This window comes from Epinephelus fuscoguttatus, linkage group LG9 (assembly GCF_011397635.1).
Source record: "Epinephelus fuscoguttatus linkage group LG9, E.fuscoguttatus.final_Chr_v1".
Lineage (NCBI taxonomy): Eukaryota > Metazoa > Chordata > Actinopteri > Perciformes > Serranidae > Epinephelus > Epinephelus fuscoguttatus.
The window spans coordinates 7,816,235-8,063,703 of record NC_064760.1 but is presented as its reverse complement, the minus strand read 5'-3'; the positions used below and the strand labels follow the sequence as shown (position 1 = coordinate 8,063,703).

Below are 247,469 nucleotides of genomic sequence, written 5' to 3'. Positions count from 1 at the left end.
AGCTTATGATTATTTGGCAGTAGTTTTTAAATATGAGAGGACAGTTGAAAACCGCCATTCCGGCCTGATAAACCGTTACTCCGAAGGGAAATGTCGACTAATTGGAAAAATCTAAAACAACCCGATAACAATGATGGTTGATGTGAAAGTAAAGCACACTGCTGGTTATCTTTAGACTTTTTCCTATTCTGCGCGTCGCATTTCAGAGGTGTCAGTTGAAACGACACGTGAGACCTTCCATTTCCTCTGAGATCAGAGCGGCAGCAACTTGTTGCAATCTAAAAATAGCCCCAGTGAAATAAAAACGTTACAAAGGCTTTACGGTGGAGCCCTAATAACCTTGACTCAGGCATCACTCAGCGGTGCGGCGGCCATGTGAGGGTGGGGTATGACATAACATAAACACAGCACTGAGGAGGAAATTGGAACGGCGAAGTCAGTGACACATCTGAGAGTTCAGGCTGAGTCCACGTTTTACTGTCTGCACAGAGAGGACCTTGGACTGATGTAGGCACATGTTATACTTTAAAGATGTAAAAGCAAAATAGTTCATAGTAAGATCTCAATACCTAACAAATTAACATATTGTTCTAAAACTATGAGGGGAAATAGCAACTGAAGGCATCTGAAGTTTTGCTTTCGATATTAAAATGTGTTTGCATGTTACATACACAAGATTTTTACTGGTATTCTCAAAACTACAAATGTGAAGTGAGGTTGTGCTGCACCAGAATGCACATAGCTTCTGTCAGGTTTTAAAATACAGCCCTCAGTTTGGGAACAGATGTCACACTGATACCAGAATGTGTCACAGAAGTTTATTTAAAAAAAGAAACTGCTGGTTAACCATAAATCTTGTTTTGTTTTCCCCAGACAATGCCAGATACTACTTGTTGTAGAGTTGTTAAAGAAAAAGTAGACCAGTGGTTCCCAACTGGTCCAGTCACAGGGTCCAGATTTCTCCTTTGTCATTAGTTCAAGGTCCACACAGTTTAATATATTCTGTAACATACTTGCATATGGGCATGTCATTGAGCTAGTTTGCTGTCGCCGTCAAAGAGCTGTCCATTACTCACTCTACAGCAGGAAACAGCACTTAAAAATGAAAGCTCTGTGCCGGAAATTCACTGCACTTTAAAATTAAGTGTGTCTTTTGCAAACGTGACATGTTGCCATGTCACTTGGGGCCCACCAGTTGGGAACCACTGTCTTAGAACTACTGGTTGGATTATGGCTGTCATGTTGTTAAATGTGAATTCACGTTCTGTGATTCTTAAAGGGACGGTTCACCCCAAAGTCAAAAGTACACATCTTTCCTCTTACCTGTGCTAATATTTATCAATCTAGGTCAGAGGTCTACTACATATATTGTATAAATTTGAGTTTGGTTGAGATAATTCTTGCTACACTGTTGAACCTTACATTAAGTATAATCTAAACAAAAGACAAAGATCACTGTGTGCACAGTTGCACTCAGGAACGTTACCATTAGCCTCAGAGAATGGAAGGTTTAATGTCACGCCAGAGGAGGACAGAATTTGTCTGTTGTGTAATTTAGGGGAAGCTGAGAATGAGGGTCACATCTTGTTTTACTATTCTGTATATGAAGACATAAGGGATGCACTTTTCAGTAAAATGACCTCTATTTATGTTGATTCATTTTGGTCAAAGCATGAAAAATTTGAGTTTTGTGTCAGAAAGGGAATCTTTCTCCTGGCTGAATTTCTTTGCCAGGCCTGTGATAAAAAACAGAGTATTCTGTTTCAGGACCGTGCTGTAAAATAACATGTACTTTGGATTGTTACTGCAACGTCATTGTAATGGTGTCTTGTAAACCCATGGGGCTTGGGTACGTGTAAGTGTGCATGACACACAAAAATCAAATCAAATCAATAATTCTCTCAATGTAGCAGCTAAATCAACAGCAGCTTTAGCATGGCTAGTATCATTAGCCTCACCCTCTGCATTCTCGTTGGTAGTTTCTGAGGTGGACGATGTGTCAGAGTCTCTTGCTTTAAAAGTTACAGAACGATCCATTGTGGCTCACAAGACTGTCGGTACGCTTGGACTTATAATATAGCTAATTGGCCAGTATGTTTCAATAGCATGTAAATGTTAGCTAATTTAGTTTGCCTTGCTATCATGGGTTGATGCCACACAATGAATTAGCGTTCATTGGCATTCATGATTGCACAAGGACTCATAGTAACAGTTAGCCTGTCGTTAATGAACAGGCCAATTTATCTTTGCTAATAATATGTTGAATTCATGCTAAAGTGCATTTTCAGACATATTGTCTTGAAAAAACAAAACAAACAAAACTTTAATTAAAACGATAAAACAGTAATTTAGTGGGCCCCCCTGCAGTAACTCTGAGGACACCCTAGGGGTCAGGAGACCTGCTGTTGGAGACTCAGGATCTAGATTGCTTTGTTGTGGGTTGCTGAATGTTGGAGCTATCAACCATAGAGATGTTCGGCTTCTCTCCAATATAATGGAACTAGATGGCACTCGGCTTGTGGTGCTCAAATCTCTAAAAATATACACATAAAAACTCAGCAGCAATGTCTCTTTCCAGAAATCAGGATGCGGTTACTCAAGATAATCCACAGATCTGCTGTGAGCAGTTTCATGTAGGAACTATTTCCTTTCTACCAAACTACACCCGCCAGAAAATAGTTCCGACATGAAACTGCTCACAACAAGGTCATGATTTCTGCAAAGAGATATTGCTGTTGAGGTTTTTTTTTTTTTTGGTACTTAGAGCATCACAAGTCTAGGGCCGATATGTCCAACACTTGGGATCTCACACGACAAAAATCTTGATTAATAGATAGCACGGGAACTGCCCATTGGTCCGACCATATTAAACCCATTGTTCTGAAGTCCGTTCCGAAATCATCATGATGCCCTGTGGTTAAGGTCTGGTTAGGTTTAGGGCACAAAAACCACTTGGTTAGGGTCAGGAAAAGATCATGGTGTGGGTTAAAATGAAAAAGAAAGTGACAAACACATAAGCTGTGAGCCTGCTCCGCCTCAAGCCTTTCCCAGCTGACCCAGAGCCAGTCGCGGCGCGCCATCAAGGCAGAAATACGCCCGCCGGGAGTTGTTCAGCACTGCGGACAGTCGGACTAATGGGCTGTCGGACCAATGACATGGACCCGATAGCACTACAGATAAGAGGAAAAATGTCCTTTGATTTTGAAGTGAACTGTCCCTTTAAGATTGCTTTTTCTGGCATTGCTTTTGTTGACTTGTGTCTGCCAATGTAAATGCTGTATTAATGTTTATGGTGCCTTTGTTTGATCATCTGTTTCAGAATTGTCTTTGCTTCGAGCATGGTAGTGCTACACTGCGTACTGCAACACCTGGATCACTAACATGTCGTTCAGTACAGGTAACTAACAGGTAAGCAGTTGCCTCTTTTCTGAAATGTTCCTAGATATTTTGTCTTATCATGACCGACTGACTACAGCCTTGGAGTAAGCATGCTGTATGAACAAGTTGTGAGTTAATGATATAAACGAAATGTTCCAGAGAAGACAGAAGTATAACAGCCTGATTGAAAAGGTCACTAGTTTGAGGAACAGCCAGACTATCAGAGGTGTTTCAGTTATCTAGTTTTTGTTCCAGTGCTCTCTAATAAGGAGAATCCGTAGTGATGGTGTATCTGGCACACTCCCTTTGTGATGAGAAACAGAGCTTTGCCCAAAAAGAATGTGTGTGGTCTCTTCACCCACTTTACATAAATATTGGATCAAATGTATTTTTGGAGAGGTCTTGATTGATACAGTCCCAGGAAATGCATCCTAAGGATGTCCAAAACCATTTGAACCCTTCCTGTGGTCGGACTCCTATTCTGACCGCAAGTCTTACAACTATGCGAGTCTCCGGCCTTAGTCACTCGAAAGGCCTGGCTGGATGTCATGTTTCACTGACCAGTTTCAGGGGGGGGTCACCAACATGACGTCAACCAAGAGCACAGCTGACTTTCTACTGATCCAGCACCAGTTTCAGATGTGGTTACCTTTTAACCAGAGCCCCAGACCAGCGAGTGCCTATTTTGGCAAATGGACGGCCTTGTTGCTGCTGAAATCAAAAAAGAAACAAATCCTGCACGAATAACCGATCCTCCACTCAGCTGCTTCTGAGGAAGTTGAGAATAGCAATTAAAACCACTCATTCATGATGCAGGCTTTTTAAGTCTGCTGGCATTTCTACTTCACATTGTTATTTTTCACCTATGAATAGCTCTGAGTGATTCACTGAAAAGCCGGCTGTGTTGGCTCTCATTTTACGTCTCTTTTCTTGCTTGAACAGCCTGGATGAATGAACACACTGGTTCTGTTCACATGCTTGCCGTCGCTCTTGGCACTCTGCAGGGTCTCAGTGCATTCCAAGTTGCACGTCCCCCTCCTTACCCTCCTCTTCTTTCTCGACTTCTGCTAGGTTGGTTGGTTGGTTAATTTAGTGAGCATTAGTGGGCGTGAGCATGTGTGTGTTGGTGCTCCTAGGGCGCATGCGAACTGAGGCCCAAAGGGGAAAGCCTTCCTCACAGATCTAAGCCAGCTGCCCTGATTTAAACACTTCATTGCAAGAAGAGTGGAAGAGAGGGGGAATCCGCATGCATCCCCCCTACCAGTGTGCACAGAGTACACTGGCAAAGCTGCTGCCAGCTCTACAAACAACAGACGAACCACTACAAGTTACACGTTTGCTGTTAGGTAGAAGCATTTAGGAGTGCTTCTGCTTCCGACACTGAGGACTCACAGGGCACTCGCTGCCCTGAGAGGGGGGGCGTTCAAGCAAACTGACCTCTGGGGTTAAGCAGAATCAGTTTGTGTGAAGCTCTGTGGAGGAGGGGAGGAGGGAACTGTTAGTGGGAGGTGGGAGGCCACAGTGGGGCTCCTACGCCGCTCAAGAAGGAGACGAAGCAGTCGCCGGGAAGCGGGGAAAGAGGAGGATATGGCCACGGGAGAGATCACAACGCTTCCCTCCACACCTGAAGACGGCGGCAGCGGCGGCTTTCCTCCCGGGAACTTCAAGGATCCCAAAAGGCTGTACTGTAAAAACGGGGGCTTCTTCTTGAGGATAAGGTCTGACGGAGGAGTGGATGGAATCCGGGAGAAGAACGACCCCCACAGTAAGTACTCCCAGTCCCCTTCTTCTTCTTCTCCTTTGCTTTGCACAGCACACAAAGCTTCTTTATGTTCTTTTTTAATATGCAACAGGGAAGTAAGAGTGAAGCAGAAAACATCATGGAGGAACGATGTGAATTTTCCAGCTTACTGAGGTTTATTCTCCACTTGTAAACACCAAAATGTGTGTAGGCCTACTTCTGGAAAGTATAATAACTCTAGTTCACGGGAAGTACACCTCAAATTTTCTTAATCAATGGGAACTTTGATGGAATATGCGTGATGTTTTTAGTAAATGTGGATCCCCATGCTGAGTCACAGCCACTCACACTGCTTACTGTGTGATTTACGTCATACAAAACAGCACAACATGGAGTTAAAAGGCAGAATAAGTAAATTCCTGATACACAGGTCGCTGTCAGGGTTTGAGGTCAATGAACTTCTCCCACTAAAATATCAAAAAATACTACAAAATATAATAAAACATACTCTTTACCACCAGTTGATCAGTATGTATTTAGAAAGTGAAAGTAGTTTTTCTCATGTTCGTCTTTAATAAATAATAAAGTTAAGACATTTATGTGTTTGTTTGGTCAGAGCAACTGTGACACCCCTCGGTGCCTCTGTATCACTGATTACTTTTAAGTGTGTGTCCTAAGTTGCATCAGTAAGAGGGAGGGGAGGAGGGGAGGGGGGACACAAGAAAATTGAGGTTTTTCCGAGGAAAAAAAGAGGGAAGTGCGTTGCCCAAGATACAGTGTGACGTTTAAAGCAGGTGCGCCCAAACAAATGCCTGATATGGAACCGGTTCAAGGAGAGAGGAGCTATTTTTAGAATACATTCAGTTCGACGTCTTTGTGACTTTAAGTTGAAGAGCGACCTTGTTGAGATGATGTGAGCAAGTTGCATGTTTAGTTTGTTTGGATTAGTGCAGGGCTGTATATCAATACATCGATATCATATGAGACCATTTATCTTTTGGATGTGATGATATAAAGTGTTGTCTTTTCCTGGTTTTAATTTTCTAAACTTACCAGACTGGTCGAGCTGTTCTTTTATTTACCTTTACCCACTTAAGCTAGCTTCATAATTTACGAGCCCACATGTCCAAGACAGTCTGCAGATTGTACACACAGTAGGAGCACCAATCACGCATGCTCCTGTTACAAAATATAATATCTTGTTCTACACTCCAGTCCACTCCAAAACACTGTGGTCAGGCCAGCCGCAGCTGCCCCAGTGCAGTGACGTTAGTATTAAAGGGAGAGTTTGGATTTCATGAAGTGGGGTTGTTTGAGGCACTTATCCGTAGTCAGTGTGTTACATACAGTAGATGTCAGTCAGCACGCCCCCAGTTTGGAGAAGCAGGCAAGAGTACGACACGGAAGCTAAGCAGTGTACTGCTGTGGAGGGGTCAGCGTGTTTTAGCCAATTATCATTTTAAGTGCACGCTATATTTAGAATATTTTTATTGCTTTACCTTAATGTTAGACTGATTTACAACTGGAAAATGAAGCTATTACATCGCTTTCTTCAAACCCAGACTCCTTTGAGAAAAACCGTCATTTTAACATGGCTGAACTGAGGCACTGCTGGTCTAAAGCTGCCTCAATCAGTTTATTTTTTTCTTTAAAAAAACAAAAAAACATTTAAAAGGGTTTTTCACATCCACCAAAGTCACACATTAACACAAACTAACGAACCAATCGAGGCAGCTATAGACCAGCACCTCCCGTGTTCAGTGAGCTAAAATTACTGTTTTTGTCAATGGAGTCTGGTGGCTCTTACGAGAGTGTAGAGGGGGAACTGAAGTAATGGCTTCCTTGTCGGAATGGGCTGTCTGGCGGAAAGGTAAAGAGGTGAAAACACACTCAGTGTAGCGCACACTTAAACTGATATTGACTCCTTTAGGTGGGACTAGTTTTAGGTGGCTGAAATACGTTTTGCGGCTCCCTTCGTCCACAGCGGTACAATGCTTGGCCTCCTGTCTGCTTCTCCAAACTGACATCTTCTGTATACAATACACTAACCATTCCCCCAGACAACCCCATTTCAAAACATTTGAACTATCCCTTCAAGTTGGATATTTGACAGACATTCACTCCGGACCCAGTTGTGTCTTTTTACTCAGTTTCACCTGGTGTTTGCAGTTGGAGGACAGTAAGCTCACCTCCTTTACTGCGGAAGAAAGTATGTCAGAGATTTAGTGATTTTATCCACATTATGATTATCAACAATTTCATTGTTAAAATATTTAGTAAAAGCACCAATAGTTAACCCTACTGTGTCATTGTAATATTAATATGGAAGCATTAAGTCAGTTCTCTCCATATCATCCAGCTCTAGTTTGCATTAAAACCAGAGTCAGTATCATGGCTTCAGAAAGGACTATATCCACAATGAGTCACGAAACAGGAATCGTTATTAATCATTTAGCTTTTTACCGTAATGTTTTCTTACAGTTAATGTGACCTGAGCTGTGTGATTTCATCAATGGTCCTTTTGTTAAGGCTCTGATTGACCTGCCAACTTTTTGGACAACACAACGTACCTGCCAGTTAGAATTGGAAATGTTAGTGAGAAATGTTACCCAATATATCCAAAGATCCTCAAGTGGGATCTTAACGTGGATGGGTCTCTAATCTATCCTCCCATTCCCAAACTTTCAGAGGAATATATTGCCTGTATACATATATATGTTGCCACGAATCGTTGCTCTTCTGTCAACAACCCCAGGACAATTACAGATAGGATCACACTGCACAGAGACGAGCACAGTTGAAGGAAAGTTTCTCCTGTGTTCACAATAGCTGTGGGACATGATACTCCCAGTAAACACTGAACACACGACAGCACACTCACAGCAATTATAGCTTTTTTCAGGGAGGAACACCTCTTTGATCTGTGACACGAATCATCCAAGCAGCGGGCTTAACTGCAGACAGATGCGCGTCTATCTGAAGTCTTAATTTGGATTAATTCTGTACAGATCCACTAATTTACCTTATGGAGCCTCTGCTTCCTTTTTGGTGGCTCTAGCTTCAGACAAAGAATGCTTTGTTGGCAAGCAGCGTCGCCTCTTCAGACAAAAAGAAAAAGAAATGTGGAGATGATTTTGATACATCTGTGTTGAAGCTGTCACAAAGCCAACAGGTACTGCGTGCTCAGACTGCTGTCAGCCGCACTGTAATGCTACTGTTCAGTGGATGATGGGAGTTGTCTTATTGTTACCAGTGGTGCCAGTGGTGTTTCATCTGTTTACTGCAGAAGTATCTTTGGGTCGTCAAAAATGAAGAGGACACTCAAGAGAAAATGCAGATGAGGTGGTTTATGCAACGGAAATTGATAAATCCCCAGGATTTTTAAGATATTAAAACCAAAATTAACAACCGTAAAGGACGTTTAAAGCCACGTTAATCAATATGTCTCACTAACTCTATTAATAATAATATAATAATTTTACTTGCATAGCATTTATCAAACCAAGGTTACAAAGAGCTTTACAAAGTGCATGAAAATAAGACCAAAAAAAAAGTTAAGAGCTGAGAAAAATAGTGTGTACAGAGGCAAAAAGTAGAACAAAAGGAAATAAAACACAAAAGTTACAAATCCAAACGCACAAATCGGGCATAAAAAAGGAAAATGGGTAATGTGATAACTGGGCTGATATCCCCAGGCAGAGAATTCCAGAGCCTTTGGGGCCTTGATGGTAAAAGTACGGTCACCTTTAGTTACCAGCCTCAATCTAGGGACGACTAGTGAGGGTAGGCTTGAGGATCTCAGGTTATGACTTGGAGCGTAGGTATTCAGAAGCTCAGCCATATAACTGGGGGCTAAACCATGTTGAGCTTTAAAAGTTATTCAGATTACACTTTATGGAGTTTTTAAGGTTCTTTTTATTCCCCAATTTGGGATCAGTGAAGCACAACTACCCATCCATCCATCCACGTCTGTGCAAACCACGGATACGTTACATTTGCACGTTATTGCATAGCGTTTATTTTTGTTTCAGCAACTCTGTATTTAAGGTGTGGTCAGGTTAAGGCACAGAAACCACTTGGTTATAGTTGGAATAAGATCATGTTTTGGCTTAAAATATCTGTATTTGAGGTGACCTCTTGCTCACCTGGTAGAATGTGAGTCTCATGCAGGCAGTCTTTTGCAGCAGCCCGGTTCGATTCTGACCTGCAACCCTTTGCTGCATGTCATCCCCCCTCTCTTGCCCATCTTTTCTGTCTCTCTGTAGGTGTCCTATCAATAAAGCCAACAATAACATCCAAAAAATAATCAAAGAAAAAAAAAAGAAGGCAGAATCACATCTGGAAACGCAGCCTCAGTTAAAACAGTCCTTTTACGTGGCACACAGTGGAAACACAGCATCAGATTGCTGATAAACACCCACGTTTGGTGGCTAAAAAGCCACAGGAAACACAGTGATTACTTCTTAAAAACCAGTTTTGTTGTTTTTTGGTCTCAAACAGTGGTTTGCAGCTTGGCAGGCACCTCACCTGAGTATCATGTCACCCTCCATCCCCTCTACCTCCAAATGACAAAGTCAGGTCATACACTGCGTCACTTTAGAAATGCTAATATGATTTGTAAGGTATTCATGGTTTGTAGAAATGTACAATGCCAACATTTTATTCTGCTGACCAGGCTATTGATTTACTCTTTCCACTCTTATCAGTGTTGTTTGGAGCCACAGCAGGCAGCTGTTTTCAGTGAACATGCTCTGATAAGCCCCCTGCCCGCTACCAAACAAACAACATTAGCAGCTAGCAACGTATAGCAAGTTCAGGTTCAAGCATCTACCAGTTTAAGAGCTAGATATTGTTCTCAAGAGTAAGTGGAGACCAAAACAGAGCTGAAATGAGAGTGAATATTGGACTTAAATTTATTAGGTGAACACAGACACAACAAATGAAGTCTGAGGTGTAAGGGCACTTTATTTGCTATGACATTAGCTTTAACAACTTTTTAAGCTGTGTGGCAGTGTACCTGTCAGCTTGTTTTGTTGCACCGCCATCTTAAGTTGACTAAGCAGCTGTAAGTATTAATATATCATTATCTCTGAATAATTGTTTTGCTTAGTTTGCTCTGTAAGAACAGTTTACTATATCTGTTTTGTGCTACGAAGCTTATCACCACTCTTCCCTCTAGAATTCATCTAGTTTGCACACAACATTTAATGTCCTGTAGATAGCAGGTAGATAGCTCAGACTGTCTGTAAGGCAAAGACTGCCTCAACTGTCACTTGTTTTTACAGCTGGAGTAAATATTTCATATTGAAATGCCTCACGTAGCATCTTTACAGTGATTTCTTTCTCACATTGCTGGCTCAAGAGGAGAGATTACTATTTTGTTGGGATTTAGTGTAGAAATCTGATGCGTAGGATGTTTGTGCCCCTTTATCTTTCTATAAAACAGGTGCACTTAATCTTTCTCTGACTAAACATCCCACAAACAAACTACTGATGACGTCTGTGTTTGCTCATTTTGTTCAAATACACATTTGTCTTTTTCTGCAGTAAAGCTTCAACTCCAGGCGACCTCAGTGGGGGAGGTGGTCATCAAAGGAGTCTGTGCTAATCGCTATCTGGCCATGAACAGAGATGGACGACTGTTTGGAGCGGTGAGTGAAATGGACCAACATCTTTCTGTTAACAAAAGTTGAATTGTGTCTGTTCTGGAAAGATTTTGGAGATTACCGTGAAAGGATTTCCTGAAAGGGTTCAAAGAGGTTTTTTTTTTTTTTTACCAACAGTGCTTTTCACAAATCTGAATTAAACACCTACAGTAAATGTCGTCCGCCTCTGTCACACGCAGCATTTAGACCGCTGTGTTTTGGAAACCAAATATTTACCAGCCACCTGACAAGAAATCCTCCCCCGTGGGGAAATAATTAGTTTGACATTCATTTGTCACAGTCAGCACTGAGAAAAAAAAAGGTTAGCCACAACATTAAATAGGCCCAGGTCAGAGTGATCCTATTGTAGCTGTATGGGAACGGTTTGGTATCTCGGCACCTCATGTTTGTTTTGAACAGAATTTGGGTCCAACCAAGGCGTCTCTCCCAAATCCAATCAGTTCGACCATTTGTCTTTCTTTCCACTCTCTAGTCTCGTCCTCAGCGTTAACGTTTCCTTGGCCAACAAAATCATGACACTCATCATGGCAAGTTTGAGTGTTCAAATCCAAATCACATTTTGTTACGAGACCTGGGGTTTGATTTTATACCCACACAGTCCAGAGTGGCGAAGAAACACATACATTTTGGCTCTGATTTTCCCATTCTCACTTCAGTAAGAAGAGACAGTGGCGCCCCCAGAACTTTTTCACAGGGGCGGCACACCAAAACCAAAAGCCATAACTGAATGTCAGGTGTTCAGTTATGCCGTTGAAAGCTAGGTGAAAACTGTGTCAATTTAGAGAGTTAAAGAATCACATACTGATATACATTGGTTTATTTTAAAGTTAATGTTACTAATTATCTGATGTGCATACTGTAAAACTTCTATTAAAAGCCCAGTCCCAATTTAACGCCCAGTCCCTTCTACTAGCCCAGTGTAGCTACACATTTTGACAAATAAATGCCGGTGTCAATTAGATGCCTTGTCTGGTTTGGTTGCCAAGCAATTCCTTTTTTTTTTTTTTTAATATAAGTTATTCGGATGTATAAAAGCAGGTTTTGGCTACCTCAAATTATGTGTCCATTCCTCAATTACCCTGTAAGTTGTTCATTTTTCCTCAGTCTGTAAGGGTCCACAGATCAAAATTTTTTTCCTAAAAATTCATCCATGTTGTGAGTATTGTTTTAACAGGATAAAGTGGTGTTGTGCTGGTATGCCAGGTGCCGTAATCCTCGAGTGCCGTAACTCACTCTCTCTGAAGTGCTGTCTGACGGAGTTATATCAAATGAATGATTCATAATTTATTGTATTTTCCATCTTTGCTGAGCAACAGTTTTGTGTGAAAGGAATTTAAGGCCTGTCCCAAATATAGGCCTGTTAAGTTCAGTGATTTAAGCAAATAATAGCCTGGGCTTTTTATTGAAGTTTTACGGTAGCCTAATACCAAGACAGTTAACATTATTGAGATATTTTGAGGTGAGAGGTTAAGGACCCTGTTGACAATGGCCATGCCAGTTGTTCTCTGGCCAGAGTTTAAAAATAAAATTTAGAGCATAATTTAGCTCCCCTTCTGACGAACTATGCCAGAAATGGTTGGTACCAATGGATACCTTCGGTTATTAAGTTTCACAAGATACCGCTACAGTTATTAGCTTAAAAAATGAGCGCACCACAGCTTCTTAAACACAGAACTATCAGCCTGCAGTATTTTTTGCTGGAGAGGAGGCAGCAATTGTATCCCCTTGGGGGTGCCACTGAAGAGGGATCCATTAGAAATTATAATAAAATTATGCCCATCATTTGATTAGACTCGATTAATTAATGTGCATCTTTGTAGAAGTCAGGTCCATAAACATAGGATATAGGACAGAGTCTAGATGCTGCTGGTGGGAAAAAAGCAAGTAGGTAAACGATGTGGGCTCTAATATTTGCAGGCTGTTATTGAATTTTTTTTGGATCTCCACGGGCAACCTGACAGTCATCAGGGTGATGGGAAGGTGAAGGATTGAGCAGTAATTACTTTAAGCAAAGACAGAAACACAAAGATATTTAAGGAGCTGCTTCCAACAGTTGATTGGTCCGTAAAACATGGGAAGGTAGTTTATTGTCCAGACGTAAAATCTGTGAATGAGAGGAGTTCTAAGAGTGTGGGAATACAGACTTGACGGAGAGGCTTGCAATTTCTGAATAATGATTTAAGTAGAAAGAGACAGACATTTAGAGTTAGAGGATGTCACTTATTGAACTTTTGTAAAAGCTTTATCATGAATCCAAGGCAGGCCACTCATCTGTGAAGTGAGCAGATGCACTATGGTGTCTGCTGGAAGCTCTTACTGCTATTATGTATTGTTTCTTTCTGTCCTGCAGCAGAACATCTGAAGTCTGTTTTCTTTTTTTATATAAAGGTTTTTAGGAAATGACAGATTGTCTGACTGACCAACAGACAAACTGACTTCATGCTGTCTGCTGTTTTAGTTGCTCAGTGGTCAGATGTTTCACATGAGCGAAATTAAAACAGGAAACTTTTGTATTTTGTCTCAGTACTCGGCGTACTGTCAAATTAAACTGATCTACAGGACTTTCTTAGTGCTCATGAGAAGTAGCCAACACCAATTTGGCACCACTGCTGGTCTGACGCCGCAAAGTAGTTGCTTAAAGCGGCAGTGGAAGTGTGAAGTGTTGGTGACTGATGTGGTTTGGTGGTTGTGAAAGCTTGTCCACAGTCCATGTAATTGGCAGGGAGCATTTCCTCCCTAATGAGAAGCTACAGCAGCTGCCACCCAAGGCGTTGTTCTCTGTTCTGCTCTCATTAAAAAACCCACAAGATATTAACTTTCTTCTTATTACCATTTGAAGTGTGAAAAAAGAAAAGTTAGTATACAGACTGACATGAAGACTAAAGTTTGTTGCCAAATAAATTACAATATTTTCCCTCTAATTTAGCACCTTGACTGGTCTGGTCCTGCACATGTTTTACCTTGAGGCAACAGTCATCTGCTGTAATAGATATTTGCTAATATAATTAATGGACACCAACCACATACACAAAAGTCGATGCAGAAATTTGTTCTGCTGATAAGATCCGAAAAAGATCATACAAATTTTCAATATTTATCCTATCCCAAACATTTGACAAAATAACATTCCTGTATAATACTTTTCATTCAAGGGTAGCTTAGCTGCACAGCCTGGACCCTATCTTTCTATGTTATTTGTCAAAGTGACTAATGGAGACCACATTTTTAGAAACTGGTCCAGTGTCGAGCGAGAGGCCTGCAGCCTGCAGTGGCACAACAGGCTGCAGCGTAACCAGTTGGAGCATATGCACTGTCTATTTCAACCACTTAAAGTGTTTGTTTTGCCACTGAGAGGCTCAGATTATTATTCCAAGTGTGGGACGACATTGTGGAAAGGATCCCTGCAGAGGTAGAAATTTTTACTGCTAGCTCTCTAGCTGCAAGTTAGCCAGGTTAATGATTTCAAATGTAAACATCGAGGAAAAGATGGAGAAGAATGGGCACCAGCTGAACTAGCATCCTGCTACCTTTGTACAGACGTTTATCAGGACCTATAATATCCTTTGATTCACCGAGACATGACTAAATCTAGTCTCTTACACAGACGCCGATGATGTCAGCACGCTGGCTGACTCTGTCGTCTGTGGACATTCCCATAGGAAAGTTGTAATAGAACTAGCGCTGGCTCCCAGCGCTCCAAATCCGTGTACTTCCTCGACCAACAGCTGATTAGCTTTGCCTTACACCTGCCTACACCGGAATTGCTGTTCCCCGAATTGTTGTCCGTAGTACAACAGAAAAGGAAGTGTTCAGTGCATCGCAAGATTAAAATGGATATGACTTCATTTGATTCAGCTATATTGCAGAGCTGCAACATCCACAAGATTGGAGAAATTAAGGATTTACAGCGTGCTGTACCTAGGGCAACGCCGTCACGTGGTCTGGATATCCCCGCCCATGTCTGTTACACAACGAAAGACGAATGTCCCCAGATTCCCGTTCCGAAGTAAAGGAGGCTGGTCATGCAAGACTAGGCTAAATCCTGCACAGCCCCATTCAACATGGTGAATCTTCTTCAATATGCTGATCCGATGGAGCAGAAGAAAAAGGAGAGGAGAGGAATGTGCTTCATGAATGTGAGGTGCTCCCGGTCCAGCAGTGGATAGCTGCTATAACATTCCACCGTGCAGAGGCAATGGCTGTGCAGTGCTGCTGTGTACAGGAAGTGATCCTGTGGATCATCTTGTTGAGGTCGGGATGTGTGGACAGTTAAATCATTCCACAACCAGAAACCATGGATTACCAGAACCATCTGGAATCATGGACAGTTATAAGGCATCAATCAACGATGTAACAAGACACAAAAAAGGACTAAATTACAGTGCACAAGTTTAAGAAGCTGATTGGATCCCATTTTTCTACAGTTGTACCATGTATTATTTCCATGTGACAATTAAATGAAGATTGCTTGATTGATATTGTTGAAGATTATGGTCTTTTTATTAAAACAGAAACAGCCCAGAAATCACTATCAGCAAACCCACCAGACACCATTTAAATTAACAGCAGTTTTAGTGTGCGTAGAGCCAGCATATTGTCACATCTAACAAGTTGAATTTATTAATGATTACAACCAAACCAGAGTTGGTGATTGTTGGAAAAGCCGTAAGACAAATTGAGATGTTATTTTTGTTATGTCGACTTAAATTGAGTGTTTTTCATAATGACAAAATTACTGTTTATTTAAATGGAGTCTGGCGGGTTAGCAACTTTGGGGCTGTTTCTGGTTCAACAAAAAGGATCGTACTCTTAAACAAAAAGTCAGCTTCTGTGAGGAACCTTTCCATAATGTTGCCAGACACTCATAATAACAATCTGAGCCTGTTAGCGTCAAGAACAAGCACTTTCAGTGGACATAAATCGATGGTGTACAATTGCTCACTGTTTCGTCGGTGCCAGCTGCAGCGCTGTCGCGCAATACTGGACCAATTTCAGAAGTCACTAAGACACAAAAATGTGGGGTCTGGGTGGGAAATTACTTGTGTCTTAGATGACTGAATTGAAAAATCGTAGATTAGATACAACAGTTACTTGAACTTCCTTTAGTATATCTTTCATGTGTCCTGGCTATTTTAGACTTGTCATAACTAGGGTAATCAAACATGACACAAAAGGATTACTGTTTATTGGAAGCTGCTGCTTTTGCATAACAAAGTGAACAAAGTAGCCCTGGGTGGTTGTTGCACTTGAAAGAAAATGCCTCTTTGACTAATAGCCCCACAGCTCTGCGCAGTCAGGGACCAGAAACTTAAACAAAAGCTTCTTGTTGGACAGGGTGTAGGTCTGATAACGCCCAGCGAGGCTGTAAAATTTTGGCCAGACGTCCAGTAATTAATGATTTCTTGAGATTTTCTACAAAGGACAATGATGAAAGAGGGATAGTGTTAGCACTAGCTGTGACAGTGTTGTGATGGCTGGTATTGTTTTCACCTCATGGTAAAATGTGATCCTGGTGACATCTATTATGGTGGGAACTAGGGATGACCCCTGAAAATTGGAGATTCGAATCATCAGCTGGAGACCCCTCAGTCGACTGAGATTCCTTCAAGTTGACAGTCATCAGTGTGCGGTTTATTTCTGGGGACGTTTCGGTTCACAGAAAGTGAATATGACAGTCTCTAGCTTTTGTTTGACACCGAGTGTCAGCAAAAAATTTCGCATATTTCCGATCCGTCGTAGCATAGTTGCACTGAACATCCGGATGAACTCCGAAACTCTGTAAGGTAAAAAAAGGAGTTGTCAAATATTTGTATTGAACGCCAAATATTTTTCGACTGACATAATTCTGAGTTGGGTACAGCCCAAGCAGGACGCCATTTTTATATGTCTGTCTGTCCGTGGTCAGAATTTGACTGTAATGCAGTTATGAAACTTAATAGATGTGTAGTAGTAGTAAAGCAGGAACAAAACACCAGCTGGTTGTGATGGGATTGATAAGACTATTGACTGCATTACTGAGCCTCACCAATTTAAAACTACTGAATAAAAAACCTCACTAAATTACAACCGCTCAGACTCATCTACAATGGCACATTGTGCTGAGTCTGAAACTCCTGTGTGACATAACTTGATGGATGTGGTGTGAATTTCTTCCCTCATAAAATCCTGTATTAACTTTTAAAATAATTATTTTCAGGAACCTTTAAAGCAGCAGTGATAAATGGTTATGAAACAGTGTCAATTTAATATTGATGCCTCTATATGACCTAGACAAGCAAATGACACCATTAATGAGAAAGACTGGCTATTTCTATATAGTTACTCTGATTCCCCGCATAATCAGATAAAACCATTTGCGGCATGCTGCCCAGGAAAGCCAATTGTTTTCATTTTCCCAGGGAAAGTTTTACAGTGACTATACAGTTGCCAATTTAAGGAAGCAAGAGGAAATTCATCTTCAGAGAATTTTATTTTTGTCGTTTTATTTTGTGGTTATGTCTGATACTGGGGCAGGATCAGCAAACAAAAAAGAAGCTAAAAGGGACAGTCGTAAAGCACAAAACACAAGTCAACCTCAGTCATTCAGAAGATGAAGAAAATCTTCGTATTTGAAAGGATTCAAAATCAACTGAGATCAAAATGAAGACAGAGTTCGACAAAGGGTGTGGTTTGAGCAAGTAGGCTAGAAGTAGGGGGTAGGAAGTAGGGAAGGGAGCTCTTTCCCCCTCACTGTACACCCCTGGTCCACATTAGTTTTAAGTTGTGGATCAGGGGTGTATAGTGGCTGTAGTGATCCCATGGCAGCATGGTGGCTTGTTTAGTTTGTATTTTATAGTGAGCTTCATCTGTGGTTCTTTTTAAACCCTTTAATTTACAGTATATTCCTATCAAATCCAAGTTTGTCCAATAATTACATTTTAGCCTGTTCACCTCTTTGTTTAATGTTTAATCACAAGTCAAGGAAGCTAAACTAAGACAAACACTGCGTAGAGCTGTAATAATGTCCCTGGTCAGGCATGGTTTCCTTTAAAATATGTCTTTAAAGTGTGAAACACTGAGGAGGAATTATTCAAACCTGACAGTCTCCTTCAACATAAAGGTGACATTTGACTCTTATGATTTGACTTTTATGAGGTAATTTAATGTCATAAAATGTCAGCATTACAAATGTTCTGCCTTTCCTACAACATATATTAAACAAATTTAATCGAATGTCATCCAAACAAAGCAACATGTTTGATCAAATGCCCTGACAGAAATGATGAACATAAGCAGAGAGGATTAGCAGCAGTTTGGAAAGAAACACATTGACATTTAGATTAAACGTACAAACCGAATGACCTAACTTCAGTTTCCAGTTGTTGAAATTAAAGACAGTTCACAGTTTCCTTGCTTTTTCTCAGTTTACAAGCTTATTTAGGTGAATTAACATTATTTATTTGTCCTGTGAGCCAAAGGCTGCTGATTGAATCCTGTTTAAATCCCCCAGAACCCCTGCAGTTCCTCACTAAACAGCATAGTTAAACATCAAATTAAACTTGTTATTCTTCTGTGTCTTTTTCTCCAGAGACGAGCGACAGATGAATGCTACTTCCTAGAGCGACTCGAGAGCAACAACTACAACACCTACCGCTCCAGGAAGTACCCAAACATGTACGTGGCACTGAAGCGGACTGGCCAGTACAAGTCTGGAAGCAAAACTGGACCGGGTCAAAAGGCCATTCTCTTTCTTCCAATGTCTGCCAAATGCTAATCTGGGGATCCGACTGAGAAATACTAATGTCTTAGTGGCAGCAACAAAGAAGAAGATGTGACGGCAATGAAGACAAAGTGTTCCATCAACATTGCCCAAATATAGCTGTGATGCTTTCTGACTGTTATATCCTGAAACATGTCTGCTCTTATTCAGCTTTAACTTTCAAACAGTGGCTGCATTCACAACTGGCTGCTTCCCAGTAAAACCAGGCTCTTTTTACTGGGGACCAGCCAACTGCTACACTAGTGCAACTGGAGCCAGGTGCCTTGCTCAAGTGCACCCCTAAAGTATGGCAGTGTTCATTTTACCTATTCAGATCTTCTCTCTCTGGCTGAGGGATTTAAGCAGCAACATATATACAGAGGAATATTCTGATAAACCGTGTCTCATCAGTACTGAGGGTTTAGAAAATGCACTAAAATCCTACATTATTATAACTTGATAAGAGAGAAGGGAACTAAATAACAGAATTTAGAGTTTTGTGATACTTAATTGTTTGACAAAAGAAGACTAAGCACACTAAACGCATTTAAATCAAAACCCAAATACTACTTACTACGTTTGTTTTAATAATTACTTAACACTACTTGGTATCTTTACACACTTAACGGATACAGCAGATGTTTCCTGAGCTTGTCTTTGTTTTCTGATAAAACTGCATTCCCCATTTGTAAGTGTATAATCTGAGATTTATGCAAAAACTCCAAACATTGCATGGCACTGGAGCATAATTTATACATTTATTAATACGAGATTATTGTTTTAATGATGTCTAGTTTGACGACAGAAAGGCAGTTAACTTGAACAAGAGGATGAGTTTTACTTTTTTGACCAGTGAGTAGGCTAATTCAGCGAGGCAGCCAATATTATTATTGCAGCTACTAGCTACTATTGTTAGCTTCTGCTAGTATGTGGTCACCTGACACTGGTGGTTAGCTTGTTAAAGACATATTTCCAGTTAAAAATACAGTATAGTTTCAAAACAGTTCCTTTAAAAACCTAATCAGCTGCTGACAGCCAATACTGCCCAACAGATATGGGCTTCTAAAATGGCTGCCAAAAAATGTTAATCAACTGTCTAATTGTCTGTTCCCACTTTGGGCGACAAAGCTACAGCAGCAGGATACAGAGTTGGAGGCAGGGCACAGTTCCTTTCTTTGAAAGTTGCTCAGTGGCACATGAAGCCAAAAAGTTTGACGGATCTTCCGCGTTGTTGGACCCATAGAGCAAATGCACTAGAGACGCTAACATGGAGGGGGCGGGGTTTATGACCTGTACTGCAGTCAGCCACCAGGGGGCAGTCGAGATGTTTTGGCTTCACTTCTGTGGCTTCTATTATATAGTCTATGGAAGTGGTTTCCAGCTGGTCCAGCCCCGGGGTCCACAAGTCCCTGTAGTCAGAGGTCCACATAGCTTAATACATTAAGCGTCATACTTGTGTTTGGCCATATCGTCGAGCTAGTAGTAGCTGTCCATTAGTCACTAAATCTACAGCAGGAAATGGCACTTCAAAATAAAAGCTATGTGCCAGAAATTCACTGTACTTAAAAATAAAGAGTGTCTTTTACAAACTTGACACATTTGTGAGTTGGTTGCGGTTCATTCAGAATGTACCCCCGACCCACTTTTGGACTGCTACCTACCAGTTGGGAACCACTGACTTACAGATGTCTCTTTCCCAGTTTAAGTCCGAAGGAAAAAGTCTTTTTGGGCTCAATGGCATCATGTGACGGACCTTTGAAGTTGTAGTTACACTATCTGGCCAATATGTCTTACTGGCTTTACAGTCTGGCGCATTTCAAAGTTGAGCGACAAAGCTACAGCATGGCTGGCTGTTGAAGTTTTGCTCAACTGCTCGTTGGCATAGTTATGTCATCATCTGCTAGTGTGCGTATGTCTGCAAGCACTGACAAAAGCTGAGGTCAGCTCAACTTTGATTTGTGGTGCGTCATACCCTTCACGCAGCTACAAGTGTAGGGCATCAGTTTGTAGCTTCATGTCACTGACTTCCATTGAAATGACTTGTACCCTGTTGCTTTGTCACTGGTGGTCTGAACACAGCAGAAAACTTGGAGGCACCATAGTGGCATATCTGTTTAAAAACCACAAAGTGAATGTTCATGTAGACCTATTGCACCATATTTCTTCAACAGTAACAGCTAGTGTGAAAAAACACACCAAAAACACAATTTCAGTCATAAATACAAATTAAATATGAGTAATACTGGCAACCTTGTGTCATCATAGCTAGCCATGATATGCTAACCCCATCAGGTTGATGATGGCCTGCTAGGACTTTTGTGTCGGTGGAAGCTGCCTGTGGTACAGCTGGTAAAACATGCCAGAGTAGACAGCAGGAAGCTCCTCCATGGTGAGGTCGATCTTGTCGAAGCCCTGCTCCACGCCGTAAAGCAGAAGCCGAGCTACGCGAGAGGTGATGGGCGTAGTGTAGTTAGTCTTGGCCAGCTCGGCGAGGTCCAGCCACTCGCAGCGCAGACACTCCTGAGTGCAGAAGTTGATGTCGTAGCTGAGAGGGCTGAGTCGGCAGATGATGTACATGTCCGACATGCCAAAAGCGCCCGGATGGTTGTGCTGCTGCCGGATGCTGAGCAGAGATCTGAACTCAGAGTGAACGCCGGTTTCCTCAAAGACTTCACGGACGGCAGTGGCACCTGAGAGAGATTCAGTAACATATAAATAAATGTATGTGGAGGCATTTTAAAGATCCTGACGGAATAGGAATATATTTATGTTCCCTTGTCAGAGTCACCTTGATGTTTAGACGTGGGGGAAAAGGGAGAATTCATATATTTTTTGTAAAGACAAATGTTTGACGCTGCTTTTTGGGTTGGGTCATGTATATAATATTAAAGCTGCTTTTAAAATGTTAAAGGTGAATTTGGAGAGACAGATATAATTCTTTGCGTATATATTATGTGCCTTATTTTGTACAGTTAAAATGAATGTATGTGTATCATCATTAAAGGGACAGTTCACCCAAAATCAAAAACACATGTTTTTCCTCTGTAGTGCTACTTATCTATCTTAATTGTGAGTGTGAGTGTTGGAGATATTTGCCGTAGAGATGTCTGCCTTCTCTCGAATACGATGGAACTAGATGGCCCGCGGCTTGTGGTGCTCAAAGCACAGCAGTGTCTCACAGAAACCATGACCTGGTTGATAAAGATAAAACACAGATAATAACTAGATAATGGATCCCAAGAATGTGGCCATTCATTCCAATGGAGTTGCTTTCTGGGGGCATATGCCAAAAAAAAGTTTCTAGCTTCTGGGTTTACTTCTGTGGCATGCAACCCACTGAATATATGCAGTTGTGTTTCCCCTGCTGTCCTCGCCCATGAGTTCCCTTTTCCCTTTTCACTGTCATACCATGACAGACTTTTAAAACGCTTTTCTTGGCTCAAGAAAGGCTTTACAAATATAAAACCTCTGTGGATCAAAAACTCCTAACAGAAAGATTCATAATTGGCCTTGTTTGCAGTTCGAGGTGTCCTGTCAACAGTTTTCTTTTATAATGGTTTTGTTGCTACGATACGACAAGTGGCCACTGGGAAAAATTTGCTGCAAAGCTGAACAGCATTCCTTGGAGCCCGGCACTTTCACGTTGGAACTATTTTCTTTCTATTGAGCTACACCCGCCAACTGCTTGCCAACCATATGATCAAGCAGAGGGAAGCATGCATTTACTACTAGCTAACGTTACAGCTCAGCTGAGGATGATGCCTCTCCTCCATGAGTAGATGTACGCTTCCTTCTGCGGGGTGTTACGGCTCCCACATTAAACTGCTCACAACAAGGTCTGTGGATTATCTTGAGTAACCGAGTCATGATTTCTAGAAAGAGACATTGCTATTGAGTTTTTCAAATGTATTGTTTTGGCACTTTGAGCACCACAAGCTGAGTGCCATATCTCCAACACTCGACAACTCACACCAAAGCAATCTGGACGGATAAATAGCGCTGCAAGTAAGAGGAAAAATATGCACCTTTGATTGTGGGGTAAACTGTCCCTTTAAGCATAATACTAAAATCGAAGGATTTAGCTAGATGTACTGTATTAGTTTCTTGCTCTGTTGAGCGTAACACTCACCAATATTTTCTCCTGGATCAGACAAGCCACCGGGGAACTTCCAAGCATTCTTTGTCTGAAACACAAAGTTAAAAATTAATTGTGATAGATGGCACTGCTGTAAATGTATCTTAGAGTCATATCAACGTGTACGTAAAAATAATGTCAATTTAATCGTTTTGAATCATAAAATCTTCCAGTCGTCCAGTTTGAAGTCACTTGTGTCTCACAAGTTCTTTAAATCAGTGGCGCCGTCTCACAGTGTGGCAGTAGAAAATAAATAGTCTATGTATTTGAAGGATCATCATATATATCTGAACTAATAGTTACACAGGCAGAGAGATGTTTAATGCTCTGATCTGAGCATCCTTTGCTTTTCTGTTTTATATTACACTCTGGAGACTTTTACATTTGATGGGGTGAAGTGTGTCTTCCAAAACTGTTTCACCACTTATCCTTGATATTTAATGACAGTATGCTGCTGGTTAAATTATGATGTCAGTGTTGTATATATATTTTTGTAGTTACTTAAAGAATTTTGTATGCAGTGCCTTTTTTTTTTCCAGAAATGCTATATCATCTTATCATTGTGTTACCAATCCCCTCGTTGTGAGGAACACAAATGCACTACAGCATCTATTTTCATGTATTGTCAACAGAATGCTATATTTTTGGAGCTGTTTCTAAAATGTGCTGGTAAAGAAGGAATAAAGAGAATTTGTGTTACTCTAATCTGTGTGGTTTTTTGCAGAGTAAAATGCAGAACCCTCAAAGGATCTGTCACAGCTAAATGTGAAAGTAATAATACCAACACTTTGATGCCAAACATACGCAAACTGTTCACGCTAAATCAGCTGGGAAATGATTGAACGATGGTTAAATCAAACACCCATGACATCATTCAGCTCCCCGATGGATGAAATTGCCTTCAGTCCACCAGGGGATCTGGCAGTTGTCTTTTGTTCAGATGTGAGAGTGATAATGTCCTGGTTTCTTTTCAGGAAGTTCGTAACCCTTCGTGAGCTCTGAACTGGCTCGGTCTGCCAGAGACTCTGTACTGCCAAGGGCCAGACTGTTATAGAGCCCATTTCCAGTAAACAGCTCGATGGGGAGGAGGAAGAGGAGGAGGAGGAGGAGGTGGAGGAGGAGGAGAGGAAGAGATAAAACACTTCCCACACGTCCAGGCCACTAACTGTTTCCCTCTGCTTCTGGACAAAAGCCATCAAGATGCATTATATGCTCTTAAGATTCCCGACACATGCTACATGTTGTCAGCAAACAGGCCCGCTTAAATCCCGTCAGTTATAATGTGAACTATTTTTGTCACATGATGCAGATTTTACAGTAACCATGTGTGCCCTCTCAGACTACTCCTACTGGAACTTTAAGAGACTGAAGAGAGATAAGCAGTAAGACTGCACAACAGGACGTTTGTTGCACATTATCTGTTATGTGAAATTCAATAACTTCTGTATCGTGTATATATTTTGGAGGGAAACCATTACTTTTGAAGGGGTTGGTTAACCCAAATGACATGTAGTCATATACACTCACCAGCCACTTTATTAGGTACACCTGTTAAACTGCTTCTTTGCGCAAATAGCTAATCAGCCAGTCGTATGGCAGCAGCTCAATGCATTCAGGCATGTAGACATGGTAAAGACGACCTGCTGAAGTTCAAACTGAGCATCAGAATGAGGAAGAAAGCTGATCTAAGTGTCTTTGAATGTGGCATGGTTGTTGGTGCCAGACGGGCTGGTCTGAGTATTTACAGAGGAAGGTCCCAAAAAGAGAAAATATCCAGTGAGCCAAAATGCCTTATTGATGCCAGAGGTCAGAGGAGAATGGCCAGACTGGTTCAAGATGATAGAAAGGCAACAGGAAGTCAAATAACCACTGGTTCCAACCAAGGTCTGCAGAAGACCATCTCTGAAGCAACAACACCTTGTCCAACCTTGAAGCAGATGGGCTACAGCAGCAGAAGACCACACCAGGTGCCACTCCTGTCAGCTCACAACAGGAAACTGAGGCTACAGTTCACACAGGCTCACCAAAACTGGACAATAGAAGATTGGAAAAACGTTGCCTGGTCTGATGAGTCTGGATTTCTGCTGCCACAGTCAGATGGTAGGGTCAGAATTTGGTGTAAACAACATGAAAGCATGGATCCATCCTGCCTTGTATCAACGCTTCAGGCTGCTGCTGCTGGTGGTGGTGTAATGGTGTGGGGGAGATTTTCTTAGTACCAACTGAGCATGGTTTAAACACCACAGCCTACCTGAGTATTGTTGCTGAGTGTGTCCATCTTCTGATGGCTACTTCCAGCAGGATAACGCACCATGTCACAAAGCTCACATCATCTCAAACATGACAATGAGTTCACTGTACTCCAATGGCCTCCACAGTCACCAGATCTCAGTCCAATAGAGCGCCTTTGGGATGTGCTGGAACGGGACATTCTCATCATGGATGTGCAGCCGACAAATCTGCAGCAACTGTGTGATGCTAAGGTGCTCTGAGGTTTCACACTTGTGTAACCCTGTGCTGGCATTCTGAGCAGTTAAAATGTCACCATAGTTCTCGCTTCATCCTATAATAGTGGCGTGCTATGAAGGGCTCATGTGTGAAGAAAGCTACAGTTACAGCATTCCCACTGTGCATACGATCTACTGTACACTGGTGTATCTTGTGTTACATGGGTTCGCACAATGCCAGGACTTTCTGATGTTTGATGCTTTGAATTCCTGGCAGCTGCAGCAGAAGTGGTGGTGATGTGTGGTCACATTAGAAAATAGTATGTTTGTATTAAGGCCAGGGGTTGCTGCTGCCTTCACCAGAACAGTTTAGCCAATTTTAAGGTTATAAAAAAAAGTTTCTGTGGAAAGGTCTTTACTTGTTGCCTCATTTGTGTCGAGTTGAGTTAGATGGTGTATCTTAAAAACATAATTGCTCTCTAAATTGCAGCATCGTGGTGCAATCTTGTTTTGAGACTACAAACAAATCTGTGCAGAAAAGCTTTTAAAAGAGGCCTGTTGTAAGTCAAGCTCATAACAGCTCAAGCACTACAGCGAAGCTCTGTGAGAGCTGACAGAGGAGCACACTCACAAAGTTGTTTGAGTGCATTCAGCTCATGTAAACAGCATGTTTGCTTGAGGTCAGCTAATGTTGTGTGGAGCTATGTTAAGTGTGAGAGGAGCTGAGGGTCCGAGAGGATTTTCACCCACGTTTGGATCAACAGAGGCAATATACAACTCGCTAAATAAACAGAACTAATCACAGACAGTTTTAGCAGCACCACAATATCTGCTGCTTCACTGGCTCAGTTTCTCACTGTGGATGGAAGAATCAGTGTCCAATATTACTGGAGCTTTTTGGCTCAACCAGGCAAGAGCTGGTGAACTAGCTGCCAAAAATAATTTCAACCAGCCAAAATATGTCATAATTTTTCTTTCTGTGTTATTCTGCCTACTTACTAACTGCACCTTGGATTAATAATTATTGCTCTGTGCTTACAGTTCACTTTTTCATATGCTGAATTCCTGATTTAAAACAACTAACTGAATTTTCATCCATCCTTTTTTTTTTTAAATTTCAGTCTCCTACAGGAAAGTAGCAAATCTACAGCCAACACATGCAGAAATTTACAGGAAATAAAACAAAGAAAGTATTTGTATCTCAATTTAATTCAATTAAAATGGCCTACATGGCAAAAATATAACATATTTTATCTTTAATAAATGTTATCATAGGCAACTGATTATAATTAGGGCTTCAAGATATGAGGAAAATATAAGATTATATTGAATGTCATGATAACAATATTACTTGCGAAAAATAAACAAATATTAAAAACATAATACGTAACTTTTCCGCATTAAAATGTCTTGAAATGGGGCAGCCCCTGCTGTGTTGAACTGCATTGGAGAAACATAGATTTTTAACATGAAACTGCTTTACTCTGTGTTTTTAGTAGGGACGCATGTTATTATTGAGGGCTTCCCTTGACTAAGAATTTTCCTAGTCGACCAATAGTCATCATTTAGGGCCATTAGTCGACTAGTCTCCTGCATGTTAACAATATTAACAATATTAATGTAATGATTAAATGATATATTTTGGTGGTTTGAGTTGAAGGTGTGAGAAAGAATAGTATCAGTAACATTGTTAACACTGTGCTACATTACAGAGAAATACAAAACCGTACTAATGAATCTTCATTGATATAGGCCTATATTTTATCTACAAGTGCACGTCACACACTGAGCGAGCCGCCTGTTAATGACGCTGTGGGCTAATGGGCATGTAGCTACTTCCATGTTTCAGGTGATACGTCATGTTTGTAGTCGACCAATGAAGATGAGTTTACATATCACCTTGGGTTCGTCCTTCATCTTCTCAAAATGATCCCACACTTTGGATTTCCTGCCCGACATGTTATTAACTAGCCTGTGGAATAACCGCAGGTACCAGCCCTGGAAATTAACCTGACTCCTGTCTGACTGCTGAGTGTGGCCACTTCCTGTGTCTGTCCTTTGAAATTAAAGTCCCACACGGTCCAGTCATATAGGTTTGGATTTATTTTGACAAGGAACAGCTCCTGATAGAGTTTCACATTTGTTGTTTTTTTTTTTTTTTTTCTGCGACTAAGCTACCAGTGAAATCTTGCCGACTAATGACCTCTCTGGTCGACTAACGTTTGGTCAAGTAATTAGTGGGCAGCTCATAATAATCATGTAATATTGTAGCCTTTTGACATGTGTTTATCACGCAAGTTAATATTGCCTGATATATCGTGCAGCCCTGGTTATAATGTAAAGTATATTCAAACAAAGTGACACACGTACCTTGTTCCTGTCTTGGACCACAAGAACTTTTCCATTGGATTCATCAACAACTGCACCTGGAAAACAAAAAAAACAATCAGAATTTAATTTCAAATATTTTACAAGCACTTATCACCCCAGTGCACAAGCTGGTCCACATTTTGTAGTTACTGTAAGAACAATTTCAAAAGGAGACCTGTTGGCAGTGTAGCTCAGAGTTAATTATTAGGTTGGACACAACATAAAAGCTGCACTGTGTGGAGGAGAAAGCCTGGAACTGAGGCTCTGTCGGGCCTCAGACGACACAACAGCTGCCTTTAATATTTTCTAACACGTCTCTGCTGTTGAAGATCAATCAGGTCCACAGACAAGCCAGTCAAATGAATGACAGTAACATGACTGGGCTTGGGAATCTAAGTTCATTCCACTTCTCAAACTGCTATACAAAAAATAGAACTGTAACAAAGTGCCACTTGACTTTAATTCAAAGCTCTATACAATACCAGAAGTGTATTACAGTTGTAAGTACTCTCACTGTAAGGCCTCAATATGCCTTAAATAAAGTACGACATGTCATACCACAAAGTGTTTATACCTGTTTGAATTGACTCTCTAGCTGCTAAACGCTTCACCTTGGTCACCAGCAGCTAGTTGCTAACTATCTCTGTCGTTTGGTGCAGGGCAGGTGGCGTGCAGGTGGCGTGCAGTTTGACTGCAAACATCTGCCAACTGCATCTGGAGACAGTGCTGATGAGAACGGTGAGAGTGAACTAAAGCAGTAAAGTAGTGGACCGAAAACCAAAACATGGAGCTGAAAGCTGCTGAAATGCTACGTGCAGCTGATAACGAGTAGATTTGGGTGATAATTTGCGGTGGGTTTCGACACTATGGGAGATGGCTTTCATCCACAAGTAGACGTGATGCATCTGTGATATAAAAATATCGACTATAGCTGCTTTAACATCAGCACCCAATCCCATTTCTTACATTTAACCCTACGCCTTGTTTTCGAATGCCCCTTTGCCTTTCAGAGCAGAGCTACAAGGGTTAATGGTTGAGACTTCAAGGTCCTGAAAAGTTATTGGTATTACGTAAAAAAAAGGCGTGACTGCAGCAAATTATCACAGTATTTGCTGTTTATCTGATGGCGATAGAAAAACATGTACACTCACCGTGTGTTCACGACTTAAGATTAAAGCTATCAATAGATTACACAAGTCATGAAAAGGAACACTGTTTTATTACTAAGCCACTAGCAGAGCTCTGTAGGCTAACGTTAGCAACCTGTGCTGCTAGCTAGCCTGCCAGTCTGCACTGATATTAGAGTTTAGCAACTTCGCTGCTTGACTTTAGTTAAATTTTAGGCGTCATGTGCCATTAAAGGGGGTATAATGGGGTTTTCCATGTCAAGATGTGGGACTGTCTTGCACAAATCAGAAAAAACAAAGTTACGTTAGCTAGCTAGCTAGCTAGGTAGCTAGTTGGTTACTGAGCCATCTTGCCAGTGATTTTTTGCACAACTCGGTTTGGATTGTACCTGTGAAAAACTTCCATTTAGAGGGCCATCTAGCCCTAACACTTCATAACACCCCTCCATTCCAACAAGAAGCAGGACACCCTATCCCTAGACGTGAACGTGCACAACAGTGCGGTAGGGCTAAATCGGGGTCAACCTTTACTATTAAAAGAGCCATTATTGACCTATCAGCCTATTAAGTTTAAATTAGCCCATAAAAATTACAAGTAAGTCTAAAGAACATTCATTAAAATGATTTACTACAAGGTGGCTACTCCACAGTGTGTAATATATAATTATTTAGTACTTTATCTTTGCAGCATTGATGGTGAAAGCGAATTAATCAATTAATCTAGCCACCTCAACTGAAGTCGGGTAAAATTTAAAGGCTCCAGGCCGTAGCTGTATGATGCACGTTTAGTTGATGAAATGGAAAACATCTTCTAATTCGATGTATAGGCTACACATTTTTTACAATATTAGAATGCAACAATCAGTTTAGGCTGCCAACAATGACAAATGAAAATCTGAATGTTAAAAAATAACCATTATTTATTTCAATAGATTTTTACGTCAAAGCCGCAGGGAGTCACAGTGTCTAAAGCGGTGGTTCCCAACTAGTCCAGCCGTGGGGTCCAGAATTCTCCTTAGTCATTAGTTCAAGGTCCACAAAGTTTAATATATTCAGTGTTACACTTGCGTTTGGCCATGTCGTCAAGCTAGTTTGCTGTCTGTCAAGTAGCTGTCCATTATTTATTCACTCAACAGCAGGAAAGAGCATTTCAAACTTAAAGCTTGTGCTGGAAATTCACTGTGCTTAAAAATCAAGTGTGTTTTTTTTTACAGATTTCACTTGCGGTCCATTCAGAATGGACCCATTACCCACTTTAGGACCACAACCCACTAGTTGGGAAGCAATGGTCTAAAGAGCGGCATGCAGCTCTGGAGCCGCAGGTTAGGGACTACAAAACTTATTTTTCTTTAAAATAATAGGTTGCGGAATAGTGACAGAAACATCCACTGAGTCAACAAGGATGGAGCACATGAAAAATAGGGTTCTTAAGAACATAAAATAAAATTCTTTACTTTCTCAAGTCTCAACAAAGTCCGAGTGACTCAGCTGTACTTGTGAATGATGTGGACATCCCACTTCCACATTAACATTTTTCTCTCCCGCTTGGGAGCTTTTTTTTTTTCAGCAGGTAGTGACTAAGAGAGGGAGCTATGTGCAGCCGCTGACAGCTCTGGAGGAGGAGGTAAAACGGGCCACTTTCTTTTCCGGTTGTTCCGTCTGACCGACCGGGACGGGCCTCCTTAAATGAATGTCACAGATGTGTAAAGAGGGATGGGTCGTCTTAAAGGCCTGACTTGGACTTCCAAGTGGAAACTGATGTCATCCCCCCGATCCCTGTGCCATATGGCGCTTCACAGGAGGAGGCCTGGCTGCTGCTAGGGGAGGCTATCATTATGTAGCCTTCAGTCTAGGAAACAAAATGCTCACATGGAGCAGGGGAGAAAAAGGGGGGAATAGGAATTATGAGACAAAAAGCCCAGAAGCAATCATCACAGGGGAACTGTGGGCTCTGTAGTAAAAGACTGTTAATCGCTTGAGGTTACAGTTGGCCTCCGAGCCACTATGAAGTTTTAAGTCTTCACTTAATTCGTATTTCATGTAGGCTTCTCCCACCACTTCTTGGTTCATACAGTAATTATAGGTTGACAGTAATATCTGCTGTATACTATGAGGTCACACTGAGGTCAGATGTAGAAATCTGATCTGCTCTGATTTAGTCATGAATTAGTTTAACATGTTAGGGACCCTGATTTTGCTTCCTAGGTTTCCATGCAAGATAATATTATGCATCGAGTCTGGCACACATCGTCTGATTTAAAATTTACACACACTTTACTTTGATGTGGAGGAGACAGCATTGAAAAGAATGCTCTCCAAAATACAATTATTAGAAATGCTCAGTGACTCACTAGGTGATGTATTGAACCGTAAAACACTCGTAATGATTCACAATAACAGTGCTTAAATTTCTATATATAAGCCAAAACACATTTCCTTTGTTACACTTCCTGTTAAGGCTCTGTGCAGGTCAGGTTACTCATCCTTTAGTATGGTGAATGCAGTATAATTATGTAGATATTGTGTGGACAGGTTGAGATGCTGCAGAGCAGACCTGTTCTCAGAATACCATCTATATACCCTAAAACTTTAATTAAAAACTTTGTCCCAATTAAATGCCCAGTCCCTTTTACTAGCCTGGTGTGTCTACACATTTTGACTAATAAAGGCCTGTCTCAATTAGAGGCCTGGTCTGGTTGCCATGCAGTCCTTTTTTTTCATAGATGTTCTTCAGATGTATAAAATTGGGTTGTTGGCTACCTGAATTTATGTGCCTATTCCTCGATTATAGTTTATAGTTTTATAGTTTTAGATCAAAAGGATCAAAAAAGTTTTTCATAAAAACTAATAGAAGTTGTAAACATTGTCTTAAGAGGATAAAGTGGTGCTGTGTCGGTAGGTCACGTGCTGTAATGATTCATAATTGATAAAATATCTAAAGCCTAATTTTTTTTAACAAGTAATATTTAAACTGGCTTAATTTTATTTTACTTCCCATCTTTACTGAGCAACTGTTTTGTGTGAAAGGAATTAAAGGCCTGTCCCAAATATAGGCCTGTTGAGTTCACTGACAGAAGTAAATAATAGCCTGGGCTACTAATTTAAGTTTTATGGTAATAGCATTAATTATAGTGTGGATGTAGCCATTTTGAGGCCACCCACTGGTTTGTTAACCACGTCAGTTACGTTCACGCATACGTTACTACTTTAAACAGGAAGCCACGAGCCATCTACATTTCCAACTGGCATCTACAACGTAACGGTAACGTTAGCTACTATTATGCTTGCTACTAACGTACCATGAGAGTAATAAGATATGTACGACAGGGGACTTCTGCTAGCTAGCTAACTAGCTAACCAGCTAACATTACGAGGCAGCATAGTTATACTAGCTGGCATGTTATCGCAATGTGAAAGATCCGACAATTTCGCAGAACAGGACAGATGACAGACGCCAGATAGTGCAAGCTAGCTAGCTAGCTAACAAGCAACCTGACGACGGTAACGTTAGCTAGCTGGCTAGCTTTCTGTCAACTCCAATCTAGACATCGTGAATAGCAATAAAAACTTTTTTCCCTGTCTCTTGCTTGGTGGTAGCCATGGCGACATCTACCCCTTGCTGGCAAGTCAGCATCTGAAATCCCTCGTTCCGAAGGGCTAGTTTCATACCCACTACCCTTCGTTATGTCCCCTACACGCAAAAAGGAATTGGGACACCCCTACTCCTCGCAGGAACGCGCAAATCAAGGGGTAGGGCTAAGGGGGGGACATTGGGACGGGCCCTTGATTTGTCAATTTAAAGGGATAGTTCTGATTATTTGAGGCAGAGCTGTATGACGCAGTGTATCACCTACAGTAGATGTCAGTTGACGTGCCCCTAGTTTGGAGAAGCAGGCAGGAGTACCAACATGAAAGCTAAGCAATGTACTGCTGTGGACGGGGCCGGCAATAAAACGTACATTAGCCATTTAAAAAAAAAGTCCCACCGAAAACAGTCAATCTCAGTTTAAGTGTCCACTACACTGAGAATATTTTCACTGCTTTACATTGCTGTCAGACAGTCCTTTCAAACAGGGAACTGAAGCCGTTATATCACTTTCTTCAAAGCCAGACTGAAAATAACAGTGGTTTAACATCGCTGACACAGGAGCTGCTGGTCTACCACTGCCTCGATCAGTTATGTATTTTAAGTTATTGTGTGACTTGAGCATTTAAAGTGGTTAAATCGCAGTTTTTCCTCAATGGACTCTGGTGGCTCTGAAAAGAGCATAGATGTGGAACTTTTTTCGGTGAGACTTTTTTTGGGTGTCTAAAATATGTTTTACAGATTTGACTTAATTCTTTTTTATTGCAATTTCTTCGTGTAATTGTTTTTGGTATTTGAGGATCAAATTACTTTGTAGTTTGTGCTTTCTATGATTGTGTTCCTCTAGAGGTTTAATCTTATCCTCCTCTGACCAATATGATTTTCATGTCTTCTCTTCTTCTGCCATTTTTCATCATCTAACTACAAGACAACTTTGTAAAACGATAACAGGCATCACAAGCGTGAGTCCAAGCAAACAAACAATCTCCATGGAAACTTTTAGCGCTGTAAAATCTCTTTCAACGCAGTCAACAAGTTAACATCTGTCCTTAACAAAGGAAACCTTTTAAGGGATGTCATACTAAAGGAGAAAACTTTAGGTGTTTTGTTACAACCTAAATCTAAATTCGGCATGGCATAAATAAATCAGCATTATAACCCCTGCCTTTATACGCTCAGGCAGAATTTTCCTCTGCTTCGTTTTGGACAATATTTATAACCTACTGTTTTGTTTGACTCTTCAGTTGAGCTAACCATGTTACATCCCACATCCCACTGTAAACATCAGCAGCTCGAGTCAACCTGCAGATTGAATCTGGAGTCAGTTCTGCAGTGTTACAGTTGGTAAGTTTTAATTCAGGGTCACTTTCACCTTGAAATACCAACTTTCCACTTTTGGGTATTTAGATTGAACAGTTGGGCTCATATCTCCTTTGTAAATGTGTTTCTAGCAGAGCACTGCTGTCCAGTGCCTCTAAAATGATTGTATCATGCTAGGCTCAGTTACAGGTGTACTGGCCACAACTACAACAAATTGTGAAACACCCATAAATGTTGTTAAATTAGTGATTAAACTGAACTATGTTGTAGAGCAGGTTAAAACTTAGGTCCAACACTTTTTAATCTTTACATGCTGCCACTTGGAAACGTCATAGGGAGGCACAGCATCAGTTTCCATAGTTACGCTGATGACACACAGCTGTACATCGCTGTGTCCCGTGATGAATCAGGGCCCTTTTTAACTGTATTTTAGATATCAAGTCCTGGATTGCAGAAAACTTTCTTCAACTCAGCCAGGGCAAAACCGAGGTCTTAGTTATTGGTCCTGAAGCTTCAGAGAGAGAAAGAACTGGCTCTAAAACCCTGTCAGCAAGTGAATAACCTCAGAGTTATCTTTGATTCGAATCTTAGTTTTTAACCACATATTAGAAGTATAACCAAAACTGGATTTTATCATCGTCAGAATATTGCCAGAGTGCGACCGTTTCTCTCCCAAGCCAACACAGAGACACTGATGCCTGCTTTTGTTAACTGCAGAATTGAATACTGTAATGCTCTACTCTCTGGTCCTAAGAAAAACATTGCTCAGATACAGTTATTACAAAACTCAGCTGCACGTACGCTGGCAAGGACCTGAAAGAGAGCACACATTACAGCAATATTAAAGTCTCCGCACTGGCTTCCTGTGTGCTTCAGAATTCATTTTAAGACCCTTTTATTGGTTTATAAAGCTGTTAATAGTCTTAGTCCTACCTATTCATCATATGAGCCCTCTAGAACTCACAGGTCTTCTGGTCGTGGCCTTTTAATCATCCCTAAGTTCAGGACAAAAACCCACGGTGAGGCATCATTTCATAACTATGGTACACGTCTGTGGAACAGCCTGCCTGAAGACCTGAGGGCTGCAGAGTGTTGATGTCTTTAAAAGCAAACTCAAGACCTACCTCTTTAGCCTGGCTTTTAATTGAACGTTATACCTTTTTTTTAATTTTGTATTTATTGTTATTGTGTATTTATCTATTTGAGTTTTTAACCCCTTCTTCTGGTGTTTCCCCACTCAAGATTTCATTTTTTCAGTTCCTGTTTTTTATTTCTTTCTTTTTATTGAGTGCTGCTATAATTTAAGTCTTTACCATCACAGTCTTTTACTTTATGTGTGCCTTTTTGTGTTGCATTCAAAGTAACAATTTGCAAGCACCCGAGCAAACGAGTATCAGATCATGTAAACAGCTACGTATTTCAAATTCCTAACATTAGTTTCATCACTGTTTGCTCCTGGATATTCTGGCAACAAAAAAGGGGAAATTTTGGACCCCGTTCCACACTGAAGGATGCTCTGGACATGTTCTGACATGCTTCAAGTGCATCCACTCTTGAAAGGTATAAACCACAGTCTGCCCTCTGCTGGACGACCAGTAACTTAGCACAGTTCAGGTCTGCAACTCCTCCCTTTGTTGCTCTTCTCCCCACATTCACAGTCCTGAGGAGTGAATTTCCATTTACGCAAGTGAAATGGGCCAAAGTTGAAAATACATAACAGCCCAACAGACAAACAACCTCTCATACTTTAGAAAAGAAAAATAAGCAGTTGTTATATGCAAGTCAGAGTTTACCCCAGCTTTATTATTTTATTACTGCTACTTGATTTTGATTTTAGAGCAAAAAAAGAGGGTTTATGCCTAAACACAAAACACACACTTCTGTATCTTCTAAAACTCTACTGAAGCTTATGTCATCTGTAGTGTGTGTAACCCTTTCCAAAACCTGAAGCACTCATTTATGTAAAAGCAATAAGTGCAGTCTCTGTCCATTTCTCATCTCTAATGGGGTAACATTACCACCAGATCAGTAATGATTTGGGCTTGTGAGTCTCGGGAGCTCGTGTTCAGCTCGGTCGGTCAGATGTAACGTCACACAAGATGAAGCTCTGCCAGTCACAGCCTCGGGTCTTCACTGTGGAATGAAAATTTGATAAATGTCTGTAGTGTGCGTAAACATTAGATTGTGCATGTTTTCAATGGCCTTTGGTTGCTCGTAGCTTTAATATTCTAGTATTTTATAATCTTTTTACATATGTAATTGTTCTTACCAGAGTTATTCTGTTTTATATTTGTGTGCATGTTATATTGTTACATATTTGTGCGTCATTTGTTTAATTTGTACAGCACTTTGGTCAACTGCGGTTGTTTTTAAATGTACTATATAAATAAACTTGATTTGATTTGATTTGATTACATAAGTTTATAAAACTAAATACTTAAAATGAAAAACTAGTATATGCTGTAAATTTGAATTTCTTTAAGTTAAAGGAATTATATTATTAATTAAAACTTAAATACATTATAGACAAATTCAGCGACTGCTTTGTTCCACCATCTATATATCATATGTTTGGTTCTGATGTAATTTTATTGTGTTAGTTCAGACTTCTTGAAGTGGGGTCGTATGGGGTACAATGTTTATTTCATTGGCAAAAACTATGACGAAAATGTTTTGCCAACTACCTTTATTCCGTGATGAAAACAAGACGATGATGAGCTAAAAATAGACCTTGGTAATTAAAACTAACATAAAATGCATACGTAATTTTCATCAATGAGACAACATGTGACGTGACGAAAAAGATCAGGAAGTGCGTGCTCATAAACCACCCCTTGAAACTGTCAAAAACTGCTGGAGAAATTCAAGTTTGTAAGTGTGCAGAAATTATTTGGAGTTGTAGAAAAAAATTGGCCATGTGAAATTTTTATATAACCTGTCACCTTGATTTTGATTTCTTTCTCCTTTTTTTTTAAAGATTATTTTTTTTGGGCTTTTTGCCTTTAATGTACAGGATAGAGTGAAATGGGGGAGAGAGAGAGAGAGAGAGTGGGGGGTGACATGCAGCAAATGGTTGCAAGCTGGAGTCGAACCTGCGACCGACGGGCGAGGCATCACCTTTGTACATGGGGCACCGGCACTATCCACTGTACTACCGACGCCCCCTGATTTTGATTTCTGATACATGAATTAAAAATACAGATAAAAAAAATGTGGAAAAACCCTGACTAAAAGTAATGACTAAAATGTCATGAATTTTCATCAACTAAAATGTTTTGAGTTCGACTAAAACTAAACTAAAACTATGAAGGATGAAAATGACTAAAATGTGACTAAAACTAATAAGCATTTCCATCTCAAGACTAAGGCCCAATCCCATTTCTACCTCTTAAATCTTCCACTTGGTGAGTGCCCTCGTTTGCGAGATAACCCTTGATGAGGGAAGTGAAAAATATTAGGATAGTGATCTTTCCCTAAGAAATGAGACACTAACTCATGCAAATCAGTGTGGTCGACGTGCAGGCATACGTCACGCAAAGTAGCGACGCAAGATACCGGCAGTCATTCAGGTTTGAAAATGCCGGCTCCAGCGCTTGTGTTGTGTGCTATGTTTATTCTCCTCCGTCTGATGAATCAACGGAGAAGAAATGCTGAAAACAGGAGGCACTTACGACGCCTTCTAGTTCTGATTCATTTTGATCGTCGTCTCTAGTCGATTTGTTTAAATATTTTGACACTGTGTTCACCCAAGTTGCTGATGTCCAACCATCTCTTGTTTGTATAGCCTACATTTCGATCGTACAGTAACAAATTGTTTTCCAAAACTTGCCAAAGTTGCTGACTTCACAAGGGAAATTTCATCTTCCACTTCGTTGAAAGTGTGGGTCGGGGCTCCCTTGGAATCTAGGGCGGGTTTTAAGTGTTGGAAACAACTTCCACTACCTCAATTCTGTTTTGGGACACCACTAGCCTCAACGTGAACGCGCACAACCAAGTGCAAGTGGGTATTTCTAGGGGAAGTGTGGGTATTGGGACAGGCCCAAAATCTGAAATAGCTGTCAAAATGAACACTGATGGGGTACTTTTCCCCACAGTCAGCACAACACATCTATGCTCTCCTTAAAGCCACTGACAAAAACAGCAATTTTAGCTCACTGAACACGGGAGTGGGACTTTAATGACTCCAAACTAACCTTTTTATATGTGAAAGTCAAACATTGACACAAACTGACCAGCTGCTGCTGTGTTCACTATGTTAAATCACTGTTTTTCTCAATGGAGTCTGGCTTTGAAGAGAACAATATAATGGCTTCACTTTCCCGTTGGAAACCACCGCCTGACTTTAAGGTAAAGCAGTGACAATACTCTAAACATAGAGTACACTTAAACTGACACTGATTTTCTTTAGGTGGGACTTTTTAGGTAGCTAAATTACATTTTAAGTACCACTTACAAACCCACTTAAAAAAAATCTTAACTATCCCTTTAATTAATTGTGATAATATGTATTCATAAAATGAGTGATGACATAGCCATAACAAGACAGTAGCTAAGTAGTATACATGAAATTTTGGCTAGTACTAAATACAAGCAACCTCGAATGTTTGAGTTTTCATCTGCGTCTTACAGCCGCCATCAGATCCATGACACCTGAGCAAACTTATTATTGTAAGTTATATTATTTTGTGCCAAACTGCTATTTCCAAAAGTCAAAAATGAGCTTTCAGTCTAAAGGTCTCTACCTGCCACTCCAATTTGGTGAGTTGCAAACCCAGGCAGCCTGCTTTCCCCTTCTCCCAACCAGAGGGCCAACACAGCGTGGTCGTGTTTGGCGTGATGGAAGGTGAAGCCGTGAGCAGAGGCAGCGGCGGCACATCGACTCAGTGAGATGGGCACTCGAAGCCACACTGCAGCTTTGCCCTCTGCTTTCCACTGGGCCAAAGAATCTGTGGAGCACAAAGAGTGAGTCAAAAGTTAGCTGGGAGTTTGAGGGTTCCATATATTTACTGTTCCTAGGACTGCACCTTTGGACAGAGAGCTCAGATGTTGTACCTGTAATCTGCTGGAGTCACTCTCCCAGTTTGGGAGTCACACCCCCAGTGCTCCCATTACTACTTGCACCACTTTTGTCTTTACTCCCCACATCTTTTCTAGCTCCTCTTTCAGCCCTTGGTATTTTCTGAGCTGCTCGTGTTCCTTCTTCCTGATGCTGCTGTCGTTCGGGATTGCTCCAGCTTTTTGTTGTTTGTCCATCAACACAATGTCCGGTTGGTTTAGCCATCACCAGTTTGTCAGTCTGGATCTGGAAGTCCCACAGGATCTTAGCTCGGTCTTTCTCAACCACCTTCGGAGGTGTCTTCCATGGTGACCTTGGGACTTCAGCCCATACTCAGTGCAGATGTTCCTGTACACTATGCCAGCCGCTTGGTTATGGCGTTCCACGTATGCTCTTCCTGCCTGCATCTCAAACCCTGCTGTTATGTGCTGAACTGCCTCTGGAGCATCTTTGCACAGCCTGCACCTGGGGTCCTGTCTGCTGTAGTAGACCCCTGCTTCTATTGATGTTACACTAAGTGCCTGTTCCTGTGCTGCCATGATTAGTGCTTCTATGCTGTCCCCCAGTCCAGCCTCTTACAGCCACTGGCAGGGTTTCTTGAAGTCGGCCAGGCCTTGTCCTTCCATACTGGTTCGTCCTTCTCTTCTGCGTTCTCAGGTTTCTGCTGCCTGAGGTATTCACTTAGCAGCTCATCACTGGGGGCCATCTTCCTGGTGTATTCCTGGATCTTGGTTGTTGCGTTCTGGACAGTGGCTCTGACGCTCACCAGTCCTTGGCCCCCCTCACTATGCTTAGTGTACAGTTTCAGGGCATTAAATATGTCACTATGGGTTTGTTAGTTTGCTGAATGATAGAAAAGGGGACCCTAAGGGAAAGAGCACCTTCAAGCACCTGCATCTATGTATATGTAACAACTGACTTTCACCTTCTTTATTATTGATTTTACACAGTAAGTCCCTCATTCAAACTCTTCACAGCCCACTGTAGTCTGTGGTCAGTGTTTGAGGCAGGTTAATGATCTGTGGGTTAATAGGAAGACATGATGTGTGCATTGTTTCTCCTCTCGGTCTCACACCACACTAACAGTCAGCTTACCCTGCAGTAACCTGCTGAAGGAGCTCTCACTGATGTCCACCGGTAAACCGACCTCAGCCAGGTTCACTGTCACTCCACCGAATCGGTCCACTTTACCCGGTAGACCACCACTGGACCCGTCCACTCTGTGGAGCTGAGACCGAGCTGCTGTGCACGAGACCGCACGGACAGCTGGGCGCGCGGGGCGAGACGCTCTGCAGCAGATCGTTCCTCTCACTAACGGCAAGAGCCTGGAAGCAACGGCACAGGCTGCCATGTTACTACGCTGATATAAACAACCGATCAAAGGTTTGTTCAATCTTCAACCGGCATGTGCTTTCCGTACAGTACGGTTACGTAAACGTCCGCCCTGGGAGTTGCATAAATACCGTAATGCTCCGGGAAAACTGCTCGAGGACTAGCTAGCAACAGAACACCGTAGCTCCTGTGGTGCTAAGACGAACTCCATTCTCCTAACTGACATTTTAGCCACTAAATACTTTAAAGATAAGTTACCAGCATTAACTTTCGCTAAAACAACCCTTATGGTATGATGTTAAATTCGGTTAACATAAAACCGTTTAAATCGACCAAATATCAACTTTGACAATGAATTTATGACGTTGCTGTAGCTTGTTAACGCCCTGTCTTCAAGGTGGCATCTGGCGTAAAGCAGCTAACAATAAATCAAAAGTAAGCGTTTAACACTGTTAAAACACCTCTTGGCGTATAATATGTATGCCGAATTTTAGACTACACCCGAATAATGTTTTATATTCCTTTAAACCTTTTAAGATACGTGTTTTTACTTGCTGGTAACAAAGAAACCCTAAATTATCTGATTTTTCTATGGAATTTTGCACAACTTATTTTCGAGGTCAAATTAGTTCCAGGCTCTCATAGTAAATTTTCTCAGTTAAAACCAAAGTTTTTTCAATTGTTAGTCATATTTTTGTCATCAAATGTTTACAATGCAAACAATACAAAGAGAATATCACCTGCTGTAAAATTTAATTCAGAGCTTTTCGAGGCTTTACGGTAAAAGGAGGCGGGGCTAAAGTTAAACCAGGAAGTTTACAACACCGCTCCGTGTTTACACATGTTTGCACGTTCACGTGGGGGAGATTTTCGCTATTAAAATGTCTTCAAAGAAAAATAAAAGCAAATCCAAAAAAGGGAGTGAAGGGGATAGTTCGGTTTTATTAAAAGAGGGCTCCAGTGACTCCTCCAACCTGCAAGCATCTGGCCACGAAGGAGGAAGCTGCAGAAGTCTGAACAGCAACTCATTCACTGTCATCGATTTCATTGAGAAAGGTGAGACTTATCTGCATGAACCTAAACGTTTAACATGCTTTGACAGTGTTAGTGTGTGAATACGTTCAGCAAATGAAGCAGTCTGCAGTGTGAAGATGGCGGATCCGCCTTGGTCCCTGTTGAACTCAGTGATGCTGCTGGACGCTGAGATGCTCCTCTAACTGTACAACTCATGCCGTCTGTGGGCAACTATAGAGGCTCATGATTTACAGTTATATCTCTGCACTCGCATTGGATTTAAAAACGGACTGAGGTGGAAGTGGCTCTCAGCTGTGAGAATATTTGAGGGTATTCATCTACACTGCTCAAAAAGATCACAGTCTAACACCAAGTCAGGTAAACTTCAGGGATATCAATCTGTCCATTTAGGAAGCACAAGCTGCTTTGGTGCAAATGAAAGTGACAAGAGATGCAATGGAGAGGCAAAAGCAAGGCAACTTTTTCTCTCTCCTTCTCCTTCCTAGTTTGGTCCTCTGCTAGTGTTCTTATCACTACTGGTAGATTGCACAGGTAGTCCAGCTCCTCCAGGATGGCACATCAAAAGAAGGTTTGCTGTGTCGCCCAGCACAATCTCAAGAGCATAGAGGAGATACCAGGAGACCGGCTGTTACACGAGGAGAGCTGGACAGGGCCGTAGAAGGGCATCAACCCAGCAGCAGGGCCAGTATCTGCTCCTTTGTGTGAGGAGGAACAGGAGGAGCACTGCCACAGCCCTACAAAATGACCTCCAGCAGGCTACTGGTGTGCATGTTTCTGACCACGCTGTCAGAAACAGGCTCCATGAGGGTGGCATGAGGGCCCCATGTGCTCTAGTGGGACCTGTGCTCACAGCCCAGCACCGTGCAGCTCCATCATTTGCCAGAGAACAGCAGAATTGGCAGGTCCTCCATTGGTCCATCATTTTGTTATGAACAAATTATACAGTGTACATCAGTAAAGATTTTCAACTTGAATAATTTGTTCATCAAGATCTGATGTGTGATTTAAGTGTTCCTCTTAATTTTTTGAGCAGTGTATATATTTAGTGAGCAATGACTCGTGGACATCTTTTCAAAGTTACAGTGTTTTTAAGATGAAAGTCCCTCTTTGTTTTATTTTATATATGCAAGAAACTCTGTCAGAAGAAACACAAAGAGGACATTTTATACCAAGAAGACTAAGTTTGGAAGATATCAGCTTGATTTGTCTAATTCAGACGGCTGAAGCCTCAAATAAACTTCAGCTGCACTTTAGAATCTTGCACTGAAAGAGGACTGTGTGGATTTTGTCCCCCAATCACCATTACGCTGAAGCACATTAGGAAGGGATCTCTTCATGGCCAGTATAGACAGGAGGAATGATCACAGCATGCAAAACCATACTCCAACATTTTTCAGTCCAAGGGCCCCTTAGCTGAAAGAGAGACGGAGCAGGGGCCCCTACTACAGAGGACTGTTTTAGCATAACACTGCAGTCTTCCCCTGTATTTGCTTTACATGTTAGTGAGGAAGGAAACTCTATTTTCACAAGGATAAGTTCTTGCAGTTTATTTTAAAGTGTGTTTTCAGACATTTTAATTTTTGAAAAGAAAAAAAAAACAGTACACTGCTATAGTATCACCTACACAGGAGTGTATGAAGTAGTTAGACTAAGTACGATCTGGACGAGCTACGTTAAAATCATTTTAACATGTTCACAAAGTGATAAATTAACAGTAGCGTTCTTCAGAATAAATACTTACACCTTTTGATACCTGAGAACAGTTACAGCAAATGCTTCTTTACTTTTATTTCACGTGATATTTTTCCTAATTTTCCTCCCAGCTGACGACAAAACACCCAAAAGCTGCCGATCGACTTTAGTCCAACTGAGCCTCAATTCAATGAAGTCAGCCAGCGTTTGCATCGGGAGACCAGTCCTACTGACGAGTCCCTCAGGACAACAAGAGGTGCTGTCTTCTCGTCTCTTCATCAGTTTCTATGCGAGATAATTTCAAACAGTTGTACTGTAAAACCCCACTGACATGTTGAATACGTAATGTTGCTCTTTGTTCCAGTCCTTAAACCTTTAGTTGATGGATGGTTTGTGTTTTCAGGATCCCACCTTCCTTCCTCTGATAATTTTTCAGCTCTGACACTTTTTTAATAATCATTCGTCTATTTATGTCCTCTGTCTTCCAGGTGTGTTTAGGTTGGCCTGTTGCCTCCTTTCCAGGTGGAAAAGTCGGTCTTCAGAAATGTGCTCAGAACAACCTCAGAGTGAAGTCAGGAGACGAGGTGACACTGCACCCGCTGACAGGTCCTGTGCTTCAGGCTGAGGAGGTGGTTCTCTCCAACAGGTAAAGTACATCTGGCTCTCATTAAATATGCTTATGTCACATATTTCACTGTGACACTTTGCATAGGAATGTCATAAAACTGCACTATTACCAAAATGAAAAACAACTTTTCTGTTTAAATGTTGGTCATAAACATCTGCAGCTGATATTTTAAAATACATATACAAATAGCTGATTGAATCATATGTGATAAAGTCATTGTAATAATGTACAGGAGTATGAGCAGTGATGTTATACCTCTGACAAAGCCTTTAGAGTGTATATCGCACCTTCATGTTATTTCTCAGGTAAGGACTGCCATCTGCTGGTGTCTGTTTGCAACTGCAGTTCAAATGCCAAACTATCAAGTGTGTAGATTTTATTTATCCACATTATAAATTATGAATAAATAGATAAACTTTATTTATAGGGCGTTTTTCAAAACCAAGTTACAAAGACAATGTGGAATTCAATCAAATAAAATGAGGCAACTTCAAGAAATACAAAGAACAATAAAAAATTAAAAAAAAAAAAGATAGAATATCATCACTGAAGCAGCTGTAGATTGTACTTAGATATCTCAACTCAAACAATTAAAATAATACAAAAATAAAAGAATACAATAACCAGTGACAACACAAGATAAGACATATATTGAATAAACAATATAATAAAGTTAATAAAAAGCTTATTTGAACAGATAAGTTTTAAGAAGTGATTTAAAAGATGTCACTGATTCAGCTTGCTTGAATGTATCAATTTGTAATTATCATTTCTACACAAATCTGTTTTTATATTACGTTATGACATTATAATGTGATGTTCGGCGAACTTTGATTATCTTCTTCATATTTTAATGTTTTGTGAAGCTGCTCTTGTAAAAAGATTTTAATATGTTTCATTCTGGTTAATTCTCATACGCATTTAACTTTCATTCAGGTCAAAAGATGACACACTGGAGACGGATGAGTTCAAGAACTTCTTCCTGAGGTCTCTGGGTAAGTCAGTTTTCATCATCCATACACATTTACCCCATTTGGGAAAAGCAGAAAACTGTGTCCTGGTTTTAAATTGCTGTTCTTGTTCAGTTTGAGTCCAGACTGGAATAACTCTTCTGGTTTTTCTGTCTTGTGCCAGTTGGGAACATCATTTTGCCAGGAAATACCATCTCCCTGACCTACTTTGGCCGCTCGTGCAGTCTCCGGGTCGAGACCATAAGAGGGGAGGATGGCGTCACCCTCCACAGACTGGCACCTCCCTCAGGACTTGGCCCTGACCCGGAGGAGTCCTCCGTGATGAACTCCGTGCTGGACTCCACGTCAGCCGACCTGTCCCTGCAGCTCAGTTTGCTCACTGTGGATGACAACAGCGCTGACGGGGCACCAAGCACGCCTGGAGACACGCTGGGGCCTGCAGCCAGCACCCCATGCCGGCCAACCCTCCTCCCTTCTCTCTCCTCACCCTCTGCTCCTTGCACCCCATCCTGCAGCTCCCAGAATCCTCCTGCAGGGTCAGCGGAGGATGCCGTCAGTATGGAGGGCTCACTGAGCTCAGAGCAGGCAGAGAAAATCCCCACAGCTCCCCCTGGTGGTGCTCTTAGTACTGACACCTTCTACTGCCTTTCCTGCTCCACTAAAGTCAGTTTCAGATGCAGAACAGGGCAGCAGGATCCAGATGCAGAAGCTGCAAGGTCAAAGGTCACATACAGCATGATTGGCGGGCTCAACAGCCAGTTGGACGTCATCAGAGAAACCATTGAGCTTCCTCTGAAACACCCCGAGTTGTTCTCCAGCTATGGTGCGTCAGACAGCACAGTGTCGTTCCACGTGCATACATTAGACTCTAAAACTAACTCTAACTGCAAGCTGTTTTCTGTGCAGGTATTCCACCTCCCCGAGGAGTGCTACTGTACGGTCCCCCCGGCACAGGAAAAACTATGATTGGACGAGCTATAGCCAATGAGGTTGGAGCTCACATGACGGTGATCAACGGCCCAGAGATCATGAGCAAGTACGGTCATATTGCTCACAAACATCACTCTCCTGTCCCAGTGTAATATTTAAGGAGGATTTTATTATGTGTGGACAACAGAATTATAACTCTGCACGTGATCTGAAGTCATAATTAAATCGTAGCAGTTTAATTTACTTAATGAGAAGGGATAAAATGCTTATTGGTTTTATGGTACACCACAGGGAATTTTCAGACGGTTAGTAGTGCTGTTTCAAATTTGAATTATCGTTAAGACTGTGTTTGATACCGTGCTTTGAAAAGCTCACAGTAAATACTGTTCAGTGTCAGCTAGAGTTAACAGAAGTCTCCCAGATGCAGGCGCAGCGTGCAGCGTGGGTTTGTTTTGCTGTTCCCTTGTTTACAGAGTGGGCGTGCAGCAGGCAAACCCAGTGATGCTACTGGTCCCTTGTCCTCATCCACAGTGACACACACACACACTGCAGCAAGCATTTTAAACACAGGCTGTCTTTATGTTAACCCTTTGAAACTTAGAGCGACAACACTTTTTTTGTGCTGCTTTCTGACACCTTCACAAGTATTTAAACCTTTGAACCTTTGAGCAAACTGGTGCGATTGCTTTCAGAAACATGGGGGAAAAGGCAGTGAGCAACTTTGTTAGAAAATGTCCCACAAATTGCAAATAGAAGAAAAATGAATGTCAAAAAATATTTTTAAAAGCAAGGGAAAATTATATTATTTTTATTATTATTATTATTATTATTATTATTATTATTATCATAGTTTTTTATGTTTTGTTTTTTTTAATATTCTAAATCTATTTTTTTAGTATTTGTAATATTTTTACATTTTATAATTAGTTTATAGAATTATTATAATATTCAAGCACTCTTTCCAGGTCATTTCCTTGTTAGTTTGTTTTTAACTTTTCTTTCTTTCTTTTTTAAAATTATTTTTTTGTTTTATTTTTGTCTTTTTGCTAATTTCTTGCTAGTTTTTTGGGTCATTTCTTCTTGTGTTGCTCGCTGCCTCCTTCCCATGTATCTTAAAGAAATCAAGCTGATTTCTCAGGTTTCACACATTTCATATGGTGTCATATGCTTACATAAGGTATTGGCAATGTCATTATTTTAATATTTATACAAACAAAAAATGCATAGTGGTGCTTATTTGTAGTTTTCATTAGCACACCTGAAACTGAAAATTTAATGAAATTATTTCAGTGTGTGCATCGGTACCTTTTCAGCACATTTCAGCAGTACTGTTATAATGCTTTTTTCATACTGTTTCATCTTCTTCATTCATGACGTATGTTGTTTTGTGTCTCTGCAGATTCTATGGTGAAACAGAAGCGAGGCTGAGGCAGATATTTACAGAAGCTTCTCAGAGGTAAACTTCAGTAAACTGTAGTTAATGTAGCTGACTGTGCCCTTAAATTACCATCATCGCCACTGTCTTAGTGTTTTCTGTATATGCAAAACACTAAGTGTTTTCTTTTTGTTGGCCCCTGTCTTGTGTTTATTTTGTATTTTGTCATTTGTAATACATGTAATTTAGAAAAGCAATCATAAGAAAAAGATTAATGTGTGTACCATCTAAAATCAAACATCAAAAACATTTAATAAAACAGTACTACTGACATTTTTTCCGCTGCTTAAAATCCAAAATTTTGTAAACATCATGTCTAGTGTTAGTGTGTAACATTTTCTCTTGATTTACAGACAACCTGCGATAATCTTTATCGATGAGCTGGATGCTTTGTGTCCAAAGCGAGAGGGAGCGCAGAATGAGGTGGAGAAGCGAGTCGTTGCTTCTCTCCTGACTCTGATGGATGGAATTGGTTCAGTGAGTATCCTCCTTATCCTTCAACCATAATGTGTCCTAACAGGTGATGAGTCTTAGGTTAAAGGGACAGTTCACCCCAAAATCAAAAATACATATTTTTCCTCTTACCGTTAGTGCTATTTATCAAACAAGATTGTTTTAGTGTGAGTTGCAGAGTGCTGAAGATATCGGCCACAGAAATAAGTGCCTTCTCTTGAGTATAATGGCATTAGATGGCACTCTTTTGAGGCTCTAAGTGCTCAACAGCAATGTCTCTTTCCAGAAATCATGACCCTGTAACTCATGATAATCCACAGACCTTGTTGTGAGCAGTTTCATGTAGGAACTATTCTCTTTTTACTGAAATACACCCGCCAATCATATCACTGTGCAGAATCAATATTCACATTTGGGACACCAGAACTGCTGAAAATGTTTTTGCCATTTTTGCTGTTCAAATATATTGATGTTATCACATACATGAATGTAGCGTACGCATACGTCCATGTTTAGTTATGATGAGCTAAACTGTGATGGCAAGATAGTGAACGGAGGTCCAATTAATGGTTTTACAAACACTGGAAACTGTCATCTGTGGTCATGAGCTCCGAGTAATGACCAAAAGAATGAGGTCGCGGATAGAAGTGGCCGAAATGAGTTTCCTGAGAAGGGTGTCTGGGCTCAGCCTTAGAGATAGGGTGAGGAGCTCGGACATCCGGAGGGAGCTCGGAGTAGAGCCGCTGCTCTTTTGTGTCGAAGGGGATCAGTTGAGGTTGAGCATCTGATCAACCATTAGAGGTGCCTCCCATTAGAGGTGTCCTACTGGTAGGAGTCCCAGGGGCAGATCCAGAACACCCTGGAGGGATTACATATCTCATCTGGCCTGGGAATGCCTTGAGGTCCCCCAGGAGGAGCTGGAAAGTGTTGCTGTGGAGAGGGACATCTGGGGTGCTTTGCTCGGCCTGCTATAGTGGTGGCACCTGAGAGACAAATTTTTCTGAGGTGTTCTGAAAAGTTTGAAAACCACTGTTGATTATTCAGATGATTGTATCTGCTCCGGTCAGTTATACACCGGGTGATGATAGCTGCTTCTCTCTGTGTGTCCTTTTTATTGCTTGGCCAGAGCTTGCAGCATGAAATGGACTGTCTTCTCTTTATTCTATCAACCATCAATATCTCTAAGGGCTGCTTTACACTGATCAGCGCCTGTTCAGCACACACATGACTTCAGAATATGGCTCTCTGCAGCAGAACGTGGCTCTGTCAGGAAATGTCCTCATTGCAAATGCAGATTGTCATGCAGAAACCATCTCTGCATGCTGGACGCCCTTCAGACACTGTGGGTTGTGTCTCTGGGGCGTTGTTTGTCCTCTGAGCGCTCTGTGAGTGCCTGATGAGAAAAAAGATGATTCCCCCCCACACACACGCCCAACGGGAGCCTGGGAAACAGATCACCTAAGGTTGCCATGACCTGCCAATTTGGCATAACTTTATCAGTAAAGTACATCTCCATGAGCCCAGGCAGAAACGAGCCTTCATTTGGATCAGTGATATAACACAGATACACCTACGCCCTGCCGGCTCCCCGTTCCTGCCTGTTTTCCAGTCCAGATGATCCGAGGTCATCAGCGCAGATTGGTTTGTGGAATGTGGAGAAAGCAGTTCTGCTCCTCAGCATTCTTGCCTGCACTGTAATTTATTTGTGTTTCAATTATCCTGGTGGTATTGAAAGGTGGGGGAGAAAAAAAAGTATTCTCATCTTGCAGGCAGACCACCCTGAGAAAGACAGGAGAGACACAAGTTTTGCATCAGACAGGGTCAAATATTCTCTGAGGTTTTGCTTATTAAAACCACAGAAGAGTCACAAATGCGTGGTCATGAAGTCAAACACAGGGCTGTTTTACTTAGCTCCCAGAAAGTTGATATTGATAACTCAGAGCAACAATTTGCATGTAATTCTGGGTGCATATCTTCACCAACATGACAGATTTGGCAGTGATACTTTGAAATGTACCATTCCTTGTCCTCCATCTGTTATTTTTAGGGATGCACTGACTGTGAAATTTTAGGCTGATGCGGATGTTTAGAATTACAATATGGCCGATGGCTGACACTGATGTTTTTTGTTGTTATTTATTCCCCCTTTTGTGCCAGGGAAACAGAGAAATCTTTATTATAAAAAATAAATGAACTGTTTTAAAATCGTTCTTTGAAGGAGCGCAAATTTAATCATGCACATTTATGAAACGACCTTGAATATAACTGTGCTTCACATGAAAAACATCTTTTTTTAAGTGCTTTAAAAGTCTTTTTACTATATATGATATATCATAATTCCCTTTCTAATATCTGTTTTATATTGCTGTCAAAACCTCAAAATCAGTAAATCAGTTCAACCTCTGTCAGCCGATAGTTCCGCTAACAGCTAGCATTAACTAGCTCTCGTCCTGCAGATGTCAACACAGAATTGTCGTTCACAATGTAGCATTCATTCAATCATTGATTAATTAATGCATTTTCCGTAATTGCTTATCCTGTTAGGGGTTACCGGGGGCTGGAGTCCCAGCTGACATTGGGCGAGAGGCAGGGTACACCCTGGACAGGTCACCAGACTATCACAGGGCTGACACATAGAGACAGACAACCATTCACACTCACATTCACACCTACGGACAATTTAGAGTCACCAATTAACCTGCATGTCTTTGGACTGTGGGAGGAAGCTGGAGTACCTGGAGGAAACCCACGCTGACACGGGGAGAACATTTAAACTCTGCACAGAAGGGCTCCCCCACCCCGGGTTCAAACCAATAACCCCCTTTGCTGTGAGGTGACATATTTTAGTCGTCACCGTTTTGATTTTTTTAAAACCATATTTGGACAAAAACATTATTTGGCTAAATGTCTTTTCAAAGTCATTTTGATGCCTCACAAGGTAATCCACTAAATACTGACTTTGGTTCAAGGAAAATATTATGACATGACATTAAACCATGATTACTAGGTCAAGACTGATCTCTGCTGTTTTTCCTGCCCCTTCCAGGAGGGTCACTCAGGTCAGCTGTTGGTCCTGGGAGCCACAAACCGGCCCCATGCCCTCGACCCCGCCCTGCGTCGACCAGGACGCTTTGACAAGGAGCTGGAGGTGCGTACTGCCACAATGTAGTGGAAGCAGGTTGTTAAATAGTTATGTGCTATGTGGATAATTGCTGTGTGTAGGATCATTAAAAATCAATCAATCATTGTAGTACTCCATCCATTTATGGTTTGGGGTTCCTCAAGGTTCCTTCTAGGGCTCTAGCACAATTACTTTGAGTGTAAATGAAAGTTTCTGTTCTGCACTTTTTATTTTTTGATTTTATGACGCCAGGTGGGAGTTCCTGGTGCTGCGGAGCGTGCAGATATTTTGCAGAAGCAGCTGAGTCGCGTACCGTGCAGCGCCAACACCGAGGAGGTGACGCAGCTGGCCGACGCCGCTCATGGATACGTGGGAGCAGACCTCGCAGCTGTTTGCAAAGAAGCAGGCAAGTGAACACTGTCCTACAGTCACGTAGAGAGCGAAATGCTTTGGAATTTAAAAAAAACAAAACATGTTCCCTACTCGTAGCCACCTGATGGCATCCAGAATGGTTTGGCAGCCATGTGCTCCTGACAGTCTGAATGTGGTCTGCAGTGCTTTTTTTTCCTCCCTCTCCTCTGAGCCACATGATGTACAAAATGTCCCAGAAGGCAGCTAAATATTGTTCCCAGAAATGCAGCTATAGATTGCGACAACGTTATAAATCCATATCATAAAACTGCCACTGAAACCAAGAACATCCACGCTTACTGTCAAAGCAGTTGTGCTGTTCCTTGCATTGATTTCCTCTTCCTGAAACCAATATAATTTGGGAAACCAAAACAAAGTCGCACATGCCAGCTGGCCAAAAAATGCTCACCATCTTTTAGCAGTTTGGTTTGCCTCGTGGGCTCAGGCACCCAACCAACGAACAAATAGCATACGAACAACAGTTTGTTATTGAGCTTTAGGTACATTTGACTCCGCCTCTGCTTTGCCCAAAACCACGACTCCTGGTGACTTATTCCTTCCTAAATTAGTTTTTAACAGATTTTTGAGATGTTTTCTTGGAGTGTCTGACACTGCTGGAGCCTCTTTGAACACAGAGGGTCAACCATCCTTTGATATTTGCCAAAGAGGAAGTTGTGAGCTTCTGTGGTATTCAGATCCCAGTGAGAGAAACCACTGAAACCACCACTTGTTGTGAAATTCCTTTGCCCCCTCACCCCCGATGCCACAAACCAATCCACCTCACATCCTGAGGACATGCATACTGGCTTATATACAGTATGTGTGTATCTGAATGTGCTTGATTGTGGGGGTGTGTGGGATTGTACGAGCACATGCACATTTGTTTTTCTGTGTGTGTGACCCCATATGCCTCCTGGGTGGTCTCAGCGCCTGGGGTACGTGGCATATTGCATTTCCAGCTGAGGAGGGAGCTGAGGGCTGCTGTGCGGAAGCACTCCGGCGAAGAGCGTGATTTACTGTCCACAAAGGGCCAGACGTGACTGGCAGTGTTTTCTGAGAAACCTCCTCGCGCCCCAGAGGGAGACAACAACCTCCCCAACCCCATTCGACTCTGCTCGCTTCCCCCACAGACTCCAAACCCAAATCACTAAACAAACACAGGCCCTCACAAGTACGCCGCAGCAGAACTAACAGATTCAGAATGCATTTAATGCTTTAATGCTTTGCTTCTTTCTGTCGGCTCATTCAATCTGGAAATAAAGTGCTAATAAAATACAAACTGAGGTGAAACAGAATATAAATACAGCTATAAAGGCTTCAGAGTTGGGTGTCAGATCTTCTGAAATCCACATGTAATGCTGTCTAAGGTTCCCTTGAAGTTGGTTATATAAATTGAAATATAAAATGATAAATATATATCCAGCAAATTAGTAGGCAGTCTGAGATTGACCTGTTTTGGGGTTGGCGGGTTTGGTGTCGAGTTTGCAGATTTATCCCTGTGTGGGTTTCTCCAGGTTCCTCACACAGTTGAAAAGACATGCAGGTTAGGTAAGTTGGTCACCTTAAATTGTTTATAGGTGTGAATGTGAGCGCGAATGGTTGTCTGTCTTTGTCAGTCTGGCGACCTGTCCAAGATGTACTGCCCACGACCCCCATGAGGATAAGCAGTTACAGATAATGAATGAGTCTTTGCTATTCAGCCAACTATCTTAGCTGTACTTACCATAGCCTTTGGCGTTCATTTGAGGGCTGTCAAGCGATTTAAAAAATTAGTGTAATTAATTACATGCTCTGTGATTCTATTAATTCGATTCGATTAATTCGATTAATCTAAATTAATCATATCTTTCAAATTTTGCTGTTTTGGCAGATGTGTCGTAAAGCTGTTGGATTTTGTACATAATTCTCCACTTGTCCTCTACCACCCAAACTGGTTTGCAGCCCTATGCAATCCATTTTGCAGGGAGTAAATTAGTCGGTCACAGGTAGACTTACTCAGTTGGCGTCTGAACACCTGGTCGAGTGCGGCTTGACGAGGCTGGCTGCTAGCGTTCGCATCAGGGGCTATGCTAGCTCAGACCTCTGGGTTTGCTGCTAAATTCTTTGTGTTTGTGATATTTCAGGCTTGAAATACTCAAATAGTACGAAAATTCCTTACTGCAGAAATTGCAGAGAATGATGCTCAACAGTTTCATCTGTTGTTCTTTTGTTTTTTTAAATGTAAATGTTCTGTTCACGGAGTCAAGCAGCGTTGTCTCGTCTGCCTCCATCATGTGACATAGCCACTGTGGCCTTCAGTGATGCACCGGTTCAAAAGGCACCATGGAATGTAATTAATCAGCGGTAACTGTTTTAACGTGTTATTTTTCTTGTATATAGTGTGTTTTTAGACCTGACCTTTGAGAGTGAGCCAAAACATTAAAGTTGTGGGTAGTAAAACCAAAAGAATGAGATAAGACCCTAATGTGCTTCGTAGAACCGCAGAGTCGGGTGATGATTGTAAAACTACAAGAGACCCCTTTCACGGACACTAAATCATTTGATCCATTGTTGGCGCACTGCTAGGTGTAGAGCAAAAATTAAAAGCTGTAAATTTAGGTTTGACAGTGTGATCCTAACTGCCTGTGTGTGTGTGTGTGGGGGGTATGGGTAAGGATGCACCCTCACTAAGCCCCATACTGCCACACATTGTTTCAATTGACATAAACAGACACATAAAGCCCCACAGCACACACACACACACACACACACACACACACATACGCAGACACACATGTACCTACAAGTTGATATCTGTTTTTTCCTTCTTTGCTTTCATTGAAAGGAACAAAGAGGCACAAAAACACATCAAGTAGGAACTGCAGTTGTTTCCTTCTGCTGCTGCAGGTAACAATGAGCTGCTGGGGGAACGTACGCTCCGACGCATTGCTTCCTGCAAAATAAAAATGGGGGGGGTGGCACTGCGACGGCTGCAACAGGCTCGGGTCACGCACAAGATCCCCACCTTGCACAGCTGCAGAGAAGCATGCACACATACACACTTATGGTTTCGATTTTAGATGCACGCACACACAAGAAGCACGTTGTGGTGGGGGTTTAACATCCTGCCTTCAGTACAATACCAACCTGCTTATAGATCAGAGAGTCTTTAAACTAATTCTTCATCTCTGGAGAAAGGCAGAGGGAAGGATGGCAAGGCCAAGTGGCTCGGGTTTCTGTGTGTGCGTTATTTTTTTTCTTTGTGAGCATGTTTGCGTGTGCGTAAGAATGGATGGAAATCTTGATGTCATGCGGGAAGTTTTTGTTTGTCCACTCGGAGTTGTACCGAGCCCCAGAAACAACTTCTTGACGACAGATGTGTTATATAATCAGCACGTAATTACAGTTGATCACGGATCGGCCAGTTTCGAATGTAATGTAATGCACACTCATACCAGACCTATTAAAGTCTGTTTCATCGGGGTCACCTCAAATCCCCTTTAAGCCTCCACTGAGCACACAAATTATTAAGAAAATCTGCGCTTTACATCATGTGCACTGACCGAGGGAATCCAGGTTGAACACTGTGATCCTTTAATGAAAGGTAGGATTTTTAAACCTGGAGAGAAAAAGCAGGAGTGGGTCTCAGTATTAAGGCATGACCATGTGTGTGTGTACTGTTTTCTGTCAAAATACATTCATGTTTGTTTGCTGTGAAACTGCAAAATCGGATAAGATAAAATCCGAAATAAGGTCAGAGGTCATTGTCCTTTAATCAAATGTCTATTTGTTCCCGTAAAGACTCACAGATGGGTGCCAAATGAAAAATAACAACAACATTTGTCCACACATATCAGAAGTTCTGAAAATGGGCCTTTTTGCTCCTTCTATCTCAAAAAAAATCTCTTCCACACAAGCGTTGTTTAAAGAGAATCTCAAACAAAGAAGAGAAACTCAGTTTGCACCGTCTACATGTCAAAAATAAATACGTAGTTTCTGAAAATCTTCACCCTAGAAGGCGTTTTATAAAAGATCCGTTCTCAGTGACCTAAAACGCAGTTTGAAAGGCCATAGGAAAAAATATGTATAAAAAAATTCCTGTGTATGTGTGGACCAAGTGGCAACCTCTGGCGCTGAAAAATGCAAAAACTGCAGTTCCTTTAATGGCCACTTGAGGGTGGCTCCCGAAGCCAGTCACTCCCCATAAACTCCCATTTTAAATGCCCAACCTGACAGCATTAGTAAGCAGTTTTGGTCTCCTATAGGTAATTTTCCCCTTCGTGACAACTGTACGGGGGATGAATTTTTATATTACTTGCTGGTTTACATTTTATCAGGGCTTAAAGTTATCCATAATAAAGGGCGAGCCTCTTTGAGTGACAGGCTGTCTACCAATAGTATCCTTGGCTCTCAGTCAGATCCACTCCTTGCTCCTCCACGGCGCTAGCCTCTCGCCAAAATATTGCTGCATTCAAATGGAACTCGTGAGCTCATATTTACGACATGGGAAGTTGAGTGCACAAAGAAGTAGAAATTTTCTGAGATCTCAGAGTTCACTAACGAGGTTGTGGATACCATAAGAAGGGGGCGTTCATATTGACTCTTCTCGTGAACACGGTAAATACAAGCCCATTTGAATGCAGCATAAGGTCACTTCTGACTCCAAAAAACCAAGATGGCGATTGCTGAAATGCCAAACTCAAGGCTTCAAGATGGGAGTCCACAAACCAATAGGTGACGTCACAGTAGCTATGCCCATTATTTTTACAGACTGGTGTGGCCATAGCAAGATATTGGTACAGTCCACCACAAGCCTCCGAAAGAATCTCATAGATTCTAAAGTCTCTGAACTCTTCTGCTCATGCATTTGGGTTATTCCTTCAATATGTAGCTTGCCTTTTTGACATGACATTAAAAATATCAAATAATATGAATTACCCAAAATCTCTTAACAAAAAAAGTGTAATGGTGCAAAGATGAAAGCGCTTAGTACAGATGCTGTTTGCATCTATAGATGACTGTTTCTTGATCTTTTTGATTTTCCTTGCAACTCATAGGTTGCATTTCTTTAAGTTGTGAGAAGTTCAACCGAAGATTGTTTCATTAGATTGTGTTTTAGGAGCCCAAAGATGTCACGCTGTATGTGATGTCACAAGTAAGAAGTAAGGTTATTTGTGTTTTCACATTTTAGTGATGGCCACTGTAGTTCTCCTTCATGCTTGGCACACAGGAGAAATTTCAGTTCTGCAACCTCACCGGCAGATGCCACCAAGTCCTTCGTAGTGGCCCTTTAATTTTTCCAGTTTTTAGACTCCCGAAGTGTCAATTCTCTCCAGTATTTGACAAGATTTGTGTAACAGAAATGTTACTTATTTTTTAAAACTATTTGGGTGGTCTGATCATTTTTGATGAAGGTTAATGGTTGCAACAGAATGACAAAGTTAAGTAGCGGTAAAAATATGTCAAAGTGCATAATTAGATTCCATCATTGCTTCACTGCTCTTTGCTGCAGGAGGAGATGTCAGATCCACTGTAGCTGAACTGTAGTAACCTTAAATTACGACCTCTAGTGGACAAATGTTATATTACTGGGGAGGTAAACAGCCAAGCTCAGCTGCATGCACTCAGATAAAGTCATCTGAATTCTACCAGCACTCTGCTGCCTGTTCAGCTGTACTATAGAGAGATTTGGCGTTTGACTATTGCTATTTCTGTATTTTTTTTCTGTCCAACTTTTGAAACAATAACTGTCAAGATTTTACAAGTTAACTACTCATACACACAATTAAACTGCATATTTTTGTCAGTCTCTATTCACCTTCTATCAGACTCACTGACTCAGAACTTCATCTGTCTCAGTTACTGTGTCTGAAGTGGACATGGCTTTCATCATGGTTTCTCGCAGGTTGACAGATTTACGTACACATTAGGATGATCTGCTGGACTCTGTTAGTCACAGCCGAAAAATGTACAGCCTGCACGCTAGTAACTCTATTTATAAACCTTTCTGACAGCGCTCCTGTTGTATCTGATGTAGCTCCTCGTCACGTCATTCTGACTGGGCTTTATGTCAGGCGTGTGTCAGCACGCACACTGTTACTGGACGGGCCGACGCAGATAGAGTCATTGTAGAAGTCATGTTTTATAGTTTGTTAGCTGCAGCGCGTCTGCATCACGTCTGATTCACATGGTGGAAATTCTGTTAGCTCTCAGCCAGGCAGGAGGTGCAAAGATGTTTTGACAAGTTTGATAGAGTAATACAGCATTTCAGTAAGAGAGATTCATGGAAACTTAACTAACTTTAAAAAGAAAAAGGCAAAATGCTTGAGTTGTGTGTCAGAACTGCCAAAAAAACCCCAAAAAACTGTTGGAATTGTACATTTCTGTTTCAGATAAACATTTCTAAAGTGATGTAGTTCTGATTACATGTATATAAGCTGAGGTGGAGAGGACGATGGATTGTGTGTTACCTAGGCGCGACAGCTGCCAAGCTACAGACCAATGTTCGAGACCAACAAACAACAAAACCGGTTGTTTCTAGCAAGACGTTGCCGCATTTCCAGCAGCAACTGTGCCACCAAAACCAGGTGTTTATAACAACACATTAGATGCATTTTTAGCAGCGATTGTGTCACTGGACTGGGTGGGTTAAGCAAGACCTTGCAGCATTTCCAGCGGCAATTGAACCACCGAAACTGGATGTTTTTTTAACGAGACATTGGCTGTCATTTTAAGGGTGATTGTGTCACTGGACCAGGTGTGTTTAGTGAGATTGTAGCATTTCCAGCAGCAATTTTGCCCCTCAAACCATGTGTTTTTAAGCTAAACGTTGGTGGCATTTCCAGTGGTGATTGTGGCTAGTTACGGCCCAGTCAGGACCGGCTCGGGCAGAGAATCTAAGCTCTAATTGTGGCACCAGAAATTGATATTTTAGACCAAAATATGATCTTATCCTAACCATAACCGAGTTTATTTATTTATTTATTCTGGCCATAGGGTTGAACTGGGGGTACTAAAATAGATTTGATATAATCAAAGGGATGTGAAAGATAAATATTTGGATATAGATTTGATTTCTGCCTTCTTCACCTAAAATGAGACAAGCTGTGAAGAAACTGCCTTGTAGGGGTCACATGCCAAAAAAGCTACGATCCACTGTATTTCAGATTCAGATCAGTTTAGAACGTTTTAGAAAGATAAAGTCAAAGCTGCTTGTTGATGAACTGTGTAAATCTATTGTTTATACTGTGTATATAGGAGTGTAGAAGAAGAAACAGGCAGAGTAGCTGATTCAAACCATAAAGAGAAAGCCAACAGAGAGTGCTGTATTTATATTTCTGATTCCTAAAGAGATTTCCTCCGATATAACCACATATGCACTGATTTCTACTGATCTTCCTTCGTCCAAACGTTACATTGACACTGTATCCAGCTCAGCACAGATTATACAAAACAGCTCTTCGTAATGAATCCCTCTAGGTGTTTTGTGTGGTATTGGAAGCTATCATGTGGTTTCGTGGAGCCTCGCAGACTCCGGGCGTCTCTCTGTCGTCCTGTTGGCGTTCAACTGATCCCGGTGCGAGCAGATGACTCATTTCCACAGTCTAAACAGTGCAAATTGTGTGTGTGAGGGCGCACGTTTGTTTCGAGTGTTGTATGCGTGTGCGTGCTTGTTTGGTTTGTGCCACATCCGGACACACTGTTTACAAGCCTCTCTAAACAGGGGAAGCCCACTGGAACAAAAAGGGCCAGTAAAATTGATTATGTGGAATAATAAACACACAACTCTGCACTCTGTCAGCTGAAAGCTTTTTGGTGTGCCGTCTGATTTGACGGCAAAGATCTGGCTCAATATTTAACATCCACTTCTCCAGCTTAGACTAAACGGCCTAAATGATTTACTTGGTAATTGTGCAAAGTGATCTGGCTAACACACTTGAATCCTCTAAAGCTAAATACTTGCTGAGTAGAAACGAGGAAAAAAAATGGTGGTAAAAATGAGCTTAGTTTTGTGTGTTTGACATAAATTGTGCAGTAGAGGACTAAATGGATCCAAACACTGCTGAATGCTTGCTGATGTTTACAGCGGCAGCCTTGCCTTATAAAGCGCTTTCCCCAACTCGTTTGTCCTTTTAAAGACACTTCAGGAATTTCAGGACAGGTCACATAAATATCAGTCGGATCAGCATGTGAAGTTTATTTGAGGCCTCTGTTTATAAAATCCGGAAATGTGCTGCTTGTACTCCTTAACCCCGGCACTTACCTTTACCCAGTGACAGCTGTGTGTGTTCTGTAGTGTGTGTACATGTGTGTGTACACCAGCACACGTTTCCCGCATGTTTGGAGTGTGTCAGCACATGTATTTGTCTTTGTCATCTCTGTGTGTTTGTGTGTGTGCGCACTTTAAGAGCACATATTATTGCGGTGTTTCAGCTCCGGGAACAGATGTTGGGTATTGTAAATACAGGTGCAAAGACTGTTCCGGAAGCCCCGGCGAGTAATGAAAACGTTCCTGCGGTTTTGTAATAGTGTAATGCCCAAAGTATTTCACAATTCATCTGAGGACAGCGTTGCTGGAGAGCTCGCGGCTTGAGCCTGTGGGTGTCGATACACAGTGCAACATAACGTTACACACAGTACTGATTCCTCTCTGTTGAAATGTGAAATGCACTGCTGAAGTGCAGATGGACTTTTGACACACCTTCCTGGACTCTGTGGGTGATGTAGCTGCTGTCTCTGCCAATGGAGCTCTGTGAGGTTTTCCTGTTTGATGTCTTGTACTGGAACTACACGTCCTACCTCATTTTTTTGTCGTCCCTGGAAGTTGAGGCTGAACTTCAGACACTGCACTCACTCACTAGTCCGAGCAGTGTTGACCAATCACGATTGAGCGGCAGGTTACATTCAGAACCCAGTGGCAATAGTGAAAGACAATTAAGCTTTATATTAGCGTTTTCTTTTTTATATCTGCATTCACATACAGATATCTGTTCATAGTGTGTATATCTCTTAGAATAATGTTTTGCATTCAGGGGTTTGATTCTTTAGTAGAGCGGCCATTTTGGTGCGAGGGTCATTGGGGGTGGCCTCTGGGAGGTTAGCCAAAATTACGGTTGCATGGAAGAGGAAGTCTTGGCTTGGGTATTCGCTGGCTACACTGGATCTTACTGGTAGAAAAAGGTTTCTTCACACTTAAATCTATGCTGTATTTTTGGGTGAAACACTGCACAGATGTAAGTGTGCGGAAACCTTTTTCTACCAGTTTGGATGCATGTTTTCAGCACCTTGCCATGACCAAGCTGAGTGGAGCGGTGGTTGTTCTGCATCATCTAAAGTGGATGTTACAAAATATTGGCCGTTGTCCCGAGAAGCTCATCATCATCATCATCAGACCAATGGTTTCTGTGACTGGTATGGTTTATAGCCTGACTGACGCTGCATTTTTAAAGCCAATATCAGTGTTTGAGCATTTAAAAGTTTAGATCATTATGTATCATCATAATATTTGTGTCTTTTTCAACATAATCAACAAATATATTAATTGATGATCCCTTAAATTTGTCATCTTCAAGAATGGTGGCCAAACGAATGGAGACATATCTTTGGTGTTTTTGTACTGCAGTTGTTGCTGCATGTTAGTTATCTGCTGACGTACGTGCCAATATGCATCTATCTGTGATACACTAACAGTAGGTGCGTTTCTCCTCACCTCTTTTTGTGCATATCTTTTTCAATTAGTGCATAAAAAATCAGTGGAAATGGCAGAAATTCCAAAAATGCCAAGCTGTCTCCGTTGTCTCTGGCTGCTTATGTCTGCACACAGGGCTTTTAACAGAACTCCTGCAAGAGCACAGTTGTTCAGTACTCCCCATTTCCATTGCCCAGTGGGCTCTGCATTATTATAAATCCACTGTTTTTCCTTTGAGGTTTGACTGTTGCTCTGGTAATTAGATCCTCTCATTGCACCCTCTTCTGCAGTGGCACTGCATCCATAGAATTAGCACCACCTACTGCTTATCTCAGTAACCAACTCCCAATGTTCGCACAGCAGAAGTGAATCGAAAAGCGTTTAAATTCGCAATTGCATGTGCTAACTTTCTGCAAATTAGCACAAGACGGATGGAAACCCAACTACTGTCTGATATATGCCAGGCAGACTTTTCCTCCAGGGTCAGCTGTGGATCTGTTGTGGCTGGAAGGTTTGGACAGCCTCTTTTCAACCCCAGCATGAACAAAATACTACAGTTCAAATGGAGTTTCATATGAAGAGCAGCTCTCGAGAGGTATGGCGCGATGGAGGAATGTGGCTGATGGAGGCAAACCAACCTTTTTTGCTCCAACTAGTAATGGATACTCTTGCATAGCTGGTGCATGCTGACATCGATCATTAAATGAACATTCTGTCCGCTGTGCCTTCTTTTGTTTCCCCTTTTTTTGGAGAGAGGTATCTGAAATACCTCCTGTATTGATACTTCATCAAGAAATACTTGAACTGGTCTTGGCCTTGGGACATCCTGAGTTTGCAGGGGTGTTGTACTGGATTGCCGTGTACAATAAGTGCTTCCTCTGTTGTGTTGGATAGGGTATATGTAACTGAATGTACCAGAAAAAGGTATTGATAAATGTCATTGGCTCATTAATTACTTATGCGGGTGCTCAGAGCTCTGGCTCACAGCTCCTTGTCTTTCTTTGTCATTGGTAGAAGTTGATATATATATGGATCATTTGATGCTCATTGAAACTTAATTTTATCACTGCTTCTATTCCGTAAGAAAATGAGGATTCATATCTTGTGTTGAAAGTACTTGTGGTGTCATCACAAGTTGAAGTATCTCTGAATGTTTTGCATTCAGGGGTTTGATTCTTCAGTAGATGGGGCCAATTTGGTGCGAGGGTCAGCGGCGGTGACCTCTGAAGAGAAGGCCTTGATTTCGGGAAGGTCTGTTGTGGACCCACATAATTAAGACCATCCCTGTTGAAAAACCACAAATAAGCGTCCTCTCTTCTCCCTGGCCGGCTTCAGCTCTGTTAAATGAGTTCTTCCCTCTCTTCCATACCTAGTTTAGGCCCTGGTGTGATGTTTTGCAAATGTGCATTCTTGTACATTTAGGGGGCCCCTTCTTCTCTCAATTCCCACTAGATCTCTGGCGAATTTGAAGCATTCTGGAAAAGGAGGAGTAGAAGAAGAAAATGAGTCCACATAAGGTTCAGATTAAATTGTGTTGTGTTGCCTCTTTTCTTTCCTCCTCCCTTCCCATCGGATGTTTTCATAACTAAACCAAATGTGTGCTCGGAGTCAGCCAAGAGCAGTCAGGAGAGAGAATCCCTAAAGCAAAATGTTAAAGTCACATCGTTGAATCAAGTTTCCACTGCCCTCTGGGCGTCCAGGCCGGACTCAGAGCTCTGCGGCTTATGAAGCCCATTTCCCCTCTGGTCGGGTTGTTTCTCTGCGAGGCTTTTCATTACTGCTGGAAGAGTGCTAGATTACTCTAGACTCTTTCAGATAATTCTTGATGAAACATTTATGAAACATTTGTCAGCTGCATTTTTCAGTCCCCAGAGCTACAGACCAGACCCTTTAAACCAGCTGTCAGTCTGCGCTTACTGCTATAAATTATTATCTAACTGTACGTGCTGGATTAAGTTAAATCTAGAGATATAACTTTTGCAGAAAAGTTTGCAAGACCTCCAAATTTGTTATGAAAAAAAGCCAAAAAAGGTTTGCCTTTCTCCGGTAAAGCATCATATATTAATGCTGCAGAAGACTTTTTCTTAATGAGTTGCATGTGTTTTTGAGCAAGTTGTATATTTTTACGTTATTCCTTTCTTAACCTCTTCTACTCCACACCTTCCTACAATAGACTATTTTTTGTCTTTTTTTACGGGGGACAGGAGGTTAATAGTGGGAGATAGCAGGTCAACAGTATATGCCACATAGAAGGGGTATACATCATCTGAGAGCTAGGAACCTGAAGATTAATTTGATGCAGCACTGTTTCAAGTTTTTCTAGTTATACATATGTCATAAACATTGTGTTTTGATCAGGTGCCGATTCAAACTTTGAAAGTTTAGAGTTTTAAAGGGCTTAGAAGATTATGATGGAAGCATGTTATGGCCATGCTCAATTATGTCTCATAAGTTGTTGCATCAATTTTGGGGTTGAAGCATTTTTTTACCACTTAATATAAATGGTCAATAATCTCTCCAAAATACCACAGTAAGTAAGAAACCCTCTGTTCTGGAAACTGCTAAAAAAAGGCCTCCTTATTATCAATTTATCTATGAAAGTTATACACCCTCTGAATGCTCAAGGTCTCTAGTTCGTGGTTGTCAGATTTCATGAGGCTGTAATTATCCTAGAGATCATGATAGGTCATTTCATACAGGGAGGTCAAGTTTCAACTTTCACAACAGTGAAATGGTCAATATGGGGGCTAACGTCATCGCACATAGATAAAACTGGACTCATTGAATCTACAAGAGTCTCAGCTTTCCTGTCATACCCATTTTATGTAATTCCAGGACTGTTGAGTGACCCCGGTGTGCAGGAATATTCATTGTTTTTGCCTAAAATGATTTTTTTGTGTAGTCATGTACAGACTGTTGTCTTGCTCTGTAGATATCTGAGGGTTGTCTTTAACAGACCCTGATCATTGCATCACGTTATGTGTACTGTTTCTCTCCCCTGTGAGTCTTCTTCAACTCTGGGTGAAGCATCTTTTATCTTTTACAACATGATCAGCACGCAGACGTCTCTTGGGTTTTCTCCCCTGTCCCATCATCCTCTCATCCCTGAAGGAGGCCGAGGCCCTCCCCTTTCGCAGGGCAGGCAGCTCATGGTTTGGGGTTAGTGCATATGGCGTTGTGGCTGGTGCTCCTCGTCTCCCTCCTCGCCCCAACTTCCTTCCACATCCTGTCTTGTCTTGCCCTGTCCCTTCCACTCGGACCAGATGTTTTTGTGCAGACTGAGCAGCGCCGGTCTGAAGCTTTAATGCAGATGAAGAGCTGGAGCGGCAGCCAGGTGGAATGATGGGATGTTTAGACCTCTGGGGATCAAGAGTGAGAAGGAGGGTGGGCGGACGGGGATAGAGAGTGAAAGAGCGAGAAAAAGACATCATACACTGGGGGGCCGGGACTGGGGAACACATTGACCCCGGCTTGGCGTGCTCACCGAAGACAAACCTGCTTGCATTAATTGTGTTTCTTTTTCTCTTCTTCTTCTTCTCTGTCTGTCTCTCTGTCTTTCTGTCTGTCTGTCTCTCGCCTAGTCGGAAGGGTCCTGGAAAATATAAACAGGATGCAGTCTTGTCTGATCGTAAATCCCCTCTCGTCTGCTCCCTGGCCCCCGGCCCTGGACCACGTCCGTTCCCCTCCAGCCCTCGCCACCCCAACTCCCGCTCAGACCCCCCCTCCCCCTTTTAGCTCAGAAGGGGAAGCCAAAAGTTTCTGTGTGTGCATCTGTGTGATGTGTGCACATGTGCATTGGGAATGGTTGTGTGTCTAATATACTGTTACCCAACTCTGGGGTTGGAAACGTGGTTGTGGGCTGGTTTTGTAACTACTAATCATTGTTCACATTTAGCGTGTAATTCACTCTGAGAAGACCTGTCCTCCCACCTGTAGGGGTTAAATCTGCACAGCTGGATGCAAGCTGATGCACACATTGTAGTTCTGCTTTTCTCACACGTTCTTATTTGCCGATTTAGTAATGATTGCGTGCAATATTGCAACCAGACCGAGCTGTTTTTCTATAATGTGAAGTGGAGGAAATTACAAGCAGAAACGCACTAAAAAGATCCCCCGTGCACTTGACTGATTCTCTCAGCAAAGTTGCAAATGTTTGCACACTGTTAAGACTTCTATCATGACCGGCATATCAAACTCTTGCCAACATTTTGAAAACTCATTTGGGAAAACTCTCCTTGAACAAAACCTAAATTTGAAATAACATCCTATACTGATGACAAGCTGCAGAAACAAGGTCCTTAATCAATCTTCATTTCCTATCGGACAGAGATAACAACTCAAGTGGTTGTTGAAACAGAAATCCAATGACAGGAAGGTCATCGATTTAAATCTTCGGACTGACTGTGAAAAAGACTGGAAGGTGAAAAGAAAGTTCCTGCAGTTATGCTTACATAGCTTCCTTTGAGCAAGGCAATCAACCATAACTGCTTTGTGTCCAACAATAGAAGACAGAGATGTTTTTCCGGGAAAATCCCCAGCGACAGAGGGTGAACTGCAGCTGAATAAATCTGGAGAGTCAGAGGAGCTGCTGTTTAACTTTTACTGATATCCACAGTTTTCCTCATCATGAGACACCTGAATGTGCTGGATACATTTGAAGATACTGTAGGTTTGTTTAAAGGGATTCTTGGGATCTTTTGAAGTGGGGTTGTATGAGGTACTTATCCATAGTCAGTGTATTACCAGTCGGCATGACCTCACTTTGGAGAAGCAGGCTAGGGCAGTGGTTCTCAAATGGTGTGTGCTGTGATGCCAATCTAGGTGTGCCGTGGGATACAAAGTTATGAATGAATTTTCAATTGACTCTATCAGTATGTTGTGTGCACTGTTTCCCAATTAAGAGGTGAACTCTAGCTAAAAAATGTAATTTAATCACTGGGAACCTATCTGTTGCTGTCCATGTAGAGGAGTTTTAAGTGTGTGACACATCCGAAGCCCTGATTGGCAGCCAGTGTGAGGGATCACAACGATTAAAAGGAGAAAGCTGCGAGTAGGACAATGGATCACTTTATTGCACGGAGGAAATTACAGCAAAGCACCAGCGAAGACGATATGAGTTCTTTGGATGTATAAAACAGCGTTGTTGGCTACCCGCTGGAGCTAACGTTAAATAGCTGTTTAGATTGCACATACAAATATACATGTATAAACTTTTGTCAATATACAGATGGTACACATCATTAGCTTGGTTAGATTCTCCACAATTCAGTGGTTCAGTTGATTTTACCAAAACCACAAGCACCAGAGGAGACCGTAATTCAGATTTACTGGCATGACTCCCTTCCTCTGAAGCTGCGCTTTAGTCCGTAAGGGTCCAACGATCAAAAGAATCAAAGTGGTTTTCATAAAAAAGTATTGTTTTAACAGCATAAAGTGGTGTTGTGTTGATACGCTGGGTGCTGTAAACCTCAAGTGCAGTAAAATGAGCATCTACGTTCTCTGTCTGTCGGAGCTAGATCAAATGAATAATTGATATGTTATACAAAGCCTAATTTCAGATACAAAATTGTATTTCCCATCTTAGCTGGGCAACAGCCATGTAAAGGAATTAAAGGCCTGTCCCATACAGACGCTTGTCCCAAATACAGGCCCATTGAGTTCAGTGATGTAAGCAAATAATAGCCTTGAACTTAAGGTCAAAGTTTTACAGTATTGCTAATTTTTTTAGGTGGGCAGCACAGTGGTGCAGTGGTTAGCATTGCTACCTCACAGAAAGAGGGTTCCTGGTTCGAACCCAGGATGGGGCGGGGGCCTGTGCATAGTTTGCATGCTCTCCCAGTGTCAGTGTGGGTTTTCTCTGGATTCTGGGTTAGGTTAATCAAAATAGCAGTTACATTAAATGAATGAATGAACTTTTTTAGGTGGCTAAAACATGTTATGTTGCTGCCCTCATCCACAGCAGTACATTACTTAGCTTCTGTGACAGTACTCCTGCATGCTTCTCCAAACCAGGTGTGTGCTAACTGCCTCTACTGCAGGTAATACACTGACTATGGATAAATACCTCATGTAACCCCACTTGCCCTATAAGGCCATTGTCTAATTGTTTTGACGCGAGTTCTGACAAATTGTGCACTGTTAATAAACTAAACCTGATGTGACAAAAAAGGAGAGACCTTTGAAGCACATCAGAGATGTAGCATAAGCAAAACAAATCATGCGTCCATGCATCACCTCAGAATCCAAAAGTGAACTCATTTAAACAGCTGGATGTTTCCACAAGGCATAATCAGCCACATCGCTTGACACAGCTGCTCATCTTTTGTACATATGATTCAGTCAGGAGAGTTTCACGTCCACTGAGGTATTGAAAGTGCTCCAACTGTCAGTCACTTCACATGCAGACCATGAATAGGACTAGTACTTTGGCACCCTGGATGCCAGAAATAACTCCAAACACTTCACACCGCTTGATTAGCACGATTCAGGAAGAGCGTGCATGTTTAATAACCCTTCCTGTGCATAAATACAATCTCTGTCTTAACTCACTCATCACCTCCGTGTTTTGCAGAGCTGTCTGTGCCCAGATCTTTTTTTTCTCCAGATCAGTCTGCTCTGACCTCTTTTGCAATGCAAAACAAAAGCCCATTCTTGATAGTGACACATCCGTGTTTGTTTGGCTGTCTTCTTTTTGTTCAGATGCTGAAGTCTCTGGAATTGACGGTATTCAAACCTTAAGCGCTTCAATTACACTTCCCTTCCCTTCGGCCTGCTCTCTTTTTTCCCCCAGTAATTCGGGCCCAATTATTTCCTCGGTCAAAAGGGGAATTAGTGTTCATTTTGAGATTTGCATTCGCTAGGCGTGTATCATCACAGCGTGTACGAGCCTGAATGTTTTGAGTAAAAAGTTGGACTGGGTGCGTGTGGGTTTGGATTGAAAACCCTAAAGCCACAACGACACTCGCATTGCTTCTTTAGGAAAACAAACAGCAGTTTCATATCCCTTTTTATGCCTCAAATCACAGGCTTTTATTTTGTAAATGATTCACCCTTTCTGTTGTGATATGTGGACCTGAGGACTCTTTTCCATCTCTTTAAGCCATGGCATTATCTTGTTTTTTCTGAGTCTAGCTCAATTCCGCAACTTTGGATTTATTGATATATATTTTGTCTTTGTAAAGCATGACTTTGTCAAGAAAAGGTCAGTTAGTTTTTTCTTTTGCTGATCCAATAAGAGAGAATTAAAATGTGTACACCCTCTTTCTACAGGTTTGCATGCACTGAGGCGAGCACTGGGAGGTTCCCACCAACCACCGGACCAGCAGCTGACAGGGACAGTGACCGTCACTCTGCAGGACCTCCAGTGGGCCATGTCTGTTGTGAAGCCAAGTGCAATGAGGGAGGTCGCTATCGATGTCCCCAAGGTACAGTAACCTCTCTTGATCACTGCTACCTCTGTCTCCATCTCGCTCATTTGTTCATGAACACACCATCTCTTTCCTTTTTTACACAAGTTGAAGAGCCAACAGCTTTGTTTTAAAAGTCAAGAAACAATACGAAAATATCTTTCCTTCATCCTAATATTGATACTAATGGATCTTGGGGCTGTCTTAACAAATTAAGCTATACACAAGTTGTAGCCGCAGCATGTTCTTCCGCTGGTTTGTTTGACCAATTAGCAGTGCAAACTGCAAACTTTGCCCCAATGTTTCTTGAGATCATTTAAGTACTACCTCCGGAGCAGGGACTGAATTTAGTTCCTGGTACCACGAGGCAAAATACAGGAAAGGTTTCTCATTCATTCATTTCCGTAACCGCTTATCCTGTCAGGGGTCACGGGGGGGCTGGAGCCTATCCCAGCTGACACTGGGCGAGAGGCGAACCCTGGACAGGTCTCCAGACTATCACAGGGCTGACACATAAGCCCTTTTTAGATAAGAATTGTGCAAATTTGCAAGCCCAATCAGTCTTTTTTCAGCATTGGCAGTATAAAAGCAAAATCGGGGAGTGCAGCAAAATGCCGCCTGCCTACTTTTGTTCATACAGAGTACGCCTTTATTAGGGCAATAGGGGGCATGAGCAAGTAACAAAGTTCTTCATCGTCCCCGTCATCTGACAGTTAATGCCCTCTTCGTTTGCGAGGACAAGGAGGGTGCGCAATTCCTTGTCTCCCCAGTTGCTCATCTTTACAGTGTATGTCAGGTTTGTGTTTCCCTCTTGCTACTAGCAAGTGCGGCATCATCAACAGCCCCTCCTGTGGCGGAAGGCCGCCTCGGTCTGTTTAAACTAAAAGGGTTCCGCCAATATGTCTACCCTACGAGGTGGAAAATTGGGCACCTTGGATCAACTCGCCAATCTCGCTCGCAGCTGGCCAGCAAAAGTTCCAACATTCGCGGAAAATCTGGCAGTGTAAAAGGGGCTATAGAGACAGACAACTATTCACACTCACATTCACACTTACGGACAAATTAGAGTCACCAATTAACCTGCGTGTCTTTGGACGATGGGAGGAAGCCGGAGTACCTGGAGAGAACCCATGCTGACACGGGGAGAACATGCAAACTCCACACAGAAGGTCTCCCCCACCCTGAGATTTGAATCCGCCACCACGGGTTCAACCCGGGATCCCTCTTGCTGTGAAGCGACTATGCTAACCACTGAACCACCATGCGAGGTTCCTGAATTCCTGAAATGGTTCCTGGTTTCCTAGAAAAGTTCCTGTTGTGTAAACAGACTATAAACCTAAATACAGGGCTGTCTGCAGTTATTGTAGTCAGGAAATAAAATACAATTGGAAAATTGATGCTTTCCAGGCCTGACAGATCTACGTAGCTGTTAAATCTTGCCAAATGTGTCTGTGTTTTGCGCTAAATTGGCCAAGAAATGCAGCTGGTCAAAAGAAGTAATTAAAGTTTATTAGCACCTTTCTAGAGCAGACATTACAAAGCGAATCACATGAAATACAGACATAATACAATGTCATATCTATATATAGAGTTTAATCCACTAAAGTGTAAACAGGTGGGTCATGAGCTGCTTTTTAAAGGTGGATGTAGATCTTAAGTCAAAGTTTAAGGATTAATTTTTAGGCCTGGACTGCAGTCCGGTGACCTGTGGTCAGAAGACCTCTGACGTCTACTGCTGACGGAAGGCTACAGTCACTAACTGATGTCAGAATTTGATAAAGAGCCAGTCTAAAGAAATCAAGATTTGTGTTGTAGAAGACAATTTACAGGACACGGTCAAAGTTAGAGACAAGAGAGTGAATGATCAGTCCAGATGTATAAGGGATTTGTTCTCCCAAAAAACACGCATATACGCCTTTTCCCACACATAAACTGGTATTGATAGAAGAAGAATGTGCACACCTCACACATCACCAGGTGTACACACAGTTTTAACTGTGACAGGTGCTGTTGAGATGATGAGGAGTTCGCACATGAGTTGTGAGATGGGTAACATTGTTTTCAGGTTGTCGGCAGTTTCACAGATTTTCCTCTCCACAAAGCATTTTGTAAAGTCAGTGTCAACAAGAGCCCTATGACTGAATCACCGGACATCCCTCTTTGTTTAATAATAATGGTAATCGTGGTTTTATTGCAATGACGGTTGGCAGAAACATCTGAATGAGTAACAGGGACGCTACAAATAGTCACAGGTGTGCCTAGGTGTGCATAATGGCGGCTCCTCTGGCGCCTCACCGATGCGACATAGTCTATGAAATTGCACTTTCTTTGCGGTATTTCTCAGACAGGTCTAATGAGTGGTATTATTATCCAAGCTGTTTCTGTATCCATTTATGGTGAAATTTGGGGAGTGGAAATGAGGCTCATGCATGTGCACTCAGCTCCAAAATGATTGAGATTTATAAAACAAATGTGCGTACATGCTGCTTTATAAATTTGGCAAAAAGAGTGCATATGTACATTTTATGTCTTCATACGTATGAACGTATGTATGTAGTTTTAGTCAGAATCCACACCCACTCTTTTTGCATCTGGCCCCAGATGCCAGAGGGTAAACCACACGGATCCAAGGGTAGGGATAGGAATTGATACTGTTTTACTGATATCAATGCCGTCATCGATTCTTCTTATTGGTGCGATTGTTCATCAACTCCCTTGATTCCTGATCTACCCTCTGTGTGGGAAAAAAAGGAGGCCTACACGGGTTTTCAGCGTCAACACAGCTGTTTTATTATCTCTGTGTCTGAACACAGTGTAGCAACAGTCAGTCTGTCATCATCAAAATAGATAAAATGAGGAAACATTTGTACAGCATTCATTCTCATTTAGGTTGTCAGATATGTGACATTCCTGGACTTCAAGCCCATGTTGCGTAGAATGATGTGTCAGTTGAAATCATCGTTTTACAGAAATCACAGCAGCACTGTTGTCATTTTTCTTTGTGAAATGAAACCACACTTTAGAGCATTTCGTCCTCTCCGCCATGACTCAGTTTCCAGCAGTGTAGATGCATGAGTTTGAAGTCATTGTCTTTGCAATGTGCAACTGTCAGCATCGATAAAAAGAACTGATAAGCTCAGCTGAGCTTGCGGTGGGGCTGGAGCCTATTCCAGCTGACATTGGGTGAGAGGCAGGGTACACCCTGGACAGGTCACCAGACTATCACAGGGCTGACACATAGAGACAGACAACCATTCACACTCACATTCACACCTATGGACAATTTAGAGTCACCAATTAACCTGCATGTCTTTGGACTGTGGGAGGAAGCCGGAGCACCTGGAGAAAACCCACGCTGACACAGGGAGAACATGCAAACTCCACACAGAATGGCTCCCATACGCCGGGCTTCGAACTGGGAACACTCTTGTTGTGAGGCAACAGTGCTAACCACTGACACAGCGCTGGAAAAACACAGGTATAGCAAGGCAAAATGACAAGCAGAGTGAATCTGGGATTGGCTTTCACTTCAGCTGGCTATACTGTTTACAAACAGTCACCGACATTTCCTGCATAGTAAACCTTTAATTTTAACTGAGGCTGCGTGCTACATGTCACAGACTACTGAGGGAAAAATCATGCAAGGAAAAAATAATCATTAAGAGGCCTGCCTGGTTTATGACATCATCTGTACTGACACAATCTGTATCGGATCCTTTGTTTGTAATCAACATTAGTTGTGTCTCAGTTGCATTCAACCTTGCGATGGCCCTACAAGGAAGCAGACTGGTTTACATCACGCAGTCTTTGCTTCATTTAAAGCACCAAACAAATTTCTAACCCAAACAGCGTCACCACTTATTGCCACAAGAAGAACTAAAAGCTCATCAACAGCAGCTCCCTTTTCCCTCTAATGCACATTCAGAAAATCCCTTAACTACTCTTTGGACCACTGACCACCGAATCACCGGCACTTAAAAGACGGGGTAAGGCCGAGGAAGAGTGGAAATGACCCCGTGGCTATTTTACTCTCCACTGCAATGAAGATGAATCGCTTTGCTCTCAGCGGATGGAGGGAGAAAGAGGGAGCAGGAGAGGGGAAGGAGGGATGAGAGGACAGTGGTGAGACTCCAGGATGTTTTGGAGTTTGCATGTGCAAGACATAACGGACAGGAAGAGGGCTAACATCATCCTCCACCGGTAATTGAAAGCAGATCGGGTCGCTGACGGTTCCTGCCAGCAACCAAAAAAAGAGAAAGAGGAGAAGAAGAAGAAACGTCCTTCCTATCCCTTCACCCCCACCCGCCTCCCCCTCTTCTCTCTGCAACACTCTGCACTGAGCTCACCCAGAGACGTTCAGTCCTTGCGGCCGGTTCCTGGAAACAAGAGAGAGGAGTGAGTTTGAGTTTGGAATTTTTTTTGTTTTTTTCTCTATCCCCCTAGCGCAGCTCAGCTGAAAGGCCAGCCGCAGAGCCCCGGACTTGATTATATCCACATGAGTGCAAACATTTGTTTCTAATCCATTTTATATAAGAAACTTCCAGTGGTGCCGGATGAATACACGCCTCGAGTTCCTCGGAAACCTTCTTAGATCACGTATCTAGAGATTTGAGTTTTGCAGATTACGCCTCTCGATTTATGTTATATTTACATGTAAATAAATAAAAAGTTCCCTCTTAATCTTTTGTTTTGTGATGGGATATTCATCCTCTTTTTGACATCTTTCTTGTTTACCCAGCATTGCATCTTCCACTGTGCAGTCTGGCTTTAATATTTTCATTTGGCAGTTGTATAACAAGCCCATTTATTCCTCCTTTTAAACTTACTCCTCGTCTCCCTTGAGTTTTTTTTTTTTTTTTGTCTGAGAAGTCCCCCACACCCTCCTTTCAGCCCCATCAAAGGGCCAGAGCCTGAGAGGCCCCTTGTAAAGTTCAGAAAACAACAGTAAAAGATAATAACTGGGTCTTGTACAAAAAAAAGGAAGGGAGTGAAGAAGGGGGGAAAAAACGCAGCACGGCGAGGTGTGAGTCAAAGCATCGCCTTCTAATTCCGCAGACGCTTCATCCGTGACAAAAAGCACCTTGCAATTAATGTTACTTTATATTGTTATTTCTCACAATGACTCCATTAAGTCTGCAGAGCCTTAACTAAAATATGCAACAAACAGGGGGAGGATGAGACTTTACAGTGTTGTGTTGCACATCTGCTGCCTCCAGGGGAAGAGAGGATGATTGGCAGGTCTGAGGATCAGTAAACTCAGAGGATCGAGGGGCCTTTAAAGCCCCAAAACCACTGAATCTGGATCAGATGACAGTCTCAGATTGCAGGTCATTCTTAGCATTCGTTGTAGTTCTGTACCTGATAAGTCGGGTATACGTGCTATAGTTTGAAAGGAATTTGTTTTCTCGGTCCAGAACTTTGAATCCACCCACTCCACTGAGTTGACCGATTTGTCTGCCATTGCGACATGAAACAGCGGTTTCTCCGGTGAAAATCGATTGATCCAGTGAGCGTTGTGGGGGGACTTATGCCGCTGTCAGGCGTTCAAGCTGTATGCCGGAACCAATGAAGAGTAATAACAGCAATGGCGACCGCTACAGACAAGATCACACTACTATCGAGGCTGTTCTAAATCCACATCCTGTCAGTATCGCCCAACATCGTAGTTTGTTTTTACTTTGCTCTTTTCCACTCTTTAAAACCCGGCAAAACAGATATGTTGACATGGCTGTGGACTTAAAATGCCGTTATATGCAGGCGGATACGTTGGTCTGTAGTTATTGGTTAGGGAAAATGGAATTACTGTCCATCAAAGAAATCAGTAAGGCCCTGTTCAGTCCAAAGATTCAAGACGAGATGAAACCATTTTAGACGTGCAGAGAAATTTTGCAGCGGTGTAAACTGGCCGTCTGAGCTCGACTCAAGCTGGCTGATGGTGTCACCTGCAACTCAGCTGGTCAAATCACCGGCGGCTGGTTTTAGAACATAAAGCACGTCACCTGCTTGTAGTGAAGTCCGCTGGTCAAGTCAAAATGGCCACAGATGACATGTTCGCCTGCCACGGCAGGTGCTCCGTCCATGCCAAGCCCTCTGTTTCCGTTCTCACAGTGTGTCCGTTTTGGACGATGGGTCGCTGCTGCTTGCTGTATGTGCTCCCACACACACATTCTTACTGACTGATTAATTGGCGCTGGTTATTTATATTATTGTGGTGTATTTATTATGAATACAGCCCATCTGATGCTGGTTTTGTTTCTACTACAAATGCAGCTGTAGCCAGTATCTCACTATCACTATCCTCATTCATATTTTAAGAAGCTACAAATTATATTCAGCCACAAAATAAGCCTGAAAAGGCCACTGTAGCACTCCTTTTTGTGTTAAGTCTCCTCTGTCTTCATTCCTCATTTGTCTCTTTACCAATCTACCTCCTGCTCACCTGTTTCCTCCATTTCTCTCTATAAGCCTGTTTTACTGTTGCTTTCATCTCACTCCACTTTTTATTTCATTTCATTTCTCTCCGGGCCTTCAAATGAGCCTTCTGGTCCGTTTGCCTGCTTCCGGCCTATCTCCTCATCTCTGCAGCGCTCCTCTCTCTGTCTCTCCCTCTCCCTCTCCTCCATCCGTCCTGTCCTCTCTCGCTCGCTCGGCGCTGTCCATAAATTGTTCGGTATTTACAGTATGTGGCCAGACGCCAGGTTTCCATTAGGTGCTTCGTTCCCCGGAGACGGCGCCGGTGGCCTGGGATGTGTTACCTCTGGATGGAGAGCAGGAGGAGGGTGAGGGGGAGAGTCAGGAGAGGGGGAGAGGAAGGAGTGAAAAGGAGAGGAAGAGAGAGTGGCAAGCAGCAGTATTTAAGGGAGGGAGAGATGGCGTGATAGTGAGGGTCAAGTGAGAGAGGAAAGAAAGATAGGAGTGCAGTCGAGATAAGACGGATAAGAAACAGAAAGCTGGGGGAAAGAGAGGACAGGAAGGTAGAGGAACACTGGGTTTACATGCACTGTTGGTTTTCTGAGCTTATCTGATTAGAACTGCAACGAAGGATAATAATAATAAAATAATAATAATAATAAGACATTTTACTTATAGAGGGTTTTTCATAGTACTCACAGACACTTAACATTAGTTAATTGATTATTGATTAATCTTTTTATTTTTTAGATTCGTATTTATTCTTAGAAATGTTAGAAAATTATTAACAAATGCCCAACAATGTTTCCAGAGCCCAAGACGATGTCAAATAATTTTAATTTATCAACAAATAATTTCAGCACTGACTGTGATTTTGTAATTATCATGTATTAAAAAGAACAGGTGTCAGTAATCAGGGTAAAAAAGAGAGAAACCTGATTTCCTCAGCTATATTTCTGACAATATCTTGGCCCTGTATGCACGTAACCCACTTTCTAATGGGCATTTTACATGTTCACATGTGACAGCAGAGCGGTGGAAAGAAAGGAGCGATCAACCTATTCTCACTCCCAACTTATCAAATACCGATGCTAGGTCAGTGGCCCTCAGGCATCAGATACTGACGCACCAGGGCTTCACCAGGCCGTGTCCTTATTGTACACTTTGAGTAACGGTGGTAGTATAAAGCATGAGAAGGTCCATGTATGGTGGAGGGAGGGGTGATGGATGGGTCAATCAAGCACAGGACTTTGACCCAGGAGACTGCTGTTAAGGGTTATCATGTCCACCTCATCAGAAACTGGGGAGGTATTAAGAGGAACTTTGTGACGCATTAGCTAACGCTCGCTTCGATAGCAATACAAACTGGAGGAAACCGTTCAAGTGTTGTCTTCCTCTGTAAGATTGGCTTCCTGTGACATCATCCATCCACTGAGTGAGAGCATATGGGTCAGCCAGTCTGGTCCCATCGGTCGGTGTCTCGTAGAGTGAGTGACCTGACATGGTGCGTTCATAAATTCAGTCTGACAATGAGAGCCTTGTTGATCAAAGAAATGTAACGTTATATTAATTAACGAATGCTCTGCACTCTGCTGCTCCGTCTCCACATACAGAGTGCCCAGAGTGTGCTCTGAGAGTGCAATGCTCTGGTGACTGAATGGTGCATTCAGACAGTACTCCGAATTTACAAACAGTCCAGTTTGGAATAAGTATTTCTGAATGCACCACTTGCATCATCGTCCTCCACTGTTTGAAAAAAGCCCACCAAACTTGCTAGCTACCCACCAAAAACATCATATTATTCACTAACAGTAAACGGGTCTATATAAGTCAGTGTATCTGATCCCGATCAGTTGAAAATGCTCCAAAAAGAGTTTGGATCGGGAGACCCTTAGTTCCCATAATGCAACTCAGTAGCATCTTTTCTTAAAACTCTCCTGTCTGGTAAATGTGTGTTTTCAAACTCCACATCTCCAGGCTTTCTGGCAAAAAATTGAACTGTCAAGCCCAACCTGAGGTAACCCTGATGAGATCATTGAGGTTGTTGTCTCATAGGCTCCCACCAGGACCACAGACCATATCATACAGCCGTTCTTACATGTTTAGTATTACTCTTTTAAATGTGCTGTGTTACTCTCTATGACAAGTAAACAGACTTTCATGTGTAATATCACTAGAGTGCCCCTATAAAATAAGCCATTCTTCAAAATAAGGTTTGGGATAGGGGAGAAATCTGATTACCGGTGTAACCAGGCTACTACAGTGCATGTAAACACACTGTACGACTTCCTGCATAACGTGATTTCTCCCAGTAACCCGGTTTCTTCTGTGCATGCAAATGTACTTAGACAGAGAGCCGAGTGTGGGAGAGAAGAAAAGGAGTACAGGAGATAAGAAACAGAGTGATAGGGAGAAAGAGAGGGTATGGAGGTAGATCAAAAAGAGATATAGGGAATGATGAGGGAGATCTAGAGGAGGAGGAGATGTATGGAGGAGACAGTTGAAAAAGCGAGAAGGGGAGGGAGTAATGGATTGTAATGAAGAAAGAAACAGGAAGGATGAGAGAGCGGTCTTAGAGGGTTTTGGACGAGGGCTTCTCTTCTTATCTGCTTTATCTCCTCCGGTTGTTCACTGCCGGACTCTCTCCCTCCCTTCCTCCCTCCTTCCATCTGTCAGACAGACAGCTGCTGGCCGACTCCGTCTGTTGTTGTTCACTCCGTCCAGTCTCCCTGACTCAACCCGAGCCCTCAGTTCCTCCATCGCCTTCCAAATATGCTTTTATATTTCACTTCCCCCTCCGACCCTGTCATCCGCCTGGAAGAACTTGCAGTTCTCTGCAATTTGCTCAGGCGGTCAGAAAGTTAAAGAGGTCCTCCGTGTGGGTTACATGAGAACATCAGTGACATCAGCGCGCAATCAGAGTTTGTTTGGTCCGTTGCATTTATTGTTGGCGATGTGTTTGTGTTAGAGCTGCCACAGATTAGAACTGTATGTTATTTCAGATGATCCAGAGTGAGTTAGAGCTTTATATTAGACCACTGTTCTCATTTATTAGTGTTTGGCCTCTTATTGTTGTCCACTTCCAGTTTAATAGACAAGATGCATTTTGTTTGATTACATGTTATTGTGTGATTGATTAATACCACTGAGACGCAGTTTAGCTCAGCATGTTGATTGGATTCCACACAGATTTGCTCTCTTCTTCTTCTGCCCTTCTTTTTCTAACTACTTCTTCTACTACTACTACTACTACTGCTGCTACCACTTCTTCATCTACTAATACTATTATTACTACTTCTACTACTATTACTTTTTCTTCTACTTCTATGGCTTCTACTACCACTACTTCTTTTTATTCTACTACTACTTTTTCTTTGAGTACCACTACAACTACTACTTCTTCTTCCACGACTTCGACTTCTTCTCTTGCATCTGCTTTTACTACTACTACTACTACTGCTTCTTATCCCACTACTGTTTCTACTGCTACTACTACTACTACTACTGTTTCTACGACTACTACTATTGCTATTACTTCTTCATCTACGTCTTCACTTGCTTCTTCCGCGACTATTACCACTAATTCTTCTACTTCTTCTTCTACTATTATTACTTCCTCTTATCCTACTACTACTACTACTTTTACTTCTTCTCTTCCTTCCTCTACTATTACTTCTTATCCTACTACTTTTCTTCGACTGCTACTTCTTCTGTTACTTTTGCTTCTTCTCCATCTACTTCTTCTCTTCTTTTTCTTCCACTATTACTTCTTATCCTTTGACTACTGCTACTGCTAAAATTTCTACTTCTTCCTTCCTCTATTACTTCTTATCCTACTACTACTTTTCTTCGACTACTACTTCTTCTATTACTTTTACTTCTTCTCCATCTACTAATTTCTACTTCTTCTCTTGCTTTGCTTGTTCTTCTACTACTACTTATCCTACTACTGCTACTTCTTCTTCATCTACTTCTTTTCTTGCTTCTTCTTCTACTACTCCTTCTAGTAATACTACTCCTTGTTTTTTTCTTTCTTCATCATTGACAGCCTCTTCCTCTTGTACCCCTTCATCTTTTCCTTCATCCACTCTACTTCTTTTTCTAGAAAACTACCACTCATACTACTTCTAATTTTCTAATACGAAATCTTGTTTTTTCTACTGCTAGATCTTCTTGTTCTGCTACTACTCTATCAGTCTCATCTTTGTCTTATTTATATTTCTTTGTCACCTTCTTCTACGTATCTTTTTATTTTTTTCTTTCTCATCATTATTTTTATCTTTTAAGAAGAAGTATTTATTCATAAATACTTTTGTTCTGTGTTTCTACATACATCATGGTCAAATGCTGCTTTTATTAGTACATAAACAGTTTCTTTTCAGTGGCTTCAATTAAACAAACCTGTGTTAATTGGGCCTTTAAATTTGATTTGGTTAAATCCTGGAATACTGGATGCTGTGTTCATATAACTTTGATGTTACATGAAATGTTGAGTTTTATGAGATACTGATTTTTGATATACTGATAGTTTGTGTATTTGGTGAAAGTATAGATCGAAGGGTCTTTATTGCACATTTCATCTCTTGTATTTTTACATGCATCAGGCTGCTTGTCATGGCTCTGCAATAAGAAACATTTCCAGTCTTCAACTTAAATAATTAATTCTTAAGTTTTCTGATTTTACCTTATCTCTGCCTCCCAGGTCTGCTGGTCAGATGTAGGCGGGATGGAGGAGGTGAAGCTGAAACTGAAGCAGGCCGTGGAGTGGCCTCTGAGGCACCCCGAGGCCTTCACCCGCATGGGGATCCAGCCACCCAAAGGAGTCCTGCTGTATGGGCCACCAGGCTGCTCCAAGACCATGATAGCCAAGGCCCTGGCTAATGAAAGTGGGCTCAACTTCCTAGCTATTAAAGTGAGTTTTTATTATAATAGTCAGAATTATATTTTCTCAGTATGCTTTATTTACACAAGAATTATGGTACTTTTGTTTTTCTGCTGTGCAGTGTATGATAAGTTCAAATGTAAGGAGGTGTGGGCAAAAGGCTGTTGTGTTCCCCCTTTTTTTTTGTCATAAATATGAACAAATGATATACTACAGGTGTTGGTTGGGTGATCTGCCAAAACACAGCGTATGAATCGTTGAAAAAATTAATGGAGCTAATCCAAAAACTCACTTAAAAAAAGCAACCAAGACTTTAGCTCAGTAATGATTCAGGTTTAGTCATAGCAAACATGCCGTGAGCAAGTTCTCAGAGGTGATGATATTAACTTGATGACAGATGATTGTTGATTCAATCTCACCTCACGGTCGAGTCCAGTTTAGCATCTCTGCAAATCGCCATTTCCCCCACACTTTACCTACAACCATCTAACCAAAGGAACGTTGGTGAAATGAAAATGATGTGATATAAAACACACTTCTCACTTGTTCTTAGTAGAAGTTAAAAAAAGATAAAATAAACTGAACATTTTGTATTTCAAAATTGAAGAGTGCTTGAACTGCTGTAACCTCTAACATACAGTTTCCCTTAAGTAGCTTTACGTTTGGAAAAAATTATTACACACTGACTGAAGGAGAGTATCTATGACAACCCCTCCCACTCTGCCTGTCAGTTGTCTTGCTTTGCTGTTTGTGTCTGCAGATACTGGGATTTGTCTGGTAGATAGAGCTCCTCTTCTTACTGGACTTGGGGCTCGGTTGACTTTTGAAGAACAAAAACAGCTTCTCCTGCTCCAGTTACAACAGGAAAAGGAATATGCTTTGGAGTTTGAAAAGTTAAGACAGAATGCCTGTTTGCGTGAAGCTGAACTAGCCAATGTTCAGGCAAGACGGCAATTAGAGTTGGAGCGCTTTAAGTTGGAGCTTATGAGTGAGAGAAAGCTTCAAGCTGAGCCACAGATAAGCAAAGAGTCTTTGGCCCTTTTTAGATAGGAACTGTGCAAATTTGCAGGAAAGCCCGATCAGTCTTCTTTCAGCATTGGGAAGTGTGGCAAAATGCCGCCTGCCTACTTTTGTTCATACAGAATGTGCCTTTTTCGGGGCAGTGGGGGGCGTGAGCAAGTAACAAAATGTGTAGCTCAGCGTGTGACGTACACAGTGACATGGGAGGGAAGCTGCGGCTGGTCAGTCCTTTGGCGATTCTTTCCTAAGTCGGCCCATTCGTCACCGTTCCTGTCACTTGATAGTTAATGGCTTCTTCGTTTGCGAGGACAAGGAGGGCGCACAATTCCTTGTCTCCCCAGTTGCTCATCTTTACAGTGTCTGTCAGGTTTGTGTTTCCCTCTTGATACTAGCTGCTCGCTAATTCCTGCTATCAGCTGTTTCCTGTTTATCCACCGCCAGTGGCTCGCACGTGCGGCGTCATCAACAGTGCCTCCCACAAGTCTTCAACAGCCCCTCCTGTTACGGAAGGCCGCCTGGGTCTGTTTAAACTGAAAGGGTTCCACCAATATGTCTACCCTACGAGGCGGAAAATTGGGCACCTCGGATCAACTCGCCAGTCCGGCTCTGTGTGTCTAAACGGCCCAGCATTTGCGGAAAATCTGGCAGTGTAAAAGGGGCTTCACATTCACACCTACGGACAATTTAGAGTCACCAATTAACCTGCATGGCTTTGGACTGTGGGAGGAAGCCGGAGTACCCGGAGGAAAAGCGCACTGACAGGGGGAGAACATGCAAACTCCACACAGAAGGGCTCCCCCACTCTGGGGTTCGAACAAGTTCTTCTAATGTTTACTTTTGATTGCATGTGTGCGTATTACATCATGCATCAACAGCCCGCCAATAGGCTGCACAGCTGTGGGAGCTAACAACAGCTGTTTTGAGGTATTTCAGATTTTTCATATAAGTATTTATTGGTTACATTTTGTTTTACAGCGTTAGGAAAGCAACGTTCCAGTCAAGCCTGATGATGTCTTACACATAAAAGCATGATCCCAGTCACTTCCACACAGTGAGGCACACAGGTTATTAATAAAACACTGTTATTAGATAATCCCGGTATCAGCCAGTAGCCTTAGCCCAAGTCTTGGTATCAGGATTGAAAAAGTTGGATCGGTGCGTCTGTATTTCACAAACATTTCCCCCGAATTTTAGAGGAGGGAAAGAGGAGGATTTGCACAGATTAAAAATTAACTCACACACACCGTATATCTAATATATCAATGTAGTGGAGATGTTTCCCCGATGACCTGGAGGCGGTCTGTCTGCCCAATTTCCTCTGCAGAAAGCTTCCCTGTCTGACCTTTGACCCTGTGTTTGTCCCCTCTCATTCATCACCCCATCCTCTCTGCCACCCCCTCTGTCACCCGCGCCTCTGCCCATTCAGGCCGGGCTGACAGAGATTGATTGATCAGCTTGTTGAATTTTTGATCAGTAAACATTTCCTGAGCTGTTGCCATGTGAGACTGAGAGTTTCGACACGAATCTCTCAACCGGGGTCGTTGGGCCGTCTGCAAATGCGGGTGTGATTTGAAGGCTTGTTTTTGTTTGTTGTGTTTTATTTCACTTTATGATGTTGTGGTATGAACAAGTCCTCCAATTACGTCTAAACTTTAGTTTTATCCAGACCAAACTGAAAGTGTGATTGTACAATTTAAAAGAATGGAAAAGAGGTCATATTTTGGGGGGAAATGCCGAGGTCAGAGGTCAACAATCACATCAACAAATTTAACTATAATTTTGTTTTCAATTACACCTTGGAAAAACACATTTCACAAATGTACCAAAGCTGAAATTCAAAATGTTTTCACTTTCATTCTGACTTTAGAGACATTATCATTGTTATTGAATGATGCTTTGTGTTTGACACAAAGGTGATTACTAAAAGAGTTGTACTATAATCTTGTGCAGCAGTATCTGCTTCAGGAAAAGGTTAAAAACATCCTGTCCCTCCTGCTGAAAGCTGCTCTCCAGCATCTGCAATAACAGTATCAGGTTTTTCCAGTGCAGCGGTTGCTTTGACATAGATACGTTATCCAGATTTAAATGTGGATACTTTAAGGCTCAGCCTGTTTCCTCTGTGTGAAAAAGCCCTATTATCATCTTGTCAATTTCAGTTTCCTCCCAGTGCAGCCACTCAAACACGCTCACATCCACGCACCAACACACACACCAGCACACACAGCTTGTATCTCTACACTGTCAATGGTTTTAAACTCACCATGTCCAGCCCTTGGCTCTGCCTCAGAGAGAGGAACCTGGGATTAATGAGTCAACCTCCACACTTACTGCAGGAGACAAAAGGGCTGGGAGTTAAGTGTCGTCTCCTCCGTCAGCCCAGAGGTGTTGAAAGGGTGGATTGCAGGGGAGGAAGTTCTTCTGAGGGCTGAGTGGATGTTTATCTGCCTCAGAGTGAAGGAGAGAAGAGGGAGGAATGGTCTGAAGGAGAGGGAGAAGACAGTGAGGGGGTATAGGAGGTTCAGTTAGTAGCAGTAATAACAGTTTAATTGGTGGTGGTAGTAGTGCAAGTAGAGTTCAGTGGTGTGGTAGAAGCATGGTACGCTTTCTTTCTGTTTCCACTGTGAAAAGTTGTGGATGGTACCAGTGGACCCGTTCCCTACCGTCCCCATGTTTGGTCCCCCCTCTGTTGGGGTACCTAGCACACAGATCTGGTACTAAAAGGTGGAGCTGTGAACACTGCAGTCTGATTGGTCAGTAGAGGACGGTCACTCTGCTCAGGGCTGAGTTGTGGCAGGTTTTGAGGCTCATGTAACCACTGTTCATACTGTGGAGAGTTTCATTAGTAAACTGTGACTATAAAATGAAAGGATGCTTTGCTGCCTCTCACAGCAGCTAGAGTCTGAGAATAAATAACTTCATTCACTGGGCCGACTGCTGGTGACTTTTAAGGTGGAACGTTGACTCGTAATGTTACTCAATGCATGAGTTGACGATGAATCCATCAGCACACCTTAAATTTCACTGTGACAACTTTGACCATTCAATTAGTTTTTATATGACACACACTTTTAGTAATGAGTGGATCTTCGAGTATTTATGTATATTAATTCCAGGACAGCATATATTCTATAATCCTCACTCTGAGAAAAAAAAAAGAGTTGCAGAGCATCGTTCCTGTGGGCTACAGCAACACTAAACCCCTGAGCTTGCCTGAGAAGGACTAAATGCACAAAGCTGTTATTTTTAAATATCCCATGGAGAGAGACTCTCACTGCAGCCTGTTTTACTTTGTTCTGAAAATGTCGGCGTGCAGCCTCGTTCTGTGGACGATAAACGAGATGATGAGGAAATACAGTGCGTGACAACAACCCCGCCCACATTTAAGAGAACTGTTTGCAGTGGAAACACTAGGGTCTAGGTACCATGTCTGAAGGGTTACTGTTGGTTCCTAAGGTACTATACTGAAAGAGTTTGGTGGAAACTGGGCTTTTGAAAGGTTTCCTGTCCACACTGAAATGTCTAAACAATTGGAAAATGGCTTAATCTCCTCTTCCCCCTCTTTGTCAGCAAAGAACAGATTTTTGCATCAGAGCCATTGTGGTAAGACAGACAGACAGACTGGTCATTACACTGAGTCCGTCATCACTTATATTGTGTTTCACTACATCTGAATTCATTCTTTAGTCGTTGTCAGTGATGCATTTTTCCATTTATGCTGTCAAATGATTCAACACATAAAATGATTTGATCAAGGCTCATAAGTTCTGCCTCTCAACCAACAGAAAAATAACTCATATTTAATTCAAGAAAGCATCTGGCAACAAAAATGATGTATTCTGACATTGAAAACGAAAGACCAACATAAATTAATTAACTGCCACTGCTAATGTCAGGTATACTTCATATCTGTGAAAGCTCAATTTGTACTGTCCACAATCAAACATGAGTGAAAACCCTGGTATTACTGTCAGGGTCCCCAAGGTCATGAAATTCCTGGAAATTTATGAAATTAGAAAAACTTTTTCCAGTCCTGGAATGTTTTGGAATTAATAGAATGTTTTGGAAAAGCTTAAATATACATTGTTTTGGCTATTGTTTAAATTATGTTCATAAAATACCCAAAAGTTGAATAACATCATGCGTGCAGTGCTGCGCTTCGTGACTGTTGATGAGATCTCTGGTTTTCTGTCCCCCCCAAATAGAGGTGCAACCTTGACGTTTTGAGAAGTACCAGTATGTGCCGGTCTGGTCAATTGGCATATGCAGCTAGTTGGTGGCAGGAATGTCTAACTTGGGTGTAAAGACAGCAAGCCATAGCAGTTTGATTATCCACAAATGCCTGTAAACTGTCTGTTCATAGTCTTAGCCATTTAAAACTACTGAAATTAAGTCATGACGGTGGGGTGAAATATTAAAGAAAAGTAATGGAAAAGTTTTTCAATTCATGTGTAAAAATGTGGGGGGACTGTGTACTATTGTACCTGCAGACATGTCAATGCTGATCCACACTGTGGGTAAATTTCTGTAATTGCCAGCTGAACCACAGAGTGTTACACACAAACATGAAACAGTACACAGTGTACAGCGAACACAGAAGCTGTGGAATTACACCAAACACACACACCCTGCTGCCCTTCATGACATTCTCACGCTGCGTTATCACCATTTCACTGTGTTCCTCTTTTTAATCTCCAAAAGACGCCACAGAACAGCAGCTGCCTCTCTGGTCTGTCAGAATGGTAGCTCTCAGTTTTAGAATATCTACAGACACAATGCCACCAGGTGATACTTCACAAACATGATTGTGATTACTCATGAGCGTCCTGACGATGATGCCAGTTATTTACCACTGCTCCATATCAGATACTTTAAACTACTTTAAACATAGCACCTGAGCTTGATTATTGATTACTATGATGCAGTACCTCATTATTTCTAGTTGTCAGTATGTCAAATTATCAACTCAATCACCAGAATAAATGCTGGCATTATATGTTTCTGCAAGCTTAGCATACGTTGCATGTGTATATTATTACCCAGCAGATATGTTCAAAACTTAAGATTTCTTTATGTTTCAACAATGCTGTGGTTAACATGGTTATGTTTAGGCACAAAAATCACTTGGTTAGGAAAAGGTGTTTTGGTTTAGAACACACCCACACTCACTGCTGGGAACACTGCAAGATGTCGCTAAAACGCACCCAGGTTTGGTGGCTCAAACACCTCTAGAAACAGCCTTATTTGTTGCATAAAAACATCAGGGTTTCGGAGGCTTAAATGCTGCTGGAAATGGTGTGATGTGTCACAATAAGTGGCTTAAACAGCATCAGACAAGCTGTTGGAAATGGCAGTACTTGTCACTAAAAAACACCAGGGTTTGATGGCTCAAACACAGCTGTAAACACAGCTGGAAAAGCAAGTGGAAACGCAGTTGAAAACGCAGCTGGAGATGCAGCTCTATAAAGCGCCTGGGCTCGATAGCTCAAATGCTGCTCCAAACAGTGCTATGTCTCTCTTCATTACATCCAGGCTGAGAGGCTAAAATGCCGCTGGAAATGCTGCTATGTGTTGGTGGCTCAAACTTTGCAGGAAACACTGCAGTGTGTCGCAAATACACCTGGGTTCAGTGGCTCAAACGCTGCTGGAAACGCTGCAATGTGTAACAAAAACCACTCTGGTTTGGTGGCTCAAACCCCACTGGAAATGGGGCGATGTGTCACTAAAAAATCACCAGGGCTCAGTATCTCAAATGCCGTTGAAAATAGTGAAATATGTTGCTAAAGTACACAGGTTTGGTGGCTCAAACACTACTGGAGACGCCACTGGATACAGTGCAGTGTGTCATTAAAAACCGTGATGTGTCATTAAGAAACACCTGGGTTTGGTGGCTCAAATGCCGCTGGAAAGCTAATAAACATCCAGCTTCATTGTTTGTTGGTCCCAAGTGTGTTCTGAAGCTTAGCAGCCATTTTACCTGGGTGTCACGCCATCCGCCATCCCCTCCCCTCCCAAAGTCAGCTTACATACCATGTCAATTAAGAAATCATGATATGTGTATGAAACAAATTATAGACGAAATGTAAAATGCCCTTTAAATTTGACTTTTTTAGGGTCCAGAACTACTGAGCAAGTATGTTGGAGAGTCTGAAAGAGCTGTGAGAGAAGTAAGTATTTTTAATTTCCATTCCAATAAAAGATTTACAATGGTTTGCCAATACTTTTGTTGTGTTGAGTTAAAATTATGCATGCTGACATCCTTTTCTGAACCCTGTAAACGCATCCAGACTATTTTTAGTTGCTGACGACCTGAGGTGTAATTTATGACATGAACAAGTGCTGTATTTCCTGTGTATGTTTGTGCTGAGAATGATTCATTTGTCCTGTTAAAGATTTGTCCTGTTTTTCTCTCTTCCATTGTTGCTAACTCTGCTTGCAGGTGTTTCGGAAGGCGAGGGCCGTCGCTCCCTCCATCGTCTTCTTTGATGAGATTGACGCTCTCGCCAGTGAAAGAGGAAGGTACAGTGCGTTACTTTTAACACCACAGAAAGAGGGCTAGAATTAGAAGAAAAGACGCAGTGACTGCAACATTAATGGCAAAAACACAGTTCCTGCCCACTTGATGAATGTTGACTTCCTCTCTGAAAGTTCACCGCTGACCGCTGCCACTGTCCACTGTTTACTATTTTCAGCACTGTGGTCATTCATTGTCCAGCAATGACAAATGCCCAGTCATCGCTGCGGCCTGCTTTAATTTACCATCCCTCGCCTCTGTCCCAGCTTGCCTCACAAAGATTCACTTATGAATGGATGCAGCAAACATCCCAAAAAGTCTGCACGACTGCACTATCAAAGCCAGCCACTCAGTTCCCATGGTGTCCTCTTAGACTTTTGCGGCTTTTCGCTACCGGCAAACACAGAACACAGTCTTGTCCGGAGGCGCTTTAGTGGGATGGCACTGGGAACATCTGTGGCTTAAAGGAAAGAGGACGGGGGGCGGACAGAGGACACAGACCGGAGGAGCACAAACACTTCATTGTGCCCGTCCGCGGCAGATGGGGAAGGCTAAATATGCAGCATGCTTCCTGGTAAACCAGTCGATGAAACTAAATGTTGTAGGAAGGAGCACAGAAAGGCCAACGGGCTGTCCCTGTAACTTCTACGTGGGCTCTCAGTCAGATGCTTTAAAGTTATACAGCGTCTGAGAAACAACATATCTTTGTTTTTGTTAAACTGATTCTGATCATGAAATGTTGAATTATATCTCAACAGTTTATGTTAAACACAAAAGTATACTATCCTATTCCATCTGATCTTTTCTTATTAGAGTCACCACCTTTCATTAAATGTTCTCAGAGCAGGTTCCTTGATATCCAGTATACAGTATGGTATGCTACCAGCCAGAGGTGTAACTGTTACATTGATGCATTGATTATAAATCATGCCCATACAAAAAAAAGGGAAAAAAATCAAATTAAATTTCTTTAACTTTTAAGTTTCTAAACCCTTTGAATCAAAATAGTCAAATCAACACTACCTCCTTCTCTGTCAGGACTGAGACTAGCATTATAATTGTTGTAATTAGTAGTATTAATATTACAGCCACAACATCCAATGTCACTGTTGCCATGGCTACAGTCATTACTACAACTATTACTACTGCTTGTTGGGATTTATCCCTCTGCGTTGATTTGACGCCATATCTACGCTATGGCCTGACGTGCACCTCCCCAGAAATATAACTACACGTTGCAGCGATAATTGGTGTGCCAGTGATTTGTGCCACCTGTGCCAGCTTTTAATACTTTGTCTCACTTCCAGTGTCTTGTTTTGGTTCTTCAAGATGTTTTATATTTGGGCAAACCCAAACTTTGGTGAATCTAGACTAACCAATTTTAAACGCCAAGGTGACACACCAACACAAACAAACTAACTGATCGGGGCAGCGGTAGACCAGCAGCTTCTGTTTTCAGCTATTTTAGATTGCTGTTTTCTCAGTAGAGCCTGGCTTTCAGGAGAGTGATGTAATGGCTTCAGTTTACCATGGGAAATTACCGTCTGACAGCAAGGTATAGCAGTGAAAATCTTTTAAATTTAACGTTGACTTTAACTGATATTGATTTTTCAGGTGGCTAAAACACATTTTGTTTCATCCACTTCCACAGCAGTATCTATGTTGGACTCCATCCTGTTTCTCCAAACTGGGAACATGCCCACTGACATCTAGGCTCAACCCCAACACACCCCTTATCCCCACCACTTAGCCCTTACGCTTCCATTTTGCACATTTACGTCTAGGGTCATTCTCTAGGAGTGAGTGGGTTTTCTCCGGGTACTCCGGCTTCCTCCCACAATCCAGAGACATGCAGGTGCGTGTGAATGGTTGTCTGTTGTCTGGTTATCCTTTAACAGGATAAGCAGTTATGGAAAATGAATGAATACAGTTTGGTAATTCATCACACCACACTCTCAGCGTGCAGAGTGGAGTGTACTCTGGGCACAGACGAAACAGTGAAAGTGAAAGTTAACCGTTTATTGCGCTGGGTGTTAAAGTTTGCATTCACTTGCATCTGCAGCAGCTGCTGTTCTCAACTATAGATCTGATCTTATCAGCTCTGATCGGATTGACTGATCAGTTATCCACCCTGTAATTCAAACTCCACAAACTGCTGCTGAAAAAAAACTCATGAAGCGTTTCACCTTGGCTGTGTTCAGGAACCTGCAAAAACCTCTGAATTTAGAGAGGGGACTCAGAATGATAAAACCAGCTACAGCCACACAGTTCTGTGGGAAGCTATGGATAAGTACCTCATACAGCCCCACTTCAAAAGATCCAAACTATCCCTTAAAGTCTTCCAAACTTCCAAGCCAGGCTGTTCAGTCGACAGCACTTTAGAGAATGTGTTTCCTGAAGAAACCTGGAACACAGACTTTATACTTTGATGTTGTGTGCTGTCTGGACTCATTTCCAACGTACAGAATACGTCTCTATTGCAACTTGTCTTCATCAGTCAGTATTTTTTGCCGGTGGGACTGACATGTTCTGTCTGTATTTATTATAGTGATTGAACCCTCACCCTTCGCCCCCGCCCATTTTTATTTTGATGTTCAACTTCATAAATGCGCTCTGGTGCTCCTCACAGCTACAGTCAGCTTTCAGCAGTAATGCAGTACAGCGTGAGAGTCTGTCAGCTGGCTGCGATGGACGTGGGGCTGGACACGTGCCTCAAGGCCACTCGCCATTAAAAAAAAAAAAAAAAGCACTTAGCACTGAACTATAAAGGTTATTTATTGGTCTTCACTTCCTGCCATGTTTAATCAATGAAGTGGCTCACGCACGCCGGCAAGAATTCAAAACTGTAGACACAACCAGACAGCCTCGGCTGTACAGTGTACGTGTGTGTTGTTTTCTTTTTTTTTTCCTCTCGAGGCAGGAGATGAGAAGCACCTGTAAATCTGTCAGCCTACCTGCCACGAGTCCAAACTGGTGGAATGATATGAAGAAGACAGGAAGAAGGAGGCGAAAACAGACAGTGAATGTTAGACAGATGCAGAGACTGACAGATGATGAAGACAAAAAAAAAATTCTCAGGATTGACCAAATGAAAATAAACTGACGGAGAACCTAGAAAAGAAAAGATAATTATGAGAAATGAAAGACAATTGTTAGATTTGAAAAGAACAATTCATAAAAGAGAGTCAAATGTTTCAATGGAAGCTTCTCTCCCTCGCTCCCTTTTCTGTCACCCTCATCTTTCTCTATAGTGTGTCTTTCTGACATCCTCTCTTTCTCACCACCTTTATTCTTTTCGTCCCATATTTTTGCCCTCATCTTCTTTCTCTCTGCAGTTCATCTCTCTGCCCTCCTTTCCCTAATCCTCTTCCCTCCTTCCTTTTCTCCCCACTATCTCCCCTCACCCAAACTTTCTCCCCCTCTCTTCCCCTCCCTCCCTCCTGCTCTGCCTCCATATCTCAGTGACAGAGCTCCTTTGTGTTCCTCTGCGGCCTTGTCTCTGCTAATGACGTCTGGCACTTCCGCTGGCCCTGTCAACAGAGACTGTGTGTGTGTCTGAGCTGAGAAGGGTGGCTGTCTGCACTGCGTTATGGAAAATAACCACCTTGTAATGCACTGACTAACTCGCTGATGAGTTTCTTAAAGGATAAAAGCTGTTGATATTCTATATTATATATTTCCTACTGGCAACACATGTTATTCCCCTGTGCCATACAGCTCCATTGCTCCAAAAGCTATTAAAAAAACACATAAATGAGACACACTGCTGCAGTGGGTGACATGTTCTCTCATTACCATGAACTCAAACACTGTTGTTTATGCTGAGTACGCCATCCTGCTGCCCTAAATACTCACTAGAGCATCAAATGTGTATTAATCCACTGCTGAAAATAGTCCCTATAACTGTTTGAGTAACATTTGCTACAAACCACAATGCCCAGCTGTTTTTGGAAATTATTTAGCCTCATTTAGCACTCATTTAGGGGCTCTATACAGAAGTCACAGCATATGAGTTGTCTTCACATGGTTCTCAACATGGAGGTGCCTGAGCTGGTGGCTAGCAGCTGATGGTTGCTAACTCAATAACAAGCACTACAAAAATGCAACGCTGCTAAAAGAGCTAATGACGTTAACCGGGGGGGAACTGCAGGGTGGATGCTACGCTTCTGTGACCACATATCAGCAGTGACCTTCGTATGAGGGCAGTGCAAAGCCGTGGCAGTGAGCTAGCTGTTGGGATACAGACATGAGCTAAAATGTTGACGTGGGCAGACGGGCATGTCAAAAAAAAAAAAAAAAACACAGAAAAGCTCAGATTACAACACACTCAGCTTAGCGTGACTTGATTCTTTGCTCAGACTCATAGCGACTTGTCAGCAGATAGAGTTAGCATTAGCATAGTGAAAGTATTGATAGCAAACATGGTAGATGCTAACCGAAAACTTCGAGCTTCCTTCCACTGTCTACCAAAAATCTGATCATAGTAGGTATTACTGTGTTTCACAACTATTAACGCTGTGTCAGGCAGTTAGCCCACAAGCTAACGAGCTAAACAAACAACATAAATAAAAGATCCTAATGACACTTAGTAGCATTTGCTAGTTGCAGATTTTGTTGCACAGCAGACTCCTCATCTAAATCTGGGTCTGACTGAGGCTCAAACATTTATGGCTGAATCTCTCTGGTGCCTCTAACACCAGCACTAGCCATCGTGATGCGCACTGCTCTTTCAATGGTCAACATAGCGTGAACAACACTGGAGAAAGCTGAAAGCGAGACCTATCACAAGCAGTTACCAGTGGGATGGATGTGTAAAGGCTCACTAATATTCCAATGTTATTCTGAGTTTTACAATTTCCTGAATTTGATTCTGGTCATGTAAACAGCATGATCGTTTGGATATTCCAAATTAGGCCTTATTCCAAATGTAGCATTTCCTGATGGACATGTGGGATACGTCAGTATTATTTTAGTTTTAGGAGTGTTCTTTGAACATGTGTTCAGCACATTCGTAATATACATCACGACATGGCGTCTTAACTGTTTACAGCCAGCTGATGCGTTGTCATGGATATGCTGTACACAAACCAACTCACCAACAGTTTGCAAGGCTGTCGTTGAGATGCATGCCCAAAAGAAAAGCCCACATTTCTGGTCAGAGGAAGAAACGCACCTACTTTTAAACACTATGAACGAAATTGGCATCAACAGATTGCTGGATAAATATTGTGACGTCAACCTTTTGAAGAATGTGGTTGAAGGAGTGGAAGAGGGAAGCTCATTTTGCATGGTAGGTTGTGGTGGAGAACTTTGAGGAATTTGCATAGGAGCACAATGGCATAAGTGACAGCTGTTCCACTTTTCCATACTGTATGTTGACATGATAGACGAAATGTTGGGGCACGTTAATCAGCGTATGCACAGCTGCATGTAAATGGGAATATTAGTGGAATATACATTTTCATTAGCCATGTAAACAGCTTTGTCTTTTTTGGGAAAAGGGCAAAAAGCAGAATATTTTGTGCATGTAAATGTAGTTAATGAGGAGGAAAGTGCAGATCTGCTTCCAACCCCTTTTCTGAAATGTTCTTTTACCTTCTCTTTGGCTAAACCATGTTATAAAACATACTTTAAAACATATAAGGTGGTGGCCTTTAAATATCATATATTGCACACACACAGTATCTGATGCTGGTCTTTAAGTATGGACACCTGGGTGGGATAAACTCCAGCATTTCCAGACGTTGCTAAATTGGCAGAACAGAGGTACAGCATTTACAAGTCCAAACAAGGTGACATATTTGTGAACTTTGTCTAAAGGAAGGCTGCTTTATTTGAGAGGGATGACGTGTTTTCAGTTGCAGTTCAGTGGGACGTCATTGGCAGGAAAGCTCCCCTCTGCTGCCAAAGCCTTTTCTTTCTTGAAGAAGAATTGCGCTAATGAAAGAACCTGCCATCGGAGTGTCAGTGAAACTATTCAGAAGTTCTCTACAAGTATTCAAGAACTGGGTAATTTTCATCATTACGTAATAAAGCAAATATTAGAGACAAATGGGTAAAGTTTGAGGCAGGGGTTGAGTTGGACGTTGCATGCTGCTATATATTTTTTTATCATCCATGCACTCATTCATCAATCACACATTGATTTTAAGTTTTCTCTCTTTCCCTTCATCATTCCATTTGTCTTGTTTCTATGCATTTTTTCTTTCCACCCTTGTTCCGTTCGTTTTTTTACAGCATGCCGTCCATCCTCCCACCGACCCATTCATTTATCTGTAATTCATCACTTTACACCATCAGTAACTTCCTTTTTACCCAGTTTCTGACCAGTTTACATTTGTTTCTTTCCCTTTCCATCATCCATCCTTCCATTGTTGTCTCTCCACTCATCAATCTCATCTCTATTCCCCCTTTTTTGATCTTGTGCACTCATCTATCTTCTGTTCTCATCCACCCCTTCAGCTCCACGGGCTCCGGCGGTGTAGGTGACCGGGTCCTGGCTCAGCTTCTGACAGAGATGGACGGCATCGAGCAGCTCCGAGACGTCACTGTGCTGGCCGCCACCAACCGGCCCGACATGATCGATAAGGTAAACAGACGCCGGCTCTGTCTTCATATCTCCTTCCTCTTCTCTGGTCCCTGATTGATAAGGCTGAGGAGATGTTGTGTGTTTGTCTGTCTTGTCTCCTCCTTTCCCTCCCTGCCTCTGTTGTACATGATTGATAAGGTTAAAGGTCGCCCGCTCTGGTCTGTCCAGCTCGACTCTTTGGATGTTGTCACTGGGTTGTTTTGGTGTGGTGGAATTAGATGCTAGAGCCTTTGTACAGCTTGTGTGGTTTTGGTTTTCAGATGTAGTGTTTGCAATCATTGATTATATAGTTTAGTTTGACTGGCTAAATGGTTCCAAGTCATTTTCTGTCGTCTTCCAGGAGATCAAACAGTGGTTCATCATGACTGAAAAGGAAAAATACATAACTTTAAAACACTTAAGGTTTATTGGCATGTAGATACGGCATCAGATTGTGTGCAAACTCCAGAAGTTAGTTGTGTTTTGATCAAGAACATCAGCATCTGTTGCTGCCAACATTCACACTTCTCTGACAATTTATCCTGACCTTTCGTCATATAACGAATGTATCACATTTCAGGTTCGAGGTTTAATTAGGCTCAAACCAATGATCACCTACAACAGAGTCACGATTTCACTCATGACACAGTCGATTTAAAACACACAACAGGTGGGACTAAATCATTTGTCTATACTTTCTTTGTTCTTCCTCTCCATGACAATCCCCCCCCTCCATTTTCTATTTTTCTACCCTTTTATCTCCTTCTCTTCCTCTTCCCATCCACAAAAGCTTTCTTTGGTCTCTTATCCACCCATCTCCGTCCTAATGAAATTTCCTGAGTGCTGATCAAAGACGGAGTCTGTGGCTTGTCAAAAAGGACACAGGAAAGGAGGATGTCGCGGTGCTTCTTAAGCTCCTGCTCAGGCAGCCGTCTGTCTCTGTCTTTCTTCCAGTTTTTGTCTTTGGGTCTCCTCCTCAGCTTCCTTTTAAATGTACCTTAACATCTCTGGTGCTGAATTCTAATAATAACAGCACCTAAACCGATGGTGTGACTGCTTTTTAACGTAATTTTTAGTTTTACCTAAAGAGCGATTCTTGGAGTTCACTTGGTGATAATTTTTGTTCATCACGACTATCAGTGATATAAATATTTTACTCACACTTTTTATAATAGACATTTGGATAACACAAGTTCTGGTAAGACCAAAGTCGCCGTTTCATGAGACTACTGTCCATTTACCTGAAAAATGTTTGGGATGATGCTGTTACACTTACGTTTATAAGAAAACTCTAAGAAGTCTGTGTGCTCCTTGCCCTTGATCATCAAGAATTTTAAAGACGAAAGAGATTTGAATAATAACATCTGTTCTCACATAGGGCTGCAACTAATGATTATTTTCATGATCTATTAATCTGTCAATTATTTTCATGATCAATCGACTAATCGTCTAGTCTAGAAAATGTCAAAAAAAAATTTGAAAAAAGCTCATCACAAAATCCAAAGACTCTTGATTTACCATTATAAATGACAAAAAAGCAGCAAATTCTCACATTTAAGAAGCTGGAACCATCAAATATTTGACAGTTTTGCTTAAAAAATACTGAAATGATCAATCAGCTATCAAAATAATAACTTACTTAGCCATTTATACACCTGCATGCAGTGTTGTTACATAAGAATTCTTGTGCAAAAAAAACACTCAGTCAAGTCAGAAATAAACAAATAATAAATAGTAAAAGATAAAGTGCACAGAACGAGGTATAAAAAGTATAATAAATACAGGAATAAAATTTGTCTCTAAGAGCTCCGTGACATTGACACAGGGGAGCGTCATCCACAAGTCATAGTAAAGTAAATTTTCTCATTGTGTATTTTGAGCTATTGATGAAGATTTTTCAATTACAATCTATTCATCTCCAGACATTTTCCACTCATCATTTTATCCTTTTCTGCTTCAATGATATACATAATAATCACTACGTATCTCAACTAAGCTAGAGCACAAAGAGTCGTCACATCTGCACTTATTTTATATAGACTGGTAACTGCACATTGCATATGTGTCAGCACTTTGAGATACTCCTTAGAGAAACCCTTCAAATACAAATTTTGGGTAACCCCCCTCCCCAAACACTCCACTCCCGCCCCTCTTCTAGCCCACTTGTGGAGAACTGATCCATCGCTGTGGTGAGGGAATGACAGCAACTTCCTCCACCTCTGCAACTGGTTGCCATCTCATTTCAAACTCCATTAGCGGTGTGGCGGCTGAGAACCAGCCTGAGAGCGTGTGTGCATTTGTGTGTATATCTGAGAAGGAGAGAGATGCTTAAAGAGGAGAAGACAGAGAGAAAGAAACTCTCATAACAGTAGGGAGGGGGTCAAGCCCCTGGGTGGACAGATGGGAAACCCCAGGCGTCCTTCCACAAGCCTCCCTCTCAGGAAGTGGTCTCCCAGGCAGCTGAGAAATCAGATTACCTCCCGCCTGCTTGCACCCCCTACTGTGTGTGTGTGTGTGTGTGTGCGCGCGCGCAAGAGAAACCTGTGACATACATTGGGAACGGAAGCTGCCAAATGGACAGATAGGCGCCCCGCTTTCACCCCTCCACCCACTACGGTTTGAGCACCCTGCCCGCCTGCACCGCCCCCCTTTGCCACCACCGACACTCACTGTCAGTTCACACCGGAGATGGGCGGGCATTTCCATACCAATAGCAGGATATGATGGGACAAATGAAGATTAATGGCACGCTGGGGTGTCAATGAAGTCATTGTCGGCTCTCTGTGTAGCAGAGGAGGCTCCTGGGGGCCTCAGCTGTTTGATGGACAGAGTGGGAGGGATGGAGAAAGGAAAAGAGGGGAGAAAGTGGCGTTTACTTAAGTTTGAAAGGAGCAGGCCTGATGTCCATCTTTCAACCGCTGCTGCAAGACAGAGTGGATTTCCGCTTCTTGTCAAATTTAAACAGGGTTGTTTTGAGTTGGGAAACTGTTGCCTCATCTGATTCAGACTCTGCAGAACGTTGTAAATATAAACTTAAGTGGCCCGAGGTTGTATTAATACCTAAAGCTTAACTCTTATAACTAAAACTTCCTGTCCTTTTGCACAAAGTCTTCCCACTTCCTCCGGCCTTTGTATTACATCAGTGACAAACATGAGCAGGTATGCAGCAACATACAGACACAATGTGACTAATAACAGCTGAATCACATCCTAACAAACGGGTGACAAAAGATAACAAATGGATGGTTTTCACACAAGCACACAAAGTCCCACAACTTCCTCTGGCTTTGTTTCACAACATATAAATGGCACATTATTCACAACTGCAAACTAACCAGAATAATCTGTTCTCGTGCCAAACAGATGAACGCATATCGCCCTCCTTAACATGTACAGCAGTGATGCTAAATCTACGGCACACGGGCCAAATCACAATAAACAATAAAAATGAAGCAACTCTAGGGCTGCCCCTTGAAAGTCGGAGATTTGAATCGTCAGTCAGACACCCCTCAGTCAACTGAGATTGCTTCAAGTTGAGCAGTCGGGGGTTCTTTTTTTTTGTTTTTTTTGCTAGTCAGTGTACTTTTGGGGCCATTTCGGTCCCCACATATTGAACACTCTTGATTTTCATGCTACTCAACAACAGCAGACATGATGCAGCAGCACAGAGGAGTGGAAACTTTCCACTGCAAAACTCTGAGAATAAATTACCTTCTCTCCTTTGCTTGAAAGTGGTGAATTTACAGCTCACAGATACTCAGTACGACACAGTCTCTGGCTTCTGTTTGATATCTAGTGTTGGACAGAAATGTTGCTGCAAAGTTCAGATCCATTGTTCGCACCGTTAGCTTGTTTGCTATATTACATGAATCCCGCTGTCACACTGAATGTCCCACTGAGCTCCATACCAACTTTAAAACTTTAAATGGAAAAATTAAAGAAGAATCTGATTTGACTGACATAATTCTGAGACTGGTGTGGCCCTAATTGATTGATACTGGGATTTTTTTTTGTACTTTGAAGGTGCCAGGGTGTGTGAAATAATATGAAAATGAAGCTTGTTTATATAGAAACAAAAACAAGTGTAAGGGGAGGATCTTCTAATAGCTCTGTGCCAGAATTCACTGTTCTTCAAATATTTGCATATCATTTGCGGTCCATTCAGAATGGACCCACAACCCACCTTTGGGCTGCACCCCACCAGTTGGGAACCACTGTTCTAGACCACCTATTAGGGCTCATTTATGCTCAACGTTAAATACGGATCTGGATACGGACGGAGCCTTCTGTCCGTGCTCCGCGTTCATTTCGTCCGTATTTCTGCACGTTTCCATAAAGCTCACGGATACGTGTCAAACGGAGCAGTACCACCGGAAACCGTGGGGGCAGTGTTGCTGTCACTACCCGATACGTAGCTCTAGTGAGACACGAAGAAGAAATAACAATTCAATTTCTCTCATCGGCAGTACTAGAGAAAAGAATTGTCCGTCCTCCAGTCGCGATGTATTTAACGGCCTCACCGACCACCGCCTCCTACAACGCTGCCTCTGTTTTTGTCTTTTGTCTCGCTGAGCTGCCCCCTGGTGGATATATTGGTTAACATCCATGCCAACGTAAAGGGCGCATGGAAGTATGTGGGCAGTGACAGTAACATCATTTGAAACGGACGTATACATTTTCGTACGTAAAGGGAGCATAAATGAGCCTTTAATGTCTTCAAATCCTAGAAATGCCCCTGTGTACAACTGACCTGCATGGGGCTGCTGCAACTGGATTTGCCTCTTGGCTAAAACTAGTTAGGACAGCAAATGTCCAAAGCTTGAAAACAGGCAATTCATTCATTATACATTTAAATATTACTGATGTTTGCTTATAAACCAGCCCCAAGCTTGCTGTCATTTTGCAAAGGTGGCCCCAAGGCAAAGCATGTTCTGTATTGCATATCTACAGTAATAGATTGCTCCAGGGATGATGTGTTTTTAATTGGCTGGAGCAGAAGTTTGCATCGCCCTGGTTCCCTCATCAAGAAACCAATTGAATATTTCACTGTATCTTGGTTCATGCAGAAGTTAATCCCCTTGGTGAACAAAAAAAGTTTATGATATTTACATATTTTGTTCAGCAAGACAGTCTTCACAAATCAACACCACCTTTATCATTTTTGAAGAGTAAATGCAATTGCCAGATGTAAAAAGCTATCGTTAGGCTATAAACAAAGTAAAGTACTGTTGCATGACCTCGTCGCCACCACAACGAGGCTGTAAAGCCATGTTTCATTGATGACATTATGAAGTCTCATTTAGCCTTTTTAAAGACACCCAAAAACTTCAGAATTCACGAGTGAGGTATTTATTAAAAAATGTGAAAGTCTCTTAAGCTTGTGTTTACCATAGACCTAATTTCAGGCATCAAACCAAAAACCAATTCAACAAACAACCACTGACTTCAGGACACAAGAACCAGGAGTGCTAAAATGCTAACTCATTTCCAGGTTTAAGGACTCATTAATGCAGCACTCTCTTGCGTACAGTAATATAAGTATAGAAGGTGCAGGGGCCAGTGTAGTAAGATTATTCCGTTCCTCTACATGTAGAGTCTACATGATGACATGTCACCAAACAACCCCCCTCGCACCTCCTACTGCCCCCCTTCACCTTAAAAAAACTTCTTACACTTCCTCTTTCCTTTGTATTGCGCCAATCACCCAAGCCCACCTCTGACCCGCCGCGACTGGGCTGTGGTGATTGATTAGCACCACCAGGAATATTTATCCAGCCTGTTCAGTAGGAAGAACCCCCTGTCACTGTGTTTGTCGAGCAGCTGCCCATCTTGTTGACTGCACAAACAAACATTCACACACTCAAGCGAGAGATCCCTTTTACCATTTGTAGTTTGTCTAAAGCCACATTTTGACTTTTGTGTTGTTGTTGTTGTTTGTTGGTGTTGTTGGATTATTCATCAGGATAGATAATGTTGGTTTGTTGTTTCACTGAATAGCCTATTTGTTTACCCTGATGTGCGCCGGGCTTCATCCATGCTATCAGGAGGCAAGACTGCTTACAGTGGGGAAGATTGCAAGCAGATGGGTCTTTGTTTAGGACCAGAAGTTCCCAACTGGGCTCTTATCAGATCAAGGGGCGAAACCAAAACAGAGGCAATAGAGTTAGAGTTGAAAGGACAGTATGTCTTTCCTGATTCTCTATAGGAACAATTAACATAACTGCGTTCCACGGGTGTCAATGGATGATGAGACGACAGGGATTTGACACTTATGATAACATAAATAACAGTCAATATGCATTTCCAATGAGGATATAGGATGGGAACGGAATGGGATAGTTTGGATTTTTTGAAGTGGGGTTGTATCATGTACTTATCCATAGTGTATTACCTACAGTAGATGGCAGTCAGCATATCTCCAGTTTGGAGAAGCAGACATGAGTACCACCATAGATGTCGGAACCAGCCTCCCTACCCACTGCATTACGCTTAAAAAAAAAAAAAAAAGAATCTGAATTTAAACTCAATTTGTCTGACTTACATTTATCTCTTTCATATCATTAATGCATAGATCTATGCTTTTGATGTGATATGCAGCCTGCCTGACTACATACAGTAGCCTTGACATCCAGGATGTTGTGTCCATCCTGCAAACCTTGCAGGTGGAGAAGCTCATTAAGCTCTGTCTGGCCCTGCCCATATCTGTCGCGGCATCCGAGCGCTCTTTCTCAGCCTTGCGCAGGCTGAAAACCTGGCTGCGCAACACCATGACGCAGGAGAGACTAACACATTTGGCCATTATGAACGCTCACAGTGACCTTATGGATGAAAGCGATGTCTCGACCCTGCTTAAAATCTTCATCAGTAGGTCAGCTGGGAGAAGGTCCACTTTTGGAAATGCATGAGTCAGGAGCGCAGACTTTTCTTTTTTTCATTCAAGGTTACAAATAATGCTGTTATGTTCCTTAAATGGCTTGATTTAGTTATCAAAGTTTAATTTTCTTAACAATAAAGATGCCGTGTTCATCCATTCTAGTTCTCTTATAACTGCATGTTATTATAAAATAACTTCAAATCAAATCGTTAATCATTGATAAGTACGCGTGCTTCCCCCGCCTCTCCCAACAAAAATCTCGGCCCCCTCTCAGAAAATAGTTCCGACATCCATGATTACCACCACGAAGCTTCACAATCCACTGCATTGGACGGGGGCAGCAACAAAACATATTGTAGCTACCTAAAAAAAAAGTTTCACCTTAAAAAAAATCAATATTGGTTAATGTGTATTTAGAATATTTTTACCGCTTTACCTTGTCATCAGACAGCCCTTTCTGACAGGTGACTGGACTGAAAGTGAAACTTACGGGGTGTCGGTGGCTTGGTGGTGGAGCGGGCACCCCATGTGCAGGGCTGTTGCCGCAGCGGCCCGGGTTCGAGTCCGGCCTGTGGCCCTTTGCTGCATGTCACTCCCTTTCTCTCTCCCCCTTTCACACTTGTCTGTCCTATCGATTAAAGGCTTAAAAACGCCCAAAAAAATCTTAAAAAAAAAGAAAGTGAAACTTACATATGCTCTCTTCGAAGCCAGACTCCATTGACAAAAAAGGTACATATTCCCTTGCTGAACACAGAAGCTGCTGGTTTATTACCATCTCAATGATTTAGTTGTTTGTATTATTGTATGACTTTGGTGTTGTAAAGCAGTGGTTCCCAACTGGTCCAGCCGCAGGGTCCATGTTTCTCCTTAGTCATTAGTTCAAGGTCCACACACTTTGATATATTCGGCGTCACACATCCGTTTGGCCGCGCCATCAAGCTAGTTTGCTGCCTCTGTCAAGTCGCTCTCCATTAGTCACTCACTCTACAGCAGGAAACGGGACTCCAAAATAAAAGCTCTGTGCTGAAAATTCACTGTACTTAATAATAAAGGGTGTTTTTTTCACAAACTTGACATGATTGCAAGTTCGTTACGGTCCAGTCAGATGGGCCTGCAACCCACTTTTGGACCGCGACCCACCAGTTGGGAACCATAGCTGTAGATGGCTAGTTCAGATTCAACAAGGTCACACAAAACAAACAATGTAACTGATCGAGCAGTGGTAGACCAACAGCTCCTGTGTTCTGCAAGATAAAATTACTGATTTTGTCAATGGAGGCTGGTTTTGAAGAGAGCGATAAAATTGCTTCCGTTCCCCGTTGGAAAGGGCTGTGGCAAGGTAAAGCAGTAAATGTTTTTTTTAATAGAGCATGCAGTTAATCTGATTTGATTCTTTTTTTAGGTGGCTAGCCTTGCCATGTCACAGAGTAAAGTCAAACAGAGCTGCTAGCTTGGCTGTAGACTCTTAGTCCTGTCACTGAATAAAAGCTTTAAACAATGTGTTAGCAAATTTTCACCAAAAACTGTAACTCAAGACCACTTTGTGCAACTTTCGTTTTCAACCACCATTTTTCACTAACTTAGCGGACCCTTTCTCATCCACCAGGTTGTCAGATAAATTGCTTGTACTGAGATACTCAAATATCCACTTGGTGACGCAAGACCAGATTCTTCTCAGCTACTGATGAAGAGCTTTCATTATTTATTGGCCTCCACTGGCTGCATGTGCACTTTACAGTTCATTTTAAGATCCTTTTATTTGTTTTTAAATCTTTAAATGGCCTCGCCCCGCCCTACCTCTCTGAGCTTCTTCACCCCTACGCCCCTGCCCGGTGCCTCAGGTCAGCTGATCAGCTGCTCCTTGAGGTACCGAGGGCCAAGCGAACGCTTAGAGGAGACCGTGCATTCTCCGTTGCTGCTCCAAAAATGCGGAACAATCTACCTCTGCACATCAGACAGGCCTCCTCACTGTCTGTTTTTAAAACCCACCTTAAAACCCACTTTTACTCACTGGCTTTTAACCCAGCATGAGACCTCGTTCTGTTTTTATTTGTTTGTTGCTGTTTTTATTGTTTTTTTGGGGTTTTTTTAACTGCTTTTTATTATCTCACTGTTTTGTTGTTTTATGACCTCCTATGTACAGCACTTTGTTTCAGCTGTGGTTGTTTTAAAGCGCTTTATAAATAATGTTGAGTTGAGTTGAGTTATATTTAATAAATATTGATTCTATCAAACTATAATTACGCTGACACATCGTGTCCCAACCTGCATGAGCGCCCACTTAAAAACATCCTTGTTCCCAGTGTCATCTACCTAGACATTTCACTCAGTGTGTTGTGGGTGGTATTGTGCCAGGATGCTGTTTGAGTCACCAAACAGCTCCCCAGGTGTGTTACCATGGTGGAACAATGACAACAAATGGGTGGTTGCAGCGCCTTCCTTCCTGTGAATGCTGTCTGCCAGATAAAACACTGACAGTGGAGCTCTAATTATACGATGCTGAAATTGCAAAATTGTGCGTAAAACAGTGACAGTTTAGATAATGATTATGTCTGACTGCAAATGATGAGTGACACATAAATCAATCAGATATCTTTGCAGGTCTGTAATGTATCTCAACAATGTGAAACGATCATTTTATAGAACACAAAGCATTTCACAGCTTTTTTTGTTACCTCATCTGAAGACATTGAGGCCTGTTAACCACCATATTTGAATATCTTGTCCTTTCTACCCACTCATGTTCTGTTATAGGCTTTCTCCCCTCTTCACGTTCTCATGCTCCTCCCTCTTAAAATCAGCCCCTTGTACTGTAGTGTGGCTTCTGAACAGGAGATGGTGCCAAACCTGACATGGGTCAGTTCTGTTGACAATTATGATCAATACTGACAATTCCCAAAGATTAAAAGCTTGCCAGGATAAATACGAATACTTAGAGAATAATAGCTCAAACTTGTCCCTGTGTTATTCAGTGAGTAAAGTGAGGAAACTCTGCAGTCAGGGCTTCAACCCTCACTGAGGACAAACTATATACTCAAAGGAATTCAGATAAAAGTGATGATTAAATGTCAGATGTAGCCAACTTTCTTTGTGGCTGGCAACAGCATGGAACATGTCACAGTAAATTGACTTTTACCACATAAAAACAGGCTGAAAGCTGACTTGTGCCTTAAGGAACTGTCATATTATTTGATATTCTTTGATATTTGATTTACTTTTTGTACTTTTTACTGTAGCAGCTCCCTACTTTTATGTTGCATCTCTGTAATTTAGCAGTAAATTGGTTGTTCTATCCATTTTTGTCACTGTAATGTAGCTCTGCAGCTTGATGCACGGCACTGAAACATGAGGCCTTGTGAGATATTTTATGAGCCTTCATGGTCTTGTGGTCTTGTGTCCAGTCCACATGCTTCCAGTAACACACGCTAGCATTGTAATTGTGCAACATGTGACTATTTCATGGTTACTTTTTTATTATCCTAAGTCATGCTTGTTTTCACAGAGTTCGTAGTCCCTTTTTAATCCAAAGACCCACAAAATTCACCATTTACATCTGTTAACTGGACCCCTCCCTCCGTTATTTATAATTTCAGACACATGCCTGCATCTGGCTCTGTGTCGTCCTTCTAATAAGCAGGTCTATGTTGATAAAGTTGCATTAATTTATAAAGTCCTTCTGTGGCCTACTGGGCTTTAGCAGGAGTCATGCAAAGTAAATACCCGACATCAGGCCAGTTTGAGCAGCCTGAACATCTGCCAGTGTTTTCCTAGCCAGTCTGGACGCTGCTAATTGTAATCACAGTCGAATTCCACCAGACTGTAATTAGTGGGCCACTTGGTAAATATTCAGGCATTAGCTAAGTGTAGCTTTGATTTTTCCCTCCTCTCTCTTTCGTGCATTTAGACCTCACATCAGTGTGTGCCAGTGTGTGCCTGTGTGTGTGTGTGTGTGTGTGTGTGTGTGTGTGTGTGTGTGTGTGCGTGCTTGTGGCTTTCCATTCATGTATGCTGCCATACTGGTGTCCCAGATCTTAATCAGTCGTGTTTTGAGAATGATTTATGCTTTCATCACCTGCCCATTGAACCAGATCGGTGGGGTTTCCCTCCTCACTGACTACTGAGAAAGTTACAAATACGTTATGAATCATATGAAAGAAAATGACATTGACTCTGTTACACTGTGTTGTGACCGGAAGTTGTTGTGTGTGATGTGTTAACTGAGGCTACAACTAATGACTCAAGGTAGGACTGGGCAATATTGAAATTCCCCTACTGACGATGATGCTTTAAGAATAATGATGGACTGGACTGGAGACACGTGTTGCAACACCTGTACGTGGCCACAGAGTGTAGGCATTAAGCACTACTTTACACAAAGGCACAAATCAATAAATCCGATCAGTCAACTGATCAGTCACATTTAACCCCCATATACAGTCACGCCACAGTTGACAGTCACATTTATTATTATTAGTGTGTGTTATTGCCTTTGCGAACACCGTGATGATTGAGGGTTGATTGCTCAGTGTGGCGGAGGCTTTAGTCTGGCTCCTCTTAATCGATGGATTGAAGTTAAGACAACCTAATTGCCAGGAAAAACTGTTGACCTCCCATGACAAAGTCAGCTCTTATATTATGTCATTTTAGAAACATTGATATGATAGGACTAAGCATTCAAATGTAATGGATTCATGGCGTTTCCATCGCTCATCTTACAAATCACTTTGTTGATGTTCTCTGGCTCTCGTTTTTCGTTAAGTTTAAAACCAAAGAATCACTAAAAAGGCACATTTGTATTCTTTTTACTCAGGAGAGCCGACGTCCTTCCTACTGGAGTTAGGGCCATATGGGTAATTACATACAGTGTTGATGTATGCTAGCATGTTGTAACTTTATTTAATGCACTACAGCAATGCCGTGAAGTGTATAGAAAGCAAAAAAAATGAGAGACACTGAATATAGGGCAAAATTCATAACAGGGACTGCATAATTGAATATCTTTTTGTTATGTTGTGTTCACACCAGGCACAAATAAAACAATTTGCGGGGCTGAATTACATGTAAAGTCAATGTAAAGACGTGATTAGACGCAAATTCCCATTGGGCGGCACGATGTACGTGATGTGAATGATGCGAGAAGCACAATTTCACGTCATACGGTTAGTCATGAGAATTGAAAAATCTGAACTTCAGCGACTGATTAATGCGGTGTATGACGCCTTTTCACGTCTTTTGGGCATTCGCGTACACACAGTTTTAGCCGGGTATGTTGTGAGTTATTCACGCGTATGAAGCGACTCAACACAAAATATTCTAGCGTTCAAACTTGCGTGATAGTGTACATACAACATTATTCTGGCCATGTGAGGACCATTATCATGGCCAAGTAATATCACGTTGAATGATGATATTGCCCAAGTCTATTTCAAGGTCGATTGTCGATAACCTTTCTCTTGTAATTATTTGATCTGTCAAATGTCAGAAAATGGTGAAATGCCTCACACAACTATCTACAACTTCAGGTGATGTCCTCAAATACCTTTTTTTTAAATTGAGGAACAGTCCATAATCCAAATGTGAGACAAAACTGTTGAGGTAATCTGACTCTGAAAGTAAAGCAACCTAAAAATCTGTCTCTCTAATGCACGGTGCGATTTTGTTTGTGTGTGCTGGCACATATAAATTCCTCTTAATTCCTCCCTCCATTAAGACTTTACATTAAGACTTAAGTGAAGAAAGCCTCTCGGGAACACTCAAAACATTTCAGTCTTTGTTATCTGGCCTCACACGAGAGCATCGGAGGATCCTCACAGTTTCTCCCTGTGAATACCTTTTGTTTTGCCTTTTCTTTTGGCACAAACCTCCACCTGAGCCGTGCCTCCACTCAACAGGAAACAACCCTTAGCTAAAAGAGCGGCTATAAGCCAGCCAGTCAAAACAGGCCATATTTTATTTTGTGTTGGACTGACGTTATCATCTCCCAAGCTTTGCTCTCTTCTCGTGACGAGCCAAGCATGATGGAATCTCTATTGGTGCTGTCTTAAAGGATTAGAGCTTATTCACTGTTTTTTCCTGACTGCACAGTTCTGAATAGGGCCCCGCTGCCACAGTACAGGGTGTCCTGCTGAAGCTGAGCTGAGCTGTTGATATTATCCACGCTGCAGCTATTAGACTCTCTCTGCTTAAATGCTGTGTTCTTTTTAGCTGTTTTCATCCCCGCGTTGAGTTCTCGATATCAAGCACCAGCTGCAGTTTGGGTTTTATTCTCTTTGCTCAAACACTGTTCTCTCACCGACCTGTTTTGAGAGTATTTAAAGTATTTCCTGCCCTGGTTGTGTTTCTAAGATGCGGTAATGAGAAGGCAGAGTGAGAGTTTTGGCTTGTGGCTTAGTGAAGCTACAGTGGCAAAAGAAAACAAAAAGTGTGTGTGTGTGTATCTTTGCAAGCAAGTAATGGGATACCACCTAGGGATGGATGAGCTCTGGGAAGCTGTGTGCGTGTGTGTGTGTGTGTGTGTGTTTGTGAGCATTGGGGGAGCAGGATCCCCAGGCAAGTATCAAACTTCAAGGGCTGTATTAGTATCAGTTTACACATGTGTGCATCCAAGAATACCACCGCAAAAAGCTTCCAATTCGACCAGACGCAGGAAAAAACCTGCAGGACCAGATCGACTCTGGTTATCGAAAAATATTCAACTACAACTGGATTTTCTTTATAGGAATTCATATTCTGATGTAATATATTATGCACATAAACACCTTCTGGAAGACAGAAGTAGAAGAAAATTTCATGATATGGAAAGAAGCCGCTTGTGTTTTTAGCTGATGGAGGTACACGCATGTTTTTTATCCTCTCTGTCCTCCCTATGCTGAAGACGTGCCACTTATAAATCAAAAGACACTCTGCATTTCTGTCAGCTACTCCTCTGTTTTGGTGAGTTAGAGAGAGGAGGACGTGAGGATGGTGGAGGGAGGTGTGTGTGTGTGTGTGTGTGTGTGTGTGTGTGTGTGTGTGTTAGGGTGGCGGGGAGGGAGGGAGTGAGGGAGGGATAGGGAGGAAATGAGGGCTCTTTGTGCTCTGCTACCTGGCAGACATCTCCAGCATGTGTCGTCTTGCCTCTTGGCAAGCCGAGACCACCGGCGCCCTTGGAATGCTCTCAGTTCAGGAAATCTCGTTTATTCTCACAAATGCTACTCCTAACCCCCCTCCTGCAATGCTGCTGCACAGCTAGTATATTTTCCTCTTTTTTTAACATCTCAGATTGTCTGTCTTTATTGCCCTGCCTTAATATGTAATTGTTTTGCGTTTTCTTTCACCTCTTTGTATTTGTCTCTTCGTTAAATGACAAAGATTCTCCTTCACTCTTTATATTCCGTATCCTTTTAACATAAGTAGTTATCTTAAATAAATGTAGTCAGTGTTACAAATCAATAAGCATAAATGTTGAAACATTAAATTACATTTGCCATGATAGCAGATTTTATCACCCCTAATGGGCACAATAAGTGCACAGCAGTCCGTCATACATTTTGGCCACCATCCAGTCAGTTGCTTCCTCGCCTGCACATACTTTTTAAATCAGTGCATTCCAGTTTCAGTGTAGATGCGTCGTTATAAAGCAGCACCAACAATGTTGGCACTTACATGGAGAGCGATGAGTTTAATGGTGCCTGAAGAAGAATGATCGTACTGTCAAGTCATTCCCAATAGAATTAAAGTAACTGAACAACAGCAGTGACACAGTAAGCTGTCATGTCTTTGCAGCTAGGGCCCGGTATTCTAACTCACACCTCTACACATAGAAATTCAATGAGATGCTTGGTTAACCTGAACATTGCCAGCCTACAGTGTGTGAAATTTTAGCAATCTTATAAGTTTAGTGCAGCTACACTGTGTGACATGGATCTAAATAACTTGGGTACGACATCAAGTTTGACGTAAGCAGACTGTACGATGACAGCGCCTACTGAATCACAGGCCAAGACCTACGATACCTTCCCATACTGAGTGCACAAGCATGCTCACGGGTTATAACTTCAACTGGGAAGCACAACATAGAGGGTCACATTATCAAAAAACTTTAGGTTGCTAGGTTGCTCACCTTGCAGCTGCAGCTCTGCCGCTATTTCCTTACATGCTTCGTCCTTCTTTACGTGATCATAGTGAAAGCTGGAGGACACATCATGCAGGCAAGGCTTCTGCTACCACAACTCCACAAAGTTTTCCTCTTTGCTGGAATCCCACACATTTCTTTTAGCATGATTTGCCTCCATGGCGAGCTGCTGTCTGTTTGTTTGTTTGGGTTTAGCGCCAGTTTGTCATTTCATGCTGCATTTCTATTGGTTGGTTAGTAGACGTAAGTGGTAACAGCAGTCACACAGTGAGATGGTCATCCCAAATTTCTGGCACTGTCAGAATTTTATCCCAGGCTGTCTTTGATCGCAAGACCGTGACAACAGCCATCCTTGTACCTCTCTCACTGTGTGATGTAGGATCAACCTTTCAGAGCCACGGTCAAAGATATCGCCATGTTTCTTTCACGTTGGTCCGCTCTCGTCTGAGACAGCCCAAAATCGCACAGTGTATACGGGGCTTAGTGGAGTAATACATACAGCTATGACAAGCGTGCATGCGTATGGACGGTTTAATTGTAGCTCATTTGGAACAGTTCATACCACTGTTCCTACAAATCAAGTTTACACACATAACGTAACTTCATTGTGTCTATGAAGTTTTTTCAACACATTATGTTCTTATTTTAACCCAAAACATGTTTTTTTTCCAAACTTAACCAAGTACTTTTGTTGCTTAAATCTAACTGCAACCATTTGACAACTTAAACACATGTTACAACGGGTTTCACCCAGGAGACACCTGTGTGTCATAGACACGCAAAAGGGTGTCTTTAGTGTTGGTATCACACTGAAGGGCGTGAGATAGTGTCAGTATTTGACACCCTCAGATAAGAACGCATTGAAATATTAGGCAGAGTTTATGAATAGTTTCCTCATGTTGAGAATTACACAGCAGTGAGCCAAACATCTAGCTAAGAAGTATTAGACGATACCATGGATGTAGTAGGTTGAAATTATCATGGCATTAAGCAATACAGGCAAATGAATACAAGAAATTTCTGTTTATAATAATTTCATTTACTTACCTGAGCTAAGCAAATGAAGCCGCATTCGAAACATCCGTTCTGAGGAAGAGTTGCAGTGCAGGCAGAGGTCAAGCTCATCTCATAGGCCAGACAATGAAAATGTAGTAACGCAAGTTTTCATTTCCTGCCGATGTTGTGGATGCAGCACAGGCTGGTAAAGTTTTGCAGGCTGGCTTTAAAATGTTTATTTGCAAACAAAAAAAGAAACCATCAGAAGAGTGATGAGAAAAAATAAGTGAATTCACTGTGACGCTCAAAGGCTATTGAACAATTTAATAGTAGGCTATTATTAGACTACAAATCAATCACACAGAGTTGAATACAATGATGGCAGTTTTAAAAGCTTTTTATGCAGGGAAAATAAATGTACATGTTATATGTATGCATTAGCATATAGGTTATGGACTATACATGGCCTTTATCAGGATCAGTTATGAGATCGTGGGCAGATTTCACATTCAGCAGATGGATTTATTGGTTTAGCTGTTGCCAAAATCACATATCTGCTCTTCTAAAATCCTGTGGTTGGTTCTTTTTCTTTCACAACACAAACAAACCGCACCAGAGTCCGTTTGGAAGAGGACCGAGTCTCACCTTTTCAAGCAATCTCATTTGGTTGTGTGGTCCACACCAGGGTTCGATTGACAGCTATCACATCAGCCCAAACAAACCGTACTAACTACACAAACAGACCTGAGTTTGCTTTAACCCAACCAGACAGGTTAGGTGTGAAAGCACCCTAATGTCAACATAGTAACTTTGACCATTCCATTTGTTTTATTTTCTCTTTAGCATGACATATGTTTAGGTAATGATAGGATCTTAAAACACTTAAAAATGTATATGAATTTTGGGGCTTACCTGGAAGAGTGTGTACCCCATGTACTATGGCTTCGTCCTTACCTGAACGGCCCAGATTCGATCTCTCTCGCCCCATTTCCTGTCACTCAAAGGCAAAAGTATATGAATTTCAACAGGATTATGCAAATAGAAAATATTGTATTTCTACACTTCGAGAAAAAAAGTGGCAGAGCGCAGCTCCATCGCACTTCGGCAGCACTACACCAATGCTAGCAGAGACATTTAACGAAACAAATGTATGTATCAGTGCTAATTCTAGCTCCAGATAGATGTGTCCTGTGTGTTAAATTACAGTGATGGTTAGTTGACACATGGCTAACCATCTAGACATGCTTATCTATCTATCACGCTGTCATAACTGTAACATGAACAGTGTTTCCGCAGTGTGCCTCATGAAAACAAGTGAAATAATTGCCACTGTAATAACTTTCCAGAATTGTAAAATCTAGTCTCTGTTTATTATAAACGCAGTGTGTGCAGTGTTTTGGCATCTGATAAGCCTTCAAACTCACGGATGTATTACTCAAACTGGCCTTCCTGGATTGTATTTCATGTCTCAGTGGTACCTGAAACAACATGCCCCCCTCCTAAACACATGGACAAAATACAGAGCGGAAACACTGAGGTTTATGGAAATTGTCCAGATTTGGAGAGAAATGCTTCAGGAACTCAGCTGCCTTAATGTTGTTATAGAATATGCTGACATCAATATGATGCACATCTTTACCGCAGATATTAAATGTAAACATTGGTTTAACTTACTGATTCAAAGGTAAATATACTCTCTGTCCCACCTGAGGGGACATGAGACAGCCTGTTTGGCCTTTCTCTAGTCTGTGTAAAAGCCAGGGAGTAGGAAGGAGTCATCATTCACCACCATCAGGATACAGTCAGACCCACATACAGAATAGAAGCTGGTAGGGGGCCAACTCGGGGGGTGCAACAAATAATACCCCCTTTGTATGTTCCAAATATCCCCTGCTGAAGCTCCCTGAGCCCGGCTCTCTGCTCAGGGGATCCCAACACCACATTAAGAGCTGCTTACAAGTGGATAAGGTGTAAGTTTTGGGGGGATTTGAAATGGGAGTTGGAGGAGGAGGGGGTACGGTAATGTCACAGAGGGAGCTACACTACAGAGTGTCTCCTTTTTTTTTGTCCTGTGATAAAAAGCAGGTTTGTGCGTCGTTTTTCTTCTGTGAAGTCCAGTGCCATGTTTGGAGAATGGCTAAACAAATGGGCTATTATTTGCTGCAGTAATTTCAGAGGTGCACTGGACAGGCCGGGGGAGTAACGATATCCAAATGTATATCCTCTGCCGGCTTCAGTCGTCTTCATCGAGATTTAAGTTACCCATTGTAGCTGAAATGAAATCAATCCCACCAGGCCCTTCTGTGAGGAGGACCATTTGGCTGTCAGAGAAGGAGTTGTGTTTCCATGTAGCCGAGCTGGATGTATACATCAGTGCTGGTTAAGCATGTGGTTAAGTAGATTCCTTTGGATACTATGAGGCTTTCAGCTGCTTTTTGTGTTGAGGAAGAATAATTAACATAGGATTAGGGCTTCAGTTGATGATTATTGACTTATCTCCTGATTATTTTTCCAGTGTATTCAATTACAGGGTAATAAAAACAGTCATGATGATAATAAACTAAGGAGGCATCTTTAAAGTGTTTTTTGTTTGACCAGCAGTCCGAAATCAAAAGATATTCAATTAGAATAGATATGAACAAGAAAAAGCAGCTGATAATCACATTCAAAATCAGTATTTTTTGTAACAGTTTCTTTTTGAAAACATTAACCAACTATCAGTATCATTGCTGTTCTTGTTAATGTTGTGTTGACCCGTCTTAGCATGCCTCGCGTGTCTTTTAAAAGGAGATTTTACAACTATTATTACCCACTCCACATGTGCTGATGAAGCTTTAGATGGCAACTTTGCATGTTGGTCACCCCAAGTATGAGCTTTGTGACAGTAGGGCTGCAATATTTTTATGCTGTAACAAAGTGCTTTACAGCATAAAATATCAGCACACACTCAATATCAACACGAAATACATACAAATTAAACATTACATCAACTTAAACATTACTTCATAAAAGCCTTCCTGTAAAAGTGTGTCTCGAGGAGCGATGTAAAATGAAGAACAGACTCTGAAAACCTGATTTCCTCAGGCAAATCGTTCCAGAGTTTAGGGGTTCTGATTGCAAAGGCCCTGTCGCCTTTTGTTTTCAGCCTAGACCTTGGAACAGCTAGCAGGGTCTTATCAGCGGATCTCAGACTGCGAGCTGGTTTGTATGAGGATAAAAGGTCTGAAATATAGGCAGGGGCTAGCCCAAGTCTGGCCTTAAAAACAAATAAAAGAATTTTAAAATCAATCCTAAAATGAACAGGCAGCCAGAGCAGGGATGCTAAAACAGGGTTGATGTGGTCAAATTTTTTAGACCCAGTTAAAAGCCGAGCTGCAGCATTTTGTACTAACTGTAGATGGTGAAGTGATTTCTGGCTGAGACAGGTATATACGCTATTACAGTAGTTGAGGCGTGAGGAAATAAAAGCATGGATGAGTTTCTCCAAATCTGTGGCTGAGATAAAAGACCTGATGTTGGCTATGTTTCTCAAATGATAAAAACATGTCTGGACCACTTTTTTTTACATGAAGTTCAAAGTTCAAGTCCTGGTCAAAAATGACGCAGAGGTTTCTGGCTGAGGGTTTTACAAGAGGTGTTAAATCGCCAAGGCTTTCCAAAATTAGTTTTCTTGTTGTGGATGGACCTATAACAATGACATCGGATTTTGACTGATTGAGTTGGAGAAAACTGTGTGACATCCAGTATTTTATTTCTGTGATACAGTTGTGGAGGGCTGCTATATTAGACTGATCACTGGGATTGATTGGGATGTACAACTGTGTGTCGTCTGCATAACAATGAAAATGGACTTTGTATTTACGGATGATGTCACCTAGAGGGAGCACGTGAATGGTAAAGATAATCGGGCCCAGGATCGACCCCTGGGGGACACCATAGGAGACATTAATGGGGGAAGAAACAGAGCCAGCTATAGATACCGAAGAGTATCTGTTAAAAAGGTAATACCTGAACCAGTTCAGGGCCACGTCAGTGATTCCTGCCCACTTCTGTAATCTGGCGCTAAGGTCCAAGAGAACTAGAATGGAACACTCGCCGGCATCTTGAGTCAATAGGAGATCATTGCAAACTTTAAGGAGAGCTGATTCTGTGCAATGAAGTGATTGAAACCCGGACTGGAATTTTTCGAATAAGTTATTGACTGATAGATGATTTATTAATTGTTTGAATACAGTTTTTTCTAGGATCTTTGATTAAAAAAAAGGGAGCTTTGAGACTGGTCTGTAGTTGTTCAGAATGGATGGGTCTAGATTGGGTTTTTTGAGCAGAGGTTCAATTAGAGCAGATTTAAAATAAGCAGGAACCACACCTGAGGTCAGATGTATATATCTCAATGTTTTGTAGTATCCTCCAAACTACTGTAGAGTACCTAAATACTAAACTAAATGAATTACTGTGACAATAAAGTGTGTTAGTAATAAATATAAACAAAGTACTGTTATAAGAAAGTTAAATGAAACACTTGTGATAAAGTCAAGTAAAGTACTGTAGCTTAATGGTCACTATCTGGAGCCATCAGATACAAAAACATACGCCTGCTCACACACTATTCCCCAGTAGAGTGGCCTGGATGGGCGGGGCAGTGTGCATGACATGTCATATTTGCGCCGGTTTAATAAGCTGATGTGACTATTTCTCCTTAATGTTTATAATATAGTGATTTTGTATATCCCCTGTGAAACAAGCTGCGATTCATTGAGTGTAACTGATGTATCGCCCACACCTATGTGGCAACCCTTAGATTGCAAAGATGTTAAGTGACTGCTGGTTCAGGAAATTATGACCACTTAACCGTATGAGGTCAGTGCCAGTTACCGTACCTGACATCATAAAGCCATGTAGGTGCTTCTTTACTTTGATTTAGACTCGTGAATTGGAACCTGGAAATGCAGACTAACAGTTTCTGGCACTGGATTCAATCCTGCTAAATCGTTTTGGCTTGTATCTTTACTACCCCATCGCCTTTGCTTCCGTCCTTCCAAAAATGCGGCATTAAGAAATGAGTGCACCGGCCCGTCTCCTTTTGAAAACTGAAATGATTTAGTTGATGATTTTAAAGCAAATATTTTTAAGTAACAGCAAGACCACTGAGGTCAGGTAGAGACACAACAAAGTGAGACAGAAACATGTCTGCAGTCTTTGAGGCCCTGCCGCCCCGCTGCAAGGACTTGGCAGATGCATCGGAAAGAGGATGACGGGGCAGTGTCACTTCATTTCCTCTTTCACAGGCTCCGCTTGATGAATGACCGTGTGAAAGGCGGCTGTTTCATAGGTTTGGGATTGCACCTCTGTGTGTTCGTGTGTGTGTGTGTGTGTGTGTGTGTGTGTGTGTGTGTGTGTGTTGGTGTTGCAGCAAAAGGGCACCAGCGCTTCTTTTTTTTTTCCCCTGCATGTCATCTCTGAAGTCAGAGTAATTTATGGCTGTCAGGAAGTCCCCAGAAGCGCTCTCATGCCCAAAAAAACCTTGACTTGGGTCGGATGGGGGATGGAGGGGGTTGGGAGAGTGTCACACCCATGAAATGCTCTCATGTATTTCTTGTGTCAAAGGGCCACGGGGAGGTCCCATCCTAAATCCTGTTGCCTGAGAAATGAAAGAATTTCAGAGGCTGCCTGGTCCACTGTCCTCCGGGCCAGACCCCAGAACTAATCTCTTTCATCTCCTCTTCTTGCTGGCGGCGGGAAGGGGGAGATGGGCGGGTTGGGATGAGGGGATGCTACGGTCTCTTCCTCCTCCTCCTCCTCCTCCTCCTCCTCCTCTGGGATCTTTGCTTCTGTCGAGCAGATCGCCTCAGGGAGATGTGACTGAGCCCTCCTCTTCTATTGCCCTTCCCTCTTTGCTGTGTAACTGCGCTGATCCCTCCACGCTCCTTCCCCACCTCCCTCCACTAAGCCTTCCCCTTTGCTCCATCCCTCCTTCCCCTCCTCTCCCTCCCTGGGCCTCTGAGCTGGACTGCCTTCCCTTTGGCTTTCCCCTCTTCCTTCCTTCCTCAGTTCCTCCACTAATAGCTCCCTTGTTCCTGACTAGTCAGGGCTGCCAGTTGAGCGGTCATTCGTGGAAGATTCATTCGCGGCACGGTAATTGTAAACAGACAGAGAGAGCAAGAGAGGGACGTCGAGCATTAAACCTACTGGTCACAGACAGAAAGCAGAATTCAGGAACTCTTAACTCGGTCTCTTTCTTTGACTCCATCTTCACCATCTCCCTCCTCCTCTTCCTCTTTCTCCCATATCACCATCATTGTTATTGCTTAAATCTTTCCTCCTTCTCCACCTCCCTTACCTTCTGCCCCTCATAATTCAGGCACTACTTAGATCCACGGGCGATCTGTGTCTTGTTTCACCGCTAAATGTTGCATGCGATTATGCTACGCCCTCAAACGCTTAATAGAGCCCAGCTACATGCTTGCTATATTGTTTTGCTTTCCAGAGATGGAGTCACATGTTTGTTGCGTTCTGCATCTATTCCAACTCCAGAGGGATACATGCACACAATCACACAGTAAAACAAATACAGATTTCCTCAGCCACTACTGAAACTCATTGACAGTGAATAGAGACCCTTTGAGTTGTTGTTTGTGGACAAATAAGTGAACTGAAGACTGAATGCTGTCAAAACAGTGCGTTTAGCAATTTTGTCAGACTTGTATCATGGCAGCAGATGCACTTCCTAAAGAAATTTCCAGTAAACTTGTAGTAAGTGTAAAGTAATGAGCAATTACTGAGTCAACATGTGACAGTATTTTAAGTTACTCTAGACTAGTGGTTCCCAACTGGTCCAGCCTCGGGGTCCAGATTTCCTCTTAGTCATTAGTTCGAGGTCCCACAGTTTAATACATTCAGCGTCGTACTTGCATTTGGCCATGTCGTTGGGCTAGTTTGCTGAAGTCCACAGTGGCTAGGTAATACTATCTGAGGGGGTTTAACTGAAGTCCACAGTGCTAACATTAGCTGAGATGCTAGCAGTGATGGCCTTGAGGAGTGTGAGGGCAATAGAGTGCCCCAGGAATGAGTCCTGAAACCCGGAGATTAGTAAGCATTTCTGCACTCCTGGTTCCCTCGTCTTAAAGTCAACAGGTTTCTGAATGGGTTTTTGGTATGATGCCTCAAATAAGACATACACATTTTGTTCTACATCATAAAATGTGTCATTAAACACCCCACTCATCAATATTAAAGCAATTTTGATAGCCCCAGTTTGCTGACGTTTGACATTGAATTCATGCGGCCATGGTGTAGTTTTTTTTATAGCTTAACGTAACCTTTTTACCTCTGGTGGTTGCATTTAGATTTCAAAAATCATAAACTGGTGGTCATTTGCTGAACACAGCATGTAACAAGTTTGCCACAGCCCTTACTTTCTGCAGTGAATCCAATGGTAAAATCTCATAGGCTTATTGATAAGGGAACAAGGGTGACACCAACGTCTGTACTCTCTAAGGTGCAGTGGAGCCCTTGCCAGATATACTAGACAATTCCTGCATATTATAATGCTGGGTTCAGACTACACGGCATTTTCGTCTGTTTCGACAGTCACTATATCAGATTAAGCGATTGTGGAGTCAAAAAATCGTGCTGTGACTTGGCCGACACACATGACAGACTTCATGATGGTCCACGACCAGTCATCGCTGGTTGTCTGTCATTATGTGCATGATGTCATCGGATTATTCTCGTCCTATCATTTCAGTCACTGTGGCTGTTCATGTGCCAGCTGAAATGTTATTGTAGTAATGTAAAAAGAGCCACCAGATGGCAAGAGCTCCATTTGAAGTACTGAATGCAAACTTATATTAGTCACTGAATCCTCCAACAACTTCCTTCAAAGGTTTCACAATAAAATTGTTTTTAAATAATGAAGGGCTTTTAATTTTAAACGGATACAGGAACTGTTGAGTTTGAAACGGGAAATGGCAAACAGGAGCAGATTAAAGGTAAAAACAGAAAAATACAGAGGGAACAAGAAATAAAGGCCCGTTTCTAATATAGTCTGTTTTAAATGAAGCTGGTACCCTTTGCAGTTATGCCCATAAAAGCCCCGCCACTATTAGTAAATTTTATTCCTTTATATCCTCCATTATGAAGGAATTACAGTGTTTGCTAGCTTGATGCTAATGGCAGTACTCACCAGGTTGCTAAAGTGCCTCTGCTGTTTCACGTCATCATTCTACCTTTTTTAATCTGTGTGGTAACATCCCTAGAGGAAATATCAAAAAGGCGGGAGTGTCATCGACGTACAGTTGACCACAGTAGCAGATTGCTCTGTGTTTCTATTGGTCAAAGTGACGGCTGAGGCGGGAATCCTGGAAGACAATAAGTTAATCAAACATGCTAGACTTTTTGTCAGAACATTGTGAGGCGTCCCAGATGTGACATTGTTGTGACACACTTCACAAGATAAAACAATGGATTATCGCTTACGACACTCGTTGTCATACATGATCTGAGACAACACCATACGACGCCACGTTGGGCTGTTTTCAGGCTGATATCGTTTAGTCTGAACCTGGCATAAAGTACAACTGTAACAGCAGAATATGTTGACGTTTCCACCATCCTACCTACCAATAATCAGTTATAATAAAGGATACAGAATCAGACTACAGAACTCTTGAACAATAAATGTGAAAATACCCTTGTGCGTTCTGTGAACTTCCTCTTTAAGTAAAAAAAAAATAAAAATAAAAAGGTCCAAACCCACACATTAAATCCTAGTATTTTTTGTAATTTGATGTTGTGCATTGAAGTTTTAACAGTACTTGCAGCTCAGGCCTGGCCTCTCCACCGCTGTGTGGAAAATGTGATTTCTATGCAGGAGTAAATTTCTTCAAGTTGCCCCAGTAACAAGGAAATGCGTTTGTTGGCTGATGGAAACAGTAAACATGAGAGAGGATGACACAGGGAATGTGTGTAAGTGAGAATCCAGTAGTGCCGGGCAACCAGACCTGTCCCTGACCTCAAATGATTGCTCCTTAAAGCCTGTCCTGTGAGCCGTCAGCAGCCAGCCAGTCGCCTGCTGCTCTCTTTTCCCTGCTTTTATCTCCTTTTCCTCCTGTCCTCGTTTTGCGATTCTGTATTTTATTTTCCTTTTCCTTTCCCACACTTATCTCTCCAGCATACTCAAAGTCCAGCAGTAGTTGTTTGGGAAAGTATTTCATTGGTGTTATCAAACCAAGCATGTTTTGCAACCAGCAGTGCATCCCCTCTTGTCTGCTTTTTGCTGCTTTCCAGCTGTTTTATAACAACTTTTTCCTCATTCAAAGCCAAGTCAACACATTTAACAACTGAGAGCTGTCCGTCAGTGGCTTACCTGCGTCCCATGCCATGCTCACACACCTTGAATGGAAAGCAACATGGGGAGTGTTTACTCATCTGCGCTCTGACACAAAACCACTAAAAGACCACATACCCGGCTATAAACATACCACAGTAAGCTTTAGCTTTGTGATCTCCTGTGTGTTTTCACTCACAGTTAGCTTTTGTTGCGTGCAATAAACATGACTCAGTTGTTATGTCATGGGTAAACATTTGCGTTCAGATAATGCACTTTCCACAGGCCATTATGAAGAGGGCTTATTGCATAGGCAAAAACTCAGCTTCAGCATGAATGGGCCATTTTATATTCTCTCAGTGGAGTTAAATACAAAGTTGTCTAAGGACACCATTAAAGTATTGGCTGGAAGTACTGGAGTAATGAGTTGTTTATGGTGCTATTATTTCAAAAGGCAGTATTCCTTGCATTTTTCTCATGGACTATATAAAATAATGAACGTAGCCACTGTAACATCACCCATTGGTTTATGGACTACCATTATAAAGCCTCCAGTTTGGCATTTTGTCCGTCACCATACTTATGGCTCCAAAATGGAGCCACATTTGGGCAAGAGGGTGGAGATAATCCTAACGCTAGCTGCTAGCTTGGTTAGCATGGTGCATTTATAGCTATTGCTAACTTTATTAGTGCTAATGCTAATGCAGATTTTCAGTAGCTGAAAACAGGCTTAAAACCATCAAAACAAAATCTACTTATGGGAAAAACTGAACTTTGGACTCCTGAGAAAGACTTTTTGATGCGACCAAAACAATGCAATTAACTCACATGAACTGAAAACACACTGAAATAGCGACAACTATAGCTACGTCTATAGGCTACTCTGTGAATCTGGGTTTGAGTCATCATTATGTTACCTAACCAGTGGAGATAACCCCGAATGCTAGCTGCTCACTTGATTAGCACGGCACATCCACTGCTGTTGGTAATCATAATAATGCTAATGCTAATTTTCACTGTTGAGAAACAGGTTTGAAGCCATTAAAATACAGTGTATATACTGGAAAAACTGAATATCCGGCTCCTTGGAGGGTCTTTTAGTACAACCAAATGCTGAACAAGATTTTTTTAGGGGACCAAAATCTTACAGTTAACTTTCATGAACTGAAAATGCACTGAAATAGCGACAGCTACGGCTACACCTATAAGCTACTCTTTGAATCAGGGGTTACACCATGGTTACATTACCTAACCAGTAGATATCTCTGACACAGTTGGCAACCATAATAATGCTAATGCTAATTGGGCTAGTTGGGCATTTTAACATGGGGGTCCATGGAGATTGACTCGCTCTTGGAGCCAGTCTCAAGTGGCCATTTGAGGAACTACAGTTTTTGGCACTTTAACGTTGGCTTCATTTTTCAACCCTGGACGTTGCCACTTGATTTTTCTATATAGTCAATATAAAATCATCGATGTATTTGTCTCCTATTTTTTTTTACATCTGTGGATCTGACCTTTGACCTCACGACACTGGTTGCCAGTAAATGTCAGCTTGTCCTACTGTCACACTCTTTGAAAAATGATATGCTAAATACCAAGGATGTTAGTACAGAGTGTAGTGCCTGAACCCATATTATTTCCTCATTCTTTCATTCTCAGAACATCTTGTGTTCACAACACAACACAAGGCTTTTCCTCTGGTTGGATCCCACAATGCATACAGATGTATTTCCTTTAAAGAAACGTGGAAAACTATAAAAAGAATGAGGTTGACTGTTCTCTGCACAGATTTTCCTGTGCTGCCCTTGAAAACGTTAATTTTGTGCCTTGATTACGGTGTACGGTTTCTCTCAAGACAAACAAAGCACACTAAATGCAGCACGGCCAATTGGTCCAATCCCGAATTAAGGCGGAGGGAAACGGAGAGAAACCAATTAGGAGACGGAAGCCACTAATTAAAAGCTGCATGCTCTACAGATTGCATCAATTTTATTTTCTTTAGCAATGGCCAGGGCCATAATTTCAGAGCTTGCTTGTACGCCAGTGCACATTCCAGGACAGCTGCCTTCTGTGTTTGGAAAGTTCTTGTGCACAGAGGCAGCACTGTCTGTGTCTACCGCTCTCCCTTGTTGGTAGTTTGGAATGAGGAAAACAAAAAAGCACAAACTGAGGGAAATTTGGAAAAATCTTCAAGACTCCACATCATTCAGAATAGACGAGAAACCATTCATTAGACGTTTTCAGCAAGAGTCTGTTTGCAGAAATGTTTCCCCTTCCTGGATTAGGTTCCGTGGATTGCTGCCAATACATTTTGTGTGTTGTGAATCGGAGATTGCATTATGCTCGAGTGGTTTGGGTGGTTAACCAATACGCTTGCTTTGGAAAGCTGCAGGGAAACGTTGAGCACCTGAGGAAAGCCACAGGGTTGCTCTGAACACTGGGCTCACAAAAGACCGGGGCCTGTACTCGCGAAAGGCTTCCAGAGTAATGGTGTTCATTTGGCAGAGTGACCCAGAGCACTTGTCTTTGTCCTCTTATTGTAAAATGAGGATACACAAGGCATGTTCTGTTTTTTCGTGGTCAAAGCGGATGGGCAGCACTCCCAGAAATAGGTAACAAAGTGAGCCAAAGAATCACAAAACTATTCAGATATTTCCCTGGCAAAGTTGCTGTGTGATTAAAGCAACTCTGTGGACATTCTTTTCCACATGAAGAACAAAATATAAAGTCAGTGTGACATAAATACTTATCAGGACAGACTTTGAAAAAAAGGGGCCTGTTTTATATAAAGCTCAACTTCCTGATTCTATTTCTTGCTCATTGTTTTACAGGTGATTACCTAACACCTCTTGGCAACTTTTCACCTCAGGCTGTTGTGTAACTAGTGAACATGAGCCCTCATCATGGCCACACACACACACACATGATAAGATCTATTTTGGGAATTAATTTAATTTGTTGTGGATTTATCCCAATGTTTGAAATATGCCATTTATGTAATGCACAGGAAGTCAAAGCAAGGAAATACGTAGCCACTGGTACAGTCAGATACGCAACACACTTTCTGCATGACCCTTTGCCCCCTGGGGCACCAGATGCACGAGCAGTTGCCCCATTCTGTCGCAATACACAAGTGCATCCTGAGTCCTCTTGTCATTGCTTCCTTCCCAACAGTGACCACTGTGACACTCCAAGGAGGATTAGCCCCCCCCACCCCATACCCCAACCCCAACTCTCTTCTCAAATGATGGAGAGAAAAGAAAAAAGAGAGGAAATAACTTAGACCTTGTCTCTTCCCTTCCATTCCACCTAATGGTTTTTCCAGACCTCGAATGCTGAAGGCTGACCTTCCCTCTTGAACTGGATTTTTCCTGTACCCTACACCTTGGATTTCAGGAAATGTACAAAACAGGATAGCAGAGCACAACATATTTCTTGTGTCAGTTTTCCTTTTTTTTTTTTTTTTTTTGGAGGGACAAAAACACTTGAGAATCTAGTGACATCAGCAGCCAAGGCTGCAGTGTTTTTCCTCTTTGTTTTCCTCTGTACAGTAGCCGTGTCTGCACGGTGTCCAGATCTAAGTCTGGCTCTTCATAATGTGATTGTTCAGCAATACCTTAGCCTTGCACAATGACTGCTTCAGGTCTTAACTACATGGTAAGATACAGTCATTAAAACGCAGTTACATCCTAGGCATCGAAAAAAACTTTCAACCAAATCTTATAACCTGCAAATCACAAAATCACAGCTTAATAGCGAGACAATGTTTATTATAGAAAGAGTTAATGAAAATAAATTCCTGGTTGTGATATTGGACCACAAAATCTGCTGGAAACCCCATATAAAATATGTGCGAACAAAGTTGGCAAGGAACGTTGCAGTTATGAGAAAAACGAGACACATTTTGGATCATAAAGCATTGTACACTCTGTACAATGAAGGTACTGTGTGGAGGTATGGGGTAACACCTACAAAAGCTCCCCACAATCATTATACATGCTACAAAAAAGAGCCATAAGGATAGTCGACAATGTCTGATATCTGTAACGTACTTTGTTTTTACAGCCTCATGCACTGAGATCCAGGGATCTGGAGGAATTTAAAGCTGCACAAAAACGTACAAGCAAGAAGTAATTTACTTCCTGGTAATGTACGAGAAATGTTCTTGGACAGAGAGAGGGGCAATAACTGAAGAGTAAAATTTAATCTGAAACACTGTTTTGTTTGTAGCAGTATTAAAATTATGTGCCTATCAGTATGTGGGGTGATTGTGTGGAAGAAGTCAAACAAATTAAAATATCAGACAATTTAAAAGGCTTTTTTAATGTTCAGAATTAAGTGTATTCAATCTCAATTCATGTTCATGGTTTGAATTTGTTTATTTGGTTTGTTTACATCAAATGACGAGTCCCGACCTGTGTGCAACTGTCACAAAAGCAGGGTACAAACAGATCCAGAGCAAGCAAACAGGCATCGCATTACATTTGTGTCCAAATGAGCCAACTGTCCCCAAGTCGGATGTGATTTGCATGTTGAAACAGTCGGGGCTAACGGTCCATGAGCCCCTCTGTAATTAGTGGGCAGAGGCCTTATTTGCCTTTCAGGCCAGTATGGGCTTTGCCACATTGTTCAGGGTAGGGGCGCTGTTGAAAGCTATACACACAGAGGTGACTGTGTCTTTTTCCCTTGGTCATAGTCACAGTAGCCCATTGATGAGTTGCCCAGTTCAAGATCAATTTTGGCAGTTTCCACCCTGCATGCAGCACCCAGCCTTGTATTAATTGCAGCAGCATTGCTGGCAGTAAATTCTCTTTTATGCCTTTGGAGTAGTACCCTTCCAATCGTACCATGTTCTTGAATTAGATTTTGCTCTTGCTACAAACAACTCCCCCTCCCCAATTTTTATTAGCCTGACTTTGAGGTGTAGACAAAGTACAAAGTGACTTAGTCATATAATCTAGTTTTAGCCTTCAGTTCTGTGGCATTACAAACCGTACACCCACAGTGATAAACACTTACAGCTTTAAAAGCTGACACAAAGCTTTCCCATTCCTGCCCTCAGTGTATTTTTAGGATGAATGTGTTTATTGGCAACTGCTGGTCACTGCACCTGTCACTATTTTCGGCAACGCCATAACTGCGTTGAGTCCATACTCCAGACTTGCCCACTCTCCACGTTCCTTACCATGTTTGCTTTTCCCAATATTTTTCCCTCTCCACAATCAAGGGGGAATTATCTGTCTTCCGGAAAAAAAGAGGCAGCCCACTAATTTTAGATTGACTTGATTGAGCCTGGAGGCCAAAGGGATCAAGCCCACATCCGTTGAAAACCATGGATGCTAATTCTAACCATAACATAGCTAACATATGTTTTGCTCTCCCCAAGCGCTGATTTGAGACCTGCTCGAAGCAGAGCTCCAGGGCTGCTGCCTTCCCCACTGCACCCGCTGCAAAGGACCATTCTTTCTTGTGGCATGTTTTGTGGGTATTGGCCCACCATGTGTATATTTATAGAGACCGGGTCATGACACATGTACACGCACTACTTGTTCTTTCTTAAGGACATGAGGCAGTCACTTTCCAGTGCTTGGTGTTTTTTTAAGTGTGAGTGTAGACATTTTATTGGGGCATGATTTAATGTCAGGATGTTGAACCTTCTTTTTTTCAGTTAAATTTGTCAGGAACCTTGCACAAAAATCCTGTTTGCACAGAGCCAATGAGAAGGGATTCGTTGTCACAGAGTTGGCTACTAGCTACCGTGGGCAGGTAGACTCAAACAGTTTTAAAGCAGTGTACAAGAAAAACTATAAATGCTTGACATTGAATGCAAGTGTATCATTATTTGAGCATGGGCAACTGGGATACTGCATCATTTCCAGGCCTTTTTTTCAGTGTTTAATCTCTCTTTATCTTCTATGTTTATTCTTTTGCCATTTCATGGAGCTTTTGTTTTTATTGAATAATTTGTGAGAGATTTTCTGAATGCGTGTTGATAAAGATCATATGTGGTGTGCTCTATCAAAATCAGTCAGATGTCACAACGACTCATTTCTAGATAAACTTGGATTCATGTCAACATCATGATTTTTGGTCATTCATTTCAGAATGAATGAGCTCTTATTGCCAAATTCAGACGATAAATACAATTTTGAAGGTTGTAAAGGCGTGATGCTAGCAGTGAACCACATTCTGGTCCTACTCAGCACCACTCACCCTTCCTTTCTCTGTGTCTCTCTGAAATTATGAATGAAAGTAACAAGTCAGGGTCTGAAACAGTGGATTTTGTCTGCTTTTAAATAAACACAATTTTGGCTTTCAGAATATTAAACGTCTTAAAATCCACAAGGTCACGAGGGACAAACTGCTTGAGCTAGTGCTAAGCAGCATAGCATTGGGCATCAAAATATATAGGTTTACTGTAAAACTTTTGTCAGATCGCTTGCGCTGTGTTGTTGGGTATGCTTGTTGCTGGTTACCAAATAAGTGTCCCCAAGTTTTTTGGTGTATTTTCCATCCTGCGTAAACCCCTGGAGTGTCGCAGTTTAGAAGGCCAATGGGCTCCGTCAGGTGTCTTTGCAGTCATCGTGTGGCAAACTTTGCAGACCTTTTTCTCAAAATCATGCCCAGTTGACAGTCATTACATAATGTGAGGTATTTTGCTTATAATTTGGAGTACAAAAACAGTACTGATATAATTAGAAAGCTAAGAATGTCCTCTTTCCAACAGAAACTGAAAATTATGTTTCTGGGTCTATTTGACTGGAAATGATAGAGCAGGTTGCATATATGTTTAGTTAGTCTAATCACAGATTTGGTAGTTTCAATCAGGTTTCAACTCAAATGAGATAATTGTGTTTCAGTCAGGCCAAAGAAACAAGGCATGTCTCAAATCGCTGCACGTCAAAGTCCGACACCCCGGTCATCCATCAAACACACCAGAGTATTAGAGATTTGTCACCAGCAGCAATACTGGGCTTCTCTAGCAACAGCAGAAAGAGCGTAACGAACGGTCAGACTCCATCTTAGGCGTCTTCAAAGGGAGCCTGTTAATGACAACGTTGCTAGCAGTTTAGCCCTCGGGGTCCGCTGTGGAGATGCTTAACTGTGGCTAACTACCAGACCAATTACTTACAAAGACGACCTTAGGAAGAGACACTCGATGCTGCTGCCACAGGAACAATCCCAGCTCCCCCACGTCCACCCGCCCGTTTGGTCTAATAGCTCCAACCTAGAGCCTGATCCACTGTTGGCTGAAGCCCTCGGGCCACTCTCAGCTTCACATCTAGCTCTGTGTCGCCACTTTTCCTGTCAAGACTTTGTTATTGCCATCTTTGGCTTGGGAAGCTGAGATTTTACAATGTGTTTATTGGTGGGGGGGATTTGACAAATACAGTTTTCAGGGTCTCTTTTTTCTGTTTCATGGGAAAAAACGGGAGGAAATCGTTGTATGTATCCTGTAAAGTTTGAACTGAAAAGCTCAAGGGAAGGCGGTAGTTCACAGATGTGGAATTGTTCCGTTAATGATACTTAAACATCCCATTATGTTTTCCTGAAACACTAAGGCTGTTAAACAAGGATGTTTACAACAAAACTCATATTTGCTGTCAGCATGTCATGCACCAGTCGGGGTTGTATATTTAAGGTCATGCAGACACGAGACTTTTTAGGCGCCTGTTGTTTGTTTGCAAAGCACTATACAACAATGGCTGTTTGTGGATCGGCAAAGGCAGGAAGTGTACAGTATCCTTTCTGGAAAATACACATAGCCCAGTCACTTCATTAGTCTTCCCAAGCGCAGCCGTATGGGAGGGATTTAACACAATCATAGTCAATAAGGGAAGTGAACTAGCTCACAGACTGGTGTACTATCCATCATTCTCTAAGCATGCTGCCAAGTCAACGGAGACCTCGCTGCAGTTGGTCGAGCCGGCAGTCATGTCTCATTCCTTGAGTCTTCTGCAATCCCCCCGGCTTAGTCCCCATCTGGCCAGCGGTTCCGTGCTAAAGCTGGGAGATGCGTAGGGCCTAATTCCTACACACTAAAGCATTACCGTCTGTCCAGGGCCCACGGAGACAAGATGGTCGCCAGGTGTCTTCCTGTCTTCAAAGTGTCGGCATCGTTAATCATGCCCCCACCCCTTCTGCGTCGCCTCACATGTGTTTTATTTTCCTCAGCCCTCACCCCACATACACACACCCTCACTCCTTGTTTCCCTGCCTCTCTGTCTATATTTTTGGACAGTCTGTCACCCAGCTGCATTTCCTGCGGGGTTTATGTACAGTTTGGGCCCGATTGGAACCACATTGGCAAAACAGCGTGCCATCTTAATGAAGTCACTGTGATCCAAATGGGTGGGTGGTACGGTGGGGGATAATTGGAGAAGCTGTGCCTGCCCGTAAAGGGCCAGAGGATACTGCGAACCCTCCCAGCCTGCCCTTTAGCCCCCAGCAGACTGCTGTTTCTCTCTAATGTGGCCACTTTTATTCTTGAATCCCCTCCTCCCCGCTTCATCCACTCCTTCAAAGGCACATTTATCTTTCATCTATCTTTGCTAATGGTATTAACGCAGCTCATGCTTGTGAACACAGCCTCCACAGCTGCAAGGCCTTAAACAGCTTCAGAGAAGAAGTGCTAGCAGAACTTTTTTGTGTGTGTAGGAGCAGGGAGGGGTATTTATGTCTTTCAAACCTATGCCAAATATTTTCAGTTTACAAGCGCGCAATATTGCAAGCTACGGGTTATCTTTTAACAAACAGGAAGTTTTGACCACATGGTGAGATCGTAAAACCCTTTGCTTCAGTCAATCTTATTGTGCCCTAGAACACTTTGTCATGCAGATAAATGTGAATCATCAACGGCTTTGTGTTTGGGGAGCACTGTCTGTTCTGTCCTGCCATAAAAGATACGCACATCCTCTTTATGAACTTTACAGTCATTTGTGGTTCATGTCAAGGTTGCATCTTTTTTTTTCTATTTTGGAAAGGCACATTGGATTCAATTTGGCAGGTTGGCAGCCGAGGCCCAGTTTCATTAACAGTGCGGAGGGTGCACTCTCAATGCCCTCGCTGACGCAAAACCAAGCAAGTAGAAAGAGAGCTCTTTTCCTCTGGAAAAGCACCAGGGGGACTATTTCTGTAGTTTAAAATTGTTAAAGAGGGGATTGGGCCAGAGAGAGGGAGGGGGGGGCGGGTGTTCAGTTGTGAGCTGCAGACTGTTTCACGTGCCAGATCTCTAATGCGTTCCTCCGGGCTGGGAGCTGGCTGAACTCTGGGCCGTGGCGCTCCGGGAGAGGAAGTCCCAAGCCTGGGGAGTTTCAGACATCCTGTTTTGGAGTGCCATTGGCTACAACCGGGGCTGTTGCACGCCACCTGCAGACTGTAGGATCACATCTGCCATTAGACCCGGGACAGCAGCCGAACGTCACACACCTCCCGCGGTTTGGCTCATAATGGCTTCTCTTTGTCTCACTATCTACCTCCCGCTTTCCAAACATGCAACCCCAATATTTAAATAAACAGATAAACTCGAAAATTGGAAAAATCTAACTCCAAATTCAAATTCTCTTCATTTTCCTCTATGTGCACTCTTTCCTCTCCCCTCTACCTTATTCCTCCAATGTTGGACTGGCTTTTTATTTTTCTTCGAAGAACATTATTTCATTTTAATGGAATGTGCATTTAAAAGCAGTCGAGGAATCATTCCTTAATAAGAGCGTGCATGGAAGAAGAGGAGCCGAAATATCTGCCATGACATGTTATATACTTTATACTGTGAGAAATTCAGTGCAATTAATGTAATTCTCTCTTGAGTTTTTCTCTTTGGTTTATCGAAAGCGACACAAAATTTTACCCCGCTGTTCTTTGAACAACACACTGCAGCTCATACATTTTTGTGAAGTCGCTGGTTTTGCAATTGTTTGTAAAAAAGACCCACAATTTTAAGAATGACACACCATTTGTTTTGGTTTTAGTTGGAGTTGATAGAAAGAGTATGCCTCAAAAAAGTCCCAGTTCATGTCCCATTTTACCATCACTTTTCAGATTCTCGTCAGTGACCTCCAACGCTGCGACACAGTGTTCGCTCTCTGACTGGCCCGGCTCTCCCCGTTCTCAGAGTCCCCAGGAGCTGATAGAGCAGGAAGTTTGGTGCAGATAGCGCTCCCTTGGTTGTTGCTATTTAGGACAACAGGAAAGGGTTTGTGTCTGTCTCGACCAACCCCCCCTCCTCTTCCTTGATTGGCCCAGTCTGTTTATTCAGAGTCATTCTCACCAGTCCAGCTGCATTTTAGTCTTCCCTGTCCAAATGCCCACCATGTGACCTTTTTCCGGCGTATGTGCAATCAGCACTGCTTTTTCTGGACTGTGGTCACTGTGACAGATTTTCAGCACTGTGTGATCACAGTCGTTCCTGGCATGAGAATGACAGCAATGCATTTTTGATGTTGACAATGCATGCATTATAACCAGTTTCATGTTAGAACTGTGACTTGCATATTTTTTTAAGAAAGATTTAGTAGGTATTTTGTCATTGTTCAAAGCAAGAGGTGGGACCCGTCGGGATTCTAACTCAGACTATGCTCGCTTTAATGTTAACTGATGCATTAATCAACATCTTTCATACAAGAAATACTGTGATTCACATAAAAATAGACAGAATGAACATGAAACAGGCCAACAAGGCAGTTTAAAATAAAATGATACAATCAAAAACAAAAATAGAGTGCAAAGAGTGCGTTATAGCTTAATATTATCAAAAACAATTAAAAAAAATCATGTAAACCAGAAATCATAAAATCAAGTCAAATACAACATTGTAAAAGAATTGCAGCAGTGTGAAGCATGAATTGCAAGGGTTTCTGTTCTGTATCATGGAAGTCATAGCTAGTTAAAGACTTAAGTGAAAAGAAAAGTTTTTTAAATATTTTTAAGCCCCTTTTTCCACCCCACAAAAACCAGCAAACACCCGCCAACATCTAGCTTTTTCATGTAATAGGAAAGGTTACAATCCACATTCACATCTGGGTCAAATGACTCTGCAGTAGTCACAGGTATTTATTTTAGCCCCTTAACTGGCGAGATGCAGTGTCGCAGTACCACAAAATATTGTCTGTCTCCACCCAAGCAGCGCTCAAACATTTCAAATTAGTCTGCACACAGTTTGACTGAGAGACTGAATTAGTAGGAGATATTAAAAGAGAAGTACCCACTGTGAAGTTTTCACAGGCCTCCATGCTGCTTTCTACTGTTTACTAACCTGTTTCCAGCCTTTTTAGGAGGTTTACCCGTATTGAAAAAACCTGCGTACACATGCTAATTTTGGTGTAAAAGTGAGCTGGCTTCCCTGATATCTACAGGTAGTGTGTTCCATAGATTTGGGGCGTAATTGACAAAAACTGCATCCCTAATTTTCTTCCGGCTGTTGCTAGAAACCTTTAATAAACCAGCAGCAGATGATCACAGTGTTCTTGAAGACAAATAGTTAAAAGGTAGTTAGCAATGTAGCTTGGTCCCAGCCCATGTAGGGCTTTGTATACAAGGAGGAGGACCTTGAAATTAAATCTAAAGTTGTAAGAAGTCAGTGCAGAGCAGCTTAAACTGGACTGATGTGTTCTCTCCTCTTGGTTCTGGTTAATAGCCGAGCTGCAGAGTCTTGAATGAGCTGAAGTCTGTCAGTGTTTTGTTTCAGGAGGCCAGTTCTGCTTGAAATATATGAATGAATTCGTTTTTCAGCATCTTTTTTATGTCTAAAGGGTGGTACTAAAGCTGTGTTTCTAAGGCGGAAAAATTATGTTTTTGTCACCTTGTTAATGTGGAATTTGAATCTAGGATAATACCAAGACTTATAACCTCAGATTTAATCTGGGGATTTAATTCCCCCTGATTATTAAACAGCATTTTTCTTTTTCTTGTAGGGCCGATAAGTAGGATTGCACAATCTGCTTGTTAAGTTAAATCTATATCTCAAATTTCCTCATCTTACACAAAGGTTTTCCCAGTTATATTTTCATATGTTCTTTTATTATTCTGGACAATGAGGAACACTTCAGTGGCTCTGTCACACACTCTCTTGCATATGTATAGTATGCAAACTGGCGCAGTGGTGTCATGGGACTGCAGGATACTCATCTGGCATCCCTTAACTGGCCTGAAAAGTCCTAAATGCTGTGGGGGCTCAACTTCTAACCCCAGGAAAACACCAATAGACCCTGTAGGCCAACTTCAAAGAGCCTGCACATCAAACGAAACCGAGCGCATAGATGGTCAGCTGGGATAAAAACGAGCACGAACACTCCCATTTGTCAGCCCAGTGACTTATAAGCATTTTCTCCCCATGAAAACCGCCGTTTTATCGAGGGAGCGCAGGGGTGGCAGTCAGAACGTGAAGGCTTGCGTGCATTACGCTTAATGGCGAGCGCCGCCGGCACACGTCGCAAGCTGCATGAGCTTCTGATCCTCTCTGCAAGGAAGTGCTCATGTGGAATATGAAATGTTATGTCATGAAGAGGGGCTTGCCCCCTCCCCAATAAAGGAAAAAAGAGATAAAGAAAACATCTGTCTGTCTGTTTTATTCTCTATCTTTTGCCCCCTTGTATCTCTGTGCACCCCTCCTGCCCCCCTCCCCTTTCCCATCACCACCCCCCCTCTAACCCTGACGCTAGCTTGTCTGAGTGGCCTTTTGCCATGCATTCCTCCCTTCCCTGTTTGGCCTCTGTCTCAGGAAGTGGCCCAATTAGTGGATAAACACCATGGAGGAGATGGAGAGGAGGGGCAGGGCAACTCCCGCCCCCTGCGTCTATGCCACTACTCTGCCGGCAAAAAGATGGAGATGGAGATGGAGAGGGGCTGTGATGGGGGGAGAGGAGGTCAGAGGTGGGGGTTGTGAATGGAAGATCAACAATTAAATGAATGATTGAAATTCTTATGCCCAATCAAAGTGATGATGCACACAACACTCGGCTTGATGAAAGTCAATCCCATCTGTTTCAACAAACAAATCAGTCAGGACTCATCAAGGGACGTGCTCAATCTGATACAACTTATTCTTATCTGAACACTATTTTATATTAATCGGGAACGAAGTTCAAGACATTTGTTCAAACTTTTACACACAAAATGACATCTCTAGATCTGAGATAAGCTCAGAATATTTAACCTTTTAAATCTTTTCCTGTATCGTGCTGAAGTAAACTCTTGCAGTGAACGGTTCGATGCATTTACGTTACTGGTTCCCAAAGCTTTACAGGGTTATGAGGCCTTCTTGATTTTAAGGGGTGCAAGCTGACGTACATCTCACACTATAGGGTCACTTTAGCCATTTTGACACTGCCTCTTTAAGGCAGGAATGTCACACCATTATGCCCTTTGCTGTTCTGTATAAATCATGCAATCATGGAATGGAGGGACAGTTGTCTGGCCTTTAAGGCGGCATCAGCGGTAGTAACAGTTCTGAAACGAGGTCTGTGTAAAAGGGACAGCCAGCAAGGCAAGATCATGGATGACACAGGTGTGACATTTTGATCATGTGTTATGTATGCAACCCACCAAGGGAGATTTAAAAAGTAACTGATAGCAGTTAGCAGCTAACTCAAAGAAGAACAGTGACCCTACAACAGTGAGGTACCTGAGCTCCTTACCCTGCGAACAGAGGTCGAGATTAGAAATAGCAAATGATTGTTATTGCCATGTTACTGACATTATTATAGTTCAAAAAGCACTGTAGACGCTGTCTAGAATCACACATTGGAGCGACTCGATGCCATCGTTGTTTGGTTTCTGTGGAAAAATGCAAAGGTGGCATGAAGAAGGGACTTTGTTGTTGCCCCACAGCCTGATCTCTGTGTGTAAAGGGCTTTAGTCTGGGGTCGTCAATTTACTCAGTGACAGAAAAGGGGTCCCATAAGGAAATATGTTAGGAACCACTGATTTGCATCTTTTGTTTTCGGTGTATTAAGACAAATATTTTTCTAATTAGAGCAATGATTGTTTTTGCATTCTGCTGATTTCTTTACTCTGCAATGTTTATGTTTAATTATCAGATAATTATCAGATACTTACACACTAGTAATGCATCTTTTCAACATTAATGTAAGGAATCCAAGAATTTACTGCCAGACCATTTATACTCAATCGTGAAAACAACATAATAACCTTACAGTACTTCAAGTAATTTAAGCTGTAAATGTGAGAGGTTAAAGTATGAGAGATGAGAGCATTTTAAACACATTGCTGTTACTTTTTGGTGACAGCAAGCACTTCCTGTATTGTGTCACCACATGTTGCTGCCAAATTCTGATCTGCTGGAAAAGTGAAAATAACACTTCCTTTTTTGTCAAAGTGGATTACCACGATGGAATTTGCCTTTCCGTTTTGATTATGCCATTATTGGTTGGGTTTGCCTCAAGTGACATGGTGCACGTATTTGCGGTTCAAACCATCCGCAGATTGACTAATGCAGACTGTCGACATCGTAGCCTCAGGACAGGAAATCTTGATCCACAAATAGCGCTCTTAATTAGGCATGTTTATGATCAACTCAAACCACATATTTTATGGTTGTTTTCCTGTCAGGTTTTGTTGTAGTAGTTTCCTTTTTAGCAAGAGGTTAGCTGGTTGGTTGGTTCAAACTTTTTTCAGACGTTTGCTCTTTGGCACCTCTGTGTCACGTGTGATCACTATGGAGATGCAAAACAAATGTGTTTTGCTTCTGTCACGTTTCTGTGGGACCAAATCTCCTGGTAGTTTCTGATGTTTGTGATTGTATGGTTTGAGGGTACGCTGCGGGGTAAGAGACTCAGATGTACAGTAATATAATGTAATCGGGTTGAGATTTCTTCCTCCTCCCCTCAGATTGCAGTGGAATGCTTTTTGGCATTTAGTGAAGTGTGATTTACAGGTGACACTGACTTGGTGTGTGCACATGGCTAACCTCAGGAAGCACTTGGTTTGACATATGACACTCCCATGACCTCGAGGGAAAAACTGTTGAGTCTACTTGGCATATGAAAACTCATGCTGTTTTCAATAAAATCAACTTGTTTTTTTCACTCGGTTTTTGAAAATAAGTATTATAAGACAAGATAGAATTTTAAGGGGACATATTACACTCATTCTCAGATTCATACTTGCATTTAAGTATTCTACTAGAACATGTTCACATGCTTCAGTGGTCAAAAAAACTTTTATTTTCTTCATACTGTCTGTGCTACAACACATGTATTCACCCTCTGTATAAGACGCTCCATTTTAAAGCCTGTCTCTTTAAGCTGCTCTCATGAAAAAGCCCAGTCTGAGTGGTAAGCGTTTCTGGTTCTTCCACATCTCTGTGGCTTTGAATCGTCATTGCTGCCAGAGAGTGATTGCACCATTTTAGTGGCACTTTCTACTCTGTAAAATCACTAATAGAAGCTTCTAAACACAACTTGCTGTGTTCCAGCAGGAATCTGTTCCGAAATTGGGGAGAAATTAACAACATCAGTAACCAAAATTACATGTTTCCCTGACGTTAGCATGTAGCTACATGTAGCAGCATACTTGCAGCCACTTTCTCTGATTAAAAATCACCAATAAAAGCTTCTCAACATGACTGGACACGTTACAGCAGGAATATAAGATGAAATCAGAGAGAAATTAAGATCGGCAGCCAAGATTGCTAGTTTCCCTGACATTGTAGCTTTATGTAGTAGCGTACAAAATTTTTGTGTATAGAAGCACTTTCTCCCCATTAACATCACCATATGAAGCTTTTAAACACAACCAAACTTATTCCAGCAGCCACATGAACATTCTCAGAACCCATCGACTGTATTCAGCGTCTGACTTCCAACAGACGGCGACACAGCCTCTGGGGGCAGACCCCCGATTTTTTTGGCATTCCGGTTTGATTTGGGTGGAGGAGGCTGATTCTACATTCACTGAATGTAGAGTCTGTATATAGAGACTACCACATGAATCAAAATTTGACATTAGCATGTAGCTATATGTAGCACTGGACTTCGAGCCAGGTGATGACTGTGTATAGTGGCACTTTTTCCTGTTGGAAATCACAAATAAATTAAACATTAGAAATGAACATCAGCAACAAAGCTTACATGTATCCCTGACATTAGCATGTAGCTACATGTAGCAGTGTGCTTGCAGTCAGGGAATGACTGTGAACAATGAAACTTTATTCCATTAAAAATCACCAATAAAAGCTTCTAAACACAACATGTTCGAGCAGGAGTATAAGCTGAAATCGAGGAGAAATTAACAACATCACCAACCAAGATTACTGGTTTCCCTGACATCGTAGCTTTATGTAGCAGTGTACTGGCACCCGGCTTAATGATTGTGTATAGCAGCACTTTCTCCCAATAAAAATCACTGATAGAAGCTTTCAAAAACAACCAGACTTGTTGAAAAAAACTAGACTAGACCAGCAGAGTTATGAACCAAAATTTGATATTAGCATGTAGCTATATGTAGCAGTATACTTCGAGCCAGGAAACAAAACCGAACGTGTTCCAGCAGGAATCTGTTCCAAAATTCAGGTAAATTAACAACTTCAGCAACCAAGATTATATGTTTCTCTGACGTTAGTATGTAGCTACATGTAGCAGTGTACTTGCAGCCAGGGAATGATTTTGTATAGCAGCACTTTCTCCCTATAAAAATCACCAAATAAAGCATTTAAAAACAACCAAACTTGGTCCAGCATGAATATGAATCAAAATTTAACATTAGCATGCAGCTATATATGGCAGTGTACTTAAAGCCTGGAGATGACTGTGTATAGCGGCACTTATACCTGTTACAACTCCACAATCAAAGCCTCTAAACACAACTAGACATGTTACAGCAGGAATATGATCCAAAATTAATAAGAAATTAACAACATCAGCAACCAAGATTACACGTTTCCTTGGCTTTAGCATGTAGCTACATGTAGCAGTGTGCTTACAGCTATAGAATGACTGTGTTTAGTGGCACTTTCTCCTGTTAAAAATAACCAATAAAAGCTTCGGAGTACAATTTGGTACACTGATGCGAAATCAGGAAGAGATTAAAAACATTTGTACCAAGTTTGCATGTTTCCCTAATGTTAGCATGTAGCTAAATGTAGCGGTGCAGGCTACGAAACACTTGTAGTAGCGTGTCTGTAGCAGTTGACCATATGAAGAATTTCTCACAGTCTGACGTCATCTTGTAGCCAAAGTAGAAAAATATTAGAAGTATTCAAAAGGTCTGAAGCCTGAGGTTTTTACATATTTACCTCATTTTTTAAAAAACTTTAGCCATATTTAAAGGAAAAGTATAATAGGTCCCCCATAAAGCGATTCCAATGTTTAATTTTTACATTATTTGCAGTCACCTTCAAATAATTCTTCAAATAACTTTATCTATTGAAGATGGGTTTAAGTATTCATATTGCTTTGACAGATAATCCAGCCATCCATCCATTTTCAACAGTTTACTTGACGGTAATGACACTATGTTTAAGAAAACAAGGATTTTTACGACTCAGTTACAGACAATAATAAAAGAACAGAATCACCATTAGTGTGGATGGATCCTCGGCAGGCTGCTCTTACTGGTTGGAATATTTAAGTCAAGGCTGAAGCTCAGTACATTGTGGTATAATGTGGTCATCTCAACTAAAGCCGCCCAGAATCACACAGTATAATTTTTTGCCGTACAACGAACACAGCAAGCATGCCATCCAAATTGAATTAAAGAAGTAGTCTTGTCTGTCCTCTCTCTCTGACTAAACTCAGTAATTTGATTGACTGAGCTGCCCCCCCCCTCCCTTTGCCATTTTACAGTTATTTCAACTGGCAAATATGTACTCTGCATTCCACCTCCGCACATGCCGCTCCATTTCCCTAAAACAGTCACTTAACCAATGGTGCAATTACCGTCCCTATATGCCCAAACACAGTTGGAACAGATGGTTAGATAAACAAATGTTACCCGATAGGCACAAATTATACATGTATGGTCAAATTATAGATGCATGGACTACTTTCAGTTTTCTGGGGGGAAACATTTGAGTGAGCTTATTTCAATCAGGGTTTTAATATTGATGTGTGTCGTTGCCGGCGTGTCTGAAAATGTTTGCATTCTTATTGAGATAGCAGGAAAGAGGCCCTGTCAGGATATGTGTTTTCTTTCTTTTTTTTTTTTTTCTTTTCTCCATCTCCCCTGGTTGGTGGCTCTGCATTTAAGAGTGTTTGTGGAGCAGAGCAGTATACCATATGGCTGTCAATGTGGATGAATTACTGCGAGCAGTCCCTCGGAGAAGCACTGAGATGCGGAAGATCACTGGAAAAGCAGTTTGCATGCTCCTCTTTGCACAGTGCACACCTTTGACTGAGGACTTTTTAGCTGTGGAACGACAAAAAAAGTAATAAGTTATTTTGCTCTGGGACCTGTGTTTGGACGAAAAAAAGTCAACTTCATGTCTGCTACATAGATAAAGGAGAAAATGTCTTAAACAGCACATACAGCTCATTTTAATGAAATATTCTTACTCAGGATATTCTGCTGAAGAAATACAGCTTCTTTCACAAGCACAGGAGCACTAGAAAGTGCAAAGTCAGTGTTAATGAAGATATTAAAATTGAACAGGCACTTTAAAGGTGACAGCGTATCGTGTGAAATATGGTCACTATGCTGACACGACAGAGCGGAAATGCTTTCATGAGCGACGGTGATTTGTTAGATGAAGATATCTGAGGCACTTATGGCACCTTGTGGCCTTCGGGGACAGAAAGAGGAGGGTTAAAAACAGAGAGGTGGTGTGTTTGAGGGTGTCGGTGAAACTAAACAACCCACAGGATATAAGACAGTAAGTATTATATTATCTAAATTGCACGAACGCAAGGCTTGAAACAAGATCTCCCAAATTACACATCACAGTGTTTGGTACATAAATAGTCATTTCCGCACACAGACCAAAACAGAAAAAAAAAAAGCCATGCCTCCCACTGAAAATGGGATTCCTAGCTGTGAAAGTCAAGCTATTTATGGTATGCACCACTTTCCACCCCTGAAATATCCGCTCTGCTCCTTTTTTTTTTCTTCCTCTCTTTCTTGACAGACAGTAAAAGCCACCTCCAGTCGAACTGCGAGCCAAGATTAAGTTTGACAGGCAAATAGCCGCTCTTAAGACTGTGATGGCTCGTCTGTTGTCATAGCAGGAGTTGGAACCTCATACACACACATTGTAGTCCCTTCACTGAGAGATTTACAGGGCCTGAAGTGCAGTGGAGTTGCAGTGCAGTGGGGGCCCGGCCCGCCGTGGTGAGGGCCTCAGACGGAGAGAGGCGGGCTGGTTCCTGGGTTAGGGGCTCTAAAAAGGCTGTAGGTTATAAATACTTGACAGCGCAGTAAAGCTGTCACAGTCTTCCTGAAGCAAGCATGCACTCACATATGAACACACACTCACATACACACACACACAACCCATGCTCAGGCCCGGTCTCCTCCTCTTTGTATCCTTCCCTATTTGCCTACTTTCCAAACAGCAGTTTACTTCCTGCGTAAACAGGAAGTTGGATGGCAGAGAGGACGTCTGGGTGGCTCTCAGTCACAGTGTATAGCAGGCTTTATTGTGCTTGCTCTGCATGCGTGTGTATACTGCACATGTGCATTCTATAAATGACATTAATTTTACAGTGGAATCAGATATTTGTAGTTAAAATGTCTTTAAGTTACTCGTGACTTTTAAAGGTCTCTGCTGGAAACCAAAGAATTGACTTAGAGAGCCTTTAAAGGAAGATTTCTGGTATTTTTCTACAGTGTTTTCTACATTATTTTCATTAAATGTGGCTACTGTGACTATCAGAGGCTAACTTTATACTCACCACCTCCATCATAGAGATTTGGGAAATAAAGGCAGTTTTTGACTTTCCACTTTCAGATACAACGTGAGAGGTACCGTGGATGTGTTTGTTGTTGACGTTCTGGGATGCCGTGTGAAGTTCTGCCTGTGATATGCATTGTCATCTTTCAAAATACACTTACGTTTTCATAGGAAATGTATCATTTACATACAGTCTCTTTCAAAATAAAAGCACTACGTCAGTACAAGTAACATTTTTTTCCTTCAACAACAAACGGATGTGGTTGGGTTTTGCAGGGTTTTGCTTTATAATCTTATGGAACGTGAACTACGCTGCCTCGGGTGAAAGTTGTTGTTTGTTGGACCCATCCACCACCCCTAACACCCACCCACCCAACTTGGACTTTCGCCGCCGTAACTGCCGTTCTTGTCCCGCCGCATTTCTCTGTGACGCCGCCGAGCGTCTGGCCGAGTAACATGCCAGTTTTAAAGGATGACTTTTTTCGTCGCAAGTCACTGCCCAAGCGCCAGATTTCAACGACTTCGGAGTGAGACTGGGTTGAATACACACTTGAATACACACACAAGGACTCACATACACTTACATGCACACACCGCTAGAGCGTTTACCACAACAATAAACAGAGAAGCTCAGGTTACAGCACACACAGAGGAAGTATGACTTTGTTGTCTGCTCAGGATGCCATTACTTCACTGTAGCTTTACCTAGCAAATAGTTGTTTGCTGCAGTATTATTGCTCTGAATGTCACATACAGGGCATTTAAAGATATTTCCTCATTTGTTGTTTTGATGATGGTGGTGAAACACGTCACTCCATAATCTTCCGGAGGTGTTCAGTTGGGTCAAAGTGTGGTGACTGTAAAGGTCTTAACATGTGATTCACATCAGTGCCACACTCATCAGACCATTGAGTGATGCCTCGTACCCTGTACTGACGCACCTGCTGTAGTTACCTGCTGTTTTTGTGGCCAACATTGTCTCCAGACTTTAGTCCGAGAGTGAGACAGAAAATTGACAGCTGAACCACTTGTGTCTTGCGTATGAGACGGTATGTTCACCTCCCATCGCACAATCCATCGTAACACACAGACCACGCCCCTCACCTGACACACTCACACACCTGCATGGCCCCTCTACCCAGCACATGCAGGCTGGCTGCTGCTGATGCTTCACAGTGATAGCTTTAATATCTGTTTGTGTAGAGAAGAGGTGGATTTACAACAACATCCTGACCCTAACAAAGACTCTGAGAGGAAGGACAGGTCCTTTATTTTCAAACCTATAACATACCAGTACCTGCACTGAGGTGTGACAGGACCTTAATCATGTCGGCCGCTGCTCACTGTTTGCTGATGTTCGGACCCTGATTTCTTTCTCTTTGAAAGCTCAGGAACAAGGACCCTTTTCTCCCACGTGTTTTGTCATGTTTTTTCTTCTTCTTTTCTTTTATTACTATGAATTTACAAAAGGTGGCAGGACAGGAGAAAGGGTGCCGACGACAGGCTGCCCTCCTGAGGGTTTTATCTCACCCTAACTGCGGTTTTGTTAGGTTCCCATCAAAGGGAACTGACAGTAAATCTCTGTTTGTTGCTGTTTCTGTAGCTCATCAGTGCTAATTGTACTGAAAATGTGAAAACACTGGGCAGCTATTTTAAATTACAGTTTTTCAGAAAACAATGTTGACATAATCGAATTGCTTGGTGTCTGACCAAATGTCCAAATCCCCCAAATTTTCAGTTTACAATACTATTAATTGATAAATCGATAATCAAAACTTCTGCTTAGTAATTTTATTCTGATTGACTAATCACTTAACAAACAGTTGTTTTAATAAATGTTTTGGTTTTTAGATTTATGCTTGTGTGTCAGCTCTATACAGAGTTGATGTTATGAATAAATAGTCACAGGTTAGGGCCCAGACACACCAAACCAACTTCAGAAAACTAGCAGTGACGAAAGCCCTCTGCTGCGCCACCTCACGTTGCTGTGTTTTGGCCAAAAAATTGCACATGAACACACTGCAAAGACTACAGCTGACGTCCAACCACGTTTTGCACTCGTATGAGAGAAAATAACTCTTCACACCAGCAGACGAGGGTCGTCTGTAATTGTCATTCAAAGAGGGAATCCGGAAGACCATGTTGACACTAGTTAGACAGTTAACACGTTAACGAAACAATCCAGAGCATACTTACCATGCACCAGTAAATGATAACATAAACCATCACAAAACATTTCTGCTAAAGAGCTCAATGGCTGAAGAAAAGCAGTCTCACCTTATCTAAAAGTTTGTTTTGCTCTCATTCCCTCTTGACTTTAGTTATTTGTTTACTTTCCTCACTTCTGTTTCTCTTCCCGTGCACTGAGCTAACTGCCGATCAGAGTGATTTCATTCACCAGCAGGCTCCGCGGTAACCAGCTACATCTCCACATGCTGAATCAGCGTGGAAAAGTAGACTAGCGCCGATGAGGGCCACGACTGTGCACTGACAGCCGAACATTGACAACAGCCAACCGTCGGCTTGGTGTGTCAGGACCTTTAAATGTCAGTATGTCAACTCTGACCCTTCCATTTAGTTTTTTGGCTCTGTTACATTACATACAAGCGATGATGTATATATCAATTTCAAGCGGATTATGCAAACTAAGAAAATTCTGTTTCCTTTCTTGGAGAAAAAAATAACTTGTGGACCATCGTTTTTGTGCGCTCTGACAGCACTACACTCAGTTTATAAGGGTGTGGAAAGAAAGATAAACAGAGACAACGACCAGGCAAAAAACTTCGGACACCTAACTGCCATGACATTTTGCAGTGATATGGAGCGATGTAGCCTACCAATGTGATGGCAAGAGGCATATAGACAATGAGGTCATGCACTTCAGCTCAAAGACAAGTCTAAGCAACTGCTAATTAATGCACAAAGCATTAACTCGACAGAGATGTGAATTACTTAAAGTTATGGTAGATCTCACTCAGGGTCCCAACAGATTAGAAAAGGTCTGACATCCTTAAGATTTTTCCAGTCAATGATGGAAAAAAATGGTAAACATGACTTCTAGGTGGCTGTATCCAGCACTTTTTATAACTTTCCTAAACTATCAAAAATGCAAGCCTTACACAGTGATTGGCCTGGTGAGCAGAGATGAAAAATTGGCAGGAGTTTACACAACTCACCTCTGCTGTGCTCAACTGAGCCCAACACCATGAATGCCTCTGAGGAGACACCGTCCAAAGGTGTGCACCGTTATCCCCATTTGTACAATTCATCGTGCCTCACCCCTCATTATTAAGACAAGCTTTCAGCCCCGTCTTTGACTGTGGCCGTTGGGATCAGCTATGAACACTTGCCTTTACGCGCAGTTGGACAACACTCCATATGAACCACTTAATTTCAAGCATACCCCAGCCTTTAAGATGCAACCACATCTGGTTTCTCTTGCTGAAAGTACAGCCTGGTGTTTATAAAGGAGATGGATTAAAAGACAAATCGGACATCCTTTGCATTCCAGACTCTTATTTCCTCTTTATTATGGGCGAGAAATTACTACTTGGCAACTCTGCAGTCAGGTCACATTCACATGCAACCGCTTTCGTTGTCAGTGGATCTGCTCTGAAAATCATTTGGTTGATTGAAGGCAAAAGTATCTTGTGAATTTCTGAGACATACAGACTAAAAAATGTTTCCGGCCTTGCTAAAATTTATGTCTGCAAAATTCCCTCGTGAGAACATCAGCAGCCAAATGACTGTCGTGTTGAGTTATTGCATCTTCATTGAGTTATTGCCATTTTTGCAGAAAGTCACACTTGAGCTTCACCAGCACTTGAGAGAACCTTGTACCTGAGCCACTGTGACTGAAAGCTATAACAAAATCTATCCCTGAACTGATGTGTCAGCCAAATACCGAAACCATTTCTGTTGAAATGTCTAAAATATGAGGCCAAACCCAACATATAAGCAAGAACTTCTGTTTCACCTCATTTTATTTAACACAAAGTTTGCATGACCCTGCACAGCCTGTGTTAAACCCCAAGACTGTGTCAAGCACAGCCTAAACACAAAGTAATATTTTAAAAAATCTAAAGTGTGAAGTTGATCCTCAGGAGCTTTGTGTTAGGGTTTTCTTTTTATCAGATATACGAGAGTCATAATAAGATATATGGAGGCTGAGCCAGGCTGGTGGCTGTACACAGTCAATTCAAGGTGAAGGTTTCTCTGTTTGCGAAGCCATTAAACTGTCAGCAGCCAGAGCAGAGATAGAAGCAAAAGCCTCGTAATTCAATATATTGTGTTGTTTTTTAAAGTGAATTTATCTCAATGGAAAGTGTTCCTGCCTCTGCTTGTGTGGAGTTGTGACCCCAGAGGACATGAAGTGTGTTGTAGTAAAAAAAGGAGGACATTTCTTCTTGGGTCACATTGTTTTTGAAGTTTTATAGGGACAGTTGGAACAAGATAAATGACAAACTTTTTCTCTTTATTTCATCCTCATTCTTCTCTTATTCTTAGACACACACACTTAAAGACACACACACCTATATACGTGCACTCCGAGAGGGAAAGAGAAAGAAGTGAGGTGTTACTGGTTGAGAGGGACATGTACATGCAGCTCCTGGTCTGAATAGCACTTCCTGGCGTGTGAAAGGCGAGCTGAGGAGGGAGGGGAGGGATGAAGGGAGTGAGTGGTGGAGGTGGAGGTGGTGGTGGGGGCCCGGGGGGGTGCACCTCCTCCTCTTCCTCCTTCCTCCTACTGCTGAAAGCCTTGTTTGCCATTCTTGCGAGCACCTCTCTGAAAAGGGAGTCAACGGGGGGAGGAACGGGGGAGGAGGAGGAGGGAGGGAGGGAGGGGGACAATGAGATGAGGAGGACCACATCCGTGTTTGCCAGGTGTTCCTTTTGTGATCCTCACCTTGCACTCAGGCATGGAGGGCGAAACAGAGGGGAAGGAATATAGCAAGAGAAAGGTGGAGAGAGATAGGGAAGGGGGGAAGACGAAAGAGAGTGTGTGTGGGGAGGCACGGAGATACAACACACACACACACACACACACACACACACACACACGCAGAGAAAAAGAGGCAGGGAGGGTAAAAAAAAAAGCCCCTAGATCCCGCCATTCTTTCACAGAGATAATCTGCAGGAAAAGGTGCTGCGAGCACAAGGTGTGCACTTGCGTGTGTGTGCAATGCATGCACGCACATTTGTCTTTCTGTGGGTGTGTGCTGCCTCATATTTATTCAGCGCAGGTTCACGGCTTTTATGCACGCTATTATGCTCCAGTGATAAAACGCTTTTCCACAGCCCATCAACAATGCCTTATCAAAGCCCTAATCACAACCCAGACTGCAACAGCCTGCTAAACCTGAACGCACGCCGACTACGTGATAGCGCCGATTTCCAGCCCTTCACATCCTGAGGACCCCCCAAGTCAGCTCCAACTTTATGTATTACTGTAAGTGCTATTACCAAACTGGCTTCTCACAAACTTCTTAACTACACTGCAGAGGACATAAATATAGATAATGGATGCAAATTAGACCGGGGGACCCTCATCTGAGAAAGTTTTGCCCCAAAAGATGCTTATCTCAGAAGACTTTTGCTCTTAGAATGGATTTTACTCAAAATTGCAAGCAGATGGCAGCCGGCTAAGAAGTTCTACTTTTTTTTTGTGATTGATGCTCTGCTGCAGCGCTGTTCTCACCAGCCTTAAGAGGAATTGTTTGTGTAATCTTGTAGCAGTAATGCTGGGTAGTTGCAATAATAGGGGGACTGTAATGTCCAAATTGGGGGTTCTCATGGGCCTCCAAAACGGCGCCTAAGGCTCACTTGACTGGGGTAGGTTCTGCCATTTGTTGACCACATTTTGATATCCACCTTGATTGCGCAACCTGATTTTCCCCCACAGTGTGTAGGAGTTAGTGGCATCTAGTGGTGAGGAATGCTCATTGCAACCAGATGAAACTTCTCTTACGCATCAAGCATTAACCCCTGGTTAGGATTCCTTCAGCGTTCATTGTTCAGGAAGTTTTTTGCAGGGGCCAATCTATATGCAGGGGTCTCTTCCTCTACAAAACAAATGGACCAAGTGATTTAAGTCAGTAAAAATGGTGAATAAATCAGTGTCATGTTAAAAATCAGTTTTTCTTCTACGCTGTTTGGCATGTCCCAGACTGACTGCTTGCCTAACCACTGCTGTGTGTGCTCTAGGGCTGCCCCCATCGGAGAATTTGACCAATAGTCGCCATTTAGTGCCGTTAGTCGACTAGTCACCTGCATGTTTAGGATATTAATTTAATAATTAAATGATATATTTTGGGCATTTACAAAAGTGGTTTTCATATGACCTTGGGTTCGTCCTTCACCTTCTCAAAATGATCCCACACTTTGGATTTCCTGCCCGACATGTTATTAACTAGCCTGTGGAATAACTGCAGGTACCAGCCCTGGAAATTAGGGGCCGGGTCTTTGACCACCTGGAAAACGCGAGGTCAGGTGCTGGATGCTACTCTTGTGCCTTTTCTGTGCCAGCTTTCAAGAGCACGGCGGCAGGTTGCATCTGAGGTTGCTAAGCCTATCGTCCGTGGGACAGATGTAAAGCTCTGGGTAGCCCTGTACTAACATGATCAACTTTTCCGTGTTTATCAGACTGAATATTTACAGAAGAAGGGAAAGATATCTGTCGGCTGTGATTGGTTTGTAACCTGACTCCTGTCTGACTGCTGAGCGTGGCCACTTCCTGTGTCTGTCCTTTCAAATATAAATTCTCACACGGTCCAGTCATATAGGTTTTGATATGTTTTGACAAGGTGCATCTACTGATAGAGTTTCACTTTTTTTTTTCTTTGTTTCCTGTGACTAAGCGACCAATGAAATCTTGCCGACTAATGATCTTTCTGGTCGACTGTAAGGGGCCGGTCCTAGTGTGCTCACCTTATTTTAGATCCAGACATTGAGGAGGTTTTAACCAGGAGCTGAATTATCCACAGAGGCCTCCTTCTCTCTGAAAACAAATGGACCGAGTGATTTACACCAGTAAAAACACTGATTAAAGCCGTTTCACAGTAAAAATCAGTGTTGTTTGGTTGGCTCGTCGCAGAGGGGCTGCTTACTACGGGGGCTAACGCAAAAACACAAATGGCTGTACAACATGGTGGCTCCATGGATGAGAACTCGTTCCCTACGTAGGTATAAACAGCTCATTCCAAGGTTACAAACACAATAATTTTCTTGTCAATATAAAATCTGACACACTGGACCTTTAAATCATTACTTTTCCCCAACAAATTTCATGAAAATGTGTGTATAGGCAAGCAGGCAAACTAATAATATACCTTCCTCAGGTAATAATAAAGCGTAATTGCATTTGCCAGCAACCTGTTATCATTCCACCTGAATGAACACTTTCATTTCTCATGCCCACGTAGTGCAGTTGGTCCGTTCATTAAGTTATTTTGAATACACACTTAGGTGAATTAGCAGCTTCAAACCTGACCTTAGGTGGAGGAGCAGAGGCTTGTTGTCGGGAAGCCAGTGACTTTCAGTTTGTGGTTTGTTAGTTTTGAGATTAAGCAGTTGACAGCATGCAAAAAGACCAGTTTATCTATCTTTAGAAACTGAGGGTTGTTGTGTTCTTGCCAAAGGGAATCACCTAGATCCGGAGCTGTTACACAACCAGAGGTGCGGTTAGGATGTGGATTTCATACAGAGCAGACACGGCAGAAGTTGAAGTTTGTCTTTATTCACCAGCTTCTTTTGCACCAGTTCGATGCATGGATGACCTGGAAAAACTTTTGCTCTTGGCATTTGATAGCTCACTTTTTTGTTTGTGTCTCCACTTCCACTGTTTTACATCACAGCTCTTGGGTGTAAGCTGTCAAAAGACACTGCGTGCTGAAGATGTGAGTCATGAAAAATTAACTCCGGTGCCAAAAACAGTCGCTAACATGAACTTTCTCCGTATTATTTCTGTGGTATACTGAAAGATGCAACACTGCCGTTGCTATTATAGGTCTACAGTTTATCTTTTAGGATTATGAGCATAAAGAGCTAAATTCACAGAGCTTATTTATGAATGAGGTGCGAAAGTATCTCAAGACATAGTTTTAACACGGATCACCTGATTCCCTGCGCATGAAGAACTTAACTCAGCATGTAAAGCCTCTCAGTTCAAGTAATAAAAACAAAGCGAAGGAAAAACAAACATAATTGGAGTCACACGACCAAAACACAGTAGCCGCAAGATTATGCCTTGTTCTTAACCACTGTGACTAAGTCTGAATGCGTCCGCAGCACCATTCATGTCTAGTAGTCCTGGAGAGCATGATTCAATTACCGGCAGCTTACTGTAAGACAAATACAGAAATAGACTGGTGGGCGGTGTTGTGTTTCACTCAGCGTACCCAAGGTCAGGAGACTGTAAAATAATATCCCCTTGTAAAAGGAAGGATATATGTCTCTGCAAACAGGGCGTTGCTGAGTTGACTGAATAGATAGGACTGCGTATAATGCAATTATTACTTTGAGATCTTCAAATGCCTCCTGTCGGTGGGTCAGCTCTGTTTGATTGATTGAATTTTATGTCAACATCATGCGCTGCGGGTGCCCAGTCCACATACGACTACAAAGCATCTATACATCATGTTGCAATATTCCTGAACACTCTCTGGCACTACACTGTCATAGTTCCCTGACTGTACAGATAGAACAAGTGTTGTCTTGTTCCACTGCAGTCTATAGGGAATTAAATATTGGCCCTATTACTTAGTACAAAGACTGGGCATTGTTCATAACCTTCTTTTTATTCTAGTCGTGATACTGTAGCTGAGTTTTGATACCAGTACATATGCTTTGTGGTAACTTACTTTGAGGAATATAAGCAAAAACTTCTCAGGTGTCTAAACATAAGCGTCTGTATAAGAATTTTACCCATATAAAATATCAACTCAATCGCCAGAAAAATGTTGACACTTTACTTTTCTGCAAACTGTAGTTTGTTATATTTGTACATATGTAGCGGCTGCGTTGAACATTCATGTTTCCACAGCGCTGTGGTTGATGTGTGGTTAGGTTGACGCACAAAAACCACATAGTTATGATTATGTAAAGACCATGTTTTGGCTTAAATACCCACTTTCAATGGCACTATCCTAGTGATGTCTGTAAAAAAAATAACCGCTTTACATGGCACCATCCTGGCAGAACACACAGTGATGTCACAGTAAACAACAACCACGGTTTGTGGCACAATTCCGGCAGGAAATTCATGGTTGTCTCAGTAAAAAAACAAGAGCTTTTCGTTGCACTATCCCTGCAGAAAACACAGCAATGTCTCTCAAAAATAACCGCTTTACATGGCACCATACTAGCAGAAAACGCAGTGATGTCTCGGTAAAAAACAACCATATTTTGTGGCACTGTTCCGACAAGAGATTCAGCAGTGTCTCAGTGAAAAACAAATGCTTTTCATTTTTCTATCCCTGCTGGAAAAACAGTGATGGGTGGCTCATAAACACCCATATTTGGTGCCTTAAAAGCCTCAGGAAGAACGTTGTTGTTGTTGTTGTTGTTGTTGTTGTTTGTTGGCCTGGAACAGTGGTTTGCAGTATGTCTGCATCTTGGCAGGTGTCTTGCCTAGATGACACCATCCCCTCCTCTGCCGTGTGGCAAAGTCAGCTCATATACTATGTCATTTTAGAAAGGCTGATATGATAGGTGTAAAACCTACAAATGGAACATATTTATGGTTTGCAGGAACCTACAATGCCGCATTTTCTTTGCCCAACATGGGTAAAATAATGTTTTACATATCTAATTTAAGAATACCTAATCAAGAGTACAAACCTGACCTGGCGTTCTGCACCAACCTTCGTTAATCAGTTCTCAATAGTCTATGCTATACAGCTGCACCTTCTATACCCAGCCCTATACAGTACCTAACATGTGTGCACCCAATTTGTAACAATACCAATATATCACATTAAAATTTCACCAGATTAGGGGCCTGGGAGCCACAAGCCATTTTTCTTTTGCAGATAATATGGAATGCTTAATTGAGTTGGGCTATCAGTTGTCTCAGCCAACTGCAGGCACCACAGCATTGATTAACTATAGCTGTCTACCGTGTCAGCTTTCGGTATATGCAGTATATCCATGGCTGTGATGCTGTGATGGCCCCTGACCCTCAGGACAAACCCCACTATCGAATCTCTCTGCCCGAGCAAAGGATGCCTAAGCCTTGTGGCTGCAGCGTGTTATGTGGCCTGTGGCGCTGACCTGTCACTCCATATCCATTTCTAGCATCCAATCTTGTCCACGAATGGTGGACCTCGCCCTCCCCCCTGGCCGTCGCCATGGAGACAGCCAGTCTGACCTGGAATGCTGCTGTTCAGCACTACTGAGGGTTTCACTCCTCTTTCGGAAGAGCTGAAAGTATCAATTAAGGCAGCACCAGCCCCTTTATACACGTCCCCCAACCTGCAAACCCTCCCTCCCTCAGTCACATAACTCATGCAATCGGAACTCAAGAGGACACCAATTTGACCAGATTCCACTTTCTCAAATTGCAGGAAAACACACTTAACTGATGGGCCCTCCCGACTTGAGAGGGGCCATTGTTGCACGCATTGACCCTCCACCCCACGCTCCTCCCCTCACCTTCCTCTGGCCTGTCTCCCCTCTGTGTCACATAATAAGCTAAGAGCACACCTTTTTCCACCAGGCCAGCAGGCCCTCAACAGGCAGTCCTTTGACAAGCCCGGGGCCTCTCTGGGCATCTGAAGGGCCATTCTCCAGGGTCAGGGACCACAGGGGAAAGTGTGTAAATGATACCTGATGGCATGTAAAAAGATCATCTGATACGTCTTGATAGACAGACATAGCTGTTAACACAGGAGGGCAACTGCACTGCGTGGTAGGAGCTAAAATTCACTTAGACAACTGTGTTACCCACACAATGACTGATATACATTTTACTGATGCACAGGGGACCTCTACAAAGTGTGCAGAACACAGCCAGAGCATAGGCTTATAACCCAGGACCTGTTTCCTAACTTTTGGAGGACCTCTGGTGTTCTGGCGCCCCAGGACAGTTGCCTACTTTTCCTAGTGATCCAGCGTTGCTCCAGTCAAAGTGGTTTGAAATGGGAGTCAACTGTCAGACGTCAGATTTAGCTAGTATTAATTCAGTTACATTTATGTTTAATCTTTTTTAATGTTTTTGTTTCTTAAATCACTGCAGGTGACATACAAAAGGGCTGCTCTATACCAGTAGTTCCCAACTGGTGGGTCGCAGTCCAAAAATGGGTCATGGGTCCATTCTGAATGATTGATTCGTGATTTGCAAATGTGCCAAGTTTGTAAAACACACATTATTTTGAAGGGCATTGAATTTCCGGTACAGAGCTTTTATTTTGAAGTGCCGTTTCTTGCTGTAGAGCGAGTGACTAAAGGACAGCTACTTAACAGGGACAGCAAACTAGCATGACAACATGGCCAAATCCAAGTATGACTGAATATATCAAACTGTGTGGACCTTGAACTAATGATGAAAGAGAAATCTGGACCCTATGGCTGGACATGTTGGGAACCACTGCTCTGTACCCAGTGACAAATACAGAACCTTACATAAGGTAAGGTGTTTTTCTCATGATTTGTACCCTTTCCTTGTCTCTGCTCTGTTTGGTAAACCAGACATTCCTTAAAATAAAGAAGTTACAGAGGTATGGAAGAGTAACAAAAGAGAATAGAGGACTATGAGCACACAGCTCCCTTCATAACTAAAACAAGCCCTTGCCTTAGCCAAACCTTACCCATACCATAGTTGGCATGTTGCATGTTGTAGAAATTAATTGGCACTGACTGTAATTCAGGGTTTTGCAGAATCATCTAGTCGTCTGCCGATATGGTTCCTACAGTTTTCTATAGCCTCATTACTGCCAATGAGTCTGGTTCAGTTTGTGTCAGCTCGTTCCACATCAGAGCAGTTATTTTTGCGTTTCCATTGTCAGAAGTCGTGGATGGTACCAACAGAGCCGTTCTATTCTGTCCTGTTTTTTTGTGAACCCTCTGGCGAGGTGCCTAGCACATTGCGCCATACTGAAAGGTGGAGCTAGAAACACCACAGTCCATTTAATGGTCAAGAGAGAATCGTTGCTTTTGCACACCAAGGACTCAGTGCAGCCAGTATGTCGGCGTGCAACCTGGTTCGGTGGCTGATCAACAAGGTGCAGACCTTCCTCTGCATCAGCTATGACGATGCTGTATGGTGACTCTGGATAGAGCAGTGGTGTGGCTATCACCAACTGGTAACAACTCAGCCTACAATTAAGAGTACTGTCTGCTGTGGTAACGCTAAACAGATCAAGGGTCTAGATACATGTCCGTATGGGTAAAGCACCGGTTCCAAGGAATACCAAAAGTGTTTTGTGGAAACACGGCTTATCTGCTTTGAAGGAAAAGACACTTGTCATGTTGCATTTTCCAAACGTGCAGTATTGGAAAACAGGCTTAAACAGGTAAACCATGCTAATGGATGCACTCATTCAACACCTTAAAGATGCCCATTCGTTTTTTAGATTGTTGTACAATCAACTTTTTGAATCTTGGTTCTTAATCTGTGCTACCATACTACCTTAGACACTAAAGTCTGGCGTTACCTATTTTCAACAAACAGTGAAACAGCAATGGTTAATAAGTGTGTAATCCCAACAACGGTACCCCACAATTATTCCGTTGGCCTGTGTGTGTTTACCTGAGGTGATTCACAGAGCTGTGCTGTGAAACTGTGCCAGTGTATCCAGAAACCTTTGAGGTGTGTAGCTGCATGTGCAGTTACAGTTTGCTTTGGTTTTCAATCTCTCCATCATCACTGAGAGACATTCCTCAACATACTGAGTAGGAAGCGCAGTATGTAATTTGCGCTGTCTGAAAGAATTATTCAGCTCAGCTCAGCTGCTCCAAATCTGATGGGAAGTTCCTAAAAAAAAGACCAGTGATTTAGGAAAAGAGGTCAGCGATCACCACATAAATCACCTTACCACGGCAAAGGATTGCCCAGGAGCAGATGTGTCTTTGGCACTTGGCACAGGATTGCTCTACCGGATCAAAAAAAAAAGGCCCAACCCTCAGACCATAAACATGTCCTTCCTCAACCCCAAACGGAGGCTACAGCAGCACAGCGTGCCTCCCTCCCTCCCTCCAGCCCTCCCTCATTCTCTCTGTTTCAACACATCCCTCTCTCGACTTCCTTCCTGCCCCACCCATTGAATTTTAATACCTGCCTGTCATGTTTTCTTCTCTTTTTTTTCTCTACCTCCCCCCTCCTTCACCAGACCCTTGCTGCGTATCTAGTAATTACCAGAGTACTGAGAAAACCCTTTCATTTAAAGGATTGGCAATTATCTCAGTGGAACACAATAAAATGGCTTCCCCTCAAGAGGAAGGGGAAGTTTGAGCTGCGGTACGCCGCTGCATGTCGCACCGCCTTGCTCTTGAAGTGGGAGCAGAGGTGGAGGTCCTGTAGGAGGTGTATTTTTTTTTTTTTTTTTCAGTCTTATTTTTTTCCCTCGTCCTCATCTCCTCCTCCTCCTCAGATATTTGATAATCAAAGAGCAGGCTGGGAAACGACGTGGGTCAAGTGGTGGGATTTTATTGCCGGAGATTTGTTCCTTCTTGTTGTTAAGTCGCCACTCTTAAAATATGAACGCGGCTTAAATTGAGAAAGGGTGAAATAGCAACCTTTAACCAGACTTGATTTAGAGCCGTGGCCTCCTGTTCACCTCCGGGGGAATCTATAAAGTTGTTCAGGCCATTGTAAATAACACTTTTATGGTGCTGTGGGGAGAGTTTGATCCTAACACCTCATCGGGACCAACACTGTCAGGTAGATCAGTTGCTTTTGGCCCTTTTTTTAGAGCAGCGGCAAACGATACTCTGACAAAGCACACAAAAATGTAAATGAGCATAAAGTTGTAAAATCTACTATTTGGGGAAGTGTGGAAAAGGGAAACTGTTGAGTTTGGCTGAGAGAGCTGTTTTTAGTGTTCCAGGCTGTGTAAATGTAGAACGTGTTTTACTTAGATCATAGAAGACGTGCTAAAAATGTGATCACTTGGCCAGATGTGATAATGCGGCCAGTTAGCAGCAGTAGCAGCCTGCATTGATCAGGGCAGCAGTTTATCATATTGCGACGAAGGAAGCCAACTTGTTTTCCATTGGTTTTAGTGGTCAAAGATAGGAATGCACCGATCATACTATTCCTCTCCCGACACTGATTCCAATAACTCAGGGTATTTACTGATACTGAGTACCTATACCTGATGCCAATGCTTTCTTTTTTCCACATTTAAAATCTGTACACTACACTGTTATTCATTGAAATTATTTTTATGTAAGCAAACATGAGGCCAAGTACTGCTACGGCACTAAAACTGAGTTGGCAGCATGCTGTGACAGAATGAATGTAGCTAGAGGCAGAAACAATACATCTTTATAATGTACATGTTATATTCATGTGGATCAGTCACGTTATGGCCGAAACCAGATCAACTTAATAAGGTCAGGACTGGCACCAAGACTGAATCGCTAAATGAAAGAGTCAGTTCAGCCAAATTACAAAAATATAAACAAATACCCCAATATAGTGAGGCTGAGGGGAAGTTGTATGTGTTCTAAACATGTTCAACATCAACACGTCTGTTACAGTGAATAGTATTGAAGTGTATTCCACAGTATAAATCGTGAAGAGTTTCTACCGGACCTGTTACTTTGGTGGAAAGTAGTGGGGATGTCATCAATCAAAGAAAATCCTGGTCGACTGAAATGTAAAAAAAAAAAAGTATCCTATCGATTGCGGCAGAGTGTAAACACTCCAGCCCGTTCTTTTTTGTTTCAAAAATATTGGCGTGCAACCTGGTTCAGTGGCTGAACAACAAGGTGCAGACCTTCCTCTGCATCAGCTATGAACATGATGTACGGTGACTCTGAATAGAGCAGCGATTGTCCAACGAATAAAAAGCAAATCAACGAATCAATTGACCAACTGACTCGAGGGTGTCAGCCCAAGAAATTTGTTTCAGTGTGCTTGACAGCAAGAAATCTGAGGAGTTTTCAGAGAAAGAAAGACGTTGTTTGTGAACACCTTTATTTATTGTTTTCGGTGCTGTGAACAAAATTGAATTTACCTCCACTGTGTTGGACCGACAGCAAAGTTATTACAACAAATATTTCAAAACTTGGGCAAGGAAAAGTAAAGCTACACATAAATACCACCATAGAGGTGAGTGGGAAAGTATTATCACTCCCTGCTTCACCTGTCCAACACAGGCATGTCCGTTAACTTTTTTTCACTGGAAGAACCGGTTGTAGGAAGAGACCACCTCATTGGTCTCTGCCAGAGTTCAGCAGCATTTTGTTTGCATGGCGGCTGGTGTTAAGTTCCTACCCCTGTGTCGTCCCAGCATTGAGCTAGCTTTGTGTTTTCACAAGCGCCTCAGTGCTGCTTCTACCCGCCTCACAGCCCCACCTGTCGTTTTTGCCGCCGGCTCGGAGAGAGAGGCAAAGTTTGGCTGGAACAGCTGGTTGCCTTGGCAACACTTTGTGCCACCGCAGCGGATTGGAACAGGAACTGGCCTATCCATGTCAGTCTGCAGGCAGGATCTGGGCCGTGCCTTGTGTTAACAGATTATCTGATTTCCATTCAGACGGCTCGGGTATCGGCCCCACTCCTCCGCTCTCTGGAAAAGCGACCCCGGCCAGCCTCTTTCTGAAAGCCCCCAGAGCCCTCCTCTCTTCTCCCATTTCCTGTCTTAATTACGCACTCCTTTGTGCCGTTGTTGTTTTTTTTTCTTCCTTCCCTCCTCCTCCCCTGCCTCCCCTTCTGCTTCTCTTGATCCCTCATCCCCTCCCTTCTCACTGTCTGTCTCTCACTCTATTTTTTGTGAAGAGGTGAGGACCAAGATTTTGAAGTTTGAAGTCTGTTGCGGGGACCGTCCTTGGCTCTCCCCCACCACCGCCACCGCCACCACCACCACCACCCACAACCCAGCTCCCCTTCTCCCTTCCATCGTCCCTCCACCTGAAAGGGAATACTGTGTTTTCGATGCATAAAAGGCTTGGCGCTGTCAACAGGATGAATCCACCAGGGCCCATGGAAAACATACTCAGAGCTGCAGCTACAGTTTCTCTGAAAGGGGAGAGAGGAGGAGGAGGAGGAAGAGGAGGGTGGATGGGTGAGTGAGGGAGGCAGCTGGAAGGGATTACTGTGCAGTTTCATAGGCAGCACAATTACAAACATACCAAGTGTTAACTTGGCTGTGCAGCATAACACCAATGATGATGCTTTGGCTCTGGAATTGGGACAAACCTTTTTTATTTTTTTGGTGTTTGTACGCACGTGTGTGTGTGTGTGTGTGTGTGTGTGTTTGAAGGGGTGTTCACAGCTGCGCATAGTTACACACAATCCCTCCACAGGTAAATTAAAGGCTCTCAGTGGAAGAAAACAAGGGAAAAAATAAAAACGTAGAGGTGTTGTAAACACAATGGGCATGTAAACCAAGTGGGCACCTCTGCTGTGACAAAAACAGGTTTGTCGCCGTCCTGCACCGGATCCGGTTACCAAGCCAGGGCATTGAGGTGAGACCAAGAGAGGGTGACCTTGTCTGTGGCGAAATCTGACACAGGTTTTCACATGCTGGGTGGGGGATTTTTTTCTTCCCCTCTTCCTCCCTCCCTCTCTCTTTCTCTGTCTTGTTATCTCCTGCAGTAGGTGGCTAATTGCTCTAATGTTGTAGGTTACATTTAGTGTGCAGCTCTTATTGTTCGTGCGTGGTGCAGTAAGACGTAACAGCAGATCCGGTTGAACTGTATTCAAAGTTTCTAGAGTCAGACACTTTGATTAATTCTACATTTCATAAAGTTGCATAATTGGTTCACTTTACAAGAATATAGCAGAATATATTTCTTTTTACATTAGATGCAGCTGTTTTCAGCCCTTCAACTTAATTTTACATATTATTTAAACCTTTCATTCCACATGGTGAAAGTCAGTGAATTTCAGGGGATTGTGGGAAAAATGTAGAAATAAAAATACACTTTAAATGTCAGTTTACATTAATTAAGCTTTTGACTAAGTGAGCTTTAGCACCCTATTGTGAGGCACATCCATGGAAATTTAATGTCTTGTGTCATAAATGTCTTGCTTTATATTTTATTGTCCGTTGGCTTTGCAGACCGACAGCCGCCCACTGCCTGCCCTCCAGTCTCCACTGGTTAGCTATTGTTAGCCTTGGTAGCTCTGCATTGCACACCACCCAGGGTGAGTTTGAGCTAGCTAGTGATGCCACTCAATCAGCGATTACTGCTGTAATCAGTAACTGCCGAATGAGCTGAAACATGGCGGCCACCTTCCAGTCTCCCCACAGCTCACCCTGGTGAGGAAGCGGCTTCATTTTGCTGACATGCGGAAACACACTTCCCACTGCTCACAGTCTTCAGTGGTTAGCTAACCTTAGCACTAGCTGTGCTAATGGTGCTGACAGTGATAACATAGTAAACAATGCTAAAGCGAATGAGCAGCTCATAATTGAGCTGCTTACTCACCAGGACGGCCTGGGGGGAGACTGGAGGGTGGACACAATATTTTTGTAGCAACTCTCTTGCCGTGATGGCATTAACGTTTCTAGCAGTAATCGCCAAACGAGCAACGCGCTAGCTAGCCTTCACCCAGCCTCGTTGGTGTGTAGAGCATTAAGCTGTAGAACAGCTAAATTTACCAATATCCTCCTGAGACCCTGTGTCCTCATATGAGGACATCACATTTTGGGTTTCCTGCACCTTATACTTCATTCTACTTAACTTAGACCTGTTGTCCTCATTTGTGGACACTTTTTTGTGCCATCTAGTGGCAGCAAGAGCACAATACACTAATCCATGTAAAAACAAGATGGCAGCCACCTCTGCCAAGTCAGTCTGCAGCCAATCCGACAAAAAAGTGGACAAACCAAAATCTGATCACATTTAATGGCTGAAACTTGTTTATTTATGATTAATAATGTCTGTAGTTTGATATGGTTTAGTTTTTTATACTTATCAGGTACTATTGATCCCAAATAGCTAGCAGAAATTGAAAATGCATACAAAACAAAAGTTCAGGTCTCAGGAGGATAGACTAATGTTATGAACTGCTTGAAAATATTATGATTAATGATCAATAACTGTTGACATCCATGGATGGGACAGTTGCAGATTACAATAAAAACACTCCTAACAAGTTGATCGTTGTGAATGTCTACAATCGGTATCATCGTGGATATTGTTTCCAGCAGCACTCTAAGCAACTGCTGGGCAGCCAACAACTGAAGAGACTATAAAAACAGGCTGTGTACACATAAACCTCAAAAATTCAATAGATCTTAATCATGCATTGGCATACTTCATATCAGAACATATAATGCCATTTCGCTTTTTGAGATTATTTGATTGTTTTATCCAAAAAGGATGTTAAAAAATGTGAGGTAAAGTGATTCCAGTATGTTTTAGTGCCAAGCTAAGAGTTGATAATGGGGTTAATATCGTGAATCAGTTATTTTGGCCAGGATCATCATGACATGAAGCTTTCATGTTGTCCTATGCCTCTAGTTTATTTCCAAAGAGACAAAGAGTTCAAAAGACCTTCCTCATCTTCCTCTACAGTGTACTCTCTGCTGACAGCTGAGTGAAAGGTGTCATGGCTGACGTCATGATGGCAGGATTAGGCAGGTGAGAGGGAGCGCATCTGTCCTGTCTTTGCCTCTTTATATCCTACTCCAGTTTGGGGTATTGTCTCAATGAACACATCCCCTAGTTTCTGTCTGGACACACACACACCTACACGTAGAGACACACACTCCCGTCTCTCATCCCGGCCCAGTCTCAGCTCAGGATGAGGGTAAACAAGCTAATGTTTAGATTTCACGGAAGTGGAAACTGATCCGGTCGAGTCGGCTCTGTCACTCAGCAACGTGCCTGTTTATGTTTGTCTCTTTGGTAAGTATCTGTGAGTGGCAGCATATGTGCGCATTCAAGTCTGTGTGTGTTTTTTTGTTAGTGTGTGTGTGTTGCATACATTCCTTAATATAGAGTCTTTGTGTGTGCGCATAGGGGGGAGTTGCAAGGAGGTTGCTGGTGGCACTGAGAGGGCCTTGTGATAGTGATAGCCAGAAATGATGGACAGGTAGAGATGATAATGGTGTTGATGGTGACGCTGGAAATGCAGGTGTTGATTTTGTGATAGGATCTGTACTTGAACTCATCCTCAGATCACACACAGATTAAAATCTATCAGCCATTTTCCTCCACCATTCTACAGCCTTTCAAAATATGTGAGACAAAGTAGGCCTGCAACATGATAAGTTTGTTAATTTTGAGAATTTTATGGTGCAAAATGATAGACAGTCTAAGTTTTTAAGTGGATTTTAAGACGATAAAGAAATGAGTGAAAACCCCTGACTGTCTTCAAAATAAAAAAAAATAAAAATAAATAAATAAATAAAAAGTGGTATAGATCTTGGTAAAAGGACAGCAGTAATCTTATAAATATGGGATTTATAGCAAACACTGGTATACTCCTTTAAAACTGCCATAGGTGCAAGTTGAATCTCAGCTGTCAAATCCTTCAAAGCAATAATCCCTGAAGTCCTCCTCGTTCCTTTCTTTTTTTTTTCCACCACTACATGAAGAGGACGACAAGGGCTGTCAGAGAAACACAAAGCACTCAGGGTTGCGTGTTAGGAGCCGCCTGAATGGCACCAGGCCTAACGAGAGCCCAGCAGGGACCCCGAGGTGGGCCTGGCACCTGCAGTCTGTCTCTGGGGGGAGGTGGGGGCTCTGTGCGTGTGTGTGGGTGTGTGTAGGAAGGGGGTGGGAGGTGTGTGTAAAATGCCAATCTTGATTTCACAGTATGCATGAGCAAATTTAAAGCAATACTTTGCCGTCAGAGTTCAGTATTTCTCCATATTTAGACCTGAAGTGGTTATTATGATGAAGTGCCTCAGAATTGTTGAGCGTTCTCACCTCTCCATCAGATTTTCAGCTCTGTCTCAATATTAAAACTAAGACAGAACTCATACTTTATGTTGAACACAATGAACTGGAATTAGAACTGCAGCTGCAACAATTAATCGATTAGTCGACCAATAAAAAATTGATCACCACTTTTTTTGAAAATCTGATCCGAGCCTCTTAAACGGGAGGATTTCCATCTTTTCTTTGTTTTACATTATTGTTTTGGAATATCTGTTAGTCGGACAAAACAGTGCATTGTTTCACAGTTTTGTGATGTTTTTGTAGACTAAATTATTCATTGATTCATTGAGAAAGTTGGAGGGTTAATCAATTATGAAAAGAATAAATAGTTACAGCGCTAATTTTAACCTGTTTACTCAGATTTTCTAAAGTGCTGATGTCACAGCCCAGTCGCTACAAGTAAATGCTGGTATTGTCTCTGCTAATCATGAGTATGTTACATGTTTGTGTTTCATATGTATCATATCAATATTTTTCAAGTGACGAAGGGATGGTGGATGGCGTGAGACCTAGGCAAGATGGCTGCTGAGACCAACAAACAACAAAAGTGGATCGACAGGAAGGCAATCCAGGCATTCCGAAAAGGAAATATTAAAAAGCCTTTATTGCAGTGGCTAAATCGGAAAAAGAGCCAACGTGTTTCTTCTTCTAGCTTCCCTTTGATTAAGTTTCTGTATTCTGTCACCCCCTGACCAAAGGTTTAAGGTGTTCAGCGCCTTCTAAATGTAATAGGGAATCAGAAGCTTTATGAAATTCACTGAAATGTCTAGCCATGGGATAGTCGCGATTTTTGGTTCTAGTGGCATATTTATGCTCAGCAAGGCGATCCCTCAGACGTCTTTTTGTACGGCCTATGTAGAAAAGGCCTTCACACAAACAACAAAGCTGGTAAGTCATTGTTGTGTTTCCAGCAGCTTTATAGCCACCAAACGTGGGAGTTTTTAGCAACCCGTCACTTTTTTCCACCGAGGATAGTGCCACAAAAAGCATTTGTCCTGCCACGTTTGCACCACGTCTCTGTATGTGCTGTCAGAGTAGTGCCATTAAAAGCAGCTGTTTTTACTGAGACGTCGCTGCGTTTCCTGCTGGGATTGTGCCACAAAAACAGCTATTTAAAGCCAAACCATGCTCTTTTTCTAACTGTTACCAAGTGGTTTTGTGCCTTAACCTAACCCCAGCGCTCTAAAGAAACATAAAGGCTCAACGTATCCACTACATAATTAGTCTATGCAATGTGTCCATGGTTTGCAGAAACGCACAGTGCCGACATTTATTCTGGCCATTGGGTTGATTGTCACCAAAAACACCATCTGATACGTACACAGCTGTAAAGTCATATTGCTTTGACACACACACAAACATACATTTCCTTATTGTTGTTGGACTGTGCCTGATGAAATTGAGACTTGTGTACACACACTTTCATCCCCATCACACACCTTTCCACACACACTCATGTACGTACCAGAAGGATATAAGTACTGTAGCAGGGGTTGACGGTGGCACTGAAAGCTCAGATTGATGGTTGGAACAAATGAAAAAACGAATCAGAGCAACTGTTGAAGAAAAAAAACAACAACGATCACTGGTAGTTTCTTCTCATTTGTCTGGACCAGGGCATTTGGAGGTTGCCCACAGGCTCTGGGGCAGATTATGGAAACCAGACCTGGCGAGTTTACACCGAACGCAAGGCCCCGTAGAATTAAACTGCGAACTGCGGACAGCTCACAGGAAACGCCTCTTTGTAAAGCAAACATACATGTATTTTATGGCAGCCGCTTTACTGCTTTTTTATTTTGGGCTCCAATGAGTTGACATTTCAACATGGCCTCGGTCTAATTTCCTCTGCTTTTCTTCACCTTTTTTGGGGGGGGGTTCTGGTGGGCGACCCTCCCCTCACATACACACACACACTCTGCCCACCTATTCCTATCAAAATAAGGCTGCTTTTTTGGCAGTGGCCATTTTTATTTTCGCGGAGGTGTGAGGGCCAGCCATTCGGGGTTGTTTTGACAGATTCAGGGACTTTATTGCGGCCCCCAGGGCAGCTGTAGGGGTGTGAGTGCCCCACCACCATCACCACCACCACCTCACCCTCCACCCCAGAACCAAAAGGAGAGAAACACAGCTGCTGCTGCTTCTGCTACTTCTTCTCCCCCTCCCTCCCCTCATCTCAGCCTCCTCACCTGGTCTCCATATGATTGTGACCCTCACACACACACACACACACACACCATAAAAGGTAAAAGAGGTGTGACATCTAATTCTGTAATGACCCTATGCGCAGCAGCACCCACCCTTTGACACACACACACTCTCCCTGCAAGGATTAGAGTCTGACACCTGCTGGGCCCACACATACTAAAAATGAAAATGTGTAATTTCATAACACTGTAGGACGAAAACAAACATCAAACTGGACATGTTTTCAAGAAAACATCCGGTTTATCGTTTCTATCGGTAATCCCTGAGAGCTGATATCACAGCGACATCACTGAAAACAGAGCAAGAAACACGAGCAGTCAGAAAGTCAGACAAGATTTAATGGCTCACATTAGCCGAATTTATTTGGTATATATTTATTTGGTTAAAAAAAAAACAAAACACCTCGGTTCGGGACCACAGCCCTGCTGGGAAACACCGCAATGTGCCACTAAAAACACCCAAGTTCAGTGCCTCAGACGACCCTGGGAAACACCTATAAATATCCAGGTTTGGTCAAGACACCCTGGATCTGTGCCCGAAATACCAGTAGAAACACCACGAAGGGTCGGCTAAAAACACCCGTTGTTGTTGGTTGATAGTCTCGATCAGTGGCCTGTAATGCTCTGCTATTTGGCAGCCATCTTGCCTAGGAGTCACACCACCCACCATCCCATCCACCTCGTCCTACGTCACTTTAGAAATGTTGATATCATATGTATGAAATGTGCAAATGTAACATATCCGGAAACTTCGAATGCAAAACATTTTCTTCTGGCGACTGGGCTGGTGATCAGTCACCAGTTCAGGTGCGCTCACTTACAGTTTTACATGCAGTGCTGTGATTTGGATAATCTGGGTGGGGGGGTTTGTCTAAAACCTGTATTTGACCTGTTGGGCTGTTGTGAAATCGCCTTGTTTTCAAAAGTCAACATTTACTTTGAGAAAAATGTAATTATTATTTTAAGAGAATCAAGGTGTAATAAACCAGAATCATCCTCTTATAGAGGCATTGTTATAAGATTTAGTGGCTTGCTGAAAATGTACCCATTCATGTTGCTGTAAAGCCCTTAAGTTAAACTTGTTTTGTAGTTAAAGTTTAAAAAACAATTTAAATCAGTTTGAAAATGATCCTCCACGACAACATGTATTTGTTTTAGGAGGATCGTGGCATTGTGCAATTCTTGTGTGCTGCGTTTTGTAGGAAAATGAGAACTGTTTTGAAGTCTTTTCTTTTCTCCGTGGCTTTACCATGCCAAAGCAGTCATTTTCTAAGAACAAATCTCACCTGTTCAAATGATTTATACCTCATTTTGAAACTACAAATCTTGACTTCCTCCTGGCTGTGCAGAGTACGGGGGACAGTATGGGGTTAACAGCGGCAGAGTTATTTAGTTCTTGGACACGGTGGCCTCGCCTGCCGGATGCAAGTTTGACTCAAGGGCAAAATCCAGAGTGAAAGCCTCTCATGTTTTTGACTGGTTGCCAGCTCTGCTTCTCTCTGTGCTGCTCGCTCCGTCGCTCTCTCCCCCCTGTCATTCTCATCTCTCTCTCCTTCTCTCCGCTCTGCTGTCCCCTCCCCTCGCTCTCTGATTTACTCTCTCTTTCTCCCCACTCTGGTCCTCCTCTGATCCTCTCCCACATCAAAATCAGGACTGACAGAAAGCAAGTTGAGTGTCCCTCTGAACACAGTGTGGCCTCGTCCAAGGTTATGTCATCTTTATAGAAAGATGGTGTGTGCAGAACCCTCCAGTAGATAGTATAGATCTGCTTTAGCTGACAGTCAATGTAATTGGGATTTGAAGGAACTGGAAAAAACAAAATCTAGTCCTGGTTCGATATGTGGTGCAAGACTTGGCCTCAAAAAAGCTCCTGGAATTCATTCCAAAAGCCAAAAGCTCCATGTAACAGAAGCTGAATAGCAGCTTGGCCAAACTAAAAAAAAAACCAAAAAAAACCCCAATACAATCATGTTAGTCTAAATATTGCAGTAGCTTCAGGTCATGGGTGCCTGTTCTTCATGGTGTGCATGGATGGATCACTGAATGGGCCTCCCAGGCACAGTGTGAGGGGGCCCCCCGGCCTTCACCTGCAAAATGTCACTTGAAGAGACATGCACGGACCAAGAAGAGGCTCAAAATGAATGAGATACAAAGGAAGGAAGGGAATTGCAAAGAGACACTAAGTGACTACATAGAGACACAAAAGCCCCGTTTCCACCAAACACTTTCAAGATAGTAAGAGAGACAATAAAAACTAAACTAATGGTCAAAGTTGTCACACTGAAATTTAAGGTGTGCTGATGGATTCATGTCATCAACTCATACAATGAGTAAAATAACAAGTGAGCGTTCCACCTTAAAAGTTGCTGGCAGTCGGCCCAGTGAATTAACTATTGTTTTCTCAGACTACAGCTGCTGCAAGAGGCAGCAAAACATCCTTTTATTCTACAGTTATAGTTTACTAATGTATCTAACATTTGCCACGGTATGAACAGTGGTTACATGAGCCTCAAAACCAGACACAACTTGAAGCAGAGTGACCGTCCTCTACTGACCAATCAGACTGCAGTGTTCACAGCTCCACCTTTTAGTACCAGATCTGTGTGCTAGGTACCCCAACAGAGGGGGGACCAAACATGGGGACGGTAGGGAACAGTTCAATTGGTTCCATCCACAACTTATGTGGAAGTGGAAAAAAAGCGTACTAAATTGAACTGAACCGTGCTGTACTGCTCAGTGGACATGGGGCTAAAATAACCGAAAAGAGACAAAATGACGACAGAAAGATGCAAAACAGCAAAAAAGAGGTAAACCAGTATGAAGGAGAGGTGGTGGGCCTTTTGCATATCTGTGCCCAGGGGCCCACTGTCTCATAATCCGCCCATGATGGTGTAAAGTTTGAACCAAGGAGCAAAACACTGGTCTGTTAAGAAAAAAATGCACATCATTTGAAGGCTCTGATGCATTAATACACACCACACACCCGGGCACGTTGTGTTTGTGGTAGCAGGACAAAAGTAGAACAACTGAAGTCATCATACGTAGGCTTTATGTTATGGAAGATGTAAAAATAGCACATCTCAAGTGCCATAGATGCCACACAGTCTTGCCATGCATGTCTGTTGCACAATTGACGTAAGGTTCAGAAGGATTCTCATCTATGAAAACAAACTCCCTCTCAAACCATGTAACAAACAATCCTTGTTCTGTCTAGTGGCAGTTGATGAGCTGGGTGTACTGTTGGGTTGATGAATAGGTCACCAAAGACAAAGTGAGTTTATTCTCCTGTATATTCTAATGGCTTTTTGGCTGATAGGTGGGTGTACTGTAAACAGCCAGAGGAAGAGGTGGATATACCTCCTATACCTGCATATACCCTTCACCAGACTCTACAGGCCACAATATTTAAGTGTATGAACAAAGTCTGACAACACCCTCGGACTTGTTGTCTTTGAAATCGAGCTACTTCTTAAAGAGAATGGGAAATCGATCAAGACGCAACCTTGTGGTCCATCGGCTGCCACATCCCAAATTGCTGATTTAACAGCAAAGTAGACTGCTGTGAAGTAGACGGAATAACTACCTAAAATATTGTTTTTACCCTGAATATAGCCAACATTTGCTGGTATTTAGTCAGTATCCTGTATTAATCTCCCAAATATGAACTCCAGAAGTCGACCTCTCTGACCCGACTGTGAGTGCTCGGTTCCCATCGCGCTTTCTGCATTTTTTGTTTGGTGTGTGTTCTGCATAAATCCAGGGTGGCCCATCTCCGAGTCAGTATGACTCACCGAGGCCTCTGAGGATTGTGGACTGACAGGTTAGGAAACCACATACAGCAAATGCCTTCAGGCAGGGAACAAAGTCAACTCATGTCTCCCCAGGCAAGCCACTTATTCAGCCAGACAGCGTGCTATCATCCTGCACTCTGGAGAAAAAAAAAAAAAGCACAAACAAAAAGAGTTTTTGAAAAGAAAAGAGAGACTTCACCAGATGTGCAGGGAAGAACTTAGTCATCATGTTCGGTGTGGTGGACCCAGTGTTTCCTTTCATTTTTCATTTGATCTGCAGGGAGTGTGAGCAACAAGGCGGATCTGATCTTGATTCAGCCGCGCCGTGTCTAGGCTGCCATCTAAGAATAAGACACCTGAATTGCGGGGGCGTCCGTTTGTAAACAGTTTGTAGACGTAGCTCAGAGCAGGTCAGATTGAAGCTGGCCAAGAATGTGCTCAGCAACAACGCTCCAAGGAGAAGATTCCCAGCATTCCACGCTGGTTAGGGAGAGGTACCGGCCTTCGCAGATAGGAAGTCGTCTGTCATTAGGGGGTAATCACTTCTTGAGGAGGATTGCAATGCCTGGAATGATTACTGTTGTTATCGGCAGTGAAACTTGCCGCAGAGAGAGCGGATGAGGTTTTTTTTTTTCCTCTTCTCTTTTCTCTCTGTTTTTTCTGTTTGTGTGTTTTGATCAGCTTGACTGATCCAACATAGGCCTTACTTGTTTTTTTAACAACTTTCCCAACAGTCGATTGCCTGATTTTGCTCTGCAGGGTAGTCCACAGTGTGCACTTGCCCAGATTTAGTGCTGTATTAATGCTTTAATGTTGACTTAAAGCTAGTTGGTATTTCTTACCTGGGGGCATTTCTAATTACTAATGGCTCATGTGTAATGATGCCTATCATGTCAGTGGTGCAACAAGGTGGATGCGATCTGTCATGCAGACTCGTGTAAAAAAAATTTATTCAACTGCATTTTGCATTTTGTAGACGGGGGCTTTCTGTCTCCCACGCCACTTATCTGTGTTTGTTTGCAGGGTTTTGGTCCTGTAGTCCTTTCAAGTGGATTGTCTGGGTCCCTTTGGTCTGGCTGTTTTTGTCCTTTCCTCTCTCTTCTCCTTCCCTCCCTCCTTCTTCTCTTGCCCTCTGCCAGTCGAGCCAAGACTTCAGGTGGAATGATGCCGTTACGAAAAGAGCCCGTCAACGCTTGCCCGACATGCCAAGCCAAGTATTTGTCTCTTGGGGTCCCCCCTTACCTCCTCCTTCTCCTCCTCCTCTTCGCTCTCCTCCCCTCCTGCTTCTCCTCCTCTCCTACCCCCACCCCCGGATCCTTGAGAACAGGAAGTGTATCTTGTTAAGTGATGGATGGGCCCCCTGCTCTTGCTGAGAGGAAAGAAAAAAAAACCTTTCTTTCCCTCCAGGGCAGTCAGATGAGTTTAGCAGTCTCAAAGCTGAGGGTCGGCTCTGCTTTTTGGGAGCGCCTTGGAACCCTTGGAGCCTGAGCGCCTGGAAGCCACGGGCACTTCTCCATTATGCGTGTGGAGAGAATTAACGGCTGATAAAGTAACAGGCGGTGTCTTTGCACTAGATAAATGGATCAGACATTAAAAAGACTAAAAAGCATTAACCGGAATTGTGCATTTCCGTGCACGTTCGCGTATGTGCATTTGTTTGTGTTTGTGTGCGTGGGAGTGTCTGTCTGTCTGTGTGAGTTATTTAGCCAGGGGTCAGCAGGTTTGTGTTGGCATGCAGCCGCCAGATTCTTCCAGGGAGAGCAACTCAGGAAGTGTCCCTGGCACGTCCTCTGCATAGTGCAATACGCACTGCCACGACTGGCTCGACCTGCTGTGACAAACAACTACAGACTGCAATCCCCAGTGCACCCGTCTCACCTCCTGCACACGCACGAACCTACAATACCCTCTAACCTGTGGGAAGAACCTCGGCATCAAACTCTCACATGTGTTGTTTTATAGTTGTTTTGCCAGACGCATCTTATCAAGTTCCCCGAGTCTCCAGCCCTTATGACTTTAATTTAATGCTGCAGCCCTCAAACCTGCTATCCATCCATCTCCCAGCAGGTCTCCCAAACAGCCATCCTTTCCCCCGCTTTGAATCATGGTGACGTTATTCCCCTCCATCCGTTTTATGCCCATGGTTCGTCACCCACAGCCAGACCCTCTCCTCAAATGAGTGGAAGAATCCAGAGACCTGAAAAACAAGAACATTTCCTCTCATGATCCATTGCTCCTTTGTCAGACATGGCTCTGTTGTGGTTACCTAAGGGTAGCTACTAATGTTTGTCTCCAGTTTCCATCCTCTCATGTTCCATACGCATACACAGGAACACAAAAAAGCAACAGATAAAAGGCAGGAAAACTGTCCATCGCCCCAGTAAATGGGAATTAGTTATCCAGAGGGGAAATAAAGAAAACCATAAAACAAAACTCTTAAAATTGCATCCGCCGCACTTTGCAAGCAGATGGACTTAAAATGTAACATGGTTAAGACCATTTAATGGTTTGTGTCATAGTACCTTGAGTACAAGGCTGCAGCTTACAAGGTTTGTCTTTGTCACAGCGGTTGATTTTGAACTATGAAAGCAGCAGGTGACAAAACAATCACAGCTCCAGTTCCATTGTGGATGTTCAAGTTTTCATTATGTCCATTCATCTCAAGGACTTCTTGTCCATGTTGGCTTAAAAGTTGAGGTTCAGAGTGTTGACCTTGGATCCATTTTGTGTCATTTCATTTATCTTTTTTCACAGTTGTTTCAGCTGATACTTTCAGCCCAGCTGCCAGAAGAAAATGCTTGCATTGTACATTTCTGCAAACCACAGTTACATTTGTCCATTTCATACCTATCATACCAATGTTTCTAAAGTGATGTAGTTCTGATTACATGCATTTAAGTTGAGTTTCTTATCAGGAGGAGGGCATGGTGGATGGCAGACCGAAGCAAGACAGCTGCCAAACACCAGACATCAGCAGACTACTGTTCGAGTGTTCGAGTGCGCATCGTTTTTAAACATGTTGTGACATTTCTAGCAATGTTTGTGGCAACAACAGTTGAGTATTTTTTTGAGAAAACCTGGACACATTGCCAGCTGTGGTTGTCGCAACCAAAACAGGGTATTTTTTAAGGCAAGGTCAATACATTTCCAGTGGTGGTTGTGGCGACAGCAGTCAGATATTTGTTATGGCCAATGGCACATATCCAGCAGTAGTTTTAGGACAACAACCTGGTATTTTTTAAGGTGACATTGGCAAATTTTCAGCTGTGGTTGTTGCAGCCACAACTGGGTATTTTTTAAGGCAAGGCTGGCACATTTCTAGTGGTGGTTGTGGCGACAACAACCTGGTATTTTATTAAGGTGAGGCTGGCACATTTCTAGCTGTGGTTGTTGCAACCACAACCAGGTATTTTAAGGCAATGTTGGCACATCTCCATTGGTGGTTGTGGCAACAACAATTGGATATTTTTTGTGGTGAGGTCAGCACCTTTTCAGTAATGGTTGTTGCGACAACAAGCAGGTAATTTTTAAAAGGACACTGACACATTTCCAGCAGCGGTTGTTGCAACCGAAACAGGGATTTTTTTAAGGCAAGGTCAGCACATTTCCAGTGGTGGTTATTGCAACAACAACTGGGTATCTTTTATGGTGAGGTCTGCATACTTGCAGCAGTAGTTGTGGCAAAAACAACAGGATGGGATTGGCACCTTTTCAGTAATGATTGTTGCGACAACAAATGGGTATCTTTAAGGCTATGTCAGCACGTTTCCAGCAGTGGTTGTGGTGACAAAACCAGATATTTTAAGCCAAACATGATCTTATCGTGACCGTAACCAAGTATTTTTTGTGTTAACTACAGCATTGTCAAAACATAAAATTGAAAATTAAAACTAAGAAACGGAAAGTTTCAACATATTCACTACAAATAAAACATGCAAATGTAAAATATCTCTGGTTTGGAGAAACTTACAATGGCAACATTTATTTGAGCAATTGAGTTGTTATTTTTAGACTCATCAAAAAGCATGTTGTCCATAAAATGTCAGAAAACGGGGAGAATACCCTTCACAATTTCCCAGAGACAAAGTCTTTAAATGGCTTGTTTTGTCTGATCAACAGTCCAAATCACCAAAAAGTTTCAGTTTACAAAGAATAAAACAGAAAAATAGCAACTGATATTTTTTGCTTGATAAATAACGATTAATTCTAATTGTCGTTTCAAAATTGTCTTTCAGCATTACTTGGCTACTTGGATTAAATGCCCTCCTTTACTAAAACCTGTTCCATTACTTATTATTCTGTTATAATCTATTCCTATACACACGGACATACTATGAATGTTCAGAGACTATGCATATAAAAGAAACGAGGCTGTCAGGCCTGGGAGATACATGGTACATGCAGAGAAGCAGGAACAGCAGTGTGATGTCTATGTAAACAAGAGTTCAAAGGCTGCTGGTCCGGTCCCTCCAACCTTCACTGATCACTCCTGACGTGACCTCCTGCATGGCTTGCGTCTGCGTGTGTCTCCTGCCTCGTCTCCGCTGGCCGGGGTTTAGCCCCGCTGTGGCCTGTCTGGCCCGAAGCCAGGGTCTCCACTGTCTTTACAACCCGGCCTCACTGAGTCTTGGGGGAAGAACAACAATGAAACTGTCAGTTCCAGTTGATGTTTGTTTTTCTGTTGATTCTTCATTCCAGCGCTGAAATTAAATGCTAATTCACGGCGAGTCAAATGCATTTTGCTATTTCCAAACCCCGCTGTTCTTTGGTTAGCTGGATGGTCAAATGGATACACAACCCAAACCAAACAATACCACACCATACCACAGCTTGTCACTGCCTGGCTGAGGAGAGCGAATGGAGACACGGCATATTTGTCTGTCCGTCTGCCTGTCTGTGTTTGAGAGGCGCCTGCCACTTAATGACGTCTGACAAGCGAGACAGCGGCGGCTTTGGGTACTCAAGGACTGTTTTGGGGTCACGTAGATGTGATCTGTAGGAAGTGGAGGGTTTATCAGATAACGTCAACTTTGTCTCCACGCTGACTGCCAGAAGTGGAAAACTTACATTTCACAGTTTGCATTTTAGGCATTTGGTTCATGGTCCTGTGTAGAGAGGCGTACGATTAGTGCAGATGCAGAGGAAGCTTCTGGACCTAGCAAGTAGTGAGAAAGTAAAGGTCAGAGCCACGGTGTCCTGACAGTATCGCTGTGACCCCAAAATAATTATGTACAAAATATTTGCTAGAATAAAATAATGTATATTTCAGTTGAATTTAATGTGTTACTCTCAGCAAGCTGAAAAAGATTCCACTGATGCTCAGTATTAATGTGGAAGCTTCATTTTGTAAGACTTGTATGTGACAGTTTATGAAATATGATGTTAAACATTTTTTTCCCGTCCCACAGGCTCTGATGCGTCCAGGTCGCCTTGACCGAATCGTCTATGTGCCTCTTCCAGATGCTCCAACCAGAAAGGAGATATTTTCTCTCCAGTTCCGCAACATGCCTGTGGCCAAAAATGTGTGTCTTGATGACCTGGTGACTCGGACCAGCAAGTATTCTGGAGCAGAGGTGCGTTACATTTCCTTTAAATGATTTACAATGAGTGCAGCAGGAAGGATCCATTTTGCACTGGGAGCAAAAGATTTCTTGAAACCAAATGACAAGTGTCTACTTCTGCAGCGGTCTGCCCCAAAGTCCAACTTGATTTAAAATCCACTCTTCTCCTTTAACAAAAAGGTAATTGCAGTGTTGTTTTTGTTTGTAAAGTTTGAAGATGTAGTCTAAATGTTGGAGCAAACAAAGCCATGTAGTTTTCTCTCACCAGATTTTAGGATATTAGTTTGACAGCCATGCAGTCCACTTGTTTCTTGTCAGCTCAAACTGAAAATAGTTTTCATATCTTACTAAAAATCAGAGGTGCAAATCACCAGCTTCATCATGGTACGATGTTACGTGGATTCTTTGGACAATGAAACGATATTTGCTACGATACGATTTCATCCAATTTAATTCAGGGGCTGCAATTGACAATATTATATGCACATTTAACACAACTGATTGCAGGAGAAACTGAAAAGAAAATAGAAGAAATAACATAAATAACTGTCACCAGTTAAGTTCACTAAAGTTACCTTTAACTTAACGGACTCCACGATCACACATAAAACATGACTTAACAACAAGCACATTTAACAGAAGTGTAAAATCAGTAACTACAAAGGTTCGTAGACGAAACAGTTGTTTTTTGCTAGACGCCATTTTTAGCTTTTACATTGCATAAATTTGCAGCCTAGCATCTTTATCTTGTCTCACAAGTTAACCAGTTACATGTATTATTGTTACTTTTCCTTACACATTGTTGGTTTAAAGGGACAGTTCACCCCAAAATTAGAAATGTATGTTATCTCTCTTACCTGTAGCGCAGTTTATCAGTCTAGATAGTTTTGGTGTGAGTTGCAGAGTGTTGGAGATATCGACTGTAGAGATGTCTGCCTTCTCTCCAATATAATGGAACTAGATGGCACTCAGCTTGTGGTGCGATCCACAGACCTTGTTGTGAGCTGTTTCATGAAAGAACTGTTTTCTTTGTACCAAACTACACCCACCAATGGTATCACTACACAGAGGGACACATGCATTCCCTTATGCACGAGAGGCCTGTGCTCTTGACAGCATGAGATATAAACGTTAATGGTTCCTTGTCTAAGCTGTAACGTTAGCTAGCTCAGTGGTAATAGCTGAGCTAGCAGTAGATGCACCATAACTCATATTGGCATCGTTTGCATATGGCATGTAATTTGTCTGATGACCCGGGGTTTTTTTTGTTTGTTTGTTTGTTTGTTTTTTTTAAATCCAAATATTTCCACACTGCTGATTAATTCCTAAGAAGCTAGGAAATGTCCTCATCGTCTTTTTTGGCTGCTTGCCATCATCTGCCTGGCGCACTTTGACGGTTACATAGACGTTCCATTGGAATTTCAAAATAAAGGTGTATCGTAAAGATGATACATCCCCACCAAACCCCAAGTAAAATAATCCAAAGCAAATAGTACTCGGCCCAAACAACCCTGCATTCACAGGCCTACGTCTTCACCCTCTGACTACTTCTGACCCCTGAAGCAGAAACTGCATCACAGCGAGATGTTACTGTGCTTTTCCATGATGTCTGTGTCGTGTCTGTACTGTTTCACAGAGCGCCCTCGTGATCTCACAGCAGACTGGGAGTAATCGTACAAACACTCCTTTGTGTGACAGATTTGTCTCTCTGCATTCGTCTGCCGCGTGATTCACATTGTCTCAGGCAGAGAGACTGCTACCGTCCTCCAGGACACAAATAACCAAGAAACTGTGAGGCAAAGGGCACAGCTTAAAAAGAGTGCGTCACCTTTTGGCCAAATAAACTAATTTACCAACTTTAAGTTTGGCAGCTTTTAGCCTGTGTGGATTATTTACTGCCGAATTTAGAGCTTTAGAAAGTTTTCTGTAGCTGCTCTGGTTCTCTCTATCTGTCTTGTTCTTTGTCAGAGAAATCATGTTTGTCCTTCAACGTGACTCACAATTCATACGCCATCTTACAGAGAAAAAAAACAACATTCCCCTAAGATGTACAGCCTGCATGTAAATCCCAGCTGTATATTTAGACTTTAAGGGTCACGGACATGATAGAAATGTCATGCTGGTCTTCTGACAGGCGCAGAAAACAAGCGTTTTGAAATGGTTCAGAGACTAGCGTGCCACGGCAGGCTTTGGAAACACAGATTTCATTGTTGTGCTTGTCATGGTTTATATGTGGCATGTTTGTGAGCTCTGCCGTGTACAGAAGAATCTGTGATGGGTCTTTCATGTGACTGCCTGAGATAGTGCAGGAGGCAAGCGTTTGGATCTTGAAACAATTTTCATAATCAGCTTCTGGTTATAAGTGATGGCGTCCTCTTATATGGGCACATTATCCACTAAAGTTAGAAACATATTGGTTACATTTCTTTATTTGTTTTTGAGTGTTTCCAGAGCAGACCCATGCAAACTCTACCTGAACCACGCATACATACATTAATTTTCAAAATAAGAGTCCAAATTTAATTTTTATTGATTTATAAGTAAGGAATTGAACAGTAATTTTTCCACACTTAGTCACAAATATTAAATCTTGTAGAGAATCACTCCAGATTTGATACCAGGTTTTCAGGTGCTTTAAAGGGTAAGTTTGACATTTCTTAACCTGGACGCTGTTTTTATGTCTAAGTGACTAATGAGAGCAACAATATTTGAAACTGATCCAGCATTGAGCGAGAGTGCTGCAGCTGGTAGTGGCGAAACCTACAATGTCACCACTTGTGGCATGTTTGCACCGTCAGTTTGTGTCCATTAAATGTGCTCTTTTTTTGCCACTGACAGGCTCGGATTATTACTCTAAGTGTCTGACAACCAAGAGTAAGATCGTTTTTGATGATCCAGAAACAGCCCTGAAATCGCCTTTGCCAATTCCACCAGACTCCTAACATAAACTCATCTGAAGAGTTTCCAAGAGGTGAAACAGCCTTTAAAAATTCTGTGGAAACTTTTGTTTTAGAGAAACATTATTAAATAAACATGTTAGTTAGTGAACTTAAATTTTGCTGGTACGCAGGTTTTGTTTCTGCTGGACAGAGCTAGGCCTGCTGTTCAACCCCTCTCCAGTCTTATATTCAACAGTCAAACATCAAAATTATATAAATCTTCTTACCTAACTCCCACAAAGCAGTGAAGCGTATTCATTTAAGCGTGTACGAAGCCAGAGTATTTTTAGATATTACTGGGTAAATTATTAAGGGTTTATTTAAACCAAACCAGAGATGGTGATTTTTGGAACAGTGGAAAGACCAACAAAGATGTTTTTGTGAGTCTTATTTATTTTTAATTTTTTTGTGCATTATACGTTTATAAAATCACTGTTTAATTAAAGAGTCTGATGGGATTGGCAACAGCGATTTCTGGGCTTTCTCTGGTTAAACAAAAAGGATCTCCCTCCTCAAGGTCTCTGTAGGATCATGTTGTCAGACACTTGGGGTGCTCTCAGACGTAGAGTCTTCTTGCTTTGGTCTGAATCAGGGACTCATTTTGTGCCAAAGTTGTATAATTGCCTAGAGTTGCTTCATGTTCTCACGGCAGCATTTACAAGCGGACCAGATCAAATGCTTTGTGTGAGAAAGCTGCTCTTGATTGGTCAGAATTTCCATGTGGGAAAAATCCAGGAAGTAAAGCAAACGTTGAAGAAGAGCACACTTGCAAGATAAATGTGACACTTTCTAATGTCACAATGGAGGGACAACTACGCAGGTTGATTTTAGCGCTGCTCATCGTGGACTATATTGCTGTCATTGTTCATTTTAGTCAAACCATACAGTTTGAAAACGAGGCGCGGCTCCAACTAGAAAACAATGTTTTGATGCATTGGATGTGCTGAATGTGCATATTAAGGCAGTACAGGAGGAGGTGCACATTAATACAGTGCCCTCCAAAAGTATTGGAACAGTGAGGCCAATTCCTTTATTTTTGTTGTAGACTGAAAATATTTGGGTTTGACATCAAAAGATGAATATGGGACAAGAGATCAACATTTCAGCTTTTATTTCCAGGTATTTACATCTGGATCTGATACACAACTTAGAAGATAGCACCTTTTGTTTGAACCCACCCATTTTTCATGAGAGCAAAAGTATTGGAACATGTCACTGACAGGTGTGTTTTGTTGCCCAGGTGTCTCCCAATTACATTGATTATTCAAACAATAAATAGCACTGAATGTCTGAGTTCAGTTTCAGATTGGGTACGATAGATTTTGCCTGTGCAGACTGCATTTAGAGGTGGAACCAACATGAACACCAGAGAGCTGTCTATGGGTGAAAAAGAAGCAACTGTGAATCTGAGAGAAGATGGACAATCAATTGGAGCCATTGCACAAACATTGGCCATAGCCAGTACAACCATTTGGAATGTCCTGAAGAAGAAAGAAACCACTGGTGTACTAAGCAACAGACGTCGAACAGGTAGACCAAGGAAAACATCAGCAGTTGATGACAGAAACATTGTGAGAGCTGTAAAGAAAGACCCTAAAACAACTGTTAGTGACATCAGCAACAACCTCCAGAGGGCAGGAGTGAAGGTATCACAATCTACTGTTCGCAGAAGACTTTATGAACAAAAGTACAGAGGCTACACCAGAAGATGCAAACCACTCATTAGCAAGAAGAATAGGAAGGCCAGGCTGGAATTTGCCAAAAGGTAGAGAGATGAGCCTCAAAAATTCTGGGAAAAAGTTTTATGGACTGATGAGACAAAGATTAACTTTTCCAAAGTGACAGGAAAGGCGAAAGTTTGGAGAAAGAAAGGATCTGCTCATGATCCCAAACATACAAGCTCATCTGTGAAACACGGTGGAGGTAATGTCATGGCTTGGGCTTGCATGGCTTCTTCTGGGACGGGCTCTTTCATCTTCATTGATGATGTAACACATGATGGCAGCAGCAAAATGAACTCAGAAGTCTACAGAAACATTTTGTCTGCTAATTTAAAGAAAGATGCAACCAAAGTGATTGGGAGATCCTTCATCATGCAGCAAGATAACGACCCAAAACACACTGCCAAAACAACAAAGGAGTTCATCAGGGGCAAGAAGTGGAAGGTTTTAGACTGGCCAAGTCAGTCTCCAGACTTAAACCCAATAGAGCATGCATTTTACCTGCTGAAGAGGAGACTGAAGGGAGTAACCCCCCAAAACAAACAACAACTGAAAGAGGCTGCGGTGAAAGCCTGGAAAAGCATCACAAAAGAAGAATGCAAAAGTTTGGTGATGTCAGTGGGTCACAGGCTTGATGCAGTTATTGAAAGCAAAGGATTTGCAACTAAATATTAAGTCTCATTCACTTTAATCTATTTTAAGTTTATATGTTCCAATACTTTTGCTCACCTAAAAATTTTGTGTTCCATTACAAATAATGCTATCTTCTAAGTTGTGTATCAGATCCAGATGTAAATACCTGGAAATAAAAGCTGAAATGTTGATCTCTTGTCTCATATTCATCTTTTGATGTCAAACCCAAATGTTTTCAGTCTACAACAAAAGTAAACGAATTGGACTCACTGTTCCAATACTTTTGGAGGGCACTGTAATCCTCCAGGACTGTAACATGCTCATGTTTAAACCAAACAATGTGTCATGTGACTGCAGTTGGTTCAGATCCAGGTCGGAACACGTTCTCACCACAAACCAACCGCACCAGAGTTCGTTTGTAATCCGGACTGAGACCACCTCTTCAAGATGGTCTTGGTCAGGTTGTTTTGGTGTGCACCTGAGTGTGATTGCTGTGTTCAAACCCGTCCACACTTAGGGGGCAATCGAATTTGAGCTCAATTGAACCGCACCAAATTGTACAGGTGTGAAAGCACCTTTAGAATAACAGTCTGAGCCTGTCAGCGGCAAAAAGAACCACTTTCAGTGGACATATATTGACGGTGTGCACATCCCCCAAGTGGTTACATTGCAGCCCGTTTTACCACTGCTGGCTGTAGCCCTCTCGCTCAATACTGGCCCAGTTTCAAAAATTCTTGTCCTCATTAGTCACTTATTTACAGTAATAATAGGCACATCCAGTGTTCAATCGAAGGAGTGTTGGATTAAAGAAATATTTTCCTTTTGGGTGTGCAGATCTAATTGTTTTCTACTAATTAGACACAAAAACCTGGGAAAATAGGGTCCAAGTTGTAAAATATCTTATATAACTTCACCATGTAACAGTTGCGCTTAACAGACACATGCATGTGTGCACGCCACCCACATCAACCTTTCTTTCAGCGAGCTCAGAAAACTGTTTATCACCTCCAAAATCAAGTCTGATCAGGACAGCGAGGTGTTGAGGTGTTTCCGTATCTTCTCTTGACATTATGATCCTCTCGAGGGCAGTCGGGGGTTATCTATAGGGCCTCCTCATATCCTGAGAGTACATGCTCTCTCCTTGATTCCTGACTCGGCAGCCCCCACCCAAAAAAGCAGCCTAAAGCAGGCGTACACCTGGAGCAGGTATGCAGTAAGAAACCAATCCCCCGCTATCAGGTGTTGTGTTTGACATCGGGGTTTCTGGTGTACTGTCTCATCTGTGGAATGGAGGTTTGCAGTCACTTGCCGTCGAGTTCTTGAAACCCCACAAAAAATTCAAAGAAATGCCTCAGCAAAGCCGATAAGAGTTCATAGGTGGAAAAGAAGCCGTGTCTCACCTGTGTAGGGATTATATTTTACATACCGACGCTATAGATCAGATTAGATGAGATGAAACTTTAAACTCCCGTGATCACTGAGGGGAAGTTTGAGAGAAAACAGGATACAGATAACGGAGCCACACAGTACTGAAGATAATGCTGTGTTTACAAGACAAGAGCAGCGAGGGATAAATGCAGCAAATCACCGAGTAAATAAACAAGTAAATGTCCAAACACACAGACCGTGACTGCTGACTGGTCATATCTTGACCAGCTGGTTTTATACTCTATATGTCACTGTTGTGCTTAAAGATATAATATAATAAGTTATAATAAGTTAAAAGGCTCATCACTTTCATTGTTTGTCTTTAAAAGCAGCAGATTGTTTTTTCACCTGGATGTTACCCCACCCTCACCCCTCCAAAATCCCAAAGTGTTTGTGTTTCCTGCTGCAGGAAGACACATGTCGCCGCAGTTTACAGTAAATGAGATTGCAGTAAGTACAGTAAATGATGAAAATGATAATGTTGACCACTTGGACAGTGTTTCTGGTAACACTGGAGGCTGTTGACTTCTTAAACAGATTTTCACCCCTTTGTTAAATAAAGATACATTTCCTGTCGAAACATAAACTCTGAAAACAATAGGCCTATTTCTGTATATGTAGAAATCTGCTGTTTATATCTTAAAGCTGTAGTGAGGGACTTTTACTTAGAGATTAATTCAAGCACGTTCATTGAGCTTTGTTCTTACAGTGCTGATTAAGCCTATGGCCACCAGGCATAGGTGCAGATTTTAGGGCAGAGGCAGGGGACACATCCCCCTCAATGTTTAGAATATAAACATTTGTCCCATTTGAAATCATGACAGTAACATTTTGGAAGTAGCTCTGCAACACTTCAGTTAGTAGCCCGGGCTATTATTTGCTTAGATCACTATACTCAACAGGCCTATATTTGGGACAGTGCTTTAATCTCTTCTACACAAAACTGTTTCTCAGCAAAGATGGGAAATATAGTCAAAGTGTTGTATGAATATAACTTGTATAAAAGTACACTGACTACTTTGAATAACGCATCATTTATGTTTTGAAACTTGTATCAAGGCACCTGACAATTACACCACCCGGCATACCGACACAACACCACTTTACACACACTTTTGATTCTTTTGATCAGTGGACCCTTATGGTCTAGAGGAATATAAATAAGGATGGACACATGCTATGTGTGGTATTTATTCAGTTTTGGGAAATCACGATGTCTAGAAAGCATCAGCTGACAGGGACAGCTAACAGCAGCAGCAAAGCTAACATCAGGACGTCATCTGTTAAAAGCCTCCGGTTGTCGGATACGACATGAAACTACTCCAGTTAGCTCAATTATGTTGTAACTAAGACATCCGCTGGAAAAAATATTTTTTTCACGGACCATGACCAGAGTTATTACAGACACCGCTAACCGCTAACAGCTAACAGCGTCCCAGTTACGTCACATCCAGAGCCTGGTAACTTTACAGGAACCTTCCTCGTACTCCGCTCTCTCAGTGGAAACACGGCGATTGAGAGGGCCGAGCGAGAGGACGTTCCTGTAGTAGTTCCTGCCCCGCAAATAGTACCAGGAACTTCTTCAGTGGAAACGGGCCTGTAGAGACAGACAACCACTCACACTCACATTCACACCTACGGACAATTTAGAGTCACCAGTTAACCTGCATGTCTTTGGACTGTGGGAGGAAGCCGGAGCACCTGGAGGAAACCCACGCTGACACAGGGAGAACATGCAAACTCCACACAAAAGGGCTCCCACATCCAGGATCGAACTGGGAACCCTCTTGCTGTGAGGCGACAGCGCTAACCACCACAGCACCGTGCCGCCTCTCATGGTGCAAAAAATAACTGCTTGGCAACCAGACCAGGCCTCTAATTGAGACAGGCCTTTATTTGTCAAAATGTGTAGCCACACTGGGCTTGTTAAAGAGACTGGTTTACATTTTACGGTATTTTGACAAAATGAAAGACATGTACACCATAAATGGGTGCAGAAAAACTTGACAAAAATGCAGGAAATTCACTGTTACTCAACTGAGTGAGCGACTAACTAACTCCCCTTCAAAATGGATTGCAGTGGACTGCAGACCAGTTTCAGCGCTAGAGGACACAGGGGGACAGTTGTGTCCAATATCCAGCAGCACTCCCAAGACACATCCGACAAAACTCATTTGAGTTTACAGTTTTTAAGTTCTGTCACAGCAAAAATTGATGTTTGTGATTATTTTAGATTAATTAATGATTTTAAAGCACATTATGATACCAACAATCTCAAACTCTGTTACTTAAATAAAGCAACAGATGAAGCCTACAGGCAGCAGATATAATATAGAGCATATGTGTACATTAGAAAAATAAATTGTATGTTTTTACATTTCCTCAGTTAGTATCATGACATGCTCGTGTACCAAACATCCTCTGGCAGAGTTACAGTCTTATATAACTCAGAGGAATGAGTGGTATTGCCTCGGTGTGGACATTCAGAGTAGCTGGACCTCTCCATCTCTGTGTGACAGAGCACTGAGCCATTATATTTGACTTGGCATGCTAACTGCGAATGCAGCAGGCAGCTGAGCCGCAGCCGATGAGCGACGCTGCCAGGGAGCGAGCTGGATGAGGGGAGGCGGGGGGAGGTCGTAAATCAACAGCGAGATGCTTATTGGAGCTGGGGGCCACTGAGCGTCCCGAGTCCAGTTTCAGTTTTCATATCTCACACACTGTCACTACTGACTGTCGCTCCATCTCTTGTTGCCACTTGCTTGCGTTGCGTTCTCGTCTCTCTCCATCTGTCGACTGGTCGTGTGGAGGCTTTGCAGTTGTGTGACAAATCTTCTGTTAACTGCAGTCAGTGTCATCGTGGAGCTTTAACAGTGATTTGGTTGTAGTCTTCAGTGTGGCAGCCTCACTTCTTGCTTAGTTCAGATTTAACATGAGCTGATGATCATTTCTAAAATCCACTTTAGCCATATACTTTACATTCAGTTTCTCTTTGCTGTCTTCTAATACTGTTTGTTGCAACCATGGCTCATTGCCTTGTGGCCTAAAAATGACTCTGTTGAAAGACAGAGTCAAACAGTATTGAGATTGAAGCCTAATACTTAGCCAAGTCAAGCCGTTATCAGTTTAGATGCGCTGTCCTGAAAGGGTCTTGGACTGGCATGAAACTGAAGCTCAGTTACTTCCCTGCCCAGATTTACACTGTCGGTTTGAAGATCAAATCGGTCATCTGGTTATAAACTCACTACTTCAACCATGAGGCCACCTCTGCCCCAAAATATTCAGTGAACGTGTTCCACTTTTTGATCATAATTTTGTTGTTTTTAACCACAGTTTGACATCTCTCTGTATAAAACTCAATGAGGGGGTTGATTACTCGAGCGTTAGCGGATGGCGCGCCCATTGTTGTAGAGGTGATGCACGAATGGGCCCATTGAGCACCTTTCAGTCCTCCGTCTTGGCAGTCTGACTACCTGAAGCTCTGACTTTAATTACATTCCTGGGATTTCAGACTTGTTTGAGAGGAGAGGGAGGCAGGGTCGAGAGGAGTGGGAGGAGGTGGGTGGGTGGGTGGGTGGGGGGTCACGCAGGAGGACACAGTTGTTGTCAGCTTGGAGCTAGGAGCTTGTTAAAATCACCTGTCTTCCTACCTGCCCGGAGTGACATCTGGTTTCCCAACAAGCACACACACACACACACACACACACACACACACACAGACACACACCTTCAACTCGCAGAAAATTGCTGCCGGCTCTCCTCCCTCACCTCTGCCATCAATTTCCTAAACAGAAGCAACATTTGATACTGTAATCGCAGTGTTGTCTCGAAGAAGAAGAAGGGCTTAACTTGCTCCTGGAGGAAGGTGTGATGCTACTCCACTTCTCTCTTTTTTTCTGTTTATGATCAAGCCCTGACAGGAAAAGACCTGGAGGATTTATTGCACCCTGTCACATGTACTGAGTCAGTTCCAGGCCTTGTTTGTAGCCTTACTGGAAAGCTGAAGCCCTCTTAGGTTTCGACACGGTGCTTTTTAAAATTTCTCTATAAACAGATTTCAGTCTGAACTCGGGATTCTTGTTGTAAAGATGAGAATGTTTTCCATCTCTTTAAAATCTAGAGCAAACATTTGACCACTCAGGTACTAATTTAGTCAACAAAACACATATGTATATTTTTCACACGTCTTACGCAGGTTTCACACTCTGGAAAAGTTTCAAATTTGTGGCAAATCACACATTAACAGGTGAATCATAACCACTATCTGCTCTTTCTCATGGTCTGATTCACAAAAGATATTGCGCTTATGATATTACAGCACAAACACGGCCATAAAGTTTTGCAGCTGAGTGCAAGTTTCCCTTTTTTGTTCCGACATTATCCATGTGGCAAAGTATAAATGCTGCATTTGCGCAGAGAACACAGTAAGCAACACAGTGGCAGTGAAAATAAAAGAGAACCAAACTTTTAGATTTTCAGAAGGCTGCGGGTCCTAACCGACGAGGTGCAGAGGTTTTCCTCAAAACGTGAGGCAAGGTATTTAGACGTGACAGTGCTGTTGGTGCTGCATGTCGTCATGACACCCCTTATAAATACACTTCAGTTACCACCAACTCTCTGAAGATGCTAATAATTAGACTCCAACTGCGCGTGACTGTCAGTAGTAGTAGGGGCGTAAATCTGAAGTATCACTATATGACATTATATAGATTTTTTTTGGACAGTGATACAATATTTGCTGATAATCACAAAGTCTACCACAAGAATAGAAGATGAGAACATTTCAGTAAACATCCTTATTGTCTTTTTCTTGGTTGCTTACCATTGTCTGTCTGGTGCTAGGCTGCTAGCACTGTTTGAACGTTCAGAAAGTAGGTGCGCTTGGACGGAAATGGTGACACAGACATACGGTGGGTTTTACCACTCAATATGAAAGGTTTTTGTTGATATGTACAACAAAAAACGTGGGGAATGGGGACATCATCATCTTATGCCAGAGCAATGTCGACAGAAGAATTGCCATGATAATGGCAATGAGCTTTGATGAGATTGAGCAGTAACGGTTGTTGTTAAATGTAACAGCATAATAACTGTTGAGTCAGCATATTTTTTTGGGAATCACTTGAAAATTTGAGCTTCCCTGTAGTGCAACATAAGCCCCCGTTTCCACCAAGCACATTCGGTATGGTACCTTTGGAACCAAAAGTAACCCTTCAAACATGGTACCTAGACCCTCGTGATTCCACCGCAGATAGTACTCTTTCATGTGGGCGGGGTTGTTGTCACTCACTGCTCCGTCCAGCACTCACTGTATTTCCTCCTTTATTATCTGCACCCGGTTTATCGTCCACAGAACGAGGCTGCACGCCCACATTTTCAGAACAAAATAAAACAGGCTGCAGTGAGAGTCTCTCTCCATGGGATATTTAAAAATAGCAGGTGTGTGCATTTAGTCCTTCTCAGGCAAGCTCAGGGGTTTAGTGTTGCTGTAGCCCACGGGAACGCTCCACATAATCTGGTCGAAATCAATATATATCTTTAAACACTTGAAGATCCACTCATTATTAAAAGTGTATGTCATTGAAGAGATGGTCAGAGTTGTCATATGGATTCACGTCGTCAGCTTATGCACTAGTGTACCAGTGCACTGGAGTAATATTACAAGTTAACGTTCCACCAATGAAGTTATTTTTTCTCAGACTCCAGCTGCTGTGAGAGGCAGCAAAACATCCTTTCATTTTATAGTTACAGTTTACTAATAAAACTCTCCACAGTATGAACAGTGGTTACATGAGCCTCAAAACCAGACACAACTCAGCCCTGAGCAGAGTGACCGTCCGCTACTGACCAATCAGACTGCAGTGTTCACAGCTCCACCTTTTAGTACCAGATCTGTGTGCTAGGTACCCCAACAGAGGGGGGACCAAACATGGAGACAGTAGGGAACGGGTCCACTGGTACCATCCACAACTTTTCACAGTGGAAACAGAAAAAAAAAGCGTACCAAACTGAACTGACCCGTACTGCTCAGTGGAAACGTGGCTACATATGTGTCACATTTGTTATATCAGTATACATCACTAAGGTATCAACCCTTTACGTTCAAATAAATGTTGTTTTGCTGCACACAAAGATGTGAGGTCTTCTTTCTCTGGAAAAATCCTCAGACACAGAGGATTGATGTGTTTTCTTCAACGCAGTTTGTTTGGAATAAACAGGAAAGGAGCTGAGTCACTGAGTGCACAACTTCCAGAAACTCAAACTTCATTAACAGAGTGTGCCACAGACCTCCCTGTGCTGCGTGATTGACAGGTGACCTCCAGGAGGTGAAGTGCAAAAACACCACAGCAATGAGCACTTAGCAGATGTTGACAAGTTGTTGACAAAAGAAATCAGGATTTCCCCGCATGAACCCAGTAAGAACAGAACTGGAAGCTGCTGTTTAGATGCCGAGCACGTAGAGGTGACGTCCGACTGACAGGCAGTGCCAACCCCTGCTGCCCGCCCTCCCTGGAGATCTCACAGTGTCGTAACATCCATCTCCCTTGAAGAGGAGGAGGAGGAGGAGGAGGAGGAGGGGAGAGTTGGTTGTTGAGGCATTTTAATAAAACCTCAAGCTGCAGCATTCAGCCGTATCAGAATATCTTTGTGTTCAGTCACAGATGCCTTTGACCGACCGCGACCTCCATAGCGGTGGGTCTTTTCCCTCCAACAGGGGGAGAGCTGTTTGGTCCGAGCCCAGGTGTCTGAGACGCTTGGCTGACAGCCATTCAAACTCACTGGCGCAATTGTTTTCTTAACTTTTTTTTTTTTTTTTCACACCGGCAGGAGCAAGTCTGTTCCAATGCAGGACGTACAAATCAGGCAGATCAACAGTCTGTCTTGACGTCAATGTGCCGCCTGCGATGCTTAATATTCCCCTTTCCTAGATTACTGAGCGCCTCTGCAGCTCCCTGTCAACAACGTCAACGTGTTAAGTTGTAACTTGATGAAGCGCTGTGGCATTTTTGCCTCCGTTAAAGGACATGAAAGCACTTTTGGAATGATGATTAGTTTTTGTTGTAAACCCCCACATTTTAAAATAGACGCCTGAGCAGACGCGCTGAATCTGCAGGAGCTTGTTTGCAACGATTAAAAGCCACGAAAAAAGAGTTTGATCACAAATAACGCCTGTATAATGACACAAACACACACACCACCACGACACACACACACACACACAGGAAGACAAATGGTTTCCTCTTAACACCTGTTGTGGTTGTGGCTGTTCCTCCTCTGGCTCTGTGTGTCGTCTGTCTGATTTATGACCCGGTATTTGTTGTTGCAAAGATTTTTATCACCAAGGACACAGGCGCAAAAAAATGCATCAACAAAGCGTGTTGCTGTTTGAATAACAGTGAAATTACACAACGCACGGTGCTGATAAACGGCATCAATCCAGACTCTCCAACAAAAAACAAAACAATCTGTAATCATCATCAAATAAACATGTCAGCCTCAGTGGAATGCATGTCGGACGAGGTCTGAAGTTGGCAGCGATTTTCTAAAATATGGTTCAACCTCGAGTCTGGTGTGTGTGTATGCGTGTGTTACTTTCAATGTGGCTGACCACCGGCGCGGTCACGCTGCCACTCAGAAAAACACAGTCGGCACGGAAAACACAGTCAACAGCTCGACAAAAAGGCTGCGAGGAAAGAGCCTTTCACACCTCTGTAAGTCTGTGTGACTGTGAAACACCGCAGCTCACTTCCTCCCCAACAAGTCTTTTGCCTCTTGTCATTGTGAGCGTGTTGTTCTTAGTCGACGCTGCAGGTTAAATAAAGGTTAGAAAAGAAAACATTTCCCTTGTCGCTTCAGATGGTAGGCTGCTGCTGCTGCTGCTGCTGCTGCTGTGGCTTGCAAAAGGCCAGCAATCGCTGAGAGGGAAATGGCTCCAATCGGCCCTAATTTTACATTTTATATATAAAGCCTTCACTGTGGTTTATGTGCGAGTACATGGTGAGCACAAATTGAATTTTTCCTGGGAAATATGAGCCCTCGAGCGTACGAGTCGTTCTGTTTCCTTTGGCTGGGCAGGAAGACAGAATGTGGGCAGCAAGAGCCAAAAAAGAGACAAATGGAGCAAGAAAGGAAGAGTAGAAAGGTAAGAGAGGACAGAGGAAGTGAGAGGAGACGTGGATGCCAAACTGTGGAGGGAGAGAGCGATAAAGATACAGGACAACCTGAAAGTAGCTAATAAAACCAGAAGAGGATGGTGGAGCCTGTAGGAGAGGGAACTACACATAGTCGATGATCATTAACTCTAAAGATGCTATGGAAGTCATGATTGGCATTTAAAGTAAGGTTACTTTTGAATTAACTAATGATGCAAATTTTCTTTTATAAAAGTTGAATCTCCAAATAACCATTTGTATATCAGTTCGTTGCCCCGTGCTACATTAAATTCATGAAGACAAGTTTTTCTCTCATATCTTTGGGGAACGAAGAATCCAAAAAATTCTTGATGAACTCTCTTCAAAGCCAGACTCCACTGACAAAACCAGTAATTTAACCTCGCTTAGCATGAAAGCTGCTGGTCTACCACTGCCTCCATCAGTTAAGCCCCATTTCCACCGAGCAGTACAGTTCAGTTCAGTTCAGTTCGGTCCGCTGTTTTTCTGTTTCCACTGTGAAAAGTTGTGGATGGTACCAATGAATCGTTCCGTACCGTCCCCATTCTTGGTCCCCCCTCTGTTGGGGTACCTAGCACACAGATCTGGTACTAAAAGGTGGAGCTGTGAACACTGCAGTCTGATTGGTCAGTAGAGGACGGTCACTCTGCTCAGGGCTGACGGGGGACCAAAAATTGGACTGGACTTGGTGGAAAGAGGGTTTAAAAGCCCCCCTACCCCCCTAGGGCAGCTACAACATGCGTCTTCCAAGTGAATGTTTCGGCTACTCTTTCATTTTTACTTTTTTAGGACTTTTGGGGCTCTGTTATTGACATGATGAGTAACCCTTTGACCAGAAATGCAAAGTTAATAACAGGGACTTCATGCAGAAGCTCTTGCTCAGGACCCCCCAGAGCCCTGGGGCCCCTGGTCCCAGGCTTGGTAGGCCCGTATGGTAATAACACCCATAATTCCCTTGCAATATGTTTTGTATTTCCTCTCAATGCTTCACATTCTCTCACAATAAATTCTGCATTCTCTTCCAATACTTGTGCTCGCCTTGCAATACTTTCCCATTTCTTCTGAAGGCTGCAGGATTGATATGTTGATAAATACGCAGTCTCTGAGAAGCGCCGCGCCAGAGCGCAGCGCTGTCACACACAGACGTTCACTGTGTTTACCTTCATTAAATCGCCTGAAAACGACACCAGGCTGCTACAGTATAACCATACAGGCCTCTTCATACATCAGACTGGTTGGTTGTATATCAGCATACTTAATGCCAAGTTCAAAGTAAAATTCAATAAACTGATCCACACTGGGGCGCTGGGCTGGGAGCAGCTGAGCAGAGACAGACGTATGGCTCTGATGGAATGGATGAAGGAAAGTATAGCGAGGCAGCACAAAAATGTTGCGAGAAAATACGAAATTTATTGCAAGAGACCGCCAAAAAAAACCAATCCTGACCCTCCGCAGGACTCCGTAGTACCTGAGTTAGTAATACATGTGAACGCTTATTGTGTGTGTACAGGTATTCTGTATCTAAGGATGCTGTTTGGTTCGGTTCAGTCAAACTCAAGTTTGTTTGCCCCCTCAGTGCGGTTGGTTTGTGGTGAGAAGGTGTTCCGACCTGGATGTGAAGCAACTGCAGTTACATGACACATTGTTTGGGTTAAACATGAGCATGTTACAGTCCTGGAGGATTATTAATGTGTACCTCCTCCTGTACTGCCTTAATATGCACATTCAGCACATCCAATGCATCAAAACATTGTTTTCTAGTTGGAGCCGCGCCTCGTTTTCAAACTGTATGGTTTGACTAAAATGAACAATGACAGCAATATAGTCCACGATGAGCAGCGCTAAAATCAACCTGCGTAGTTGTCCCTCCATTGTGACATTAGAAAGTGTCACATTTATCTTGCAAGTGTACTCTTCTTCAACGTTTGCTTTACTTCCTGGATTTTTCCCACATGGAAATTCTGACCAATCAAGAGCAGCTTTCTCACACAAGGCGTTTGATCTGGTCCGCTTGTAAATGCTGCCGTGAGAACAGAACGAACGAATGAGTCCCTGATTGGGACCAAAGCGAGACAACTCGAGGTCTGAAAGCACCCTTAGTGTGTATGAACGATGGAGCAAACAGGAAAAAGAAAATTTCAGTGGAGCACATCACGCAGGTGGAGCTTTACCTACCTTGACATTGCGCACACACATCACATATGCACACACAGACACACACACACACACACACATACACACACAGAGCCGAGTCTCCAGGTCACTTCAGTGTGGGTGTGTTTGGTAAATATGCCATCCCTGCCTTCCCGAGTCCGGGGAGAATGTGGAGCTTTCATTCGTCTGATTAAGGGGCGAGGACAAATATGCCCTTAAAGGCAAGGCCCAGCCATACCCCCCCACTCACACACACTCTCACACTAACACACACACACAGCCTTAACACTGTGTAGCCCCAACACAGGTGCTATCCCACATGGGTCTTTCCAAAACATAAGGTGGGTAGGGGCTTTAGACAGGATCACACTCAGCCGCCTGACATGGAAGTTATTCGGTGGCTCTTGTAGGAGGTTTCCATCTGAAACTGACCCTGTCTCTATGTTAACAGTGAGTCATGCAGCCAGGGAGCATCCTCCACTTTCATGACAAACATTTCCTGCGTGGCAAAAACACACCTCACATGAAGGTGACACAGTCAGACAAATGTTTTATTGTGACACTCACGTAGGAGTGAAACATATAAACTCAGCGTTAGAGCTAATGTATCTGAGGCCTACATGCTTCATACTCGAGCGTACGAAGGTTTGTGTCTGCAGGAACACTGGTGTGTAATATCTCCCCTTCGCCTGTATTGTCTCAGCTGTAACATATGGCGAGGAAAAGCCCACACTTTCATCATCACAGCTTCTATGGAATCTAAATTCCTCTGCCGAGAGCACAAGCATGTGCACGTTCATCCACGGCTCACACACACTCCGCTCTGCTATTTATGATCATGTGCCATGTTTCCGTTCTCCCCCCCTTTTCTCCCCCACGTGACTCTCCTCCCCTCCACGCTAACCTCGCCTCCCTCTCTTTAACCCTCTCTCTCGCCTTGTAATCTTAAATAGGTTTCACATGGAGCTGTGGTCAGGCCTTGTTTCTCATGGCAGAGGCATGTCACTGCAGACACTTCCTCTTTGCCTCTTTGGAGGATGGAACATTTTATTTCTGGTTAAGAGTTTGGGCTCTGCACCCCCGACATCGTTTGATTTATATATTATTTCATTTCCTCTCTGAAAATTGGATGCAGCGTGCCTTCTTTTTTCTTTTTAGTTTTTTTTTTTCTTTTCCAGTGGAGGGGTTGGGGTATCGGCGGTGGTACTGTGGTGTGGTTGGAGCAGTTTTAGGGAGGGAGTTATTATTTTGATAATTGCATAAGAGCACCTCTTAGAGCCAATATCATCTCTGGCTTTAGATGTCAGATATCCAGTAATTAATCATATAGTCTATATAGGTGATTATGCTAATCAGTGCTAATTATTATTAATTATGTAAATCTCTCAACATATCTAAGTTAGCATCCGGCAGTTTCTAAAAACTGAGCACCCAGTCTGTGCATTTCTAACATAAAACTCTGGTCAGCTCAACACCTCCAGGTTCGCATTGCTGGCACGTAGACTCTTGTTTTCTCTGATTTGAGGTATGGTGACAAATTTAGGCCAAAGCAAGTGTAATTTTCAAGAAAGAAAGGTCAGCTTGGGCTCAAATTGTAGCTTATCAGCTTATCAAAGTGGGAAGTTTCCTACGTCCAAGTGAAGCAGTGATGTTAAACACCAAGAGATGAAAAATAATCATTTTTGACGAGAATCTGTCAAACAGACAGGCATTTTTTGTTTTTTGTTTTTTTTTGGGGGGGGGGGGGGGGGGTGTTGTGTGTGATATTCTGTAATAAAATGGCGGCAAGCCCCAGCATCTTATTTTGCTACTTTCCCCTTTGTGTCAGGATACTCGTTACCAAATTTCATACTTGTATGATGATTTATGCCATCGTGGTGCACTAATATTTGCATTTACATCATTTCACCTAGAAACACATCCCAGAAAAAGGGTTTTAGGCCCCCTGAGACCAAACGGCTCCGAGTTGGGGGTGCTCACTATCAACTTGTGATGACCCAGGGTTCAGAATGCATCAATAATTATAACACAGTATAATGTATATTATTGTGAAATGGGCCACTCTGCATAACGAGTACTTTTACTTTTGGTACTTTAAGTATATTGTGATGCTAATACTTAGGAAGTTTTGCTGCAGTTAGATTTTGAATGCAGAGCTTTTACTTGTAATAGAGTATCTCTATCTTACTCACGTAGAATAGGTGAGGATTTCTTCAACCACTGCAAACAAATGCAACACATGAGCCAGTTACAGTTCCTCGAGTGTGAAGATTTACTGTTTTTCCTTGTCTTACACAAAAGTAAACTGAGTATCTTTGAGTTTTGGACTGCTGGTTGGACGAAAGATTTAATTTCTGCATGTCACCTTGGGCTTGAAAACCTTACTCTGGGATGGTGTGATGGACATTTGGCACTTTTTTCATGTATTTTATTGACTAAACAATCAAAAGTTAATCTCCATACAGTAAAATATTAAAGTGATTAAACTGAGCTGACTCATATTTTACATTATATTTTACGTTTTGACCGATAAATAAGTCACAAATAAGAGAATAAGCTGTGACTCCCCCGTGAAAGATTGCACATATTACTGCATACGTGTGCGGCGTGTGTATGTGCACATGCATTTGTACCTGTGCATGAATGTGTGGTTGGTGTGTAACATGTTTCTTTGGGCACACAGCATGCATAAGTGCACTTTATCTGTGTGGTCCTGTGAGCGAAGTGTGTTACGTATGAGCGTGCACACACGTGTGCAAATGCATGTTCAGTGCATCACGAACTGTGAGCAAGTGCACTGTGCACTGTAGCGTATGTGTGCAGGACTTGTGGAGTGATGGAGGAGAGGTTTTGTGGAAGGCGGGGACGGGGTGTTGGGAGGGGGGGTCGGGGCTCGCTCCTGTAAATGTGGCCGTTTGTGTGTGAGGGAGGGGGTGAGGCAGGGGGGAGGGGGGGAGTACTGGATGTAGCCTGCTGTAGACACAAGGGCGGATTGATAGTAAACACACACTCGGGGTCTAGTGGATCTGCTGCCGGTAGCCTGGCTAACAAGCCCTTCATTAAGGCCGTCTGATACACTCACTGAGCGCCTTTGTTGAAGTAGGAAGCGAAAAGTACACCAGACAGATTTGACCTGAGAACGCTGGAATGCGCTGCCAGCAGTCGCAAGCAATTTTTTTTTCACCCCCCTCCACCTCTCGTGAAGAGTTTATTTTTGTCGTGCTGAACAGGTTGTCTCATGGCACGCGCCACTTCTCACCTCCTCTGGGGAAATACTGCAGGGAAAAATATAGATTTACATAGTTATTCTGCTGTGGACGTGTAGGATGCGTGTAAAGGTTTGTGGAGCGTCACTGCGTGTTTTTGGGGTTTTCCCGTCAGTGTGCATGTGTTCATGTGTACAGTGTATTGTGGCTGTGTTGAGATCAGAGGTTGGATGCAACTTTCCATGAGATTTTAGTCATTTATATATATTTTTCAATTACCCTGAAATATGGTACGTGCTGTCTGTTTCCCTTTATAAGACACACAACATAGACTGTATTAAGAAAATAGACGTAGCCACCATGACGTCACCAGACCCCCTTGAAGTGTGCCAGGCTTTGAAGACAATTTCCGTAGTGTCCAAACAGTGGTACTGCAATTTCGGAGTCTGTCACATAACCCTGCAGCCAAAACATAATTTTTCCCCATAGACTTACATTGTGAAAGATAAATCTGTTCATCAGTGGATTAGGGATGCACGATATTGGATTTTTTGCTGATATCCAAAATGTCGATATATAACAACTTATTTGGTCAACATCAATATATCCACATTTTTCCCCATCTAATTTTAGTGATCATCAGTTCTCTTCTGGAGTGGAATTAACATCATATTATGCATGCGTAGTCTTATCATGACGGCCCACCAGCAGATGGAAACATAAAATACTATTTGGCTTTTGGAGCCAGCCTCAAGTGGCCATTTCAGGAACTGCAGTTTTTGGCACTTTTGCGTTGGCTTCGTTTTTCAGCCCTGGCAGGTGCCACATCCCATCCTCTCTGTATCCACTGAACCACATTTTCACATCATCTGTGTGTTCTGTCCTTATTTTGCTCAAATCTTTATTAGATATTGTACATCTCTGGGATTTTCCATGATTTTTCCCCTTTCCTTGCTGCGGTTATGTTCTCTTTTTTTCCTCTTCTTTTCTTGACCTCCAAAGGTTTAGGTCATTACTGCATTCCCATCTAAATGTTGATACTCCTAACTTTTTATTCCACTCATATATTTCTGCTTGCCATGTACTAGTGCTAAAAAGTGTCAGGTGTGTTTGTGTAACCTCCACTTTGCTATGTTCTTATTTATATTCTGTTATTCTTTGCTGTATCTTGTTACCATTTGCTGCTACAACGGCCTAATTTCCTCTCTGGGGTCATTCAAATTTCGTGTTGTCTTCTCTTACAAGGACAACAGGACCTCACATACAGTGCCGGACGGGCTGTAGTATATCACTCCACATACAGACTGTACATCCAACAAGGTATCGCTTGCGTGCGTTCAAGCAGCATGATATAGGGTGTAGTTGTGGCTACAGAGGGAAGTGCAGTGCAGTGACCAATGGAGCATAAAGGCCGCTGTTGTATCCAGGGTTTCATGTTGTGGCACCCTAATGGCTGGGAGCAAGGGAGGCGAGCGAGGGCCTGCAGCTCTGAGCTGAATGAGCCCTGCACGTGTCCGTCCTAATATCATAGCCCCATTAAAGTGGCTTCGCTAACCAAAGTCCTCTGCCGTCTTCTGTCACAGTAATAGGACAGAACCTGGAACCGTTTGAAGCAAGAACTAATAAGAAGCTATTTATATCAACAACTTTGTTGTGAGAAACCTACTAGAAAGATGAACTCATTACCCTTTATTAATCATTTACTAACAGTAGACTTGATATCTTTTTTAGAAAGTGAAACATCAAGTCCTCAGTTAATAATCCACTAATAATTACCCACTGGTTTCTTACTTTCTAATCAGCCAGAGAGCTAAAGGGTATTGAGTCCAACTTTTTAATAAGCCATCCATTCTTCAGCCTCAGATGTTTGTAAAGCCTTGAATAGTTATGGGTTTTCAAGTGAACGAGTCTATCAAACACTTGAATTGAACCAGGATCCAGGTCTAGACCAAGAGGCAACCTCCAGGGCTGAAACATGAAGTGGATGCGAAAGTGCCAAAAACTGCAGTTCCTCTAATGGCCACCTGAGGCTGGTTCCAAGAGTGAGTCACTCCACATAGACCTCCATGTTAAAATGCCCAGCTTTATAGCAGATATGAATATGTTTACAAAAAACGGTTTTGGTCTCTGTAGCTAATTTTTCTGATCATGACAACAATACAGAGGTTACATTTTATATTTCTCACCCTTTTAAATGTTATTAAGGCTTAAATTTATGCATAATTAATGATGCAGCCACTTTGGATGACAGGCGGGTGCCATCTGTTGACAAGTCGCTACCACAGGGACGGCATTGATTAGATATTGTAACCATGGCGTAATCCGAGATTCAGAGAGTACAGTAGCTGTAGCTATTTCAATGTGTTTTCAGTTCATTTGTGAACATTTTGGTCACCAAAAGAAGCGTTATTCAGCATTTGGTTGTAATAACAGATCCTCATAGGAGTCGGATATTCACTAGCCTTATTACAGTAACCATAGCTGTAAATGCACCACGCTAACCAAGCTAGCAGCTGGCTTTAGGGTTAGCGCCACCTTCACATATGGCTCCAAAAATCCAAGATGGCAACAGCCAAAAAGCCAAACTCAAGGCTTCAAAACAGCGTCTATGTCTTCGTCCTTCGTCTACATCTATATGAATTACGTCTACATAACTCACACATTTACATTTTATTAAGGCCAAAAGCTCTGCGCAACTAAGGGCAGGGTCGCTTTGGATGACAGGCTGCCTGTAGACAGTTTCCTCGGGCTCTCATTCAGATCCACCTCCCGTCCTCCACAGCTCCACCTCCTCATTCAAATATGGTCACTTCTGGCTCCAAAAATCCAAGATGGTGACAGCCAAAATGCAAAAATCACGGCTTTAAAATACAGTGACTACGTCCATTTTTTTTAACAAGTTTATGATTAGACCTGCTGGATTTTTTAACCCTTTTGTTTTTATGAGCACTTTGACTCATTTGTTCTTGTCTACTGTCAAGAGGTAGACCAACCCTCCATCTGTTCCAGACCTTCTTTTTCTACATTTTGTAGACTAAAGATTCATTCTCACTGCCGCGATGTGGAAATGCGGGACGGATTTGCGGAATATTCGTGCAGCGCTTTTTTTCGCGTTTAAACCATACACACAGGCGCGGTACGGACGCAGTGCGGAATTTCGCGTTGTTGTGTTCCAAGTCCACGCAGTATCAAAAAGGACGGGGTGCTGTGAAACGAGGTTTATCAACCTTTCTCACTGTCCTGCCTGACTGGATTTTGGACTCCCCCATGGGTCTGCACGATGAACAATTTCATTGGCCCAGCTGTGTAGTTCCGCTGACGAATTCCGCAGGAGTCAAGGTCTGGGCAGAAACTTTTTTCACTGCACGAAAATTCCGCCCCGATGTGCAAACTTCCATAAATGAAATCAGCTTTTATATTTTTCCGCAAGAATAATCCACGCAGATATTCGCCCTCAATGAGAATGGACTTTATGGTGTGTTCTGTTTGCACCAGGGAGTCATAATTTCCAAGTTTCCAGTTGGAAATTTCAACTGGCACACCCCTTGAAGTTAGATTTTCGACTGGGAAAGTCAGCGGAACCTCACCCACCTCAACCTCGAAATGCAATATGGCTGCTCCATGCATCGACAGTAGTGAAAATACAGTTTTTGGCTCTTCTGTCTTATTTGTGTCTCGTTAAAAAAGTCATACACCGTACTGTCGACATGTTGGTATGGTGTTGTTATGCGCAAAATACAGCGTAATGGTATTGCTAACAATGGCTAACTTGGCTAGAGCTGGTATTAGGCTCGTTCAAGATGAACTGCGCCTCGCCTGAAAAGTAGATGAGAGCAGGCGGCTGCAGCGGGGGGCGGTGACAAAAAGCTGTGGTGAAGTCAGACAGTTTCCCGACAGTTTCCAGCAGCCTTCAGTCCGTGCAGGAAGTCACAAACACACTTACATCCTGTCTGGAATGATGTCAGTTCATTAAAAAAGTGATCAGACCCATATATCAGTTTGTTCTCACCATCAGTCACACAACATGTTTTCTGTTCACAGAATAAACCTTCAGGTCAGACAAATACAATCTTAATCTTTAAAATACAACAAAAACTAGTAGTTTATCTAAAATGTCATCTTGTTGAGTCGACATCTGAACCAATCAGCTGTTAGATCAGGTGAGAGCCAGGCGGTGTCGTCGGTGGAGAGCAACTGCAGCGCCTGGCTCTAAAACTGCGGCCGCCTCGCTCTCGCGGCTTTATCGCCGTCCACTTTTGTAATACGTCAGAGCAAGTCGGGATGAAGTCGGACACAAAACCAACCGGCATGCATTGTGCGCCGATCGCTGGTGATCGAATCTGCGCAGGACTGGCTCATCTCGAACGAACCTATTGTTAGCAACATCGTGGTTTCCAATTTCTTGTGCAGATCGAGTTAATTTTTCCACTCGGCACACGTCTGCCCCCTGAAGGTGATGTTGGGAATGAATTTCAGCTCAACTGAAATAGTATTTGTGAACGTTTGTGAAGTTCATCATTGACTTAAAGCTGTTTTAATGATTTCTACATTGGTCTGTTTTGCTCCCTGTCTGTTTCGGAGAGACGAACCTTCAGTCCACTTAACGATCAAAGGGAGATCTAAATGACTTTTCCTGTCTGTATGAAACGACCAACAGACAGTGGAGGCAAATGTGACCGCCAGCCTCCAGGAAACATGTCTGTCATTATGGTCGTCTGACAGCGATTCTAAAGGGGTAATAGTAAAAGATCTTTTCAGTGAGACTTAAACATGTCCGTGCATACATTTTAGTGTTTAAGAATGTGTGTGTGTGTGTGTGTGTGTGTGTGTGTGTGTTTGTATGTTCATGCATGTGAGGCTTAGTTTTCAGAGGGGTTTGAGAACCACCAGGGGAAACTTGTCATTAGAGGAATATGTGGAAACAAGGATGTGGTGGGCGCTCCAATCGAGTATCTATCACTTTTCCAGCGACCCATTTAAAAGCTCTGCGGTCAAAGAGGCTATGTGGACATTTTGTTAAGGTGGAATGACTGACACAAGGATTCTGGGCACTTCTGCTGGTGGTGGCGGCGATGTCGCAAAAAAAGCTTATAGCTTCATGCTTCTGGTTAGGACAAGAGGTGATAAAATAAATATTATACTGTACATACAGTATCTATTACATGTCTGTCCCTTCTCTGCTGTTCTTCCTTTTTTAAATTTGGGGTGTTGTGTGTTGTACAAATTGTAAAACTCTCTGAAATGACTATAGAATTATTTTTCATGAATCGAGCTTCCTAGACGAGTTTGTAAAAAACACTTTATTTTGACGTACAGTGAATTTCTGTCACAGGGCTTTTTCTTTGAAGTGTCATTCCCTGCTGTAGAGTGAGTGACTAATGGACAGCTACACGACAGAGACACCAAACCAGCTCGACAACATGGCCAAACACAAGCATCACACTGTATGTATCAAACTGCATGGACCTTGAACAAATGACGAAGGAGAAATCTGGACCCTGTGGCTGGATGTCACCGAGAATGTTTGTATCATCAGCAAACATCTGCTGAATAAAGTGACTGAAGGGAACCACTCATTTAATACTGAGCAGTTAGTCACAGGCATTACTGTTTAACCTGAGCCAGTACCGACTGTGACTTTAAACAGCTTCTGCTTCGTCATCAAAACCTCTCTCTTTGACTCAGTATCAGGCCGACTTTCGGGTCATCTTGAGTCAGCAAGTTTTCAGCCCGTCTCCAAACTGAGAGGCTCTTGATGATTACTTTTTTTTTTCGTTTGCTTTGCCTTTACGACTGGCTGCGTGCCACCTCCAGGAACTCTGCGCTCGCCCACATCACCAGAGAGCAGCCACTGCAATGCATCAGCTCAGCCCCCTCCATATATTTAAGTGATTGTTGACATAATTTATGAAGGGAATGAAAAATATAGTCTGCATTGCAATAAAATTAAAAAAAAAAAGAGAGAGATCTATAATTTATTTGGCCTGCCACAAGTCAGCACTCTTGGCCACCAACACCCACCCTCCACACGCACACACACTCACACACAGACACACACACATCTAATTTCTGTGCATTTGCAGTTTTCTCCTTCCTCCTCTTTTTCCCTCTCAGGAGCGCAGGGGGCCCATCTTTAGGGGGTGGTAGGTTGCTTTCTGGGGGGAGTTAGGGGTATCAAGGTGGCGCTGGAGGGGGGTCGGCGCTGGACTCTTGGCTCCGGTCTAGGAATGCCTTCACGTTTACAAACAAACTGGCTCTTTCCCTCGCCCTGTTTGCCTTTGTGGCTTTATTTTTTTTCAAGGCCTGTACGGGCAAACACACAGCGGGAAACACTGGCTTGTTGATCGCCTTCACAGACCAGCTCATAAACCCAGCGAGCATGAATGTGGGGGCCTGTGTGTGTGTGTCGTTTGTGTACTTCAGAGCAGCTCCGGACAATTTTCTCCCCCCCCCTCCCCCTCCCCTTTTTTAATAAACCCAAGGGGTGTTGTGGGAGTAAACAACCAAATAATTATTAACCGTTGAATCATGTGATTGAGGCACGAGGAGGCTAACGTGTCCTGTAAGTCAAGTTTGAACGTAAATAAGAAATTAAAGTTTGATTGTGCTGCAGCGTTTGTCTGTTCCTGTTTATGGGATGTTGCTTGGAAACAACACTAAATCACATTGTTCAACATGTGGCATCCCTCTCCCTAACTCCTTTCCTTGCTCACTCTCCCCTCGCTCGGTTTGTAAACAGGGAAGCGGGATGCATGGCCTCATTGTTTTGCATCATTATTACTGACAGGCCTAAATGACTTGAATGATGGGAAACCCTCATACAAAATTAACCCGGCCCCGTGTGTTTACCCTGCCTAAATCATGTTGCTCATTGGCTTGAAACAGAAGAAGAAGAAGAGGGGGGAAAATAGGCCTCACATCCTGACATCTGCAAAGCACCTGTCCTGAGCTGTGCATGCTAGCCGGGGCCAGAGCACATTCAGACAGCTATCTCCCCTCATTTTGCTCCCTCGCCTTGAAAAACGCCATGACCGTCCTGTGCTTTAGCAGTTGACAACCTCTGCCATGTTTTTTTCCTGTCTCCGTTGAGTCTGTGACGTGTTTCAGATGATGTCACGTTCTGTTGATGCACTCATTCAAAGGTGGTGATTTAAAATCTTCTGCATTTAAATGTAGGTGAAGATTATTAGAATACGTCTTGTTTCCACTTCTGCATTTTTACAACATAAAATAATGGACACAGCCACTGTGACATCACCCATTGCTTTGTGGTCTCTTGGCATTTTGGCCGTCGCCATCTTGGATTTTTGGAGCCAGAAATGATCATATGTGGACAACCCTAACCCTAATTCTAGCTGCTAGCTCAGTTAGCATGGCTCAGTTACAGCTATGGTTACTGTAATAGTGCTAATGCCAAATATTCGGCTCTTATTCGGCTCTTCTTTTAGGTGACCAAAATGTTACAGTTACAATTACAAAAACTTTTCATGATCTGAAAACACACTGAAATAGCAACAGCTACAGCTGCTTTCATTTTTGTAGTGGCCAAACAGTGGTACTGCAATTCCGGGGTTGCCTCATGTAACACTGCCGCCCTAATAGAACTTTTCCTGTAAATGCATCTGTAAATCTGTGGATACATTTTCTGAGCATCACAGCCCCTGTCAAAAGACTAATTTCACTATCAGGATTTAATCCGTTCGCTCTGACAACATTTGAAAAGTCTAGAAGAGCTGCAAGATTAAAGAATTTTTTCCCATTCCAGTTATCGGAGCGCTAACCCAGAAGTAGCTGGCTAGGAAGTCTCTAGTGCGCTTGTTCTATGGGCCAAATGATGCAGAAGCAGCACGATTACCTGATACATTTAATACCGCGGAAATGCAGATATTCTAATCCTCATTTAGAGGAAAAAAAAAAAGCATCATGGAGTGTCGTTCCTGTTGGCTACGGCAACACTAAACCCCTGAGCTTTCCTGAGAAGGACTAAATGCACAAACCTGCTATTTTTAAATATCCCATGGAGAGAGACTCTCACTGCAGCCTGTTTTATTTTGTTCTGAAATCGTCGGCGCACAGCCTCGTTCTGTGGACGGTAAATGAGGTGCAGACTTCCATCTGTGTCACTGGTGGTGAAGAAATACAGCGAGTGACAACAACCGTGCCCAAGCTTTAGCAATTTTCATTAAATTTTCAAGAATACGTGCTGAAAATAATTAGCCTCGATTAAAAATCTTGCGGAAAAATTACAGCTGCATGCACAGGCTTACATAGCATTTATCCATAAATGTAAATGCACAGTTTCTCATTGTGTTGACCCCTTTTGGGTTTTTTTAGATTTAGTTTCACAGTATTTATTGATGCGTGTTAAAGGACAGTGCAACATACATATTTGTAAACTGTTCTCCTGCTCATTGTAAATATGAATATTCACGATCAGCTTTCATGTCACGCAGTGCAGCTGCAGAGGGAAAAGCAACGACCAGCGGCGCTTCGCTCCACTGAACAATTTCAGTGGATCCACATTGCTCTACATGCCTGCGCTCACTGTTCAATATTCCACAGCTCTGCCGCATCACATGACTGCCTGTCCCACTAACCTCCCACCAGACGTTATCAGTGGTTGTACAGGCGAATAGTTTCCTGCGCCGCTCTTGTCGGAGGGAGTTGTATAAGCTGTCCCGGCTCAGAACAAAGCTGTGCTTCTAGAAAGGGAGGAGGGTGGCACTGCTGGGAAAGGTGCCTGGCCTTCATCAGCCATCGCCACCGATTCGGAGTGAGTCACTGCTCTGCCGTGTGCAGAATCTCTCCCAAAGGTCAACCGCACTGCCTGCAGCACTCCTCCATGTCAGCAATTGCATAATTCCATCAGCGCTGTAGTAAAGAGGCTGCAGGAGGAGCGCTGCGTTTAGACAGGGCAGATCAGAAACATTAGTTAAATGGACATGTTTTCATTGAAAGAGCTGCTGTAGATGCAGAAATATTCCTGTTTGTTAAATTAAATCTTAAAGCATGGAACGAGAAAACTACAGTTGTTGTTCCTCCAGTGTGTAATGTTGATTGAAGTCCAGAGGAGGAGGCGCACATTAAAAGCCTAAAACGTCCTCAGTCGAGTTAATTAAGTCCTTAGCTGTTATTTATATTTTTATTACAGTTCCTTGTTAGTTTGCGAGTTCAGTCATGTTCCAACAACATGTGGTTCTCTGGCTTCATAACACATCTAATGAGATTATTAGAAATATTTTTGTCTCCAGGGCCTCCAACTAAATTTCCACTCACTCTTTTCCAAAATGGTGAACAGTTCAGTTTGTTTCTTGTGACTCTGTCGGCTCCTTCCAACCTGAAAACTTATTTAATGGTGAAACGATAATACTCAATAAACCAATAAACTCAGCTATTTTTATGTGATACACATGAAAATATTTTACATATCACCCCTCCTCTGGCCAAATTTCAATTTCTGTTACCTCGCTTTTAAACAAAACTCTTATGTTTCTCACTTTAGCTTTATTGGTAACCGTCTCTTACTGGCAACTGTCCTGACAGGGCCAAAGGAACATTAGTTGTGCAGCTCTGACGTTTATCATGTTGTTCATTGTAATTAGGGCTCCCCCGGCTGAGAATCTTCCTAGTCAACCAATAGTCATCATTTAGGGCCATTAGTTGACTTGTTTACGATATGAATGTAATGATTAAATGATATATTTTGGTGGTATGAGTTGAAGGTGTGAGAAAGAATAGTATCAGTAGCGTTGTTAACACTGTGCTACATTACAGAGAAATACAAAGCCGTACTAATGAACCTTCATTAATATAGGCCTATATTTTATCTCCAAGTGCACGTCACACACTGAGCGAGCCGCCTGTTAATGACGCTGTGGGCTAATGGGCATGTAGCTACTTCCATGTTTCAGATGGATCAAATTTGTTCTTGTTCCCAGTTCGAGGTTCTTCCAGGTCTGTTTATTGCAGAGCTTGTATACAGTTTGATTTGTGTACGTCCTGCTTGTGTTTGTCCCTCTGCTCCGCACAGCTTTTGATGTTTACGAGATGAAGGCATCTCTCTGAGAAAGATAAATAAAGTACTTTTCCACCATGCGTAACACGTCTACCTTCAGCAGCCTGTGGTTGAAGTCGATCGGCCTCTAGCTGTGCTGACGGACCGCTCTGCCTGACAGCTGAATATCTGTGTCTGTTTCCTGTCCCAGATAACAGCAGTATGCAGAGAGGCTGCCCTCCTGGCCCTACAAGAGGACATCAAAGCTCTGCACGTCGAGGCCAGACACTTTGAAAGCGCCCTGAACACTGTGAAGCCCCGGATCCCCGACTCTCTCATCCAGTCGTATATCAGCTATCAGCAGCGACACAGCGGCCTGTGCTTCTTCTGATCACGCTGCTGACGATGAAGTCAGAACGAAGGAACTTGTATTTCTAATAAAAGATTTTTTTATTGTAGGTTTCAAAACAACACTGCCTGTGTGTTGGTAGCTCAGCCGACAATGTTGTTTTATTGTTTTGGATTTGAAAAATGAGTTGAAGTGTCATGTTTGATCATATAAAATATTAATAATGTATTAAATACATTATTTATGTATCCATCGCCTGTGGTTGTCTCGTCTTTTTAATAGCAATGTCTGTAAAATATACAAAATGTAATCAAAACCATGTTGTTCTCACCAAACATAATTTCAGAGGCATTTCTTTTTGGTGGTAAATTTAGCTGGGAGCAGGTTCTGACTGGATTTTAAAGTTTTTGCCGAATGTATGTCCAAAGAGAATCTTTATTTTCTGCATGTTTCCAGTGCCGCTTTGCATCAGAAGCAGAGCCAGATGTTGCAAATATTTGGCGCTCAGCCCAAACCGAGGGGGGTCTGGGATCGTGTTCCCCTGGGGAGATTATTTTCCCATTTACCGCAGCTATATGCGCTATTTTCAAACTATTTGAGAGAATAAAATGTCAAAAAAATGTGTACATTAGCCAAGGAATAAAATTGTCCTGTAGAGCCTACATCCTATTTTGTATTTAATACCCTACATAGCATGTGTATGCAGGTTTTTTAAACACGGGAAAACCTGTTAAAGTAGGTGATAGACTGCTTCCTATTGCCATTAGATTGGAGCTGTGTACACGGAAAACAGAAAACAGGTTAGTAAAAAGCAGAAAGCAGCATGGAGGCTTCTTCTACTTCTTTTTTATATCTCTTTACTTTCTTGTAAACGGTACCAACTACATATGTAACGATGTTCGAGCGCTGCCTGGATGGAGACGGACGGTATTTTGTGGCAGCACGTTATTGCATCGCACCAGCAAAGGGATTATCATGGGTACATATATATACATCTGAATCACGTAAAGTTTAAGGTATTTTAAAAACCTAGAAGTGCCCTGTTACGACTCCAGAATGGAGGTGTTAAATAACAATAGCTGTTGATAGAACTTTCCTGCACTGTACTCTGGATTAGAGTATTAGAAATGTTAAACTTGGTGGTTTACTTCAGAAATTCTTTTAAGTCCAAAGTTATGTTTACTGTGGGATCGGTCACAAATACCAAACGTGTCCAAGTGGGCATTTTCTGTTATTATTGTGGGGCTGTTTGTTGAGTTATTCTAAGACACTGGAAGACAACAAAGACCCCGGAGTGAAAGAATGGGTCCATGCAATGGTGGAAATAGCATCTTGTGAATGTATGCTCAGTAGAATGAATGGCGATCGTTGGGACCAGTTATGGACTCATATCAAAATGGAGGATAAGCCGACATAAATATGAACTTCCTCTGTGATTATGTGACCCTGTAGAGTGATGCATGAGGACACGTGTGTGACATGTTTTGTCAGTTTGTTTTCTTCTCTTTCCTTTTAAACGCATTTGTTCATTTTTATTTACAAACTGGAGTCTATCTCCACATTATAAAAAACTATGTGCCTTATATTCTTGAATGCCCAGAAAATAATATATGTATACCATCTACGGAGCCATTCAAACCACTACAAACTTTCATCATGAAAAAAGAGGGAGAAAAAAAACTACAAAATTTGGGACTTTTGAAAAAAAAAGAAAGCATTTTGGGCCTGGCCCCCCTGAAGCCACCCTCCACTCCGCCTCTGCTCTGTGACGTGAGATTAAATATCAGTACCTCTTTAAAAAATAAAACCATGCTCCATGTGTGATTTTGTTGAACTGCACAGACACTTGAGGCCCATATCTGACCTGACAGCAATAAATCCTCGGCTGGTAAAACATGATTTAACTGGTTAATTCTGGAGAACATGATCACTTTAATCAGAATATTACACGTGTCCCTCTGCACCAGCATGTCTGCTGTTACATAGTGGAATGAGACTTTCTGTGGGGACCTCCTGGACCCCCTTCAAGGACCCCTGATGGTTGCTGAAGCCCTGCTGTATATCCACAGGGAGAAAAACAGCCCCGGCTGGTATATTCATCACATCCATCCATGGAAAATCAGCTAATTGCTGTAATCGTGAGATTTCCGTCCGCACTTCCGACCACTAAGAGCAGGGATCCAGGCGGCCATCTGTCGGTCTACCAGGATTTGCTTTATCACCAAGAAGCTGAATTTTAACATCCAGCCTGAGAGAGAAAAAACTGAGTCGTTACTGCGCCACAAAGTCTTTCTAGCAGCGCGTTGACTGTGGCACGGCTGCTCCTGCTCTTTTTTAAGCATGTGCTGACCCGAAATGGCACAGGAGGTCATTCAGCTATTGATTTTTCCATTTGAATAGGATAAATTGACTTTGTATTGAACTTCCTTTTCTCATGGATCCGGATGTAGCGCATCCGCGACACCAATCAAACCAGACAGTCAGGAACAGAGAGGAGGGGGAGGGGGGCAGCAGCGAGGGGGGAGTCTTTCCCCTGGCTGCAGGGCTGCTCTGCTCTTAAGGTGGTCCTGGACTAAACACCCCCCTCAACCACCACCACCTCCACCTCCCCCTACAGCCAAAAAACCCCGAGCCATGAAAGTGTCCAAATGATGGGAACATGTCCATATCAGGGAGCTGAGCGAGCTGCAGGCTCATCGTGACACATTGTGTTTCCTCTCATGACAGACGTGCATGCGTAATGGGAACACTCGGGCGAGCAGAGACATCCTGTTGATGTTTCCTCCCTGAATTGTCTATTAAAAACCACACAGTTGTCTGTGCAGAGCTGAGGTGCAGACAGTGGGCTCCAAACTGTGGTTCCAGCACCAGCGGGGGGGCTTTTAATGGAGTCCAGGTTAACTTTGATTAACTTTTAAGATTGTAACAACACGTTAACATGTGTGTGTGTGTGTGGGGGGGGGGGGGGGGATTATGCAGTGCTAAATACCACAGGGATGATTAACTCTGACTAGAAATGCCAAATCTTGTTAAAGACCCTTGAAGGTCCTCAGACCTTTGATTATAAAGCATTTTAATTATGTGCGCAGGGCCGGACCTAGCGTGTTCACTGCCCTGGGGCCCCCATAAAAATCACTATTATTATCTTTATGTTCATTATCCTTTTATTTTTTGTATTTAATACTAACAAGAACAAGTGCTAATGAGAAATCAACACACAAACAACTCAGCTAATAAACAATAATAATAATACCTGTGAAATATCTACACTCTGCTTCTTATTATTATATGTTGCTGTTAATTTTTACTCAGGTGCAATATCAGTATTGTTAAACTGTGCGATATCTATACTTCCATCAGTCAATAATAAAAAAAAAAAAACAGCTACTCAGTCCATCTCTTTATTATATTCTGCTTCTTTCTGATGCTTCCTTGTTAATAAATAATACAATAATACATTTTATTGAAAAGACGCCTTTCAAAACACCCAAGGTCACCATACAGTGATTATTATGATTATATCGCTCTTTGCTTATGTACAGTTTTCTTATTTCACGTACATTTATATGTATATATATTGCTTTGTACTGACCCACTGCTGCTGTAAGGGACTACAGATGAAAATTAGCTAAATATAAATAAAAATAAAAAATACTAGCTTCCCACTGTGGAACAAAAAAGGGATTATCTTATCTTAATAAACAACAAACAATAGCAAAATATGGAAATATGGTGTGTGCAACTTTGTCATTTTCTTGTTTTGCACTGCGCTCTGGACGGCTTTTTCTTACTCTAATGCTCTCCATATACACTCCACTCCTCCATTTCTCTTTTTCTAAATATCAAACATATTATGAATACATAAATAAATAAATACATACCACATTTTTGGGGTCTGTTTTGGTGCCTATGTCTCTTATAGTGAGATCTGCTGCTGTGTATATGATAAATGTTTAGTTATATTACATATAATACAAGCATTTGTCAAACACTGGTCATTATGGTAACTTACCATGTTTACAAAAAGGTCTGTGAACCCTGATTTAAACATATTCACCCCTTTTCTCACCCCAGTGCTTCACTTCGAATCATTTTGTTAGTTTATCAGTTACTTTTTGTTCTATCTTAAACATATGAGAGCCCCTGTGACCACCAAAAACCATCAAACTGCCTTTATGTTATCAGTGTAACAGTGGTAGTAATGTGCTTTAAATGGGGGCCAACACTGAGAAGCAAAGACAAAAGTGCTTCAACAGAATGTAAAAGTACAAAAAGTGTCTTTTCTTCTTCATGTCAGAAGCCTGGGTCCCAAAAATGACAAATCAGCAAGAATATAAATAACCGGCTCGTTTATTACATCACTATTAGTCACATTAACCTTATTCACATCATTATTCATAACCCACAAGAACGGAAACTAGTAGTGTTTTTTCTTCCCTGAGCCCCCTCATTGAGCCAAGGCAAAATAAAAACCCCGGTCCACCTTAACTAGTGCACACATCTCTATCGCCCGGCCTTCCACATCTGCCCAATGAATCAGGAGCGGATGCGATGTATCCTTTTTCAGTGGAGTGAATGGCCAATGGGAGTTGGCTTGTCGAGCAAACATTGAGCCCTGCGTTCCCATTCATTCAGTGCTGAACAGGCCCGCAGAGCTGGAGAGAGCGCACCGCCGCTGTCTGCGAGCCCGACGACGCTTTTTCAGCGAGCGCAGACTCCCCGCAACAATAAGTGCCAGCCGAACTCTCCGTGCGTCCGCGAAGAGGACACAGTCTTGGATATAAGCTGCTTGATCTCATCCCTGCGACACCTCTTCTTTTTTCTTTACGCTGTTTTTTTTTATTTTATTTTCACACCAACCCCTGCGGGACTTCTTCTGTATCTAGGTTGCCCTAAAGATCGGCCTCCCAAGTGCGCAGCAGTTCTCCGGGTTGCCTTCCTTCCCTCCTCCATCAGAGCTCCACCGTGGATTTACTTTGTGTTACCCCGGGACGAATGCATGCGTAACCCGCGCTGTGGACTCCTCTGCTGAACCCACCGAGAAAAAGGGAATAACGCAAAGGGATACACTCGCACTTGGATTAACAGGCTGTGAATGTTATGCATCAGACCTCCTAGTCTACGTTTGGACATTGCCCCTTCCTTTTTGGATGGAGTTTTGGTAGGCTACACGGTTGATGGATTCGACGTTATGGATGGTTGCATATAGGTATGTATCTCCAGCACTATTTTACGCATGTTTTGCTCTTATTATGTTGCTTTTACCGCATTTATTCCGCGATAGTAGCGCACGGAGCGACTCAATCTGCGCCGCCGGAGCGATTTAATGTTTTGCAACACTGGTGCACACATCCAAACTCTCTCCGTGTGCTTTCTATATAATTTGGCACAGATAAAAACACCCGCTGTGGGTTAAATTAAACGCGATTAGCTGATGAAGTTGATGGATCCCCATGCCCTGCGTCCTTCCGTGGCTGTGCTGTAACAAACACCCTTCCCCCCACGGCGGTTGTTTTCATTCATAAGTTTTTCCCCGTCTATTTGGATGCGTCCTCTTAATGTCTCTTGATCTGCGGCTCTGTGTGTTTTATAGGATCCTGCCTTTATTACTGCGCACGACGTCTCCTGCTTTGAACGCGCTCAGTGCAGATAATCCTGTTTACAGTGCGCGCTTTGACGCACAGATTATTAAAAAAAATAATAAGTTTGTTTGTTTGCGCAGCGCAAAAGACAAAAATCAATCAGTTTGGCTGCAGCGTTTCGTCCTGTGAGGTTCAATGTGTGTCTCACGGGGCCTCGTGCAGGTCGGCGTTGCTTCATAACCAAATTCCTGATGGTGTTTATGGCACAAACAAGCGCATTAGACAAATTATCTGCGTCAAATAAACGTAAAAAAATCGCGTCTCGCTGCAGCGCGAGGTGAAGTTTTAATCCAACTTCAGGTCTGTATTTTGTCGGAACTTGGTCTGACCTTTTTTTTTTTCTTTTTTTTTTTAGCTCTACTTTTGTCCCCATTTCCCTGAAATCCTTTTTGGTGTAGTAATAGAATACTAAGTGAGGCAGCTCATTTAGTTCCCTTGGATCGCGTCCTCATTTCGTCGCCGCGGTGCATTTAAATGTTAACTAGTCATACAAATGTAAATGAGGAGGGGAAGTATTTGTAGGGCCTGCTGAAGTTTAGATGTGTGCGCGTTGGGGAGGAAGGTACAAAAAGTCTTGTTAATAGTCAACTTTTTTTTTCTTTTTTTTTTTACCCCCGGGTTGGCTCACTTAGCGGGATCAAAAGTGACATATTGTCATATTGACAGGAGGAAAACACTCTGTCTGGCTTCACTTATAATTCACCTTTAAATACTCCTACTTTGCTTCTTCTCTTTAAATAACAGTAGATGTTGTGCTGCTGCAGTGTAGATATGATGTTGTGAGGTGCTGACTGGGCTCCACTTGGCTTTGAGTCTGAAGTGTCCATGTTAAGCCCTCTTCCATCAGGACAGTGTGTTTGCCTGTTATGCCATGTTTTGGCTCTGTCTGATGATGTCCCCTCCCTCCCTGCTTCTCCTTTGTCTCTCCCCGGCCTCTCTTCCCCCCTCTGGCAGGTTTTCCGATGCATGCCAAGTCCACGGTGAATGTCGGAAGTGGTGATCCCCCCAGATGGAGCTCCAAAGTCAACATGGCCCCGGCGGTTCATTAGTGGTGATCCAGCAGCCTTCCCTAGAGAGCCGGCAGAGGTCGGATTACGAGCGGGAGCTCCAGCATGCCGCCATTCTCTCCCTGGACCAAATCAAGGCCATCCGCTCCAACAACGAGTACACCGAGGGGCCCTCGGTGGTACGGAGGCCCCCTGCGCCTCGCATGGCCCCCAGGCCCCAAGACAAGCAGGAGAGGACTCACGAGGTCATCCTCGTCAATGTGAACAACAATTATGAGCACCGGCCATCAGGTCACCACCATCACGTCGGGGGCGGCGTGGTGGTTGTGGCAGGGGGACAGCAGTATGGTGGGTCCCGGGCGCCGGGGCTCAGCCGCTCCACTAGCACAGGAAGTGCCGCCAGTTCAGGGAGCAACAGCAGCGCCTCCTCTGAACAGGGACTCTTGGCACGCTCGCCCCCCACCAGGCCCGGCATGAGCTTACAGCACCACCACAGAGCGGAGCGGCCTGTTCGGACTCAGCCCAAGCCCAAGGCCCTTTTACAGCCCCAGCAGGGACCTCACTTCCACCAGCCTCCACTAGAGGCTCCACTCAAGCCGCAGGGCAAAGGGAAATCAGACTTTTCTAGCTCTGGCAACGGGGTGGTGGCTGCTGCTGGGCACCAGTTCATCTGTGAGCGCTGTGGGAAGTGCAAGTGCAGTGACTGTACGGCTCCCAGGAGCCTGCCTTCATGTCTGGCGTGCAATGGCCAGTGCCTCTGCTCTGCTGAGAGCGCGCTGGAGCACGGCACATGCATGTGCCTGGTTAAGGGCATCTTCTACCACTGCTCCAATGACGATGAGGGGGACTCTTGTGCTGACCACCCCTGCTCGCTGTCACGCTCCCACTGCTGCTCTCGTTTCCTGTGCATGGGATTAATGTCGGTACTCTTCCCCTGTCTGCTATGCTACCCACCTGTCAAGGGGTGTCTGAAGGCGTGCCAGGGCTGCTACGACCGGGTTAACAGGCCCGGCTGTCGCTGCAAGAACTCCAACACTGTCTATTGCAAACTGGAGAGCTGGGCCCCACAGAGCCAGGAGAAACCTTCCTGATCGCCCCTGTGTGTGTTTGTGATTGCGTGTGCGCGGGAGACTCTTGATGTGGATCTTATGATGACAATGATAATGATGATGATAGTCACAAATTAATGTTTATCAAACATTCTAAGCACCTCCCACCAGCCTCCCCCTCCTCGCTGCGGAAACCTAAGGAGCTAAGCAAAGGAGTAACGAAAACCACTCAATTATTTTTATTTTCTCTGGATCAGGACCATGTTTTTACAGACCAGTGTTTGCCTTAACTGTTTCTATGTCTATCCTCAGCTCCTCATTAACACTATTTTTTTTATACATATGAAAAAAGTTTTTCTTCCGTTTTAGGTAGGCAGTTTCCTCCGGGTCTGTGCGCCCGGCGGGAGCTGCCTCTCACCAAATCTGTGAAGGACGATCTACTATAGGGCAATTATGTAGCTGTTACCTGGTATTCATAGCAAGCAGGTATGTTTGAATTTATTGGTTGCTGCCACACTAAAACCGTGGTTCCTATGCTCATGTTGCATTAACGAAAGCACATCCATCTCATAGTATTTTTTTTTCCTCCACTTGGATATGTTTCTCTCCTACCACCCATCTGAACTCTTCATACACATTCTGTGGCATTCTCCCATTGTTTTATTTTTTTTCTTTATTTTTGTGTAAATTGTATGCTCAAAATCCATAAGAGGAATTCTGGCTATTTTTTAAAAAGAAAAAATGTCTGTTAAAACATTTTTTGTTGTAAAAAATATTTATTATGTGAAGCTCTATTATTTTATGATATTTATTGCAAGAGACAGTCTTAAATTTACTCATGTCTGAATATAACAAAATATCAAATACTTACTGAAAAATTAAAGGGTGGCACAAAAGAAAACTATGTTAACTTTAATGCAGAAAATATATTAATTAATGAAAAACAGCGCTGTCTGGTGTCTTGATTGAGAAACAGTAAGCGGCCTGACTGGTGGCTGATTTTAAGTTGTTGTTGTTTGAGCTGATTGGCGAACAGCAAATCACTGTTTTCTGTGTGTGTGCATGTGTGTTCACGCTGGGTGTGGAATTCCTGGTGAAAAAAAAAAAAATCAGCAGTGAGTAGAAACAGCTTGTAGCTCGAAATGTGACTGTTTACATTCTTGGAGGGCTTCTTTGCTGCGATTCTCCTCGGTAACCTTGAAAGCTAAACAATACAGGTCATTGACACGATTAGCCCCGAAGCTGCTAGCATCAACAGAGCTTCCACGTTTCCATGAGTTATGCTCGCAGGAAGTAACTCTCCTTCTAAACCCCCCCACTCCACTCACCAGCCAACAAGTCACCACAAAACTATGCACTGTAGTTTACTCCCTGGGCTTTAATGCGGCTAGATCGGGATGTTCCCAAACTCCCAAATGGTCTCCATATTGTGGAGCGCAACAGTGTGAGCCTTGAGAAATGAGAGCGACCATTACGAGTAGCCGGGCCACCTGTTCAAAGATAATAAACCGGGGCTATCAATGCTGGGCTTTTATGGCGTGGTTCCTGCACTAAAGGCAACGACAGGGGCAAATCTCAGCCCCCACCCCGACCCACACTCCCCCATTTGGCCGCCTCTTTTTGTCAGTGAATTTATCACTTGGGAAGTCCGCTGACCCCCCTCCCTCCCCTCCTACCCCCAACCCCACTGACACCCACTCCCCCCTTCCACCTCCGGGCCCCCAGGGGATGAGATCATCACTTTGAAAGTTGGTTGGTCAGCCAGAAATGCCAACAGTTGGGGAAACACAAACTGTGACCAGGAATTTCTCTGGGACAAAGGAAAAAAATATACTGTGGCTTAGGTTTGGAAAACTGCAGCGTTGGCAAGAAAACAACACAACCGTGTCTATAATCAGCTACATGTGACGCTGGTGCCCTCAGGTGCTGTGTTCAACAGGCCTGGGATCTTTGGATTCAGAGTTGTGCTGAACGGGAATATGAACCTCTTGATTTAATATAAGAACTCCACAGAAAAAAGCTGCAGCAGCTCTGAGGAGTAAAAGGTTCGGTTTAAAGGTCCCGTATTATTCTCATTTTCAGGTTCACAGTTGTACTTTGGGTTTCCACTAGAACATGTTTACATGCTTTAATGGTCAAAAAACACTTAATTTTTCTCACTCTGCCTGCCCAAACATCCCTGTACTCATTCTCTGTCTGAAACGCTCCAAAAAGCCCAATCTGCTCGTCATTACATCTGGGAAATTAATGTAACGGCACTATAGCAGCAGTTTCTACTGTTAGATAGTAAAAATAGTAATATAAAACCTGACTTTTTATATTATTGAAGCTTTAAAGGTCCCACATTACGCTCACTGTCAGGTTCATACTAGTATTTGGATTTCATGTTTACATGCTTCAATGCTCAAAAAACACATCATTTTTCTTATACTGACTGTCTGAATATACCTGTATTCACCCTCTGTCTGAAACGCTCCATTTTAGCACCTGTCTCTTTAAGTTCCCTTCCTGTAAAAGCCCAGTCTGCTCTGATTGATCAGCATTTCCTGGTCTTTCACATCTGCACTCATGGCGTCTTTGCAGCAGCAGTGACTTTTTATATCAAAACTTTAAAGGTCCCACATTATGCTCATTTCCAGGTTCATACTTGTATTTAAGGTTTCTACTAGAACTTGTTTACATGTTTTACTAGTCAAAAAACACGTAATTTTTCTCATACTGCTGCCTGAATATATCCTAACCCTGTCTGTTTCTTTAAGCCCCCTTCCTAAAAAAAAGCACAGTCTGCTCTGTTGGTCAGCGTTTCCGGGTCTTTCACGTCTGCACCCATGGCGTCTTTGCACCATCACTGCAGCTGGGGAGTGACTGTAACGGCACCGTAGAGGCAGTAAAATTGTGACATCACAACTTCAAGGGCATCCTGACAGCACGCTGAAAGGCGCAGTTTGTGAACATGACTGTGTGCATTTCTCTGTGGGATGAACATTTTCAGCCTTTCACAGTATTTTTATATTAAAAAAAAAAACATGAAACAATATGGGACCTTTAAACTTTTCACAGATGAGAAGCGAACTGTAAACAATAGCACAAAGGAAGTATCTTGTTGCCTTTGTCATTTAGCTGAGCAGGCTTTCACTGAGACCGACTAGCATGCAGCCTTATTCCAGTTTGTCAGCAGCTTGCATTAAATGAAGCGTCCCTCCAAATGGGCCTTCTGTACTTAATGTGCTTTTCTTTCCCTTTTTGGTGGAATGTACCTTTTGTTGCCCTGAATAGTTAAGAGTGGATTAGCGATTTGTCAATTTCCTGTTACCTTTCAGAGCTGCAATCCGAGCCCCATTTGCTCCTGGCTCCTGGATGATAGCAAACAATAGGAGGCCTTTTTTCAGGTTTCACTATAGTTCCCCTGTACGGATGAGGAGGGGGGAGGAAGAGATCTAAACTGTATTTAGGAGGTGGTGAACAGGAAGACAGTGTTTACTCCAGCCTAAGCCAAATAAGGAAACAGATCCTACTCCCACCATTTCCAGAACTTGGCTCTGCTAAGTCCTTAACATGTCTCCTAAATCTCTGATCTAATCGGCGAAAGTGTCTAAAATAACATCTTAAGTGTAGTAACTTGTGTGTAGTAACTTTTCGGTCACCCTGCCACGTGAACTGCACTGTAACTGCGTCACATGTTACTCATCATGGGACTACTCAGTGAAATCTGAGTCAGTATTAAGTAATTAAATGGTATAAATGGTCATAACCCTCCTCCTCCTCCTACTCCTTCTTCTCTTTGCACTTGTTTCAGAGTAAATTTAGCTGCTCCACACACCCACGTAATGCTATTTAGAGTTGTCAGGCTTGGCGGGTCCCTCGCTGCAGCTTTGGGTTTTTTGGGGCCATACAAGTGCAAACACGCATGACTACCAAGTGAGTCATGGTGGAACCTCCAACCCACACATCCTACCGGGGCAGTCCTTTTCTTAGCCAGGGCACCACTGCCGGCACGGCCGCGATGGAGCAGGATACTCTATAAACAGTCATCCTCCTCCACAGCATTCATCACCAAAAGGCCTGCCTCAGCTTTCCTCCGCCTCCTCATCTGGTTTTCATTATTTCCCCTCATGGCATATAAATAGAAATTAGCAATCAGGGGAAACGTGGGGGTGGTGGATTTTGGAGAGGAAGGCGGCTTTTTTGGACTTCAGCGTGATGACCAAAGTTTATGGAAGTTATCTCCTCAGATATTCAGTTTATGGATGATCTCGGCGCGCTGGAGCGACATGTGAGAGTGGATGTGTTTAGAAACTGCTCCAACATACACACTCAGCTTTGGCAGGATTAAAATGACATTGGAAAAAAAAATAGATAGCCATAAAACATCTGAGCACAGGTCCTGATAAAGTCACGGCTATAATGTCCAAAATACTTGAAAAATACAGAATACTAAAAACCTTGTGTATCCAAAGTGTAAACATCTGCGTAAATAAGAAAAGCCGCCTTGTGTTTGCCTCGACCACCGTGCGCTTCAGAGTTTATATAACAGGTTTTGAAAGGGTTTGGTTTGGAGGATTTTCTCAACCCACAGAGGAACATGTAATCCTTCAATTTAACTTAAAACGTGAACTCGGAGATGTGATATTTTCACCCAACAGAGATGATATTATAAAGACTGCTTCTGGCTCGACAGCGGAAAAGGCCAACAGATTTTGCGGCTCTCAGAGTTCCAAGTAGCCATCAATCGAAGGACGCACACATGATTGTAACTACAGCTCCTCTGCTTGACTTCTACAGCGGTGCAGGACTGGTTTAAGGAGATCTAGAAAATCTCATGAAGGGATGTCCTGAAAGATTAGATCATTCCCTACCAATACAGATTAACTTTCTGTTTCTGTTTCCTCTCTCTCTTATTATTTAAAGGTGCTCTGTGGAACTCTGGAGAAAGATATTTGATTGAGTGTGTGACAACCTGGGAATCAACACTGAAATATCTTTCTCCAGAGTTATTTAGTTCTGAAAATGTCGGTGTGCACCCTCATTCTGTGGAGGATTGACGAGGAGCAGACTTTCTTTTGTGTCACCGGTGATGACGAAATACAGTGGATGCTGGACGGAGCAGTGAGTGACAACAACTCCGCCCACATTTAAGGGTTCTGTTTGCGGTGGACACGCTAAACAGACCGAGGGTCTAGGTACCATGTCTGAAGGGTTACTTTTGGTTCCAAAGGTACCATACTGAAAGGGTTCGGTGGAAACAGGGCTTAAAATAAAACTTGTATCTATGTGACGTCAGAAATTTTGGTGATCAACACCTCAAAAACAAATCACATCAGCTCAGAAAGACAATTTCTTTGTACACTGGATGAATGTGTGCTGCAGAAAACTACACTTAGCTGCTGCAGGCTGCTTTCTGTTAGTCAGACGAGAAGGTGTGTCAGTGGACACGCAGTCATTTAGCGGCTTCTTTCCTCCTCAGGAGCCATAAAGGGCCTGCAGGGACGACCCTGTGTTTTATCAGGTGTCGAGGGCCATTCAAGATGGAGGTGTTTCATTGGGGCCTGAGCCTCTTAAGCATTTGCTCCTGGGTACACACGCCCACCCACAGGAACTGTGGTGTAAAACTTTCACACCCTGCCTCCAAACCTGCTGCAGCATTGCCAGCTATCTGATACCACATTCTTCTTAAGCCCCCTTCCTGTCTCTTGTCTTTGTCTGCCGTTTTATAGACAAAGGCCAGTTGGAGGGAATGATGATGATGATGAGAAGGAGGCCTGCGGATCAATACAACACCCAACCCTTTGCAATCATTCAGTCAGCCCCTTTTGTAATTAATGTCCCGGGCGTTATTTTAACTGCAGACGAGATTTGCTCTTGATCAATGGCTCCTATTTCATCAGCACGACTGACCCATCAGTATTCAACGTGTCTCTTCCTTCCTGCAAAGTTAGCGCAAAAAGCCTTTGCCAGCTCTCACAGGCCTCAACAGACTAGCTTGTGATTTTGTATTCTGCTTGCTAATTAAATCAGCGGGGTGTTTGTCTCAGTGTTGCTCTTACTGGAGACTGTTGCTGGAAACAGACAGTTGTCAAGCGTCGTTAGAGTTGATCCTCCAGTATGCTCAGAACAGGTCAAGAGATACCAAAAGACTGAAGTTTATAGTGGGGGATATTTCAAAATGACAACACAAGAGAATGACAAGAACCAGAGCCTGCCTTACATAAAAATCACCTCCTCGAATTTTAAAAGCTTCTCTGAACAGTCCACAAGGAGCCTTGACGTTGAAGAACACTTCTGACACACACTGCGGAGCTGCTTTAACTTTTTCTCACATAGCCTAACCCTGACAAGATCACGTCCTTGTTCCTCTCTGAGCAGCCTCAGGGGACAGTTTTGTGTGTTTGCTGCTGCATTCCAGGCCCCCTACAACCACTTTTGTTCTGATTACCCCTTTGATATCTCAACCAAGGACAACACAAAGCATCACATATGCACATTAGATAGATAGCAGGAATGATAGATTGATCAGTTGATAGATGGATTAATGTGTGTTTGTTTGCGAGGAAGACGAGGAAGCTCTTTCTTGATCCTCCCCCTTCGTTCCCTCTTTTTTTTTCTTTTTTTTTTGAGATTAGACTATGCATCCAGACAGATGGTTCCCGTCTGCTGGCTTTTTTCAATTCACTTCCTCTCCTCACAGACAGCCACCCTTCCCCCCTCTGCTGTCTCCTTCCCTCCCTCCCTCCCTCCCTCTCTCTTTCTTCCCCCTCCCCCCCTCCAACGGCTCCTCTGTTATGTGGCCAGAAATAATCTTTTATTGCCCAGTTGTTCGGAAGTGACCTCCTGCCCTTGATTAGATAGGGCCAAGTCCTATCACACGATTGTGTTTGAGCTGGCGGGCTGACCCCCCCCTTCACACACACACACTCACACACACCATATTCACCCCCCTCCCACACCGGCCCCATCCTTTTTCCAACCCCCCGTCCCTCTCTTGCTGCCGGGGCCTTGGTGATCCTGTGTGAGGGGACAACAATGGGGGGCTTTAGTCCCGTCCGGCTCTTCTCGGCTGGGGGGCAACAGGGTGGGGGTCATGAGGGACTTTCTTTTTTTTTCCATCAGTCAGCCAGTCACCGGGTGGAAGTTGCAACCCACCCTCCCCCTCCCCTTCCCCCAGCAAAGCCTCCATCCCATCCCCAGTATGATGGTTAACCTGCCAGTTGCAGGTATGCTCACCCTTCGACCCTCCAGGCCCTCCTTCTTCCTTTCCTGGTGACCCCCCCCACCACCTTCAAGAGCCTCCCCAGACACATACAGATAGGCTTTAGTCTCCTACACTATCAGGACCTTTGAATGCTGTGTGGTCGACCAACAGGTGGGCTTGCCAGGATATTTGGCCTTTGCTAAGTTTTAGATCAGGCTGGTTTAGATCCTGTTAAAGACTCACATTCCCTTCAAATATCCACATCTCATCCGAGAGATCGGATTCCAAATTTTACCTTTTTATATGTTTTGTTTTCGTCCAGGTTCAGGCCCAACATTAGGGTACTCATCTGAAGAAAAACATAATTTGAACCTGTCTGTTTACGATCAGCTTATCAAAGTTTTAGTGATGATTTCTCTTGAAGACCATGAGGTCACTTCTTATGTAACCAGAGTTCTTAGATTAAAGCTTTTTGCCCTCTAAACCTCCCTAAAATATTTTCAGGGAGGGTTTCATGTTCCCTTACACCCCCGTCACGATGACGTTGGCATTGTACATTTCTGCAAACCATGGATATGTTACGTTATCACGTGGCAGATACAATGAAGCTTCACGTTTCTTTAGGTTCAACAATGCTGTGGTTAATGTGGTTAGGCTAAGGCACAAAAAAAACCACAAAGTTATGGTTCGGAAAAGATCACGTTTGGGGTTAAATTACCCAATTTTGGTGGCACAATAATGGCTGGAAAAGCAGTGATGTCTGGGCATCAAACAACCGCTTTTCATGGCACTCTCTCTGATGGAAAGACTGCAACAAATAATTAAAAGACACCCACAGTTGGCAGGCGTCCCATCTAGGTGACACACCATCCACCTCCAGATGACAAAGTCAGCTCATATACTACATCACTTTAGAAATACTAAAATGGGGGTGCTAAGTAGCTCACCTGGTAGAGCAGATGGCTCATGTACAGAGCCTATTTCCTGCCAGTTCAAGTTGTGGCCCTTTGCTGCATCTCATCCCCCCTTTCTCTGCCTTCACCCTAAAACTGTCCTATCAAATAAAGGCCAAAAAAACCTTTAAAAAAGAGATACTGAAATGATATGAGACATAAAAATCTGACATAGCTGTGGTTTGCAGAAATGTACAGTGCCAACATTTTATCCTGGCAACTGTGCTGTTTCTTAAAAACCCACGTCACACATACCTTAAATTGTTGCAAAACTTTATTTGTACGGGACCTTCATACAAGCTGCAAATACTTGACAGGTGACACACTAACGCTGCAAAGTGATAAATTAATACGCTACAAAGAGTGACTAATGCTAAAGGCCCCTAAATAAGGAGGTCTTGCCAACAACGCCCATGTAGCTAAACAAACTATCACAAGCTTATCATACTTTGCTCACGTTACGTAAACGTATTGCACACTTCATCAAGCAGAGGTTAACTTTCCGGTCCAGTTCATGACAACTGACTTGCTTTTAACATTAAACAAATAAAACTTTATTCACTTTCAATACTCACACGTGTTTGTTGTCTGTCATCTGAAATTGAAATGCGGTTAGTTGTCCAATTTGGTAGGTGGCGCTGTGGCAAGAAGCTAGGATCCTAGAACTGCGGCCATGAAACTGCAGCATCCTTTCCTGCAGCTTTACCCTACTGGTTCTTAGCATTGTTTGCATTGTTAGCACCATTCGCTGGTAGCCACTGGCTCAGCCACCAACATGTTGAGAGCCGTGTGCAGGCAATCCCGGCACAGACTCTAAATCACTGATGTACTCTGAATGTCACATAGAGCTCCTTTAAGAGTAAAAAGACACTATAGCCCCTTTTACACTGCCAGATATTCTGCGAATGTTGGGCTGTTTTGCCAGCAAGCTGCGAGCGTTTAGACACACAGAGCCGGTTTGGTATGTTGATCCGAGGTCCCCAATTTTCCGCCTCGTAGGGTAGACATATTGGCAGAACTCTTTTAGTTTGAAAGGACAGAGGCAGCCTTCCACCACGGGAGGGGCTGTTAATGACTTGTGGGAGGAGCTGTTGATGACACCGCATGTGCGATCCACTGGTGGTGGATAAACAGGAAACAGCTGATAGCAGGAATTAGCGAGCAGCTAGTAGCAAGAGGGAAACGCAAACCTGACAGACACTGTAAAGATGAGCAACTGGGGAGACAAGGAATTGCGCGCCCTCCTTGCCCTCACAAACGAAGAGGCCATTAACCGTCAGATGACGGGGACGGTGAAGGATGGGCCGACTTATGAGAGAATCGCCGAAGGACTGACCAGCTGCAGCCTCCCTCCCACGTCACTGTTTACGTCACACGCTGAGCTACACGTTTTGTTACTTGCTCACGCCCCCCATTGCCCCGAAAAAGGTGTATTCTGTATAAACAAAAGTAGGCAGGTGGCATTTTCCTGCACTCCCCGATTTTGTTTTTATACTGCCAATGCTGAAACAAGACTGATTGGGCAATTCCTGTTTAAAATGGGCTTATAACATAATTAGTAACAATGGGGATCAAACTAGGAGTCTTAAATGTGTATTTTATCCATAAAAATGGGTAAGTAATCAGATTCTGGTGGGTATGCATCACGCCTGGTTATCTGCTCTCATTCACAGTATTTTATAATTCAGGCTTTTAGCTGATTCCCTGAACCTGAGTGATTTACAGTCAGAATAATGTGTCAAACTCTTTCTCTGCTTTAAATCACATTGATGATATTTCACTGACGAGCTGTAGAAGTGCACAGACCGTTTCAAACATTACAATCCCCCCGGGTACAAATTCAGTAGTTTCCCGACTGGAGACATGACATCTGCCCACAACTTTGGCTCTTTTTCCGCTGCGGTTGCACTTGTCAATTGTATAACCTCACAAACTAGTTTAATTAGTTTCAACACAAGACACAGCAATCAAACCACTATCTCGATCAAAGACACAACACGGAGTCATGTCTTACTTTTTATGTAAACTGTTTTTCTAACTTTAGTGTCAGTTTTACAGCAGTGCTACAACTCCAGGGGAAAAGCAGCCCTTTTTTTTCTCTGCACCGTCTTGTTTGTCTCCTTGTCCTCTGGAGCTGTAAACCCATAACAAAAACCTTGGTGTCCAGTTTCACTTTGGGAATGAAGGCCAGGCTGTGTGAATAGGGGGAGAATAGACAGGAAGACAACTCTGATTACCTCCATAAAGGAGCTGACCTCATGTCGCTCCCTCTTCTACTTCTTCTCCTTTTCTACCTTTCACTAAACAGCATTTTACACTTGAGCCATATGAGCCTATTTCTTCAAGTAGAAAATGTAAAACATGTTTACTACCTGTAGACATGGATCAGTTTTTTTAAGATCGGTGTCAAAGAGATGTGACTTGGAGATGTCACAGTAAACATAAAATTAAGATGACATCTTTTCTGAAAAATATATTTTATTTACTGCATATTACAAAGACAACATGTCTAAAACCTCAATAAGTCATACTGCAAATCCCAGAGGTGTGGACTTGAGTCACATGACTTGCACTCAAGTCAGACTCAAGTCACAAATTTGATGAGTTAAGAATGAAGATCAAATCTTGCAACAGATTCTGGGGCATCATTCATACCGAGTCACAGCCGAGTCAGGCAACCTGATGCGGCCCGGCTAATTTCATCTGGCATGCCGTGGTCAGGCCGATGCTGGGCCAGGTCATCTTTGATAACAGCCCAGTGATGGCAGTGTTGGTAGCCAGAACCAGGCCAGCTGATTTGGCCCGATTCTGGGATGTCATTCATACCGAGTCTCAGCTGAGTCGGGCAACTGAACCCCGCTAATTTCATCCGGCATGCCGAGTTCAGGCTGATTCTGGGCCAGGTCATTTTGGTCACCTGGGATGATTTCCACTTGGACTTGAGCCTTTTGACTAAAAAGTATGTTATTCTAAAAGTGTGCCACAAATCAGTTTTATTAACCTTCATTTCCTGAATGACCTTACTTTGAAAATATTAATTCCCAGCAAGTCGACATTTATTTCCCTAGATCCACATTGGTGGATCCAGTCCAATCAAGTTGCTGGAGAGAACCATGAAGAAATAACATTATATAACTCGGCACCAGTTGGAAAAAAAAATACAAGAAAGACATTTTTGTTCATGTACAAAAACTAAGCGGTGATCAACAAAATCTGAATTGCAGTATGCATTGAACTTTGAGAATTACAGACGAAGGCGCAACAACTTCCAACTTTATTCGACGTTTGAAGTTAGAGAAAGAACAGTTGGTTGAAGCTAATATTAGGGCCAGCGTGTAATATTTGGCATGGTTTATTGTCAATCTGAATCTGAATCTTAATATTCTACCCATTAATATGTTTATACAAGTGTATAATCGTTATAAAATAAAATTCGTTTGGTTTTCGTAGCCTTATAATTATGCTTTTACATATATATATATATATATATATATATATATATATATATATATATTTATAGCAAGGGCCTTGCTTTAGAGAGGTCGCCATCTTGCGCCGCCATGTATGTAAGGCAGCCCGAGCGGACAATCCAGCCAGCCAGAGAATGCGTTTCGCACGTATAAATGAACCAACGAAGACAGCGGAAGGAAGAAGGAGGAGGAAACAGCAGAGAGTGTTAGTAGTTCGTCGATGGAGAGTAGTGAAAAGTTTTTTTAGTTATAAAGTTTGCGCATGGACCACACTTACCACGCAACAGGAGAGAATGAACCTGAACCGTCATCTGCAAGGAAAAGAAGACGCAACTTCACTCCTTGTGATGCACTCTCTGTGGCGCTTTTCCTCCTGATGATATGTCTCCCCAACGATGATAGCAGTAGAACCGAATCCCATTCTGTGCATTCAGCCTCTCTTCTCGCCCGCTCAGTATCAAACACATGGAGTTCCTCATCTGTGTGCTCCAGCTCAAACAGGTATGGCTCTGGGTCTGTGTCTGCTACAAGAAACTCTTCAAAATCGCGTCAATTGCAGCGACTATAGTCCGGAGATATCGCTAGGCTAAATAAACAGCTGAGCTCTGTTTACTCGCTACACTGTCAGTCAGTGTGCGGGCCGGAGATTGAGTAGAGAGGGGAGGGGGGGTCCCCACTCTGTTTGGTAAACGAGTATGTGTGTATGAAGTGTGTCTGTTATGCTAGAAGAGTCAGAGTTTGGGACGGAGTCTTTTACCCCCTGGAGTGTTACCGGAGTTTCTGGAGTGCTCAAATAAACTGGCCTTTTTCCCGAACGCTCCTCTGGTCTCCTGCTCGTGAGGGATTCATTACAATATCGTAACATGGTTTAGATTTCTAAATAAATATTCACCTCGTCGCCAGATAGACCTACTCCTGAAAAACTCGTGCGCAAGGCTTTTTGTCCCTACGAGGCCACCGTCATTTACCCAACGGGAGGGGTGAGTGAGTGAGCCCTGCAATCTAGAATCTGACCACTGATGTCACTGTTTTCAACCCATTTTACACACTGACCCTTTAACATTGTTAGCAGGCTGATGCTTAGCTAACATTAGCTTTTTGTAAATTTAATATTGGCATTATGATTGTTACAGAGTGAATTATGACTTGTGTAGGACTCGAAACTAACAACACAATCTCACTCCAACCTCGTCACATATTGATCTTTGGTCATGAACTTTCCACGTCCAGATATGTCTTGAAAGGTACCCTGGGTGTGTTGGTTGTTGACGTTCTAGGACGCCATGTCAAGTTCTGCCTGTGCATTGTCTTCTTTCAAAATACACTTTGGTTGCACTGCACACACGTGGTTGGGTTTTGGAAAAAAGAACAGAGTTTGGCTTTAGAATCTTACGGGACTGGAACACCCCTCTGCCAGGTGAAAGTCGTGTTTGTTGGACCCATTCACCACCTCTCCTGCCTGCCCTGCTTGGACTCTCACTGCCTTAACTTTCAATCTTGTCCTGCCGCGTTTCCCCCTGATGCCACCGGGCACTGTTAAACTATAACGGCAACTGGCGGCGTGTCATGCCGACCTTGAGGGACGGCTTTTCACGTTGGTGTCTGACGCAGCAAGTCACTGGCCAAGTACAGATTTCGACAACTTTGGAGTGAGAGCGGGTTGAAACTTAAAGTTTAGGACTTTGGACTTGACTTGGGGCTTGAGTGCAAAGACTTGAGATTTACTTGTGACTAGCAAAACAATGACTTGGTCCCACCTTAAGTTTTTTGTCTGCATATATAAGACACATACATGTAGGCTAATCCAAATAAAACCACCTGAGGACGATCATACAAAAGATGATTCAAGTTTTGTCCAGAGGTTCAAATAAATTAAAGCTGTTCAGAGCAGATGACGGCTGTTCTGCATCGAGTTCCTTTAAAGTGATTTTAATAATTATGTTGGTTGTTTACAGTCAGCCTATTACAGTGAAGACACAGTGGAAAGTTTGAAGGCATCTGTATAGCAGAGACCCTGTGCTCTCTCCCCTCCCTCTATGGTCTCCAGCCCCCAAATCCAAAGCAGGGGGGTCCTGAACAGGAAGCTTAGGAGTACCCCCCCTCCTTCCCTTTACCTCCCCCCATGCTGGAAGAGGGGGGGGCTCTAGATCAAAGAGAAAGGACACAGAAAAGGCTTATCTGTTGTTGATTTTAGGCTTACGCTCAAGCACAGGGTTCTAGAAATGTGTCAAGGAATTACAGGGCCGGATCATTGAATCTCCCCCTTTCCATCCTTTTTTTATGCGTTTGTTCTTCCAGGTCTTTGAAACTGGGGGTGCTCTTGTACAGTTTGGAGAGGTGCTTTGATAGTGAAAGCAACAAGTAAGAGCAGATAAGGAAAAAAACTGTCAGTGTGTTAAGTGGAGAAATGAAAACAAACGCACCAAAATGTGACGGAAAGGAAATAGTTTCCTATCTGGCAACCGGGACTGTCGTTCCTCTGGTGGCATTTTGCAAGTTTGCTTCTGTGCTCCCACAAATACCCAGATTTCAATCATTTCTCTTCCCTCTCTGCTTGGTCTTTAACACTTCAATTTCGAACTCTGCGAGAGGTACGATTCTATCTCCATCTCTTTCAATAGCAGTATTATGCCGAAGGGGAAATTGGACCTTAAGGGCAGGCACTTTCCCCGCTGCAGATCTTATTAAGTACGCCCCTCCATAATACAGCCCAGCTTGACTCTCCAAGACCACACCCCTTCATAGAAACAGACCTGTCACTCAGAGCTCCTGGTAAGGCCCTGACATGGTCAACTATGGCATGATTGGCACCTCGTCGGTATGTGTGCAGGCTCTGAGGGAGTATACAGAAATGCTGGTGTACCACCGGGAGAAATTCTTTTCCACATCGCTGCTCAGCCAGAGTGTTGTGTGTGTATGTGTGAAGTTGCTGAGGTCTGAAGGCTGCTATTTTGCCGCACAAAGCTGTTCCAGTGAAGAGAAGCGAGGCTGGATGTTCACCATTATATATTCAGAGTCGTAGAATGCAGATACGCAATCCTGCACAGCATCCTGTGGAACAGATACAACGCTTCAGTGGTTTCCAAACTCTCTCAGTGGACCCAAATTTCCAAAGTAATTTTCCTTGCAACCCAAAATTGTTGTTGTAGACTACTGTGCAGGCCGGTATAATCTTTCCAGGTTTTAGTGGAGTAAATCAGCAGCAGATCAAATGTTTCATTTGGCCTGCCTAAAAAAGAAAGTTTGGTCGCATTAAGGAAGCAATTTAAGCTTTTGATATTTAATTTTAAATTCAGCATATCACTGCATTTCTTTCGGATGTGGCCCACACTTAGGACTAAAAAGATTATAAGACTTCCAAACTATGGCATACTTAATTACCCAAATATATTTCGCCATCTAGCTTTAATCAAGTGGTGTAGGAAAGTGGTTCTCAACCCAAGGACCCATAAACTGATCTACATTAGGTCATGCACCCTCAAGATTTTGCTTCAGGTACCTCCTTCTTTCCTGCAACCCCACTTGTAGAAAAAATGTTGCCATTGTACATTTCTGAAAACCACGGATACACGACAACTGCACATTATTATGTGGTGGATATGTTGTAACTTTAACCCTGTGGTAAAACCAGTTGGGTATGGTTCAGAGATCATGTTTTGGCTTAAAATACCCAGCTTTGGTGGCACAATCTTGGCAGGAGGAGCAGCGATGTCTTGGTAAGAAACAACTGCTTTTAGTGCCTAAAATCCACTGGAAAAACAGTGATGGGTCACTACAGTACACCCATGTTTGTTATCTAAAAAAGCTGCTGGAAACACAGCAACGACTTGCTAAATCACAACTGGTTTTGTTGATTGTTGGTCTTGCAGACGTCTTGCCTTGCACAACATCAACCATCCTTTCCACCTTCAGATGACAAAGTCAGCTCATACAGTACGTCACTTTAGAAATGTTGATATGATGAAACATGCAAATGTAACTTATTCATGGTTTGTAGAAACGTACAATTCCAACCTTTTTTTTGGCAACTGGGCTGTTTTCTGGCACCAAGTGTATGGTGGTCTGCAGGGACAAACTTTGAGAAAACTGAGGGGTTTTATTGTGCACTCAGCCAGTGTAGCAGATGACAGTTTATGTGCCAGCAGCATTTGGTTCTTGGTGGGTGGCGGTATCAGACATTGTGCTATCAGTGGATGCAGCAATGACATGAAACTCTAGTCTAGATTTCCACCAATTTGCTTAAACTGCTGTTAATACCTAAATTTACAATGATGTAGGTTCCTGTTCATAGTTCCAGCTCCAACAGGCCCCACAGCACTGCAAAGCAGATGGAAAAAATAGCTGTCACGCAGAGGCCTATAGCTTTTCGTCTGCATCTGTTCCAGGGTGCTGCTCAGGAGACGGCCAGCTGTGGAGGCCGTGTGAGAAGTTGAAAGGAAACTTCAGCTGCCCTGCGAATCTCACACCATTACTCAGGATGAATCAAAAGAGGAACACTTTGGTCGAACAAAAGGAAAGTTAGAGAGGAAGAGAGAGTGCACGAAAAAGTAAAACCAGCTGTCTGGAAGTGCCTCGTCTTTACAACGGTGCGGCGGCGCATGCTCGTAGCCCCATTCAAGTTTGGCCACAATCAAACGCTCAATTTGCCTTTACAGGAATATCAGAGATGTTCCGCCAAGGTCCATTTTTTTCAGGGGAGGGGGGTTGAGTTAGGCTGCCCTCTTGTATTTGTGCCTTTAAAATATATATGAGGTGTAGCTAGTGCAGACAACAAAGGCCCCCTCTAATTCTTTCCTTTCCTGAGGGGTTAGAGCACACACTGCGCCCACATCAAGCCTCCAGACTCACCCCCACCATGCTATACAGGTGCAACTTTAAAAGAGCTCTCGTTCAAGGCGGGCTGGACGCCTGCAGTTAAAAAAAAAAAACCTTCTACATCTCTGCCCTCATGTTTCTTTCCACTCCCTGCATTCATTTTTCTTATGTGATCATTTTAAGGTCAGGGAAATGTTCTGTTGCATCTGATGCCAGGGTACTATGAATCTGACCTTTGCACTCTTTTTGTACTATCAGTTGCATGTCATGATGATGACTGAGGAATGAAGCGAGCTCTGACTTTGTACGAGATGTTCTTTAAATCACAGAAAGCAGGTTGAACAAAAATGATTGATCAAAGTATACGGTACTGTTTTGTTCCAACAGGAAATTATTTCAGATGTGCAGCAATAAACCTCAATCAAATCATGACTCTGGAAGAAAGACTATAAAAATAATGTACGTAGCTGCCATGATGTCACCCACTGGTTTGTGGACTCTCATTTTGAAGCCAAAAAGTTTGGCATTTTGACCATTGTGATCTTGGATTTTTAGATTCAGAAATGAGTATACTGGGACTAGAGGGTGGAGCTAATCCAAACGCTAGCTGCTAGCTGCTATCTTGGATAGCAAAGTGCTTTTTTTTTTTTTTTTTAAACTGTTATGATGCTAATGCCAGTTTTTTTCGCAGCTAAAAACAGACTTAAAATCATTAAAACAAAATGTACCTGAAAAACTGAATATCCGACTCCTTAGAGGGTCTTTTAGTACAACCGAACATTGAACAAGACTTTTTAGGTGACCAAAATGTAACAATAAACTTTTAATACATTAAAAAACACTGGAGTAGCAACAGCTACAGCTACACACTGTGAATCTGGGGTTATGTCGTGGCAACATTACATACCCTCCTGTTTTGAAGCCTCGAGTTTGGTATTTTGTCCGTCACTATCTTGGATTTTTGGAATCAGTATTTACCATAATTTTACAAGAGGGTGGGGGTAACCCTGACACTAGCTGCTAGCTCAGTTAGCACGGTGCATTTACAGCTATAGTTAACTGTGATAATGCTAATGCTAATTTTTTGCTAGCATGAAGATAAAATGTGCTAACATAACGCTCACAAAAAAAGGCACTCAGGAACGTGAGCGTGCCGTAATAGCATTGCTCTGGCATTTGTGCATACCTGCTGCATGTCTACAGTAAAAAAGGAGGCAGCCTCAAGTGGCTGTTCGAGAAACTACAGTTTTTGCCACTTCTGCGTTGGCTTCATTTTTCAGCCCTGGAGGTGGCTGCTTGCTCTGAAACGCTATCACCAATTACACAAAACAAAGAGACACTAAAAACCCCGATCAAAGAATGACTTTGGATTCACAATCAGCTATTATAGGGAGCATACTCATGGACACTGAGCTCCAGGAATCACCCCAACAACCCTGTGTGTAAGACAGACAGAGAGAGGGGGGCAGACAGAGAACATTTTCCTTCACAAAAGGCTTTTCATGAATGAACTTCAGCCACAGACGAAGACTCTGAAGACTTCAAACACTAAACAGAGACACAAATTACCACCTGTCTTCCTCTGCAGATGCTTCTCAGCCTCCCCTCTTGCATGTAGACGTGCAGGCCGATGATGTCAGCCATGCTGCTCTCAGGTATTCTTTGGACTTTGTGACTTTCCGTCTGCTATCTACGATCCACGTCGCGGATAACAAAGTTGTCAGGATGCCATTAAGACGGCTATAAATCCCCATGATTAGGTGAAATTGTAACTCATCATGCTAAAGGTTGCTGCTCTGCTCCGACACTGTACCAGACGAGTTGATCTGGTATCGACCTAAATAGGTCTATAAAGCAGATAAGGGTATCTTGCATCCTCAGGAAGTACACCCCATAAACACTGTAAGAGTTTACAGGCCCTAAAAGTGAATAACAAACTTGCAGAGGTCGTGGATAGAACTTCATTGTTAAGTTTGGCTTTCACATCTGTGAATGTGTTGTTTTGTCCGACAGGATGACTTCCTGAGGAAGGCAAGTGTGCCAATACTTGTTTGTGTATTTTTATAATCATCTAGCCCATATTATATAAGGGCTTTTTAATTTTAACCATCCAGCTGAGCACTTGGAGTTGATTTTTTATGCCAATATGGATGAAAGCATGTTTTTTCCCCATTTAAAATTACTTGTTTTCTTCTCCAAGAACACCAGAAGCACTGTTTTTCTCATTTCTTTTCAAACTGATTTTCTTTTTTTAGGATTTTTAGGGTGTTGGAAAATAGAACAAAATATTATTTTATTTACAGTGAATGAACAGACAACTCTGTGCATGTTTAAGACAAGTATAGGACATTTCAAAAAGACTCAAAATCATCGAGGCCAACAGTGAAATCAAACAAAAATAAAGTGAAGTAAAATATATAGAGAGTAAACTTTAAGTATCTTTTTTGAGACGGACCATCTACCTAAAATTCAAAGCACCTATTTCCTTACAAAGGGGATGATTTCCTACTCCCTTTCAATAATTTTGCAATCCATCATTTCCCAGACTGGAAACACAGTGAAAGAGGAAACAAAACTAGCCTTGAATGTTAATGACACAGGCTAATCAACGGTCAGCTATTATTCAAGCAAAGGTCGCGCTCCCTGCAGAGGAAGTGCACCGCTATCATCAATCTGGTCAGATGGGCCTGCATGAGAAAGGAGCTGGAGGTCGTGGGCGGGGTTAAAAGTTTAGTGCACTGTAGGTGCCAAACAGTACTTTCAATACCTTCACACCCCGCCACCGCCGCTATCTACATGTCAATGGACCGTGCTTGTTGACTTGGTATGTTCGACTTCCACAGGAGCCCATTGTAGCTTCGCTGTCATTTATCATTTCTTCTTTGTCATCCCACTTTTTCCTGCCCTTCCTCAGTTTTGACTAACTTGGCTGTCTGATTCAGGAGGGAGGGAGGTCTGCTGGTAGGGGAATGGGTGACGGGGGTGGAGGGGTGAAGGAGGAGGAGGAGGAGGAGGGGGTAAGACACATTGAGTCTGCCAAGTCAGGCAGAACGATCGACAGGAAGCCAGGCAGGAAGGAAGACGAGCCTCTCCCCATGAAGTGCCATTGTTTATGTGACGTGACTTGAAGCAGCCAAAAGTGACTGGTGGTGGGCTCCTCGGCTGCTCTGACCCACTTCTCAGAGTGGCACAAAACACTCACAGATGGAAAATACAAAAGAGGAGCCCTTTTTTTCTTTTCAAATCATGCAATACAAACTTTAGTCTAATCATAACGAGTTGGGTAAACCTACCACAGTGAGTTGAGTAAACTCCAACTTGTAATGCAATTTGTGTAAGTATGTTATACCAGACCAGGGGTGGGCAACCTGCAACAGTGGCTCCCTGTGGGCTTGTCCCAAAAAAAGGAGAAAAAAAAAAGGAATAAATAACTGTTATTTTTACCATACATAATTGTTCTAAGCCTAAAGTGATTTAACGTTCTTAGATTGTATAAATGTGTAGCCTATACACCACTTAAAAAATGTATTAACATATCGTCAACTAAAATTTGTGTCATAGGTCTATGATGATGACCTGACAGCTTTTTCTCTAAATTTTGCCAGACCTCAATGGTGTTGACTCGTCTTGAGTCTCCCTAGCTAGACTAACTATAGACTCGAAATCCAAAAAAGAAAAAGAGAGAAAAGATATCAATTAATGCTCAGTATGAGCCATTATTAATGTTGATGGGCTAATTTAGATACCTTCATTAAAAGACTTAAATATGCTTTTGCGGCTCCATACTGCTTATTTAATGGCTCTTTTGATATTAAAGAATGCTGACCACTGTATTAGACTAATGAGAGTTATTTGTTAGTCTACTAAAGAAAAGAAAACTATGTAACTATGTGTGACTAAAATACAAAATGTATCCTTATTGTGAATTATGCCCAATGTGTGGTTATGCAGGCTAAAACATTTAGTTAAAGGAGCTGTGTGCGACATTCAGAGCATATCTATGATTCAGAGTCTGAGCCAGGATTGCCTGCACATGGCTCTCAACATGGACGACCTTCCATGATGATGTCATTCATGTAGCTAGCCAGTGGGACACACATGCACTAACACGTACATACTACCCGTCAATGTTGCAGCCTCTGGGGGCTGAAACAGCACCGTGGACAGTCGGACTAATGGGATGCCTGATGGGATGACTAATGGTAGCCTGTCCATAATGATTAAATGTCACGCTGCTAGCTTGCTAACGTCAGCACACGTAGTATGCTAACGTTATATTACACAGTGTTGAATGATACAGTCTATTATCTCTCTATTACTCTAATCTTTCCTGTTTAACGTTATCGCTCAAACAAATGATTAATTTCTGTATTAATATTGGTACTCATTTAAGATACCTTCATCAGTTACCGGAGGCCACTGTCTAACATCATCAATCCAGCTATTCATGATGCTGTCACTGTAGAGAGTCAGTTCACAATGACAGCATAATGAATTGATGACTGACACATGTCACCGCAGCAATGGCGCTGCCGCAAGATGGCGACATACACAAATCGCTTGCCGAATTCGTCTATAATGAGATGGATATTGAACATTTTCTTTTAATGTTTAAATGGTTTCAAGCCTGATTTTAGCTAGCAAAATTTGGTATTAACATTATCACAGTGAACCTTAATGAACTGTGCGAACCAAGCTAGCAGCTAATGTTAGGGTTAGCTCCACCCTTTCCAATAAGTTCACCAGTTTTAAGTCTGTTTTTTTTGTCAGTAAAAATTAGCATTAGCATTACCACAGTTAACCATAGCTGTAACTTAAATGCATCCTGCTAACCAAGCTAGCAGCTAATTTTTGGATAAGCTCCACCCTTTCCAGTATGTACATTGGTTTAAGCCTGTTTTTCGTTAGTAAAAATTAGCATTAGCTTTATCACAGTTAACCATAGCTGTAAATGCATCCTGCTAATCAAGCTAGCAGCTAATGTTAGGATGAGCGCCACCCTTTCTAGTAAGTAAATTGGTTTTAAGCCTGTTTTTTTGTTAGTAAAAAATAGCATTAGCATTAAAACAATTAACCATAGCTGTTAATGCATCCTGCTAACCAAACTAGGAGCTAATGACCAGATTAGCTCCATCCTCTCCAGTAAGTGCATTGGTTTCAAGCCTGTTTTTCATTAGTAAAAAGTAGCATTAGCTATATCATAGTTAACCATAGCTGTTAATGCATTCTGCTAACCAAGCAAGCAGCTAGCGTTAGGGTTAGCTGCACCCTTTCCAGTAAGTACATCGGTTTTAAGCCTGTTTTTTGTCAGTAAAAATTAGCATTAGCATTACCACAGTTAACCATAATGCACTGTGTTAACCAAGCTAGCAGCTGCCATTAGGGTTAGATCCACACTTTCCAGTAAGTGCATTGGTTTTAAGCCCGTTTTTCGTGAGTAAAAATTAGTATTAGCATTGCCATAGTTAACCATAGCTGTAAATGCATCCTGCTAACCAAGCTAGCAGCTAGTGTTAGGGTTAGCTACACCCTTTCTAGTAAGGGCATTGGTTTTAAGCCTGTTTTTCATGGGTCCATGTCATTGGTTCGACAGCCCATTGGTTCGACATCCCATTAGTCCGACTGTCCGCAGTGCTGAACGGCTCGCGGCGGACGTATGGTGCGCTGTGACCGGCTTGAGGCGGAGCAGGCTCACGGCTTTTGTGTTTGTCACTTTCTTTTTCATTTTAACCCACACCATGATCTTTTCCTGACCCTAACCAAGTGTTTTTGTGCCTAAACCTAACCAGACCTTAACCACAGGGCATCATGATGATTTCGGAACGGACTTCAGAACAGTGAGTTTAATATGGTCGGAACAATGGGATGTCGAACCAATGGGCTGTCGGACCAATGGGCAGTTCCCGTTTTTCATTAGTGAAAATTAGCATTAGCATTACCACAGTTAACCGTAATGCACTGTGTTAACCAAGCTAGCAGCTAGCATTAGGGTTAGCTCCACACTTTCCACTATGTGCATTGGTTTTAAGCCTGTTTTTCGTGAGTAAAAATTAGCATTAGCATTACCACAGTTAACCATAGCTGTTAATGCATCCTACTAATTACCAAGCTAGCAGCTAATGTTCGGGTTAGCTCCATTTCTAACTTAATTTAGTTGAAAGGGCAAGATATGTGAGTGGAGAAAAAGCAAGATGTTTTGCAAATATATTACTTACAAATTTCATCATTATGTTGATAATAAACGTAAAACTTTGCAACATCAAACATCCTTCAAAATTTAATTTGTGATGATAAATATAGCCTCATGGTCAAACTTCACTTACACACACTTCACTTACACACAACAACCTCATGGAAAACTGTCATCCTGCACAGGTAGGCCCAAACCACCAATAAAGTGTCACAAATGTTTAAGTCCCGTCCCCTTCTATCTCCTACCAAATCAATCAGCTTCTTTTTCTGAGGGGGTTATGCCATTGGTTCACACTGATCCCTCACTGCATCATATCCCACCCCTCAACATCCTGATTAATCAGGAAACACATCACACCTCACCTGGAAACTGAAATGCCATCAAACATTTCTATCCCACATTTGACCTCAACAAACTCTTCAACCTGATGTGGAGTCTTTATTTTCCCGGTGATGTGTTTTTGGTTTCATGAATAACAGTTACACCTGTTGATGATTTCTAAATGGACAAGAAATTGATCCCAGATGTTTAAGTCTTCACAGTTCTTTGCAACTTTCAACATCTCACAGACCGTCTGGAGCGCGATTTCACCTTTGGATCTGCATGTAAGCTCTAGTAATTTTAATCATTTTTGTTAGAGATGTGTGATGGTTTTGATTATGTTAATTTTCTTTCTTACGTCAGTGCTACTGAGCTGATGCTGTCCGGCTGGTCATTATGAATGAAATGACTTTCATGAAAAGAAAGCCAGTGCAAGTGTTATTCGTTTACCTTTGAGGGACAGAGCACATGAATCTGCACTGACACTACCAACAAAGATTCTGTATGTGACAGCAAACTACTATTAGCTATAAAGATGTTGTAGTGTGATGGCGTACAGAGCAGAGAATGAAGTCACACTACTTCTATATGCATTGTAATCCAAACTTCTCTGTTTGTTGCTATGGTAGCAGTCCGGCTGTGCGTTCTTGTCGGTGCATGTGAATACCAATGAGTGTATCCCATTGGCTAGCTCATCGCCGCTGCTCTGCACTACGCTCACATGGCAGTTACTGCTGATACTGGGATGACACCATCACGGAAACGTATCACCCACCCTCTGCTTTGCCCCTTTAGATAACAACTCTGTCAGTACTGGTGCTGTTGTTGGTGCTGTTCACGCTGTTAGCACAGTTAGCTGCTAGCCTCTGGTTTAGCCACTTCCATGATGAGAACTGTGTGCTAACTGTCCCTCTTCTGACTCTAAATAATAGATATGCTCTTAGGGTACCGCCACACTAATATGTTTTCATTTTAAAACGCAAAACCATTGCTAAGTTTATGCTTAGCGTCCACACTACTCTGTGCGGTGGTGTGTCTGTGTCACTCTGCAGTTACACCTCCAAAACACTAGTCGGCGGTGGGATTTCAGTGAAGTGCTGTAAAGTTTAGTTGGTTCAAACCACACATAAAACATGGCTTCATAGCGACAATTTCAAACACAAATCAGCTTCACTATAACTCGCAGAACTCACAGACAAACTTGTCTTTTGCTGAACACATTTTCCCCACAAATACACATGCTAATGTTTTTAGTGTGCGTATTTGTGTGTTTGTTTGGAAAATGTGTTCAGTACAAGACAGTTGTTTTGTCAGTGAGCCTTGTGAGCTATAATGGTGCCAAATTTTGTAACGTTACCTTTGTTAAATGTTGCTGTTTCCCTGGCTATGCTAATTTATACAATGTAAAATGCCATAGACTTGTGCTAATAACATTAGCATGTTGTGTTTGTGATGCTTTGTCTGTGAATGCTGCGAGTTATAGTGAAGCTGATTTGTGTACTTGTGTTTGAAATTGTCTCTATTAAGCCATGTTTAATGTGTGTTTAATGTGTTTTGAATCAACTAAACTTTACAGCACTTCACAGAAACCTCCACTGCCGACTAGTGTTTTGGAGGTGTAACTGCAGAGTGACACAGACACACCACTGCAGTATAAATGTAAGTATAAATGCTCACAACAGTGTAGGCCACATGCGTAGGCTCTGCATAGAGCTGACACACAAGTATAAATCCTGCGTTAGTATTTTGTGAAACTAAGCAACCAACCACAGAGCAGACAATTCCTGTTTACACCGGCACATGTATGCCCAATGTACATGAATGGTCATGTTATATGCTTTTTAAAGCATGATAATGTAGACTGATATCATTTCTGAAACAGTGCTAAAATGCTTGTGTGCATGGAGTTTTCCTTTTAAAATGCCATTTTAAAATAAAAACATAGTATTGTGAATGTGGCCTTAATGTTACCTACAGCTCCTTTAATGCAGAGGCACCACGGTTGGCTAATTTTCTACTTGTCTCAACTAAAAACACACAAAACAAAAGAAACAATGATTTAACAACAGAAATAAGAATAAAATCCAGTGTGTGTTCATTCTATCTTCCCTTTGCAGGAAGGTGAGACAGTTCACCTGGACCTCCACCTGGACTACAGAGAGAAACATCACCTTTCTCCCAATCTCCATCTGCTCACCAGTCCACCTTTGGAATGCTCTTCTGGTCCCGTTGAGTTCTTGGCCTCGTCCTTCCCGACTGATGATCAGCCAGATAACATTACCTCCCAACCAATCAGACGCCTGAATCTGTACCTCATCCCACAGGTAGGCTTTCCAACAGACGGGCCGGTAGAAAGAGCGCTGCTTTTATAGAGAGCCAACCAATGGGTGCGTGGAGATGTGATCCAGCGGTAAAACGGGGCCACCTGTGTTTTGCGGTGTTTGTTGAGGTAATGTTGAGTGGGGATAGCATGTCAGTGTTCAGTGTGCATATGGCTGCTGAGCTGAGTTCTCATGCTGTTGCTTCACACAGATGTTGTTTTGCTGGTTCTGTTGTATCTGCTCATTTTTAAAATAGTGGGTGGCACTGAAGCTGGTAAACTGAATGTAGGGGGCAATAATCTCATACAACAGTATTATTAAATCTCTCCTAATGATCTGAAAAATCTAAAATTAGGGATTACAGTTGGATTAAATGTTTAAAAGGTCTTTTTAGTGTTTAAAATTTATCAATTCTTGTCTGGGACAAGGCGTTTTTTTGGCACATGGAAAGTTTAGAAGTTAAAAAAATGGAAGCAGATCAAAATATTATATAAATCATATTTATTTCATACATACAAATCCCTTAGAAATAATGCCAACATTTTCATAAAAAATATATTTTAAAACAAAGATGATTAAAACAGTAGATTTTTACACCAATGTCATCAGTACGAACTGTTAGTTTTAGATTTTGAAAGCTTTTAACACATTCTTTGATTGTTTAAATTCATGAATTTTTGTCTGGGACGAGGCTGTTTTCTGGCACATGGAAAGTTTAGAAGTTAAAAAATTGGAAGCAGATCGAAATATTCTATAAGTCATATCTATTTCACACATATTAATACTTTAAAAAATAATGTTTTACACCAGTAACAGAATTAATGTGTTGATAAGTTGTGAGGTTTTTTGTCCCAGTTCTCATGATTGTGTGCAGTATGTTAATTTTAGCCTGTTTGGAGTGTCCGATGGGAGCAGTGTTATCTTGACAATTTTAGTAACATTCTCTTTCCTGTGCTTGTCTGAACTTTCTCTCACTCCTTTCATTGTCCAGCTTGGTGCACCCTCTCCATCTGGCACCTCAGCAGTATATAACACATCATAAAAAGTATTTGCTAATATTATTTGACCCAGGTCAGCCTTGCGAAACACTAACCCTTGCAGTTTGCTGTTAAATATTGGACTCTACTCTTTGGAACTGTAGTGAGAGCCCCCCCTCCCCTCATCCCTTCACCACCTCCACCACCTTTCCCTTCCTCCACTTCCTCCTCCTCCTCCTCCTCTTCTCTCCCTCTGTGTCCAGTAGGGACCAAACAGACGGCCTGTGTTTGTTTCCCCTCTGGTCTTTCCTGATTGTGCGACCAGGCAAATTCCGGTCGGCCTCTAATCTAGCCGTTAGACAGCCACCGAATTAACGAGAAAACCCATTTGACACACATGCTTCCACTTTTCTGTTTGTTGCCTCCGCCTCCTGAAGTCTGCTTAATTCATACAATTTTGCCTTCATTAGGCTGCATTTCAAGCTGCGGGGCACAGGTAATGCAAAGCATTTCCCCCTTCAAATTGTAGGCCCTAGCCACGGTTGCTAGGAAGTGGAAGAGCCTCAATTGCAGCCATTTCCTCGCCAGTGTACTGAGAGGTCCTATTACAGCGTTTAGGTCAGGGCAATTGGTGTCATTACAGGCAGCCAACTTCCCTCCACCAAAGTAATGAATTAGCCCAAGCTATTTGGGCTGTATGATTGCAGTTGCCAGGGGAGATGAGTATGAAGTGGGGGGATAATTATGGTATGTATCCCTGAGCGGATGTGTGCCGGTGTGGGCCAGCCACGGGGGCGGTTTCCACACTTGTGTAATGGCTTAATGTAGCTGCTGACAGGCAGCCGGGCAACATGGAAAGGTGCTACTGTGCTCTGCTTGTGGACTGTGACTGACATGCCAAGCCATGCCAACCTGTTTTAACCCCGCGGCTCATTTACTTTAAATGACTCAGTCCAACGTCCAAGAGCCATTTGTGCTCCGAAACGTTCATGAGGGATGAATAAAGCTGATTGAATATAATTGTTTACAGAACCTTTTTAAGGATAATTTGTATGGTAATAGAGTGTAACTTTATATTATCAGCTAACTATAAATTGTGCTCAAACTTCATTAAGAGCTCCGGTTCTTTACAAGCTGCTGAGACAGGCAAGGAAACCATTAACTCTTGGAACACTGATAAATTACCCCCATAATAAAACAATAGTGAACTTTGATTGCGTGGCCCATTCATAAAAAGCGGTGAAAACAATAACCAGGAGGTGCTACTTCATTTACACCACCGACTCCTGGAGGGGGGCGAGCCCTGTAATAAAAGAATCTATGATAAATATGTGGTGTGAGGTTTCATGTGATGCTTTTAAAAAATGAAACAAATACAACCTGGATAAACAAGTGTTGACTAATTTATTGAAGAAAACAAGGAGGCCAAAAGCCTGGGGTTTGCAGCGCAGAGCTGAATTGTGAGTGCCATGCTCAGTGGTGGTTGCAGGGCGGTGTTGGGTGGGTGGAGGGGGGGGTTGCTTGTTTTCTCAATGGGAAGTCGAGCGCTGCAATAGGAACCCTGCCAGAAAAAGGCTTCACCAAACAAAGAGGCCGGTAGGAAATAATGCTGGTCGAGGCTTGTTGGGCCATCTATGGGCTTCTTTCCAAGCTGCTGTAACCAGCTATAAGTCTTTTTATGGGGACACCCCGAACAGGGGGCCCCACCAAGGACAGGAACTTTTACATTTCTGCTTGAATGGGACCTCTGCCAGGGGCTGAGTTCAAAGTGCACTTTCCAGTCATTTGATTTAACTACTTTGTGTATTTGATAGGCCGGCAGCGAGGCGCAGGACCTGAAGTAATATTCCCAGATTTTCAATCTTTTTTTTTTTTTTTTTTTTTTTTTTTTTTAAGAGTCCAGTCTGAGGGGGGAAAACGGGACAAAACCTCGTAAAACTGTGGGACTGTCTCTTTGTGCACACACACACAAGCATTTAATTTCTGGCTCTCAAGCCGTCCCTCTGCTTTTCCTCTCCATCCTGCAGATCATATCTCATGTCAGTGAGAGCAGAAAAAAAGCGCAGCCTGATTATTTCTCAGTACAAACACCATGTGTCTGCTGTATCCATACGTCTGTCATTGTGTCTCTCACTGCAGCTGCGTTTCACCTCACTTTTCATAAATAGTTTGGCCAAAAAAAGTTTTTATATGAAAAAAAAAAATCCATGTAATGGGTTATTTATTTTCAGCAATTTGATTCTTTTACAGAAGTGGAGTTTTTTAAAAGACATGTAATTTTGTTTTGGTTCTGAACTCTGATATCTGCAGTATGTCTATCCACTCAACAGTTTCACCTCCTTGGTTAGAGACTGACTTTGCACTGAAGTCCAACTTTATCCACAAAAATCCTTTGAAACCAAACCAAGTTTTTTGTTTTTTTTTTTTTTTACACAGCCTTTTCATATCACAAACCCACGGTGGTTTTAATCAACAGATGAAAGAAATTTGGTTGACTTAAAAAAAAAAAAAAAGTTACTGCTTCACGCTGTGGCATAGTTACTGTACTTTTCCTCTGTAGAACGGACCATTTGCTAAGCAGTTGCATATCTTGCCAGCGATCAGCACTAAGCCAAACTTTCATCCTATCTCTGCTGGTAAGCCACTGTTGGATGGTGTTCTGCCAAATGGCACCAAAAGCAGGGGGATCTGCACGACGCCACCTGGTGGTCCAGGACTGGTCTGAAGCTCTGGATACCACTTAAATAAACTGACCATCATTCAGCATTTAAAGCAAGGATGACTGTGTTTTCAAAAGGCTTCCATGGCAATAATATGATAAAAAATAACTTTATTCCTCTTGATTATTTATTTATATCATTGACTTTTGTTCCATAGAAAAGCTGTGGTGCTTATCACAGACTGAACAGTTTTGTAGCTGGCTTCATTATTGTGTTAGAATCTGAGTATATTACATGAGATAATTATTAAATCCATGGATATCACATTTTTATTAATCATATATATAAAATATATATCTGCAAAGAAAAGTATCCATTTGATTACTCATCCTTTTTTCCCTCAGTAAGTTCTACATGGTAAATTAAGTTTAAAATTGCGCCTTAAAATGTCTAAAATCAGTTAATTTGGTAAAGTTGGAGAAAACATTTTTAAAAAGTGCAATAAAAGTCTCTCATCATTTTAAATACAAAGTTGTTTTTGCAGATATGTGCATTGTGCATGAGCATAAAACATTAGTTGAGGATGCCATTAAAGGAGCGCATCACCTAAATTAAGAGTGCCAATATGATATTTCGACGGCCTAGGAAAGTTTAATCAATATTTGTAACCATGAGATACACTTTCTCAAAGCCAGAAACCAGAGAAGACAGTTTTAAACGTGTGATATCACTAGGTATAAAGTCTGGAGCTGCTCCTTAACAATGAAAGGGAGACCGGTTTTGTGGACCCACACAATGTTTTCTTTTTTATACCCAAATAAGCTTTATTCTGTATTTGTGTTCTCAGTTTTGAAACAGAAAATGTACCTGTATACTCAGAACATTTCCCTGTGTGCTCTCAGTGTTATCTAGAACATCTTTCTAGTCATTGTCTGTGGAGCAGCTCCAGACTTGACATCACAAATTTGAGATGTGGCGCTCAAGTTCTTGGATTTGGGAGAGCGTTGTCCATGATTACTAATATTTTTGTTCTGTGTTAAGCCCAGTCCAGAGAGATCTGCTCTGCAGGTGAGAATCAAGTTTAATTAAGGGGCATCCATGCATGATTTTAGGCTAACGCAGAGGAGGAAGAGATACAGATCTTTCACTTAAACTAGTGATAACTTTATGTAGTCGTCTGTTGATGAGCTGCAGTGCAATGCGTCTGGTAGCACTTGATGCGCCGGTGTATTTTCAGGTTGAAGGGCAGCATCGAATTCAGACTGATACAGAGAGCAAAACAGAATGTCTTACCAGGCTGCTAAAATGAGCTCTATCTGATCAGGGCCTTAGACCAAAGGAAAAACATGTATGAATTTTGAAAATGGCTGTAGTTCCCTTCAAAGAGGTCCTTAATGTTATATTGCACTTCTGTACAGTCGGGGGACTTGTCTTTAAAAACCAAAGGGGGAAGCTAATGCAGCAGAGGAGAGTTTTAATTAGACTAAATATGTTTGCCTTTGGGCTGTTTTTCTTATTCCTGACAGATGCAGTGTTTTCTTACAGAGCAGATATGGTTTGCTTGTAATGTCGTCTTTTCAGATGCAGTTATTGCACAGATACTGTCAGAGCGTTAAACATGCACAGATAACCTCTGATTACATGTATAAAAAAAAGACTTTGACTCAGCGCTGGTTCAGATGGTTCGTCCAAATAATTCTTTTTCCCTTTTGTTTTGATTTATGTACGGCACCAGATGGAGTGAGTATTTCCATATTGGCAGGCACAAAGAGTACCAGCAACGTTTGCCCATCTGAACATCAAATCATGTGTACTCTCCTGGGGTTGACAGCGTATTTGGAACAGTTCAAGTTACCCTGATGCAGTAAGAGACGGCCATACTGCACACCTACCGGGTTAAAACAAACCATTTGATTGAAGCCTGACTTTGTGTCTTGTTGAGCCGCGGCCTGTAATGGATGGTGTGTTGGGAGGATGAAGTCATACTTCTCACAGTGTGTGAGAGAGAGTCTCACTTCCTACCTTTGGAAGAGCATGAGGTTAGCATGACAGCTTGATGGATGGTCTTTTTGGTACACGCTGCTTGCGGAATAACATGATTTTATGTGGTTGTGAGGCCGCCCTGTTCTTGTTGCTTTGGAGCGCTGCAGCAATTAGCACAGTCACCCATTACATCCACTGTATGATAGGGCTGCAGTGTGTCTGAGTGGGTGTGTGTACATGTGAAATAGAGAGCTGCAGTTTGTGTGTGATTGTAGATGTGAACCTCACGGGACATAATTTTAAAACCACACTCGTAGTTTCATAAGACTGCTTTGGCAAATGTTTGCAGTGACAAGTGAAATACGCGTTTGAGCTTCGCCAATAAACAACAAAGCAGCGTCCCATGAATTATTGGATTTCATTTTGCTGTATGAAATTAAGAAATGGAACGGTCCACTCCCATAACCAATCAACTAAAAAAGGATTGCTGCAGTGCGACTCATTCAAATCTAAACTGTGGGAGGAAGAGAAATGTTGAATTATGTTATCATCATAAGGCACAAACAACACCAACCTTGTATGTGCATATGGACTAACTTCTTACCATTAACCAAAATGATTAACCTCTCCAGTGACACAGCAGTGGTTGGTCTTACAGCTTCAAACCACTTACACTGAGTATCAAAGCAGGAAGTTGTAGAGTGAAGTTTTTGTATCTCTAAGCACCCTTTAGTCTGAAGTCAGAGTGGATGGATGGGCAAAAATAGAGCGTGACTTGAACACTGATGTAAATTTGGTCTCCTCAAGTTAGTGAGGGTTCACATGGACCATTGCAGTGTTGGTCCAGACTAAAATATCTCAACAACTATTGGATGGATTACTGTTAAATTTTGTACAGTAATAGTACTCAGACGATGAACCCTTTACCCTTCTGACTTTGGTGACTGCAAAACACCTTAAGCTTTCTCCTCAAGTGTGATGCTTGAAGCTTAATTTCTTCTGAGCTGAGAGACTTGCACAGTTGCACAGAATCCCTTAAAAAGTTAAGTAAAAAACTCTGATATATTTACTGCATTGAAAGAGATTTTACAGTGGTAAAAGTTTGGAGTCTGTTTGCTTGGACTCATGCTTATGAGGCCTGTTATCGACTCACTAAGTTGTCTTATAGTTAGTTGGTGAAAAAATGGCAGAAGACAAGGAAACCATATTGGTCTGAGGAGGAAAAGATTATACTTACAGAGGAATACAATCATAGAAAGCACAAACTACAAGGAAATTTGATCCCCAAATTCCAGAAAACAGAAAACGACTGTAGGGAGAAATTGCAATGAAATCTAATTCAGTCAAATCTAAAGTGTAAAATCAATAGAGTATCCACTGGGGTCTCCTGGTTGAGAAAGACTCTTGTCAGGGTATGTTAGTTTTTTCATTTATCGCTATAAACTCGGTCATGTTGCAGTTAAGAGAGTCAGAGGTACCTTAAGTTTTTTTTTACCTTGCTCTGGTTGCTAAGGTCCTTTGTGCAACCATCTATGGATTCCTAAGTATAAGACCAAGATGAGGAGAAAACCACAAATACTTAAGTGAACACTTTAAGGAAACCTTAAGGAGATAACTTTGTGCAGTAACTTTTTATTATAAGGAAAATCTTAACTTAAGGTGTTTCATGCAACTGGCCCATGACTCTTTCTTTACCAATGTATGTAAAATTCATCCATTGTGCAAAATAGGAAAAAACACGTTGGCCGATTCTGATAGTTCATTTTAAAGCCAATATTGGTCGATACTGTTGATGTGCCGATATTATCAGCATATATGAATTAGGGCTGCCACTAACGATTATTTTCATTGTCGACTAATCTGTCGATTATTTCTTCGATTACTCGACTAATCATTTCATCGAAAAATGTGTTAAAATGTTGAAAAATATCAGTCCGTCTCTCCCAAACCCCAAAATGACGTTATCTAATGTCTTGTTTCTTACTCACGCCAAAGGGTTTTAGTTCACTGTCACGGGAGAGTGTGTAAAGCTGCCAATATTTGAACGTAAGAAGCTACAGTAAGAGTATTTTGGGGTACCTTTATAGTACTTTTCTATGAAAAATGACACAAACCGATTAGTCGACTACTAAAATAGTCATCGATTATTTTAACAGTCGATTAGTCATCGATTAGTCGACTAATCGTGGCAGCCCTAATATAAATATAAGTCTGATCAATGTCTACGTTTTTCTTACAAGCAGCCTCTGGTTGGTTTCACTAATAATAGCTGTTCATTCTCAGAAGCATTGGTATACCTCTGCGAACTTCCTGGAAATGATGTGAGGATGGATGGTTGGGTGTAAAAAGTGTCTGACTTTGACAGCTTTGACGGCTCTTTGCATTTTGTCTCCTACTTATAGGCACATAAGTTTCTTTTAACCATAACCCTGATCTTTACCTTACCTTAACTTAGTAGTTTAGCTGCCTAAACTACTTAACCAAATATTAGCCACAGAGGTGGTAGATTAAAGACAATGACGTTTAGTTATGAGGACTTGTTGACATCTGAAGGACAGACGGACAGACAGTGTCCATAAATACAGCAAAAGACAAGCATACAAATAACCAAGTCAACTCTAACTTCCTCAGATTTGTCTTGTTCTTCCTCCTCCTCCTCCTCCTCTTCTTCCTGGGCCCTTGCCACCATTCCACCTATCCTTTAGTTATTTGACACTGCAGGAGACGCCAGGCATTCAGGGCATTCTTTGTCCCTGGAGAAAGGAGGAGGGAGATGGGGGGGTGAGGCAGTAAGGGGGTGGGGTGCAGGAGGGGAGACAATGCGAGAGGTTCCACTCCGTTCGGCTTCAATAAGAGCCCCCCCCTCAACACTTTCCACACACACATATACACACACTCCTCGACCACCTCCCATCTCACGGAAGGGGCGGAGTTGAGGGCAGCGAGGCAGTGTGGAGTTAGAGGAAGGGGGGAAAAAAGAAAGAAAACTAACCCCACCACCACCAACACCACCACCTCCACCACCATCCGCCCCCTTTCAGTGTGTCGTGGGATGCCAGCATGTCCTGAGCCCCCTTTTTCCCACAGGGAGGGAAGAAGAAAAACACTCCTCTTCATAGACCCCACCTCCCTGCTCTGTGCTTCAATGACTGAATTTGACTTTGGCATCAGAAGCCATTTGGTCGGACTTGTTGTGATTTATTATTATCCTCACCTGCTATGCTCCACTGCCTAAAACAGACGGCGGCCAGGGCTGTATGATCCTTGAATTGTGTCACTTCCTTCTTGTATTAAAGGATGTTCCAGTTTATCACAACTTAAGTCTTACATCCGTAGTTTTGGCTGTCATTCATATTGGATTAATGTCTGCATCTGCTGTGTGCTCACTTTTGCTTTAACCTTCAAATTAAGTGTTTTAGATAATCTGGATTAACTGTTGGCTTGATTACAATTTGTGTGTTTCTTGCCATGTCAGTTGTTGTTGTAGTGATGCTGCCATGTCTCCAAATCTCAGCATTTTCTTTGTTGATTACAACAAACCCAAAACAACAAGGAAAACCTACAATGATAAAACCCAAGTTGTAATAAACTGGAATTATCTTTAACTTTTTAAAGGAGCTGTATGCAACATATATGCTTTGATATAGCAGTAAACCACTATTGGCTATGTAAAGATAAAGTGGCATCATGGCATTCTGAGCAGAGAATGAAATCGCACTACTTGTGTGTGTGTGTGTGTTGTAGATCCAGCTTCTCTGTGATTTGTTGTTAACATATTCTCACTCTGACCTCGTCACATATTGACGTTTGGTTTCCACGTCCACATACGATGGCAAGGTACCCTGGGTGCATTGGTTGTTGACATTCTGGGACGCCATGTCAAGTTCTGCCTGTTACATTGTCTTCTTTCAGGATACCCTTCTGTTTTCACAGGAACTATAACGTTTACATACAGTCTCATAAAATAAACACACTACGTCAGTACAACACCACGAATTGACGTTTTTTTCCTTCAGCAACAAACACACATGGTTAGGTTTAGGCAACAAGAACAGGGTTTGGCTTCAGAATCTTATGGTACACAAACACTGCTCTCTCAGGAGAAAGTCGGTGTTTGTTGGTTGGAGAACCTGCTCGGCCAGTCTTCTGTCTAAGGCGTCCCTGTTGAACTGAAAAGCGTAGTACTTGCGGGGGTGAGTAAGTTACAAAAATTCAAGGATGCTCAACCAAGTGCTTTGACACCTCTTGTAGCCCTCACACTCAACATGAAAGGGACGATTACATCTGTCAGTACTGTTGCCGTTGTTTAGCACTGTTTGCGGAGTTAGCCTTGTAAGCTGCTAGCCGCCGGCTCAGACACATCCATGTTGAGCACTGTGTGCACACAATTTATACACTATTTTGCACAGGGCCCCTATAAGTGTAAGTATCTAAGTATTTTAGAGAACAGCAGCACATAAAATAGCGCTGCTCGTAGGTGTTTCAAAATGAACCATACATGATGTCCTATTCCAGAGTCAACAATGTCAGGGCGATTACAATTCTTAGTGCAAAGCACAGTTCAGGTTTATTCTGCTTTCTTGAGACTCTTGTCAGGACAGCGGTGTGTTGGTCAATATTTCTGGTTATGTTATTAAGTGATGCTGTTGTTGTTGGGATCGACGCCACTTACCTAAAATCATTTGTGCTCATTGTTTTCAAAAAGCCAGTCGAGCTGTATGGTAGCACTGTTTTTGGATTTCTTTAACTGATGCAGTTTGTGTTTCTCTGTAAGTAGCACTTTTGTCCTGTCTTGTGTTGCTGCTTAAGTTAATTTAGTAGCAGCAGCAGTATTGTCTTCTTTTGCACCCAATAAAGCAGCAACATAAATTCACTTTCTTTGCAGCAGAGGATTTTAAGAGGACACCAGTTGCTTTGTGGGAAAATAGTGTAGTCATGGTTTTCGTGTGTGTACTCATCTGACCCCAGAAACGCTTTCATTAACCAATGATGATGGAATCAATAACACAGGGCAGCAAAATGGGCATTTATTTTCAGATAAAAGTCAGATTATTTCTTTAAGACAGAAGTCTGTGGACTGTTTTTCATTTACAGGTGCCGGTTGTGTTGTCTGTTAACATCATGTGTGGTCACATCTTCTTAACATTTAAAATAGAAAGGAAAGTTTGTGTGGGAAGAAGAAACCAATTGGTTTTTATTGATTTGTATCTCTGAAAGGGGAAATAGCATTCAGTATGTTTCAAACCATACTTGCTCCAAAGACTTTAACCTTTTATGGTTGCACTACAAATCACCAGCAGTGCAGTACCTTTACAAAGGAAAGTCCCAGTAATGACATGGTGGCCATCTTGGCTGTTTACACGGCTCTCAGATCTGAGGTAATGCAATTTGTCTCTATATATTAAACTGGGCAGACTTGGAGGCAGATGCCCACTCTTATTACAGCGACAGCAGAGCAGAAACCAATACGTCTTTGTGAAAAGAGCAGGAAAATGAAGGAGCCAGATACAGTTAGTGCTCCAACATGACAAAAAGCCCAAGTAGAATGTAAAAATAATCCAGCATAAAATAATTCCATCCCAAATGGTCTTTTAAAGACATGTTACAGACGGTAATCATGAATGTAAACGACGTCAGCCAACCTCAGCCTCAACTGGGACATCCAGCGTTACTCTGTGGCGTAAAAATTACAGCCGTGGCCGGAAACGGGGAGTTACTTTTTTATCTGACCTGAATATTAACATTCTTCCGGAGCTGCCGGGTGAAACCATAAGCCTGTGTTTAAGAAATATCACCGCTGTCATGGAAAACCCATATATCTGCAAAATGTGTTTTTACAGGAATGAAGAAAAGAATGCTTATTATTGTATTTCCCCCCATTACACAATGGGATTTTCTGCAGGCAGCACAAACACACAACTTATAAACTTTCCTCAACATATACAGAACCGTGTCAACCTGGTGGTTTGGATGTTTGATGCTTGAAATGCCTCATTTATTCCTCTGCACACAGGCTTCCTGTTGACCTTAGTGACCACACTCACCTGTTGTGGTATGGCTGACAGGAGATTCCTAAAATATATATAAATCTTAAAAGACCTAAAAAAGAAACGGCACACTTTATTCCAAAATATAAAAAAACAAAACAAAACAAAAAAAACCCTGAAAAATTAAGAACATTTGTAGTCTCCCACAGACTTGGGTGCATTGTTAACTAAAAGTATGTGAGATCTGTCTGTGCTTTAAAGAAGAAGCTCAGCATTTTGGTAAAAACGCTCAGCTGCTTCCTTAAGGCTGATTCATAGTTGTGTGTAGGGTCTACACAGTTGCCTACGCTGTTGGGAGCATTTATACTTTTGCAGTGTGTCTGCGTTGCTCTACAGTTACACCTCCAAAACACTAGTTGGCGATGGTGTATCTATGCTGCTGTGCTGAGTTTCTGTGAAGGAAACGCACATAAAACATGGCTCAACATCGACAACATTGAACAAAAGTACAAAATTAGGCTCCATTATAACTCACAGGATTCACAGACACAATTGTCTTTCGCTGGACGCGTTTCCCCCACAAACATAACATGCTAACATTATTAGCATAAAGTAGGATTTATATCTCTGTGTTGAATTGATGCTGTACCTACAGTGTAGGCTCTGCACCCTATACCATAGCCTGATGTGCAGTTCCCCAGAAATGTAACTACGTGTCGCGGTGACGCGGCGTCTATTTCTGTAAGCAGAAACCACTTGGAAACAAAGCTTTTATTTACTTTAATTTCAATAAAAAAACAATTTCAATAAGAAACAATAAATTGTGAAGACAATAAAGCCTCCACAAAAATAGCACTGTAAGTCTTGTGTGTGATTTATCCTGGCTTCATATGAGCAGAGGAAAAGTCCACTACTTGCTCGGCTAATTTATACAATGTAAAATGCCATAGGCTTGTGCTAATAACGGTAGCATGTTACATTTGTTTGGAAAACGTGTTTAGTATAAGACAGTTGTTTTGTCAGTGAACCTTGTAAGTTGTAATGGAGCCGAATTTTGTAACGTTACCTTTTTTAAATGTTGCTGTTGTCCCTGGCTTCATATGAGTAGAGGAAAAGTCTGCTAGCTGCTAGGCTAGTTTATACAATGTAAAATGCCATAGGCTTGTGCTAAAAACATTAGCATGTTGTATTTGTGGGGAAAATGTGTCCAGATAAAGACAAGTGTTTGTCTGTGAATGCTGTGAGTTATAGTGAAGCTGATTTGTGTACTTGTGTTTGAAACTGTCTCTATTAAGCCATGTTTAATGTGTGTTTAATGTGTGTTTTGAATCAACTAAACTTTACAGCACTTCACAGAAACCCAGCTGCCAATTTATAGGGTTTTTTTTAATTGAGTTTTTCATAAAAATTAATTCAAGTTGTTAGTTTTGTTTTAACAGGATAAAGTAGGGTTGTGTCAGTATGCCAGGTGCTGTAATCCTCAAGTCCCATAACTGTCTCTGATTCGCTGTCTGTTGGAGCTACACCAAATGAATGAGTCATAATTAGTATATTATCTGAGCCTAATTTTTTAAACAACTAATATTCATACAGGTCTAAATAAACAATGTAATTGTATTTCCTGATCTTTGCTGAGCAACAGTTTTATGTAAAAGGAATTAAAGGCTTGTCCCAAATATAGGCCTGTTGAGTTCAGTGATTTTAGCAAATAATAGCCCGGGCTATTAACCCTTTGGGCCCAAATGACGCATAGTGCGCCCAAATTCACACCTGTTCTTCTCTATTGATTTTCTCCACGACCGTGCGTCATAGCGAGAAGCCATATCACGTGAAACAGCGAAATTGTAGCTTTCCGACAAGACCAAGCACTTGTCGGTAGTCCAATGTTTTCATAGCGAGAAAAAAAAGATAAAGTTACACTGAAATCATGAATAACAGAGCTTTCATACAGCTCTGCACACACATTACTCTTGGATGGATTAATCGCAAATGCAGGCTCGCACAGAAATGTCACGCATATCACATGAAAGCACAGGACTAGAGCTTTCCAGTGATACCACACACATCATTGTGCTGTCATCCCATCATGCTATAAATCCATCAAGTCAATTATGTCCACCTGGCACAAACCACATGTTTTGGACAACTGTGAAGTGACAGAATGTCCCACCATCATGGTTCTTATATTGCCGGATTCCAGAGTCTCCCCTCTTCATATATGGCAGAATGTCTTCTTCCAACTTGCTATGCTGAGATACATGTAAAAATGTACGAATTTAGTAACACGGATTTGTTTTTTTCATTGATATAAAAATTAATATAAAATACAGGCACATAGAAGGACATGGAATGATGGCAAATCTGGTTAGCCCAGATTGTCCTGAAAAGAAAAACAAGATATAGCATGTGTATGGAGCCTTTATAATGACTGTGATATGAGCTTAAAAGTAAAGGCAGTAAAAAATACCCCCAAAACGCCTAGGGCCCATAGGGTTAAGTTAA

At 42.4% G+C, this 247,469-nt stretch overlaps 4 protein-coding genes across 4 annotated transcripts; 3 read left to right on the top strand and 1 right to left on the bottom strand.

Annotated features, from left to right (window-relative positions):
* The first annotated feature begins 4,491 nt into the window (after positions 1-4,491).
* Positions 4,492-20,812, top strand: fgf2 (fibroblast growth factor 2). The gene is made up of 3 exons (XM_049585455.1): positions 4,492-5,143; positions 10,667-10,770; positions 18,353-20,812. The coding sequence occupies exons 1-3, from the start codon at positions 4,966-4,968 to the stop codon at positions 18,536-18,538; spliced, it is 468 nt and encodes a 155-aa protein (XP_049441412.1). The 5' UTR covers positions 4,492-4,965; the 3' UTR covers positions 18,539-20,812.
* A 5-nt stretch (positions 20,813-20,817) lies between these two features.
* On the bottom strand, positions 20,818-40,038 carry nudt6 (nudix (nucleoside diphosphate linked moiety X)-type motif 6). The gene is made up of 5 exons (XM_049585438.1): positions 39,660-40,038; positions 38,251-38,454; positions 27,476-27,531; positions 22,653-22,707; positions 20,818-21,213 (listed from the first exon to the last, which is right to left on the bottom strand). Exons 1-5 carry the CDS (start codon positions 39,913-39,915, stop codon positions 20,831-20,833), a joined length of 954 nt encoding a protein of 317 aa, XP_049441395.1. The 5' UTR covers positions 39,916-40,038; the 3' UTR covers positions 20,818-20,830.
* Positions 40,039-40,602: 564 nt separating this feature from the next.
* Positions 40,603-200,579, top strand: spata5 (spermatogenesis associated 5). Its single transcript, XM_049585420.1, has 17 exons — positions 40,603-40,952; positions 42,755-42,879; positions 43,112-43,269; positions 44,188-44,246; positions 44,386-45,045; positions 45,129-45,258; positions 46,552-46,608; positions 46,941-47,064; positions 50,087-50,188; positions 50,414-50,567; positions 67,509-67,663; positions 78,759-78,968; positions 86,069-86,122; positions 86,395-86,474; positions 92,932-93,058; positions 169,653-169,817; positions 200,263-200,579. Exons 1-17 carry the CDS (start codon positions 40,778-40,780, stop codon positions 200,440-200,442), a joined length of 2,715 nt encoding a protein of 904 aa, XP_049441377.1. The 5' UTR covers positions 40,603-40,777; the 3' UTR covers positions 200,443-200,579.
* Positions 200,580-204,902: 4,323 nt separating this feature from the next.
* Positions 204,903-209,042, top strand: spry1 (sprouty homolog 1, antagonist of FGF signaling (Drosophila)). The gene is made up of 2 exons (XM_049585435.1): positions 204,903-205,609; positions 206,997-209,042. Exon 2 carries the CDS (start codon positions 207,052-207,054, stop codon positions 208,138-208,140), a length of 1,089 nt encoding a protein of 362 aa, XP_049441392.1. The 5' UTR covers positions 204,903-205,609; positions 206,997-207,051; the 3' UTR covers positions 208,141-209,042.
* The last annotated feature ends 38,427 nt before the right edge of the window (positions 209,043-247,469 follow it).

Bases quoted from the DNA above. Each gene is read 5' to 3' on its own strand.
- fgf2 (XM_049585455.1), top strand. From the start codon at position 4,966: ATGGCCACGGGAGAGATCACAACGCTTCCCTCCACACCTGAAGACGGC. The intron at 5,144-10,666 runs GTAAGTACTCCC...CTTTTTCTGCAG, and splicing joins GGAGAAGAACGACCCCCACA to TAAAGCTTCAACTCCAGGCG. The intron at 10,771-18,352 runs GTGAGTGAAATG...CTTTTTCTCCAG, and splicing joins ATGGACGACTGTTTGGAGCG to AGACGAGCGACAGATGAATG.
- nudt6 (XM_049585438.1), bottom strand. From the start codon at position 39,915: ATGGCAGCCTGTGCCGTTGCTTCCAGGCTCTTGCCGTTAGTGAGAGGA. The intron at 38,455-39,659 runs GTAAGCTGACTG...TGTGCTCCACAG, and splicing joins CTTCAGCAGGTTACTGCAGG to ATTCTTTGGCCCAGTGGAAA. The intron at 27,532-38,250 runs GTAGAGACCTTT...TTTGTTTTCCAG, and splicing joins TCACCAAATTGGAGTGGCAG to GTGCAGTTGTTGATGAATCC.
- spata5 (XM_049585420.1), top strand. From the start codon at position 40,778: ATGTCTTCAAAGAAAAATAAAAGCAAATCCAAAAAAGGGAGTGAAGGG. The intron at 67,664-78,758 runs GTACAGTAACCT...TCTGCCTCCCAG, and splicing joins TCGCTATCGATGTCCCCAAG to GTCTGCTGGTCAGATGTAGG. The intron at 93,059-169,652 runs GTAAACAGACGC...CCCGTCCCACAG, and splicing joins GGCCCGACATGATCGATAAG to GCTCTGATGCGTCCAGGTCG.
- spry1 (XM_049585435.1), top strand. From the start codon at position 207,052: ATGGAGCTCCAAAGTCAACATGGCCCCGGCGGTTCATTAGTGGTGATC.